This window comes from Plutella xylostella, chromosome 21, assembly GCF_932276165.1.
Source record: "Plutella xylostella chromosome 21, ilPluXylo3.1, whole genome shotgun sequence".
NCBI lineage: Eukaryota > Metazoa > Arthropoda > Insecta > Lepidoptera > Plutellidae > Plutella > Plutella xylostella.
This window is the reverse complement of record NC_064001.1, coordinates 8,817,852-9,106,209: the sequence shown is the minus strand read 5'-3', so window position 1 is coordinate 9,106,209 and position 288,358 is coordinate 8,817,852. Positions and strand designations below refer to the sequence as shown.

Sequence of the window (288,358 nt, the reverse complement as noted above, 5' to 3'; positions counted from 1 at the left end):
ATGTTTACTGTAGCTATGAATTTTATGCGTTACAAGTGGAATGAAATACCGCATAATATTATGTACAACTATGTAAGAGCCTAGTTTTAAAAAAAAAACTCATAAGAAAATATTAAATACACAGGTTTTTTAACCCCTGAAGGAAATAGAGGGGTGTTATAAGTTTAAAGTAAGGGCTGAATTATTTTTTTAAATTAGGGTGATAGGTAATGTATATTTTTAATGATTTTTTCAAATAGATAAATGTTATACCATTTTTAAATTGCCATAAAATTACCTATAGTTATAGTTATAGAAAAGGGCAGGGCTACCAGTGCCCATTCGCCACTGCAACCTAAAAGATCTATAAATTATGACTCCCCATGCCGAGTCTCACTCTACAGGCCCAAGTCTTTTATAAACCTGATATTACCTATACAGGATGTTGCAAAAAGGGTATACTGTGCCGAAAGGGTTTGACTCAGGGGTTATTCTGAACAACTTTTGTTCTCCAAGTTTTGGAAATTCTCGAAAAATAAATTCGGTCTCTATAGTAAAAAGTCACGTGATCGAATAAGTTTCTATGTAAAAGGTTTTGTTACGTGAATTTTCAAAATTGTAGAAGAAAAGTGGATCAGAATGGCACCTAAATCCACTTTTGGCTAAGCTTTATACCCTTTTTTCAATACCTTGTATAAAATATCGTCAGCGTCACCTTAGATCGTAATCATCGTAACTCCTCGTGACCAAATTTTAGAGGAGACAAAAATACTGTTTTATTTGTAGTTCTAGTTGGCATACTACCCACCTAAAGTTTTTTTTAACTAGCCTAAAAATGATTTGTTTAGACAGTCTATCTTCCTGTTCAACCGCAGCCTGAGTGCCAGTGACTCAATGACTGAAAGGAGGCCATTAGTGCTCCTAAATAAATAAAGCAGGCCTGTAGATTATCTTTCAGTGTACCGACACATCTGATTGCTGTAAGAGCCTGATAAGCTTTTCGAACGAGTCATACCTCTGTGGTGGTACGGTTTCGACCTTTCGGACAGTCAGTTTGGCATCCGAAATGCGGATTCGAATAGTGGGTACAATACTTTGCGTTCGTTCACTGTCGGAGCAGGATAAGAACCACGGGCAAGTTGTTGCGCTGGCTGTTTGCTTAAAAATAGTAACCGCGTTCAACTCTATCCCCTAGAGGGCGAACCTTTAGGGCGGCTCTTGTATACCATCACTTGTCTTCTTATCTGCAGAAAATTGACAGAGGTCATACGTGTCTAACAAGTACATTAAGGATGCGAAAAGAGAGGGTTTGTTTTCACTGAAGAAGTTCAGTTGCGGAGTTCCACAGCGGTAGGTCTTGGACCCCTCTGCTGTGGAACTTGGCATACAACGCGGTCCTGCAAATCAAGCTCGCAAACGGCGTTAGCACAGTGCATTTTTCTAATGTCACACAGGTCGTGAGGTAGGCTGAGAGCCTCCTTCGGGGATGACATCCCAATGATTCATTACGAAAAAATTGCTGCAGCTGTGCTCGCCATGCAGTGCATGGGCTACTTCCGAATCTGGGGGGCTGTTGCAAAGGAGTCCGTTGCCTCTATACGGTACGGGTTCCGTGCGATCTATGATCCTTCCGGGAGCACCTGTCTTGTCAAGTCGAAGAGAATGGCTCGTATTCGACACAACCTGCAGTACTGGTGGGATTGGTTGGAGGACAGGACAGCAGGAAGCTGCAGCAGCCGTCATGCTGTGATTCGACGCATAGATGCAAAAAAAAGTTGAAAGTAACTTCATGTTAATAAAATATTAGATCTTAATTTAACAACATAACATTGCAAAAAAAAAATTAACATTGTTGAGTATGTTATTGTAATTTACTAAAGTAGTAATAAAAACAAAGGCTTATTGCATAGTTTTCGTTCACGTTCGCCTACATCGCACGTTGTATATGAGAATAAAGGGTATAATTACTAAGTTTTCTTGTTTAAAAATCACGGTTTGGGGTTTAGAGGAAAACAAATGGTAAAATGCGGAATACAGTTTTTTTTTTCGAATAAAGAGCAAAACATGTGAATTCAAAAAACGTTTCTATTGACACCAAAGAGTACTTTTCGCCGAGAAAAGTGGAGTTACAATGTTTGCGATCTAAAGTGATGATAGAACTAGAACTTATTTTTTCAGTTCACCTGCTGTTGAGTGAAATCGTAATTAGGTAAATGACTCCTTGACATGAAAATAACTTTTTTTTTATAATCGTTATAACAAAACCGTTTTTTTTTAATACAGCAATATTTGTAGGTGTACTTACAGTGAGCAAAAGAGCGCAGCAAGGTGTAAATTTTTTGGTTTTTAAGAAAAAAAAAATATTATTTCTATCATATCCCAAATACACATAAGTACTTAAAAAAAAAATACACACTCTCGCCTTGTACTAATGTACTCCCTTGCGGGGGTACTTACATGTTATTATTTTTCTGGTGACCTCCCCATATCCCTTTGCCAGTTACGTAACCTTTTGTGACACCCTGTATATGCAGAGTTCTGCAAACTACTGTTCTGCTTTTGAAACACCAAAAAAAAACAGGTCGTCTAACTAAAAGGTCACGTGACCAAAAAAAAATTATATGAAGAAGCGTTTTTTTCATGAATATAAAAAATTACGTAGGATAAAAGTTTTTCAGAGTGACGCCTGAGTAACGCCCTTTCGGCTAACTATACTTTTTTTATTACACGGGGGCAGAGTTTAATACAACACCCTGAACTATTAAACTCTGATAATATTTTCGTGATTTTTTTACATTCTGATTTCATTTCCTGGCTTAGAAATAACATCAATAACATGCTGCACACGTAGGTTTCGGCATAGTATTAAACCCTTTTTGCAACAACCTGTATAAATATCGGCACGGGTACGACTTTATATATAATTAATTATTAAATATTAAAAATACTTTCAAATAAAAATAAATATTTTCGTATCACAAAACAATATTACTTACTTAGTATATTTTTAACAAAGTGGCATGTCTTCACTTTTATGTTTTCGAGTACTATGTTAAAATTTCATGTCATTGTCCGTAGAACGCCCCGCATACCTCAACCCCCCCTCACTAGATTTGACAGATTCTGATTTTCTTCCAGCTTTAGTGACAGCCTTAAATTAGACATAATACCTCAAAATAGTTAAACATTTTGAAAAAATATTCAAAACGCAAAAACAAATAAATTAAATTAAAAAAGATTTTCATATAACATTTTTTGTGCACTTCAGCTTAAAAACATGGTCAACTAATAAGCTTTCAAACAAGATAATTCAATACCAAATCGATTTAGGTATCACCAAGATATGGCCAAAACAACCAGCACAGGTGGACAAAATTCAACAGGAAAACTAACAAAATTAGCCCTATTTAACGGTTAAAAGTGTGATTGTTTTCAGTCCTGTTAACTTTAGTATGGAAACCCCTACTGAGTTTTCTCCGCTTTCTCTGGTTGTTTTGGCCATATCTTGGTGATACCTTAATCGATTTGGTTCCTCTAAACTTTAGAGGAACTTTAGAATAATTTTATTTTGTTCACGCTTGGACCCTTCCTCCAAAAACAAACGACTGCAACTTTTTCAATCCACCGTCTCCTTTGATAAACAATAAACGAATAAGAGAGAGAGTGTCGGTGCAAAAGAAACGTCTCCACAAATAACACCTCACTTTCTAAGTGAGCTATAATATTCAATTAGTTAGGTTAGAAGATTTGTGACTGTATTTATTAGTAAATTGGTTGTTATAAGGTTGAATTAAAAACGTTTATTTTTTAATTTTATTTTTGTATACCTAATATAATACTTTATCTTGTTCGTTATTGTTTATCAAAGCTCGGAAACTATAAAATTTCTAATTTCGACTTCGCCGGCCCGTTCAGAACTTGTTATTCCACTGAAGGAGAACTCTTCAATTTTTATATTGATTGTACTTTTTTCTAGATTGTATTTCTTTCAACGTCAAGATAATATTGCTTTTGTGAGCTACTCCGATTTTTCGGTCGGCATTCATTACTGGTAACCCAGTTGGGATTGTTGTAGTGTAAAAATACAGCGCTACCAATTGAGTTATGCTTAGAATTGAGGAATTTTGGTTTGTAGTTATCGGTGTATTTAGCTGACTTTCTTGCCATAATTATTCGAAGTATTATGTAGGTATACTGGCAAAAAGGGGTGCGTATTGCGACGTATAATAACGAAATGTATAATTTCACATATAATGAACGTTACGTATAACAACAACATCTATATTTTCATAAGGAATAAGATTCAATTGGTATAACGTACATTTTATATAATATCAAAATATATAATACTTACGAGGACTAATATCAATTCGTATAACATACATTACGTATATCGTTTAAAATAATTATATACTATCATTTAGTATAAACTTCATAAAACATACAACATATAACATAATCTGTGTTTAATTACCTAACACCGTCAAACCCCCTAGCACCAAAACCTAAAAATAGGTGCGACAACGAGCAAAGCGAGGAGGAGCGTGTTAGGTGCACATGTTCGTCGAAACCAAAGCGGAGCGTCTCTCCACCTAGCCCCAATAATAATAACGCTGTGAAAGCCCCTAGTACCAAAACCTAAAGATAGGTGCGACGACGAACAAAGCGAGGAGGAGCGTGTTAGGTGCACATGTTCGTCGAAACCAAAGCGGAGCGTCTCTCCACCTAGCCCCAATAATAATAACGCTGTGAAAGCCCCTAGTACCAAAACCTAAAGATAGGTGCGACGACGAACAAAGCGAGGAGGAGCGTGTTAGGTGCACATGTTCATCGAAACCAAAGCGGAGCGCAGCGAAGCGGAGCGGAGCGTCTCCCCACATAGCGTCAATAATAATAATAATGTCAAAACCCCTAGTACCAAAACCTAAAGATAGGTGCGACGACGAGCAAAGCGAGGAGGAGCGTGTTAGGTGCACATGTTCGTCGAAACCAAAGTGGAGCGCAGCGAAGCGGAGCGGAGCGTCTCCCCACATAGCGTCAATAGTAATAATAATGTCAAAACCCCTAGTACCAAAACCTAAAGATAGGTGCGACGACGAGCAAAGCGAGGAGGAGCGGTTAGGTGCACATGTTCATCAAAAGCAAAGCGGAGCGCAGCGAAGCGGAGCGAAGCGGAGCGAAGCGTTCCCGCTCATAACTAATCTTAATACTTTTTGTAATCTTTTATACTTTTTGTGCATTATACATTATGATCATTATATCCGTTGTAGAATATATGTTATAAACGTTATATATTATGAACGTTATGCATTTTAATCGTTATATCAATTGAAATTCATATACTTTTTGAACGTTATTCTTTACAAAATTATGTATTTATTAATTATGCCTTTCGTTTGTTATGCACAGTGATCGTTATACTTAATTCATTTATATCATATGGGCGTATACCTTGTGAATGTTATACCATTCGTTTTTATACCTCGTATTACTTACCCGAAAGAAACTAGTGTTTATTGTTTGTCTATTTAATGCACTATGTTAGTGTGTGGTATAAGAAGTTTGGGTTAATTGCTACTAAATGTAGTAGCAGGTTTTGTCATTTGCAAACCATATCGTACCGTAAATCTTGTAGTAATATAGATGTTGTATTGCTGTAGGTAAGTACCCACTTTTTGCCGGGTTTAGAAGCAATTAACCCAAACTTCTTATACCACACACTAACATAGTTCATTAAATAGACAAACAATAAACACTAGTTTCTTTCTCTTTAACGGCACCACGGAGACAAAAGTTGGGCGACTTCCTTTAACGTGGTAACTGCATCTAAAGTTGCCTCATTTCTCTACATTTTGTAAATAAAGTTAGGTTACCGCGGCCTCTACTTTCCACATACATCGTGGTTAGGTCGCCGCCGTATTTCACGTTTATGAAACACTACGAGTAAACTGTGCAACTGACGAATGGTAGGTGAAATGACGCGAACGAATGGGGGGGGGGGGGGGTGATTCTATAAAAAAACACCTACGTGTTTTATTATGGGCTTATGAGACTCGTTTGCTTAAAGCTGCGTCCGAACTTGTATTTTTTTTTCAGTGAATTGTACCTCCGTTACGTACGCAGCCACGGCGCGTACCGTGATCGTTAGTTCGATGCCATACCAATTTATAAGAATATTTGCTTCCAAATAAGCGACCATGACACGGCTACGGGGATATAATACTCGTAGGTACTGGAAAATTATACAAATGTTAAATATTAAACATATTATTATACCTAAGACATATTTTTACGAAGTAGGTACATGCATTTGTTAGTCATCGTTTTGTCAATCATATAAAGTCAAAAAATAATTTAATTTAAATTTATCAACGTTGAATTATTACAAACTACTCTGTTCGGATAAGGGGGGGCTCCTTCTGTCTTGGCAGAAAAACGGAGGCAAGAAACTCCTGAGCCATCTTTTCAAAAAAAGACTTAAACCTAGTTGGTATACAATACTTATAAGCATAATAAAATACTTAGATAAGTAATTAGGTATAATGTGTACATGAGCAGAGCTACCTACTTATCACAACCATAAAAGAACATTTAGGAATAAAATTCCTTCATATTATATATCAACTGTACCATTAGTTTAATTATTTATAAATTAAATTTAATATAATAAGGCCTTGTTTCACAATGTCTGGTTAGTGGCTACTTGTGAGATGAAAACCATGCTGTCACTCTCCGTTATTATTTTTTTGACAGTGACAGCATGTATTTTATCCCACAAGTAGCCACTAACCAGACATTGTGAAACAAGCCCTAAGTGTCAGTACTTAGTTTTTAGATTAGAACTAAGAGCGTCTGCCAACAAACTGTTACGCAGTTTGGCAGAAAAAAAAAATTGTATTAGCCTAAGTTTCTATTATAAATAAATGTCTTTAAAAAAAAAAAAGGACAAATAATCACAAATAATGAATGTCTTTTTCATTTACTTCCCTAACACCACCATGATCGCAACCCGAATCGAACACCCGTGGATCCGACGAACTCGTTTGAACTCCGCGACCACCGCAGGATATTTTTGTGGCATGCATAATTCAAAGTGCGGGAGTAACGGCGGGCCCGCAATGCGACTGCAAACGGTGCCAGTGCCTGTACCCTCGGGGACCACTGATTTAGAAGAATAGGGAATGACGTATTGCCTCAAAGTGAAGATGGGTCGAAGTATAGGGTGTCACTGGTGTGAGGGAAATCCTTTTTAATTTGATTTTTAAACTATAAGTGTGTGGGTGAGGTTTAAAATGCATGTTATAAGTAACTAGCTGTTCCCGCGAGCTTCGCTTCGCCTTAAGAAGTTTTCCCGTGGGAATTCCGGTATAAAAAGTAGCCTATGTTCTTTCTCAGGGTCTAGACCATATGTATACCAAATTTCATCCAAATCCGTTCAGTAGTTTTGGCGTGAAAGAGTAACAGACAGACAGACAGACAGACAGACAGACAGACAGACACAGTTACTTTCGCATTTATAATATTAGTTAGGATTTGGGTTATAATTAACAGCGATCGACATAGTGAAGAATGCAGTATTCCCCGACGACATTCAAATATTTCTGTTACAGAATATTAGGCTAAAATTCGAAAATACACAACTTTGTGCCATTTTGTTTCATAAAAAGAAAGAGTTATTATTATTGGCAAGTACCTACCTAGTAATATTGAGGAAAACGAAACACTAGAGATTGTTTCCGATCAGGGATATGTCAGTAGGTACTTGTTTAAGTTTCTGATATATTAAAGTAACTTTATTCTCCGTATAAGAAACTTAAAATACTGCGTAAATAGACCAGCTTCATGACTCTGAAAGAAAGGTATAGACGAGTTTACTATCACGATTCACGACATGATGAATCTCAATAGTAGGGTTGCCTGGAAGAGATCGCTTTTAGCGATAAGGCTGAGGAAAGGATTATAGTATTATAGATTTTAAGTCTTAAATGTTATTTTAAGTGTTTTATGTACAATAAACTTATACTACTACTACTACTACTCAATCATGTCAAGTTGGTCACGTGTTTTTTTTAAATACATAATATTTTCGTTAGTGAAAATCACGAGCTGACTCATCAGCATTTGACTTCTAATATCAGTTTTGGCACACCCAGTATAAAAGCAAAGGAAAAGTGAAATTGCGAATAGTTCTCTCATTGGGCAGCGGACGCTGAAAACGACTAGGGGACAGCCAGGGAAGAGGACAGTAAAACTGAATAGTGGGCCATAAATGCCCTTGCTGACTGTATGAACTCATTTTCCCTTTGAATTGAGCTGGATCGAGAGAAATGTTATTTATTTTGGATTACAGGAATGGTATTTTACTTGGCCGGACCAAGCCAATTGTGCAGGTTGAAAGTTTTTTGTCGTCGATGGCAAAATTAAGGTATTTGAAAATAAGTTTGGCATGCGTATGTATTTATTTACACACGGTAGGCTTTAAAATCGTCTGAAGGCAAGTTTATTTAATTTTGATTTTAACAGAAATGTTTAGCCAATACAAAAAAAATATTATAAGGCTTTTATAGGCCCCTTCAACACATATTGCTTCAATAACAAATACATTATTTCTGATTTACATACCTATCTATTGTGTAACAATGAAACATTAACAAAGTAAATCTAAGCAGCCAAGTAAACCAACCTTCAAATCATGTCGAATGTATTCAAGCACAGAAATATTTTACTTCTTACACCACCACACCTTTAAAAGTATCCCTTAGGGCTGCGTCAAATATATCACCGTTAAACGGTCTAGATAAGAACCCCATCGTAGTAAGGTCTCATAATCAGTGAAATATTGTGAAAGATACCATTTAACCCTTCCTGAAAGCACCGGTAGGGTTGACGTGACGTGATGTTAGAGCGCTGATACGAAGTATTTTTAATCTTTTTAGCATAGGAAGAATAGCCGAGGAAGACCTAGGCGGAGATGGCGGGACGACTTGGACAATTCCGACCTGAGTGGTCCGAAGTGGCGGAGGATCGCGATCGTTGGACCAAATATAAGGAGGCCTTTGCCCAGCAGTAGGACACAAATCAGGCTATTTATAAATAAAAGCATAGGCGTTCAGTCCGCGGATTTTAGACAGGTATAACGATAGTCTTTGGGAGAAGCAGTGTCCAATACTAGTTGTATTTCGTTTTTAATTAATTATGCATTATTGCGTTTATTATAATTTGTAAAAATTATGTATAGTTTGTCCTGAAAAGCGATTTGATTGACCTAGCAACACCGTTTTTTTATTCTAATTTTTTTACTATACAACTACCTAACTATATCCTATTTTGCGTTTGCCTGTATGTAGGTATTAGCAAAAACACATAATATTATCACTAGCTACCGCAAGGATGTACCTATTATTAAATTTTATTTTATACTGTACCGATGTCCAGCTAACTTGCCCTAATAGAATTTCGTTACAACGAGAAAGTTTCTGAGGAGTTTAAGATGGGACACCATCTATGTAGAGCCAGAATATTGTTAGCGAAGTTAGGTACCTTTAGAAAAAGCCGATCATGGTGAGAAAAAAGCTCTTACTTTAAGATTAACAATACACAGGGTGTTGCAAAAAGGGTATACTAAGCCGAAACCTACATATGCAGCATGATATATCTAAGCCCGAAACTGATTTCAGCTTAGTATACCTTTTTTGCAACACCCTGTATATACGAACAATATGGATGTCACATACAAAAACAAAGCAAAAAACTGTCCGCGTTTTGAACTGTCAAACTGTTAAAGTTCAACCTAATGACCATCATTGTAACAATAATAGTTAGATATATATTATGGGTAGTATAATATACCTAGTTTAAGGTAATATAAACTCATAGCAAGACTACGCAAGACATCTTCTTCATACTCCGAGGGTCAGTCCTGACGTGAAAGGCCTCAATTCTCCACTCAGTTAGTAGGTATTTTCCCTGACTTGCAATTCAACAAAATAGGCCTCCGTTAGTTATTGTGTAGCCGCACACATGTTCCACCTCTATGGTCCACGTCGTATGGAATGTAACCTTTTTGGTACAAAGTATTGCTGAGCGGACTAAATTATTGTAAACGCAGGATGCTGAGAAAAGATAATCTTTTGTTTTAGGAAACCGCGTGTCGGTCTTATCAGCAATATACCTAATTTAACCTCACTTTTTTACCTTAACCTACATTACTGAATTTATACATTTTTGTTAAGACAATTACTTTCTTAAATCAGAATTTAAAACTAGATCATAAATTGAACTTCGTCACATTATCAAAACCATAGTCAATCAATCGCCATGAAATATTTAAAAAGCAATAAATTCCAATTTAAATTCGGAATCCTCGAATGTCTACAGAAGAAGCCGGCGGTCGGGTTACCGTTGAAATCGATATGTCATTCAGTCTGTCTCCTGTATTATTCAGGTTTTAATCTTCCGACGATAGATTCCGAGATAAAAATGTGAAATAAAAGAGTGAAAATGAGATTTATGAGATAAAAGCTTCTATGAATAGGAAGAAATGGCAATAAACAATCGATTTTCAGGTTCAATTTTCTGTGAAAGCCGTTTGGTTTCAGTGTCTTGATGAGGTCTTGTATTTCTGTATGCAATTTTTTATTAGTTATTAACAAAGATTTTAAAATCGAGATCATTCGTTATTTTCATGAATTCATGACAGATCCTATCTGTGCAGCAAGCACCGGATTCGATACTATTTTCGAATCTACACGAAGGGTCACTTTTACCAAACGCTAAGCGTATTTAAATCAAATTTTAAATACATTTTGTACTAACTGACAGACGTATGACAGGCTACTAAATACGTTTAGCGTTTGGTGAAATTCCTCCTAACATATGGAAAAAACAAATGTCACTTTTGGAACTAACTTTGCCTTACATTTTGACAGTGACAGTTGACGATACGCAACGTTAAGCGAGGTTCGAAACTTGTGCTCGCGACTCTGCACTTTAAACATGACGTTTGATTTTTTTAAGAATAATAAATTTTCCCCACAGTTTCGCATAAAAAATGATAAAGTACAAAGATGAAACAAAAAGACAATGTCTGTTGAAGCGTAATTTTTTATAAAAACTTACCTTTTAATAAAGCAGTGCAAGGAGTTTGCATAAGAAGCTGCATTTTTACCTCCTTAGAGTTCCGTGCTGGCTTCTTAATTAAACTTATAATGAAATAGCAAGGAATGGAAGGTAAACAAAGAATACAGGCGGATCTCGCTTCGCCTGTGGCCTCACTTTGTACTAAATGAATTCACGAAGATATCCATACACAAATGAGTATGTATTTTACTTTTAATTATTATCTATGTACCTCATTTCTCTTCTGTTTTGTTAGTTTCAAACCCCGTGATTCTATATTCAAGTTCACTTGTTTTTCTGTTTATTATTAAAATCACAGAAAGCTAAGTAGGATTTAAGTTTATGTTTACGTTACAGTTACTTAAGTAAAAACAAGGCCTAATAAATTAACATTATGTCAAGTATCAACTTGTTGAATTTTACACATTTATCCAATACTTAAGAATCCTGCGGTACAATACAATACCACACATGCAATAATAAACTAATATTAAACAAAATTTCGTTCTTCTCAGATTGAGGGTAAACACAACTGATTTCACCAGCATTTTCATCACGATATTTTCCTTATACGCACATAATATACAATATACGTATATTATAACATATACAGGGTGTAATTTTTCCTGTACCTCCTGTAGGTTGGCTGGTAGAAAATGCTCTTAGCATTAAGCCCACCTTTTGTGCATTTATTATTATATTTGTGCAATAACGAATTAAATAATAATAATAATTTTTTTAGTGACATACTTCTAGCCAGGTATACTGAGCAACTATAGTTATAGAACCAAATCTGTAATGATGAAAAAAAACACTTAAGTACCATTTATTTTGATTTAGTCCCATATAAAAAAAAAATCTCATTAAAATTTCGGGTAAATGACTTGAGTATGAGAACGTCACTAATAAATTTTCACCCTGTATATGATGTAGGTACAATTCTTATGTACTTACATACATCGCTGAGTGTACATTTCGTACACGGTCAGACAAGGGTCGGCTGTTTATCATATCACGTTTAACAGTGGCCCGATTCTGCTAATTATGGTGCAACCAATAAAGTCTGCTGGCACTACAGTTACTGACTCGCATAAGTCAAAGCCAAAGTTAAATTAAATATGTATAAATATGTTTTTATTTTAAAATCTAATATTAACTATTACTATTAAGATTTACTTTTGGTTCGCATTTAAAAAAAAATGTCTTTATCGTAAGCTTTTTATGTGTAAAGCTAAAAACCAAAATAATATGAATCAAAACGTTAATAAGTACGTACTTATCTTCCGTTTTATGAATGATTTTATATTTAATTTTAATTTTGTCACTATGAGATATAGTTAGGTACTTTCTTTTGCATAAATACCTACCTATATAAAGTCAGATTTAAAATACTTCAAAACTTATTAATTTAGGAATAGGTACTAAATTTTATCGCGAATTTATAAAGTTGTAATTTAGGTAGGTATGTTTTTTTACCTCTCTCTGTAGTTTCTCTAAATGTCACAACTTAAACGGAGTAAAAACTCACACTCCGTATGTAGAATACAGAATGGGCCCGGGCGCGGGGGGGGGGGATCTTATTGGTTTCAGAACCCGTGTTTAAAACATGAGACCGGAATATTGACAGCCTATTTGCTTTGTTTGGCTTTTTGTTTGCTAATATCTGTTTAACGGTTTTGCAAAAGAGATTTTCACCAAATTATTGCTAACGAAGTAGGTATATTGTATACAACCTGTTGTTTGCAACACAATACCTGATAAAAGTACATGTTTAGTTCATTATGTAACATTTTATAATTGTTATGTTTGCTTTGTGTTGTGAGTTGTGATCAATAAATTTAGAATTTTCCGTAAAATGCAGATTTGCTCACTCACTCACTCAATGTCTGATAGAATTGAATAAACCAGCAATAGGTACTATCAGTTCTTTTCTGTTAATTTGTAATTAGTTTTTTTTGTTGATTGTTGATTTGTGCCCTTTTATCATGAAACCTCAAATCCAAACCTCTGTTTCTCAGTTGTGCCCCCTAACTGCGGCTGCGATTATCCACGCACGCACTCACGCCTTGTACTAATGTACTCCCTTGCGGGGTAGGCAGAGGTGCATTGCTGCACCCACTTTTCGCCAGAGTGTTATGTTAGTCAAAATGTAATAGGGGGCGGGCCTATTGCCATTTTACGGGCACATCCAAGACCCGAGAACAAATATTTGTGTTTAAACAAATATCTGCCCCAGCCGGGAATCGAACCCGGGACCATCGGCTCAGTAGTCAGGTCACTAACCACTAACTGCGGCTGCGATTATCCGAGTCCGGTTTATTTCATTCCACTTCTAGAAAGACTGGTCGTCTCCCGTCAACTATGTTCTGACTTAATTTCCCGGCATTGGACAGTTATAAACTATTTTGCATCGCTTACCCGACTGCGGTGGGGGGAGCTTGCGAAACAGTGGGTTCATTTAAATTTCTTATGTTGTATACTAAGGCGGTAGGTAGTGTGAGTTTAAACAAATATCCTTTTGCAATTTTCTCTATAAGGGCCAATTCAGACGTACCACAACCACACCACAGCCACAACCACACCACAACCACGCCGTGTGGTCGGGCGTATATTTTGTATTGAAAATGAATAATGCAATTCACACGTGCCACATTTTGCAGTTGTTATCGACCACCTGTGTAATACGACCACATCGCAACCACATCGCGTCGACAGCGCCGCCACGTGGCGGCGGCACGGCGGCCACCTCCTCTCCCTATTAACTACATACGACCACGTGGTTACCACATCGCAACGACAGCGACAACACAACCACATCGACATTTTGTCGCTGCCACAACGCAACTGCAAAAAGCCGCTGTCACACTATTCACACGTAACCACAGCTTGACCACATTATGTCGCTGCGACGTGGTGTGGTTGTGGTACGTATGAATTGACGCTAAGTGTGTCTTGCGTCGTGGCGTCTTGACCGAAGACACCAAAATGTCGAAGTTGAAAGTGCTTACTACAGTAGGTCTAGTACCTACAGGTTTGTTAGATTGTCGGAAACTATAAAAGTTTACGTTTTCTGGCATACAAAGTGGCGCCTCGAGCGGAAACTATCATGCGACTTTTGACTGATAATGTATACAGATGACAGAAGAAATATACTTTTCAAAAATTGCAAAACATTGTACTAGACTGGCAGGACGGTAAAAATAGAGCATATTAGATCAGATCTAATCACGGTCCCTTACCACAATACGTACGTATACTACAAAGGTACTGAAAGAGCCAAAAATATATTTGAGTTGTTAGAACCAGCCCTACAATCCACTGTAATAATATACTCTGCGACTGACTTCAATAATTGAATACAGCGTCATCTGTTCCGTTAAATAATTTAAAATATGGATCATTAGAGCCGCATCACGCGATTAAAGTTAAAAGTTCTGATTAAACTTTTAGTAATAAAACCTGATGAGATTTTATTTTACTTTATAGATTTAGTGCCCGTTTCAAAACGGAAACCGATAAGTTAAGCAGAACTTAAGTATGATTTATGCAGCTTTATGATTGTCCGGATTTGTCATGTAAAAGACAATTTCATATTTCTAAATATATGTATGTAGGTACGTATGTTGTAATTGTGAATGCTAGATGTGTCGAAGCTACAATGAAATATAAAATTTTATATTTACCTACAATGCTTTGCTTCCAAGCCACTTTGTGATGTGTACTCAATTGTACCTGGGCAGTTCTTCTTTTTAACCTACATAATGAGTAAAAAATTATCCCGAATTCGAAAAAAAAAACTATAGCTTTTTGGTGAACTCTTATCATTTTTATGATAGCTTCATGTCTATTCTATCGAAAAAGGTGGTTGGCCGCGTAGTTTACCAATTTTTTCAATATTTTAAGGACATAATACGTGGATAAGGCACAAAAAATTACACCTTCGTCACATTATCTTTTATTTTTTTTTAACGAGATAGTCTTCGTCGTTTGAAATGAAACTTTTTTGATACGCTAATAAACAAAATACCATTTTAGAAAACATATGAAGGAATGGATTTTTAGTAATAACAAAATATTTATTAAGTAGTTATTACCACTCTGTCACAATTTCAGCTAAAATGAAGCTTGTTTTTGTTATAAATATTTTTTCGCTGCTAATTACAGTAAAAAATTAACAGCATAGACGTTAACATCAATGACTAAATTTAATATGATTTTTCCAAAGTTGTACTATTTATAACATAACATATAAACGACCAAAAATAAGTTGACTATCAGGAGACACCAATCGTTACAAAGTGGTAAACGATGTGACAGAGTTGTTATTCTATTAAATATTAGGCAGGGTTTTGGAATAAAACAGTTTTATTTAATAAGAATAATTTAGTAACTTACATATAAATCATTATGGTTTCAATTTAGTCAAAGAATTAACTGGAGATATCTTTATAATTAGTATAACTAATTAAAATCACACTTGAGAACCTCTGGAGAGTGAAATATCCGTATTTCAGGAACTTAAAGGACAAATTTGTTCCAACTACATAAATTAATGTTTATCTGCACAAATAATATTTTCGACAAACTAAAATTTAAGTAATATAACGAAAAATTACGTAATTTCTTAAAGTTTTAATCAGCCATATTTCGAAAGTACAGAAGTGGCTCTTAGAACTTGAAAAACTATTTTTTTTCTTTTTTTAATTACCTTAGAAGCTGGAAGGACTTTAATGTAATCATCAAACATCCGATAAATCAATCTCCACCATATTAAACAGTCTACCACATTCATCGTCTGTTCTTGAGAACAATAGCACGAAATCACCTTTTTCACTAACGAAACTTTTTATTACTGCAGCGCAAGTGTATTGGACGTTCCTTTCGCTTCGTACTTTAACCAAAACGTGTAGTTTCTCTTCAATTTTTCGTTGATGAATATCCTCAGGTTGGAGTGTTTGGTAAGAATGTGACAGATTTGTCGTGTGACAGAGGGGTAAAAAGGGGTATTGAAAAGTCGAATAGTATTTAAACAGTAACATAAAATGTATTATTCACATGTTGATTGCAAAGCAATCGTTATTACCAATGAGTAAATAACAAAATAATAATTTAAATATATTTTATTTTAACAATTACCTACGTGACGAAGCTGTCGCCGAATAAACACACGCACCTCCTGTCACACTTTGCGGGTGGCCGATACGCGGTGTCTGGATCTCTAAGGGGAAATCTTACCAAGGGGGAAAAGGAGATCTTAAACTCTGATCGATGGCAATAAGGACGAGTGGCTCAAACAAATATTTTAAATGGCAACCTACGTGACAGAGTGTAACTACTAAAGCATTGGGTAGAGAGACAATTTTTCAACATTTTTTTTAAATATTTCAGAAATATTTTAAAAATATATATTTTGTTTCACTAAATAAGTAATATCTTCTGGAGTTTAAATAAATTTTTATATTTTATCTCGTCATATATTTTTTTTCTAACATTATGAAATATACGCAGGATGAAGTGGCAGGAGACAGCCAAGATTCGTATGAAATACACCTCTGTCACGCGGATTTACCACTCTGTAACGTAATTTTAAATACAAAAATATAAATTTATATTTTTGTAAACGTTCACAGCCGTTGTGTTTTTAGTACAATGCACGTTGAAATATAAATAAATAAATAAATATTTGTAAAACTCATGATATTTTCCTCACAACTGGTGGAGACACAGTTATGTAGGTTAAAAAGAAGAACTGCCCACCTACAACTTTTGAGTTGTGGGAAGTTCCATATTACCAAGTATGAATATTCTACTAATATAACATTTGTGACAAACCACTCCAATGGTAAACTCTCATTTGCTGCAAAATTCCCCTCTATTTGTGAAAAAAAATAATTCGGTACTTGTTGTTTTTAGGGTTCCGTACCTCAAAAACAACCCTTATAAGATCACTTTGTTGACCGTCTGTCTGTTTATCCGTCACCAGCCTTTTTCTCAGAAACGGGCAAAGATATTAAACTGATATTTCGCATAGATATACAAAATTACGGCCCTGACAGAATAGTAAAATAAAAATATTTTTTTTGGGGGGGTATTTTATTTATTTTATTTATTGGATAAACGACAGTAATAGTGTGAGCCCCTTCGACACGACTCACAACTATTACCAATTCCGGATGGTACTATCTTAAAAGAAAACACCAGTATTACTATCACTATTCACTTCGAGGATCTCTGGAGAAGTTCACTGTTCGAGCTTGATGCTTACTGTTTGACTGTTACTATTAAACTGAACTTAATTTGCGCCGGACACCTCGCTTTATATAGGCCGGCGAGCGATCTTCCCGAAAGTTCCAGAGATACTCGAGGTCACACTATTTATTATTATTATTACTAAGTAGGTATAAACAATCCATACTTATCTACTAACTATAAGTACCTAACTTAGCATCTAGAAAGTTCGCGGACGATGTGGAACATTCCCTAACTATTGTTCTAGAAGCTTCCAGACTATTGTAGATCTATTGAATCCATACTTAATTTTCTAGAAACTACTGGAAAGTGATGGAATGTTCCAGAACCTTTGCGAGTTATCTACTCTATCTATCGATTGTCGCGAACATTACTCCCGCCGCAGCTCTTGTAGCTGAACTATCCGCGGTCGCGACATCTTCGTCGATGGGCAGCTCCTCGGTCATCTCCATGGTAGGCGCCCGCAGGATTCATGACGTCTCCTTGCTGCTGAGAATCTCGCACATACTTCTCCATCCATCGTGCCCAATACTTGTCCGTTAATCTTTTGTCTATGAGATCCAGTCTTCTAACTGCCAAGTCACACTTGCTGTTGGAGACTACTTTCCACAGCTGTTCGGTCTCTCCCGCCGGTAAACCCTTAGGTTTGTCCGCCAGAAACGGCAGCGCATGCCGATCTATCTCACTATCTGTCGGACTATCGAATTCTTGGGAGAGATTCACCCTTTCCATGGCCCTCACACTTATCTCACGATTCTTTAGACTACGATCTTTGGCCGTGTCTATGGATGGTGTGTGTGCTCCAATGACTTCAGCTGAGGGCGGCAGTGTAGGCCCCTTACTTTCAACACTGACTGGCTCACTTGTCGATGTGACACTATTTACAGGAGCCACTCTATTTCCCTGCAGCGGTTTGTTCCGCTGTGGCTCCCGCCGGTTTTCACCGGCGACGACTACTTCCGCAAGTTCAGGCGTAACTCTGCTTGCGACAGGTTCAGGCGGGAGAAGGCAGGGCAAGACTTCCACCACAGGTTGGCTGACGACGACATTTCCCGCAGGTTCAGGCGGGACTTGGCACATGGCGACGTTTTGCGATGCTCGTGCGAGTGTACTTCTCCGAACCCGTGCTTGTTTAAACTCTTCTTCTAGTGCGGCGACCTTGGCTTCAGCCAATTTAGCTTTTAATTCTTCTTCCTCAGCTTTAGCCTTAGCTGTAGCTATGGCCACTAGAGCGTTAGCTCTAGCCATCTTCTTTTGTCGCTCAAGAAGTTCCAAGCGGGCCTGTAATTCTCTGCGCCGCGCACGAGAATCAATGTGGCGCGATGAACTTGGTGGATGTGAAGTTCCGTTCTTCGACGATCTAGACTCGTAGACACTTCCTTCTAATGCAGTGGTGACAACGGTGGTGGGGGCAACGGCAGTTGTGACACCGGCGACTACTATAGGGCAGGGTGGCAACAATGGAGGGGACAGCGTCTCCGTCGTCGGCTCTGACGGCGGTTGTGGACCTGGTGTACCTCCTGTGGTTGCACCCGATGCCGATGCGTACTCCGTTGCATCTGCAGACTTCACCATGGAGACTGCAGATGACTCTTCCGAAGTCTTTTTTACTGCGTACGACTTCTGAGACCTCGTTACAGGCATCTTCTTTTCTTCCAATCCGGATGCACGAAGGACCATATATGTAAGGTCACTTCACGAACTAACACGAATGCCGGCTCGACTATAACTATCCGGCTCGAAGGACCATAAATGTGAGCCCCTTCGACACGACTTACAACTAACACGAATGCCGGGTGGTACGAATTCAAAGAAAACACCAGTATTAATTTTCACTATTCACCTCGAGTGTCTCTGGAGTTGTTCACTGTTCGAGCTTTCTATTAGAACTGAACTTAATGTGCGCCGGACACGTCGCTTTATATAGGCCGGCGAGCGATCTTCCCGAAAGTTCCAGAGACACTCGAGGTCAGACTATTTATTATTATTATTACTAAGTAGGTATGAACAATATGTACTTATCTACGAACTATATGTACCTAACTTAGCATCTAGAAAGTTCGCGGACGTTGTGGAACATTCCCTAACCATTGTTCTAGAAACTACTAGACTATTGTGGATCTATCTATACTATACTAACTTTTCTAGAACGTTGTGGAAACTTCGAGAAAATGATGGAAAGTTCCAGAACCTTCGCGAAGGTAATCGAACTATCTGTTTTTAGCAACTAACCTAACTATACGCTATACATATTATAACTATTATTACACACACTTATAACTAGAACATACGAGAACATTGTTGAATTATCTAATATCGCGAACATTACTCCCGCCGCAGCTCTTGTAGCTGTGTCCTACGTGTTCGCGTCGGCATCATCGTGGCAGGGTAAGATTACCAGTTTTTTAGTAGGGCGCCGCAGGACTCCTTTACTTGTTTGAACATCAACAGCACGTACTTCACCGTCCGGGCCTGGATACACCGCTATGACAATGCCTCGTGGCCACACATTCCTTGGCAGACAATTGTCAGCTATCAGAACTAAATCGTTAAGGCGGATAGCTCCTTTTGCTCGAGGGTCGCGGCGGTATTGGAGTTCTGGCAAGTACTCTCTTAACCAACGTGCCCAGAAGTTGTCCGCTAATTTCTGGCTGACACGCCACATCTTCCTGCCAGATGCATCTCCTTCGATGAAGGTACCAGGCAGTGGTACACGTGATGGCCCGCCTAGTAAAAAGTGATTAGGGGTTAGAGCTTCTTCATCTTCGGGTGATGTAGACACGTGTGTCAATGGTCGGCAGTTCAACGTGTACTCGACCTCGATGAGCAAGGTGTTCAGGACTTCCTCTTTGGGGGCTTGTTGATTCAGCGTTACATGAAGTGCTGTTTTCACGCTCCGCACTAACCGCTCCCATGCACCACCCATGAAAGGTGCGCTCGGTGGTATAAACCTCCACTTGATTGCCCGTACCGATGCCTCTTCTTGAAGTGCCTCTTGCGCTGATTTACGTAGTTCGATGTCGGCGCCTTAAAAGTTGGATCCTTGGTCTGACCACAATTCAGTAGGGCATCCCCTTCTGCTTATGAATCGACGTAACGCCATTATTGCCGAATCTGTACTAAGTCCGCCTGCGACTTCAATGTGTACAGCCCTGGTAGTTAAGCAGGTAAAAAGCACTCCGTAGCGCTTCTGGTGGCTCCGTCCAACAGTTACGGTTAATGGACCGAAACAATCCAACCCTGTATATGTAAAGGGTCGTTGATGATGAGCCAAACGATTGTGAGGGTGATTCCCCGTAGAAGGCCACGCTGGCTTGGCGGCCCTTATGCGGCAGTATTGACAGTTTCGAATTTCACTACGAACAGCGTGGCGCAGCCTTAAGATCCAGTATTGCTGTCGAATTTCATTGGTTGTTATCTCAAAACCACCATGATGTAGCTGCTTATGAATCCAATTGATGTAAAGTCGGGTCCACTTATGATTTCCATCTAAGACTGCTGGCTCCTTCTGATTTGCAGTAATATTTTCTGCAACTGCAACTCTTGATCGTATTCGAATGATACCTTCACTATCTAAAAATATGGCTAGCAGGCGTAGACGACTGGACGACGATGGGTTTTTCTCTTTGCGCAGCATTTCTATTTCTTCGGAGAAAACCTCTTCTTGTTGTGCGCGTACCCATATTTGCTCTGCACGATTCATAATGTCAGCTGGAATCGGTATTAATTTCAGATTTCTCATTCTATACTTAGTCGGTGGTTGTGTTTTTGATGAAGCTTTTATATTTTGCCAAGTTGGGTCATCTCTTTCAATTTTCTTCGTACGTTTTCGAGCTACAGCGCATGTTTCCTTTTTTCGTAGTAACTCTATGAATTGCAACACTCGGGCTGTTGCTCGTTGCAGGCGTAACCAACTGGAGAAATTAGTTTCTAGCGGAAGGGATTCTTTCAGTTTAGCTGCTGACGCTAAGACGTGTACCCGCTCTTCTTCTATTGTTTCCGCTGGAGGAGTTTCTTCTTCTTCTTTTGGCCATTCCGATTCAGGTAGATATAGAAATTCGGGGCCTTGATACCAGCGGTGATGTGACGAGAAACTAGACGGTGGTTCCCTGGTAGCATCGTCGGCAACGTTTTCCTTGGTTGAGACCCATCGCCACTCGTTGGTTTTCGTTGACTCGGCTATTTCAGCTACTCTATGTGCAACGAAGGGTTTGTATATACGCGGACCATTGCGTATCCATGCCAATACTGTCCGGGAATCGGACCAGTACACCCGGCGTGCAGGACTGAAGTCGTGTTCGTCTATACATGTCTGAGCAAGTCGGCATCCCAATACAGCAGCTTGAAGTTCAAGTCGTGGAATAGACACGGTCTTCAACGGTGCGACTCGGCTCTTACCATTAATCAGTGAGACATGGATTCCTCCTTTTTCATCTATAACTCGCCAGTAGACTGTAGCTGCGTAGGCTGTGGAACTAGCATCGACGAACGTGTGCAACTCGATATGTGCGGCTCTATGTAGTTGTTTGTAACACCGTGGTATTGCCAACAGTGGTAACGATTGTACATGTCCCATCCATTTTTGCCATGACTCTGCTTCTGCTTGCTGTAGTTCTGTATCCCAATTGATCCCGGATCTCCACGTGTCTTGAAGTATACGCTTTGCTTGTACTGTGATCGGAGTTGCAAGGCCAAGTGGGTCAAATATAGACATGACTGTCCTTAAGGCCTCTCGTTTCGTAGGAGTTCGGCTTCCATTCAAGATATCTTCCGCAATCTTAGCCCGATTAACATTGAACGAAAGCGTGTCCTTCTCTGGGTTCCAGATCATACCCAGTATTTTCTCAGGATCAAGATGTACTATCTTCCCGCTGCATCCAGGTGCGAGTTTTTCAAGAACTTTCACTGAATTTGATGCCCAGCGTTGTAAAAAATAATTTGCCTGAGTGTGTATCTGAGCCACTTGTGATGACGTCTTCATTGCTTCGTCTTCATCATTAAAACTGGCCAAAAAATCATCAACATAATGATTTCTTATGATTGCTCTTGAAGCTTCAGGATATATTGACTTGAATTCTTCAGCGTTGTGGTTTTTCACGAAAATGGCTGTGCATGGTGAAGACGTGGCCCCAAAAATAACACTTTTCATACGGTATTCATCTGGCATTCCTTCTCTGCGATCATCTCTCCATAGAAATCGTTGCATGTCACGATCGTTTTCTACCACTTGAATCCGTAGAAACATATCTTTAATATCAGCCGTTACGGCTACGGTAAGCGCATCAATACTCCCGGTAGAGATTGGAGCATATCTGGTCCAGACAAGAGCATGTCATTTAAACTGATACCTCGAGTCTTAGCTGCAGCATCGTGGACTATGCGTAGTTTTTCAGGTTTTTGCGGATTGATTACCGGAAAATGAGGCAAGTACCATAATCTCTCAGGCTTTGTTTCAGGTGCACGTTCAGCGTAGCCTTGGTCTATCAATACCTGCAGTTGAGCTTTGTACCGTCGTTTCAAATCAGCATTTTTGTCCAGTTTTTTCTCTAAAAGTTCAAGGCGTCTTAAAGCTGACTCGTAGTTATTAGGTGGTTTGTAATCGAGATCTTTCCACAGCAGTCTGGTTTCATAGCCTCCCGCCGGTAGACTCTTAGTATTGTCCTCGAGAAGCTGCAGTGCACGCCGATCTGTGTCGTTGTAGGAACGTTTAGGTTCTACTCCCAGGGATTCTAGTGCAAAGTGTTCTTTCATCATTACCTCCATAGTTTCGTCTTGATGATTCTGTATGTGAGAGATACGATGCACTTCTTCAGCAGATCTAAGTTGACTCACTCCATGGAGGACCCATCCTAGTTCAGTACGTGAGGCTACCGGTTGGCTTTTGTCTCCGCTTCTAAGTTCATGAGCTAGGAGCAAATCCCAGTTATCTTGGCCCACCAGGATTGTCGGCTTCCCATTTTGATGAAGAAGCAGACTTTCTAAACCTTGCAGATGAGGACAATCCTGGATGACTCGTCGTGGAACGGCTTGTGGTGACAGATTTAGATTATCCATTGTTCTCGCAGTAATCTCTCGTCGTTCAGTATTACGACCACTTATATGAAAACGTACTCTCCTTGAATCACATGCTCGTATCTGTGCACCACCGACTCCTTCAGCTATTAGTGGCATTGTTGGACCCTCAGCACCAATTTTCTCGGCGGTTGCTGATTCTATTATGGTGCACGTTGAACCGTCATCAAGTAAGGCGAAGGTGTCAACCACGCCTTTTGGACCCGACACTTGCACTGGCAAAATCTTTAGCAGCCCTGACACATTGTTCACTTTTTCTACTGTCTTCGTTGTCGTCACAGCGTTGACGGTCGTTGTTTCACTGTGCGTTGTTTTTGCAATATCATCATGCAACATTGGATGATGTGAAGATCGGCACCCATTAATGTCACATCTCTTCAACTTACAAATGTGCCGAAACCGTCGAACTCTTAGACAGCGGAAGCACAGCTTGTGTGTTTTGGCCAAGTTCCATCTTTCTTGTACGCTGGCTTTCTTCATCTTGGTGCAATCGGTGATGCTGTGCTCTTGTTTGCAGACCGGACACGTAGTAAGCGTGTTGGAAGCCATCGATGTGTCTGTGACGTGATAACTTCGCTGTGGTTTTCTCGAATGAGGCTCCCGCCGGTCTTCAGCACTTATAATTTCCGCTGGAGCGAATTCACCAACTTCACTGGTCATAAGTTTAAAGAAGTTAGCCAACGTGATGAGGTTAGGTTGGCCTTTAGGTTGCTCTTTGTTGAACTTGTAGTACTGGAACTGTACGGCAGGCGGCATCTTTTCCACGACTGTTCGCACGACTTCCGCGTTACACAAATGTTGTGGATTCTCAAGTGCCCGTATAGTGGCCGTGACATTTATAACTTTTGACGCGAATACGCAGATGTCACTCGGGTTGGCGGATAGTTTCGGCAGGCTGCGCAGCTTATTCAATTCAGCTATGGCAATCGCTTCTGGTCGGCCGAATCGGGCTTCTAAAAGCTCCATGACTTCCCGCGCAGTTGTCGACCCAACAAATAGACAGTGCACTGCGTCTCTAGCAAGACCACGCAGACTTTTACGCAATCTTGCTAGATTCTCTTGTTCACTTAGTTGGTACTCAGATTCTTCAAAGGCTCTTTTAAATGGCAACCAATCCGATGATGCACCATTAAAGTTCGGTAATTCCACTATTCGTGCAGAAACTGTACTAATAGGCTGTATGGAGCGAGCAACAGCAGAGCCTATGGCAGCTGCAAGATCTTGGTAGTCCTGTTTCACAATAGCAGGTTCGATTGCCCTAACGTTCGTGGGCTTCTCTTGCGCATGGTGTACGCTCCTTGGGTCTTCGGTTATGGCTGCTCGTTCAGCATGGCATCCTGGTCCTGCAGGTTCAGTCAGAACTTGGCAGGCAACTGTTTTCCCTGCTGAATTAGGCGTTACTCTGCTGGCGACAACATTTCCCGCATGTTCAGGTGGGACTTCGCACGCGACGACGTCTTGTGACGTGACTGCGAGTGTACTTTTCCGAACCCACTCGGACGTGCGCGCTTCTTTTATGGTTTCATCATCTGGTTCTATCTGCTCCTCTTCCGAGTCTTCCTCTAGCATGGCGACCTTGGCTGCAGCCAAGTCAGCGTCAAATGTAGCTGCCTCAGCTTTAGCTTTGGCGGCAATTATAGCCACCTGAGCGTTAGCTTCCGCCGCGCGTTTTCGTTTCTCAAGAGCTTCCAAGCGGGCCTGGGCTAATTCTTTTCGCCGTGAACTGGAAGCAGTGGAGCGCGATGAACTTGGAAGACGTAGTCTTCCCTGTTTCGTCGATGTTGACTCGACACTATCAACTTCAGTGCTGACTGCGGCGGTGGGGGCAACGGCAGTTGTGGCACCGGCGACTATAGCGCAGGGTGGCAACAATGGAGGGGGCAGCGTCTCCGTCGTCGGCTCTGACGGCGGTTGTGGACCTGATGTACCTCCTGTGGTTGCACCCGATGCCGATGCGTACTGCGTTGCGTCTGCAGACCTCGTCATGGAGACGGCAGATGTCTCGTCCGTAGTCCTCTTCACTGCGTACGACTTCTGAGACCTCGTTACAGGCATCTTCTTAACTTCCAATCCGGTTTCACGAAGGACCATAAATGTGAGCCCCTTCGACACGACTCACAACTATTACCAATTCCGGATGGTACTATCTTAAAAGAAAACACCAGTATTACTATCACTATTCACTTCGAGGATCTCTGGAGAAGTTCACTGTTCGAGCTTGATGCTTACTGTTTGACTGTTACTATTAAACTGAACTTAATTTGCGCCGGACACCTCGCTTTATATAGGCCGGCGAGCGATCTTCCCGAAAGTTCCAGAGATACTCGAGGTCACACTCTTTATTATTATTATTATTACTAAGTAGGTATAAACAATCCATACTTATCTACTAACTATAAGTACCTAACTTAGCATCTAGAAAGTTCGCGGACGTTGTGGAACATTCCCTAACTATTGTTCTAGAAGCTTCCAGACTATTGTAGATCTATTGAATCCATACTTAATTTTCTAGAAACTACTGGAAAGTGATGGAATGTTCCAGAACCTTTGCGAGTTATCTACTCTATCTATCGATTGTCGCGAACAAATAGACACCATGAAACTTAACAGCTAAACATAATCTTATAACTAGTCTATTACCTTATATGTTTACCACTAAGAACATAATATTTTTGTAAATAGACTAACGATACTCGATCAAAGATAAGGATTTACACACTCAACATAAATCAAATGGAATAAAGATTTTTGTATACAGTAAAAAGTTTGCAGTCTTAAGTAGGTACATAACAATATATAATACTTATTTATAAAAAGAATTAAGTTTCAAAATGAGAATTTAAAGAATTTTTTTTTCAAAATAACGAGTTACCCGCATAATTGTTCGTTTAATATATTTTTTAAACGATTTTTTGATACGCTAAACAAGTCTACTGACAGAAAGTTGTCATTGTGAGATTGGCATATCCGGTTAATAGGAGCTCGATGTCCAGCATTGGTACGAGAGACTTCTGTATACAACAGTTTGTTGGGACGGCGGGTCGTTGCTGAGCGAGGTACCTGGTAATAAATGCTATTGGTAAGGTCCGGGCAGTCATAAATATTATTAACTATATTATAAAGTATTGCTTCATCATTAATAAGACGTCTTGATTTTAAAGTTAGTATTTTATAGTGTTTTAGTAGGTTTTCATAACTCATTTTAGTTTTTGTAAGTTTGTAGTGAATAGATTTTAGTGATTTTTTCTGAATTTTTTCTAGCATATCAGAATAAATATTATAGAATGGATTCCAGATTATTGATGCATATTCTAGTTGGGAACGAACTAAGGTTTTATATAGAGTCATTAAAGTGCCTGGGTTTTTAAAGTTTTTACTTACACGTAACACAAAGCCCAACATCTGGTAAGCTTTGGTGCACACATTATTGATGTGATCGCTCAATACGAGCTTTTCGTCCAGATTTACTCCTAAGTCGCGTATTGAGGATACTTTTTGGAGCAGGTGACCACCGATGTTATAAGATTGTCTTATTACCTTTTTGTTGCGAGTAAAGGATATTTGTTGACATTTGTGGTGTGCTAATTGAAGTTTATTGGCTGAACAAAATTCATCAAATCTATCTAGATCTTCTTGAATTTCCAAACAGTCATCCTCAGATTCAATAATTTTAAAAATTTTGAGGTCGTCAGCAAATAATAGAATTTGACAGTTTTGGAAGCAGTGATCTATTTCATTAATAAACAGTGCATACTGAAGGGGACCTAATATCGATCCTTGAACTACTCCTGACGACACCAGTTGTTTGTCAGATTGATACCCATTTATTGTGACAGTTTGATATCGGTTGTGCAAGTATGATTTAAACCATTCCAACAGGTTTCCTCTTATACCATTCCGAGCTAGTTGTGGTGGAGCTAGGTATGGGAGGTCCCATACAAGTAAAGAGGGAAAGATTTTTTCCCCGCTGTATCGATGGTGTGCTTAGACCATTTTTTGATTCAGTGATTGGCTTAGAGAGAGAGATTTTTTTGAGAGAGCTTATCTTTGTACAGAATCCTCAGTACGCGAGTCCAACTCGCACTAGGCCGGTTTTTTTAATTTGCTTATACCAAGCTGTAACTTTTCAAATTAAAAGACAAGTTTAAAATTATGGTATACCAAATTTAAATAAGGTGCTTATGATTCATACATACTAGGGAACTCTTTATAAGGATATGCAAAATTTAAACTACTACACCAAATAATTTACACACGCTTTTTAAAAATTCGAAATAGTTTTTTGCGAAGAAACTTTCCAAAAGCTGTAGAGCGAAATTACCCCCTGAGTCCCCCCCTTTAGTCTCAATAAATCACTGTTGCAACCTCGACTTAACGACGTCACGACTGTCAACTTATTACTTTGGAATCATATTATGTCATAATCATATTTATTGTTAATTCAAAAAAAACTTATACCTGTTTAGCGGAATGGTGGCCTGTAGCATGCGTCTACCGCTCCTGAATGGGTATTGACAAATGGGGCTTAGCATTAAACAGTTAAAACTTCGCATACATTCCCTCGCAACCTTTGTCTGCCGTCATTTCAATAATATCCGAACTTTAATAGCGCAACTCTGGGCTTGGGGCCGTAATAAAATTTAACGTGTACCAAGAAGTTTGGTGACTTGACGGAGAATTTATCGTCAAAACTTTTTACGCAATCCATTCGTAATCTTGCGTTTTCTTTTTGGAAAAAAAATAAAATGCGTGAACTGCGTTCGTTTTGTCCACGCCTTATTATGTAGGGCACGTTCTTATTCTGTTTACCATAAGAGTTGGATTCGATTGGCCTAGTCTGGTGTACGTGTGAGAAAAGTGGTACGTTACACACGCCTTTCTTTTGTACGTTTCCGTGAACGAAGCTAAATATATTTTAATGGCGAAGGTACCAAATACTTTGCATTAAGTATATAGAATTTATCCGGTTTCGCAGGGATAGGGTGGCGCGGAGATGGTTTTAAACGGCTTGGTTTCAAAAAAATCCAAATAAACTCACGGGAAATGAAAAAGTTCCATTGAGAAAATCACCAAATTACCTAAAAATCGGAAAAAACTAACTTATAATTATGCGTTTTGCAATATTTAAGTGCATCTAACGGCGCATCAGAATATTAGCAACGAAAAACGTAAATGTTTTAATCAAATTTCCGATTAAATGTTAATAAAATCAGGCCATTCGGTGGAAGTGAAACTTTTTCTTTGCCCGTGAGTGTATAAGTGACCAAAAGTACAAATAAAATGATGATGGGCACAAATATATGGAAGCTGGGACCAGCACCAATAGAAATGAGTGATACGTCGTTGAATAGGTATTTTTTAGCAGAATATGAATAACGGAAGCGCTAGTCTTGATTTACTGTCCAATAAGAATAATCGTACCTTGAAAGTTTTTATATTTTATTTCTGTAATTTGAATGTTTTTGTTAGTTTTTCACATTCATTTTTAATTTTTATAACAAAATGATCATATTTCATATAATATTATATTTGTTTATTATCTCAGTAAATAAAACCAGTTGAAAGTAATTTTTCCAATTTCAATAATACGTGTTTACGTGTATTACGCCCTAACTGTCATCAGAAGAGAGAGTGCAATGCCATAGAAAAATACTTCCTTCCGACGAATATATTTCAAAAAGGACAACTTATACGGATTTGTCGTCATAATATACTTTTTTGCTTACTTAAAAAGAGCTATCCAACGATGTATGTCTCGTCTTTATTGGACATAGGTCCCAAAACGCCCATTGTCATTTAGGTTATTTGTAACATTTCGGTTATTTGGATCTCAACGTCATCACTCACTAAAGCGTCAAAGGTCCCGAGTTTAAATTTCGCTCTGGGCAAATATTTACGTAAGTAGGTATTTGTTAATTCACGGCTGTAATGTGTTCAATGTGGTAGTCAGGTGTGAGTCGCAAACGAGACACAATCTTTGTGATAAGTCTCGAGCCGTATCGCCCTTTCGGAATGATTCTGTGTGAGTGCGCCTGAGCAGGTTCCCTCACAATTAAGAGCACAGTGGTATAATTTGCTTAAATTCCTTAATTGAAAACAATTGATGGGTACATTCCAGGATTTGGGCACATGACCTCAGGAATGAGAGGACGATTCTTTATCGGATAAACTAGCCCTCTAGACTATGAACTTGGGAAATAATAGTAAACAAAAATAATTACTATGTTACACCTAATGGTGTTGCCAGTGCTTGATTTGCTTAAAATATTTCATTTTTCTCAAAACAATATGAAATCGTGCATAAATCAACGATAATAAATTAAACAAGAATAATAAATCGGTCGCCGCGGTGAAGGTGACAGTGACAACACAACAAATACCAATATATTTCGTTCAAAGGCCAGATTTACAACAACTGTTGTTTTGAATAAGACAAGCGAAAGTTTTATTTGAAATTTATTGGCCTTTCTCTGTCGAAACGTGGGCTGGGACAAGATTGAAAAATAAAAATAGCAGAAATCTACCTTGTGTTTACGTACATTGGAAAACAGTGATCAGGAAAGTAAACTAAAATCTGATTTACACACTGCTTGTTGCGAGACTACGTTGTTCGTTTTTACTAGGCTTTGGGAAAATCTTCACAACTTTTGAACATATAATATGTATTATCATTATTGTTCTTACTTGTCACCACTGACTGTTCACCTCCGGGCTGTCCTAGATGATGGCTCCTAAATGGTCTAAACTTTAATGGGAGATAGCTACGTAAGTCATTTTCAGACAATAAACTACAAATTTACCGCCATATCAATTGCGTTTTACAAAGCGTTTGCGAATTTTTAAATGATGATCAGAAGGGCTAGTAAGGGGAGCATTTAAGACGTGACAAGAGTATTGCATCGCGCTCACTCGCATCGCGCAGCCTCGAGAGCGAGCGCGACGGAGAACTCTTGTCATGCACGTCTTAATGTGCTACAGGGCTAGATAGACTCCCTGAGTCACTGCCTTTTGCCTTATTATACCACTTTCGGAACACCCCATGTTAGTAGTATTATTCGGCACAGTTGATTTTTTCTAACAGCCATTTACATTTTCTAGCAAATTCACAGAATCTAGACAAAAAATCTAGACCGAAGGGCAAAAAGCAGTATTTCTGAAAAACCTTATCTAACTGCCGATTAACAGGCATTCTCGCAACGAAACAAAAGGTTCTCACCCTCGATATAACCTACATTTCCCTTCTAAAGGAATGTACATTGTAAGTACAATGCTGTGAAAAAAAAGAATTCCTCTCTCTGAAATCAAGATAATTTCGTAGTAGAAAGGCGAGCGTTCAGTGGAATAATAGGTATTTCCTCAACAGATGGCCCAACTCACCTTTGAAAGCTTATTCTGGGTATTGAATACTGTTCTGTTTAATATTAAAGAACCACAAAAAAGTAAAAAAAAACTTACCTCAGAAGCACATCAAGATTCGTAGTCATCGAAATTTAGATTTTTTTCATAAATTTCCAAAAGACGCAGAACAAATTTTATGTAGCTAAGTATGACCTCCAGCGTTATCTTTCATTCTCTTTCGGCTTAGTTTTATACTTTTGCTATACCCTGTATATGAACAGTTATTCAAAAATATTCAGTAAATTCAGAATACGCCCTTGTTGCAGGTACGATACGGATATTACGTAACGTGTATTTCTTGCTTTTGAACTATATAGGTATTACTTTTTTAACCCTCGACGTTAAAATAAAGTTCAACGTGTATCCGTGGTAGTGTAGCTCTCCATCGGCTAAACCGATTTCGAAAGAAAGAAGAAAAAGATGAAAGACGTTTGCCACAGATGAAATTTAACACTTTAAAGATGTACTTAAACATTACCTTACAACTTAACTTAATCTAAACCTATTAACAGAGTAACACCTTAGTAGGTATATGTACACATAATGGATCATATTTTATTTTAGATTTGTTTTGTTGGGTCATAGGTAATGTTAAAGTTGTAAGATCGGCTTTGAATGTCAAGGATTTTTAACGTTGGTTAGGGTATGTTACAAGTTGTTACAAGTTGTTACAATACCGTAATCACTATGTTTGGTATCAATGGTAGTAAAAATGTACAGCCCAGTCCGCGTTGTTCTAATGGTGCAAAGTATTTTCTTTTCTTTTATTCTTTTATTGCACAATATATAAAGTCCTGCTACTACTGTACCTGCTGGGTCAGTGGTGAGACAGTATCTTCAGCCGATCCTCAACCAATGGACGGCTAGCAAGTGACCGAGTGCGCGGCCGAGGACACTGACTCGCCACTGTACTGAAAATGTCTCATGGTGAAATCGACCCATAAGAGCTATAAAATACGCTTCTCCAATGGAACAAATTTAGCACCAAAATACGAAATCGAATCCACGGTAAGGCCGCAAACACATCTGGCTAGTTAAAAGTTGTTAGAAAGTGGAATGAATACACCACAAAGTTTGAGAAGGTCTACATTGGAGCTCCGCTACACAACTACGGGGTCAATTCTACTAAACCAATGCCGGAGTTGTGGTAGCGTAATGGGGCTCTCATTCGTGAGGCCATGGGTTCGGTTTCGAATAAGGAATTTAAGAACTATTCAATATAGAACGTATGTATGTAGTCTTATGGTGAAGGAAAACATCGTGAGGAAACCAAGAAGGAAAGTGTACAATGTACAGTGTAGATCTAGATTCGAGATGTGTACCATAAGTGTCAAAGTCGAAGTTATTTTACTCATTCAACAATAGTGATACGGCCCGCGATCTATCAAATGAGTACAAAATGTATAGAGAAAAGTTAGTGCCTTGCTTGTGAGTCACCTCTGACCTCTTCGGGGATTATATGTCTTTACAATCGAGAAGAAACATTTAATTGATTTAATGAGACATTTCTTTGCTATTTTGTTTATTTACTGACTGACTTTATATTTTTTATTCATGATGTAGTTATTTAGTAGAAACCGTTTGTGGTTTTGTATCGTATCGCTGTGTTTGTTTGCATGTTCAAAAGTATGATCGCCTGGTACATTTCGGTGGCTTACAGTCCAATTGCATGTAAGTATTTACATAGGGAAGAATATAACTCTGGAAGTAGTTTTTTTATATTCGTAGTTTACGTTTGTAGGTAAGGTAAATACTTGTAGTAAAGACTACCGGTAAAAAAATACATAGTGTAAGAAAGTGTGTGGTTCAGCGCGGAATTTTGATAACTTTTGATCTTCTTCTAAGGGTTTATATTCTATCACGCCGGCGACTGCAACTGGTGTTAGTCACTAACTAATAAAATATTAGTGTTGCTGTAAAACATTACAGTTACCCTAAACTTATATATATAAAAAACAATAGAAACATCACACGGGTAGGCTCTTTTATTGCGCTAATGCTGTTGAACATTGATCGACTCTTCAATGCAGCCATAATGCTGAGCCAATACGTCTGCCAGTCACGATTCAAACCGAATTTCTAACTACAATTAGCCACATTCCAACAAACTAGGTACCGCCGGCTTAATGAAGGTAATTTCCTTAGTCGGCTTCAGTGCTAATGTAAACCTCCTATGTAGCTATGCTTAATTAGTACTTACCTATTAGTGTGGTAAAGAAGTTATAATGTGTGATTTTCTTTGATTTCAATGTGAAGAAAATAGTGGTCAGTGGCGTCCTAATAAAAAATTGTTTAATATGTGTTAAAAGTATATTAATCAATACAAGGAAGAAGTAATTTTATATTTAAATTTATGTTAACTTTGAAGGCTGATTGTTTATTATTTTTTAACATAAAAAGTTTAAAAAAAATTGTTACTTAGAAGAATGGTTATTAGTTTAGATAAAAATACGTTTTTTAATTAATAAATATAAAATTAGTAAAAATAAGCTGTAATTTATGTTCCTATGTAGATAAATAAGAACATGAAGCATACTACTTTTGAAACTGTCAAAACATATTTTTTTATACATAAATTCATAAATAATTTTGATTTGAATATAGTTTTATTACTAACCTTACGTTTAATGTACAATAATATTATCAAAATTTTCTTTTGTTTCGAGAAAATAGAGCAATTTACTTTCGGGTCTAAAAGACCCTGCCTACGCGAGCACTGTCTATGTGATATATCCTAACCTAACTAACAAATTAATTAATTGATATGAACTAAGCCTCTGTGTTAAACTATAAATAAATACGTTACGTTATGTTTGTCTTGTTAAATAAATAAATACCATATAGCCATATAGATCCTACATATGTGTGTGTGTACAAATAAAGAATATTCTATCTGTCTATCTATCCTTATGTTTTTTTAAATCGAGAAATAGGTGCATTATGGTCTCAAACATAGAAGAAAGACAAAAGACAATTCATCTTGCCGACATAGCAGTTTAACTTTTTTCTTATTCATTCACTTCGTTATTACGACTGTCTGTCCGTCTGGCCTAATCTTCGATCGTGAAAAATGCTCTAAGCCCCATTCTGACTGGGGGTTAATAAATTTCCTTGTCAATTTAATAAACCTTTAAATTCAAATATATTAATTTCAATTCAATGGCTTCCTGGGTGATTCAGAGGTTAAATTATTATGTATCAATCAATCTAATGTTTAACAACCAGACATTATCATATGTTTTACAAATATTATACAACAACCAAACAGAACAACAGATTAAGTTTTTGAGCTTCTTACTTTTTGTTTTTACGAAAGAAGCAACATTTTAACTTTCAGAAAGCAAAACTAATACCACCTGGCTACCAGGAATACATAGTCGGCAGCTGTTAGATTGAAACAAGTTCCGTTCGAAATTGTACCTTTCGCCTTTTGGCTAATTACGTACGGCGAAGTTCGATCTTGAAACGACTCGTTCCAAACTTACACGGAAATTTAGCTGGAACTTCGAGCCGATTGTACCTACTTCTCTCTATTGCCGTATCAAAATAAAAGTGTTTTTTTTATGGATTTTATCAGATTCATGAGTGTAACAGTACATAAAACATGGTTTATGTGTGACATCGGTAGGTACATAAATATTATGTTTATGGCTCAGTTATAAATTTAATTATAATAGTAGAGCATGCTAGCTCTAATTCGTAGACCGGTACACAAAAGTATTCGTTATTCGTTTTTCGTCGGTATTCGTTTAAAATGATGTTTCTTTTATATTTTCCAGTTTTTTAAAATAATTAGAAAGAAAGAAAGAAAGAAAATACATTTATTTCACACACACACGGAAACAACACAAAAAATAAATAATAAAACAAATAATAAAAAAAAGGCAAAGGAAAATGAGCAAGGGTGTTGCTTCCCGGTGCAGAAACGGGTTCTAGCTCAGCTTGGTGCTATGATAACCATAGCGCTGGTTTTCAGCTAGAACCCTGGGTGAAGTCACGGACTGACTTGACATAAAATATTATTCAAAAAAGTAAACAAATAAGAATAGTTATAGATACTTATAAATTATAAACTTATGAAGCGTCGAGAGCGCGAGCATAAAAAAGTGGGTCACATTAAAATTATCCTTTTTAGTGCACTAGCTAAAGTCCCTAAAACTGTGGGAGATACTAGGGCCCCAGGAATAAGCTGCAATACAGAATTGGCTATAACATCGTTTAGTCCATTAAATGATTGGACTGTGCGGTTGGACTAAGCGGATTTACTTCTGCACTGGACGGTATACTTACGTTTAATTTAATTAACTGATAGAAGTTTACAATTTAAAGCCATTAGGCTCAATTAAAAAAAAGTGCGTTCTAGCTAGGGGTGTGATGAAGTACCTATCATGTACGGTCAGCTGCATAAGTCGTTATACACTTCAATACCTTGTCAAACTGACGAACCGTCAATATTTCAATGAATGGATAGGCGGTTTCAGATTGACAAGGTACAAAAGTGTATAGCTACTTATGTAGCTGACTGTACCTACGTTTGTGAAATTACCTAGTCTCAGTATTCTCTCCCCTTCTCCACCGTCTTCAACATTAATTCTACACTTCTAATGACACACGTGTAAATTATCATTTTCTTATGATTATAGCACTAGGTTGGCTCTAGTATGACCTGTATGAGACAGACAGATCGGCGGCTTTCAACGAATCTACCCCTAGGTATTCGCAATAAGTAATGCAATTCCATAGTCCCATTGAATTTTTGAATAAATAAGGCAGGACTATCGCCAAGGGCAGCTACACCTACGTTGCCAAAATTCTACAGTTGAAATTGTACTCAACTTCTTATGTTTTTCGTAGTTTCACAGAAATATTTAGAGTGTATACTATGTTGTAATTGAGTAAGGGTGACAAACAGAAAGCCATGTCCTTCACGCCTGGCCGCCTCTGAGAACATAGCGTCTAGCTTTACGATCTCTAAACTTAATACAGCCGACATCGAAGGCACGAAACAGCCCGTTTATTCCGAGCTAAGTGCCAATTCTTCCTGCCTCTCGCTGACTGAAGTACGATTTAGTGTGAGAAAATCCTTTTTAGTATTTATCGAACGTTAATAGATGGCGCTTAGCGGTCGGGTGGTAGATCAGCGTACGTAGCACTATCCTTCGATGCAGGCTGGCATAAAAGTTTAATGTTATTCAAAGTGGAGATAGTAATTTGTCAAGAATGAAAGCAAATAAATAGGTATGACCCTGACATTGACGTTGTATTGTGACAGTTAAAGTACCGTTACTATTTGAAAGGAACAAGTACAACAAAACAATGTCAAAATAAAACCAATTTTGGAAGTTTATCACCTGTCACTGTGAGTGTTTTTTTTATGAACTCGAATTTTATTAACATTTTGCATTTATACGTAAATGTACAAGTGAAATTTCGATATTACTTGTTTGAAAGTGTTCCTGGAACAAGGTGTCGAAAATAGGGCTACTTTTGTAAAGCAATTTTGGAAGCGATTTAACAAAATTGAATATTTTATGCAATATTCTTTTGAAGAACTTGCTATTATTAATAATAGTATAGAGTTAACTATTTTATAGACGCTTTTATGAAGTGAATTGAAATAGGTTTATGCCTAGTTTCACTTTACTCTGTGAGATCATTGACACCCCTGTTACATAGTAATGTCATAAACTATACGTCATCTCTATATTAAATTCTTGACAGATGTGTCAAAATTCAACCACTAATCCCTAGTTATGATCTAACAGAGTATGAACCTGGGGCTTATCTTCTTAAATCTCATCAATGACAATCATTTGACAGTGCCATACATCGAAGAGCTTACAAATGCTGTGCTGAATCAACCAGAACCTAGCAGGCTGCAGGTTTCCTGTAGCATAGATCCCTCAGTGTACTTCGTTCTCAGTAGCATATACATTTAACGACTGCGCTCCTTCCGAGGCGCTGGCTGTAATAGATATTGCTCTTTTAAGGCGAAGCTCTTTTCTACAAGAACTAATTGTTCTTTGAAAGTGAGGGACAAAACAGTTCAATGGCTAAAACGTTCTATGAATAAGGGTGTTAGTCTCTGACTGAATTATAAGATAAAATACTGTATGTTTATTATATTTTTGGAAAATTACAGAATCGTAGACTCGGTGAATGGTTGTATTTGTTATTTAAATATAAATTAAAATTATGACTGAAAAATTACATTTCATGGTATATAACATTAAGTAACGTACTATAGAAGTCGTCACAATCGGTCTCATATCATGAATCATAAAAACATTATTAAATAAAACAATTACTTAGGGTAGGGTAAAAAGCGGTACCCATGAAATTTGCCGGAATAAATTAAAAAAAAAAATTATCCTCATAAAATAAGACAAAGAGCGTCCCCTTAACCAGCCCTCGTCTATAAGATCGCGGGGTTTAATCCCAGGAATCTAACTCGCGCTACACACTTATCGGAAACCTGCTAAGCATCTCCGCTAATATGTGTTTGTCTTCGTGAAACATTCACTCGGCAACCTTTGATGGATGCTTCCTTTGCATATGCTATTTGGGTTTAGTAGGTATATTACTTACCTTCTGAACTATTCATAAAGTTTAATGGGGAGATTGAATAAAGTAGTTGTTGGCGACAGTAAAATACGTTGGCCTTTTTTAATATTTCCTTATTTTGTTCGTTTATAACTATGATTTCCATGGTCGGATGGTGTCTGAGACTCTCTGATAGACTTTTGAACTAACTCCGGTTTTAGAAAGGTAGGCTCAAAAACCCACACGGCAACAGGTAGGTATTACAAAAAAAAAACTTTATCCAGAAATAAAATTACATACCTGCGCCGATGAGATTCCCGGAAGCGTCTGAGTTCGGTGAAATTTCACAGAAGTTTCCGGAAAAGCCTGTGAAGAATCATTAAATTCTCTTTCCAATTCGGATCGGGTCCATTTCAGCGCTCCGTTGACCGAAGTGACAGTGGCAGGAGCAAAAACAACGATCCCTCACCGCCCACTACGCTGCGGAATTGCAAAACTGGGCCAGTTCCATTGGACACCGAAATTGGAGACCCCATTTCGTTGCAACTCGTCACTTTGGTAAAGAAGGTGCAGTGTTGCCGCATTTTTAGACGACGTTTCTTGAAACGAGAATTTGCATCGCATTTTCGGGTCCTGGTAAATAAATGGGTACATTTTTGGAAGAAAAAAATTGAGGGAATGTAATTTTGTACTTACTTACATTCCTTAGGCCATAATTTTCTAAAACTAAAAACAATGTGTGTATTCTATTCTACTTCTTTGGATAAAAAAAATGCTTGGGTTAAACGTTGTATGTAATCGTATGCCTAATAGAAAAATACTGAATAATTTTACGGGTGATTGACAGAATAAGGCGTTTGGCAGCGTTAAACATCTGTTTAAAGTATGTCTTGATTTTGTAGAAAGATATTATCTTAGGTAATAATAATCCACTTCGTACGGCTAATTTAGTTAAGCCAAACAAAGCGCCACATAATATTAATTCACTTTTACCATGACAAAATTAAATTGGAAACCTGAATAAACACAGCTTCATGTACCAGGCGCTCATAGGTTAGTAGCATGTCTCTATACATTGACATCACGTTTCTCGGCGCAGTCAGGAAGCAGCGGGTGTGGAGGAAATACCAATTACTCGTCCGGATGATCGCTGAGAGACGCGTGCACCGGCCGATCCGGCTTTTAAAATTGAATCTCTGTGCGGCACTGCTACAGTCTAGCTGGGCGGATTAGCTAAGCAGCTTCATTCAATATTTTGATTAATATTGGTTAAGAGGTTAGTTACATTGATAAAAGACCTATGTACGCCGGTTACATCATTATATTCCGCAGTTGTTAAAAATGCAGATAATTTTGTTCGGTTAGAGGGAAAATGATCAGGGATACAGGACTCGCATTAGAAGGCTAGGCTACGGTTTGTTACCGTGGAAAAGCATTGGCCAGTCACAAGTCTAGCAGATCTACGTTCTAAAAATACTTAAATGAAAACTACCTAAGTCCTAGAGAGAAATTCTCCACATCTAGCCAGCCAATCTACCTCGTCAAGTCATATAATCCGAAATAGTACCCGGGGATATCGAGTTCAACGGCTCTTGTAAATCAAATTCATGATACTGAATCTTTTATTGGTCTCCCTTAGTGGCAGCCCACAATATTATATTTCGACCTAGAGCAGAGAAATTCCAGCTCTATTTACAAGTGACTAAGAGCTAGTTGGACTGAACGAAAAGCGTTGGTCGTGTAAGGAGTGTTGTATTATGTCAAAGCGTCTACAATATCGGTGTACTTTAATTTTGAATGTGTTGAGCACGGAATCGGTAGGATCCTATTTTATTTATTTAGAGATTTCGTTTCGTTTCCTCGCGAGAGTTATTTCGTGTATGTTTTGTAATGGTTTAAACCACGCTGAGTCCCGAGGGCCTGAAGGGTTGCTTCAGCTTAACAAAAAAATCACACTCATGAGTGGTCAGATAATCGGCACGTTTATTGCAGTTACATAGAGTCACGGTTAGCTTAGCAGCGCTCCGAAACTTTCTCAAACGATTTCCGTAATCTAGAGTGACCCGCTGGGTCGGACTGATATGCGGAAATATTTATTTTTGCTTCATCAAAAACGAGTACTTCGATTGCCTTTGCGTTCGTAAATTGAATTTGTGTTATGTATTTTTACATGATTGTTACATAACAGCAGCTGACGGCTATTGTTATATGCTCGTTTAAGCCGAGATAATAATGAATATGAAGCATTTAGATAATTATAAATATGTAAGCAGTGTCAAGATCGCACGTAGAGATCCGTAGTATCTCCAAAGAATACGTTAAATTACGATCTAAAATATCACTTTTGCACCACCCATATACCGTGGCTATGTACAAACGCGGCACAAACACAAACCTGCCGAAGTTATTACACGTGAGCACGTCAAGTGAAGTTTGTTCCAGATCCTTCCACCGCAAAATACTTTGGCAACATTTTTGCCGTCCTACAGGCTGTTAGCGAAGAAGATGGGCCATAATGTGATTTTGTGTGAAAACTCGACGTCGCCACTAAACAGTTTATCGGGACTTAGTGCTGGAGCATGCGATAGTGAAGTGTGGTGTGAGTGTGACACTAAATACTGAAATGTGAAGAGAATGGTTAAAAATGCCGTTAGAGAAAGCTTCGTTGCTGCATTGGTCGAATTGAAAGTTAATTTATTGAATTCAATGAGTTTTATTTAGAAATATGTCAAAACCTAACTTTATTTTATTTGAGATAATTATACACTTACGAGCAAAGAAAAAGTTTCAGTGACTTATGAATGGAAAATGAAATTATCAATGGCAGGTGGAACTTTTTCATTGCTCGTGAGTGTACTACCAAAGAACACGTATGAAAAACTATTCCCCTCACCGTCAAAACGTCCATTTAAGCCTTTTAAGGGTTGACAGAAGAATAGAGGAACTACACACTATAAACGAAAAACCAAACTATCAGAGCTGCACGCTTTCTTCGGTATTCGTCTTTCAGTCTTATTCTCTGTTAGAACACTCAGTCCGATTTGAGCTAAGACTAATCCCTTCAATTCTGTTTTACAGCCGAGCGAAATGCTTCGGAATCTATGTTACACAATATAATTGCATTACAATCCCGGCTTCTGACCGGCACCGGCATTTAATGTACATTGAGTAGCTGGCTAAGCAATATAGGTCTGTGCCTATGCTTTTGTTTTAAAAGTCAAATTTTATTAGTAACTAGCTGTACCCACGCGCTTCGCTTCGCCTTAAAAAGTTTTCCCGTGGAAATTCCGGGATAAAAAGTAGCCTATGTTCTTTCCCAGGGTCTATACCGTATGTGTACCAAATTTTACTCAAATCCGTTCAGTAGTTTTGGCGTGAAAGAATAACAGACAGACACAGTTACTTTCGCATTTAAAATATTAGTTAGGATAGTTGCATTTAGGTAGTGTAAACTGAGCTATCGGAACCAAACGTGGGCAAAATAAATGCTGTAAAAATAAAAGTTTTGTACTCTCTTTGCTCCGGTGAAAAACGGCGTAAAATCAAATTACTATTCACGCCAAATCCAATGGAATTTGGATAGTGCTGTGCAGCGTCCTATTTTCGTTACGATTTTATTTTAGTCTTTAGCCATTATTGCGAAGATTTATTCACATAAACAGCATTTTCTTTTCATTGTTAGGTACTTCTACGAGTAAGTATTTGTGCATTTGTTAAAAGGACCTTCCGCATTCCATAAAAATAATATTTAAATAATTGGTCGATATTCTAAAGAGATGTTGTCAATAATAAACAATTGATACGCATGGTTTAACCTATAACATCTCTCTTCACAATAAGGGATTAAGAAATCCTAAATTAATAATAATATTAATATTAATATGTAGGGAAAACTCACACACGATATGTTTGATTTACTAATGCATAAATTAAAATTAGATTGTTTTTTTGTACTTACACCTTATTAGGTACCTATTTTTCCCGTACCTACATCCTGCGGGTTGACTGGCGGAAAATACTTTTAGGATTAAGTCCACCCTTTTTAGGTATTTTTATTTTGTAATATTTGTACAATAAAGAGTTAATTAAATAAATAAATACAAAGATTGATATAATAATAATAATATAAAATGTGTACTTTAGAATTTTATTATAAACCTAACTAGAAAAAAGTGATTATAGTTTTCAGTGGTCCCGTTATTAAAATTGCTCACATCTGTCGAAATGGACATCGGGTACCTACCGATACAAATATTCATTCTATATACCTATGTATATGTATTATCCTATTCACTGCCTCTGCGGTCTAGTGGTAGAAGCTTCGCTTCATGACCCAGGGGTCCCGGGTTCGATTCCCGGGTAGGACCATCAATTTGTGTTTCTAAATTGTGGTTCTAAGTTTGGTTAGGACACAGAAGGCTGATCACCTGATGTCCGAAACAGTGAAACGATCCATGCTGTCGGATGGGCATGTAAAGCAGTCGGTCCTGCGCCTAGCTCTCTCCAGTCGTGTCGGTCAATCCGTCCCATTGGGTTATGAGAGTGATGGAACAGAGAGTGCTCCTGTGTACTGCGCACACACTTGGGCACTATAATCTACTCCTGCGTAGATGGCTGATCTCAAATGAGATTGGCCGCCGTGGTCGAAATTCGGCTAGGAGGACATTATTATTATTATTATCCTATTCATAATCCAATTTCATTGTCTCTACATATATGATTGAAATAGTAGATATATTTACTCTCCATAACGTACACTGCGTTCGGAAATCTATTAAACGCTATTGTTTTTATAAAGAATGCAAACTGCAATAGTTTGAGCAAACAATGGAGCTGAATTTTTGACAAGTTTTTATCGAATGTTTTTGCAAGTGTAATCTGAATTGGGTAAATTTTTGCCGTGTTGGGTTCTGGACTTCACCGATTTGAAGCATAATCTTTGTGCTTGAATGTTCCAAAATACCTTTTATTAAATGATTTTCTTCTTCTTCTTCTTCTAATGCCTCTCCACTACTGGAGGTTGGCGGTCAGCTATGCATACTCCTCTCTATTCTTTGCCAAGCGCATCAGCTGTTCTACGCTGGTTACTACCGTCCATTCTCATATATTGCGGAGCCACGACTTTCTCCTTCTGCCCACACGTCTTTTCCCCTCTACCTTGCCCATTAAATGTTGTAAGGCATTCAGATAAACATGTCATCTTGTAATACGAAATCCAGATGACCCACAATTCACGATCCTTACGTAGATACAATTTTACGACATAGTACTTTTCGAGAAGAGTAGAATACAAAAGAAAGAAGTGATACAAAGAGTAATTTGTATCACTATCTTTTAACTTTGGGCCTATTTCAGCGGCTTTGGAACCTTCCACTAGATTTCTTGTAACGAATTGTAAAAAATATCATCCCCTGACGACTTTCAAAACTTAAAAGCCTAATCCACCCGAATGGCTTGCCAAACTTAAAGTAGGTAACTAAACCAGAATCTTATAACACATGAACCATGAACATTGTATAAAAACATAGTCTTCATCATAAGCGGACGAAACTCGCGCTAAGCCAATACCAACTCTAACAACTGGCTGCTAAGTTCGAAAATGAGATAAAGATAATCTGGCGTGGTGAGTCGAAGATATAGTTGTAAGTTGAAAATTTAGTGCCCCCCTTAACTTCAGTGCTGGATAGATGCCAGGGTTTGAGGGTTTCTTTGCCAGTTCTGATGTACGTAATAGTAATACTAACTAGCGAAGTCTACTGAGGTTAGTAACGTGAGCTAGAGTTTCTAAAGCATTATTCAGTACATTAATTTTTAATTGATAAATAATATTCGTATAATGGCACCACGTTACAAGGCAGTCATAGTTTGCAACATTGGAAGGTAAAAATGAAAACAAATGAAGGTAAAAACGAGAATTTGCTGTTTCACTAAAATGATATAGAGAGCAACGGGTTAAGAAATAAAGCTAAATGAATTCATTTTCAAACCTTCGCCTGAAAAAAAGGAAATCGAAACAGTTCTAATTAGTTGACAGAAAACATTGGAATGCACTTTTAATTATAAAAAAAAACAGTACTTTATGTCCGTTATACATAAATGAACTAGTTAATTAATTAAAATGCTTTGGTCCAGGTTTGGCCTAACGTGGATGAGTCCTACCCTGCAGTGGGTGTTCATAGGCTAAAGAGAAAGAAGAAGAAGAAAAGTAGTTGCCCTTTTTATATTGCTACTGTGTAATTTCAGTAAAACTAATATTTTATTTCAAATTCTTGAGATACCTACGTATTTATTCATTTCATTTTATTTCAGTTATCATCTTTTGAAATTGTCAAATGTATTTTCAGGCTAGAAACAAAGGTTATATTTAACATTTATAATGATTTATATCCGTGACAGTCCAAACTGTTATATAACTTAAATATATTGGTATTTTCAGGGAGCTATAATTTCAACTGGATAAGGTATATAACGCAACACCCGTAGTAGTCGGTATTTTAGGCGGCTGAATGGCGTAGTGGTTAGTGACCCTGACTACTAAGCCGAAGGTCCCGGGTTCGATTCCCGGCTGGGATATTTGTTTAAACACAGATATTTGTTCTCGGGTCTTGGGTGTTGATATTTATATTTAGTATCTATCTATCTATGTATTTGTGTAGATATATCAGCTGTCCGATACCCATAACACAGGTTCTGCCTAGCTTGGGGTCGGATGGCCGTGTGTGAGATGTCCCCACATATTTATTTATTTATTTATTTTATTTATAGTCTAGACTGGAGGGTTCATTGCCACAATCTCCACGCTTAGCAGGCGATTTGGAGATATCATAGAACACAAACATTGAACACCCAAAATCCGTGAACCAATAATCTGTCGTACGAATCTGGTACCTTCCGCACTGTAGTAATAGTCACTAAGCACTACGCCATTCGGTATTTATCGTATGATCAGATTATAAAGTAGGTATGTTTTAATAAAAATTGGTTTAGCCGTTTCGAAGTTATAAACGGATATGTATTTAATTGTATGGAGGGGGTTATATTGAGTCTGTTAGTAAATTAATATATAATTCGGTTCAGTTCGGGTTCCCAGAGATAACTCCTTACTACATCGTAAACTCACCAACTTTACCTCTATAAAATATTACTATTAGTACCTAGTATCTATAGACATATTATCGTACTAAAATAGTTTGGTAAACACATAATCTCTTGTTTTATTTATATACTGTTGGTTTAGAAACAGATTTTGAAAATTGGACTGGATCTCAAATCTCAACTACACCTAACTAGGTACTTATATAATTATTATAACTACACCACCACTCAGTCTGTGAAAACTTGAATTCATCTCATAACACCTTATTGCAAACCTGCAGTCGATCGTATAAAACATCGATTGCCGAACAATTAATACCTTATCCGTTTATCAGAAATTTCCGGCTTAAGCCAGAATTTCCCGGCAAAATGAAAGCCATGCCCAATCGGGAGGTCTGTTACTGCAATATTTCGTTCCGTTCGTAATATTTCCTGTCGTCGTGCTACTGAAGAAAATGGCTGGTGAACCGACGTTACATAACTTATAAGTATAAGGTTTCGCATAGAAAAAGGTTAGTGTACTCTTTTGCATTAGGTCGGTGAGTTTTCTGTGTCACGAGCCCTTGGTATGGTTGTTTTTACTTTGGTATTTATTCTTTATTTGTAAAGAATTTATCGGTACATGCCAGGATTTGAACCCGCGGCCTCAATGAGAGAGTCGAGAGACATTGACGCGCATGAAACTGTTGTTTTCTGTTGAATTCAGTTTATCATCGCATCATGTTACATTAAATTTCATGAAACTAATAGGAATTATTGAACTTTCAATCAAATTCTGCAAATCAATCCAAACATTGCATTCTCTGGTCCGATCGCTCAATGCATGGGACTGCATAATTTAATGTCCACTTATGCCACTATTAGTCAAACAAAGAGGGTCAAATACGAGTAATTATGGGTTTTTAACATGTTAATTTGGCTATGGTTTGTCTACGGTCAGAGGTTTATTGTAGTTTAGATATTTTTTGGACTTATGGTGTTTTTTCGACATTACAGTCTTATTCAATGTTTTTTATATCTCGTACTTATGCATTATATTAATTATATTTATTATAACTTACTTAACTTACTTACTCCGCTGGCTCAGCGACCCGAAGTGGATCTTGGCCTCCGACATTAAAGTGCGCCAATCTTCTCTATACTGTGCCAATTCTGACCAGTCGGACACTTCCAGCTCCTTCAGGTCTTTGGCGACTTCGTCCTTCCAGCGGTATCTCGGCCGCCCCACCGGGCGACGCCCTGAAGGTTGACCAAGATATGCTTTTCTTACGGCTCGATCCTCTCCCATCCTCTCCACATGTCCTAGCCAGCGGAGTCCGGAAGATTTTATTGACTGTCCACTCTACAGGGCGCTATGTAGTTTAGTGTTTAAGTAGGTATCTAATTATTTGGTTTTCCAAATCCACGAAAATTGCCGAACTATTCATTCCGAATACAACATTGGATGAATCATTGGCTGTCTCATTGGTTGTAAAAATAAATTGGATCCAATAGCAAGCCAAGTCACCGGCTACCTACGTAACTACTGAGTACAATCAATTGTAAACTTTATTATTAGTTTTCAATTCCATTGAAGAAGAGAAACAAAGCTATTTTATTTATTTCTATTTTCAAGAGACTGCAACTCAAATAAACTCTTTGTAATGTGTTCTGGAAAGTTATACAATGGGACATGTGAGCGCATTTATTGATCTTCATTTATGTGTAGAAATAATTTAATTTTAATTTTAACACTGTAATGAGGATATGAATAACAATTTTATATTTGAACTCATTGAAAGTGGACTTTTTATGCATCTGTGAACGATTGTTAGCTGATGATGATGATGGTAACTACTAAGTTAGTGTTTTTTTTATATATAAAGGTAAATATAATTATGTCATCCAAAACTAACATTTGTAGCACTTACTTCTGAAAGAAATTAAAATTTAACGTATCGATTGGTATTTTTATATTATCTATCTATGTATTTGTGTAGATAAATATCAGCTGTCTGATTCCCATAATACAGGCTCTGCCTAGCTTTGTTGGATGGCCGTGTGTGAGATGTCCCCACATACCATTATTATATTATTATTATTTTATAGTTTCCAGTTATAGTTTAAAAATGCTAGAATTGAATTAGGTATATGATTTCAGAATCAACATCATCGTATTATTATTATTAAACAAGAAGTTGAGCTCCTCTTTATCCCATTCACGTCATTTTAAGCTCGTTACATCTCGATACTATGGATTAAAACAGTGAGAGCACGAGAGTAAAGCTTCGATATAAACATAAAACATATTTCCATCACTAAAAGTATCATAAAACACTATATACAGAGTGTTCGCAAATTTCCAAAAGTTGTAGACAGACCAAAAGTTGTGCAATGTCACTCTTTGAGCAACCCCATTTTGGCTTATTATACCAGTTTTACAACTACATAAAAAAGGATAATATAAAATACAATGCATATTTTTTTATTAATTAAACACACAACATACATCATAATTTTAAAGTTGAATAAGTACAATAGGCGGCCTTATTGCTAACATATCGGGCATACATTTCAGATAGGTAATTTTTTTTAAATAACGTAATATAAATAAATATATATTTTTTAAAACTTTAGCTTTACTCCTTTTATCTTTTTGCCAACCGACTAAAGTTAGTATGACGCTAATAACTTTGTGCAAGTTGGCAGAATATAATATAACCAATATAATGTATTTAGTTCCCGCTCTAGTTTCAAAGAAAAAAGTTTTTATCCCGGCGATGTACGTTTGATAAGCATCATCGGGCCACTTGGGTTTCAGGTTCGATTCCATTGATACGAATTGGCGTAAACTTGGTAAATTCATCGATAAAAATATACAGGCTGTCCCAAAAGTCAAGGATATACCTTGAAGGGCTCATGAGCTGGTGCTCATGAGTGGCCAGAATATGATAATATGACCTTAGTAAAAATTCGATATTTTTCGAGATATTGACACCTTGGATACTCATGAGCTGGTCTATCTTCAAGGCATATCGGACTTTTAGGACACCAGACACAGTATATTGAGGTAGTTACATTACCATTAAAATATAAGTTCTTTGTTTGTACCATGAACCAAAAATTACAAACCAAAAACTTGCAAATTATACACTACAAAAACTCGGCCTCATTGCTTTAAGCAAACTCTACCAGACAACCTTTGGATCGATTATTAATTAACATCAACCCTTTTTCTTGTTTTTAAATTATAATATAATATAGTGCCTAACTAGCGAATAGAACAAGTAAAGTTATTTTTTCTAACCTGAAATTCGTGTGTCTAAGGGTCACTTTTACCAAACGCTATACGTATTTAAATCAAAATTTAAATACATTTTGTACTAACTGACATACGTTTGACAGGCTACTAAATGTGTTTAGCGTTTGGTGAAATTCCACCTAAGTGTAGAATGTAGGACCCAACACAGAATAGAAAATTATAGAACGAATCGCCGTCGCTTCGCTTCTCAGCAAGTTCTGTGCCAAAGTCTATCCTAAAAAAGTTAACTCTTCGTAAAAATCTCTTTTTGCTCCAAAAATAAATTACTGTTAGCAGGCAGGGATATTGTTCGGTCTCTAGAAAACTTTTAGACATAAATTCTCTAGTTACCGAAGACGTGTGCCAAGGAAGAGGATGGATTATTGCGGAAACCTATTATTTTCCTGTAACTTGTTCAGTTTTAGAAGATTGTCTGGAATACGTTTCGTTTCGTGCTGTAAATTTTGCAAAAAATATTGAAGCCATTGTATATTGTTGAATTAAATTATGCGATATTTCATAAGTCATTTTATATGTTTTAATGGAATAAAAAATACAACATACCTAGTTATTTTGCGTTGTTTTGTCTTAGCGTATAGCTTGAAGAAGGGCTCGTAGCAATGGTAGCGCTACTTGTGGTTATCATAGTGCTGTCGTAGCAAGCGTAGCAAGATCGTAGCAATCGAAGGCCAAGCTACAATAGTGGCATAGCCTATTTGTATTTTATAATTTTCAAAAAAAGATTATTTCGCCATTTCTTATCCTCATAGACTGACCCTTTGTGGTGACCCTGGCCCAATGGCGGTAGACTCATAATCCTGGCAGTCAACAAATAAATTGAAAAAAAAAATATCGTTGAATAAAATCATGTAATGTAAATTATATTCTACTAGCTGTTCCCGCGCGCTTCGCTTCGCCTTAAAAAGTTTTTCCCGTGGGAATTCCGGGATAAAAAGTAGCCTATGTTCTTTCCCAGGGTCTAGACCGTATGTATACCAAATTTCATTCAAATCCGTTCAGTAGTTTTGGCGTGAAAGAGTAACAGACAGACAGACAGACAGACAGACACAGTTACTTTCACATTTATAATATTAGTAAGGATTCTTGATAAGTCAACTGTAATAACATTACTAGGTGGGTATATCCCCTTCAGTAACTTGCGTAGAGACGAGAATTAATGTGTTTATCAGCTTTGATTTAGCGTTAAATTTATAAATGACTACTCGATTAATTCAATTCTAATGGAAAGCATTAATTAAAATAATGTCAGCGCTAGTTTTGTATGTAATTTGAGTACTGTAATTTAGTTTCATTTGAATAATGTTGTTGTTGCTATGTTATTAAAATCTTCTTTTCAATGTGATTTTTATTAGAATACGAGCGCTTAAGTCTGTTTTCCTGGTTATGAAGTGCTTTGTGATAAAATATTAACATTTATTATACATTTACGGTTCATAAAGAAACATGGAATTAGTATTGATGTTAATCCATATGATGATAGAAAAATGCGTTTGTTTTTTTATTAATGCTTTATTTCACATAATTATAGCATTTCTTCATTATCATGATCAATTGGCAATTCAATAATTACTCTTCAATGGTTTGTCATCCACCTTCCTCAGGTAATTGCTATGTATTCTTTTTACACAAGTACTTAATTACTATTTTTACCTTTATTACGTAATGTTTCTTTACTGTTTGATTTGTAAACTAACTGCCAGTTTCTATACTCTATCTATCGATAGCTGACAGTTACTATCATACAATTGTGTTGACGTCAAATAATACTACCCGTCAAAGTGTCCACCTTTACCTAATCAATATAAATTATTTTGCAGTAAAGCTTAATCTTTCCTCTGTATTACAAATCCAACTCCGTAACACACTCAAAATATACCTACCTATCCCTACGCAGTCCAAAAACATGAGTAAATCATCAAAAATAACACAAAAGTACTACAATATACGCTCCGCGGTTCGCTCGGATGAATATACAAATGTGTACGCATACTTAGGCGCGCGACCAATGAGAATAATTTCAACAAAAGAGGTTAAATCTCCTCGCTGGATTCACGAGTGTTTCCGCAGTTCACTTCCGACGCCCTTTGATATCCTGGTAGTTTTCGCTATCAAGTGGGAATTTTAAACCAGTCCATTTGAAAGGATATATTTTATTATTATTTTAAAGCGACTCTGCTGCATTCGAGATTAAGCAAGAATGTAAATTAGAAATGAAAACTCAGTTTTTATGTTAATGTGTGCGTGGATATCTGAAGGTGTAAATAACAAGACAAGACTAATTTGCATATCAAGAATCATGCCCCCGGCTCTGTTATCTGTAAGAAAATAGACATACACAGTACGCATGTCTGCACAACACCAGGCGGCATTAACATAACCTAAAAAGCGATTACTGCAGCTAAAAATCGCTTTCGTTCTCAGCTGCAACGCGATATGCTTATTACACAAAATAGTCGGCATTATCCTTAATTAAATGTAATTATAATGGGCCAGTGTGTTTGTGCGTGGTGCGGCGCGGAGCTCGTGGTATCGACTGGGCGGCGCCGCTCGGGCGCGCTCGGCCCCGGCCGCCGCCGCTCGGCCCGCCTCGGGAAACTTCGACCCCATTCGTAACACTTGACTGAAAATTTAAGGGCTGCGTTAGGGATTTTCCTACAGCCGCGTTGCGTCTACAGAACGAATGAATGCTGGTACTGCGGCGTTTCAACAGCTTACATTGTTCTGCGCTATGAGTTTCAGCAGGTACATTTTTCCTACCACCCAGAGGTGACGTAAGAAATTGAGGAACACATATTTTGCGACAGGGAAGCCGTAGAAAAACCGCAAAGATTTCCCAGTCGGCATGACGGTCAAAGAGAGACTGTGCTCAAAGCAGCGAGAGCACAGCCAATTGTCGTGACGACAAAAAGACGATAGTAGCAATTTCCCTTTGCCGACAACCCTTTGGTCGGGCGGGCACATGGCGCGGCGGCGCGGCGACGCGGGGCGCGGGGGTGCGCGGGGCGCGCGGGGCGCGGGGGCCGGCCCGGGCCGCCCTCAGTGGCGGTCCGCACTCGCGACCACCGTCGCGCGTGTCGCTCGACACTTCCGCCCCGCGCAGTCTCTGCTCCACCCGGCCTGCTGCTGCGGCGGCGCCCCGCGGCGAGTGCAGTCAGCCCGCGGGCCCTGGCGGCCGCCCCGCCGGCGCATGCCGAGCCCGCGCGCCCAGCATGCCCCAGTGCTCCCTTGTTTACCTAACCAGTTGATAACAGCGCCGCCGATGCTGGCATGCTAATGTGAGTAGCCGCCGCGGCTCCTACCGTATTGCAGAGTCACCGCGCGTCGCGGATCGCGGTGCGTTCGTTGAGTGGATCGTGTAGAGTAACAAGTTGCCGTGTGGTCACCCTGCAATGCGTGCGCGGTAGGCGTGCGGTCTAACCTGCGGTATTGTTCACAGTCGGACTGGTCGGGGGCTGGTAGTGCTCGGTCGGGCCGGCGCGAGCTGGCGCCATGCGGTAGCGCGGCGGCGCTTGCCGAGCGGCGGGCTCTCCTACGCTCTCGGCTATGTGCCCCCCTTGCGCTACACTGTAAGTCTTTTTTACTCTACATGTGTGTTTTGTAGTGATGATGACGTTGCGGTTTGTAGTGTTATGAAACAGTGAACTGTAACTCAACATGTCTACAGTATCAAACCGCGCGCGTTTGCATGTCTCACTGCGTAACGTAACAAACTGCCGTACAGACCTACATAATCGTTTTATTTTTTCATTTTCTTAACAATTTTAGAGAGACATTCAACTTCCACAGTGACTTTAATTGAACAAATCAGCCAGTGCGTGTTTAAAGTGCGGTTTCAGAGACATAGAGATGGGTTTGAGGTTAGAATTCTGTCTGGAAACATCAATACTGAGCGCGAGTACGCAACATGCTCTGAAACCGGCATTTTATTATCAAGTTCTCTCAATAAAACCTACCGAATTTCAAAAAGTAAAATACCCTATACCATAAGATGTTTTGATCTCAAAAGATACAGAGTAATATCTACGATATAATAGGTTAATCAACATGTCATGTGTTTTATTAGCTATGTAACAACATCGAGAAAGTCATAAAAGTAATATTAATTGCCTTTTGTTATCGTCTTCTAATATTTTGCTACAGATGAGCGATAAAGTGATCTCATTATATCATTTTTATAGTCGATACTAACATCGGTATTAGGTGCTTGAGATTAAGCGTGTGTTCAATGAAAAGGCAGCTAATTACAAAAGCAGCCTTCTCCAAGGTACTCAGTAAAGGTATCATCATTTTTCTGAGCACGCACAAGCAATAAGGCTGGTCTTAAAATTTTGCATACATACAAGAAGCTTGCCTGTAGCGAAAAAACGGTTTAGTAATACACCCTAAGAACATCCCGTAGGCAACCCGGCCAAGAAAATTAGATGATTTCAACTCTGACGTCACAAGTTAATACAGCGGCAGCGTTGGAAACTGAGCCTTTTTAACATAGCCGGGTCATACTTGTTTCGCGTGGAAAGATATAATTTGAAGCGAGGAAAAATAGACTGGCCTGTTATTTTAGAAATGATTGGCATTGTAGATAGGTATACTTTTTCTAAATAAAAAATATGTATAATTTGTACTGTTATTCTGAAAAAATTGAGGTAGTATAATTTTTATGGTTCAATTGTTCTTATTTAGCATTTTACGGTGTATTTGTCAAACAGCAAAAATCTGAATTATACCTACAGTATATATATATGAGATGTTACCAAAAAAAGTACAATCATGAATAGTCATAATCTCATAGTCAAACTGAGCAAATACAGCATCAATAGCTGAAATTTGCTTTGAAAAACGAAATTATAAAATTTATATATTTTCTCGAAAAAATATTTATTTAGTCCTTCTCTTGTAGCGACGTAGTTCATTTTGATTTGAATGCTATCCAAACTGAATTCATACCAAAGAAAGTTAAATTCGACAGGTTTCAAACGCTATACTTAGTTGCACCTCGCATTAATAATTATAGTAGAACATATTTTTCAATGTACTAAGAGGGTTTTGCAAAAAGGGTATACTAAGCCGAAACCTACATGTGCAGCATGGTATATCTATCTGCACGTGTAGGTTTCGGCTTACTATACCCTTTTTGCAACACCCTGTATACCTAAAGTGGCAAGCCAGGGCAGTTACTGAGGCCCGAGGAAAAGACGGCATGCAGGCATGCTGCCTGCTTGTAAAGGACCTTTATACCACAGGGGTATCTTAGGACAGCAAAACAGTAGCACGTCCTAAGTTAATAAATAACTATATTATAAATTCTGCCATTAAATCTTTCTACCACTAGATTCAAAAGCAGATTGGTTGAGAATCAAGAACTGTCTTTCAAACAGAGGTTTTGTAATTTACGAAATCGAAAAAGGATTAGGTTTACTTCTGTCATCTGCAGACTTTATCTGTCAAATGTTTCATGATAGTTTTCGCTAGAGGCGCCACTTTGTATGCGAGAAAACGTAAACTTTTATAGCTTTTTATAAACTTTCAAACCTGTACAGTACTACACTTGACGTTCAGCTTTTCATAATTTCATAGTTACATAATATAAGTACATAATAACCACGCCAGCTGGACTGCACAATTACGCATTAAGGTTCACAATTACAATTACAGTATCTAAACATACAAATAAAATAATTTATACTCTACAGTGGTTGACCATTGCAAATTTCGAATTAATGATTTTATGCTAATTGCAATAATTTATGACACGAAATTACAATATGAAAATTGTGTTTGCTTTAGGATGTTTACTGTCAAAACATTGTAAGGTAGAGTACCTATAGGTCAGTGGTAATTTTATATTTTGTCTGTTTGTGTATTTTTAATACATATGATCTTAGGTATTTCAAGTTATTACTTGTAACAACTTTTATACATGAACTATATTATAGGTAATTATAATTTAGTAGGTACTAATTTCAGTCTGGCATACATATTCTTGTATACAGTTAGTAATCATTTAATAACAATATTTCCGGAATCATTGCTATTGAAAAGCATTCAATGTTGAAAAGAAAATCCAACTCACTTTTTCATCCGGGATTTTTAATTTTAAGGCATTTAGTATTTTACCATGGCGGGGGATTTTTAATAAACTCATTTTGGAAGCCATAACCTGACAATAATTTGCAAGTCTCTTGGGGGCAATAAAAAATTTAAGATCTCCGAATGCCAAATCTTGAAACGGAAGTGACAAAGAAAAGTAGAGGCACGCACCACAAGAATAGGGTCGAATTTTAATCTGGGAAATAAAAAAATATGTTTTAGATCCGTCTTTTTTATTATAACGTGGAGGCCGTTAACGCCTGGGTGAGCTTTTGGGAGTTTGACAAGTATCAAATATGAGATTTCTCGTGGGCACTTACTCTTATCGTGGGCTCTTACTGTTCAGGCCGAGTTCCTTGTTTATTAAAGGTCTTAACAGCCGTCCCTTTTGAAGACACTTCTATTATTTTGCCTGTTTATGTCCCCCCTTAAGTGAGGGGGGCGTGTCGTGATAGGAGACTTTAAGCCTCTTTTACAGCGTTTTGAATAATTAAATTATTTTTGTTGCGCCTCCCGTTCTTTCGAGCGTGATTAAGAAAGTGTGAGCTGGACATTCAATTACACAAAACACAACACATGCACTCACGCCTTGTACTAATGTACTCCCTTGCGGGGTAGGCAGAGGTGCATTGCTGCACCCACTTTTCGCCAGAGTGTTATGTTAGTCCCAATGTAATAGGGGGCGGGCCTATTGCCATTTTACGGGCACATCCAAGACCCGAGAACAAATATCTGTGTTTAAACAAATATCTGCCCCAGCCGGGAATCGAACCCGGGACCATCGGCTCAGTAGTCAGAGTCACTAACCACTACGCCATTCGGTCGTCACACATTCAATTTTGGTGAGTTTATGTTGATTTGGGGCCTAGTGATTGAATGTGCTTATTCAGACATAAATGCAACGGATGCCTTCAACATCAAGCTCATACTACTCGTATTTTATTAAGTTATATATATTATAATATCAGTGTACCTACTTATATTCCAATGGCCCGAAAAGAAGTTTTGCAATAATCTGCGAAAACATTGCATGTACAAAAGAGTGTACAACTTTGCAGTATACATATATTTTGCAGATCTTTGTGATGCGACGTCGCAACACGCATCGCAGTTTTGGCCAAAGACCGCTTTAAAGGCTCATTTCAAATCTCATATGGAGTGGTTTTAAAAGTAAATACCAAAAAATATAATTGTAAATATATTTAACTGTGTTTACCACTATGGATTAAAGTAATTCAACCTAATCTCACCGCAAAATGCTCTTTTCATTTAATTAATTGCGTTTTCTGCTAGTCCATCGTAGAAGGCCTTGGCACAGAGAGGCCGTTAATAAAAAAACACATTAACAAAATGTATAAAAAGGGAGCTTTAAAGTTGGTTGCGTTTAAAACAATGATAATATATTTTCTACCTCTGCAATTATGAGCCGGCAAATTGTTGTTCTTGCAAGTGATTAATGGAGAAAACCTCGTTAGTGGACACAATGCACAACGTTTATGAACAAGGACTAACCGATATATTTCTAGAAGTTTCTAATACTGCACTTCAGTGTATTAATAAAGTATCCTTCTGTAGGTGGGATAGCTTAGGTAAACACAAAACGAACAAGATAGAGTATTGGGGCAAAAGAAACGTTTCGAAAATAAAAAAAAAATGATTATTTTTAATTATATCGTTTACAACATTTTTGACTATGTTCATTGGTACATTGGTTATTATTAGGTTGAACTTAAAAGTTTATTTCGGTTTGGCACTAAACAAATGAATTAAATGAAAACAAGTACATATTTATGTGAACGTACCTATTATTGCTTTGTTTTTGTATAATGATACTCTTCTTGTTCGTTAATTGTTTATCAAAGCCTACATACAGTAAGTATTAGCTCAATTTAGTGTTGAACAGGTACCTACTACCCCTAAATGTATACTGATTTTGATAAACAATACTACGAAGACTACGAACTAGATGGAGTGCATGCATACAAATTTTGCATCACCCTGTATGTTGCCTATTTCATGCGGTTTTCCACTTGAGTCAGTAACAAATATCAAGTGGATAACGTAACGGATGTTTCAAATAAAAAGGCTTTGGATTGTGGGATGAAAATAATTACAAAGACAATTTATCGATGCCGATTTAAATCTCGAAAACCAACAACAACCCGAACCCAAAACCCGGAAGCGCCAGATTACATCAAACAATTTTCTCATCTTTAAAATACAGAGTAATATTTTATTAGTGATCGACCTGATACATGTGAATCTTAATAATTTCTATATTTTAAACACAATAATAATTGCATTTGGTAGAACTAGACTCGTCACATCGCTCTTATAGCTATAATGTAATACTACCTACATTGCCTCATTGTTAGCTTTGCATATTATTGTAATAACAAAATGATATGTATTTACATTTTCTATAGGTACTTACTTTACCTCCTAAGGTATTGTCAATTCCTGTTACTCCAAATTAAACCTATTCCAAATGTATGATTTGTATGATGGCAATCTCATTGTATTCTATTCATTCAGAAAAATTATAATTAGAACGAACATTTAGGCCCTGTTTTACAATGTTTGGTTTTAGGCTACCTGATAGATAAAAGACATGCTGTTACTCTATAATTATGTTTTAGACCGTGACATCAAGTGTTTTATCCCACGGGTAGCCGTTATCCTGACATTGCGAAACAAGCCCTTAGAATATTAATTTAATTTAAATCAAATATTTGCCGGATTGGTAGGTAGCCGCATTGGATCGGGATGAATGGAAAATTAAACGGGAGGTCTTTGCCCATCAGTGGAAGAATCCATAGACCATAAAAAAACGAAGCCTTAATAATTCGATAATAACCTACGCCCTACTGACAAAATCCCGCCCTACACAATTAATCGTGGAGGGCTCGCTTTACACGAGCAAAATTGACAGGATATTTGCCTCCGCGGTGATCCAATCAATCGTGTCGAGTAGTGCAAATTAATTCAGGAAACTGAATTACGGAGGCCACGGTGGGATGTAAGGAAATCGATGGCGCGCCTCGGCAGAGGAAATCAAGAGAGGAAGTATCGTACGCAGCCACGATTCCTATCTCGGCTCGGCGAGATCTTGATCGAGAGTTATAGCGTCAATTAAATTCATTGGAGACGACACACATTTTTTGTAATGAAACAGATAAGAAAATTCATTGTTTTCAGCCAATAATTAAGTACTTCTGTACAAATACCATTAGTAAAGGTGCATCAATACTGTTTTTTTGGTCTTTCTCACCCACTACTGTCAAAGAATAACACCTCAGCTGGCTGGAGGGCGTCCAATGCTATGTTTGCTTGTTTGTGCATTAGACAAAATGGTCCACCAAAACAGGATACATGGAAAAAATCAAAAAGAATAATTCATTGACGATAGTAATCTATAAACCTATGGTAGGTTTACTTTCATAATTTTATAAAGCTTGTAAGAGCTTTATTAATCAGAAAATAGTTGAGTTTGGATCCTTGTAGCAGGCAAAAAGGTTGTAATTCGTGTAGGTTCATGAGATAACACATTGTAGCTTCATCTTGTACACTGTTTATTTCTAGTCTATAGCTTTTTTATACATACACGATTAGTCCATTAGTTTCTAGTACAACATAATTGACACTGCCATTTATCTATTATTGACAATAACAGTTAACATTGTTTTGCCATTAAAAGTTTTAAAATACGTGTTGAATAAGATATTAGAACGATTTTTATTTGCTTCCTTACTTTTCTAGGTACCTATGGGTTTTTTTATAACAATAATAAAGGTAAATGCACTTTAATACATATTTTTAAGTCTCTTTTATTAATTTTCACTATAAACTTGAAAATTATTTGTTTGCTATCTCAGTTGCGATTATAAATGTCATTCTATCGTGACTCGGGCTATTGACTGTTTTTTCCGTATAACTTTCTTTCGCTCCATCTATCTTTCTTTCTTTCTTAAGTAAGTAACTTGCATAAACTTTATGTTTACTAAGTACCTACATAGGTAGGTAAACATACAAAGTCAGAAGTTCGAACGAATATTTGATGTTTCACACCCAACAAACACAATATTATTGTATAGTAAATAATTAATTGCCACTCTGTACGCGTACATCAAATTACTGAACAACACCATTAGTGAAAACATTCACAGGTTAAAGCAACTTGTGGCAGCGAGAATAAATAATATAGAGCCTTAAAAACTTTGCGAGCGCTACGTGCGTAGCATGTGCTACGAAATTTCGTAGCAGATTTTTTGCTACGAGCTACAGAAAACATCGAGTAATTTATGCAGTCCTAGTACTTTTAGTTGTTGTTTTCTTGTTTAATTTGTTTTGATTAAGTACATGAATTTTGATTAGTGTGTTTCGTTTTACTTAACCGTATAAATAATTAACATTTAGATTCAATATTCGATTTGAGTGGATGGATGAGTTGTCATTATCCTTCCGAACGTTAACTTTTTTCAGCAATTACTGACAAGGTCCACCTAAAAATTCCCGCGTTTTAAAAAAAATATATACAACTTTTGAATAATATTATCTTTATTAGTTGGTAATATTTGGAAGAGCTGTTATAAATCATATATACCTACTTTAATATTGCAGAAAAGAGTCATTACGGTGGCTTTTTCCGTTTGGGAGTAATTTGTTGTCACTGGAACTTCTTCATTGCTTGCGAGTGTAATAAATTTATCTCTGCGTCATCTTTTCACGTTATAAGAGTGATGAAACAACAATCCCCTGATTCCTCCTACCTTTCATCCATCAAAGTATCTCGATAGAATAATTTATAAGCAACATCCCTCTCTAGTTAAATCAACTTACCTTTGCTTTTCATAGTTCCAATAAAGTTGTTTGATGTTTGTTGTGTTTTCACTAGGTAAATCAAATTAATTTCCATAAACGTAGTTATGTTTTTTTTTAAATGCGTAATTCTGTTTATCTCTTTAATTTGTATTTTTTGTTATTTTAATTACATAAAAAATAATAATATTATTACTTATGTAAACTTTAGACGTGTGGAACAAGTAAAAAAAACTTAATGCATATTTTTTTTGTTATTTTGGGTATTTGTCATTGACACTACAAACCTAATATTTAAGTTTTGTGTCGGCCAACTCCAGTCCGTGTCTTGTCGTTAAATTAGGAATTAATAAACTTAAGAACCCTGAGTCTAATAAATGTTTTGGTTTTACAAAACAGGGTGTTTATAATATTGAAACTCTGAGGCGGTGAAAATTATTCAAGCGAATACTAGGTACTTAAGTTCCAAGTTTCCTTAAAGTAAAGAAAGTTGCAAATACGCAACCAAAATTTGCATTAACCATCTATCCAATTTTATAAGCCGAAGGTTGAGTCAGAATTAGTACGATAGAGTTCATATTGCAATGGCTACTTCGGTAGAACATTGTATTAGAAAAATGGTTTAAACATTTTGCTATTTATTTGTTTATTTATTATATAGTATACAACTAACATTACAACCTCAATAAATGATCGAAATAAATAAAAAGACAAATAATCCAATCAAAAGACCCCAATTAAAAACAATTTTTCTAAACAGACAAACATATAAATAATCTCATGTATTTTCAATAAAAACACGTTTCATCCGAAGTTCCTAGGATTTTTAGTCAAAAGAAATTTACTCACTGCCTGCAACGGAAATTTCGTAATACATATTTTTATCACATAATACTTAGGTATACCACAAAACAAAGTCTCGGCGCGTGTAAGTAAAAAGGGTGTGAAAATAATATGAATACTCTTGGGTCAGACAAGGCCTCGCAAACTTTTTCTGGTAGACCACGTTTTTCAAAACCCATTACTAGGGTTACAGGGATATGTAAAGGTGAGGCTGCTAATGTCGTCAAACTTTTGCTTTCACACCGTTTGAATGAGGTGCTATGGGTTTATTTTGTTAGACGACTTTTTTGTTTCAAGGTAGAATATTGTTTGATGATGTTACGTTACTGTAGGTAACTTAGTTACCTTTGTATCTTAAGATGTAGGATTTGAAGAGGGAACTATCATATTCGCATAGTTCCCAGGTATAAAATACATTAGAGTTAGTTCTATTATATATGATTAACTGTGAAATAATGCTAGTATTAAGTTCGGCTTAGTGCATGAATTATTTTGGTTAAAAAATCAAAACATGAATGTAGATAAAAGTACCTGCCTATGAGTAAAATTATCAGCACTACCATAGAAATGAGAAACAGATTCGTAGACCTTCAATATCACTAATATTAGACTACAGAATCACTAGTTAAACACTTCAACAGTACTGTCTATTCAAATATAAGCACAAAGACAATTGTTGACCGCTTTGTGTTGCTATTGGGCAGTTTAATTTGGATATTGTTAATAATAACCTCTATGTTTGTGTTAAACCTTCATCAAACAACGCTCAAGGGTTTCCTAGAGGGTCAGTCCGAACTGATCAAGTAATGAGTTCCCAACAGATTTCTCTCCCGGCTTGAAAGGTACTTTTCCGTGTTAATTGCAAACATAATTGGGTTTGCGCGTTTAAGAAAAAGGTTGTTTGCGAGAAAGTACGTATTTAATTTGGTTAAGGGGTCACTTTTAAACCACACTTTTATTGCCTTGAATTTACACGATTAATTTTACAACATTTATTGGTAAGTGCATTAGTTAAACTCATTATCAGCTAAAATAGGAATGCTAGTAGCATGAAGGCATGCTAAGAGCTCACAAAAATATCAGGTAAGTAGATAATTATGTCATTCCCGTCTGATCATACTTGTTGCTTCTAAATATCAGTTCAGAATAAATCTTTATTCCCGGAGCTTATTTACCGAGTATTTTGACACATCACTTTAGGTTAGTGTAGTTTATTACAAGAGACGGGTCCAGACAGGTAATTGGACAAAGGAAGGGAATTTCATACTTCCGCCGTCCCATAAATGAGGGACTGGACTATTGTGATAGGAAGTCACTACCGATACTGATTTAAATTGATTTCTTTACTTTTTCGTATACTCTCTCTCTCTCTCTCACTCACTCACTCACTTAATGTGGTCGACAGTAATTCGATAGGCAGCTTGCTGGAATTTGCATAGGTTTTATTAGTTTCTAAAGTTAAAAAGATGTCATACAGATTGCTATCGATATACTATCGCCTTTGTAGAGTCCACAATATTTATGATTCACACATGCGTACTTTTAGTCAATTTACCATAGGTCATTTTCATTATGACAAATATCAAAACATGTTGCGATAAAAATGTACTACTTCTTATTATGTTTATTAAACATAGAACGAACACATTCGCTAAATAATACATTACGTGCTGCACCGTCACCAGAAAAACGGCGCAAAGTGCACCCGCGGCTTCGGTTATATTTTATTCTAAGTTTTCATGGGCATGCCCATAAAGTGGGAACTCACATCGTATAGTATTCAGCAAAACGATGAAAAAGAGCATCCCACCGCATCTGGCTGAGTGACGCCTCAAATTGAATAAAGCGTTCGAGCTGTAATAAAATGACCGCCAGTGGAGAGCTAGTGAACCGTCTCTAGTTTTTAAATCTACAGGGTGTTGCAAAAAGGGTATGTGCAATCGTGCAAACCTACATGTGCAGCATGATATTTCTAAGCCCGAAACTCATGCTGCACATGTAGGTTTCGGCTTAATAAGTATACCATTTTTGCAACACCCTGTATATACTCGTAGAATGGTATAGTTGCAACGATATTTTAATACGAATTATACTATGTCCATTATATTATTGGTTTTTTGACATTCCAAATCACCGAACTAATTGAAAATAAAAGCTCAGTGGTAGCTCATACATATTTGATGACTGCAAACGAAAACCATCTTTACTTTTACCAGGCATAAGGAAACGTCAAAAATTCAATAACATAGTGGAAGCTCTATAGGTGGTGTCAGTGCAAAAGAAACGCCTCGACAAATAACAGCCACTTCTATCGCTGAGCTTTTATTTTCAATTAGTTCTGTTAGATTTAGAGAGTGTAGCAAATTGCTGAGGTAAACATACGATGTATAGGTACCGTTAATTGAAATAGAACTGTATAGAAAGCTAATTATGTCAAAATTTACTTTGGGTATGATTCAATTTGGAGGTTCCAAGATGAAGGCTCTACGAGCGCACAGATTCGCTAAGTTCTACATATATGACAGAAGTCTTTATCCTTAACAACGACTGTACCCACATAACAATCTAGGACACAGTCATTTACTCAGCATATCTATCCATTCGCCGCATCACTAAACACAGCAGTATTAAAACTAAACAACGCCGGCACTCCGGCTGTAAACTCTATTTATTTACTGTTACGAGTTACACCTGCAGAGGCGGGCGGTGTTAAAAAAACATAATGGCCGCTGTCTGTAAACACGCGGAAGACTGAATATTTAAACCTTGGCCATTGGCCTCTTTACTTGGTCTCGACAGATTCAAGGAAGCTCTTTTAAGGAGCACCCTAGACGATCAATTATATTGCCCAATATTGACAATTGTGCAATATTATAATTCATCGTCTAGTGTTATTATTGAAGATTGCGCAAACGTCATTTGGATTAAAAACTTATTCCACAATAAATATATTGAACAATAGTATTGTAGGTCTAGGGTGCGCCTTATACAGGTGTTGCAAAAAGAGTATAGTTACTAAGCCGTAGCTTGCAAAAATTAAATCTGAATGTCAAAATTCGCGAACAAGCTGCACAGGTTTCGGCTTAGTGTACCCTTTTTGCAAAAACGTGTATTGCAGTTTCCAAGTATTGACTTTAAGGGGATGATTATGTATCTGCAACTACCGCCAGCAGTAAAAAAAACATAACCTCCGTTATTAATTAATTAGCATGACGAGGAGGTGGCCTCGGCCGTTTTGGCAAAAACAAAAGTGTATTTTTTTTCAATTGCCGGTGTTCGTTGGGGGTTCATCGCCTTAAGAATGTTTTTTTAACTCACAAACGAAATTCAGGTAAACACTTTTTTTATCTAAAGATACTTTTACTAAAATACTATAACCTATTTATTACAATTTTCTACCTACGTCAAAGTTTTATTCGAAATATTTTTCAGAAATAGCAACAAAGAAGTAACATTTTAAGTGTTTTTCCGTGTTTTCTTACAGTGAAACTTTACTGTGCTTTACTTCCATCACTAAAATAAAGTGATTGGCTTCAATTTACAAGTTACACTATGTCTGGAACCTCCATAAAAATATTCTAGTTCGTGATAAAAAGCAACTTATCGCAAAAGTTAAAAGCTACTTCGCCAAAAAATATTTTTGTTTATAAAATCTTTAGGTATTTATTTCGATACTATTCTCCGATGTAGTTGAAAAAACTGCACACATACTTACTTGAGCCAGTATTTCGTCTTACACTACACAACCTTTTATAACACTCCATACAACTCCCTTGTTTTCTTTAAAGGTAAAGATAATTAATTGCTTATTATACATATACATATCCCAACCTCGCAATAACCTCGTAATATCTCTAACAATGGGAAAAAGGAGAAAAAATTACCCTAGCCGGCGGCTATTAGCAGAATACCGCTATCTCTTTCTACCGTGACTCAAATAATACTCCTTTATGTCTGGTGCCCTGGTAAACAGGTACAGTGGCCTCAATAAATATCTATGAGTAGTAATAAAGTGCACAATTGGTATCTGGTTAAAATATCATTTTATGAATATTTTTTAAATACTTGTTACCTATATGGCGTCATTATCATTATATCTTTTAATTGCCTAGCTATGTATTATAGCCAGTATCTTTCATACCCAGTTCACACTGATCGCTCACAACAGAGACGAATGAATGCCCCGCACATATTCCACGCAATGTGAGGACACCCCTTTACTTGTTCCCGGATCTCGCATAGTTTCAGGATCAATCTTCGGAATCCTTGAGTTTCGATCAAGCGACCCTGGATTATCCTTGGAACTCATAAATCTAATGGCATTTAGCTGCCAATGATGACAGTTTTATTACGGTTCAACACAGGTACCAAAACCCATTTAAGATAGGACCTTTTCACAGACATTATGGGAAGGTTCAACCAAAGGAATTGAGTGAAAATCTAGATTGGATCGGTTTTTGGCTATTGGTTACAAAAGTGTTCCCCACGCAGAGACATCGGCTTTACTTCGTATTTACATATCTGTAACAACATAACCATGAAAAGCAAACATCAGATACACCTACTGGCTTAGTCAACTATGTCTGCAGATATTTTTGTAGCTCTTACCGTTAACAACGTAAAGGTGAGTTTTGCGGTTAGCGTTAAGTGAATTTCAGTACAGTACTATCATTTTACGTGCCTCCAACCTCACATAAGCGTTTTACCGAACAAGCCCAAAAATATAAAAGCGCCGAAAACAGGAATATCCCGAACTCGTGAAAGTTAATGACAGAAAACATTCACAATTCATTGCCGACATAAACACATTCATAATTACTGAGCCAGCTTGTGAGCGCGTTACCGTGTGAATATGCCTAATCGCTCGGCTACGTTGACTCTGTTCGAACAATACTGATATATTAATTCTACTTATTTTCTGCTACCCTGGTACCGCGCAACTATTTAAGAGGACAAAATTATCATATTGTTTCTAATTTATTAACTTACCTTTCCTTTTTACCTACATAATTACATTGTAGGTACCAGGAAATCATAAATGAGTGGCTGTGTAACCCTATACTAAATAAACCTTTAGTCACGAGGTGACTCTACATCTTCTGTCGCCGTTGACCACGGTGAGGCCATAAATGGCTATTTTGTGAGGACCCGCAAGATTCCCCCAGGGTCTACGACACGGCACGCAATACGGACCATGTAAATAATAAATACACAGTCGTTGAGGCACACTGGACTTTTGTTACTATAGTTCTGGTCACTGACCCCGCCGGCCCTTGGATACATTATTCGTCGTTATTAGCATCCTCTTTTCAAATTATCCTGTTACCTTCCTTTGTTTATCAACTGAACTATGAACATTTTAAAAACTCAGCTGCATCAGGTTAAGCGCAAACACGTTAGATATACGCAATCGATAAGGCAACAACCATGATGTCTGAAACACATACAAATACAACACAGTAAAGGCTCCACAACACACGAACACCGATAGCGCGATCCACTAGACTTACTATTCCAATGCACGCAACCGATTCCCAACAAGAATTTATTTAGCTAATGCTCGCTAGCCTCGCTTATACTTTTATTGTATTGAACCTCCCCTCTGCACCACTACAAACGTCTTTTCTACAACATTTAGTAGAAGAGCCCCTGGCGCCACCGCCAGCCATTTTGATTCGCTGCCAAGCTAGTAGTACGGCCGCAAAAACACGACAGTGTTGCCAGAGCTAAGACGGATGCTCACAAAGGAATTTTAATGGCTCTCTGCTCTTTGCCGATATTCGGATTATCTGAAGTTGGCGGCGATATTGTTTAACGGGGGATGTGAGCATGCAATAACGGCTGGCACTAGTTTTGCATAATACTGTAACTACAGTTATAAACCTACAAATGTAGCGCAGATTTCCCGAGCTCACGCCAGTAGTTATATCTTTGGAAGCGTAGTGTCGACGGTAACGTGGAGCGTGCTAATTTAAGCGCAATTCTTTCCCACTTACGTCTGGAACACAGCGAGGAATCCTCCAGAATATTTCAAGCAGAAAGCTTGTCTCGAAAGGATTTGTGGCGATTCCGTTCTGCAGAGGGAAAACACATTCCAATATAAAACGTAGCGGGTTTGAATCCGCACAGCCTCGTTTCTTCTCACACTCCCGCATTCCCGTTTGACATTTTTCCTCTCCTTACTTTTGTAGCAGCGTTTTATTTTTATCGCCGCTTCTTCCCGAATATTTCCCGTACCTCCCCTCGCCTCTGCAATTCGCCAAAATTCCCGACCTCCCCCTCCCGTCGCTCGGAGTGTAGCCCAAATTCCACGATAAATATTTCAAATGAAACAACTGCAATTTTCTAATTAAGTTCCGTTTTATATTTGTAAGTATACCTATAAGTACACACGTTTCATAACTGTTTAGTCGAGCGTTTTGCCCAGGACAAGCATTCGTAACGAGTCAGTTAGGTCACTATTGAATAGGAAATTCTCGTACGATGTCGATTTTTTCAGCTTCAGTACACTGGCGAGAATATTCTGGTGATTATTCCTTTCTTTGGCGACTCTCTTCGTTGGTCGGATTATGTTTGTTTCTCGGTGGGACTCCGTGATACAGGCGGTTAGTTTCAGCGAGTATTCCATCATGTTTTTGATCCCAACGATGACAACTGATAAGAAAAGACTGAACCCGGATATCATGAACTGTTTCTCCGCCTCACTGACCATCATGAACTTGGCAAAAGAATGATTCTGGGTCTCGAATGCTAGAGTACTTATACGGAGCAGAGGGTGGCATATTCCGAAGATTGAAACAAAAGTAACGTGTGATATTGCCAACACATACAGGAAACTCTTTGAATATCTGCTCAGATTCCTCTGCGACTTGTAAGCGATGATGGACGGATCACAGAGAGGGTTTATCAGTGTGAGAATCGCGATGACTTGCAAAAATAGTATCAGACACAGGAGATTTAGAATTAAATCCATTGTATTTGTAATTAGTTTATATTTTTACACATAAAACCCTTTGGTTTTTGCCATATTTTTCATTTTTATACAGGATACCTAAATACAAATAATCCAAATAATCAACAATAAAAGTTTTGACATTTGACGTATTTCCCTCTTCACAGATCACAGTTACAGCTTTCCTCCAGATTTCAAAAGAAGTATCAATATACTTAAATACTTCCATCGTCACGAAGTATCTTTGTTCAACGCGATGAAAAGGACTCGCACAATGATTGAGGAGACGCTTACAAATCCACAACAACGAGCACCTGTCTCGCATCTCCCTAAAATACAAAATATACAAGCAAATAACAGTTCAAACATTGATACTTCTTTTGAAGCACATCCCCATTTCGATCGAATACATTAAAAGCCTTAGAAGCACTTCCTGCAGATACGATTTTATACACCTAATATAATAAGAACTCGAGAGTACAGAATACGCTTTGATACGCGCCGTGCTGTAAGCACAGTGTATGATGTATATAGACATACGCGTTGTGTATACAACAAGCATTAGTGCGAAAGAACAAATGATCAGCTGTCCTGCTCTCGCACCACGTGGCTGCCACCCCTTCAGTCAGGTGTGAACCCCCCGCACATCACAATAGCTACCGAGCCTTATCAATTATGCTCAATTGTTGACTCGACGGACGTCGCCAATATTTTCCGAAGTAAGGTCGGTGGCAAACATTCAGGTTTATATTTAATCTTTTAATTAAGTCCGGTGTAAGGTGATGTGGGTTGTGATTGGCCGTCGGCTTGGTGACCTGTTAAAATGTTATTTAGGAGTGGATTACATAGGTGACTGCTGCTGTTGAGTTGTTAGGCATTATGTTGTACTGAAGCAAGAAACTTGCAACTAAATTGAAAGTACTGTCTGATTTTAGGAAAGCGCGTTGAAAAATAAATAATTTATTTATCATCATAGTTCACATTAAATTCCAAGTTGATGATACATTTTTTGATTAAAGCGTTAAATGGGTAATAATTATTAAAACATTTAAATTCTACACTGCTAGATATTGGACTCTGTCCATAGTTATTCTTACATAAGCAAGGCTCCATACAGGGTGTTGCAAAAAGGGTATACTAAGCCGAAACCAGCATGTGCAGCATGTTATATCTAAGCCCGAAACTGAAATCATAATTTAAAAATTCGTGAAAAAATATATTGATTCTCCATAGTAAAAAGTCACGTGACCAACTAAGTTTCTATGAAAAATTAATATTTTTTTTAGCGAATTTTTAATTTCTGATTTTAGTTTCGGGCTTAGATATAACATGCTGCACATGCTGGTTTCGGCTTAGTATACCAATTTTGCAACACCCTGTATACTATACATAAACCTGCTTGGGCTGATTTACACACAATTTAACGCGTATCAGACAAATATCTGTTGTCAATGGTTTACATTTAACTGGGATTGTTGCAATATACGTTGCAAGGTACTCGCACCAAACATTATGTGACTCATCCTTAAAGTATTGGGTGGAAAGTTCGAGTAAACATAGAGGTAAATACTTAATAAATAATAAGAAGAAACGGGCCTGGCGTTGGCGTGAATATAATGTACGAACTTTGAACGTATAAAATGCACCACGCGATCCGCCGTCGTAAAAATGTTCCTGGAAAGAACGCAAAGTAAATTTATTTTGGGTAAAAATAGGAGCGGTTTAGGCGGGCCGGATAAAGAAAACGTGTTATCTTTGTGTTTATGTAAACGGTTATGTAATATGAAATGATACATAGGTGCACTATTTTATCTAGTAATAACTTGTAAAACGAACAAAATTAGTGCCACATATCGCACAACGAATCATTTTCTTATTTTATCGTCGATCTTAGTAGTACACAGGAAGTATATTTATGCTCAAAAAAATCCTCCAGAATCTTCTTATCGTAGCCTCAAAGCATTTTACAATTCTTATTAATATTTGCACCTAGGTAACTATCCTAGGTATATATTGTACTATACGATCCCGATATCCGATAAGGGAAATTTTACAGTAATGTGGATTTAGCTTGGCGTTGACCGATACTCAGGGTCACGCTCTTCATTTTCTCCTAGTGGGTGCACCAAAGACTACCATATCATAACCACACAGCTCTTTTAGCAGTTTACCATACACACACACACACACACACACACAAACACATGTATTCAGTGACAGTGAGTAATTCAGAGGCGCGTCGATGTGTGAGTGATGTGCGATGCACGACCTCGTTACTCGAGACGTGACTGTGGCTTCGTACCTGGTTCATACTTCGTACCGTACACCTATGTATATGTACTATAAGTTATTCACCTTGTTTGAAATATGTATCTGTACTGGGTCCTGTCGAGTAGTCAAAACGAAGTAGCATTTACGCAGTAATTACTTTCAAATTGTGGATATGCACAAACGTTCCATTGGAGAGAGCCAGGTGCAGGTAGATACTTACACCCCACAGAGAATAGAATAGCTTAGAAGCCAGTGATGTTGATTGAGTTAACTGCGTTCTTTGGTAATTTCGTTGTATTACACACACACACACACACTCACGCCTTGTACTAATGTACTCCCTTACGGGGTAGGCAGAGGTGCATTTCCGCACCCACTTTTCGCCAGAGTGTTATGTTAGTCCCAATGTAATAAGGGGCGGGCCTATTGCCATTTTACGGGCACATCCAAGACCCGAGAACAAATATCTGTGTTTAAACAAATATCTGCCCCAGCCGGGAATCGAACCCGGGACCTTCGGCTCAGTAGTCAGGGTCACTAACCACTACGCCATTCATTTCGTTGTATTAATCATTGTTTTTTTTTGTTTCAGGTAAGTGTTCAAGTTCTTGTTATGGTCTACTTTTGGTATGTTTTTCTACGTATTTTCTAGTTTTTCAGGATTAGATCTTAATGTTTATTTTTTGATAAATGTAAATATTATTATTACATACATTATTATAACGGATCTAGATCAAATACACTGCATCAGCCTATGACATACACGCTACAGCCACGCGACAAAACTTGTCTTCTTAAATAAAGTACTGAGTTTCAACATCAACTATAGACTATTTTAAATAGAACATTACATTAAATTTTAATTTAAAATGTGCGATAAAATCTTTAATTTATAATGTCTATCTTCCATTATACAAGATATATACGCATAGCCTTTCTTCTTTGTCGCCGTGGTTAAACATGATACTCCATCATTACCCACAGCGAAAACGGTTTCAGCAGCCGCAGTGTTTCATGATAAAAGTTTATTGGCAATTTATAAAAATAAAACGTGCACTTTAGTCACGGTCGCGAAGTCAAAGTACACAATTTTAAGTGATTCATCGGACCGGAGCGGACAGAGAGCCATTTCAATTTCAAAAGGCTATCAATAATGAACTGAGTTTTGTTTCGTTCCGATATATTGACTAAGGGCAACTTGCACCAACATAAATCTAGATTTAGTGTTAAATCTCGATTTAGTGTCCAATTTTATATGGACTGACGTTTCTTAAATCGAGATTTGACACTAAATCTAGATTAAATATGTTGGTGCAAGTAGCCCTAAGACTAGCTTTTGCCTGCGCGCTTTGCTTCCATATAGTTTCCCGTGAGCATTCCAAAATTATGATCGAGATTGTTTAGTAATACGAGTAGGTGTTGGAAATTGGCATAGAACAATGCCGACTCGATTGGTAAACCCGATTATAAACAACGACACTACAGACACACACACACACACACACTCACGCCTTGTACTAATGTACTCCCTTGCGGGGTAGGCAGAGGTGCATTGCTGCACCCACTTTTCGCCAGTGTTATGTTTTAGTCCCAATGTAATAGGGGGCGAGCCTATTGCCATTTTACGGGCACATCCAAGATCCGAGAACAAATATCTGCTCCAGCCGGGAATCGAACCCGGGACCTTCGGCTCAGTAGTCAGGGTCACTAACCACTACGCCATTTGGCCGTCGTACAGACAATATAAGTAAAAACGCATTATACAATTACACAGGTGTTGCAAAAGTGTTATAGTAACCTAAAAAGGGATAACTAAACAATGGTGTCAAACTAACATACCTTATAAGCAAAAAGCCATTTTAGGTCGAGGGTTGAAAAAAAACGCAGTAATAAACCTCCTAAATTACGATTCCTCTCTTCTGCGAAGACGATATTGTTTGTTTTGAGTGGGCGGACCTTACACCAAAAGCAATATCATTAGAATATAAATGAACTTCCAAGCCTCTGTCGGCACAACGCTACCAAAAGGACTCTAATTCAACTGCATAAAGACGACTTTGAATTTTTTTCATTACGATCACATGTTTGGCTGTAAATGTTACATATATCCGACAAAAGTAGTAAAGTACATAATACAAATAAGAGGCATGTGATCTACAGATGGATACAAAATGTCTTTTCCTGAGGTAAATTTTAGATTTAAGTTGTATTGTTATGGTGCATTTTTAACAGTCATCAACAACTTGGTATTTGCTCTTGTTTCACAATTTACAATAGATAATTTAAAATTTATATCGTAGGTACTTCACGCATTGAAATATTAAAAAGTGAGAAAAATCTCCATTTAACCAAAATAACCGTAACTCACAATATGAAAAGGGCCAAGAAAAATGTCCAAACACAATAGAAAAAATAGTTTCATCGATAAGATTGTATTGAAAAGAAATCGCTTTTATATTATGTTACTCTTCTGTATTATGTAGGCCGACCTTTCATCTTGAGCTATTAAAGATGGACGGATATGCTTCATGAATAGGGATCTTATCTTTGAATCTATTTACTGGAAATGTGTGAGCTCCTTCAGGGTTTGTTTGAATATTTTGTGCGCTCCTAGAAAATCGTTGAGTAGATTTGTAGGGAACTCATCAAACTTAAATCTAAATGTTCTTCAATTTCATATTTGGGGTGACTTGCATCAAATATTTAAACGAAATTAAATACATAGCTTCCTTTGATCACATATTGAATATTTGGTGAAAGTAAGAGTTAAATCAGGAAAAATATATTTTGTTTTTAATTTTGAATGAATGCCTACTTACATGCAACAAATGCCCAGCATGCTTTGTTGTGTGTATGTGTGTGTGTGTGGCTTAGCCATCATCATATTATCTCTCAGATGTCTATTAGATGTCTATAGGCTTTAGGTTTTTCACCTTCCGTAGCTCTACTTTGGTGAGTGATGCTGTTCGGCCAGTGTCTTTCTAAGCGATTTTTGCCATTACAACAAAAAAAAACAAAACCCGCACTCACGCCTTGTACTAATGTACTCCCTTGCGGGGTAGGCAGAGGTGCATTGCTGCACCCACTTTTCGCCAGAGTGTTATGTTAGTCCCAATGTAATAGGGGGCGGGCCTATTGCCATTTTACGGGCACATCCAAGACCCGAGAACAAATATCTGTGTTTAAACAAATATCTGCCCGAGCCGGGAATCGAACCCGGGACCATCGGCTCAGTAGTCAGGGTCACTAACCACTACGCCATTCGGTCGTCGGCCGAATTGTTGAAAATATGTTCGAGTAGTTTCTTTCGCCATTTCTTTTCCTCAGTTACACTGAGCTTTTGGTGAAAGCTATGCCGAAATGGCTGAAATGGTGGTAGACTCATAATCTATCAAGGAATTATTGTATTTTTTTTCTATTCTATTCTATACACGTTCAAACCCGAAGTGTATAACTAAGATTTGAACATAGCTTACCACCCAGCGATGTACTTTGTTCTTATTTGTTTCATCGCTTTGTGAATACTTGTAGGACTTATAGAACCGGGCGCGTTCATAACATTGCGCGGATAGTACGGGGAAAGTTACCTTATGAAACTCTGAAGAGTTACCGACAAACATAACTTGGCGAACAAAAGCTATGTGGGAGAATACAAAAGTATCCGACTAATGGAAAGAAGAAATGGTTTAAATAGCTTAATTTTTTGAAATGGTTTTATTCGTGTGGGCGTATTTTTATTGACGATGATAATTATTGTGAATCAGCTACCCATAGGCCTGTTTTAGTAGTGGGTTCACGGTCAAGTCCTACTGGTTGGTAACATTGGTGACTAATGGAAAGAAAATAATTTATAGCTACGCTAACTTCTCATATTTGCATCATGTTTATAATATTGCGTCGCTGGTATAATTAAAAGGTTTTGATGACTTGTATAGTCTTCTATACAATAATATTTAAGTTCATTTATTATTATTTTTTTTAACTCCTTATTGTACAAATATTACAAATAAAAGTACAAAGGGTGGACTTAATGCTAAAAGCATTCACTTAGATTATTACAAATCTTCTCCCTTTTCGTTGTTCCTGAATAAATACAACTCTATGGGATTGTTAGCTCATAGTTTGATAAATAAGAAAAATATGAAGTTCTCTTGGTTTGTGTTTGTAATAGGAAGGCAGAAAGCCTTAATTATAATTTATTATCCCATCTTTGAAGGTTGAATGTTAGTCAATCTTACATACTTGGTCCTTTTGGCAATATAAGTTGATGTAGCTACTAACTATAGGAACGCATTTGTACTATAATGGAACTGCATTGAACATGATTTCGTCCTTAACAGGTCTGAAATATTATCACATTTTTCCTTGCAAGGCGCAACCTAATCCAACTTCCCCCAACCTACCCGACTTGACAAGAGCTCTCGTCACCAGATCATCATCTCGATCTGTTTTGTTCTCGAAACTTCCTCAAACTCTTCCTCGATTACATCCCCCCCCCCTTCCCCTCCCTTACCCCCTAACAGTTCCATAATACATTTCGGTGTTGCCCAACGACCCCCTGATTTATTCTAAAACTTCAACGCTCCTCAAAGAGTTTGAATGCCTGTGGGGCTACTCCCGCTTTGGCCATAATTTATAATTATTATCGAAGTGCCTATTATTATAAAAGTATTTTTTTGGTCTTGATCTGGCCGGTTAATCATTTCACCGCGGTAATAATGGCCAGCAAACCTATGTTGAAGTCAAAACAAAATAACATTAACAAACTAATTAATTAGTATCAAATTAAATATAGTAATATTGATTCGAAAATCGCAGTCAAAACAATTTCGCGACAGATCCACTGCTCTAGTGTGTATCACCGACATTTGAAAAAAACATAGAAAGAACGTAACAGCGAATCATGGTATGATATATTAAGTTGTGTAGTAGTGATATTGGAAGGTGGCATATGAAAGGGTGAGTTTTTATGAAATCTTCAAATTATTGCGTGAAATTGTAATCAAAAACATTTTTTTTTTACAAAAAATAATAATTATATAATCATTATAAATATTTAGATGGATGTTATCCGGATATTGGTTTTGACACCGGAGTATACCCTTTGAGAGAAAAATCGATTTTGAATCGTACTCTTTGATATGACAAGAACAGAACTTTACCAATTTTATTTGTGAATAGCTTTTCCCGCGAGCTTCGTTTCGTCTTAGGTTTTCCCATGGGAATACCGGGATAAAAAGTAAATATAAACTCTCATCTTAAATCAATCAGTCTATAAAATGCTGTTTTGGTAAAAAAACAAGATTCAATCTAGGCTAACCCATATACCATGTTTCTTCTTCTATATAGACCAAGGGAGTATTGTCTTGAACTAAATTTTACTCTTTCACGCCAAAACTACTGAACGGATTTGAATTAAATTTCTATCTTTCTATATGCTATCCTGAGAAAGAACATAGGCTTCTTTTTATGCCCTTTTTATCCCGGAATTCTCGAAAACTTTTAAATGCGAAGCGAGGCTCGCGGGAACAGCTATGACTTATAAATTAAATGGAAAATAATATCCGCAGTAAAAGTAAAGTAAAACTATTCCAGAAGTCCGCCATAGCCATCGCCGCAGTAGTGGCAGCATCTAAAATAAACTGAAACCGGCTTTGGGTGGGAAATCTCATATTTCTCTTCCATTCCTTTTTATGAAGCCAGTAACAAAGTTTCACAGAAACAGCTTTTGCATTTATTAAAAAAACTTGAGCCGTGTCGTAAAACTATACACATACAGTAGGTAATTTTGCTGAAGAAACATTCAGATCGGTCTATCTGAGTGTTACAGAAACACACATTAATACTTTTGTACTTCTTTTTTGCTTCGTTCTAGACACATACCCTATTTTCTCTCAAGTTGTGGATTTGTTTGAGTAACCATAAACTTAATGGATTCGAAACTTCTTAAAAATCCACTGAGATACCGTTGAAATAGGTACTTTAAAAGCTGTCCAATTAAAAAAGGATTCATTACACCCACTTTTCAACACTATTGCCATTTATTTCGCTCAAGGGAAAGAGCTGAAAATCTAAGAAAATAAACTAAAAGCGCTAGGTTTTCTCTAATTGGCTGCGTCTCTTGCGACTAAATCGAAAAGAAAATGGCTTTGAGAGTAAGCACTGTACAACCAATAATAGTTGGGCGTATAATAATATTTCTACAAAGTCAGTGAGTCTAGGATAGTTGGTAAAATAAATTTAATTGATTGAATATTTATAAATTTGTATACCTACTTGCAACTAAAGTCGAACTTTTTCGTTTAATTTACAATTGTACCTAAAAATAAGATAAGATAAGATTAGGTGCATACTATTTGGAATCCATAATAACTATTAGACGTGCTATACATTAATTTAAAATATTATAATCTGTATATAATTAAATCGAATAACTAGTCAAAGATAAAAATATGTCCATAGGAATATAAAAACAATTAGAAACCTATTATAAAATAATGAAAAAGCTTCGAAAATCTGTACCTAACTATTCCAGTAGGCATGTACTAAGTAAAACATAAAAAAGTCAACAAAAAGGGCCGATTTCACGAGCAGTTTATCACCAGCAATCATTTATCAGAGTTTAACTACTTGGGTGGAATGAAACACATTCGTTGTTCTCTTTGTTAACGTCACATTTTGCCGCTTTTTTGTTGCGTAGCCATTTTGTTTTACACATTTATTCGTACATAACTAAGGGTGTCTTGCACAACAAAGTTAAATAAAATTAAATAGTTTGTCTCTTGCTCTGACAGTATAATGTCAGAGCAAGAGGGCATAGATTTAATTTTATTTAACTTTTTTGTGCAAGACGCCCTAAGATAATTATACCAACAACAAGTAATGGTAGTGTAAAGTTATTTATTTATTTAGAATTTCCAAGAGTACATAGATTAGAAGAAAGAATACACTACAGAATGATTGTAAATAACATGATCCTTACTCCCGATACATCAAACCTTGGTGGCTCACAGTGGTCTTTAGGAAACTGGTTCAGTTCGACCAGTAAATCATTTGTGGTTACATTTTGCGAGTGCCTAACTTGAACACCCTGTATTTCACGCCAGCTGGTGGAATATAACTATCTAAACCCGGAAGGTTGGTTCAAAAACATTGTAGTCAGCTCAGCCATCTTTGTGATGACCGTTTCTTGTGTAGAACCCGGTCAAGTGCAAAAGGGACGCGGCGTGAGGGCGCTGTTATCTCCGAGAGTACTCTTGTATTATATCGTTTGTATTTTTAGAATGCGTACAACTTGCCTAGTTTCCGTATGCGGTAGCATTTTTTGTACTTAGTGAATTTCCTCTTGGGGTTTTTATATATTTTTATTACTTACTACCAGCTTTCTACCCTAGTACTTACAATATTGTATGTGTACCTATGTGTATTTCTGTTACTCCAGCTGTCCCCCGTTACTAATGTAAAATGTCCTTTGGACACAGGCCTTCCTTTCCTAGGCTTGGCCTATTACTTTTACCAGCTTTTTAACTCAATAATAAGAGGGAACCTAGTTGGTCTAGCGGGCACAATGGGACAAGCGTAACGTCTATTATTCAAAGATTTCAAACATTTTCTTAAAGTTGCTCGTTTTAAAAACCTACAGAAACTAAACGTCCTTTTAGTTAAAAGAACATCTGAAACTTATAATGACTCTCTATTTTGTTCCCTATAGTTGACGCATTTTTAATACTAAGTATATTTCAAGTTGGAATAACTTTTAGAATTACTTTTCTGTGTGACTCTTCATGTCGCCAAATGAGACGCTTCGGAATAAGTATCCGACTTCAATTCTAAAGGTTTATTCTGGTACAGCGAGGGATGTCTTCAGCATTGCACTCTACAGCTTAAATTTTTCGTTATTTCTGCACTTCGAGAGTAAACATTTTGAGAGTAATTAATTACTGATTCATCTTTTAGTAAAGCCAACGTACAAGTACCTAGTTATTAACAGTTTTCTCCCTTTCTTTCGTGCTTTATTAAAGTTAAAATTTTTGTTGCTTAGATATGGACAATAGAGCTTTACTTGCAATATAAAAACCGCGTTTTAAAACAACGTTTTTGGTAACTTTTTTGCTTCGACCACTAGAATTAATAAATCCGTTTAAAGTTAATTTTTAGTATGTTTATGCAAGAATCGCTTTTCGGAGTAAGTACCTACATATACCTAGGGTAAAACTGCCAGTTATTGGCCAACTAAGCGGATTGGCCACTTCAAAGCTAAATTATTTCATACAGAATAAACCAAAATTGACAGATGGTGTATGAATGTAATCTAGAAAAGCTACTTTTGCCTCGCAGTAAATCAATAATTTATTTAGAAAACTATAACCGATAAAAATATATATGTTATTGCAAACCTGTGTAAAATTGCAGTTATTGGCCAAAAAAATCATTTACCGGCCATCCATAGGCTGGTTATTGGCCACAGGAAATAATTTTATAAAAAAGCTTTAAACCTCTAAAAAACAGTAATAAATGTTGTCTCTTTTAATAAAAACTTTATTAAAATCAGTTGCAGAATAATATTAACCACGGCTTAACTTCAAAAACAAAAAAAAACAATCAACTTTCTAAGAATAAAATACTAGAAATATAACATTTTCAATTACATGTTTTTTGTATACATAATTATATAATTACTTAATAAACACCGTTCTTGCGTACTTTACATACAACCAATCAAGCAAATCAAGATCTACCGACGCTGTACGTGCGTATTTTATTCATCGTCATAGAATCATCATCAGCCAATACTCATCCACTGCTGGACATAGGCCTCTCCCAAACATAACACTCGGTCCTCGTCCTCGGCCTTCCTCATCCAGCCACTACCAGCTACCCACCTAAGATCGTCGATCCGGTGGGCAGGAGGGCGTCCCACGTTGCTTTTGCCTGTTCGTGGTCTCTATACGAGAGCTTGTCTAACCCAACGGTTCTTCGGCAGAATCGGGAGATATGACTGCCATTTTATATAAACACATTTTGACAGCTATATGTCGGTAACCTTAGTTCTTTGACAGATAACCCTATTTCTGATACGATCTATCAGAGCAACCCCAAGCATATAGCTCTCTCCATAGCATGTGCACTTTAAATCGGTGCACCAGTCTGCACTATACGTCATCACTGTGCAGGATGCAGTGGTTGACTAGACTTTGGTCTTCAGGCTTTGAGGGATGCCTACAGGTTGGGAAGCAGCATTTAGGCCACTTAGCATCCAGCTGAGTTCCGGCAGACATTCTGCCATATTGACGATGTCGTCTGCGCAGCGAAGGTGTGATATGTGTCCGTTCCAGTCCAAGGTCTTAAAGACATCTTCTAATGCATCGGTCTTCAGTTTCTGAGATATCACATCTCCCTGTCTCACTCCTCGTTGCCTTTGGATAGGTCTTTTCTTGTGGTCCTGTACTTAGACAGTCATAGTAGCAGCATTGTATAGACACCTCAACACCCCGATATAGCGACGGTCGATTTAGCATCTCTCCAAGGAGTCCAAAACTGCCCGTCTCGATCGAGACGAAGGCTTTCTCATAGTCTTCAAAGGCTAGACACAGAGGCCTATTATACTCTTCGGTCTTCTGTATAATCTGCCTTACTGTGTAGATCTATTGTACTAAAGTCTTTTCGAAACCCAGCTTGCTCTGGGGGCTGAAACTCGTCGAGCTTTTAGGCAAGACGGTTCGTCGATCGATATCCTTCAATAAAATATTGTTGAATTTCTGAAAACTATTTTCTATTGTCTTATGTCCTGTCTTGTCTTTTATGAATTTGAAGGCTTTATGTAAGTCATCTGAAGAATACTGTCTTCGTTTAGGTGGCATCCCGTTGATGATGGTTTGCGCACTGTAAAAAAATACATCGGTCGGATATTGGCCACTTCACCACTAAATACTGGCCACCTATGCCAGTAACTGAATTTAATTGATAAAAATGCGTGATATTTTGCCACACGATACTACAACTTATAAATATTATGAAAACAGTCGATTTTCATCTAAATAGAGTACTTGCATTTTTATTTAGTTATTGGCATAGGCGGCCAGTAACAGAAAATTTGCAATATATTGATTCAATTATTGGCCACCTCCAAAAACTCACCTTCCCAAAGGTAATTGCATGAAACTATAATATATTAATAAAACTTACCATTAACACCATATAAATATGCTAAAGAAATCACTTAAATTGCGTTCAATCACCAATAATGTCAATTTTGAAGAAATGTGTTTCGTTAAGAAATACGTTACTCTGAAGCGTACATGCGGAAGTCCAACCGCCAATTGTCAGAAAAGGGCGGAATAGTATGGCGCTTTTTTTCATAGTGGCAAAAAATTGTACTAAAATAAAAGTCAGTTAGATAACAAAGTTCTATTAAAAAACACAGATGGCAGGTGATGCCTCATTCCTTATTTTATGACTTTTAAGTTTATAGTGGCCAGTAACTAACGATGGCCAATAACTGGCAGTTTTACCCTACATTATTTTCAGAATAAGTCACCGGTTTCAATGTATTCGGAAACTTTGGATCCAAAGTCGCAGCTACGTAACTTTGTTATGAATCGATGTAGAATGTCAATAACATGATTGGATTGGAGTGAAATTCGATTGCACGTGCGAAAAGTTAAGGAATACATTTGAATTTCCAATATCTATGGCTTAACAAGATACTTACATTAATATAAAATGAAGGACTGTAATCAGTTACTGAATTTATATTTTATTTCGTAACATCTAACTACCTATCTGTCATACGCTTTTAATGCAATAGCAATGTTTCGGTTTCGGTATTGGCTGAGGCATTTTGCTGCACCAACTTTGTACTAGTAGGTACTTTTTATGGTATGTAGTAGAGATGCTACGAATATTCGGCAACTATTCGGTATTCGGCCTATTCGGCCAGTTTTTTTAGTATTCGGTATTCGGCCGAATAGTGCGTACTATTCGGGCCGAATACCGAATAGTAAATCATGTAAAAAATGACTTGTTATTTTAATCAAAATTGTGTATTTGTTTCCAAATCACAACATTTTAGTACTTAAAATTAATCAGTAGTAAGTTGTGCTGGATAAAAACGAGCATTTCAGCATTTTTTGGTAGTCCACAATTGCGCTTTTCATTGTAACCATCCTCAGAAAATAACCTCTCACTATAAACACTACTTCCAAGTGAAGAAAGATAAGTTTTGCAAATTTCAAAAGGTTCGGGTATTGTTTTATTGTTTGCTGACCACCACTTGTAAGGATCGGCCATCCGATTATCAAATAAAAATTCAACTCGTTTGCAACAGCATTCTGCCTCCTAATAATTAGCATTTCTCATATAATCTGTAGCGACTTCTTGAAAGCAGTTCCAGGAACAAAAAAAACAGGTTGTAGCGCCGAATATTCGGCCGCCGAATATTCGGCGCTTCGGCCGGCAGCGTCGCCGAATATTCGGTATTCGGTATTCGGCCAATTCACTATTCGTGGCAACACTAGTATGTAGTACCAAAGCTATTCAAGTTAAATTCATTAAAAAAATATATACGACGAATAAAAGCATTTAAGATTAGAAGACCTTAACCCTTAATTCACTTCCTGAGTCCCTGGGACTCACATCAAAATTTCAAACATCCATAACTGTAATGTTTGAGCGGCTAGTTTCTCCCCCGTCTCAGTACCTTCCTGCAGGATCATGGGCTAGGCAGTGGCGAGAGGACGTGCGCCGGTGCTGCGTATTTGGTGAGTTAATGCGTCGAGTGAGTCCCACGGACTCATACAAGTGAATTATGCTATATATATTTTATTTTATTAAATTTTCGAATGTTTTTTATTTGTCGTCATTATTGATATAAATTATATTTTTTATATGTTTATAAAATATATTTTTATGCTTAGGCAAAATTAATCGAAAACAAGTTAATATGAATGAATGTAATGACACATCTGCACAGTACTCGTCTGCCACACAATGTTCGCTGCTCGATTTCATCTATCATGAAAAAAGACATTCCTGAAGATGCAAGCCACCCTGAAACTGAAGACATGACATGAAAGAAAGTACTGCCATTACAAAAATATAACATAGACTGCATTTTTATGTACCAAAGACTGATAAAATTAGTTTCTTTAATTTTTAAGAGGATCTCAGCAGCCTGTCTAGTTTCGTTGCTTTTTTCTAGTGCCTTAATAAGTACTGAATACCAATGATATTATTTTTTTTGAAAAAAATATGAGAAATTTGAGAAACTAACGCTTAGAAAATGTATGAGTCCCACGGACTCATACAAGTGAATTACGTTAGTAAATTTCACGAAGTGAATTAAGGGTTAACACAAAAAATATGCAAATACTAAACTACACGTGACAACCCTGGCCATTGACCTTACTCACTCACACACATGCGCTTACATATCCACCCGTCTCACTCGTTAAACTCAGAATAATAGATCTCGAACCAATTATCATCTGACAGCGTTCTGATGCAGTCAATAACCATTACAGTGAGGACTCTCCGATCAGGCCCTGACAATAGGCCTTCTTTGTCCTTGGTCGGAGGTTATCAATGAATCGGAGATTGAAATTAATGGCTGCCACAGATCAAAGTTCGTTGGGTGTGGAAATTGATTGGTAAATAAGTAAGATAATAACTGAAATAATATCAAAAGTAATCTGTGGTTAACAGTGTTAGTAGTACCTACATTCGTTACTATTTAATGTGTATAATACCATTAGCTTAAATAAAAATGTACTATTGTTTGTTAATCTTAAAATAATAAAATAAAATAAAATAAAAGGGTGATTGTTTTTTTTCGTTGCTATAGAGGGGCAACTTTTTCGTGTCAGTTTCCGGCATACCAAATTTCATCAGAATTGACCCAGCCGTTTCCCGTGAAAGAGTAACAAACAAACATGCTTACTAACTTTCGACCTTATAAATAAATATAAGTAAGAGCTAAGTAGTTTTCTTATTAAAAAAACTCAACTTTGAACTAAACTAAGGGCGAAAAAAGCATTTTTTTTATTCCCAAGTCATCTCAAACATCCAAACAAGGTAAGGAAGATGGCAGCGAAACACGCGCGATTCACAAACTTGAGTCCGAGCAACTTGCTCTTTGCTAACAAGCCTAAAAAGTTATCCCGCATATCTATGTTTGCGCGTCGTATTTTTCTTTTCCCGGGAATTCTTGTGATATCTGACTTGAATTCAAGTTTGCTAGGGCTGTAACAACTTGGTTTTTAATACCAGAGGAAAAAGTAGTTTTGATTAGTTCTATCCTTGAAACAATTGAAATGCCTTTTAGCCCTACTTGCACCAACATATTAAATCTAGATTTAGTGTCAAATTTTATATGGACTGACGTTTCTTAAATCGAGATTTGACACTAAATCTAGATTTAGTATGTTTCTGCAAGTTTCCCTTAAACGGTATTTTAAAGTAATTTTAATCAACTTATGTATTTTGTCCAACAACGCTAACTTAGCAACTTTTCATCCGTCCTCCAATGCACCACAACTCCGCATATAAAACAGTATAAGCCCAAAATCCACGTAATAAACAAAGACTAACCTATCATCCAGATAATTTGTTCAAGTGCTAGTGATGACACAAAGCCTCTGCCATCCATTTGTTCCCCGACACAGACCTGGAGGCTCAAAGTAAATAAGATGTAAATGCGGTATGATATAAAATTACATATGTAAATTTATAACGTCTTGTGTCTCTGAATTGTGTCTGAAGGATGAGGTAATATGGCAGGTGCAGAGTTTTTGCCGCGAATCCTTTTCTGTTTTATCATTCGGTTGGTAACTTAAAGGTAAGCGTCTAAATATCGATATTGTACGTATCGCAATAAACGGATTATCATAAATGTATGGACTAACGGGGTCGACTATGCAGATGAAGTGGAATTTGTGTAAATTTCTACACAACAATACTAAATGCGATGCGTTCTGTGCATACTATGCCGAAAATTGGACGCTTACCTTAATACAGCTATATTACTTACATAAACTTCTTAAAAATACGAAAGTTTGTCTGTATGTTTGTTATAATTTAAAGCAAAACCAACTTAACGGATCTAGATGAAACTTTACATTAATACAGCTTATAAAATCAAAATATAACATATAGGTAGGTACTTACTACTTTTAATCCCGATATTCCCACTGGGAAATCTTGTAAGGAGGAGGGGCGTATTGCGCTTAAGTAAATTTTATAACATAAAACAGTTGAATTCTATCAGTCAGCCGTTACTATTATACAACTTACTATGTCCCCAGCACGGTTATAAGTCCACTCTAGGTATATATAATACATGTATTATATTGGTTTAATCGCAACATTTCTATCAGATTAACGGACATAATTGTTTGCAGTTTCTGAATGGGATTATACCGTGGTATTGCCTCGATGCTGGGGATTAACTGGCCGTATGAATGATGAATACTGCTGTAATATATTAAATACGAGCTGTAATATATTAAGTAATTAGATATATTTGACGGATTTTGTTTGCAGTTTTCTATCTGTAAGTAAATACTGTTGTATTATCGAAAACCATGAACAAATTAACGCACAATACATATTTGCGCTACCTTTTGTGAATTATGAAACACTTGGCTTTGATATACTTTTCTATTACCCAAGAACTTTGACTTTGAACCGTAAGCACTTAGATTTATAATGTACGAACAAGATGGTGGTATCACATACAAAAACAAAGTAACAACTATCCGCATTTTGCTGACATACAGACACACACTTACGCGTCAAATTTTAATCCCACTTAATTTCCAGCTTCGGTTAAAATCAAAATTATTAACATTAAAAAAAAGTGAGGACGGTCTAATATCGTCCAATATAAACAATATGTCCAACCTTGGCCCAAATCGGTCCGAGTTATTGAATTCTAAAACGAGCCTCTTTCGCCTTTTGTGGCCAACTTGAAAACCGCTTATCAAGCCGCTGTGAGGGGAAGTAGGGTGACCATACTACCCTTTAATAAATGCAACAGTAATACCCAAAAAAAATTTGCACACTGAAAAAAAGTATTGAATACCGTAGGTTAAATTAATATTTTCAATTGCTATTTGTTCAATAGTTTACAGAATAATACAACTACCTACATACTTCTTATTCGTATTAAGTATGAATCAGACTCTCTCACGATAGGTTTCTGTAGGTATATATACTCATTATTTATGTTATAAACACGGTATATTTTTTGACGTAGACACGATCATTTAATGCATGGACCACCAGTAACATCGCTATTTTAAATAAATTAACACGTTTATCTACACCGATAACGGTGTTGGATTGCAATCTCATCTAGTCACAATCGATATATTAATAATATTTATCTTAATTTGATTATTTTTTTAATGTTTTATAACCTGCATCTATAACATGGTCACCCTACTCCGCAGTAACGGACCTCACAACAATCGATCCCCTTTGTGCTTTGAGCGGCCCGTGTGCGTCGTATCAAACATTGTTCAGTTATGAATTATTATTTCAGAAAGTATGCTCTTTAAACTTATTAAATTCTTTTAAGTACTTACTTCATTTTGCGTTCGGGATCTTGAGATAAAAGTACGGTATATTAGCTGTATTAATGTTTTGTTTCATTTGTAATAATAATATAATAATAATAATAATTTGAATCTGAATTGAAAATTAGCAATAAGGTGTATCAAAACAGAGTCATTTCTTACATGTTAATTTTTATTGACCTTACTGTGCAATAATATCACTGAAATTACGTGTTTTTTTTTAAACTTGAATTTTTTTTCCAGGTAAGTCCATAATGCCAAACCCAACCCATCTTTTACTGGTAAGATCTTATCAATGTTCTTTTTTATTTTGTTAACAATAATGATAATTATTATTTTTACCTTTCGCGTCTATGCATAAATTTAGTAATTATGTAAGTAACTAATAATTATTATACAAACCTGAATAATGCGGAATGGTAAGTATTTAGGATCAAAATTTCAGAACAGTGGCGTAGCATATAACTCAGACGCCTGCTACGCCGTGCCGTAGCACAGAGCTCGTAGCGCTACGGCTGCTACGCAATAGATCATGTTAAGCCGACTCCAACCAAAACATGTTATCCTGGTACAATCTCTCTTACGTAACGGCCAAACAAAGGCAGTTAAAATTGTTAAGCACTTGGAAGTTCGTTAAAATAAATATATTATTTTAAACTTAAAATAAGCTGTAACATTTATAAACCTTTATTTGGTCTATTCGTTTATCAAGAACACTTGATTTGTAAAAAACTGAAATCTCTAACAATTATACATACACCTAAGAATCCATAATTTGTAAATAAATAATGTAATTTCTAGTTTATCTTATGATGGATATCCTGTCAATATCAGCGTCATTACTGACAGCAGTCATGTTTGACATAGACCTAACCCGATAGTTAAGTTGTTCCCAAGTTGGCAGTGTGGCTATAACTAACTTAGCTTGTAAGGTCTAATACCTCGGGGAGATCCGAAGGTTGTATCAATAAACTCTCATCTACATTGACTTTAGTTTATGTAGCCTTGTTTAAGGCTGAATATCTGTGATTAGAGCTGATTTTAACTTACGAGGTCAAAAGAGGGGTGATATTTTTGTTATTATTCTAAGTAGGTATTTGTTTTTAGTCCACACAACACACCTTCACACACCTTACATCCAATATACTTAGGTATAACTAAACAGCATGCAATTAAACTTGGAACCAGCGAGCGCAGACCGTATCCATTACGGTTCTATTTTCAAACTTTCCCGAGCGAAAGAAGTTCGCGATTAGTTGCTGGCCGGAAACACAAAAAATGATCGAATAAAAGGCGGTTATTCTCTTGAAAGAAATAATCAACGCACAGTCACGATCGGGCTTAACGATCCCACGAACTGGGAGCCACGCAACTTTCACCAACTACCTAGAAGTTGGTGAAGCGGACGAATCGAGAACTTTCTAAATGATATCTTGATACTTGGGCGCGTCTTTTGTTTTTTTAGTTGCCGCCGCCGCTCCTATTAACATGTTATCGACGGTCGTTGAAAATATACGCTTTATGATGGACATAATGGTTGTTCTTCTTTTGTTTTCTATGATGCGAGGAGGGTTTGATTTGTTTGTTTTTGTATTTGATTGATATTATGGCAGTATAAGTCCATTGACCCACAGGGATTTAGTTTTGTGACGGTATTGTGTATCGTTTTGTACAATTTTATAATATACTAGCTGACCCGGCGAACTTCATACCGCCTCTTACCCTACCCTACACTACCCTACACTACCCTACACTACCCTACACTACCCTACACTACCCTACACTACCCTACACTACCCTACACTGCCCTACACTACCCTACACTACCCTACACTACCCTACCCTACCCTACCCTACCTTTCTTATCTTTTAAACCTTCCCTGGACTTCCACAAATATTTCAAGACCAAAATTAGCCAAATCGGTTCAGCCGTTCTCGAGTTTTAGCGAGACTAACGAACAGCAATTCATTTTTATTATATAGATATAAGTACCTTTATACCTACTTATTAAATATTGAACACTCATGTGTAAAATAAGATAATATATTCTTTATTGGATAAAAAACATGGCCACTTGCAATTAGAGTTTGATCTAAAACATTATTACATGTAATAATGGCGGTCTTATCGCTTAAAGAAATTTGAAAAAAAAGTTAAAATTATTACTAAGTTAAGCATTCATATCTTTTACTAGATTACCTACCTGAAATAATAATTAATCCTTTAGTATGCCTATCGATACAGATAGGCAACGCCAATACACAAAAACCTTCCCTATTTTTTGGTCGTCGGTTAAAAAATATCAGAATCATAAGCGTAATTGTAGGGAGGACTTTTTCAATTTTTATTACAGAAAAGGGAGGCGGAATGGAAAAATAACAATCAAATTAATTTACCAAGTACAGACAGTTTCATAAGTAGCAACTCACTGTACCTTGTCAAACTCAGAATTCACTTACTAATTCCGTTAAGGTGATGAATACTACCGCTGATGATATTATACTAAGGACTATAGACTATGGTTTAATACCATAATAATATTACTGACTTCCCATGGTGCGACATACGTAGGTAAGCATAACAATATGTGAACAAGATTTTGATGGTGTGTCACATACAAAGACAATCCCACATACACCCTTATTTCTTAGGTAATGGTTTATTAGTTTGACAAGGTAAAAATTGTAAGTACTATGTACTATGATGCTGATAGTACAGTCATGGCAACAAGAAGCTATGAAGAGCTCGGAAATATTTCTACAGAATATGAGTTAGTAGAGCATAAACAAACATTATTCTCGTGCTTATATTTTTTATGCAAACTTTTTGTTGCGTAATGAGTGGCTTTCAGCTTAATTTTCGTCAAAACTCTTTATTTACATTTTCATAGAAGCATATTTTGTATTTCAAAAAGTAATAAAAGCTCGAGTCATGGTGGTGTAAAGGATAAGGTCTCGGCTCTCATTCGTGAAGCCGTGGGTTCGAATCCAGCACCTCTGAGCGTTGAAGCAGATATTCAGAGACACTGAATCATAATAAAAAGAAAAATATATACCTAGAATGGAAAGTTTCAGAAGCAATTTTTCCAATAACTCTCATCCAAACTTTAGTTTTGCACCCTAATAAACATAATCTCACAAAGTATGTAATTGAAAACTATTACATCCCGTTTTGGTACCACCAACTTTTGCTATTGTACCTATGTTTGTACGGCTTTCTATGATACTAAAACTTTCCCTAATGGTAATAAGTCGGACGAACTACTTGTAACGGAACGCAAAATTCACGAGTGACTCACCAACGCAAAGAATCGACTTCTAACTTTATTTTTTATTGACTTCCAACTTTGAAACTACTTAATTTCGTATGAACGTTCCGTACTTTTTGTACAGTCAGCCACGTGAAAAGGTATGTACCTAATGGTTGCACTATCATCTTCATAAAATTTATTTATCTTTGGTCATTTAGGAATGAAATTTTCCTTAGACGATTACTTGATAGACTTAAAAGACAGAAGAAGCAGTATTTACAGAAGTAAGATTGGCCTTTCCATAATTAAATTGTGAAAATAATTATTTAAAAATGTTCATCATGTCAACTTTTATGGAAAAACTTTTACTTACTCATATCGTCCTATCATTCGCATCCCCGTAACAAACCTCCATCTGTACCAATAAAAATAACATAAAAACTTTGCTAATTTAACTTCGCAAATTGAGGGGAATTAATTTCAAATCCTCGTTAAAGGTGAACTCTGAATGATAATGTTATCGTTTGCGTTCAAAATGGCCGCTTCATCCATTTTGTTTATGGTTTAAAAATTAATTTTGTGGACTCGAAATATCCGTGAACTGATTATGAAATTGGTGTATTAAAGCGGATAGCAGTCGTTAAGCCAAGTCTGGGGTTTAGCTTATGATTATAAAGTTGTTTATTCACTTCATAAAATACTTTAAGCAGTCTATTAATATTTCCTACCTGTTGAAGTGAGCTGAGCTGCCCAGATATTTTAAAATCATTGTAAACACCCGTCAGTTTATTAAAATCTTAGCAACCTTTACTTTTCAACAACCTTACGCCCCAATTAATCAGTCTGGCTCAGGAATAGCCACCTCTTTATCCCAAATCCCTTTTTTTTTCAACAAGAAAATGTTAAATGATTTGATGGAGCTATCTAAATAGAGTAGGTACTTTTTATTTTGTACGCCAAGAAATAAATACCAATTTTACATGACAAAACATGCTAGATAGATTTATGTTGATTACTATCGGCCCTACTAATCTTATCACAAACTATTGGCCAATTAATGTAAATGTAAGTATAAACGGCCCCTGGTGCCTAGGCGTTTCCGAATTTTAATGTATGAACCGGCCCTTCAGTCTTTCTGAGTATACGTCCGGAAAATCATTCGTAGCACGTCTGTGGAATAAAACCATCCGTTTTTTTTCAAAGTCCTGCAAATAAAATGTCCGTTCTCCGTCACCTTTGTCACGGACCGCTGAATTTTCACTATGGATGGGCGGCGCCGGGAATAAATTGAATAAAATTGCTAAGTCAACAGCTTTTGGAGACATAGTAGTCGCGACGGCAGAAATTATTTTGTCTTTTGTTTATGGCTTCGTCACTGTTACAGATTTGCGGTGATGTGTTAAATTGTAGATCCAGAGATACAAAGTCAAAGTCAAATATTTTTATTCACCGTAAAAATTGGTATAAAATTTTCTGATGAACGTCAATTTTTACAAACTACTCTCCGTTCGGATAAGGGGGGGGGCTCTAACTCCTGAGCCATCTTTTCAAAAAAAGACTTAAAACTAGTTGGTATACAATACTTATAAGCTTAATAATAATCATTATAATAATATGAGCAGAGCTAACTACTTATCACAGCCATGCATTAACGTCATCTAAGTAATCATCGACTTTATAATAAGCTTTTTTACAGAGTTTTTTATTTTAGTATACTAGAGGTATATTCATTAGGTACCTATAAACTTTTTATCCTTACGGTGTCGGTGACAAACATAAGATCCAGTCATGTTAGGCCCGGGTCTCCTATTTACGCCGTAGGTCGCGTGCAGCGTTACGCCGTAGGCCGCGTCACGATGCTCACTATAGAAATGTACTGATGTGGTCTCCCTCACACGCCGACGTTAGCGCGTAGACGTAGTGAGTATCGTGACGCGGCCTACGGCGGTGACACTTAAGGCTGTCACTAAAGCTGGAAGAAAATCAGAATCTGTCAAATCTAGTGAGGGGGGGTTGAGGTATGCGGGGCGTTCTACGGACAATGACATGAAATTTTAACATAGTACTCGAAAACATAAAAGTGAAGACATGCCACTTTGTTAAAAATATACTAAGTAATATTGTTTTGTGATACGAAAATATTTATTTTTATTTGAAAGTATTTTTAATATTTAATAATTAATTATATATAAAGTCGTACCCGTGCCGATATTTATACAGGTTGTTGCAAAAAGGGTTTAATACTATGCCGAAACCTACGTGTGCAGCATGTTATTGATGTTATTTCTAAGCCAGGGAATGAAATCAGAATGTAAAAAAATCGCGAAAATATTATCAGAGTTTAATAGTTCAGGGTGTTGTATTAAACTCTGCCCCCGTGTAATAAAAAAAGTATAGTTAGCCGAAAGGGCGTTACTGAGGCGTCACTCTGAAAAACTTTTATCCTACGTAATTTTTTATATTCATGAAAAAAACGCTTCTTCATATAATTTTTTTTTGGTCACGTGACCTTTTAGTTAGACGACCTGTTTTTTTTTGGTGTTTCAAAAGCAGAACAGTAGTTTGCAGAACTCTGCATATACAGGGTGTCACAAAAGGTTACGTAGCTGGCAAAGGGATATGGGGAGGTCACCAGAAAAATAATAACATGTAAGTACCCCCGCAAGGGAGTACATTAGTACAAGGCGAGAGTGTGTATTTTTTTTTTAAGTACTTATGTGTATTTGGGATATGATAGAAATAATATTTTTGTTTCTTAAAAACCAAAAAATTTACACGTTGCTGCGCTCTTTTGCTCACTGTAAGTACACCTACAAATATTGCTGTATTAAAAAAAACGGTTTTGTTATAACGATTATAAAAAAAAAAGTTATTTTCATGTCAAGGAGTCATTTACCTAATTACGATTTCACTCAACAGCAGGTGAACTGAAAAAATAAGTTCTAGTTCTATCATCACTTTAGATCGCAAACATTGTAACTCCACTTTTCTCGGCGAAAAGTACTCTTTGGTGTCAATAGAAACGTTTTTTGAATTCACATGTTTTCCTCTTTATTCGAAAAAAAAAACTGTATTCCGCATTTTACCATTTGTTTTCCTCTAAACCCCAAACCGTGATTTTTAAACAAGAAAACTTAGTAATTATACCCTTTATTCTCATATACAACGTGCGATGTAGGCGAACGTGAACGAAAACTATGCAATAAGCCTTTGTTTTTATTACTACTTTAGTAAATTACAATAACATACTCAACAATGTTAATTTTTTTTTGCAATGTTATGTTGTTAAATTAAGATCTAATATTTTATTAACATGAAGTTACTTTCAACTTTTTTTTGCATCTATGCGTCGAATCACAGCATGACGGCTGCTGCAGCTTCCTGCTGTCCTGTCCTCCAACCAATCCCACCAGTACTGCAGGTTGCGTCGAATACGAGCCATTCTCTTCGACTTGACAAGACAGGTGCTCCCGGAAGGATCATAGATCGCACGGAACCCGTACCGTATAGAGGCAACGGACTCCTTTGCAACAGCCCCCCAGATTCGGAAGTAGCCCATGCACTGCATGGCGAGCACAGCTGCAGCAATTTTTTCGTAATGAATCATTGGGATGTCATCCCCGAAGGAGGCTCTCAGCCTACCTCACGACCTGTGTGACATTAGAAAAATGCACTGTGCTAACGCCGTTTGCGAGCTTGATTTGCAGGACCGCGTTGTATGCCAAGTTTCACAGCAGAGGGGTCCAAGACCTACCGCTGTGGAACTCCGCAACTGAACTTCTTCAGTGAAAACAAACCCTCTCTTTTCGCATCCTTAATGTACTTGTTAGACACGTATGACCTCTGTCAATTTTCTGCAGATAAGAAGACAAGTGATGGTATACAAGAGCCGCCCTAAAGGTTCGCCCTCTAGGGGATAGAGTTGAACGCGGTTACTATTTTTAAGCAAACAGCCAGCGCAACAACTCGCCCGTGGTTCTTATCCTGCTCCGACAGTGAACGAACGCAAAGTATTGTACCCACTATTCGAATCCGCATTTCGGATGCCAAACTGACTGTCCGAAAGGTCGAAACCGTACCACCACAGAGGTATGACTCGTTCGAAGAGCTTATCAGGCTCTTACAGCAATCAGATGTGTCGGTACACTGAAAGATCTACAGGACTGCTTTATTTATTTAGGAGCACTAATGGCCTCCTTTCAGTCATTGAGTCACTGGCACTCAGGCTGCGGTTGAACAGGAAGATAGACTGTCTAAACAAATCATTTTTAGGCTAGTTAAAAAAAACTTTAGGTGGGTAGTATGCCAACTAGAACTACAAATAAAACAGTATTTTTGTCTCCTCTAAAATTTGGTCACGAGGAGTTACGATGATTACGATCTAAGGTGACGCTGACGATATTTTATACAAGGTATTGAAAAAAGGGTATAAAGCTTAGCCAAAAGTGGATTTAGGTGCCATTCTGATCCACTTTTCTTCTACAATTTTGAAAATTCACGTAAAAAAACCTTTTACATAGAAACTTATTCGATCACGTGACTTTTTACTATAGAGACCGAATTTATTTTTCGAGAATTTCCAAAACTTGGAGAACAAAAGTTGTTCAGAATAACCCCTGAGTCAAACCCTTTCGGCACAGTATACCCTTTTTGCAACATCCTGTATAGGTAATATCAGGTTTATAAAAGACCTGGGCCTGTAGAGTGAGACTCGGCATGGGGAGTCATAATTTATAGATCTTTTAGGTTGCAGTGGCGAATGGGCACTGGTAGCCCTGCCCTTTTCTATAACTATAACTATAGGTAATTTTATGGCAATTTAAAAATGGTATAACATTTATCTATTTGAAAAAATCATTAAAAATATACATTACCTATCACCCTAATTTAAAAAAAAAATTCAGCCCTTACTTTAAACTTATAACACCCCTCTATTTCCTTCAGGGGTTAAAAAACCTGTGTATTTAATATTTTCTTATGAGTTTTTTTTTAAAAACTAGGCTCTTACATAGTTGTACATAATATTATGCGGTATTTTATTCCACTTGTAACGCATAAAATTCATAGCTACAGTAAACATTTCATTTTTTTCATGGCGAGATACAGTCGCACTTAACCGCTTTTTTGCAAAGCTTGTTAAATAGATTTAAAAAATTATGTAAATTTTAGATCTTCAATTTTTAAAAATACTTACTTATTTTTAACAACCTGTAGTGTACAGACTACCACATCTTAAAATATATATATTTTTAATTAACTACGGTTTTTGGTTTCAAATAAAACAAATTATGAACTTACTTTTCAACACCCTGTATATTGTGTAGCTTACCTACCATACACAACCGTTAAAATAAAATAAATTACCCCGCAGAATATAAACAGGCTCGCGCTTTGGCATACTGCATTGACCGTATAGTTCTTATTCGGAGAATCTAATAAGTGTCATTATGTGCAATGTTTACCTTTATCTATGCATCTGTAACTCTATAGTAAAAAATGTAAACAAATCGAAAAGGCGAAATGTTTTCAAAGAATTTTCGGCTTTTCTGCATCTAAAATGATTAGAAAATTAACTTTCCATAGCAAATGCATATGTATTATAATACTTGTAGTCATAATTTGTTGATTTAATCAGTTTTTGTGAAATATTTGATAAAAAATAAAATGGCGTGGGTATCGCTCCTAACAGGCCGCCACCAGGGCGACGACTGAAGAAATCTGAAATCTGTCACGGTGTCATCATTTTTAAACCGGAATTTATTAGTTTTTTGCAAAAAAAGTTGACTTCTGGTCCATTAAATCCAACTCTTTAAGGTAACTTTGTTAAGAATTTAATTACCTACACATGCATATAAGATTCCATGAAAATGGGCCCTCTGATTTCGAGGGTTTTTTCATAATAAGTCAAAAAATGGCAAAAGACATGGTGTGTTTGCAATTTTTTTTAACATACTTATTATAATCCTGCACCAATTTATAAGCAACTAACATGTTCAGTATACCCTCTGCTACAAAATATATTTTTATCAATGTGATAGAAGCCACCGTTTTTCCAATCTAATCAAGTATATCAAGCCGACTTTAGCATTTTAGCTTTAGGGATCCCCTTAACGCGACCTACGGAGTAAATAGGAGACCCGGGCCTTAGCGTCAGTCGCTTCAAGTCCGATGTCACAGATAACAAATACGAGTAAGTTACCGAGGTGCGCTTATCAGGAACAGATGAAACGTCCCCCAATTAAGCTTCTTTCGTGCATGCCCATTTTACTCATTAGTTCTGTTTTTGGCTTCGAGTTACAAACTATTCAATAAGACCCACAATACACATTTTTATCTTATTGTCAAACACACAAACCTCAAAAACCGATGTTTGACGGTATACTTAGGAATGTAGAAAGCTGTATCTATAGCTACTTACGAACCTGACTGTACCTTCGTGTGACCAAGTAGCGAGAAATATCCAAAACTGAAATATCAAGTCAAAATTCTTCTTCGAACCCCTAATTACATTGGCATTGTCCTTTGTGTACGAGCTTTTCCAATTTGTCATTAAGGTCACATTTTGTACAAAAGATGGCTGCAGGCAGTTATAATTTTGAGATGGACATCTGGTCTTGCTGAGCTGTGCTCGGTAAATGCCTTCGGGGCATTTTGCTTTGGCATTTTATCTGGTAGAATCTTTGGGAATAAGTATTTCAATTTTATGAGTTTTCGTTCTATTCATCCACTGTGTACAGTACATTTAAACAGTTAGTTTATATTGAATAGCATATATTTGTAAAAAGTATAGTCGAAGCAAGGTTCACATATTGTAAGAGTATTTTTTAAATGAGGGAAATATTTATTTTAAGTTTAAATGATAGAACAATTCGTTTATTAGGATTAAATCAACATAGTTCAAACTGTTATAACTGTACCTAGCTATATATAATACAATAAAATGTAAATTAATTAATCAAATAATCCGCCCCGGGTCGTTCCTGCCTCAAAGGTACCCATTACGTTTTATAAAGAAAGAAAGATAAAGAAACATTTATTCGACACATAGACAGCAACAACAACAAAAAGAAATACAGAATTAAAGAAAAGAAATACATATACAAAATAACCAGGCCAAAAAAAATTGAACATGAGACAAAAACAAAAATACAGGCAAAATACAAAACAATAACACAACGGGTTGCTGTCCGGAGTGTCGAAACGGCACCAGCTCAGCATGGGCTGTGGACAGTAAGGCCACAGCGCTGATTTTCAGCTGGCCCTTTTAAGTGACCTCAGTCACGTACACGAGTACCTACATAACTATATGTACAACCAAAAAAATATATATAAGTATAGGTATATGGGAAGTGTGTGTGTTTTATACCTATGTTAAAGAAAATCATCGCCCTAAAATCAGTGTCAACATGTGGCGTACAGAACCTGTGGCTGGAGAACCAATATTGATTTTCCTGTTCCAATAGCGAAACGAAAGTGTTTTTTTATACGGAAATGTGTTTTTTTTGTGTCCAGAAGTGTACTTCAGTTCGAAGAGGCTTTCGTAGTTTGTTGAGGTTGACAAAATAAATATGTTTATTCTCATCTCGTAATATGAAGTTGCTATGTATCGTGGCTACAAAGATTTATAAGAATTACTTTTAAAAGTACACCACCGACAACCAATTTGTGGGTTGAGTGAATAAAGTTCCGAATACATTAAATACATTTTTATCCCTGTATGCAAGACAATTTGTTTGACTAGAAGTCTATCCTAACTAATATTAGACGACTGAATGGCGTAGTGGTTAGTGACCCTGACTACTGAGCCGAAGGTCCCGGGTTCGATTCCCGGCTGGGGCAGATATTTGTTTAAAGACAGATATTTGTACTCGGGTCTTGGGTGTTGATATTTATAATTAATATGTATCTATCTATCTATGTATTTGTATAGATATATCAGCTGTCCGATGCCCATAATACAGGCTCTGCCTAGCTTGGGGTCGGATGGCCGTGTGTGAGATGTCCCCACATATTTATTTATTATTTATTTAATTTATTTAATATTATAAATGCGAAAGTAACTGTGTCTGTCTGTCTGTCTGTCTGTCTGTTACTCTTTCACGCCATAACTACTGAACGGATTTGAATGAAATTTGGTATACATACGGTCTAGACCCTGGGAAAGAACATAGGCTACTTTTTATCCCGGAATTCCCACGGGAAAACTTTTTAAGGCGAAGCGAAGCGCGCAGGAACAGCTAGTATTTAATAAATAAAAAAACACTGCTTCGACTCAAAAAAAACGTACCTTCTTTTCTACTAATTTCCACCTCCCTCTCTTGAATACCTCACTACCCTCGCTGCCTCACTGACAGTTCCATGTCACAGGAATTTATTGAGATCGATTGTCACTAACATTTTCGGTGACATGTAGGTAAGTGTCTTTTCTCTTCTTATTTGTTGGAGCTGAAAATATGTTTAGTGGAATTGGGCTATATTTTTGGCAAGGTTTATTCAAGCGTGACGCTGTGTTAGTAGATTTCTGGTTTTGTTACACGCCATTTACTTGATTATGTACAAAGATAGTTACACCGGGTTTTTGCACATGAACCATCTACAAAAGCTGCTAAGTCAGTCAAAAGTTCTTTTTAGCCTTCAATAGTACAAAATCCATTAAAGAACACTTTTTGCTTGCCAGTTAGCCGAACTAACTTGGGTCGACAATCACCAATAACTCGTATGTGTAAACTGTACAATAGTGTAAATTCTGTTTGTAACTTAGATATATTTGATAACCATTTGGCATTGTTTAAAACTAATATTGATAACACACTTATATAACAAAAAATCAGGTATAGATAGATACATATTTGCTTAATACTATAGTAACCACACAAAATTATCACTCACATTGTTAATTTAATACTAAATGTAAGCTGTGAACACATTTAATTTGTATAACTTCCTAGATTATTACCTTATTGTACTGAATATTGTGTATTTTACGGATGTGTACTGTTTGTGTTCCTAATAAATAAAAACTAAAATACTATACTATAGATATATTATTATGTATTTTTATAAGTATAGGTAAGTAATAATAATATTCAAACACATTAACTAACCCGTGGGGAACAGCTAGTCAAATGATACCATAATATTCATACATTTCATTTACGTCGTATAAAATTTTATGCTCTACAAATAACTCTGCGTGCTCAGGGCACCATATAAGTTGACGATACGAACACTTTTATTAGGGGCTCGGTTTGAAATTATTATTGGTCGATAAATGATAAAATGGCATATGCAAATTTTACGATTAGAAATTAATGTTTGCTCCCCCACGATGCGGCTTTCATAGAAAGGTGGGAGTTAATAAAAATACAGAAAGAAAAATACCTACGTAATTTCAACAGTTAGTGTGTTACTCATATAAACATATATAATATTTTATGTTAATGTTTTTTCATTTTATGTATATTATTATGTCTCAGTATCTAGTTAACAGTCATTTTTATTAACACAATATTATTTGCTATCTCTAAATTTAATGGGTGACACAACGACGACACAAAACGCAATTAAAAAAGCAAAACTACTTAGACAAGCATGACTTGTAAACATACATATTATTATGTACCTGTAGTAAGTGCAATCTTGATTATAAAGACAATTTCACCGATGCCCATTCAAAGTTTTAATCTCCATTCGTAACCAAATCAGCGTTTCATGCAAACACCCAAAGTAGCTTTTTTCTTTTCTCATTTACCTGCGTAGGTCATTGCCCCCGCGGCGAATAAGAATGCTGGATATTGTTCAACTTTGCAAACCAAATAACCTGAAACTGAGCTCTTGTTTTGGTGTGTGGTGAACGTTTCATCGAATGAAAAGAAAATCGAAATTCTCGCGTTTTCTTAAGTCTGAATAATAGTGTGTCTTTCTGCGGAATCTTGAAACAAAAATGCATAAATATACCTACCTTTTTATGTATGAAAATACTTATTTCGTTTAAATTAACTCATTTAAATACACATATTACACAATATAAAAAGGTACAAACTTTTTTTTTTCATCAAATATTTTTTTTTACTATTTTTGGAAGATTCAGTAGCGCAAAATATACCTACTATGTAAGAAGTAAGAACCTATATTTGAAAAAAAATATTAATATGTGGGGACATCTCACACACGGCCATCCGACCCCAAGCTAGGCCGAACCTGTGTTATAATTCAGCCCTGTCTTATTTACTTCTCACAACACAACGAATTGCAATTCTACTCGTTCATTACTTTCCCATTAAAATGTCTTGGATCTTTTCCCAACTTAATTACAAGTTCACTCGCTCATTAGTATAATGCTTGAACAATATTTTTGCGAGCTCATTCCACTAGGTCAATGAACCCTTGATGAACGAAAGAGAGTTCAAGGGTGTTTTAGTTAACTCGACTGAATTTATTTACAAACATTATTATTCATGAAAGCACCGGTGAACTTGAATTGAATTAAAACTAAAAGCAAGCAAGCTTTGTTTTTTGGCACTAAATGGATGGTAATATTTATTTTACCGGAGAATCAACCAGTGGATTAACCAGCGTATCATAATGATAATTAATGATTTGAATAGATACGATGCATTTTTTATTATGTACCTATTTAGTTTGTGTTCTATGAAATTTACTATGGTACCTCAGAAGCCACCTAGGAATTATAATCTTTTTTATTTAAAATGTCGGAATACGGAATACCTAATACCTCATTTACATTATAATTATAAAAAATCTAATTTGTATCATACAACCTAACAACTTGGTATGCATAAAATGTTATACTTAAAAAGAAGAAAAAAATGTTAAGTAGCTTTTAAAATAACTGTAAATCACGTAGGTGGTTTAAAATAGCAACACCAAAGCGAAATTTCACATTTCACTTCCGCGTACTGAAAGCTTTTACGTAAAAGCTCGGCTATTTAAGCTTTAAGATGCGCCAATTAGCACCGGACAGGTGGCCTAGAGATTACCTAAACTTTTAACAATATGCTCGGGAGTGAGTCACACACAAAGGGGACTACAGTATCAGCATAATCCTCATGTATTTAACAACTAGGCTTGCATAAATATACCTACTTAGTATTTAAGTTGAATATGTATTATAGTAAAATTTAGAATAATGAGTTATCTATCTTTGTTTGTTTATTAAAAATATTTAATTTCCCCGGCGGGCATCGAACTCCCTCAGCATAGCAGTCAGAGTCACTAACCACTGCGCCATTCGGTCGTAGATATGCCTGGCCATTTTTGGCATGCAGTTGCAATGTATGTAATGAGCTTGCTACAGTGACAGGGTTCCTCTTGCTTCTTGCCTCGACCCAGATCATAAATCTCCTTCGAACGGAACAAAACGAAAACCTCTTATATTTTCTTTTCTGGAACTGTTCTCTTCCTGTAATGTGAATATTTATTTCCCACATAAAACCCTGTATGAATGCAAAGATTTATCGGAGCACACAATTATTCGTACAATTGAGTCGATTGTACGTTTTTCACAGTAAAAAGGCGCTATCGTAGTGTACGGTACCTGAAGACTTTAGTGAAAGATTTATTTAAGTTTTTATTAAAAGCTATTGAACAGATTTAGTAATCTTCACCTAGGAAAGCCAACTCCATTGGCATCTTGAAGGTCTCCACACCAAACGGTTGCACAATTTGCATCCTAAAAATGCAAACGCATAAACAACATCACAAACGCATCTACCTAATATATTTACATCACTCCCGCAAAAATATGAAACTGCCTGCGACTAAAATTTGCCGGCATTTTGGTACGAGGCCAGAATCGGCACAAATGCTTTGATAGCTTTTTCCTTTACCAATCTACTCTTGTCTCGAACACGACCTCTTCTTGGCTGCCTTCCTGTGGGCTATTTATTTCTGCCGTAAAAGAAGCAGTAAAATAAATATGATAATTCTGTTTGTACGTTGTATTTATGTTGTGAAATTGTTGAGAAATACATCAATTTAATAAAGTGAAGGAAAACATCGTGGCGGAACCTGTATATCTTGATTTAGCATATCTACGTATGTAGTGAACCCATCAACCCGCACTGGTCTGGAGTTGACAATCAGGTAAACGTGATGTGAGCTTGCTTCACCCTAGGCCTAGGACGTGTATTAACAAACCGTTTGTGGAGAGATTTTTATGTGCTGAGATGAATGACAACGGATTGATGACGGTGATGAAGATTTTATTATGGAAATGTACAATGTACATCCGCTGCAATATTTATTATTACAATATACTTACAATATTTATTGTTATTATCCACTCAAAACCTCTCAATTTAACCAAAAGCCAATAAGTAACAAATAGTACTTTCCTCGTTAGAAAATTACAGAAAATGTGTAGGATAATATATTGCCTATATTATTTAAAACTAAATATTTCTCGTATAATATGATAAATCTACGCAGTTCAGAGAGGTCTGATCCAAATTAAATTTTCTTTACCACGAAAATGTTATTACCGTCAAAGAGAATTTCTACACAGATATGTTAGGTAAATACACGGTACATTCTGTTAGTTTTCCTTTGAAATACTTACATAAATGTGTTGTATTAGATAACAGAGAAAATAATTGTAGTAGGTAGGTAAAATTAAAACGAAGAAGAACAAGTGACTAGACGAAAACTGTCGTTGACGAGTTTAGTCCTTTGGTATATGCACAAAGGTTCCACAGAAATCCAGGTGCAGTTACTTGCATACCTACAGAGGATAGAATTGTAGAGAGTAGCCCTACCCCCAGACACCCATTACTAAGCCTTGACGACGTTTCCAATACATGTTACATCTCACGCTGCTTTTTACTCGGAAATTGGAAGCGCACTCAGCGAGAGCCCGCATTGGACCTGTCACAGGTCTGAGAAATCGCATGGCGAGAAATCGCTGAGTCTACACATCCTGTGACAGTAAAGATCGGACAGTTTTAGGGGCAAATGCGTCCTACGTGTGCATTTTCTGGCGAAAGCTTTTAGCTAGGACGTTTCTGTGTAATCTGGTGGAAATTTGAGTAACGGGGATTTATGTATCGGAGGCGTATCTATCGGGGCGTCGAAAACGGGTTTGTGCGTACATTGTGCTGAAGAAATACGTTTAAAATTGGTAATGATTTCACGGAAAAAGTTCTATTGTTGAAATCAGTATCCGTGTGATGTGAAAACATATTTCAGATTGAAAATAAGTTTAGGAAGATTGTAAATGATAAACTTTCTTTTTGTTTTCCTAAAAAATATTAATTAACATTGTATCTACTTTGGATTTTTATCAATTTATGTACCTACCGTTTCTTAGTTCGAAAAAACGCAACTTTTTCTCCTAGATATTTACATGTGTTATTGACTGTACCGTTTCTTTCTGAAAAACCAACTTTTGAAGTCACATGACTCCTTATACTTATAAGGTTCAAAAATATCGGCTTACTATGCATAAGCTTTTTGAACCACCCTGTAGCTCGCCCTATGTAGTCGCTGCTTCATGTAAAGGCAGGTTCTCACTATACATAAAGTCTTCGCTGGACGTCAACCGCACGTGGCGATGTCGTAAAATTCGTTCGGCCTCCGCGCTCATCGACTATTTGGCCCAAGAAAGCGCTTTGCACAGCTTAGAGGTGTTTAGTGTAGTCATTTAGCTTGCGATACATTGTTGTCGAAGCGTCCGTAGTCGACCTGGCTTCAGTGATCTTAACTGATCACTTATTGATCTTTGATTAGGTTAAGCAACAACTAGCACGGTTAGTCAGTGGATGGGTGACCGATTTGAAGGGGTTCTTTTCTGGACGCTTCCGTGTTTCGGACGGCACGTTAAGCCGTGGGTTCCGGTTGCTGCTTGGGCAGCAGTCGTTAAGCCTAGTCAGATGCTTTTGGGCAGCTTGAAAACATCTGACAGTCGGGATGGGTCGTGATGACATTGTTGTTAAGGGCCTGCACAGGTGACGTGCCCCGCCAAATTTGGGTTTTCAATGCTCTTCACACAGCACACGCAGTGACACGCACACATGTAAGTTTGCACAGTGGGTCGATAAACTTTTACTCGCCAACTTTATTGACAATTATTTTCAAGTAGTGATTTGAGGGTAAGTTTAATTTTTAATTACACAGTAGAAATTAATAGGGGTGCCACTTTTCTCCATACTCGGAACCCGATTAGATTTCTAAACAAATGTGGTATTTACTTGTAGAAAGGTAACTACAGGTATTAAAGTGTAGATAATAAGTTATACTAAGGGTATACTAAGCCGAAAGGGGATGACTCAAGGGGTCATTCTGAACAACTTTAGTTCTACGAGTTTTGCAAAAACGCGAAAAAAAAATTCGTTTTCCATGGTAAAAAGTCACGTGTCAACAAAGTTTCTATGATAAAGGTTTTTTTTGGTTAATTTTTAAAACTCGTAGAACAAAAGTTCAGAATCAGTCTCACTTGTTTTAACTCGACTGCCGAAGGAGGAGAGTAATGTTTTTTGATTGTATGTATGTATGTTTGTAAGTATATTTTTTGGTGGCAGAATCATCATAATATTTTTTCATATTTTTAGAGTTTCGTACCTCAAAAGGAAAAAAGCAACCGTTATAAGATCTCTTTTTGTCCGTCTGTCTGACTGACTGTCTGTCACTGCCCTTTTTCTCAGAAACGGGTAAAGATATCAAGCTTATATTTCGCATAGATATGAGGAGTACCCAAAAAAAATGGGGTACTCCCTCTCCCATACAAGTAAATTGGGGCTGATATTTTTTCCGGTTATTTTGATGGTGTAGGTAGGGTATCGTTGAAAGGGAAAGGAAGTAAACTTGAGTGTAATAATTACCGTGGAGTCAAACTTATGTGCCATACAATGAAGTTGTACGAAAGAGTGATTGATACTGATAGCCGACTGAGGCAGGAGTGCTCACTCTCAAAAAACCACTACGGCTTTGTTCCCGGCGTATCCACTACGGATCCCATGTTCGCTCTAAATACTATTGCCGAAGAATACCGTGCTAAGAACTGTCCCCTGTACATCGCATTTTTGGACATGGAAAAAGCGTTCGATCGCATACCGAGAGATGCTATTTGGTGGAGCTTACGTAGAAAAAGCGTCCCTGAGAAGTATGTCAGTATCATTGCGGACATGTATAAAAATGCAAGGTCTGTTGTGAGGACGGTTGTAGGTGCTACTCGGCCCATTGCTGTAGCAGAAGGGGTACACCAAGGTTCAGTCCTAAGCCCTTTCCTGTTTTGCTTGGTCCTGGATGCGCTGACGGAAACAGCACAGAGTACGGCTGCGTGGACGTTTATATACGCGGACGATGTAGCAATCTGCACGGAGAGCAGAACCTCCCTACAAAAGGCCCTTCTGGAGTGGAAACATCAGTTGCAAAAAGGCGGCCTAAAGCTAAGTGTTACTAAAACCCAATACATGTCATGCAACGAACCAGACCCAGATGACAGCCCCATCATCATCGACGGCCAACAAGTCATCAAGTGCGACCAATATAAGTATTTGGGAAACATGATGCACAGTTCTGGTAAAGTGGAATACAACATCCAACACAGAATAGCTGCCGCCTGGCTAAAATGGCGCGAAGTAACTGGTGTTACTTGTGACAGAAGAATGCCGGTAAGGTTGAAAGGTCTTGTGTACAAAACCATCATACGCCCGGTCCTAATGTATGGCAGTGAGACCTGGGCAGCGACGCAAACGCATGTCAGAGCGGTCCAAGCGGCTGAAATGAAGATGTTGAGGTGGATGTGCGGGGTCACAAGGCTTGACAGAATCCGCAATGAGTACGTTCGCGGCAGCCTGGGAGTACGCGACATCGCCGACAAACTCCAAGAAAACCGCTTGCGATGGTTCGGACATGTCAAGAGAAGACCACCTGACTATGTTGGAAACGAAGCACTGCGCCTGTCCGCCCCCGGTAGGAGATCCCGAGGAAGACCTAAAACCAGATGGATAGACGTAGTGCAAAAAGACCTACGACACTGCCAAGTCTCTGAAGACGACGTTGGAGACAGGGCGAAGTGGAGAGAGAAAACGAGGAAGGCAGACCCCACCACCATATGGGACACATAGCATGAAAGAGAGAGAGAGAGAGGTAGGGTATCGTTGAATAGGTCTTTTAATATAATAGGTATAAAAAAAGGTTAAAATATAATTATTTGGCTTTTACCCATAAATTTGGGGACCACACCATAAACAAATCCTAATTTAAAAAATGATTTCAATAGATTTTATGTTGGGTAACTCAGAATAAGAAGTGATGATATCTCAGAATAATAATGGTTAATGGTGCTATTCCGCTGAGCATCGAAACCGGTGGGACGCTAATGAAAAGTGGTCATGGAAATGCACCAGGGTAGACCCTGCTCCTAGAACAAGGCATGAGTTAGTGATTTGTGTGCGTGAAAAGCGAGGATGGAAACTTTGAATATTTTCTTGATTTTTTTATTATTGATGCAATAACATATATAACTAGTATTATTCTGAGTTACCCACCGAAGTCACATCGTGGCAGGTTGACTAGATAGGTACTTTTGCAAATCACGCCATATATCGTTGTTTTTATTAGTGGCTACTGTCTATAGAAGAAATTCCGTCATTGACAATTTTACGTTACGAATGAATTAAGTAAACCCAGTAAACCTAACTAATCCAGAGGAAACCTAAAATATCTTTCTCTCTCTCTTTGAAAAACATACTTAATAGCCCAAACTCGATTCTATTCTATTCTCTGTGGGGGTGTAAGTACCTGCACCTGGCTCTCTCGAGTGGAACCTTTGTGCATATCCCCAAGGTCTAAACTGCCTTCCTAAGCTTGAACCATTTCCCACCACGCTGGTCCACTGCGGGTTGGTGGGTTCACATATCTAGATGTGCTAAATCTAGATATGCAGGTTTCCTCACGATGTTTTCCTTCACCGTTAGAGCGATGGTATACATTGTACTTAAGTTAAAAGAACTCATTGGTACATGTCAGCGCCGTGATTCGAACCCGCATCTCTTGCGTGAGAAGCGGGCGCTTACCCGACTGAGCTACCACCGCGCCCAAACTCGATGCTTTTAGCTATTAAATCTTTGAAATAAAATTCAGTCACCTCCGTGTTACTGCCCTCATCAGATCCTCACGAGACCATGCCTCAACCAGCACCATGAGACTGTGTTTTTGAATCCTAACCTAATCTTCCTACGTATTGTCATCACTTAGATCCATTCACTATATTCCTGCTCCTCATCCCAGGGCCCTGGGGACCGGAGGCACGTCAGCTTTTTAAAGACATCAGCAGCAGACTAATAGAAGTCTCAAGGGACCCTAGGGCTGGCACTTACCTATCAGAAAGGCTAAGCATCGCTATATAGCGGGGTAACGCGGCCAGCGTCTTGGGTACCCTACCCGACAGTGGCAGCGATCTGGCCAGCATCTTCTTTTTAGTTTAATTTTAATTTTATATTAGTTAGTTTTAGTTAGGCATTAATAATTATAATTTAATCAAGAAGTACCATGGACTTAACTAATAAAAAACATTATCATTTAATTTATTGAACATAGTATAAGAATTATGCTTCCTCAATTTCAAATCAAAGTGTCATAAAAGTTGAAAAAGTGCAATGACAACCAATGTGCAGTGATTTTGTGTCTGTACACAATTAGATCGCGAGCTGTCAGTGCCGCCTAAACCGACGTGACCCTTCTTTGGAGGCCACCGGCCGACTGAGTCAAACGTCGCTTGTGTTTATGATTTTATAACACAGAAAGCCGCCATAGATATTTGTATGAAGATTTGAGGGAAAAAAATTGCTCAAGTTTGGGATTAATTTACACAAAATAGGTGTGTGTTTATTAAAAAACAAGGTATTTAGCGCCTAGTCCAAGCATTTATCTTTATAATTTGATAAGAATCATATGAAAATTCTTGATAATTACGACACAGTTGTTACAATACGGGAGTGTGATTTACTGGTTTTACGTAATTAATTTACAGTTATCCATAAGCATTTACTTAAATTCGAATGATTCAGCACCTAGCTAGACTCTTCGGCTACCTGTGTGATTTTTTTCAAGGCTGTAAAGCATCATTTACTACATAATTCTATGACAATGCCAACCCTCGATTGCCTATTGCCGACCCTTAACGGTGTGGGAAGAAGTATGGTAATATTGCTAGGAAGTTGGTCATCTGACGAGATGCAATATTTTTGTGTTATCATTGTAATTTTATCATACGTATCATCAATACTTACGTATGTCCATAAAAAAAAAGTATGGTTTATTAACGGAGTAGATTTTTAGCCTATGAGTATAGAACGCTAAATTCTAACTGCCAAATTCATAAAGCTTTTTGACTGACGTAAAGAGTCAAAACTCGTACATTTTAATGTCAATTTTAACCTTGTTGTAAATTTAAAATACGGTTTATGAATTTGAGGTTAATATTGTGAACAGTTTATAACATCTTTCGCAGTCATCGTTTTGTTATCTTTCCCTTTCTGGCTCGCTTGACGCATAAATCCCATGCTATCGGTTTTCATTTTAAAACTACCCTTTTTCACCAAGAAGTGCATTGTCCTACAGGATGTTGTAAATATGGTATTAATAGTAAGTAGCATTTTGATAAATGCAACAAAAACAACAAAAAGTTTGTTTGAAGAACCAAAGAAAACTTACGTACTTGTGCAGAATGAAAACCTGGGTCAACCCTTTTTATCTTACTATACTACTTCAGCATCTAATAATAATAATGTCCTCCTAGCCGAATTTCGACTACGGCGGCCAATCTCATTTGAGATCAGCCATCTACGCAGGAGTAGATTATAGTGCCCAAGTGTGTGCGCAGTACACAGGAGCACTCTCTGTTCCATCACTCTCATAGCCCAATGGGACGGATTGACCGACACGACTGGAGAGAGCTAGGCGCAGGACCGACTGCTTTACATGCCCATCCGACAGCATGGATCGTTTCACTGTTTCGGACATCAGGTGATCAGCCTTCTATGTCCTAACCAAGCTTAGAACCACAATTTAGAAACACAAATTGATGGTCCCACCCGGGAATCGAACCCGGGACCTCTGGGTCATGAAGCGAAGCTTCTACCACTAGACCACAGAGGCAGTACTTCAGCATCACCCTGTATACAGTTGGTCACGAACGAGGTGCGATTTATGTTTCTTATTGACCGGGCGTTAGCTACTAAGTGCGTCCATATTGGCCAAATGGCTACAGAGCCGGGCTTTTGCAGAGAAAAGAAAACTACGATGTTATTGTGAAAATTGGACCGAAATTAGGTAGTAGCTCGGCGTGCGTGTCTTGTGTACAATAATAGTAGGAAAGAGAAATATTAAGATAGTATTTTTGCGGCTATAATGGTTTTATCTAAAAAAAATAAGTGTATCGACAGTTGATGGAAACTTTATAATGCATGAAAAATGTGCAAATAATCCCGTAAGAGCTGTCTTCCTGCAGCCGCGGCACGGGTCTGTTATCGACATCGATAAACACGTTAAATCGTACCACCCATCAAAAGCCGTATTTATAGCGAATCGCGATAAAATCATATTTTTCTACGTTGTTAACGAACCCGTGTAGCGGCAGTTGTAGCTGTGACACCCGCGTGCTATATCGATTGCTCCGATACATCGTATTCGTGAAATCAGACTGACCCTAGAGAGTAGCAATATCGTCCACCAACACACGCACACACACACACACACACACACACACACACACACACACACACACACACACACACACACACACACACACACACACACACACACACACACACACACACACAAACACACACACACATGCACGGGCGCAGATGTCGAAGTCGTAAAGTTACGTGAAAAGACGAGCATTGTCGATATTGGGGCGACGGCTTTTAGAGCATTGCTTCGGATGTCCGAGGTGAATTTACGACCAGCGCCGGACAGTTTATGTGTGATCAAATTGTGGTGGAGCCGCTGTATTGCTGACGTCATATTCGGGGAAATTCGGACATGCTTATGCTGTGCTGGTGGCAAATTATGACAGCGTTATGCCAATCATTGCGATGTTATGAGAATGGAATTAAATATATTATATTGAATACTACCTGAAAAACCAGTCTGGTGTTGGGCTAGTACAGTATAGTAGCATCATACTCTTCTGCCTTGTCATATTATATAATACCTATATATAATTATTTAAATATTTTTACAATTACACCTACATCTTCACTATTTAACCTATAGCGGTTAGGCTGAGAAATAGCAACATTAGGTCATAAGTTATGATTATCATTGCTTCCACCACTGTCATTGCTAGATTATGTAGTAAGATAATAATAACATCTGACTTTAAAATAATTATAAGTAAGTAATACTAGTAGTTATTTTCTTATTTTTATTGCTGACTCTTAGTACATAAGTGTACAGTGGCGTTTTGAAGGAATGGAAGTGATATCAAGCAAGACATCATCATAATCAAGAATAGCAAGCAGCATTGAATTGGCTGGTTTGTCTTTCCTATCACAAACTCCCAATCAAGTATTCGTTATCTTGGTTTTGATTTGGTGATAAGTAAGAAACACCAGGATCTCACCGTGGTACGTTGCAACGAGGAAGTCTTCAAGAAACACGAGACCAGATCCACTATAGAGAGAAAAAGAAAGGAAAATAATGATGACAAAGTATCGACATATTTTTTTTGGGCATGAGAAAAATGGAGATATCGCGTTTGTACAATGGAGAAGAAGAAAATGTAATCATTTTCAACCAAGTCGTATTGTGCAAATCCCTATGTGTATGCAGTTTTGCTGACAACAAAGCTACTTGTTGCTGAAGTTAAATTAAGGTCTGATTAATAAGACGAAAAAGTTCGACTCTCGTGATGATACAAAATATAAAACTCGGTCACAATCGTATTTCATAAAAAAGATTCCTTTGAACTTTTTTTGCCAAGTAACCACGTTGAAATTGAAATTATGAATAAAACGTTTAAAATTATATCTTTTCGTCAAAAGGTCCTTCAAAGAGAAAAGCAGAAAGGAGATTTAAATTACTAAGTGTTGAATAATAAAAAATGATAAAATATAAATCAAAGAATGTTTTGGTCGTAAAAACTGTAATAAAAACTTTTAAAGGTGAAAATGTTTTAAGACTGGAAATGCAGAGAAGTGCATAACGATTTTTATAATTACATAGGTAATAATAATGATCTTTAGGCTTTGTGAAAATCCCATCTTTGAATACAACCACATACGCTACAAAAAAGCATAATATAAATTTAGCACATTTTTTAAAAAATTAACCCCTCGACTGATTTCTAATGACAATTTTAACATAAGCGCCGTAGCGCAACGAAACAGTTAAAAGCATAAGAACAAAACGCGGCTTCTCTCAAAGAAGCAGCTTTTTGCAAAACGCTACAAAGACATACACTGACGAGCTAACTGGGGGCCTACTCTGATACAGCGATTCGACATTTTAGTAATGTGACAACAACAAAAAAACGTTCAAAATTAGAATACAAGACACGAATATGAATGGCGTTTATAAATCTTTTAAAATTGATTTTGAATACAGGATATACGATAAATTTTACAGAAGTGTTATATAGGATATTTTAATCTGACGCGTAGACCACCCCGTAGTTTGTAATAGATATTGAGAAACAGAAAATTAATATAGGTACCTACTTATACTCAGTATCATAATATTTTACTATTTGTTATACCTACATTCCATATTATACCAATAATTCAAACAATGTCATTGTGAACTACTTTTATAAATTTTACTGGTACAAATCCGTTGTACCATTCAAACCTGTCTGGTAACTGTTTCGTAAATATTTTATGGGTAACACATGGTGATCGAAAAGCCAGAGTGCACTCTCTACTACTTCAAAGAATTAGCAGCCCGCTTTTTAGAGCGCTGCGAAAATTGGGTAAGTAGAGTGGAACTGGGGCACATAAAATAAAGAAATAAAAGTTTTGTGACGCAAACTTCTAAAATTTTACAAAGTATGATGAGTCTATATTTTCCAGATTGCTTCAAGTAAAAAGAAGACTAGTTGCCTGACGCAATTTGAAGTTTGTAAATTATAAGTTATGAAAATAAAGATATTAAGCCAAATCTAACCTAACTATTAAGTGAGTGATTGGATTTCAGTATAGCTCTGTTAGAGTGAGTCTTTTATAGTGTTACTTTTCTGTATAAGTTGGTATGTTTTAAATGTCTACGAGCTGTATGTATGTATTGTTCTCATACATTTAGCTTTGATTAATTAATAAGTAGTCCACAAATCACAAAGTGCCAATTTCTCCATAGTCGGTTAGAGCATAACCATTATCTGTCAAGAATTTTATATGGAGATGACGTATATTTGATGATCCAATCCCTTTTCGGTTAGATAACCGACTATGGAGAAATTAGGGCTAAGTTAATTACTATTGCTGCTTTAAATTGAACAATTTGATGCAGCATTTCGGCCCCCGATGATGCAATCCAAGTTGGATGAGCGCTAAAATGAGCCAACTTATAAATGGAACGTACTCACGTATTCTATACGTCCCTTAGTTGGCCACTACTACACTGGGCTGCCAAAATAAGTAGAACACACGAAAATTTTCAATTGCTTTATAAATCCTACAATAACTTACATAATAATTATATAAATACGAGTATTATATAAATAAAAGTCCTTTTTATATAAATAGTCCTTTTTATATTATTAAATAAAAAGGACTCAAAAAACAAATATAACTTTTTTTTAAATGATTTTATTTAAAAAAATACCTACCTACATACTTTTTACAAAATAATATGGTATGGTGTTGACGTGTATATGAGACAAAATGGCGTGAATCAGTTTACGTGTTTAGTTTACTAACAAATTGTTTAAAATGTGAATTTGATAATCTTGGTGATTTGGATTAGTTTCATAGAATAAGAGTGGTTCAGAATGATCAGTTGATTCAGTCTCTTTAAACTTTCAATACCATAATTACAGCACATAGTACCTATAAAGCTATGAGAAAAAATACATTTAAAAAAATCGTACTTATTTTGGGAGCCTAGTGTAGTTAGCAATAAAGTTGGTTTGTGGACAATCCAGCTTCTAAATCCCTATTAATATTTTAAACTGACCGCTAGCTGTGGCCTTATTTAGTTTTAACTGCAAACTAAAGTGTAATTAGCTGAGTAATGAATAGAGCTTATTTCCGAGCGTAGCGCGTCCAGGGACGCCATGTTGAAGTCGGTTTGTTATGATTGGTTTGAAAAATTATAATTAAATAATATCTGATTCCAACGAATTTATTGTACACTAGCAGTTCCCGCGAACTTCGCTCCGCCTTAAAAGTTTTCCCGTGGGAATTCCGCGATATAAAGTAGCCTATGTTCTTTCTCAGTGTCTAGACCATAATATGTATACCAAATTTCATTCAAATCCGTTTAGTAGTTTTGGCGAGAAAGAGTAACAGACAGACAGACACAGTTACTTTTGCTTTTATAATATTAAGTTAAGATTGATTAGAATTGAAAAGTTATTTTATGCGATGTTTTATGTTTTCGTGTTAATTATGTGATCTGGGCGGAGAAATATGAACAAGTATAGGTATGATCAAGTGTTTAATGTTCCTGTTCCTAATTCATTATTTCTGTTCTTTTCAGGTAAGTTTTACTTCTTTATTGTATTCATACAATGCGCTCAGGTAAAATGTTTACTTTCGAAAATAATAATTATTGTTGTATACTTAAATGTATGTTTATTTCGTATCATGTATATATAATATAGGAAAATGAAGTGTGTCTCCCGAAACGTTACAGAAACAAGTGCCAACACCAAAACCAATATTATAAGGTAATAATAATAATAATAATAATAATAATATGTGGGGACATCTTCACACACGGCCATCCGACCCCAAGCTAGGCAGAGCCTGTGTTATGGGTATCGGACAGCTGATATATCTACACAAATACATAGATAGATACATATTAAATATAAATATCAACACCCAAGACCCGAGTACAAATAAAACAAGGTAAACAGTATATTTTACACTGATTGATGTGGTACGTCTTCATCTTATTCATTCAATTATGGACAGTATTAAGATTAAGATACATTGTTACACTCACTACGGACTACTTGGTCTGAAAATAAATATATTTATTATTATCATTAGGGCTACCATACTTTACCGCCTGCATCGTTAGTTTGCCTGTATACGTAGTATGTAGTTAGAGTGATCCGAATAAAACATAAACCCGTTGAATTAGAGCGAGACAAACACGCTCCATTGCTCGATACATTTTTGTTTATAGTTTTGTTTGGGTTCGTCGCAATTTCATTCGAAACAATATTTGCTCACTTTTATCTATTTTTGTATCAGTGAATCAGTAACTGTTGTTTGCTTTTTGCATTCATTATTATAATTACTAGCACAGGCAGATAAAATTCATAATTATTTAAAGTAATGTTTGTATAGTCTTTTTTTCCTCTAGTACAGTTCGGATCGGACGGACGTGTGTTCTGTTGGCTCTGTCGATATATTTTATAATACATTCTAAATATTCAAGTTTTTGGTGACGTGTTGTACAACATCGGTGGCTCTCGTTTCATCTTGGGGAGTCTCCCATAAGGCACAGCGGCCATATTGGTTTGTGTCGGACGTCTCACTCCCTCTTCCCTCCTGCCTCGGACGCCCAGTGAGTACCTACACTCATTTGCACGCAAGCTAGAAAATAATTTAAAAAAAGCTAAGGCGCAGTACGTGGGCTCGAACCCGCGGCCCGTGGACCTGGGGCCGACGCTTTGACCGCTTAGCCAATTTTAATCGACGGCACGCTACGAAACTAAGCATACCTTTCTAACGTGCTTTGGAACATCATAGCTAGCTTGTTCACTTGCAATCACTAAAGCGGGGAATTCTGCCATTAAAGATGAATTGCAGCGGCTGTTCCACTGAGACTACTGGAAAGAGAATATTATCGTGTAATACCTGTAAGGCGGTGTTTTGTTTTACTTGCTTGAATGTCACTGCAGAACCCAACAAGGACGGAACCCAACAGAAAGAGTTAAAGCAAAAAGACACGGTTATTAAAACAATGGAAACTGAACAGTTGCGGATGAAGCACGAAATTGATAAACTGAACTCACGGATCTCTACTATGGAAAAAATCTCTCGCAGCAATAATCTTGAGTTACAGGCTATCCCGGAAAATCGCGATGAAAATGTTAAGTCATTATTCAAACGTCTGTGCGAATGTCTAAATGTTACGGTACCTGAGAGTGAGATTAAGGCATGTCGCCGTGTAGCGAAAATGAAGGCTGACTCTGATCGTCCAAGAAATATACTAGTTACGCTCTCTACATCAGATCTTCGTGATAAAGTTATATCCGCCGCAGTTAGATTTAATAAATCACATCCTGACGAGAAGGAAAAACTCAACGTATCACATCTCGGTTTTCAGAAAACAGGTAGAAATGACAGAATATATCTATCTGAGCACCTATCTCCAGATCAAAAACAGCTTCATGCTTCGGCAAGGAAATTTGCAAAGGAGAATAATTATAAGTATGTATGGGTTAGGTATGGCCAAATCAATCTTCGCAAGGACGACACCTCAAAAGTATTCCATGTGAAAAACGAAGAATCTCTCTGTAAACTCATTCAACCAACTGTTAGCACTAATGTACCTAAGTAACTACTGTCATTATTTTAGATTTTACTTTGAAATTACATACTTTTATATTTTTGTACTCTTTACTCTCAAAAATGGTTTTAATTTACTATCAAAACGTCAATAGAATTAGGACTAAACTAACAGATTTCTATAAATGTATGCTTAACTGTAACTATGATATAATTTGCCTAACCGAAACAAATTTAAATGATAGCATATTTGATGGAGAGATATTTGATAAAAGATTCAACGTGTTTCGTAAAGACCGCCAAAACACAAGTTCACATAAAGAAGAAGGTGGTGGCGTCCTTATCGCTACAGCGAAAAACCTCAATGTTATTCGTCAGGAGTCTTGGGATAGTCACTTGGAGGATGTCTGGATAAGTATTATACCTCAAAATTCAGCAGATCCAACATTGAATATATGTCTTTGTTACTTACCCCCCGACTTATCAATTACAAACCTAGAGAGTTTTTACTCAAATTGCCAACATAATATTCTGAATAATAATGCATTGAATGACGGTAATAGCCAATTTATGTTAATAGGTGATTTTAACGCCCCTAACCTTACCTGGACACAGTCTCAGAAACCAAGCATGATGGAAGCTAGTTACCCTAATGATAAAAAGTCATCTCTACTATTTGAAACATTGTATTTATGCAATCTTAATCAGTTTAACAACATCCCCAATAAAAACAATCGCTTTCTCGACCTAGTTTGCTCTACACTTACTAATGTAATAGTTTATGGTGTTGAGCCAATGAGTCGTCTTGACACTCATCACCCAGCTCTATTAGTAGACGTGGAACCTAACATAGTTTTTAAAAATATGAGACCAAATCGTATGAAACGTCTTAACTTCAGCAAATGTAACTATGAGTTGGTAAGGGCCAAACTTAAATCGGTTAACTGGACGGAAATCCTTTCGCCTGCAGATGTCAATGAATGTGTCAATGTTTTTTACAACACACTTAATGATATCATAAAAACTTATACGCCCCTGACTAAAACAAATATCATTTCTTATCCGCCATGGTACAGTGAAAGTTTAATTCGTTGCCTTGAAGAAAAAAACAAATATCATAAAAGGTTTATAAAATACCAGAATCCTCGTGATTATGATTCTTTTTCACTGTTAAGAGCTAGGTGCAAGAAACTAACTAATGCGTGTTACAAATTATTCATATCCACAGTAGAAGACTCGCTTACAGATGATATTAAACACTTTTGGAGGTTCATCAACAATAAAAAAGGCAGTGTAACAATACCTCAAACTATGAAACTCGGACACGAAGTAACCTCCGACAGTCAGAAGATTTGTGAATTATTTTCTTCTTATTTCGGTTCCGTTTTCGAGAAGGATTTAAATCAAGATAATATTGATACAAGTTTCTCTGCTAAAGCCTCTACAAGTAACAGTAGCTTATCTGAAATTAAGTTAAGTAAAATCGACATTCTCACTAAAATTAAAACCCTCAATGTAAATAAAGGAGCCGGGCCAGACGGCATACCACCCTCATTTGTTAAAGCATGTGCGGATGAACTATGTATCCCACTCTCAATCATCTTTAATAAATCTATTAAATGTGGTGTATTTCCGTTACAGTGGAAAATCGCCCATGTTGTCCCTATTTTCAAATCAGGCGATAAATCGCTATGTGACAACTATAGACCAATAAGTATACTGTCTTGTATTGCAAAGCTTTTCGAATCACTTGTCTATGATAACATATATACACAGGTAAGGCCTTTATTGTCTCAGAAACAACATGGCTTTGTTCGAAATAGATCAACGGTCAGCAATCTCCTAGAATACAAAAACTTCTTATGCGATTGTTTTGCTAAAGGCGGCCAAGTCGACAGCGTTTACACAGATTTCTGTAAGGCGTTTGACAAAGTTAACCATCGCATCTTATGCTCTAAGGTATCTTCTTACGGGATTCACGGAAGCTTGTATAGATGGATTAAATCTTATTTAACTAAAAGGAGCCAATTGGTAACAGTTAAAGGATACCTATCAGCTCCAATAGACATCTCATCTGGAGTGCCACAGGGATCACACCTAGGCCCTCTTCTATTTATATTATTCATCAATGACCTTGTAGACAAACTCAATTGCCACTATCTAATGTATGCTGACGATTTAAAAGTCTTTACCGTAGTTAATAATGATCGAGACTGTTTGAATCTGCAATCTGATCTTGATACCGTAGAAGCCTGGTGTTCTCGAAACAAAATGTTCCTTAACACGAATAAATGCTCCATTATCACTTTTAGCAAGAGGAAAACGAATAAGATCCTACATAACTACACTCTGTCAGGGCACATTCTTGATCGAAAAAGTGTGGTAAGAGACCTTGGTGTTCTTTTCGACGATCAACTTTCTTTTAGACCTCACTATGAGCATATTATAAAAAGAGGAGCAAAACTTTCAGGTTTCATATTGCGTTCCACTAAAGAGTTCAAAAACCCTAACAGTTCCATATACTTATTTAACTGTTTAGTCCGAAGCGTCCTGGAGTATGCGAGTGTCATTTGGTCACCCTATTATGATATTCATTCCGATAACATCGAACGTATCCAAAAAAAGTTTCTAAGAACCCTAAGCTATAGGTATCATCATGGTCGTATTAATTATGTAGATAGGCTTTCCAAATTCAAAATGGTGTCACTCGAAGCGCGCCGTGAGCGAAGCGACTTGATATACCTTTACAAGATTTTGCATGCTAGAATAGATTCCCCCACTCTGCTATCATTGATTAATATTAACATCTATTACAGAACCCGCAATCCTAAAACATTTCTGGTCCCAACTTGTAAAAACAATATAGCATACTTTAATCCCATTCTCCGAATGTGTCGACTTTATAATGAGTTATCTGTGAGTAACAAAGACATTGATATTTTTAATAACAAATTCTTTACATATAAAAAATCTATTGGCATCCTTCAGAGCTCTAACCCGAATAGCTAGTTCTAATTATTTCAACTTCATAGTAATTTTTAGTTTTATTTAATAAAATTAGTAGGTATTTACCTTATAGCATAGAACACATGTAATGAGTAATGTTCCATCCTAAATAATTAATGTTGTGCATGCATGTTTTGGGTATCAATGTAGAACAGATGTTTAGTTGTATTTTTTAAATTTTGTAACCATTGTTATCTGTTTTGTGTGCCTCAATAAATAAAATAAAAAAATAAAATAAATAAGTATAGGGAACCGTAGTGTAAGCTGAATAAACCCGGTCTTTACTTGGTTTACATAATATAAATTAATATCAAAGGGAGGGTAAAGATAACATGTATTTCGAGTACTTGTGTACATTATACGATTCTGAAGCATAAAATATATAAATAAATAAAATACATATGTGTAGTTTCTTTTAATACAGCAACGATAGTTCTGCTTTTATAGTTATTGGAGGTCATATTTTGCCTCCTCTATAATGTCCAATGTCCATGTCCATGGATATTTTGGCCCCCTGGGTAGTCACCGTGTACCACCATTCCTTAATTTCCCCTATTTATCATAATCAAAATGTTTCAAACATACTTTTGTTCTGGTGAAGGCTTGAGAATATAGTACTCTCACGAGCAAGGAAAAGTTCCACTTTACAAATTTTGACACAAACAGCCACGATTTTATATCGGTTGTTTGTGTCAAAATTTGAAAAACGATGTCAACAAAATATAAATTTACCTTTTGCACTTCAATGTTGCAGATGGCATCATTAAGCCAGCCTTTTCCGTTGAGGATTAATTTGGTTCTATCATCACTGGAACTTTTCCATTGCTCGTGAGTATGATGATGGTGACTGTATGTAAATTTTTCACTGAGACCTCTCCTCGTCTCTTGCTCACATCAAATTAAATAAAGTTAGTTGACAGTGTTCCACAGTTACACTCTAATTGAAACATCAAATACGGTAGAAATGAAAATGTAGCAAACAAAAATAATACCTACTACTAGCCAATGATGTATCACACTAAGCTATTGCTGGTGGGTACCAAGATTTTGCATCATCCTTTCATTACAATTGGTTCAGCCGTTTTGACGTGAAGAAGTAACAAGCATACACACACACACACACTCACACACAAACACACATACTCATAAACTTTCGCATTTATAATATTATTTAAATATATAAAACAAATTAATAACTTACAACTAATTAGATTAATAAAAACTGAGATATTTAAGTTCGATTAATATGTTTAAATGTATTAAGTATTAATTGCTAGCAGTAGTCAAGTAACAAAGAAAGTACCAAATGATTGTTTGTGAAAACTTTACTGGCCTATGTACTATTTATTTGATAAGTAACCTTATGTACCTACTAAGCATGCTGTTTGTTTTCCAAGAAATAAATAAATAAATTAGTAGGATTGGTAGGATTCAGTAACTTCTACCGATTCCTATGTTTCTAGTCACCGACATTTTCAAAAGCAGTAACTGCTAATGGAGGAACATTCCAAGGCGGAATTTTGTACGCCTGAACCCTTAAGTAAGGACAGTAATGTAGATAGGATTGTGGATGGATTGTGCCAAACTTCGGGGCCTTAGGACCATGACACACTGGTAGATATGCTCACTAGCTTAGTATAGAATATAATATCTATTATTATTTATTTATTGCCAATATTATGAGTCTACCAGTCTACCGTTACACTTCACCTTGCTTGTGTGATAACAATTTTACATAGAACAATAATAAGGCATTCAATGTTTAGTTCCCTCGACTATCGTAGCGCAAGTGTAGTAAAAATTCGTTCGCTTTTCATCTAGTACTGTTTTACTCTTGTATGTGTTATTAAATCTGATATCTGTAACATTTGTGACAGAGCTTTGTTTCACACCTTCCTTTTCAGTCAGATTAAACCAGTATCCAATAAACAACTTAAATCGAGCTAACTGGAAAAACAGTTCAGGGAAATTTCAAAAAATGAAAAAAAGGATAATCTTTATTAAACTTTGCCTGATTCGTAGTGCAGCTACTCTATATTTTCCTACAAAACTAAACAAAAATATGAAGTTAACTTATGTGACTGTGCCCTAACACTAAGTTTGTCACAATCCATTTGGCCCCCTTAAGTACCTCCGTATGTACCGGGCGGGAGGGAATCCTTTGTATGGGATGAATCTATACGTATACGTACCATATAATTTGTATACGTAACTACTATTATTATATATAATATATTAAGCTTGATGTACTTACATATATTATATAAATTAGGGAGGTGCACGATTGTGTTATTGTCTGTTACTTCTTTCCGTCCATCCGTATACTCCAACAACCCCGGAGGTACCTAATTCTAGTTTATATAAAACAATGTTTTAGGTATAGAAAGAAAGAAATATTTATTTGACACACTGAACAATAAAAACAGAAACAAAAAAGAAAAATAATACTACAAAAAATGTATATATATGAAAAAAACAGAAAATAATACAATACAAACAAACAAGGTTGCTGTCCAGAGCGTCAAAAAGGCACCAGCTCAGCGTGTGCTGTGGCCAGAGAGGCATGATGATGTGAGGTATGATGAAAGTAACCCTCATGCACCATCAAGTTGTATCAAAAGAAGATGAGTGCCAAGTTATTTATCTATGTTTTCTATTCAATTCAGAACGTAATTAGCTAGACGAGAATGATTGAGAGCTTATGCGTAGCTTTCAGATCAACTTTCACTATATTAATCATTTATTATTAATGATATACGAGATGACGTTTTCCTTGTATGTTTCCTATAACAGTAATACGGACACTTATTGTTTGTAAGGAATCAAGTTAAAATGTATGTTTTGTTCCCAGGTTAGTTACCTAATTAAAGATTAATTATGAAAGAAAATGTCTGTCCTAGCATGTCGGTAACAAACACTAATAAAACACAAAGAAGATAAGGAAAATAAATAAAAAAGGCCAATATAAAAATTGGTGGGATTGTGTGATTTCCAAAATATAAATATTTATAAACACGAGGTAGTTGCTATATACCGTTGAGGAGTTCCCTTGACTGCCTTCCGTGTCCATCATCAGATCAGCTCAAGGTCACCATCATATTTTTTTCTTATAAGAACTATATTTACGTTCTTAATTTCATTAGAATCGGTTAATATGTGTCCAAAATGGAAATTCATACCCTGTTTTTACCCCTTTACCCACCCTTAGGGATAAGATAAAATTCTGAAAAAAATGGAACCACGTGGGTGCTCAACCCAATACAAAAAAAAAAAATTTCAAAATCGGTTCATAAACGGCGGAGTAATCGGTGAACATACAAAAAAAAAACCAGACGAATTGAGAACCTCCTCCTTTTTTTGAAGTCGGTTAAAAATAAGTTATATGGGAGCCCGCCCACTCACACACGGCCATCCGAACCCAAGCTAGGCAGAACCTGTAATATGAGCATTGGAATCGGACAGCTGATAATAATATCTACACTAATATCTGTCCCGGTCGAGAATCGAACCTTTGTCATAGCAGTCGGGGTCACTAACCACTACACAATTCCTTATTTTAGTACCTACCAACCTTCTTAACGTGTATTTTAATTGTCTTTAACTCGCGTGTCTTGTATCTCACATACTCACATACAATAATAATACAGGGTGTTGCAAAAAGGGTATACTAAGCCGAAAGGGGGTGACTCAGGGGGTCATACTGAACCACTTTTGTTTTACAAGTTTTCGAAAAAAATATTTCCTTTTCCATAGAAACTTTGTTGGCCACGTGACTTTTTACTATGGAGAACGATTTTTTTTGCGAATTTCCAAATCTCGTCGAACCCCCTTTCGGCTTAGCATACCCTTATTGCAACACCCTGTATATCCTTTGAGGAAAACACACTTGACGGTATTAATTTCATTTCCGTTTTCCCTTTACCTTTCGTTCGGTCGGCTCGAGTTCGGCCAAAAGATATCAATAAATTAATCAGAGTTTTCCTAATTGGGGTTGAATTGTGTTGAGTTGAGGGCGGTTACTCTCGCTTCACGAAATATGACGTTGCTGCGTTAACCAAATTCTATCTCGATTTATTAAACGTACCGGGCGTCTAGTATGAGTTTCATAGTTTGTCGAAAACTAAAAAGTTTATGTTTTCTCAAATACAAAGTGACGCTTCTAGTGGAAACTTTCATAAAACCTTTCAGATAATAATGTTTGCAGATGACAGAAGAAAACGAAAACTTTTTTCGAAACTGAGGGTCTAGTACAGGTTTGTTAGATAGTCGGAAACTATAAAAGTTTACGTTTTCTCGCATACAATGTGACGCGCCTAGCGGAAACTATCATGCAACTATTGACAGATAATGTATGCAGATAACAGAAGAAAACGTAAACTTTTATAATTTTCAAACATTGCAAAAGTTGTACTAGACGTACTGTACTAGAAGCCCATCTCTTTAAAACGTGATAGTTAGTCAAGCCAGAGTAAGTTTTCCGGTGAAGAGATGCGGCTGTCATCGAGAATGCATTCTTGTGGAATTCTTGTTTGATTGCGACTTGTCTGGTGTGTGGTTCTATCGTGGACTTCTGTGATCTTTGTTAATCACCAATAATGAATAGTTTAGTAAGAGTACTGAATAATTATAAATTATACCTATACTACTTATTAACAATAATTATGTAAGCAAGCAAAACACTTTCCAAACTAAGTATAATTTCAAACAACCAAAATCATTGAAACATTTCAAAAGTGAAAAGGCATTCAAATAATAAAATAATTTGTTACCTGTTAGGTATGTGTGTGTAGGCAAAGAAACCTGACCTCTTGCTTTGCCTCAGACTGTGACCACCTGACCGCTACACAACATAAATACATCGGACAAATGAATGGGCACCCTTTTTTCGATCAAAGGTTAGAAATAAAGCAGTCTCCTGTTTTTTTCCTGCTCCTTAATTAGCCTTGTTTGAATCTCTTGTAAGGGCACAAAGGGTTTCATCATTCTTTTGTTGTACGTTCATCTGCGATCATTTTCTTTTAAAAACGATTGAACCTAAATTAATTAAATCACATGGAAATTATGAAACTTTAACACTCAGAATCGTAATAATATTTTCAGATTACCATTACATAATTATGTATTAGAGCATTTACTGCCATTTTCAATAACTCTATCTACCGATGACTGGTAGTTACTTTCATACGATTTTGACAGGATGTAACTTTTAATGTGTCAAAATAGTATGTAAGTAACTTAACTAAACTACCAGTCATCGGTAGAGTTATTGAAACTGGCAGTTAAACGTTGCTGAAAAATTAAACAAGCTTTTAGAACAGCTAATGCCATCTACAATATAAAGTGGAACTATTAAAGGACACAGTGCAGAGTGAAGTATGCGGTCACCTCACGTTGGCACAATGAAAAGTGGCTTAGCTCGGACAAGACTGTTCCTTGCTTGAGAACAATAGGGTGACAATATTTTGGAGACATAATTTGCACTGCATTTTTTTACCTAGATAAAATTGAAAAAAATATATTATTTCTTTTTCAAAATCATATTACTATATAATACAGGGTGTCGGTATCTCCCTACCAATTAAATTGTTGGCATTGTTGGATCATTCCAAACGGGAAATCCTTAAAGAAATTAACACAGAGTACAGGGAAAATACAATTTAACTTAAATTATTGCTATCGTAATTATAATAATTGTTATCGTCGCTTCTGTGACGATAGCCATAATTATGATAGGTTTTAAATATAATTTATTAGTTTTTAAAGTTATTTTATGTCAGGGGTTTAAATTCAAATGCTTTTAGAAAATTATGTTGGTAAGTTTAGTAGCAGTTTTCATTAACTATCAAACCATATTCGCTACACTGTTTTGAATCTCATAAGTGCAAGTGGAACTCGTACAAGTGTGGCTCCAGAAAGTCTGTGCGACAGTAATGTAATTAAAACTAACGATGTCAATTTCACAACGTGTGGCTACAACTAAATCGCGGAGTCATATGTCTCTAACAAGCTGTTACCTACCCGTTTGCGGTCGAAGACTGTTTTAAATGGAACTTAATTAAAATTAAGTTTAAACATTTCACTAAATAGAGTGTTGGAGAAATTTTCCGTACTGACTCTAAACTTGATAAGGGAATAATCAGCAAGTCATTCCACAACAACCATGAAAATTTCTGCACTGTTTTTTATTTACTAACTTATTTTTCAATAGATTGCCACAATGATCTGTAAAAAATCGCTCCGTTTTATAATAAGGCGGACTATCATTGTTCCGTAGCTGTAAAAAAATACTGAATACATTCACCTACAAAATGTGCTTGCATGTTTTATTTTATTTTTACTATCTTGAGAAGTATGGTCACCCTACTAGGCAATAGCCTGGAGTGGGCACGCTCAGTTCTTCCCCTCTCCCGTCGCTGATTTCTCACTAAAACATATGACTGCAGTCTCCAGCCGTGACAGAAAACATTTCATTTTACTTATTCTGCTAATAACACTACTTTACACTCACGATGGGGCAGGGTAATAATGTGTCATGTGTAGGGTGACAATTAGTACCAGAAAAAGTTTTTAGTGGATTTTTGTTTTGGTTTCGGTTAACCGGTGCTGTTTAGGATGCAAAAAGTTGTTAAGTACTGAAAAAATTAATAATACGTAGTACATAACTGTATTGTAATTCGTGTAGCTCTAAATAAATGTCTTTTCTTTCTTTCTTTAATATTTTTTGCAGGTATTAAGTAGTTTTATATTTATACGAGGGAATATTTTATAATGTACTTACACTTGATTTAAAGTTCAACAGAAATTACTCAGTCATATTACAGGTACTTTTTGTAGACCTTAAAAACATGAATTTGTGGAATACAAAGAATTTTATAACACCTATAATACATAAAGATAACTAGTGTGTAAAGGAAGTTACATGGAGATAGTTAAGCTCATAAGCGTCGCTTCCGCAAGACTCACGTGTCGCAACGCCATCTGTTGGCTCCATAAACTATGTCGTTGTAACATGAAAACGTTAAATGGCATGCGCCCGATAACACCATGGGGCAACTTCCACACCTATTACCATAGTTATAGCGTCCAAAACCGTTATTATGAAACTGGACTAGTGCATTGTATTCTTTAATATTCACTGCAAGTTTGAGATGCGCATTTGGCGTTCGTTGCGATGCTGTTTTGAATAGTTTCAAGTTAGAATGTATCGTTGCCAGTGCGGGGGAATGCAAATTTTGTTTTTGTCCGATGTAACATTCTGCAGCAGTTGAAAAACTGAATACAAAATGAAATTTTCCATTCAATTTGATGGGAAGAGTGATTTATTTTGCAGCGTTCGCGAGGAGACCGGAATCTTCAATCTACTGAGTGTAATGTGCGATCTTCGATTTTTCTCATAAACAAATTGGTTGTTGTCTAGTCGGAAAAGGTTTTCGTAAATAATATACCTTTATTTTTAAACTCTTTCCCCCTTATTCATAGAGAAGTTACAGAACGTTTTAACTAATAAATTGTTTTGTCCCTCTCCGACAAAGAACAATTTGTTCTTTGACAGAGAGGGATAAAACAGTTTATTAGTTAAAACGTATTGTAACTTTTCTATGAATAAGGGGGTTAGAATATTGTGTTTAGAGAGAGAATAACGCACAAAAGATTTCGTTAAAAAAACATTATACATATACTTATATTTTTTTTGTATAGAAAGGGATACTGAAGTTAGTTTCCTACGGAAACGCAATGGTGTATACCTCTACAACTGTGTTTTTTTGTGCGATTTAGAGTTGTTTTAAAATTTATGGCTAATTTTTGGTTTATTTTAACGTTCAGATATTTTATAATAGTAGTATGTATATAAGTACAGCTTTCATAAAAACATAAAAAATCGTGGCAAGATTATAATTTTAAGCTTCCCAACATAAAATAAAATAAGATTAAAACACAATTGCCACTAAATTATTCATTATGACCGCGCTAGGCGACGTGCTACTTGTAGCTTCGGTGAAATGATAATTAGCTTTTTTCGGAAGTTGAAAATTCGATTTTTATGTAAAAATATACTGGCGGGCGTCGCAAGTTGGCCCGTACGTAAATATATTAAAATCATTAATGTTAATTCGCTTAGTGGCCTTGCTGGCCCCGAACGGAAGGTAAATATGATGAAAATATGCAAATGGGGCTGCTGCCCGGACCTAGTTAAAATGAATTACACGAAGTAAGTGTGTCCGCTGCCTTAAATTGTGGAAATTTAATCACGGCCAGTAAATTGACAAGTCACAGGAGCAAGCTTTGTCGGGCTCTGCGCTCCTGGTCATTTGTGACTAAAATTTTATCCACAACACATAACTTTGTATAGGTACGTTTACTATGTTTTAATTTGTTACTGTATAGGTAGATACTTCAAAACTAGTTGAACGCATCACAAGTAAGCAAGCCTAGCGTGATAAAAAGAAAAAATAGATTTCATCACATTTAAAAATACTTATTCTTTTAACTAATAACATTAACTCAGAAACTAGCCATAGATTACAGATATGCTAGCTTACTACATTTTAGATAATATGTATTTAGTATTTAGAAATGTAGGTGTTCCTTCCATCCATTGAAATAAAGAAAAATAGACATGTCTTAGGTTCTCGAACTTCCTCGTGGTGAAAAGATTGACCTAGTCAGAGTATCGTCAGTCATATCGAATACAAGTTGTCCCATAAGTCAACGTAATCCCGGTAGGTGGTGATACAAATCGTCATTCTAAGCTACTGTTGAGCAACCAGGTGATACGTCACTCAAACTGTCAAAGAAACTCCTTTCGTGCTTGTTTCGTGCACCCCGTTATCTTACTACATTCTTATTCGATAGTTGCAAACAATCATAGAACAACGCGGACTCGGGTGTACCCTCGGGAAGCGTCATAGCGATCTTTCTTGATACAAAAAAGTCTGCCAATTTTTGCGGGGGGAAATTTTACCGTTTACCTTGATTATGTCTCATGAGACATGTCATTATGAGTTTTAATTCCCAGCAATAAGGGTTATGTGAAGTGACATTTAATAATGAACACAGTGTCGTCATTTTTATTGCCAATGGATGTAACAATTATCGATAAGTATTATCGATGAATTCGAGAACATGGGTTGGAAATAAATTATTTAAATTATGAATTAAACGAAGCATTTATTTACATAACTATGTATTAATTATATTATACTTACTAACTTTTGTAACTATCATCACGACCCATTTCGTACCCACTGCTGGGGCACGGGTCTCCTTTCAATGAAGGAAGGGTTTTAGGCCTAGTCCTAGCTTGTGCTGGAAAAGTTATTGGGTAAGTGGGCAACCCGACTGTCAGATGTTTTCAAGCCGCCCGAAGGCCTCTGACTATGCTTAACGACTGCTGCCGGAGCAGCAACCGGGACCCACGGCTTAACGTGCCGCCCGAAGCACGGAAGCGTCCAGAAAAGAACCACTTGAAATCGGTCACCCATCCAATGGCTGACCGTGCCAGTTGTTGCTTAACCTCAGTAATCAGTTACGATGACTGAAGCCCGCTCGACTACGGACGCTTTGTAAGATATGAAAGAAATATTTTGGAAAATAAAATAAATTCCATCCGTAAAATGGCAATAGGCTCGCCCCTTATTACATTGGGACTAACATAACACTCTGGCGAAAAGTGGGTGCAGCAATGCACCTCTGCCTACCCCGCAAGGGAGTACATTAGTACAAGGCGTGAGTGCGTGTGTGTTGTTTTATAAAATAAATTGTGAGATCCTTTAAATATGACCTTTTTTGTCGATCAATACATAATATCTACTTACTGGTACATTACTATTGCATTTTTGTGAAATTGGTTGCTAGGCAACTGCTAATAACAATAAACCATGACCAAATCTGTGATCAAATCCGGAATCCGGATATTCTATGAATTGAAGCTGTCATTTTAGTATGTAAACAAATCATTATCTATGAAACGAACGCTTTGCCAACTAGATTGCGTCTAGTGAAAATTGAGACTGCAAGTAGTTTTTATAAATCGGTGGGCCTTTCTGGCCTACCACCCCGGCAGAGGGGAACGTCTGCCTATTTCGTCTCCAGACCATTCATACTCAATGCAAACAATCGACAGTATACCTGAATAAAGTATGTTGTCTGTTATTTATTATAATTTAAATATAAAATATGTAACAAGTGCTGAAATCGGACGAGAGCAGGATTATCTCTGACAATAATAGGTTTTAATTTTCAATAAGCTGTAATTGTGCAATACGTGTGCAGTCATTTAAAAGTATGAATTGTCATTCAAAATATTTCACCGATTATTGAAAATTATTTTTGATTTTGTGAGGTTATTAAATGTTGGATTTCCGTTGCCCGCGTACCATAAAAATGAATTGGATTTTAACCAGAAATCTGCAGTGTACCTAAATGAATGATTTGGCGCTTGTCGAGTCGACCTTTAGTTATTTTTGACAATAGACTAGAAGGTTTTAGTTACTATATTGTCATGGATTATGTATAAGTAACAAAAATATAATTATAACTTCTTTAATATAAGAACAAACACAAAAAACGCCGTAGTTGACGCTGAAAAAATTAAAGCGCTATAAAAAATTCAAAACATTAATATAATATAGTAACAAGAAGTATTGGTCCGTGGAAAAAAAATGGCCGCGATTACTATTAAGTTGCCTTGCCTCTTTGTCTCTGCCTTTAATTTCCTTAAGTGGACGCGGGCAATTTTACAGAAAGCTAAAAAAAAGAAATCCCCAGTAATTTGTGGGATCCACTTGGGCGATAAATGAAATGAAATTTTCTGAGTAGGCGTTCGCACTTACTAAGACGCGAACTGAGTTCATACGGCGTTAAATGATCTCTAAGCTTTCTGGAAAATATTTTTGTACTCAAAATGGTCAGTTAATTTTGTACCTCTTACACTAGAAATTAATTCGCAGCAATAGCCAGCTTTTGCTAGTTAACTTTGGCACCTAAATGATACCTTTTTAGCTCAGTATAAGCAAACCAATTTATAAAAAAATCTTTATCACTGACACATACAATTAAAGAGTATATGGTGTATTTTTTTTAGTAAAAGTTATTACAAGTTTCTCATATAAGTTCGTAACAGCTCAAAGCTCCCAAAACGCCTAAACTTTTAATTTAGCGAACGGCCTAACATTCGCTGGAGTCATTAATATTAATTCTATCCACCTTTGCTATTTCAGTCCTGGCAACATTAAAATATGCAAATATGTGCGAAGGGTTAAAAAGTTGCATCCGTTACTATACTCCCTACCCGCTTTAGTAAAAAAATAAATTGGTTGTGACAGTCTGCGATGCAAAACCGGGCCTCAAAGGTTGTATAGTAATTGCCTTGTTAAAAGCTGAAGGTTCAAAGTACCTACGTAGTTTGCATATGAGAGAAAAATGAGCCTTTATGAATTGCCTTTGTTGCTTGGCAAAGTTTGTCTTTGCAACAAATATGTTTAGAGCTAGGGATTTTTCCAAAACTAGTTCAGCTTGATAGCTTTTTATATCCCTAGAGATGGTGCGTATAGGTGCACTACTGCCAAATGTTCATAAGATATTATTATCGAGCTAATTATGAGTTCGAGGTAGTAGTGAGGGGTCAGGAAGGCTACTACTGTAGTTTGACAAAAAAGGAACGAAGAAAAAATAACTGTACGTCTGGTTCGATAGTTTGTCGAAAGCAATAAAAAAATACGTTTTCTGTCATACAAAGTGGCGCCACTTTCTTGTGGAACCCATCATGAAACTTTTGACAGATAATATATGCAGATGACAGAAAAAATATATATTTTACGTTTATTACGTTTACAATAATATACAAGTATGTAACAAGACTGCTAACCGTTTTCCCGCGAAAACAAATCGCGCGCCGAAAACGGTTAGCGTCCCTCGCCGCCGCGCCGTTTTACTGCGCAGCTCTACTGCGCAGACCGCGTCCCGCGTCCTCCCCTTCACCCGCGCGCACCCCGCGCTCGCGCCACCGGCCAGCGAAGCCCGCGCAGTCAGTCGGCGCCAACCCGTTTCCCGGCTACACGCTCGCTCGCGCTCCTTACGGACATTATTAGTTTTACAACAAGATTACCTCACTTGCATTATTACGTGTCTGTAGAACCTTTAAATACAGTGAACGTTTGTATACCCTGAGATTGTGTTATTCCCTACCACCCACGATAGGACCTTCTCATAAGTATAATTATGTTAACTAAATTTTCCTAAGCTAGATTGAACTTCTCATCCGGGGCAGTAGCAGTTGGGTGCAAAAATTTATTATATTTATGTTAAATTTATTCTCACCAACAATGGAAAGTTTAAGAAGACTACAGACGAGGTGCTAAAGTTTATTTTGCATCGTAATTACAAATCCGGAGGTGACAAAGGATTGATTTGCATTTTGTGCAAACTAGGTACTTGGCTGTTGAACTCTTTGTTCTTCAGTGGATATCATGTAACTAGCAACTTTTCGACTTATCTATAAATACAAATGTAAAAATAAGTACTTGATTTAAACAATAATAATAATCATTTTATCTGCAATACCAGCGTTACACAATATAGGTAACAGCGCATCATAATATTACCATATAAAACATTTTTGATTCAGATTCTTAAACATAAATAGGTACCTATGTTCAAATTTAAATTATGTAAAAATTTAAAAAAAATGGGGTCATTTCGTATGGGCGTTTTGTAAGTGGAACTTGGGAGTATAAATATTCGCATTTTTATCATATTAAAATCGAAAGAGGCGACATTTTTGCAATAAATTTTTGAGCGTGCCATAAAATGACATCGTCGGTATCTTTGTATGTGAACTTCTCTTAGAGTAGGTATATTTTACGGAAATTTTGATATTTTATTACATATTGAGGGAAAAATTTACAGCTGAGGGCCATAAATATGAAACGCTCATGTTTATGAAGTCCTAGTACCTACCTAACATTGCACATACGAGTACGGAGTCCAAAACGGTTACGTAGCTGGGAAGGGCTTACAAGGGTCACTAGGAACTTATTCAGTGTAAGTTTGATACGTAAGGGGTTGTCGAAAAATACTATTTTAAACTATATACAATGAAACCCAAGGTGGGTTATAAAGTTTCGTTTATTTTTGTTAAAACAGCAAGCCAAGATTTAAATACATCATGATGGGTTTTAAAACCCTAATGTGAAGATATTTTCCTTTTTATTTCGCGACACCTAATAATGTATTATTACATACTTGACTTTCAACACCGACAAAATCATGATCATCTTTTAATTACTGAATGAATGTATGAAGATGAATGCAGAATATCACATTCATTCATTCAGGATGTGAGCTGTTCACTTCAGACAGTTCGACGTATATCCCCTATTCACTCTGGGCTCCTAGTACTCATAACTCATAGCATAGGGTAAACCATGAAAATACTCGGCAGGCTATACTGGATTTTAATTTATGAATAGTTCCGTTTATGAAGATTGTGAAGAAGACTTGAAGCTTGAACATTGGTAAGATTCAGGTTTTAACCACATAGGTAATTTTGAAAGTATACATAGGTGTTCACGAAAGTTGTTGTTGTTAAACAGTGTGTGATAGTGTAGGTTCTATAATTTCCGCATAGTAGGTAAATGCTGTAATGAAAACCGCATCTGTTTTCATCTGATAGCCCATCCGTCAGTGTTCGTTGACAGTTTTGAGGTTCATTTAGCACGTGAAATGTTTTTAATTGCTCTCCTTTTATATAAACTTTATACCTTTACTGTACTAAGATGATGAAGTTGTTGTTCGTAACACTAATTTGAATTCTCTCCCTCCCTCAGACAGATCTTTGTTCTCACAAAGCAATAACATATTTTATGTTTCAGTAATTTATGTTTATTTGTTTTTGTTCCAGGTAAGTGGATCCATCAAAAACTTTCCTGAAGTTGTTTCCGCCAATCAACACTCCAGTATGTCTGAGAACGTTACAGGATTATTGATACTAGTACCTACACTCGTGAGCAATGAAAAAGTTTCAGTAACAATAGCACCAAATAACTCCTAAATGGAAAAATATAGCATCATCATCATCACCATCAGGATACTCCGAACCAAATACCTACCATTCTTTATATTTAAGAAAAAATGTCGTCGTTTGGACACATTTTGTGAGTGGAACTTTTTTATTGTATGTGAGTGTACAATTACTATTGAGGCCAATGCTGTTTTTTAACAGCCAATATTCAAAAAGAATTCATTGAATTAATACCAAAACCAAGGTACAGTCCACGTTGTAAGTACTATAAGCAGAACAAGGGGCAAACACTTAGGTATTTTATGATGTAATCGTCAATTTGAAATTTAGTACGGTGCCGAAAACCGCAGAATTATATATGAGATGGCCTAGATTACTTTTGTACCCATCATCTATGGAATTTACGATTTAATTTTCACGGGGCCGCATAAAAATTCATGATGCAGCACCAAAATTAAATTGAGGTTCTCGATGTGTAGGTACCCCGCATTTTAAATTAAGCCTTTTCAAATTATTTGTAACTTAAGTTACAAATTTGTAAATATTAAATTTATGGATAGCCAATGTAATAAAATATGGTTGTACCTTCGATTTATTGGCTTAAAAGAAATTTTATTGAAAGTAAAGTCTAAAGCTTAAATTGTGCTATTTACACTGGTTTTAACTAATGTTTTTTTCATCTTATAAGGTTTTTTTATCTAGGCATGTAGCGAAGTTGTTGCGCTATTCATACGTCATGAGATCTAGTATTTCACCTTCTTGGAGTTGCTTCAGTTACCTACATGTATTACGCCAAAATTATTTATTTTAGCAACGCCTACGTTATTTCGTAGCAACGCCTACGATATTCGTAGCAGTGAGTCTCATGACATTAAATTATTGCATGCTCCAAAGTCATGGACATGGGTAAAATGGTGTCATTGAAAGTTTAACTAAAACTCTTTCGAACAGATTCATAAAATATCCTTTCATGTTTTAACGGCGACCGTTCAGTTGTCGCGTGCAGCTTAAAAACTTGATGTTTCAATACAGTTTCAATGGCGGCCGCCGTGCACGCTACACGTCAAACGGCATTAATTTTAAATCCCCAGCCATGCTCTACCTGTTGCTCACAAAGCCTATTTCCAGCTCATATTTTTAACAATACAGCTCGTAAAGGTGAAACTCCTTGGTCTAAGTTTGCAGGACTCATTTGACGTCTCCCATTATGGGTCTTGTCGCTAACGTTGTAATGGAATATTAAATTACTCCATAACCCCTGGCTGTGGAACGCCCATTTAATAATGATCTCTTGAAGTAGCTGCGCTTGTTTGCCTCCCCTTATTAGATAGATGTTTGGAGAGGTCCCAGTATATCGGTTGAGACGAAGCACAGTATGAAAGCAAACGTTAAAGTGTATGTTAAGGTGAAATTGCTGAGTTGTTTACTCTCACCGAGTGTTTCGCTAAGGATAAGAGCTAACCGAGGAACCGAAAATAGAATGGCATATTATGAAGCATCCTTAGTGATTTTTTTCAACAAAAAATATTATTTTATCTCAGTACTTTGGTTAATGTACAAAAAGCCATAAGCAATGAAAATGTTTTTCTCGGACAAGTTGTTTTTTCATCGCACATTAAAATTCATTTTCGGCGAATTAAATTTCTTGGAACAAAATTCTTATTCGTAATTTAAGTGCTTACGTCTTCTTTCTTTAGAGGTATTAAGTCGTTTGAAGGTACGACTTCTTAACTTCCTTTGAAATTAAATAAAAAGGTAATATCGAATATTTTTCACGAGACAGCTCCCTTGTTATTTTGTTTGCCAAATGCGATATCAAAACGGAATAAGCTATTTTACATTGCGGCGGGAAATGGTTTCGCAGTTGCGGTGATCGTTGGCTCCCATTCTTTTTGCGCTGTGTTTGCTTCCTTTACGATAAAATAATGGATTCATTTGTACGAGAAAGGATTTTAACGTGTGACGTGTCACTGCAAAATACTCCCATTTATTTTTCGCACGCAAAGCCCCTAAGCCCCGGGAAAGACGCACCCATATATTTTTCCTAAAATATGGCCAGAAAGTATACCCCTTTGTTCAACATTGTTATGCTTTTAATTCTTCATTGTCGGTGAACTCACAGGGTGTTTAGTTTAGAGAAGGTAATGCCTGTTGCAGTATAATATTTCATCAAAAATTCGTAATAATTTCGTAAATTATGAGAAATAGCAATAAATGCTGTATAAAACAACTTCATTCTATTAAAAGTGTCGTAATTAATATAAAATGTTCAATATTATCGTGACATGCGATGAAAAAGCTCTACCAGCCATTGTCATTGCATATTTTAACACTAGAACTTTTGCTTCGTCAAAATGGATTTCTCGGTTCAAAATATTCTTACATGTATAGGTTTTCCAAAGCCTATTATGTATTTCATTATTCCTCATTTGAAATACATATAACAATATCTAGCACGTGGTATACATGTATGTTTGCTTGCAGACAGCGCACTACTGCTTCATCATAGCATAACGCTTTGCCGTGCAATTTCCAACTGCCGTGCATCGCAATCACAACTTCAATCAGGCTTTGTAAATCAAACTGGCGGTGGCGGTACCCCCACGCCTCGGTGATACGGGAACAGTGCTGAGCTTACTCGAATTATTGAACACACTTATTGACTATTGTTTTGATGTGATCTCAAAAAACTGTTCCATTTAAAGGTATTTAATGATGTGAGTTATTTCTTTATTTTATAGTTAACCATAATTTGATGCAAAGGGCAGAACCATAAAATGATCAGTTTTATGTATCCTTTTCCGGATAACAATATTCATTTGCAGCCTCAGCCCAGTCCATGTTAAATAAGACCGGGTTTATAATTAAAACTGGTTAGAAATAGAATTCAATTAAAATTCAGATACGGCGGGCAGCATATATTTCGGACCGCAGCGTCCGTCCATCCTACCGCAGAAATAATAAAGTAAACAGCGAAAATAGTATTTAAACAGCTAATCCGAAGCCGGCAGACTGCAGATGTTCCCGCATTAATGGAATACTTGATTATGTGCAGAAGGGGACAGCGCCTTGCCCGACAATAGAATACGGCTCACACTATTTAGCCAGCAGCCTTGCAGGATAATTTCTGAGCATTGAGCAGATTCGGCGAACTAATTTGCTCACCACAAAAGCAATTTTCAAAGTCAATTCGCAGGGCATTTGCATTCACGCTCGCTACTCCGTGAAGAAATAAACATTTGTTTGTTGAAAACAAACCGCGGGAGAGCTTGCAATATCATTTTACGCGGCGGAGAAAACAACAAAAAAGTTTTACGTCGACGGATAGCTATCGCGAAGACGACGAAACGAGATCCTTCGCGGGGCTGGAAAAAAGTTGAAGGAAACAAATCTGTTCCGATTCTAAGCCTCTAGCCTTGCGTCGCTTCCGACAGGAATTAACTGCTTCCAGAAGAAAAATAACAAACATTTTCAATGTTGCAGCCCTACTCGTTGCTATCGGCGAAGGCATTTCCCGCAAAATATTGAGCTTTATTGTGTCGTTTTTACTTTAAACGCTATTAAAACTATCATAAGCGTATCAAATTAATATTACGTAATGTAAAAAAGTAAGCGTAGATAGAGAATAATAAGGTATCATGACACAACAGTAACTGTAAAACACGTAACAAGATATATTTCGGTGGCATTTAGAAACTGACTAAATAGTTCATGCACAACTTAATTGTATCCTACATTATTTTGGACTGAAACCGATGAAAACATGTCTGGTTTAGTCAAAAACTAAAGCTTTGGTACAACTCGCTGGTTCTTTACCGTGGCTCAGGTCAGCGTTCCGCATTGGATCACTGCCATGCCATCACTACAACGAAATATGAATTTTAGAAATTAATTATAAAGGAACTAAAAAAAACACCACTGACGGTAGGACTGGTCCACCGATTTAAAGTCGCTCAGCGTGCTATGGAGAGAGCTATGCTTGGGGTTTCTCTGATGGATCGTATCAGAAATGAGGTTATCCGTCAGAGGACTAAGGTTACCGACATAGCTGTCAAAATATGCAAGCTGAAGTGGCAGTGGGCTGGTCATATCTGCCGAAGAACCGATAACCGTTGGGGTAGACGAGTTCTCGAGTGGAGACCACGAACAGGCAAACGCAGCGTGGGACGCCCTCCTGCCCGCTGGACTGACGACCTTAGGCGGGTGGCGGGTAGTGGTTGGATGAGGAAGGCCGAGGACCGAGTGTTGTGGCGCTCCTTGGGAGAGGCCTATGTCCAGCAGTGGATGACTATTGGCTGATGATGATACCGTTCAAACAACATGCTTACTCCCACTCTTGTAAAACAAGGAACATTATAGTCAAAAGATCCTTTGTATTTTCTTTCGGAAATTGAAATTGTTTTGACAACGGCTTACGTATCAATTTACACAACAAGGTGTCGTTTGAAAGATACTAATTGCCTACACGTTGATAAAATATTAATTAATTATGTTATGATGCGCGAGTCATGCTTTGTTTTAAATTAAAGAAATTTGAGCTTCATTGTAAATGAACTGGAGGCTTCAGAATAAGTACCTAATATTCTGTTGGTTAATTATGTAACTTGAGAACTATTTAATTATCAGGTAGAAAATTGTTGGCGTAGGCAACGGCTAAAACTCTCAACTTTCATTTGTGAGGTCGAGAGATCAAACGCAGCCAACCAATGTTTTTTTTTTTTAATATTAAATTAAATTACAATTTGCCCTAGTGCTTTTACGGGAAAGTAAAATGTCGTGAGTAAACCGTGGGGCAGTTTATTAATTTAGTATATTAGAATCTGTTATGATCTAAAAACTACAGACACCAATTTTTTTACTGAAGATAAATATCTGCACTCCAAATGCGATGAGGTCAATCGCCACACAAAACCGGAAATCCTTTCTAAGCCATAAAACTCCAAGTGCAATAAAATATCATCCATATTGAACGGAATAAATAGACGGCTTTAGCTATATGCGTTGCGGTAGATCTCGTAGAGATGGGATACAGATAATTCGGATCATAGCGTTTGAATAGACCGTTGCATTCAGTTCAGAAAGATTGATATCACTCACTGCTTGTCCGAGTGTTTTAAATTGTATATTTAAATGTTTAAACATATTTAAATGGCTAAACTAAAAAAATATTTTAAGTGCTAATAGTCAGTTTAGTTACATAAGGGTACAGTTCATTCCTTTGAATATGTGTAAAATACATAACCATGTTACTTAAATCAAAATTTAAAGTTGTATTAATAATGCGACGTATGGATCATGCACTCATTACAAGTAAGCCAACCTAACAAAAGCTTTCATAATGCTTCACCACTACAAACAACCGTTCTTTTTATGTAAGAGAGTGCCACATATTCCCCCCATACTATCTTTGTATGTAAGAGAGTGACAATCGAACTGATCCACTCGATCGCGAATCGAATCAAATGATCGACTCTTCTACTGATTCAATTCAAATTAACCCACCTCTGGCGCGGTGGCGCGGCAATTATTCTCTGTCAAGTAGCACTCGTTCAATATCAAATTGCCCCGCACTATTACGTGGGCATGGCTGCTTTCCAAGCCAATGTAGTCCCTATTCAACCGGCTCAAGGTTCGAAAAATAGAGCCCACACTGCAGTTTAAAGGACAACTTGTGTTGAACAAAATAGGACGTCGTTATTTTTCGCGCCAACTTGTTATTTGGCCAACTGATGTTTGCCGGCCGTCCGCCATATTGCAACGGATAAAAATTTATTGGAACTCGCATCCCTATTTATTGATATACGACAGAGGACGTGACGTCCGGGTTTACGCCATAAAGTTTAAAAACTGCGTGTAATCGATCCTGTTATACGACGTGAATGGATTTATTTCTTTGTTTTGCAGTCGGTACCGTCAGTTCTGTGTGTTGATGCTAGAATTAATCAAATTTATAGTTATGTGGCAGGTAACGTGTGTTCTATTTGCTGTGATGCGTTAAATTTTAACTTATACCTACTTATGATTAAAATATATCCGTAGGAGAGGCGTATGTCTAGCAGACGATGTTTATGGGCTGAGGATGATGAAAAAACATATCTTCATTATTATTTCTTGCCTTTGAAGAAAAACATAGTAAGTACCTATAAATTCCATTTTTGAATTTAGAAGTACATTTCCCAGAATTTCATTGGCAGTCTTTGAACAAAACATTTGAAATTCAATTGCTGCATAGTTTTGGAATGGCCACGAAAGGATCTTTTGTGCTGCAAATGTACCTATAGAATAATTGATTTCTAGAATGTATTCAAAAAGTCTAGGTTTAGCCTTGTAAGTAGGTATACTATAAAAAGATAGGTACTAAAATTATAATGTATACCCAAAATTGCTGATATTATGTACAATAAATGACCTAATAATTTAATGTTATGTACATAATAATATATTATTATGTCTACATCTTAGAATACATACAAAAATTTGTTACCTTTGCGCACTAGCGTTTGTAAGGGCTTCACTTCTTTCCCTGTAAATAATATACACACTTTTTAATTGAACTGAATATTAAATTTCCTTTTAATTACTAACGATAAAAAAACTATGCATTCCATCAACATTATTTGTAACTGTAACAAATGTTCACTGTAGATTTTATTTGGTCCGTAAAAATGCATTATTCAGTGGAACGTAGTATTGTGTTTGTTTAGTTTTATTGCTTCACTGACACGTTGCGAAAAAACTTATTTTTTGATTTATAATACGAGTCTGTAACTTTGATACCGTTATACTATTTATTGAGAGTAATTTATAGCTGTTACCCATATAATAATAATATATTAGCAAACATTTAAAAAGTTCCACTTATAAAATGGCGACACCAAATTAGACATTTTAGGTTGGTAATATTCTAATGCGCTGTGAAATGTACTTGAATATTACAGTAGGCTTTTTTGGTCAGGAGTAATTTGATGCTTCTATATCTTCATATACCACTATAGGCATATTTTATATTTTTTGCCACATAATTAAATTTATGGTCGAAACCTATTAGTCACAACGACAGTGCAATGTTTACATAATCGGTTCCACAAACTACTCAAAGCATTCCGTATTACCCGGTACTGTCAGATCCATTCGAATGGCATTTAACCGAACGATCTTAGGCGAGCTGACCGGGAATGGACTGTCGGACGCATGCATTACTGCGGTTCGAGACGGCTGCGGTCCATCCGACCCATTTAACAGGGACCTTAGCCGATTTGTAGTGGATTAAGTATATTCAAGTTGGTTGTAAGTAGAAAATTAATGGATTTTAGTGGTATGCATGACTATTAATACAGTGACATGTAACAAAACAGTTATGTCCTCTATAAATAAATAAGATTAAAAAAAAAAAAAAAACAAAACAGTTCCAGTGACAATCTCAGCACCAAATTAGTCATGAAAAAATTAGCTGAAATAATGTGTTCAAATTTTCAATAAATGCTTCATAAAATAGAGCCATTTCGTGCCGGCATTTTGTGGGTGGAACTTTTTCATTGCTCGTGAGTGTATGTATTACTTTAATACAAATATGAAATTATACAGGGTACCTATTGCAAAAGTGGTGCATACCTACACTGTGCCGAGAGAGGGTCACTTTGGTTCCATAAATTATCTTTACACAACTTTTATACCACTTTTGTAACAGCCTGTAGAATAATTGTAATTTCTTAAAAATTAAAAACAATTGACAGCAACAATTTAAACTTACCTATTGGGCACTATGAATATTCAATTTAATTTTATAGTTTTGTTTACAATAGTGCTTATCAATTTAACGTTTGTTCCAGCTCAGTTCGGCTGACTAGGGCTGACTCCATTTTAGGTGAGGTTTTATGTCAGTGTAATACCGAGGGATAATCGGCTTCACACTAACATAAAACTGTAATGACATCTGATTGGAGGTTACTATAGGCAAGGAGGCGGATTGAAATACACTTTTCCTATGGTTTCTTATTCGTTTTTCGGAGAAGAGTTTTTTTTAAGTAGCTTTATTAGTGTCCCACTGCTGGGCAAAGGCCTACCCATGTTTAGTTGGTTACTCCGAACGTCTCTATTGTCGACCACCTGACGCCAATCCGGCAAAAATCTGTCCCGGTCGCACGTCATCTCTGCCTAGGTTTACCTGGGCGCCTTCGTCCGTCGCTCGGCACCCACTCGAGATTAATAAGTTAAAGAAATCCCACTGGACTGAAACAAAACTGAAAATGAACGTCCTTATCACCTAGAGCGATCTCTACCAGGCAACCTTTTTAGTTTAAATTGTATTGTTGGGTTCCGCAGGTCGACTCCGGGTATATATGTATTATAGGTTTGAAATAAATGACTCGGTTTTCCGAATTGACTTCTCGAAATAGGACATTCGACGTTTATAGCGGATTGAATGATCTAAGTTTTAATTGAGGGTTTAGAGTTGTCGATAATATTGATGAGTTTCACTTCAAAATCAGATGTAATCACGGCTGCGGCTATACCTCAGTGTGCTAGAGTTAAACGAGATTCTGCGGGATTGTTAGTAGTAAAACTTTAGATCTATAATTAGTTAAGTTAATAAATTACCTCATGTATAAATTAATAAATTATCAGAAGTCGTCCTAAATTGTCACTTGCAATTTTGTTGCAGCTAATGCTCGGTATAAGGACACATAACCTTAATGACTGCGAATTAAAATTCAAATTAAAAAATGACTACCGGCTTACTCGCTTATCTGTCTTGCAAGCTTGCGGATAAATATCGCCACACTGGCTTACTCAGAGTGGCTATATTACACGCGCATAAATATACCTACCCTGGGTATGTACTGACAAATAGCTGTGTATTACTCAGCATACATCACCTGGGATGTGCGTCACGATTGATCTAGCGAATTGAATTGAATTATTGATGTAAATTTCGTTAGGCCACGTGCGACGCCGCTTCGCTGCCGGAATTCACGATGCGGCAGGCCTCTTCGGAATATACTTTTAACCGCCTGCGAAAAGAAGGTTATTTAATTCGTTGGTGTTTTTAGATGTTATTTTTTTTCGCCATAGGTTTGCTAGTTTTTATCAGATTTTGATTTAGTCATCTTTTAGTTTTTTGGTAGGAATGTGTACTTTTTGGGTTTTTGGAATAATACTCTACATTATTATTTTGCTAACATCTACATTAGTTATTTTGATTAGCAAGTGAAAAATGTTTTGTCGTTTTTCTGTTGTTGTGTCTACTTTTTATCATAGAGTATCAAAGGTAGAAGAAATATGAATGTTCTTTTCACGTATTGGAGTTAAGTAGGTTCATGAATAAATGAGAAATTGTTTTAAGGCATTGTTTTTTTGGGACCCTTACAAATATTTATACTTAACGGAATAAATTACTTCAACTTTTTTACCAATCACGTGCTCGAGCGACACAAAACGGTAAGCTGAAAGCGGTTCGGAAATTTAAAAACACATTCCAACTTCCAAATTCAAACGGCGCTCTTTAATCGTTTTAAGCGAGGTTCCCGAACGTTTAGTATTTGCGAGCGAAAATCACATCCGGGCGGTGCATTCGAAAAACTATTTCCTTAGCAAAATTATCCGAGCATGGACCTCGCTTGGCTCGAGAGACGATTTTAGTTTAATTACTACACTTTTATGGAGTGACATGAGTAAAAATGCCTGCGGATTTTTCCATTGAAAATTAACTTTTGCTTTTACCGTTAGTGGCCTCGGTAGATTTCACAATCCAATAATAAAAATTCTACTGCTCTTTTGAAACAAATAAAAAAAACTTTGGTAGGTAGATAATTATATGTTCCTAGTATGAAATATGTCTGTTACTTTAAAATAAGACATATATTTTAACCCCCTTATTCATAGAAAAGTTACAATACGTTTTAACTAATAAACTGTTTTGTCCCTTTCTGTCAAAGAACAAATTGTTCTTTGTCGGAGAGGGACAAAACAGTTTATTAGTTAAAACGTTTTGTAACTTCTCTATGAATAAGGGGGTTAGGATATAGTATTGTCGCGATCCTTGGAAGAGGCCTATATGTCTATCAGAGTGTAAAAATACGCAGAACAATAAAAAAATACTGAACTTTCTTGTTCTTGTCTTAGTTCGGCAAGACTCGGCAAGAGTATGATGAGACTGACAGAAACAATAATTATTATTGCTGATAACTTACTACGTGTATAACTAACACAGAGTATATCTAAACCACTGCCAGCGGGGGTGGCGGGGCGCGGGCGGCGGGGCTTTGTAAATATCATACTAATGGAAATATGCCACCGACATATCCTTGCGAGATACGCGGGTATGCTACTGCAAACATTATGGAAGTGGGTGTCTAGAGCCGTACAAGTAGCAGCAATACCTATAGGTAGCACCTGACACGGGTTAAACTGCGTTTGAAGGGTGAATGAAAGTTGTACACCATTTAGGATAAGTCATCTTACAGGGTTTGTATCGCGAGCATTTAAAACGTTCCACTTAAGTACGAAATTCCGACACTCAGGATACCCTGCATTGATTCACATCACCGCTATTACAGCTCTTTTTCTTCTTATTGCTTATTTTCATTTATATGGGTTAATTTGGATATTTCACCACATATCTGGAAAAAGGTTGGTAAATATTTGAACTTACATAAGGAATAAGTAACTGCTGCAATTTGGCTCCGCCTTGCTCTGAATTTCTATCAAGCAACTGCCTGCAGTTTTTCCAAAACACAGCCATGAATATAATACACGTTGCTATAAATTTAATCTTAGTTTGTAAACTTTCAGCATTTTCATTTAAACTACAACCGAAAAACCAGCTCTTTCCCAGTTATTTATCTTTCCGCAGCCGTAAATCAGATTGCACGTTTAACTGAATATCTTGGCATATCAGATACTTCCTACCTACTTCATATGTATTAGATGTCAAAGGGGGAAATTGAATTATATGTTGGCAAGGATGTGACTTGGCGGAGGCCACGGATTCTCCACACATGCAAACTACTATACAGCTGGTTGATAAAATGACAAAATACATAATTGGGAATGTACTCTGTGATCTGTGATATACACTCACAAGCAATGAAAAAGTTCCAGTGATATTAGCACCAAATTATTCCTAAACGGAAAAGACTAGCACAATGACGCCGTCTGCCTGCAATATTATTTATTTACCTACCAAAAACTTACATATTTTGTTCAAATTCTAAATAAGGGTAATTTGGTGTCGACATTTTGTAAGTGGAACTTTTGCACTTTTCATTGCTCTCGAGTGTACATTGCTTGTCAAATAATATGAAAGGCATCATACCATTGATGCTTGTACAAAGCATTTAAATTAAACTTCTCAAGATAAGGGGACACGTGACACTCATTCAGAATTCAAGAAGCGAAGAGTTGGGGCGGGGAAATTTCAAAACATTTCTTAGAACAAGTGAACTCTAAACGAATGTACACAAGACACAGTTTACGAAGTCAGTACAATTGTGAAAGACGTAATTGAATTAAGTATAATTAATGTGTTTGCTGGAGACAAACAGTCTTTTTCAAAAAATATACATTTTTACTACCTTTTATATTTACTTGATTAGAAAGATGAACTACACTTGTATGTGGCATTGAAGGGAACCTCCTTTAGTAAATTCTTGGACTTCACTATCATTCATGTCAAATGTTGCGGTACATACAGACTTTGTCTTCTTTAAACTTGACTTCAGCGCTAGTAACGGCTACTATTTTAAATTAAACATGTTTTGTAGGTCAGGCATGATTAAATTACATTATGAGTTTATGTTTATTCAAGTAATTTTCATTCAATACATAGGTAATAGAACCTTTATTTACTATTCTAACCTATTAGTTTGTGTAAACGAATTCTCCGTCACTTTTAATTACATACCTACATAATAAGTATGCATTAATTTGGTCACATGAATCAAAATTAATAATCCCTAATAAATGATAGACCCCTAAAGATTACATAGATGTGGCTATAGTTATATTTATTTGCAAAGCTTCAACTCTAAACCAAATGTTTTGTATTATTACCTCTTTTTTGCTTAAAAAAGGTAAAAGTGAATTAATTTAGCGGCAACCCAGCCATATATTACTGGCCAACCGCTCATTATCTAGATGGGACCCAGTGCGTCGGGCGTCCCACGCTTAATCTCATTCACACATGGTGCTGATAATTTTAAAATTTATCACGGGCATTTCATACTTGCAATGCGTGTATGCATTTAATAAACATGTATAGTAGGTATTATACACTCACGGGCAATGAAAAAGTTTCCTTCAGACAATCACCATATTAATCCTAAACGGAAAAAATAGCCTTATGACGCCTTCTGCAATATTTAAGTACATTTAACGGCGCATCAGAATATTACCAACTAAAAACGTAAATATTTTGTTCAAATTTTAATTAAATTTTATGATATTTGATGTCTGCATTTTGTAAATGGAACTGTTTCTTTGATCGTGAGTGTTCCTAAAACGGATATAATAAAAATACATTATTTTCAGACCTAAGAGCGAAAGCTGTCGTAATATCTACTGGCGCAACCTAATCTCTGTGCATTACGTCGAACTCACTCCAGTCCGATTTGAATATTACAAAATACATAACCTATATTCGAATCAATTTAAAAAACAATCAAGGGTGGCAGTCAATCCAGGGCACACCCGTCCCGGTGAAATATGAAACCGCTACACAGATTGAACTCGTAGCGATTTCAAGGCGCATCTGGTTCCGATGATACAGCCAGGGGGGTCACTTTATGTGACGAAAAATGAGGTTTTGGAGCGCTACTGCCCGAGCCGCGAGTCTATCTTGTTGTATTAAAAGTGCCGATTGACGACAGCGAGAGTTTTCGTTTGTTTTTCGACAGTATAAAGTAACCCTCCAGTATTTTTAGATGTCCTGTCTTTATTTTGGTTGTCGCGTGTTAGATAGATATTTGTTATAGTTAAGGAAATTGGTACACATGGGTAAAATTATATATTGTGTTCGAAATGCGCAAATTCAAAATTCAAAATTCAAATTCAAATATATTTATATGTGCTGTGTAAACATATTTATAGTTAAGTAAAATGTGCATAATTGTACTAATAATATTCTCATGACTGTATAATCCCTGAAGAGGTAGTCAGAGGTGACTCGCAAGAGTCGCAAGCAAGCCATTCTCCCTGTACATTTTGTACTCACGTGATAGGTCACGAGCCGTATCGCTGTTTTTGAATGAGTACAATGCAATCAACATTCTACTAACTACGCCGGCGTGGTATACTAAGGCCCCAAAACCCTTTCTTCATTAGAAGGAAACACTTGTGATGATGATATTTAGCTTGGTTGCAGTAATTTTCATGGCTTTGTAGTGTTTCCTATGGTGCATTATTATAAATCAATTGTGAACTTTAAATTGGCTCTCTCCAATTATGCACATATCCTAGCAATTGCCATTTGCTAATCCACAATTAATTTGATATTGTACTAATTGATACAGATATATACCTACGCATTTCAATAGCAAAATACTTTAATAAAATGTACCTAAGTATTAATTATGCTTCCACTCGCAAAAGTAAATAATGATCCAAAGCCAAAACAAAAAGTGTCCTAAAATCCACCTCTCACTTTATTCCACAAACGTTTTTTTCCTATTGTTTTTTTTCAGCAAATTGGTCCTGCCGCTTTAAACAGTAACACCAAATACACAAACAAACAACCAGCTACCCAAATACATAAACATTATCCGTTTCGCCGTAGATAAAAATCCGGAACGAAAAAAGGTCATAAAAAATACCGCGTTTTTCGCTCCTGGCGTCCATCTGTGCCAACCCTAAAAGCTTTGCTCTGGAATTTAAAGCAAATTCTCTCTTAAGGATAAAGTTTTAATTTTGTGCAACTTTAAAACAAAAGGAAAACATATTTTTGTGCCTAGGTATGTAGGTAGTAGGTATAAATCATGACCGCAGAAACCATCTACTGAATATAGAATTTTTTGAACTCTCCCCTTTTCTTATGTATAATTTCTCTCCTCCGAGGTAGTCTGGAAGAAATTACTCTTAGTAATAAGGCCGCCAATTGTACCATCTATGTTGTGTATTTCCTCGTGTAATTTCTGTTTGTGTGCAATTAAGAATTATCTATCTATCTATCTATAGGGTTCCTTCTTTGTTGTGTTAAACACTGTCAAACGTGTAAGTTTGTAAATATGAATACATACTTCTCGTTATTCAATGATACATTCACATGCATTTGCTGATCTTTGCAAAAAAGAATATGGACCGATTTTAACGAAATTTTACATGTAGGTAATAAGCTGAATTAACAAACACTGGATTAACTCATAGGATGCTTTTTATCCAGGAATTCCCACGGGATAACATATTTAAGCTGGCGATGCTTGCGAGGAACACTAGCACTTATGTCTTGCATACATACATTACAATACAAAGATTTAAGAATGAAACTGTTCACTTGATTGCTCTAATTTTTCCTCTCTGTCATGCAAATTGAATAGGGACACGGAGGGCAATTTACATACAAGATGATAACAGACAGGTCCGGTAGACACGAGGAACGCAGCCATTTGTGTGCAATAAGTGTAGCTATGGATTCGCGGGCATCAGAGGTTTCAGGGATGGCTGATATGGATTAGAAATTGCATTTGTGCTTTGTAAACCTGAGCATAATTATACGCATAACACGTCATACTAATCAAATTTTTGAATTAGAACAGAATAATGGAACTTATCAGTTCAATAATATGTAATTTCTCATAATAAGCAAGGTAGCATTGCGTAGAATGCGTTAATTAAATTTTACATACAGTCATACAAACATACATAATACTCACGACTGTATTCCCTGAAAGAGTATTCAAAGGTAACTCGCAAGCGTTCCACCACACAAGTAAGAGATGCCTGGATGTGTGCAATACTTAAGTTCAATCGAGTATATTGACACATGTGCACGGGTGTAATAAACGTAGACATAGATTCGCACTCGAGTGCCCAGTAATGAAGCTCTAACGCCTCAGGCAGTTTCATAGCTCTACAAAGAGCACTTTGAGATGCTACTCAATACCAAGAAATGCCATTTTAGAGCCATTTCTGAGATTCTCTATCTGTGTAATGCTGCTGCTTTTTTAAATGGATAAAATGATTTATTTTAGACTCTATCTCTCTATATTCCCGCGAGCTTTGCTTTGCCTTAAAAAGTTTTGCCGTATAAATTTTGACATGAAAAGTAGCCTATGCGTTGTACTGAATTATAAGCTACGAATATTTATGAAAAAAAAATATAACCGACGAATGTCAATAATAATATAGGTAATAAAAAGGGTACAAGAAAAAATATCTATTTATCTAAGTTTCTGAGCACGGGTTAGTCGCTTGAAGCTATTTCGAGAAGAAGTTTCTCTAATATTCTCGGGCAGATTATTCCATAAGCGAACATCGGTGATAGTCACGGCTGGTTGTAAGTTGTAATTAAATTTTAATCGCCTAGAATAGATATTTGGCCCAAAATGGAAGCATGTACGTTAACCAATTAAACGTGATGGATTAACTTGAATTAAACCCACCTTTCAAACATAAATGAAAAACCATTCATCTCAATTCGATTTGAATTTAAATTGGGAATTTGGCTGCTTAGTGTGCCATGGTTGTTGTTCTATGACATGTCTTTATGATCATGGAATACTTACTTAATTTTATTTTTATTTTGTTTCAGGTAAGCATTATGAATTAATAACCATGAACTATGAATTGTGCAAACTACAACAATGCGTAAGTAATGTAAAATAAGCAATATACGTTTCACCACGATACAGCAAACCAAAAAGGTCGGTAAATGCTTTTGTTCTACCGGTATGTTTGTATTGATTTGCAATTCATAATAATAGAAATCTATTAAAAATACAGGATGTTCGAACCAACAGCACGTCCGAGCTACAATTTCCATTGAAATATTTTCACTCTATACCTCAACCCCAGTGGACGGTTAGCTGAAGAAATGGTGGAATTTGAAATTCGAATTTTGTTTGCCGCTCTCGAACGCAGACGGAATTTTTCGAAATGACTGTTGAGCGTTCGATTTCCAAATGCGGCACGTTTGCGGCTAAACATGGTAATGGCGCTGTACGGTCGGCCATTACTACTCAATACTCAATTTTGTTGCGAAAATGTATAATAATGTAGGTATAATGCAGGGAGCAAAAGTGGCATGGGAGAAAGGTGGCTCTCACGATTTTCCAAGAATCTTATCTAAGAAAGCGACTCTTAGGTCTGGTATCCTGTCCATTCGACTAGTTGTGACAACAGAATAAAATAAGTCTCTCTCTAGCTAGACAAACCAAGCCATTGAGATCATGATTACAAGTCTAGGAACAAACAACTTCTGCCTTCCCTAGAGTACCTGAAACTGAGCACTTAAAGCAGTGCTTAGCAGAATGCTGTCAAAATTGCATAAACTTTTACCTCAAGATGGACTTAAGTCTTCGAAAATGACGCTGCATTAACAAGTTCGCAGTTTGAAGCCAGTTCTAGGAAGGTGATTTTAAGATTAAACTTAACTTCATGGTAGTTTGGACAGTCTGGACGTCTGTCATAAAATTTTGAAGCAGCTTTATGAACTAGTTTGGAAAGGATACGGTTTTCGGAGTGCTATCAAACCGTTTATACTTATAGACTGAGATTTTGTACGGAGTCTAACTCCGTTTATGAAATAATGTACTGAAAGATCTATAGTTTATACTACCTATTAGTTTTCAAATTCACTAAGTTCAGCAGTGAAATGCAATGGACTACGCGACGTTTTTTTTATTAATAATGTACTTACATAATACTTGAACTCATACATAAACAGTAACAGGATAGGGTAGGAAGGAACCCCAGTGTTGTCGGCCACCTATCTTTATATCTAATTATAATGTCTAAATTGTGCTTTAAAATACGTACCTACTTCCCTCCCTTCAAAGGTATATAAACAACAACCCGTACAAAACAGTGTAAGAGCTATAGAATATTTTATATTCCGCGACCCAATCGTAGGCATAAATTAAATCTTTGGGCTTCCAAACGTACGCTCACTCCATCTCTATATCAAGCAGAATTATGTCGGAATTTAAATGTGGAACCCGGGGTCTAATTGAAAAACTTTCCCTGCGTGCAAGTCGTTGTGTTTGAATTAATAAAGAAGTCCATCAAATAAGGAAGGCTCCATTATTTAGTTACGGCGGGAACGCTCGCTCGAAGGTACTATATTAAATATTGTTAGTAACTTTTGAACGAATGTGAGCACGAATTCACGTTCCAAATTTGATTTCCGTTTCAGTGTTCCCCGGTTTAATGAACTGAGATAATCTATAACATACACAGAGTATTTGTGGTTATGTTGATAGAATGTTGGTATATTTTTGATACATTTTCGATTACATTACTACCTTTTCATTTTCTACTACAGCAAAATGATTCTGTAAAAACATTCATTTAGTAGGCTTATTGCTGAATCTCATAACGCTACATGATATTTTGAGGATAGGCCGATTCCTAGCTATGGCCTTATACATACACCTACATGCCTGATTTCAGTATTATTGACTCCTGTGCTAAAAGGAAAACGCTGCAATCGGTGACTTTAGTCGGGAAGCCCTATAAAAGCCAAGCTAGCGGGCAAAAATCTACTCCTTAAACATAAAACAATAACAATATTTAGTCCAACACAAACAGCAAAGCTAACAGACATAAAGTGACGCGAGAGTTCCATCGATTCAGTGATATTCGCCGGCGCAAACTGCTTTAATATTAAAAGTTAACAGTTCACGGCGTGACGCGGCTCTGAAGTTATATCCAGTTGCAGACGGCGTTCAGCCCGTGGGACTGCGGGGTTGGGTATTGTGGGTTTTATTGTTTTTGAATTGAGGTTGTTAGTTTAGTTTGGAGTAGGAAAAGGATTTTAATTTTTGAAGCGACTCGCAACTTAAAGCACCTTCGATATTGAAAAACTTTGTCGTGTAACAAAATACCTATAATATATACCTAGAAGTCTACCTATGTAGGCAAAGCCGCAATTTTCTGACTACAAAAAGTATTCTAAACCTTCACTACAGCAGCCAACTTCAACTAGTTTTTTTTAAGATTATATTTCACCACGTAAATAGGCATGTCAGTTAAACACAAAATATAATAATGAATTTAATATGTTTTACTCATTGGTCAAAACTCAACCTCCAAACGGGTCCCACCGGCCACGGACTAGAGAACCTCGTTGCACCTATCGTGTTTAGATTTGAGTCCGCTTCAGCTTGCACAATGACGCCGCCGCCGCCGCCGCCGGAGTCTACGCCTGTGTGCACTTGAGTTACAATCACCGTTCTAGGGCTGTCACGGTGGCGGTATTACAATCAATGCGTACTACCTATAGTATATTTTTATTCACAAACGAGTACTGAAATGGTTTTACTGGTTGCTATTGGTCCATGTTATTTATTACTGCGTTGCTATTGGTCCTAATGACCCATCTCACCCTGTCAATATCGGAATTGTGACTATAGTAATATTTTTGATCCCACCTTGATTTATACAAGACTAGCTTTTCGCCTAAGCTCCACTTGGCCTAAAGAACTGTATTCGAAGAGAGGTATTTCCGTGGGAAAGCTCGTAGCAATAATTTTTCCATTTCATTTTCATCAACACTGCTTGTTTTCCCGTGAACGAGAAATAAACATCCATCTACAAACTTAAATACTTAACTACTTAATGCTTATAAACTAACGCTAATAGGTACAATAAAAGTATTTAAGTAGGTAGTATGATTTTGAAAAAGTGGTAAGTAGCCAGTGCCCAGCTGAAATTGTGAATTTGTGATGACCTATAAAATATTAATTAAAATTAATAATGTAGCGAGCAACCCTAGAACACTTTTCTATTCTGTTCATGCTTAATTGTTATTCAGTGAGGGTACTAACTTTTACCGGCCACCTGATTAATTAAGAAAGTTTCATTAACTTACTTGTATCACATATTATAATAATGAAAATGTCAGACTCCTAAAAACTTTTATCATTATGATGGAATATTTCATCGAGAATTGTTGAATTCTTCATTAACAATCTCAACACACCTAATTAAATTACTGTAATACCTTACCAATCACGCCAAAATCTAATTAATTTTCAATCAATTGCCTCAGGGATAGAGAAATAAAAATTGCAGTATAAATCACCAGATAACATTTTAACCGCAAGCCAAAGAGAAGAAGCTCGGTAATAAACATTATTTATTAACCCAAAAAGTACAGCTTCTGGAGTTTTTTAATCGTCCATAAATCATTGGGTTTATGTTTATGATGGGAGTACATAGTTATAAAGGTATTTATGTCCTTTTACGGCGCAGTAAAAAAGTAGGAGATGCCAAGATATTTCGACTGACTTGGACGTTTTACTGTGAATCTAATGCGACTTTTGGAGCACGAATCGTTTTCCGATGGACGTGGAAATGGCGAGGCCGTTGAAATACAACAAAAACCTTTTCGAAGCCTCAAAAAATAGTAAATAATACGGCCTCTTTTAGAAGCAACGCAACTTTACGCCTCCATTTTTGTTTGTGACGGTGGAAATCTATACCGGACTATAGTTCCATTTTTGAATTCGAAAAGGAAGCATTGAAACTCTGTGCGGCCAGTCTCATCAAAATAGTGTAAAGCAACCCAGTATGAGCTATCAATCGGCCTCCAGGCCCCGACATGTTATTCAGCGGATACCAACAGCGGCAAAGGCTTTGCGGTGACGGCTGACCGCGCCACTACCTCCGTACTGGCCGGTTCACTATTCAAACGTATGATAGAAAAAGTTGTGGTGAGCGGCTGATGACGTGTGCGTTGAGAACTCAAACACAGATTGCAATTTCAATTTTAGAACAAATCAATTCAGCGGTGAAAGTTTAGTTGGATGGCTGTATGAAAACCACATGAGCTGATTGATTTCGAACTAGTTTCAGCATTTATTTGTGAAATTGAATTAGGAGATAAAATTGGCATCATATGATATTCATGTGCGGCTGTTATGTAAAGCAATTACTAAATACTGTCTAGTCCATACCATTTCTAATTTATAATGACAAAATGAAATAAAACGCACGACGGGCAGAGAGGTAAGGAACGCAATTAAAATTTTCAAAAAGTTTCCATTGAATTTCATTGACAGAACGGGTGGTATTCGACGTTCAAAATTCATATTTCATAACTACATTCCGTCCTTCCCTTCGACGAGTCGCTCTCGAAATTCCGACGTGTTTTGACTTTAAATTAATTGAAAAACTGTCCAAGTGATCTGTGCAGCGAGCACCGGATTCGATACTATTTTCGAATCTACACGAAGGGTCACTTTTACCAAACGCTGAACGTATTTAAATCAAATTTTAAATACATTTTTTTGTACTAACTGACAGACGTATGACAGGCTACTAAATACGTTTAGCGTTTGGTGAAATTCCACCTAACATATGGAAAAAACAAATGTCACTTTTGGAACTAACTTTGCCTTACATTTTGACAGTGACAGTTGACGATGCGCAACGTAAACGGAGGTTTCGAATCCTGTGCTCGCGGCTCTGGTCCCGCCCCGCAGCTCGCGACTGAATTTCGTAAAAAAGTTGACGAGCGCTCGGAGTTTTTATTCGTGTAATGTCGATGATTTCTTTTATTATACTCTTATTGGTTCCGTTTTTACAACGTTGTTAAGAGCCATGAAGCAACAGGAAATGTTATGTCGCCGCGTTTTAAAGCATTTTCAAGTTTATTGTTGTTACATTCATTTGTTTCCATACCAGTTGTTTAATAAATATGAGCCGATTTTTTCAGCAGTTTATTTCTTTCAGTTAATTTTGAGGTTGTATTGTTTTCAGTTAATAGCGTGCGTGAATTTACAATATTTGTAACTTAAAATAAATAAATAAGTAACGTAGATAAAACAATTATTTTTAACAAAGTTATCATACCGTTCTGGTACCAGGAAGACAGAAGCGAGGAGACAATTGTATTACATAAACAATTTTATGCTAATAAACTCGCCCGGTAAAACTACAATGGCCGCCACTGGGCAAGGGTTAATTTTCATAAAGCATTTTAATTAAATCTTCATAGAGAGCCGAGTGCGTGACAAATGGCGCTTCACGTCAGAACCACAGCTGTTAAATACCGCTATGTATTTTAAAACCTCAACATTATGGCTTAGTTTATACGATGCCCAATTCGATTACATAATTATAGTTTTAATTTTATACACGCACTCACGCCTTGTACTAATGTACTCCCTTGCGGGGTAGGCAGAGGTGCATTGCTGCACCCACTTTTCGCCAGAGTGATATGTTAGTCCCAATGTAATAGGGGGCGGGCCTATTGCCATTTTACAGGCACATCCAAGACCCGAGAACAAATATCTGTGTTTAAACAAATATCTGCCCCAGCCGGGAATCGAACCCGGGACCATCGGCTCAGTAGTCAGGGTCACTAACCACTACGCCATTCGGTCGTCAGTTTTAATTTTACACCGTACTATTGAGAGTATGTATTTACAAATTAGTATTACGGCTAATTAGAAAGTACCTAATCCTATTATAATTTTGTTAAGAAGATATATACATAAAATTCTAGCCATCGAAAACGTTCCGAAAGGTAGCAGAAACTGCCCAAATAAGTACCAACAACCTAATTCATTACTGAGTAAGTAAACTTGTTCGACCAACAAAGTCAACATTGGCCAACTGTCGGGCCGCCATATCGACAAACATCGATCAAACATGAAAGAAGTTGCGAGTAGAAATCACTGCCTCTAAAAGTAGTCATTTGAACACTAAAAATGTTGGATATATTTACATTGGAAACGAAATTCGGACATTTGGACAAGACTGAGCGTCAACCAGTTTAATATTTGAGGGGCCACGGAGTCTGCCGAGGGCACTGAATCTCATAAATGCTGTAGCAACAGAAAATTTACTACTTCGTGCAATGAAAACACGTAGCTTGAGAGTTATGAACTGCGCTGTACGTATCAGAAGATTGACAAAATTGTTAGAGTTTGTTTCTCTTCACGTCTTCAGCCTTTTATGTGCTCCTGGTACAATCAGTGAGGTAAGTTAGCTTTATTGTAACAATAAGGTATGTTTAATTCGATTTTTATAATTAAAAAACGTTAGTAGAGCGAATAGTGGGTGGCTCACTTGCGATTCACCTCTTGCTACCCCTCCGGGGATAACAGTTGTGAGTAATCGTGAGTATATTAGGTACATACGTAGTGTGTACAATACTGTATTCTTGTGACTATAAAGGAAAAGCAAAGGCAAAATTTACGCCCACTATATTAACCTTTAGTGTAAACGTAACATTTTACCGATTTTGTAGAAATTGCACACAAGATCGAAGCAAGCCGTAAGGAATGTTTCTAAACGGACATATCTTCATCGCCTTGCACCGGACCGGCTAGATAACCGGTCGACGGGAACATAAACTCCGTCTAAGCGCCATTTCCACGGAGATTTATTCGTTCGGTACCCCCTCGAGGTGGGTTGTTCCGCGTTTGGCACTCAAGTTTATTAAAAAATGAAACATTATTATTAAATATAGTGGTAGGGTTACGAGTAGTTTTAGACAATTACTGTATAATTGTAATACAAACGTACTTTAAAATTATTTGTTAAAGTTTTTTTGATTTAAAACATTACTACAGTCTGACAACGCTAACTTTGCAACAGGTAAAATATGTTTTTCTTTACCAAGTACCAATCCCTAAATTTATGAAGAACTAGCAGTCACGCATCAGTGTTATAACTTACAATGACATGAGAAACTATATTTGGTGTTATCACTTATTTCTGTCGCAAAAGCGTTGTTAGAAACCGTACAGTACACCTGCCAACCATCAGCCAATAAACATCCATTTCATAAAGAAAACCACTCGCAAAGTGCATTTATAATTATTTTATCAGAGTACCTCTAGCTATGGCCCAACCGGCCCTAGTCTAGCAAAAAGCATAGCTAGCTTTGTATTACCAAGTTGAGAAGTCAGTGAGACGCGCGTAGAGAATATAACTGCCATGATATGCAGTTTTCACAAAGATTTTCCTTTTGTTAAGATATGGCGCCAAGTAGGTTGGTGTCACCATTTTTGTACTCCAGTTCGTGCTCAGGGGAAAACCAACCATGTGACGTAGTGAATAAAATATACTGGCTGTGCGAATAGTGGCTGTGGAAAATGATGTAACTGTTATAATTCCCGTGCTTTTGCTAGGTTATTGTATTATAATTTTGTGAAACGAGAGATATTTTGTAACTTGGTGATTGTTTTGGAAACTACTACATATTTCTGCTGAAAAGGGGAGTTTTTTTTAACATGGGCATTATGTATTTGCATGCTTAGCATTATAACTTTGAAAGTGATAGGCAGTTTTGAATTTTCAGTTATAATGTTCAGAATTCATAACACCTAAATAAAAGCGTCAGCATGTTATGTGCATGTTACATTAAAGATTAGGCTTCCGCCATTAACCAAAATGATCATTCAACCGGCACCCTTTGATTCTAGCTAAGCTTTCAATAATTTATCACCTTCACATGCAAACGGCTGCTACCAGAGGCGCAGAGGGAGAGGAAGCCTTGACATATACACGAATATTAAAGAATTAGGTCAAAGGAGGCCGAATAACATATTCCTCACCAGCCTTAGAACAGAAGGATATATTTATTGTAGTATCTTTAAGCTTGTTTTTATGTATTAATTCTTAACTATAATTCAATAAATAAAAAAATAAAAATGAACAACCCATGGCCGATAGTTAAATTTTTGTGTAGGTATTTATGTTTTTTTTGTAGTTTAATGCTGATAAAATAATATACACCTATGTTCCAAATACCATTTGGAATGCGATTTACTGATAAACATTTAATTCAAGCTAGGTACTTATTTTCTTAAATCAGTTTTTTAAAATGGCTCCGTGGAAGCCGGCTAAAAATAAATCAATCGATTCTTTGACCACTAGGAGCATTTTATTTTATTCCACTTGCTATTCCTATTATGCGACCTTCCTTCTAGCAGCCATCGACAAACCGGAAATCAAATGACGCGATCCTCATTCAAAGAGGAAGTCTGCGGATGATGCCGCCCATACACTTCCGGTAAACTCCGTGGGAGCCTACGGAATATGAATAAGATTTCATTCTGTTTACCTTAGTATCTTTGCAAAGCCCAAGATTAAGGAAAAATGCGAGGATATTTTTTTAGCACTTAGGCACTTTTTTGTGATTGGGGTGTACCCTTGATAATGTGAATTTTATGTACTGTGAGTAGTCACATCCGTGTCAATCGTACCTATATTTGTGAGCTACGAATGCTACGATGCCACATGGATTTACAAATCAAAGAGAATAATCTACCTATTTTGTAGTCGAGCATAGAAAAAATCTTTCTCGAACTAAATCAGCGAATAATTTTCCATTTCGCAAGCTCTAAAAGCAAATAAAGGCCATGCGATTCGATGTTATTACCCGACTACGCTGGCCGAGAGTTATGTCGAGCTCGACCTTCGACTTAGAAACCAATCGTTTGTACACAACCCTTGTTATTAACATCCACTTTATGTAAGGAAAAAATGTCCTCTTAGGTCAAAGGAGTTTTATATCTATTTTATTTGCAAACTGTAAGAAATGTTTGATCCTTTGTGGGGTCCGGAGTTTGTTTACTTGGATAAGGTTGGTTTTTAATAATGTTTTATCGGAAACTCCTTATTTTTGCTTCACTGTATATATTTTACCTTTCGTTATTTTTATTATTACTCTTGCAAGGATTTATGTATCTATGTTTATTTAAAATCAGCGCATACAATGTTTAATAATTTTGTTAGGTACATATGTATTATATTTTTTTGTTAGCTTGACAGTGAAGGGGTCATTCTGTATACACAATTTGTATAGTTTATTTTTGATTTTAAAAGAAATGCAAATTTATATACAACATTATACAAAGTCCTTGGGAATGGTAGATTTTCTGACAGTTAATTAAAAAAAGAACTAAATCAAAGACTAGTGTTTGTTCTGGTTATCCACAAAATATCACATGACAAAAAATAAAATCATATTATCCTTTATTCTTTGTGTTAGCATTTATTTCTCTTGCAAAGTTAGCGTTGCGGTACTCTAGAAGAAACTCTATTCAAACAAGACAGAGATGCTATCTGTGTCGAGATTTAATGGTTTGTTGTCGTTAGAAAACAACCGTATTTTTGCTTGACTATTTTTTTCTATTTCGCAATTTTTATTTTCTTTCAGCCGTGGTTAAATTAATTATATTTCTGGTTCGTTTGTGAATCTTCTATGTTTTGGAGATTACGTGAGAAGCGTAGAAAATAAAATCTTTATGTACGTAGTTTTTTACATACCTATACCTGGCCTTACTGTCCACAGCATATGCTGAGCTGGTGCCGTTTTGACACACTGGACAGCAACCTTTGTTGGTTTGTTCTATATAAAATATGTATTATTGTCTTTATTTTGTTGTTGTTTATGTTTCTGTATTTATTTGCCAGTCTCAGTGTGTCAACTAAATGTTTCTTTCTTTCGTTCTTTCTTTACAACACAGAGTAGGAAATTATATTTTACATTTAAGAATCTTATTGGCAATAATCTTTCTGATCTTGTCCCTTATACAAGACGACTCTGTCTTAATGGTAAGCCCTGGCCCTGTAGCACAGGGCGCTATTAAGACGTGACAAGAGTTCTCCGTCGCGCTCGGTCTTGAGGCTGCGCGATGTGAGTGAGCGCGATGCAAAACTCTGTCACGTCTTAAATGCGCCCCGTACTAGCTCTTCTGACATCCTTTACTGTGTCGTGTGTTGCTGAGCTGATTTTCATTTTCATAATTCAAAATCCAAACTATGGAAATTGCTTGCGGAGTGCCTACATGGAGCCTAATTATAATTAATTAATTATAATTATGACAAGGTTTTCGGCTTGTTCTGAGGGTGTTATGTTTTCTTGTTAATTCTTGAGGGGATAAAACGGAGGCTATGTAGGTAATGTTTGAGTTCATAAGTGGGGTCTTAAGTGCCAATTTCTCCATAGTCGGTTAGAGCATAACCAGGGAGTAGTGGTTAACTTTTGACACATCTGTCATGAATTTTATATGGAGATGGCGTTTAATTTATAAATCAATCCCTGTCGGTTAGATAACCGACAATGGAGTAATTGGCACTTACTGCCAGTTTCTATAACTCTATCTATCGATAACTGGTAGTTGCTTTCATACAATTTTCACAGATTGTTACTTTTTATTATGTCAAAATCGTATGAAAGTAACTACCAGTTATGGATAGATAGAGTTATAGAAACCGGCAGTTAGCAAAGGAACATTGTTTTTTATCTGTGTACAAAAAAGGTCGTTATTATAATAAGTTTCTTAGGTTCATCTGCCGCAGTATTAAACTTATCTAGTTGAAATTTAAAATGGATTCAATTATAGCTGTGGAGAGCTTCCAAATTTATATTTTGAATTTTTACTAGCGCCATCTATAATCGGTCTTTGTCTATGGTGGAAAATCTCCCATTTATTCATTTATTTTGAATTAACCGTGTTAAAGTAGATATTCCTTTGATTTAATTTAAGTGTCCTCTAATAAGAGTAGTATGCTAACATCGTACAGAGTAGGTACAGACCACAATTTTAAAGGAATTTAGGCCTTAAAGTGCCTCGTAACAAAATCGTAAGACTCTAAAACCAAGTATAAAGGTAATCTCCCTTTCAATCGACACTTCAAACAACAAAAATCAACTTTAACAACAAACTGTTTGAGTTGAAAGTCCTTTGAGGGAGTTCGAACTTAATTTTGTTTCTGCAAGGAATTTATTAATCGCAAACGAGTCTCTATTTTATAGACAGTAAAGTTTAACTTGGCGTGCTCTGCATTCATTTGAGTTTTATTCACGGTCCGATGGACATGGCTTTTGTTATTATATTGTGGTTTCGCTTCCTACAGTTTTAATATGAGTCTACAGTGTATAAAACGTAAACAAGTATTAAACTTCAAAGTTTAAGTCTCGTATTTTCCATATTCTGCTTCAGTTCTAGATTTCATTAACAAAACCTACACTAGCGCAAAATCTTGTCCACCTCAGTTTAGTATAATTACATAATATATAAACAAATTAGTTACTTAATTAACTCTTTATTACACAAATATCTATATAGAATATACATTACAAATGTACTTTTTCGTCTGTTAACTGATAACATACCGTATTACCGTATATTATAAACCTTATCCGTGTAAAAATAAATACTTTTTTTCAACACTTATTTCAGTAATAATAAAGTAGCGGAAATTTCCGCCCAACCTTTGAAAATTTCAGCAATATTTACACATCAGTGGGGCTTGAGCATTGGACCAAATCAAGGCGAGCTTACGCAAAATGGCTGGAATCGTAAATGTGGTGAAACTTTGTATTATCATAATTGATTAGCCTACCCGGAGCTACATTATAGGTACCTATAAATATATTGCAAAATTACCTTTAATTTCTTATTGGAGGATGACGGGAGATGTAAAGAGATAGTAACCATTTTTTTAGTGGAGCCCCTTCAGAACTTCAGAAGTTATAGGTTATAGGTTTTTTTGTATTTTTCTTTTGAATAATAACATATTAGATTAATGTACTGCCAAAATTTACGAAAAAATATATCATAAACTGGGTGTTGAATAATTTACACTATAGTGCCACAAACTTATCTGTTCCGGTGAGAGCGAACTAAATTGGTCCATACCTCATTACTTACTAAATGAATTGACAACATTTCAAATAAAATGCTCACCGATTTTATTTTATTTTCGACGAGATATCACAAATTTAGATGACCTGTATTTTTTTATTTCTTAATATTTCTGTGTTTTAATATATTTTTTTAATTTCAAAGTTCAAAATATTTATAGTATGAGTGACGTCACGTCGAGGCTTTGGATAAAAATATTTTCGTTGCCTGCCTAATCTAAAAAAAAAAAGTTGGATGACATTAACTTGACATGAACAAGGACCAATCAACTTCAACTTCAACTTTATTTTGTGGCAAGGACCAATCACGAACTTCCGTCATTGACAAGGACACATAAAAGTGACAGAAATTTGAGTGATGTTTGTCATTGTCATTGTCAAAGTGACATAACATGTTTTTTTTTGTTCATGTTTTAGAAGTAAAAGCGCGTTTAATTATTATGCCACATCGTGATGTCACGAATGATAATTTAGATTTTTATGTTTTTCTCTGAAATAAATCAATAGAAAAATCGGAAACATTTTTTTTTGTGAATATTAGAGCCATATGTCTAAATGGTTTTCGAATTTCAACTGTATAAAATTTTGAAATGTTATCAATTACATATTGACATAGATTATATGGACCAATTTAGTTCGCTCTCACCGGAACAGATAAGTTTGTGGCACTATAAACCTAAAGGACAATGGTCAATAACATTATTTTCGTATGAGTATTATTAACAAAACATGTGACCTTAGGTAACTAATTATAATAAATTGTAACACAAAATAAAACGTAAATCCAAACGCGATACAAACCAGTAGGGTTGGGTAGTTAATACTGACCCTCACGAAACTATAAGCCGGTTTCCACCCCGTTAGCCGACAGTATAGAAGGGCTGGCTTAATTACAAGATAAAGCCACTAGAGGCCGCTGAATAAATATAAATCAATCCGCATTGCCACGCGATAAAAGTGCCCATCACATTGTAAATAAGGGCCAGGGTTGGATCCGTCTTAGAAGGTAAAACGGGATTATTCTGTCTGTTATGGTGGCTTTTATGTGGAAAAGTGGTTTTGTGTATTTTACGAAATATATTGTACGTAGATATTTTATATGGGCACTGCGTTTACAGTTTTAAAAGGGGTTTACGATACTCAGTTAAAAGCTTACTTTAACTACACTTTTTAGTAATAAATGCTAAATGAAATATAGAGGTAATACATTTATTGTTAATAAACTCCTCCATTTTGTATTATGCAGAAATTATTCCACTTATATCAATACTGGACAAAAGGAGTCTGAATAAGGTTATATTTTTCGGCAATCCTAAGACTCTGTAGTTTCATTTACCTTGGAGGTAATTAAGTGATCGGATTAGCAGAGGTATTTTTATTATGTACGAGTATACGATAAACTTATGCTATTTATTTGTTATAGACAGTATAATGATTAAAAAAATGATCGTTAACTTTTTAGTCTACAAATTCTGACCGGTTAATCATTTTACCACGGTGACTTGCATATTATTCGTCTTAGCATGTCGATGACACGAGATACAAGAGTGCACCTAGAGTGGTCCTGATTCTAATGTTTCCCTAAATACGAATTGAAACTTACAGTTTATCTTTATAGGTACATCATAAAGTCATGCAATAACATTCGTTATAATTATCTTTGCCCACAGGGGTACCTAGTGTTAGCCTACTTCTTATCTTTACACATCATAACCATGCTATAATATACCTTCTTTCTTTGCCCACAGGAGTAGTGGTACCCTAAGATGCTAAATAAGCCTTACTTCTTATCTTTAGCCCCCCGCCCTCCCCCCTTTATTACATTGGGACTAACATAACACTCTGGCGAAAAGTGGGTGCAGCAATGCACCTCTTCCTACCCCGCAAGGGAATACATTAGTACAAGGCATGAGTGTGTGTGTGTGTGTTTTTTTTCTTATCTTTACACATCACAACCATTCAATAACACTCCTTCTTTCCTTGTCCACAGGGGTTAGCCTACTTCTTATTTCAAAACATCACAACCATGCAATAACACTCCTTCTTTCCTTGCCTACAGGGGTGGTGTTAGCCTAAGATGGTGTTGGCGTTGGTGGTGGCAGTGTTGTGCTTATGGGGTCGCCTGAGCGCCGCCAACCCTGAGGCCAAGCGTCTGTACGACGATCTGCTGTCGAACTACAACCGCCTGATCAGACCAGTTGGGAACAACTCGGATAGGCTGACTGTCAAGATGGGGCTCCGGCTGAGCCAGCTTATTGATGTTGTGAGTACTGTTTTGTCTATTTAATTTTTAATTTAAGCCTAAATAAGGCATGAAAATAAAAAAAAACATTGGTTTTGAACCGTAGGAACTATTATTTTTTCCTTTGCCTTATTAAAGGTTAACTATTTAGCCTTCCTGCAAAAGTCGCTTACTTTAAAATGATAGACATTGCTTTAAAGTAAGCGTGCACATATCAGTGTCGTGCGTATTGGACCAAACAGACTTTCATAAATGTGGAGAAACGGCGTCGGTAATGCCGATGAAGTGGACGCACTTGAGTGAATTTCTATTGTCGATTATTTTCACACAATAACATGTTGCGAATTATTTTGCGAAGTGTAGAGAAGATTTGTTATAATCTAAAATCTGAATCTGAATCTTAAGATAGTTATATATCGATCTAAAGTCTGCATTTTTTAGTAACATTTAGTTAGGACATGCACACAAAAAATCTTTATTTTCGGATCGGGTACTTAAGTACATAACGTTCTAATTCTAACCCTTGTCTTAGATTTAAGTATAATCATAGCGGATCAAAAGACAAGGGGCTTATTTGAAACTTTAAAGTAGTTAAATTCAAAAACATACACCGTTATTACGTCGACCGAAAACATGGAATCCGAAAGGCTGTTAAATCCTCGTGAAATGAAGGATTAAATCTCTGTTACAACGACAGCGGAAAATCTGCGGTATTAAATGTTAATTCATATTTCCACGATAGTTGGATGATTAAAAAGATTACCGGCTGATATTGCTCCCTGTACTTTTATTAAGGGATGAGGTGACGTTCTCGTACTCACGTTTGGATTGTACAATATTTATTATCAAAAAATTTTTTTACCTTAAATATTTTTCAGGTGCAATTAACGAAATTATTATGTGCAATAAAATATTACGTTTGGTTAGCCAATTGTGAAACTACAAGTCAAACTTAAAATCTTTTTTACGGATCACATCATACCCAAATAGGTAAAAACACTTTGTTACTGTTTTTTACACTGACACCTTGTCAGTTTGAATTATTGGGAATCGAAACAGATTTTTGTATAAAAATTAATGGACGTATACCTAATTATTATTTGATGAAGGGAAAAAAAACACTCACATAATGTTTAGTGACATTTACAGTAAATTAAGTTACATAATATTATTAAAATGAAAATACAGAAATACCGAAGCGATTGTTGAGCAAGCGAGATCCGTAGCCGCTTCGGCGTAGTACCGTAGCACGCTACGAAATGCTACGAAATTACACCGTAGCAAATTTTACTCCATCTCTGGGCCATTATTTTATTTTGGGTACAATTTGACATACTTTTACAGATATTTTTTTCAAAAATAAACTTCTTATTAACTAACCTTTCAATATTTATTTATGTTAATTAACATTTATATTATTCATTAAATACATTTGCAGCGATGTTTTCTTGCTATTTCTTAAAGTTATTGACGTTTAATCGAGGAACGATGAGAAAAAAATACTACTGCGTTACTTTCATACAAAATTATGTTTTATTGTTAGGAACATATATTTTGGTTCGTAAACATATACCAGATAAAAAGTAAGAAAAAAAACATTAATCTAACAGTTTAAATTACAAAATATTCTCAGTTTTGTTATTCATTCTATAATAAAGTTTCCCACTGCGTTACCAATCAATAAGTTTTAATGCAATACTTTTCGAAAAAAGGACAAAATAATCATATTTTTTTGCTCAAAGTTTTAGAAATAGCTCTAAATAAGCTGAATTATAATTATTATATTTAGTTTCACATTCTTTCTAATATAGAGTAGCTAAAATGTTTGTGAATACTCTCAGGAAACGAGGGACAAATAGATAACGCTGTGGTTAATTGGTAACACAGTGGTATCTCAATCACAATCTTTATACTTTCTTCAATTAAAACTAATCATAATGTGAAAAAAACTATCAAACTAAAATTAAAAGAACTCTTTGTTTAATATCAAACATTAAAATCGCTGAAAATATAACAACTTAATACTAAGAAATATTTCTCATTTTTTTTGCCTATAAAGCCGTTGTTTTTCAGCCGCTGTTTACGCCATTGAGTCTGAAATGTTATACTGTAACAATATAATATGCTCAAATGTTATATTTGTACCATAAATTGAGTAACAGATACCTGAAAACTATAAGAAAAACCCCTGAGTTACTATAGCTACAACTGCGTTACTGAAAAAGTAACGAAGTGTAGCGGTAACGCAGTTGTAAAACAATAACCTATTTGAAGTTAGTACTTAAATGAATACACATACATGGGATATCAAAATGCCCTAATAATTGTTACTAATTATTACATATATTGCATGAAATAAAATAATAAATATCTATAAAACTCACCGTATTTCGACGGTAACTCAGTGGCGTCACAATAAATACACGCGCTTCTCTCCAGGACTCTCATCCGAAAGACTTGGTCATTTTATCCGTCCCGCTCTCCTTCCTGCACTCCGATACAAATACACAGCCATTCAAATGATCTTAGGTGTAAGAAAGTGAAAAAAAGTTTATTTATGATTGAATTTCCTAGGGTAACCTAGTGTAGGTGTATTTTTGCTTAGGCTTGGGGACTCGGCCAGGAATATTAATTGTCCCATAATATGTTCATATAAAATCATGAATATTACCGTGAAGTAAAGTTTAAATAATGACATATTCGTTATAATATTCAAAAAAATTATTTCCATTATAATTTTTTACACACGTTGTGCTTGTTTCATATGACTCGCTCCGAGGGACAGACAATTTTTGTATGAAAAACAATTGCGTTACCAAAAACAACAACAGAGTTACCGTAATTTGTAAATAAATAAAGTATTTTACATAAATTCATTATATTTTCTGTGACCGGTGTCTTATTTAATTGCTACAGACGGTAGCTATATTCCTGAATTTCATTATTTAATTTTTTTAAAATGTTTCTTTGTAGGGGACCGATAATGGTCCCTAAAATAAAATAATGGCCCCTCTGATAAAATTATCCAATTATGAATGGGTTTGATTTTGATGCGCATTTCCACAATTATCTAAAAAAAATAGAATAGGTGAATGAATTAGTGTTGGCACGACATATTTACTTCGACGGAAGTAGTGGCGGGAGCTATAATTTCGGCCATTCTATTTTCGCGTTTCACCGTCCAATTTTGTTGTGGACTGATTTAAATTTTGGTCTGGAATTTCTGCACATTATATTAGGTATATGATTATATATTATTATAGAAACTTAATAATATGGATAATAACATAAGTTCCACGGAACCCATGCAAAAAACAAGTAGTTATACAAAAAATAGGCACTTGTATCGCAAACAGGTGTATGGCAATAGGTTGAATACTTTCCGCTATAAAAAGGCAAGCAAAAAGAGGGTTCCGTAGGCAAAAGTTTTCGGGAACCTCTAGTATGTGGTGGTGTCCGGCGAGCCACCAACTCATTTAAGTAAGCCGCTGTCGGTCGCCACGCAAATTGATTCCACCACCGCACCGCCCCGTCTGAACCAACCGAGCGAGTCATAGAATAGATAACTAATTTAAAAGATAAAAGATAAGATAAAATACTCTTTATTCCACACAAACAGAAACAGTTTCACAAACATGGAAATTATTATTTACTTATTGCTAAAAGTAATATCTTCCAGACAACCACGTTGAAAGGAAAAATAAAGAGAGGGGCAACGTGTGACAAGACAAGATACAAGATAATACCCCCTTAAAATAAAATTTAGAGTAAAGATAGTAATGGTTTAGAATTGGTTATAGTTAAGAGCTTTTATACAAAGTAGCCTAAAGCTGGGTTAGAACCAGAACAATCTTTGTCTTGGTTATATGTCCCCCTGTTGTTAATGTTCAGTAGGAATCAAGAAAATATCTAAATTTCATCTCAGTTTTTTATTCAAATTACCTACACTTACTAATATCACATATTGTGAATTAATTAATAAATATTATCTTATGTAATCGTTCAAACCAGAAACTTAAAATCGGTAAGGTTTATTTTCGTCAAGTACATTGCAAAAGCACAAACCGAAATACCTTCGTTTCCTAGCTCGAATCACTAACAATACTAGATTCAAGGGTCACTACACTACAAACATGCCTAATCAACACGATAACACTCCAGCATACGAACGAAAAACGCGGAACAAAACATATTCCGAAAACAATGTAGTTAAAATCTCAACCGGACTTCCCAATGACAGCCTTCAAACCACATTAACCAGCCTATCCGACAAAAACCACCCTTATCTACCTCTATACAAAGTCTTCGTTCCACTGACACAATAGAGTTTTACAGGTGCATTTTGAAAAGTAGTTGTTACTGTTTGGTGATACGGCTGGGTTTCGACTGCCGTAGCGTCAAGGGTCAGAGTGTGTGGAAACCATTCGTTATTGGTCGCTTTTGTTTTTGCTCAATGGTCAATAAACAAGAGACGGGAGCATCGAACGTTATTTTTGGAGCCTTATTTCTGTACTTCTTAATCAGGTTACTGAAGGCAGGGACTACATACTGATTCACCAGTTTTGTACATTTCTATATTTCTATAGCAGAAGCTATAGGTACTGAACAAGTTTCAATATCTGGTGGCATTCATGGGAGAAAATCTCCAAAAAATAATGTAAGGATAATTATTATTTTCCATTTGCTAAATAGTAAGCCTAAAGGGGTTGACACAGCTCGTCATTTTGAACAGCTTTTCTTCCACGACCTTTGTAAATAAGGGAAAAAATCTGCTCCCCGTAGTAAAAAGTCATGTAACAAAAAAACTTTCCCTTTATTTCAATATCGAATGGCTACACTAACCACGTCACCGTTCAAAAACAACATAATAATATCAGTAAAATTAAATTTTATATCAAACATTATCCACACTGCCACAGTTGTCCAATAAACTAACTATACACCACACTGTATTATGTAGCGCTAGTAAAATACGAAGTAACGATATCCACAGTAACATGTATTGAATATATTATAATGCAAAAGCCATTTCTCAGCATCTAGACTCGGTCTAGAAGCTAACAACTACCTAGCCTGCTCAATTATGGCCGCAGTATACTGGGCTATTCTACTGGGAACCGCTTGGGTACTGCTTGGTATTATAATAAATGGATCATCTTTATCGACACTGTAGCTTTTAGGTCAGTCACCTAGTGTTGGTGTTTCGGTGCATTTCGTGTTATTTAAAATTAAACAGGCCGTATTTGGCACATCTGCAACGAGTAGGTATTTGAATATCTTTTAAATAATATACCTAGGAGAATCTGCATAAGATATAAAATTGACACACCGAAAAATAGATAGAGTTATAACGTTGTATCCAATATATTTTTCAGTGTGAAGTTTATAAGATCAGATTCAGTGTTTTATTGATCCAGTCCCGATACTTTTTACACAGAGTAGTACAATTACTTTAATTTGAAAGAAAAACATATCTTCATTCTGTTAGGATGTTTAACTGAAACATATTACTTTTGAATTTCCTGCAGCGCTGGATTAATATGATACGGTAATGTTCATATCTCGTGAGCTCATTCTCATTATTGCTGTTGTTGTATTTTTACCTCATTCTATTGCGTACTTGTGTATATGAAGGTTTCTTCCTTTATTTTACAAATTTACAATAACTGTTCCTGTAAAGATATGCACTTTAATATTATATAAACTTGTAAAGCTCATCATCATCAGCCAAAAATCATCCACTGCTGGACATAGGCTTCTCCCAAGGAGCGCCGTAACAGTCGGTCCTCGGCCTTCCTCATCCAACCACTACCTACTACCCGCCTAAGATCGTCGGTCCAGCGGGCAGGCGTCCCACGCTGCCTTAACCCGAGGATTCTTCGCACCCCCTGCCTACTAGTCAGGAATAGTAGCGCTGCTGGGAACTGGGGGCCGGAGCTTTGGGCGTGACTCCATGGAGGATTTTACCATAATCACCACGCTTGGCAATGCGGCTTTTCATAAACTTGTAATGCTCGTATAAATCAATGTCTACACTGTGAACTTATGCACAGAATTAGAAAGTACTACGTAAGTATGTACTGGGATATTATGAAACACAAAAGACAATACAATCAAATAGAATGACTCTGCAAAATTTGAACTTTAACTAATCACGTTCAGAATTCAAATTGCGCGGCGCCGACCAAGACACGACAGCATCATTCTAATTCTGCTCGCCAGCCAGTGTTGTCCGAAGTCATAATGCCAGTAATTCTACCTCTTTTCTCCCAAAGCGTTGGTGTTTAGTATCACGTCCGCAGAGGAGGAAAGCTTTTTAGAAGATCCGCCATCTTTGCTCGCGGAATACAAATCTTGTGTCTGTGGGACGCCCCGCACTCCCCTTTGAAGTGGCTTAGGAAATATTACCGACTTGCGTTTGATATCGGAGGTGGAAATATTTTTCCTCTATTTCTTTTTACCTCGCACCCATTATTAAGAATGGTAATGTACGTGTCTATGTTTCGCGTGTTGATAGTTTTTTGGTACAAGTACAACTAACACAATTTACACGATACAGAGCGTAAAATGTCAAGACAAAGCAATCTCAGTTATTTCACTGAGATTGCTTTATTTTATTTTTTATTAGGCGAAATGAGCCTTATGCAACGTAAGACTTGGCAAAGTGATGATTCGACCAAAAAAATTTAGACCTTACGAGTTATGCGAAACGAGTTTTGGGCAATAAAGATTAGGCGAGATGAGGGGAACCCGTTAAATGGCATTTGATTACTAAGAAACATCCAATGTTATATTGAAATTTAATAAATAACTAATAGTAGACGCAGAGTCTCATATAAGAACTGTGGAAATTATAAGACATTTTAAACAACAAAGAAGTCGAAAATGTAATTATTCAACTCACGTTTGACGGTAAATTTAAATTTAAAGCCCTACTTACAACAGCAGACATTCACACACATTCTAATTCAAAACGCATGCCAAAGACATCGCTCCGGAGTCGGCGGTGCCAGCGATTACATTTTGTTATGTGACGTTTATTGCTGGCTCATTCTCGTGTTTATTTTGCGCATAGTAAACCTCTCTTGAGTAACTGCAGACATGTATTGCATACACTTTTGAACTGTCGCAATTATGCGATACAGCTCTAAGTATTATTTTTTTACTAAGCTTAAAAAAGACTTAAACTTTCTAACAAAGTTTCTATGGGGGTCTTACGGTGAAGGAAAACATCGTGAGGAAACCTGCATATCTTAGATTTAGCACATCTAGATATGATAACCAACCCGCAGTGGACAAGCGTGGTGGGAAATGGTCCAAGCTTAGGTAGGCAGTTTAGACCTTGGGATATGCACAACGGTTCCACTCGAGAGAGCCAGGTGCAGGTACTTACACCCCCACAGAGAATAGGATAGAATAGAATAGAATATGGGTATAATAGGGGTAATTAAGCCATGAACTATGTCATTCTTATTGTTTGTATATTATTTGATATTGTTATTAATTGCATTATTTCAACGTGAAACATGTTAATATTACAACAAGAAGCAATCACTCAAAGCTTACGATTTGCTGAAAATAACACAACTTACATGACATTGCACTTCAACTTTTACGAACGCAACACAAAGACACATTTAGCGTCGGTAGATCAAAAGTGTGCAAGCATGAAACTATCCATCATAAACAAACTTCTCTCCTTGCCGCCATCTTGTTGTACCTTCACGACGACGCGACGTCGCCAAACTCCTCCGAGTCTCAAAATGTATTCCGCACCACATTTCTTCAAACATAACATAACCCATTCCCAACTCGCAACTTATTCTACGAAACTTGCATCTTTCAGTTAAGGCGTGACTCAGCGAAATAAGTAGTGAGAAAAAAACTGAAGACACATAGGTTCTTTTTAAAAGTCGCTTTATCAAACATATGTATACATATCACTTAAAAAAATATCCGAAATAAAGACGGTAGTTTAAACTAAAAAAAGACACACCGGATTATTCAAACAAATGCCCTTCGATAGGAAAAGTATGTAAAAAATTACTCATAAAAACAAAAAAAAACATGGTTTGTAAATTTTGTATTGAAACAAAAGCACTAGTAACACAAAGTACCCATTATTCAAAGCGTGGAACTTCTTAAACAACGAACTTTTGCACGTAGTCAATTCAGCTCTTTACACCTCGCCCTGGGACACATTTAGGCAACTTGACACTACCAGGAGCGCAGGGAACACAAGGCTATGCACCGAAAAAGCGGAGTAAATCAAACTTTGCAGCTCCAAATGGATGAGTTTGTTGAAACAAAATACTTTTGATCATGTAATTTGTGCATGTATTTGATGTATAAAAACTCTTGTTTTTGTAGAGTGGCTCATAAGTTAGTCAATTTTGTGAATAGAATAAGACCCATACAATGCAAAATTATTATTTTAAATTGATTTGTTCCAACACTTACATCCATATTTCCTAGCTGCGTAAATCTTGTAGTGTTGAAACTGAAAACTTATTTGAATTTATTTGACACATAAATTGTATTTATAGAACGCCCGCTCCGTTGTTGCATAGCAGCATAATATTCCAGGTACGAAATGCACCTGAGTCCCGCATATGAAATAGATGCCTTTTTAAAGTTGCAAGATAATACGTGTAAGTAAGTTTACACGGAGTTGGGAATATGCTAAAAGGTTGGGCCAATATTTGGCAAACGTTACCTCGCCACTCGTCATTTGTAGGTAAGGCCAATGTTGGCGGATCATGTAGATCGATCTTTGTTAGTTCGTGACTCGGGTTAAGCAAGTTTGGTAGTTGGAAACTTGATAACTTGTTGCCTGTATTAAAGTGGTTACGTTCTGCTCATGACTCCTTTATTAATGATCTGTTTCAATTTGTTATCGGTATATTTGTATGAAATTTCATGGCAACTAACGAACTGAACTTACACGATGCTGAAGTAACATTATGAAGTTTTATTATCGTGTGCTTTTATGCACATATTATAGCTAATGGTTATTAAAACTTGAAAGAGCACGTATTGTTGGCCATAATGGTTATCCAGGTACCTAATAATATATGTAAAATACATAATTCTCATTATGAACACTGTTTTTAACTAGTTACTTATCATAAAAATTCTAATACATTTATATTTCGAATGCCCCAGAGAACTCACAAACACAATAATACCCCGGTCATCCAACCCGCAGGTTTCAATATCCATTCTGCGGTTCAAAACACCATACTATCTCAGGTTTTAAAGCCACAAGCTGCGGCGCAAACAGAGGCGGGTGTAAGCTCATACATTGCAAATCGTAAGAAGAGCTATATTGGAGTTCTTCAAACACTTTGTGGTACACTGATACGTGCTCTCGCATTGCACTGGCCGGAATGCACGGGGAAAGAAGAAAAAACAACTGGCTGTTGATGGAAGAGAAAACGTTGTTTGAAGCGTTCGTTTTTTTAAATTATAAAGTGGTTTAGCAATGTTAAGTTATTAAACGCAACATAAATTATGATTTTCTATATATATATAAAAGTAAGTACTTAAATTAATCATCTAAGTGTGGAACAAAACTTATTATTTTTGTGCCAAAAAATTTCCTCTGTACAATGTAGAATGCGTTATTAGTTTAAAATGTAAATGCGGCATCATTTGGCTACACGATCGCTTTATTGCTTCCGTGTGACACCTCGGAGACACATTCTCGAATGCCACGCTCCACATGCTCTCTGCTACCCTGGTACAAGATGCCGGCAAATGTTCAAACTTTATTAAAATTGCTGTTTACAATGTTAGTAGAGTGCATGTTAAACATTCAATTGAATGCACGTTTAAGCTTCTAGTCTGTAATACTCTTCGGGGAAGAGAGATATTCTGAGAGGTATAAACGTAAAGATGTAGTCAGGTGTGACTCACAAGTTAGTCACTTTTGCTTTCCTCTGGGTTTAGAGTTCCTCTAATTAAGAATAAAGAAGATACACTGAATTTTATCTTTCAAACTGACAACGATTCGATACTCGAATGCGAGTAAGGCGGAATTTGTTACGCATTGTAAACTGTACTTATAGTTAGTACCTATACTGTTTTTTTCAATTAATCATGCACGCCGCTTTCCAAAAGCTACTAGCATTTTAAAATTTACTTTAATATTACCATAATTACTTAAATCAAGCACACCTTTTCTTAAAAACCTCTAGTCGAAGTTGTAAAATGAGCAAAAAATTCACATCAACAACAACATGCAATATACCTATGTCGCTGTGTCTTCATACTCACCCCGCCCAGCATGCATCAAATATGAGGCCAGGACAAACATGACACATGTACACAATACAATGTCGGCCACCTCCCGCCGGATTACATCGACATCGCAACTCCCTGCAAATGACAACCTCTGAATTTCTAAGGCCATCAGACAAGCGGGGTGCCGTCGTGTCGGCCTAAATGTTCGGTTTTGTCGGACTGCCGGCCTATTGATGTGGTGTTGAGAGCGCAAATCTGATTATAGCGGGATTGACGTAGATTATGATTCACGTATACGATAGTCGGGGTGATTGACATTACCATAGAGTATGATAGTCTTACATTAAGGTTGCCGCGTTTTTGTGAATGAAGAAAAAAAAATCTTAATGGCCAGTCTAACTTTACAAAAACATTGGGCAGGTTAATTAAATAATTACTATTTCCCACTAACCACTCCCCACAATTTGACGTGGCGTATCAAATCCCGAATAACCCTTTTAAATGTTTTATTGAATTAACCGAGGCCGTGGGTTGGGGTCTAACATCAATCGAGGCTTTCATTTCCGAGGCCTTTCAAAGGTAATTGAGTATGACAAATGCATTATCGATACTCACCCTTAATGACGAAAGTTAATTGTTGGTCATGAGTCGCAACCCTAGTCAGGGATATCTTTGGGAAGATCGAATCTTTTGTATGAATTTGAAATGTTTTGGTGTTGATTATAGCTGACACCAGAGAAATAAATAAAATTAGAGATGTTTTATATTGCCATTATTAAATACAAATTAAAGATACTGATAGATAGATAGAATATTCTTTATTTGCACACACACACGAAATAAACTTACATTACTTAAATACTAACACATTTATGTACAAAAATGGCGGGCTTATCGCTTAAAGCGATTTTTTCAAGACAATCTTAGGGTGGAAGGATATTTATGATCAAAGAGGGGTCAAGTGTAGGAAAGAATTCTAAAGGAATAATTAAAATAAAGTTTTGTTCTTATATAAGTACCTACAAACTAAATCTATAAACTTACATTATATATTCTACTTAAAGGTAGAATATTTCCGAGCCATTTGAATTTTATATGTATTAATAGTAAAATGCAAATTAGGTTTATTTGCTACAAAGAATTTTAACATTATGTAGGTACAAATAATTAGGTTTACATTTAAAAATTCATTCTTACATTTTGGTTCTTCACATTACATCCCTTTTATAAACCCTAGATAGCATAGTAAAAAACTTCTTTTTTTATTTTAGCTTTCATGTGACAACCCTAATCACACGCATTTTATCACATGTCATTTTCACTTCACCTCACTGTCAGTTTGCTAATGTAAAAAAACGGTCACTCGGATCCCTACCGGGGCTTACTAAAATTGTTTGAAGCAATATGGTATCAGACATTTTTATAGGTGCAATAAATTTTTGTCGTAAGTATCGTAATGGTATAAAAAGAATCTTTTTCAATTCAAATTTAACCTCATTCTATAAATCAAGAATATTAACCCTTCAAAGCTTTACTTTTTCGTCAAATATGTTTTATACCTATAGAGAATCTCGAATATACCGTTAATGAACTTAAATTTGTAAAGGAAAACATCGAGAACATTAATTTTCAAAACGATGAAAAGCCTGATTTAATATTTAAAAAATCAAAATATGAAATCACACTAGATGTTATTTTATATACCTAAAAGTAGTATACAAAAAAATTTACCCAACAGTTAACACTCGTCATAGCCGAAAACACTTTGAAAAAAACATAAGTTCGTACTGATTTTTAAGTTCCCCTTACTGTCATAATATCCTCATTAACCCTCTTACGCACTCTACAATCTCTATGCACCCGTTTCTGACCTCTATGGGGGCCGCCATTTTGATATAGGCCTAACCAGCCAGCTCTATTAGAAGCGGAAGCGCGGCAGAGTGACGTGGTGGGTCCATTTGAAGGGTTAAATGTGAGTTCGTTTTTGTGCGAATTACTAATTATTGGGGTTATACTCATAATGACTAGGCAAATTGATATGTAACCTGGCTGATCCTGAAGATGGCGGTCTGGGATTCCAAAAATAATAATACTATTAACAAGTTGTTACTATATTATGATAGGTACTTACAGTCAGCATTTAAAGCAGCTAGCATGTCAGCACTTTTCTACAGTGCCACATTAACAGCCGTTCATTCAATTCTTTGGAAAATTTTGGGTTTTTAAGTTTGACACGATATAATAGTGTAGATCTAAGTTATGAAGTTAACTTAGGGAAATTTAATTTTCGTAACTAAGTAGGTATGTAAATTGTGTAAATAGTTTTCTGAAGTAGGTATCTGTCTTTCTTTTTCTCCAACCATAATATCCATGGCAGAAGAGTGCAGAATGTGAGCAAGGGGCAAAACGTTGGGGTTGTATTTTATGACGGGCTATAAACTCGTGAAATAACTAGGAAAGTTGACTTCCAAGGACATTTGTTTATTGCAAAAAAACATATCTACTATATCTTATAGAGCCTTACACGATACAAACACAAACAAATATATCATAAAAAAGTTTTCCTATAAAGAAGGTAATATTGCCAATGTTAGATTAATTATAATGATTTTATTAATAGTCAAAATTTATTTATCACAATTTTAACTGATTTTCGAGGGGACGCAATATATTAAACCTTTACATATTATAATAAATAAATTATACTTAATACATATTTGTTAGTACCCACAATAATTGTATTATCGGAAAGACATAACCAACCTTTTTTTTATATTCTATCCTAAATACCGTAATTTCAATACAATTCCCACGAGGAACGACGCACCCATTCAAAACTTAAGTGACAATTTCTCCATAGTCGGTTAGAGCATAACCAGGTATTAGTGGTTGACTTTTGACACATCTGTCAATAATTAGAGATGGCTTTTAATTGATAAACCAACCCTGGTCGGTTAGAAAACCGACTATGGAGAAATGGGGGCTATCTTCGAGTTTGTTCACCTTAATTTAAAAGCCACAGCCACACATAAATTTAAAAAGCAATTCACTGCAAAATCTAAACATAAGCTACACAGATACCTCTCAAGGACTGACCGTCCATTCCAATAACTTACTTAACAATCAAGCTAGGAGGGAAGCACTCTCTGTTTCTCAGCTGGGAAAAATCTAGAGTAACGTTAGTAAAACAAGTAGGAGGGTAATTAGAAAATGTGCGTCTAAGGAAAACTTCTGCCTTGTGGGGTTTTATTTTTTAAACCACTGCCCTGTGAGGGAGGATGGTAGAGGCTCGCTTTTACGGTTGTTAAGTTAAAACTCATACAGTATGGTATAGTAGAGTAGAGCAGCGGTTCCCAGATACTTTTCCCTACGGAACCGTTTTTTGTTTGCCAATTTTTGCTTATTTAACGCTAGCTTAGGCCTTGAACTTATTACACCTGTTATCTCTGAAGGGGTAGTAATTGGTGACTCGCAAGCAAGTCATCCACTTTTCGCTGAATTTGTACTAGGTCGCTAGCCGTAACGCCGTTTTTCAATGAGTTCAATGCACTTGAAACACATCTAGAATCTAGATGAGCAGGTCTCCTCACGATGTTTTCCTTCACCATAAGAGTATGTGGTATAATTGTACTGAAATTACTTATTTCTAAAGAATTTATTTGTACAGGACCGGATACGAGCCCACGACTTCACGAATGAAAATCGGGTCGTTTATCCGTTACACCACAACGGCTGCTCTTACACACATAATACACAATGTAATCATGAAATTCATTAAAAAGGAGTCAGCGACTAATGCTAGTCTGAGCCAATCGTTTCACCGCCGTGACATACCCTAGTCTGGCACCATAAGATGCATTTCAGATTATACCTATATAAGTTACGATTCTGCATAAATAAACATTTATCTACTTAGTTGTATTTTTTAAATAAGGATTCAGGATCAGATAAATGGTATTCCAGGTTTTTTGCATTTCATTCTCGTTGAGTTTATTTTAAAATGGGATTTATTACATGCGGGCTTTTATAATGTGAGAAAAACTAGAGCAAGTTTTTAAATTAACAAGGTATGAGCTTTAGCACAAAGAGTATGTTTTCTGTAGTGTGTTTTTTCTTAAATATGTGACTATTTAGATGGTTTACTGTGATACAACACGCTCTTCTGCCTTTGATTTCGTGAACTTACTTATATACATTTTTATTTATCTACAGCACTCACCTAACACTTATTACCTACGTTTCTCATTTGCCCATGCTCGAGTCTCAATGCCCGTATTTACTGAACATCCTGTATAACCCAACCTTTAATCAGTCTTCTGACGAATTCAGCTCGCGCTGTATTTGTTTAGCGTTTGCAGAAATTGTCTTTAAAAGTCGTAATATTTATTTTCTGATCTTCAAAGGATATTTCGACGGGTTCACGATTTATTATGTTCCAAATCTCATATTAAAATCGTAAATTAAAGATATTTTCATGGGTAAAATGAAAAAAGGAAATAAATACATCACGGAACCCCGGAATAGCGTCAAAACAAATCACGGAACGAGATTCATATACCTACCTACTGTGATTCTTTTACACTTACATAACACACGCTATCCCTCTACAAATAAACCTCAAAAACAGACGAAAAAAACACTCGCCTCCATTTCACTCACCCAAGTTAAACATACATCAGTCATTACAAAAATCCACTCTCATTTACACGAGTAAACTTCGCTTAATTTCTTTCTTGCAGGAGTCTCGAATTCCATTAATTCTGCCACATAAATCTACGTTAGGGTCTCGAGGGTTACTCTATACTGACGAAAAATTTATAAACGAGAGCAGTCGTGTAATCGGTACTTCGGTACGTTTAATACAACGATATAGAGTCGTGGCTCGAGAAAATTAGTTTTTCGTCATATTATTAGAGTAATAGGCCCGCCCCCTATTACATTGGGACTAACATACACTCTGGCGAAAAGTGGGTGCAGCAATGCACCCCTGCCTACCCCGCAAGGGAGTACATTAGTACAAGGCGTGAGTGCGTGTTTTTTTTTTTTTTATTAGAGTAACCCCCTGTCGCGGCGAGGAAGACATTCGGATGTAGGACCAGTGGATCGTGACCTTCGCGACCTACGTGCCACTATGACGTAGTATGAAGCCGGTTTATACAGCGTGATGTTTTGTTTTAACGTAGACTCCAATTAATTTGTATGTACTACCAATGAAGTTAGCAAAACAAAGTCAGTGTTAGTATGGTAAGACAGACTTTAGTATAGTAGTCTTGCTAAAAAGCAATTTACGAGTAGAACTTTGGTTTTCGTGATATAAGAATTGGCCTAGAAATGAGAGTGACGAAATAAGAGTGTATAAAAATGATATTAAAATTTAATCATTCAAATTTTAGTATCAAATCTATATGATAAGACACAGTAGATTGATAATAGTACTAAATTGACGCAATTCAACCGGGTAGTCAGTAGGTACCAGGTTTGATGGATTGACGAAAACTATAAAAGTTTACGTTTTCTCGAATACTAAGTGGCGCCTCTAATGGAAACTATCATGAAACTTTTGACAGATAATGTATGCAGATGACAGAAGAAAACCAAAACGTTTTCGTTTACGTAAATTGCAAAACTCGTGCTAGAGGCCCAGTTATTGCAGAATCATCATGTAGATACGGCTACGTAAGGTTCTTACTTAGACTGGTCTTATGATATCTGGTGGCTACTACGTCACGCGACCCTAATTAAATCCGGACATTTATACCTACTTTATATACGACATAAATATTAAATTTGGGAACTTTAACCGTTTATTCCCATATTTTTCACGATAAAAGTACCACAGGGTCGTACATCTAGATAGAATATTCTTTATTTGTAAACACACATAAAATAAACTTAAATACTTTATCATTGTATGCTTTTACTTATATTATTATGAAATAAATATGTCGGAAGCTGAGGTGGAGCAGGTGCACGTTCCTGGGGTGGCTGGGTGTCAGGATTGTCCGACATCGTGTTTCGTAGGCGTAGGAATGGCGATTTTAAGAAAAGTCACTTTAAATAATCACTTCGTTTAATTATCGTACAGTTACACAACACAATAACACTTAGGGCCTGTTCCACAATGTCTGGTTAGTGGCTACCTGTCGGATAAAATACATGCTGTCACTCTCTGTCATTATTTTTTAGACAGTGACAGTATGTATTTTATCCGACAGGTAACCACTAACCAGACATTGTGGAACAGGCCCTTAGCAATCACACAGCAAGCCAAAACACAGAAAGGGTAACGTAATGTCACTAAGTAAGAGAAACGCGGGACAGTTTCTAGACGTGTGCGCAGAACGACGGTCAAGTACAGACTGACTCGACTCTACGTCGTCCCCCACCATCTAAACTCCGTCGAGCGCCACTAGAGGCGCTGGCGTTCCCATTGTCACTTGTTTCGCAGAGACTCCGCTAGGTGGCGCGACAGTTGACGTCCGTTTCCGACAAATAAATAAAAATAAATACAACACATATGTACAAAAATGGCGGCCTTATCGCTTAAAGCAATAAGTTTATAATTTCTGAATTAAATTTTCCATCCTCAACACTGGTTTGGGGTTTGTCACAGGGGTGAAAGGATTAGTGCCAATTTCTCCATTGACGGTTATCTAACCGACAAGGATTGATTTATAAATTAAACGTCATATCCATATAAAATTCATGCCGGATGTGTCAAAAGTTAACCACTACCTACTCCCTGGTTATGCGCTAACCGAGAATGGAGAAATCGGCACTTAGTCAGTCAGTATAGCGTCAGTTAACTAGCGCATGGTGCGCCTGTATATACAAAGTATACATATACAGTTGTTGATACGTCACTCGGACAGGTCCCTTCCGTGCGTGGTGATGTGAACTGTGTAGTCAATTGTTTCCTGTCCGAGATTCACCAGCGGCAGCGGTTTCAATATCCAATATTGAATACAACGTGTCATGATGAAGCAATATTGGCCAAATTAGGTATCTTGTCCAATTTTCGCGTTAAATTGAGAAATTCGTGGGCCTATTTCGAAGGAATCGATTATTTTATCAATTTTCAATCAGGATTTTGGTTCATAAATTTTAGCTTAGCTTTTGAAGTTTATATTTAGTTGATTGATCAATACCAATAGTGAAATTTATAAAAAAAAATGTGTACCTTTAAAGTATTTAAATTATTCAATAATAATTAGTGAGCAGTACAAATGCAAGTTTCATTTTGGTCAAAAATCACTATCCTAACAACCAACAAAAATAAATAAAATCACTTTCACAGTATATAACGACCACTGTGATTTAATTGTAAGTAGTTGGTATGAAACTTGAATATGTTTTCACAAATTCTTAAAGTAATGCTGTAAATATTGTTGGCAATTTATACATGTACTGTACTGCCCCATGATAAATGAACTTGGAGTTTGGCCAGACTGCCTGCAGACTGAAAACTATCTTACTCCTAGATCATTCTTCAGTTTGTAACTTATAAATTACTAGCTGTACCCGCGAGCTTCGCTTCGCCTTAAAAAGTTTTTCCGCGGGAATTCGGGGATAAAAAGTAGCCAATATTCTTTCTCAGGACCTAGACCATCTGTATACCAAATTTCATTCAAATCCGTTTAGTAGTTTTGGCGTGAAAGAGTAACAGACAGACACAGTTACTTTCGAATTTATAATATTAGTTAGGATGTTTCATACCTTAACTTTTATCTTTCATACCATTACCATTAAAAAAACAACTCGTTCTCTTTATTCAAAATCCGCACCAAATGAAGGTGATTTTATTGTTATTAATTTATTAGCAGGTAAAATTAGGTTTCCAGTAGAAAAATCACATAAAATTTTCTTAGTAATTTTTGCCAACTTTTTCTCGGTAGTCAGATTCATGTTAGGGACGTTTTACGGGAATATTTTATGAATATTGACAGTTCATTATTCGCAGACAGGCTCGATCGGATAAGATAACTTTGTAACAACGTCGTCTTTATACAACTTTTTATCTTATACCTAATTTTTTTCGCCTATAGTAAAAAAACCTTAAGAAAGTTTTAAATAAAATATGGCGGCTTAGAATATGACGAGGATTGAAGGCAAAAAATCGAATAATATCGAATCAGAATCGAATATTCCGCGCGCGGCTCGATGTCATCCCGATTATGTTTCAGTTGTGTCTCAGTCTTCGCAGAATTGGGTCGCACGAATTTACATATAAATATCTAGTTTTAACCAGTTTTCGAGAGTCACAAAATCGGGAATAGCTGACTGTGCCTTGTAACTTCTGTCTTTGGTGGGACCAGAGTAAGTAGGCCTGCGGGCCGCTTTGACGGTCTCAGTTTTATTGGGGCATGGGAATGTCTATTTATTCTAGTTGTTGGGATCTAACGTGGTCACGTAGGCAACAAAGGGCTGTATGACGAAGGTCCGCTTATTATTAAAACCGTCCAGTTTCCTAAGTCCTTTTTATTTATGCGGGGCCCTTGTGAGGGCCGTATTATGTTATGTAAGGGAGTCGCCGGCACAATCACGCCTCCGTACGTGGCATGCGGCTCCACAGACACTACGTCTTTAATGGATTTTCTGATACTTCTCGATGATCCTTAAAGGTTATTGCCCAAATACTTATTGGTATTATTATTGGTCTGCTTGACTTATCTCGGCGTAAGCCTTTGAGGGCCTCGGTCCCATCATAACAATATTTCTTGAGGGAAGGATTTTGTTTTCATAAAATCATTTTTGCAGAGCTTTTTTTATTCTATTTCGGAACTGTATTCTCAACGCCTATTTATAAAAAATACAGGGTTCTTGCAAAAGTTGTGTGGTAAGCGGAAATCAACTCAATGAAAAATCAATTTTTTTAAGCGAATTTATTTTAGTTGAGTAACAGTCGGGCTAAAAGTTCATGGGTCAATCGACTGTCGACCGTTACATGCTTCACAATATCCTAACACAGACTCAAACTAAATTAAGTCCTCCAGACACATCGACATTCCACTCTGTCATGCAAATTGTTAAATATTCCCGCCATGTACAAGCAATGCTCGAGGCAGCCCGACAGCCAATCAAAGTTGGCTCATCAGGCGCCCATCACGTTCATTGGCTGATTGATTTTCTTACGAACTGTGTATGGTGAAGTTGCTACACAAATTAGCTGGGAGTGGGACCATCTGGGTGGTGGTAGCATCAACAAAATTGCATGTCAAGTGTCTAGCCAGAGCGCCTTGATGAGTAATTAAAGTTTATAATTGGATTCAGAGAGGTCAACGCGGGGCGCCACTCGCATTTGCGCGAACTATACATTTGGTCCTGAGCCAAGTTCAGTTTTTAATGTAAATGGAATTGTTTGATGGAAATTTAAATGCCGGTTTAATGAAGATTGTTTTTTATTCAGAAAGTGGCGATTGTTTTCTTTTAGATAACGTTAAGGGTAATTAACTAATTAAATTAATTGCCAATAATTATAACAAACACATTAATCAGTACCAGATAATGTATGAAAAAATAATAGTTCAATACCGTATCCAGCCAGTATTTTCAGTTTTTTTTCGAGCACAAAGTGGGTACAAACCTCTTTTTTCATCGAGCAAGTTATTTATCATCGTTCTAATGAGGTCCCAGAGTTGCGCAACAAGCCATTATTACTGGCATAAAACCCGTCATAAATCAACTACTGGGTAAAAGTTGACATCTTTTTTAATAACAAAAGAAACATCGTGGCGTTATCTATTGTCGGAGAGGTTATCAGCAAATAAGTAGCCTCGTAATCTATCCTCCTTAGCATTTTTTCGTAGTTCGGCCTCTTTTCGTGTTTTTATGAGTTGGCAGTTCGATCTAGGATTTGTGTTCGGTTGTATCCGGGCATTTATGGGCGGGAAAAGATGTAAGTATATAAATTATATGCTGGGTTATGTACTCGTATGCCTCTGTAATACCTACGTGTTTCTGTGCTACCCTACCACAGACAGACACACACACACACACGTTTAACTAATAACACCACTCTTTCTCCGTCGGGAGTTAAAAATGCTTTAAGATTAACTGTGCCATGGCAGACGAATAATATGAATTCAGCAATGCAAAGCACGTGCCGCCTACGTTTAATATTTATCCACATAATAACCAATTCAAAATCAGCTCTACATTTATAACTATCCCGCTCACACTCCTTTATTAATGATTGCCGTCTCTTTTCTGAGCATCACTAATGATCATGTTATGGTTTTGGGATAGCACCGTACATACACCAATGTACACTTAACTGCGTATAGGGACGGCGTTTAATATCCAGTCAGCTTATTTTGGCTAGTCATACGATTCTGTGACTATTTGCTTTCGATAATGTTGCTTACACGAATATACATGGTGGATATTTATTTATTTATTTAATTCTTTATTGCACAAATATAAAATATTAACACAAATAACACAAATATAAAATTTATCAGTGATTCCGGCATACTGACCAGTTTTTATCATGGGTCTGAGTCTGAAATCGTGAAAATAAAACAGCTCCGTTCAATTAGCAGTTCCAGACAACTAACAAAAAATTAAGACCTAATAGTCATTAGGTCTTAATTTTTCCCGTTATGTAGTTACATAACGGGAAAAAATCCTAAGAGACGAGAGAACTACCTACCCACATCGGAAAGAAAACATTGTAAGGTGAAGCGAAACCGGCAGCAGAGCAGCCAGTTTCACACACAAAACAAATAACTACCCCCTCAAAAACTGTCCTCAACACCAGAATACAACCGATTATTGATTTGAATCCAACACTAATTTTCATAATCACAATGAAATAGCGATAGCTCGCCGAAATAGGCGCGTGTTTAGGTGTTTGGCACAAATTATGTAGGGTCACAGATTAGCATTGGAAATGCAATGCGGACCCAAACACGATCGGGACTCAACTCGCTAAATTATAGGATTGTAAAATTTGGAATGGAATGATTTATAGCTAGGACGTCGGATCCAAAGTTTTGGGAGACTCATTAGCTGAGGTCAATGGATTGTTCGCTTTCAAATAGTTTGTAGTTTCTGCCCGTGTTTACAGGTGACTAATTATCTAATACCGCTATTCTCGGACTCTTAATAAGTATAACTAAGAGCTTTAATTATGGTTTTAAAATTTGGTAAGGACATGTAGGACTATGGTTCCAAAAAGGTTAATAATTTTATTAATTTTCAAAAAGTCTATCCATACCTAGCTTGAAAAAAGCTACATATTCGGAAAAGTTTCCTAACTCCTCTGGTGAATTTTACAATCATCTACACTATAGTAGATACTATACTTGCATAGTATGCTTTTATGTCGCCTGAATAAGTTTTGTTTACATCGTAACCAGCTCCGTTAGGTAAACTATTGAAATGTACAGTCAGCTGCATAAGTAGCTGTACACTTTTGTACCTTGTTAATCTGAAACCGAAGCGTCCGTAGTCGAGCGGGCCTCAGTGATCGTAACTGATCACGGAGGTTAAGCAACAACTGACACGGTCAGTCATTGGATGGGTGACCGATTTCAAGTGGTTCTTTTCTGGACGCTTCCGTGCTTCGGACGGCACGTTAAGCCGTGGGTCCCGGTTGCTGCTTCGGCAGCAGTCGTTAAGCCTAGTCAGAGGCCTTCGGGCAGCTTGAAAACATCTGACAGTCCGGTTGCCCACTTACCCGACACCTCTCTCAGCAAAAGCTTGCTTGTGTTGGGGTCCACTAACCCGCACTAGGCCAGCGTGGTGGACTAGGCCTAACCCCTTCCTTCATTGGAAGGAGACCCGTGCCCCAGCAGTGGGGACATGATGGGTCGTAATGATGAATCTGAAACCGCCTATCCATTCATTGAAACATTGACGGTTCGTCACTTTGACAAGGTACAGAAGTATATGGCTACTTATGTAGCTGACCGTATAATTTGTATAGGTACATATTGTATTAAATTAATTTATTCATTAAAGGTTTGTTGCGGTAGTTGTGGTTAAACCCAAATTCCTTTTTATGGCGTAATGCAAGGCGATCCAAGTTATCGACGAATATTATATTTATTATTATACCTTCTTCAATCAATAAATAACTATCTAATGTACCTACATACTGTCATAGATATACCTAGTATATATTATAAATATTTAAATAACTTTCGTTCTACGATAATTAAAAATTCGCGAAAATAAACCTTTGTCAAAACTTTATCATTCTTTCAATGAACGCTACGGTGCCTATACAACATGCCTATAGGTATGTATAATTTATTTAATTCTGATATTCGCATAACTATATATTATAAAATTTATATATAATTATGTAAATACATCTGAGTCTACCTAATATACTTACAGACTTTCCCACATACTACTTAATATACAAAACAAACATGAAAGTGTGTTACAAAAGAAAAAGGCAAAACTAACTACACAAAAGCGGGATAAAAGTAAAACTTAAACAATGACTAGTTATACCTTTTAAGGATATTAACTAGAAGTTGAAAAGGCGTCGTACACGCCCGCAGTAGAAGTTTCTTTGTTAACAAGTTACCTAGTTACTTGGGTAAGTAATGGCCATTTTCTTGATGGAAGTAAAAGCTAATAGTAGAGTATACATACATACATATTAAGAGGAGAGTGGGATCTTACATGCACAGTGATTATGTTGACTGTTACGTATATATTATATTTTAACTAGACTCAGATATCTAGATCTTCTATCTATCTCCGTCATGGATCTCCTTTCTTCAGATATTGCAAATGGCTTCTAGGTCATCCCACTCTCTTTCTAGGGCCCGCGGCCATTATTTCTAACTTGACGAATATTTTCAATATCAATGACTCATTTTCTCGAACCTCGACCTTTCACGAACCTACACCATAGTAATTTAATATTATGTTTAGGTATTCAAACCAGAGCCAAAGCTAAAGCTTCTTAGGACAAGATGGCGAGGCGCACTCTTTTGAAGACCATCTCTTTGTGTGTGTGCTACCAGGGTACCATAGGATAGCAACATACTCAAACCGCAAAAACAATTGAATTTTCTTATTCGCTCCAGCACATTGTTGGTGGATCAGGAAATCGAGCGAAAAGTTTAAGCCAGATCGCCGTACACTCACATTGAAACCTCATTCTACCAGTTAGGTAAACTTGTGTGTACAGATGGGTAGCGGTTAGACTACCAGAGACATGTTTGTAAATAAAGACAAAATGAAGTTTTGTACAGTTGCAAAGTTATTAGTTAGTTATATTTTATTACTTAGTTAGGTAAATTTTATTCATTTCATGTAGCCAAAGCTATACTCATCGATTTTATTATTGATGGCAATTATCTTCCTTTCAGTTGAATCCCATGGTTCCAATCTATAATGATTACAATCGCAATTTTATAATATTACCTATGTGTCGTGTAGTTAGTTATATAGGCAGTTTTTTACCAATTGCATTATTATTTATTTTTGTTTTAGTTTCGCCCAGGAAAAGGTCATCTACAATGCCAAATTTAGGATCCTATATTTTACGTTGTCTCTAAACATTGTGACCTGTATTGTGCAGATGGTCTTATGAAGCTTACTGTACAAACTCATTCGCAGCACCTCGAGCACAAAGTTCCGTGGCGCTAGCGTTCCCGCGTTGTTTTAATTACCTTGAGTTTGCAACCTCGCTTCTGATAAAATTACATTCCTTACTCTCGGTGTATTTTGGCCAAAGCGGGGATTCTTCCGAAGGCATCCGGTACGTTTCCACCGCGCGGCATGGGATTGTGCTAACATCTTAAAATACTTTTTTCGCGCTCGAATAGCGATGGGATTGTAAAATCGTTGAATAATAAGACAGTGAATTTGAATAACGTTCTTTTGCTCTCACTTTAAAGAGCGCATTTTTGATACGGGCTTTCCAAAATCGAATTTACATTAATTAGTCTCGTTGGAATGCGACGCCTCCTTTTAAGCATTTAAAAAGGCTAAATTTGGTAAAAGTAAATCATGTTAACCTACTTTTTTAACTTTTTTCCTTCAAACACACTGGTACGTTATAATTATGGAGCGCGTTCGATTTTCAAACACCCGGTGAGTGAAACATTTAGAGCCCGGATAAAACTTTCCTGAGTACTAACGGCCACTTTCGTAACCTATAAGACCAGTGATTCTCCTGGGCACAGTTTGACAAGGGTAGTTAGACTAATGGTCAGAGAAAGCTGTCAAGGTGCCCCTTACTCGGCTTAACGATTGCCATATTTGCTGACAGCTTGGGTTGACAGGAGAAGTGTATATTACCTATTCGTACCTTTATTTGGTTTTTCAGAATCCTCATAAGATACCCAAGTGACTTGTCTTCTGCGATTACCAACCTAAGCTTGGCAAATGTACGATGTGGTATAATGTTTATGATTGAACACCAAAAAAAAAAATGAATGGACATACGATTACAGACATAAGAAACAAATTATTGTTATAAGATATATACCTACCTACTGATGCCCAGTTTCCCATTTTAGAATGGCAATTTAAACTACTTAGGTTTAAAATGTACATGCTCCATTGCTAATTGCTCAGGTACATTTTAATCAAATAAAAAACTCAGCTTATGCAGAACTCTGTCTCGAACAGTGAATGCAAAACATTTAAAAATGCATTATTTAAGCACTTACCTAAAGTGAGAAAAGGCTTGTTTTTTTTGTGAAATCCAATATAACGGACATATTAGTTTTCAGCAGGACATAATGTAATTTACTGCCCTTATAATGGTCGTGTAATGTGTTGTGAATCTGAAGATTCCATCAAGACGAGAGTTTGGCCATAACTAGAGGTAATAAAAACGTGTAAAACAATTATTCAGCTAGAATCAACCCGAAGGTTGATTGCTAGTCATCGTGTTTATCGATTCTGAAGTAGACGCTGATTCGTTATTATTATATTCATACGATAAATACTCAATGTCAATAATCAGAAATTTTCTATCTTGTTTAATAAATTTTAGCGTAAAAAGAGAACACAAAAAAAAAACAAAAGGGAATCTGACGATATGTAACCTCGGTAAAAACTGTTTTTTCTTTTTAAATTGTTTTTAAACTGACAAACTGCAGCTCTAGAATTCTACGTAAATAAAATTAGTTTGAGCACCACGGCTTGGAAATTACCAACTTATTAGACTTGGATTCGCTCCGTTTTGATTAAAACAAAACTTTAATGGCATTTTGAAAGTTAAATTTCGCTGATGAAAATGTATTATAATATTAAATAGCAAATTAACACTTCTTTGATATTTTTTTAATCCTATTATATACTGTTGATTAAACTATGTATAATCGATATTAAAGCTACTGTGATACTGAGGGCTGCAATATTATTTATTAATTTAAGGATATCAAATTATAGTGTGGCGTACGCTTCTATCTATAAATAAGATTAAAAAGAGGAAACTTAGATCTTTACATTGTATAAAAGATGGTAGATTTTTTTCTATAAGAGCGCATTCAGATTGGATCATTGCTGCCGCACTATAATTTGATATGCTTAAAGTCGAGTCGAGCGGGTCTCAGTGATCGTAACTGATCACTGAGGTAAAGCAACAACTGGCACGGTCAGTCATTGGATGGGTGACCGATTTCAAGTGGTTCTTTTCTGGACGGCACGATAAGCCGTGGGTCCCAGTTGCTGCTTCGGCAGCAGTCGTTAAGCCTAGTCAGAGGCCTTCGGGCAGTTGAAAGCATCTGACAGTCGGGTTGCCCACTTACCTGACAACTCTAGGCACAAGCATGCTTATATGTTGGGGTCCACCAACCCGCACTAGGCCAGCGTGGTGGACTAGGCCTAAACCCTTCCATCATTGGAAGGAGAGCGGTGCCCTAGCAGTGGGGACGTGATGGGTCGTGACAAGGGCGTACCCAGGTAGGAGCAGGGGGTAAAATAAACGTAAATTTTCCTTACAAGTAGGAATTAAAAACGTGTTACTTACTGTGCGCAATATGAAGTGTTGGAAATCTTTTCTTTTTTGTCAGATATTTTGATTTGATATTCTTTAATCTATAATGTTTCAATATAACCCGACCGACCATCATCTCGGAACAGGTATGAGCTGCCCCCCCATAGCTGAAATCCTGGGTACGCCCTTGGGTCGTGATGACATAAAAGTAAAATATAACAATCAGACAGGCATCATCAAGATATCATCCTCCACCCAAGATGTGTCAGATCGTAACCGCTTTCCCTAGAGTTTCCCCAACAAATCAAGACGTGATTAGTGTGTTGACAACTGCGCGCGGTTAATAGCAAATACAAGCTAGAAATTTAATTACTCGAATAGTTGTAAAGCTACCTGTGTTATTTTAATGGATTTACCTTCGTCACTTTAACTATTTACAAAGTTTCACCCACAAATGTATGTCTGTTGAGAATGGGCGGCTCTGTACGTGGTACTCGTAACAACAGTAACGGTTGGAATTGGAAGCAATTAAGTGTTATACTTGCGCCTGAATCATTTAGAAGCTGGTTTCAATGTAACTTACGTGGCAAATATGCAACTGTCTGTTGTCTGATGTGAATGCGTATCGAGTTAATGTAAAATAAGCATATTCGTGCAAATAATAAGAAATAATTTAAGGTTTACACAAATTCTACTCGTATGTGACAGTACAAATATACCTAAGCAGGAACTGGGCCCTGAGTGTGAGTTTTTTTAACCTATCGAGAAGTGAAATCGAAACGCAGATTTGTATGGCGCGGAGCTAGTACAGCTACTTACCGCTAGGTGGCGTGTCTCCCGCGCCATACAAATTTGCGTTTCGATTACACTTCTCGATAGGTTAAAAAACTCGCACTCAGGGCCCTGTTCTTTTTTGAAGTTGGTGCGGTGACAAAGTAATCTGAATAAATATGGCACCAACTTCAAAAAAGAACAGTTCCTGCTTAGGTATATTTGTACTGTCACATACGAGTAGAATTTGTGTAAACCTTAAATTATTTCTTACATTTTAGTGGTTTTTTGAAGGCGGTTTTTTTATTTTTTTTATTATTATTTTATTTTATAGTTTTTAGTTTATTTGCAATAATTTTCAATCAAAAGTAAGGTGGAAATGATACCAAAAAGTCCTACAAATCAATACGAATCATTCAAGCCTAAACACGAAGTAGTTGCTATATACCGTTGAGGAGTTCCCCTGACTGCCTTCCGTTTCCATCATCAGATCAGCTCAAGGTCACCATCATATTTTTTTGTTATAAGAACTATATTTACGTTCTTAATTTCATTAGAATCGGTTAATATGTGCCCAAAATGGAAATTCACACCCTGTTTTTACCCCTTTACCCACCCTTGGGGGTGAACTAAAATTCTGAAAAAAAAAGGGACCACCTGGGAGCTCAATGCAATACAACAAAAAAAGAATTTTTAAAATCAGTCCATAAACGGCGGAGTAATCGGTGAACATACATAAAAAAAAATATAAAAAAAAAGATCCCGACGAATTGAGAACCTCCTCCTTTTTTTGAAGTCGGTTAAAAACAATCTTTATATTATTACTAGTTGTAGCTTTGCTTCGCCTTACAAAGTTGTCCCGTGGGAATTCCGCGATAAAAAGAGGCCTATGTGTTAAATCCAGGGTGTCAGCTTACTCCATACCAATGACATTCTATGATGATGATTAATACTGAAAATAAAATCATACTTATTTATGTATCATCAATCATCATCAGCCAATAATCATCCACTGCTGGACATAGGCCTCTCCCAAGGAGCGCCACAACACCCGCCTAAGGTATATTTATGTATATTCGCAATTAATTGTATATTTTATCTTTGTTTCAGAATCTTAAGAATCAGATCATGACAACGAACGTCTGGGTAGAACAGGTAAGTTGAACACTTTATGAATTTATAAACCTAGCATAGGACGTATTCGGCTCGCTAGGTACACCAGTGGCTCGGAGAGGCCTAGGTCCGAGGGGGCCACTCACTAAGTAGACAAACAAATGAACAATAATTGTCATGCAATCCCAATGTCGTCCAGAGAGTAGGTACCCTCCCAGCAGTTTAATATGTATTGGCTCTAATATGTCTTTATTGGGTATATGCCGCTAAAATACTTGAGAGCTTATTAATTAAAGAGGTTATTAAGTACTCGAAACAATAAAATGAAGAAACGAATACTCGAAACAACAACTAACAAGGGGAAATCTACTAAAAACATATTTATTACTGAAAGTCCTCGCGAAGTCCCAAACAACACATAACTCAAAACTGCTGTGACAGCCTTTTTGATAGCATGATATCATACTATTTCACAAACTTAATCGTCTCACGCGAAAGTAAAACTTACTGAGTAGTAATAAAGATCAAAATCCGAGGCTAGAACCACTAAGCTGCAGCCGATATTTTTTCATCGATGACCCCTCTCTATAGTAAAGGATTTCCGTTTCATTAAATTCATAAATCTTGAGACATTTTCTCTATATTTTCTACGATAACATTTTGCGCGCTAAGGATTTGTACCCGATATTTTAATTGCATTCAGACTATGTTACAATATTATACCTAGTTACCCAATTACTTAAATTTTAACTTTCCTTTTTCGTTGGTACGATACCGAAAGATGGAAGTTTACCTTAATACGTCATTCACCATACTTCCAACCTACACTATACTAATTTTGGCCGCAAAATATCACCATCACTTTGTCACAATGTTATCTGACACACCCTCATTAAATAATAAGAAGCAAGTTAAATGTACTACAATAGACTGGTCACAACAACTCCAAAGTCCTTCATTTGTCACGTAGGTACCTACGTATTGTACGGACAGGGAGGCAGATAGGACCCTGATGTTTGGACCCTCAGATCCGTTTCCTGTCCAACGTTATTTGTCAACGGTTCAGGGTTCAAAGAGGACGGATTTGACCTTCGGGATTAACCCCTCGTTTTTATCAAACAGTTTTAAAAATATTCTCGCGTCAAACGGTAAATGTTTTCATTTTTTGCTTGTATTTGTTTTGTCATTATGGTGTCGTCTAATTCTTGTTGTTTTGTTGTTGTTATTTTTATCTGATTGTAACTTATCTATTAGGCATTACAAGATTAACGCATTAAAGTAATCATCAATTAACCTACCATAAATACGACTACTTAGTCTACTTACATCAGGTCTATAAACAAAAATTCATTTTTACACCGAAAGTTATGCTGATTTAAGTAATTAATTATTATTTCAAACTAGCTGTTCCCGCGCGCTTCGCTTTGCCTTAAAAAGTTCTCCCGTGGGAATTCCGGGATAAAAAGAAGCCTATGTTCTTTCCCAGAGTCTAGACCGTATGTATACCAAATTTCATTCAAATCCGTTCAGTAGTTTTAGCGTGAAAGAGTAACAGACAGACAGACAGACAGACAGACAGACAGACACAGTTACTTTCACATTTATAATATTAGTTAGGATGTTAATTCCAGTAACAATAAAACAATAGCCAAAACTCAAAACCATAATACTTTAAAATACGTCGCAAATTCATTGTTTACCCAATCTTACTAAGGAGGCTGGTTAGAAGGTGTGTCCAAAAGAGCTTTGGGGGCCGTAACCGCAAGCAAATCCACCATTAATATGTGTGCAACACTGTTCTTACCGTAAGGGTCTTACCCTAGAATTCTTGAGATAGGTAATAATACGGTATACTAACAAAATTTTACAGTGAAATAAATAAGCTATAGGTTAAATTCAAATATAATAAAAACAGAGGAGAATCATTTCTAACATGGATTAAACTAAACTTTATAGTATCAAAAATATTTCAACCGTACCAAAAATTGTATTCTTCGCTTCGAAATAGGGCGTAGTTTGGCTCTGAGGAACTATCGCCAAATAAACAAACCGTTAAGTCGGGGCCAACGATCATAGTATATTCGATGCCAACAACTTTTATGCGGGTAGTAAAAAGTTGATCGGTGGTAGAATAGGTATATTTGTATAAAATATGTGCGGGGATATTTTGCTGGATCGCGTTTTATTGAATTACCTAAATGTAACTTGGTTATATCATTCATATCTTAGCAGAAAAATATGTGGTAGGTAAATAAACTTACTTTTAAATGTCTCAATAAATTGAATTAGACTATTCTGACTTTATCAAATCTCTTTCCATGTATATGTTTTTTCTATGTAACGTAACTCTTGCACTTATATTAATTTGTACCTGTCACTTATTCAGACTGAGTTCATAAAATTTGCTATAAACCTAAATCATATTCACATCACATGCAAATGAAGAAATAAATATATTTGTTTGAAATTGATGAGGCAGAATAGTATCTTCATAAAAGAAAAGTGGCAGTGGCAAAGTATTTTATGTGGTAGTTTTGCCCCATTGATTTGTGTGTGAGCAAATAACATTATGGTTTAGTACCTAATCCCGCCCCATATACCTATGCTTTTAAGACCAAATTATTGATGGCCTATTTATTACTCTGATATAATCGAAACAAACTTTCAAACTTATTCCAAATTGATAACACAACTCGTTTCCGTCACAGCTTATCAAAACGCCATTCACTGAAAGACTTTGAAAGTGCCGCCTTTAGTTTTTTTTTTTTTGTTGAAACTGCCCCAAACCCTCGGGGTCGAGTGATAAATCATCCGCCGTCAACTGGGCTAGCGCGAGTTAACACATTTTTAACATCCATTCACTGGCGCCGGACAACAATAGACTCGGCTTCTTGTAGCCTAATAGTTTCACATTGATTGTTCATCAGAGCTACGTAATAGAGGTTATTTTTGGGGTTTTATGATAAGGCAAAAAATATCTAAAATATGAATTCATCTAAAATAAATACTTACCACAGACAAAACATAAAAACATGCCAAGGGAACGAGTAACCGGCTACTGGAACGCACATCGCACCGTCTGTAGCCTTTAAATGTTAGAAGTAGAAATGTTAAGTTGGTTACTTAAAACCAACAATTTGTTTGTAAATTACAATCACCTATTTTTGGAAGATAATTAACTATCGTTTAGATCAAGCTACCGCATGTGACCACACAGACAAATAATTCGACTTATAACATCAATATTTTTCAGGTGAAAGTAAAGTAAAAAAAAAATTACAGGAGAATTCCAGGCATCCACCTCTTTTTGAAGTCAGTAAACTGCTTTACAAACAATAACAATACTTCTGTTCGCTACCTTTTAAATGAGCATAATGTTCTAAATTCTTGGTAAATAATAAACAGACAACTCCAGTGAAAACCTTTGCGCAATGAATTGTTGACTTTAGTTCCTCTCGCGAATGGTTTGCTTGGAACTTTGAGTATTTTTGCTTGTAGCAAATTTCTGCTCTTTTTCATTTTGTTTGGGATATTTCGTTTGTTTTGTGATTAGTTGCTGCTGCTCGGATGCCCGAAGCGTATGAATTGGATGCTACACTATATACTGCTAGCGAGTGTATTTATTTTCAAGACCTGCAGCTATCTACATAAATAAATAAGACTGTATATAGATAATATAACTTTATTTAGGGTTATATTTACTACTTAGATACTAAACTTTTAGAATATAAGTAAAATTCCTCCGTATATTTACAACGTTATAATTATGAAAATCATCAGAATCGCCTACTAAATATCCCGTGTATCAAGTCCATTACTTGCAGACGATAGTTTATTAAATTTATACGTATTTTTCGTGTCCACTTCTTGTCAAGTCGCGTCCTTCGAAAAGCCATTACCAGACCACAATAACTCCAGCCTCGGCCCAAACCTCCAATTTCCGACTTCGGCCTAAAAATCTAGCCACAAATATAATAGGTAAAGAGCATTTTCCTTTATTGTCTACTAGTTCATACAGAGCGGTCGCCGGCTGCAATATTTGGTCAAATGGATGTCGGAAATTGCGCCCGGCTATAAGGTTCAAAATCAATTGAAAAACTTAAGCTTTCTGTGAACTTAAACGCTAGAGTGCTTAGACATTGTGGAGTTCAGTGATAAAGGAAAGAGTGCTCTTTGGAACCGCGTTTGTGGTACAATTGAATATGTTTTCATGAGACGATTATCTATATTTAATGTTTCATTTCTTAACCTTAAGATTAAAGTCAATATGTATAGGCATGTGAACTTTTCTTAAATGCTTATGACAGATTTATATTAGCAAATATTATTTTTTTCTTCACAGAGACTTTCAAGGTCACTTTTTACTAGTAGAGTACAGTTTTTCACAATTTCCCAAAGGTTATTCCAAATTACCTACCTCCTGATTCATTCCCCTTTTTGGCTTAAAATATGCACCAATACGCTTATTACATTTGCAACGACCTGTATAAAAAAATATAATTTCATTTCCGCTCGATCTCCTGGTTCGTGGCAGCAATCTATTTCCCCGTGAACAGTTCTGGCGCCCACATCTCGTGAGTTCGGGCCTTTAATGAAATTTTTAGGCGTCAATTTTGGACCCGAACTGTCTGAATGGTTTCCTAAGAAAAAATATCGGGAAATCTTGTTCGGTCGCTGAATTTTCTAATATTTCTAAGCTATCGGACTTCTCATTTAGCCACTCCTGTTTGTTTGGGTTTCAGGTATAACGTTTTAATAAAATTTATATATTTTCGAGAAAAGTTTGGATTATAAATTATTGTACTAAAGTATTGAGGTATAAAAATGGTTAAATTATGTTAGCAAGTTTTATATTTCTGTCGGTAGAAGTTTTACTCATATCATAAAGTTTAAACACCGAAATTTTATTCTCGCCAAGATTGTCAAGAGGAAAACTTGTAGGTTAAGAAAATGCTATGTAATTTCAACTACGTCGAATGACAGACAAACAAAAACAGTCTTTGTTTTCCGTTGAATAAGAACCACGGGTCACAGCTAAGCCAAATCTAGGGGACACGGTATAAATCTGTAGAAACCTCAGCTTTTGCACTAAAATGTTGCCAGCTACAAAACCAAATTGTTCGGAATACCAGGCTGCAAACTCAATTATTATTTTGGCAAGGTTTTGTTGCTCAGTCAGGAAATTACAGCAACAACAACTCAATTTGAATTCGCCCACGCAATCTTAATTTCGCGAGAGTAAGTCCGTAATACTCGGTAATGCAGTATGTAATAATTATGTTTAGGTGTGGCGTTCATAGGAGTCATGTTTCCCAACTGATCATGGTAACACGAGTTTTTAGCGCTGAATTTTCTAAATAAATAAATAATAAAATACGTATGTGATAAGCAATAGCCCTTTATAACCTAAGGAGTTAGATTTTGTAGTTTTGAGTATAATCTATAAAACATCGAAACAAAATAATAAAATTAACAATACACACGCAGAACGTTTTCCTGATTTGATATTATGTCTATGTCTTGTCAATAAAAGCATTGAATCAGGTGTATCCTTTTTTATATATTTAAAACTAGCTGTTCCCCGCGCTTCGCTTCGCCTTAAAAAGTTTTCCCGTGGGAATTCCGGGATAAATAGTAGCATATCGACGGTGGAAAGGCAAAATGTTTGAAGCGCCATGACATAAAATGTTCACCAGAGCGATTTAAAGTTTGAAATTTTCGAAAAAAAATCATATCTCTGTAATTATTCTAGCTATGGATTTAAAAATTAAAATACGTAAAATTGAAATAGTTTTCTATGTAATTCTGTATATAAAATGAATGTACATATTCTATTTACTGTAATAAGGGACATAAGACATAGGCATATGAAATCTCAGTCAGGTAAAATTGGCTTAAAAGACATTAACATTTTAATAAAATACAAGTAAAAACAATTTAAAGACCAAGGAGATTTAACCATCACACCAGCATAATGTTTTATAATGAATTTATGTTACTTTAAACATTCCATTAGAATGAATTAATCGCCAGACTAAGGCAATTTATATCTAAGATGAATGACTTAAAGAATAAATGTACTTATAATTGGACCTCAAAACTCGAGAACGGTTGAACCGATTTTGGTCTAGAAACATTTGTGGAAGTCCAGGGAAGGTATAAAAGGTAAGAAGGGTAGGGTAGCGTAAGGTAGGGTAGGGTAGGGTAGGGTAGGGTAGGGTAGGGTGGGGTAGGGTAGGATAGGGTAGGGTAGGGTAGGGTAGGGTAGGGTAGGGTAGGGTAAGAGGCGGTATTTGCGGGCCAGCTAGATTGAAAACAAAATCGCCTTTGTCCATCTTCCATCCTGCATACGAGCTAAGTGTCCTGCCGACTCCCATTTCAGTTCAGTAACCTGCAAACCGACGCCAAAGACTTTTGTCTTTTGGCGAATTACCACGCTGGGAATACGGTCTGTAAGTGAAATGCTTAACATGGATCGCTCTCTGTGCAACTCTGATTCGGTGCACAGTTTCCTTGATCAGTGTTCATGTATCGGCACCGTATGTTAGTGTGGGCAAGACACATTAGCAATTATCAATCCATAAGCAGCGTCGCTCGCTTTAAACTATCTGTCAGATTCATACAATATACGCTAGATTTGATAAGCAAGCGACGATGCTTTAGGATTGTTAATGGCTAATGTTTAGTGGTGGTAACCCCAAAGGTGGTAACCCCCAAACCGAGAACCAAATCGACCGACGATTAGTTGAAAATGGAGACACTTCTGGATATTAGGAATAAGAGGGTTGCTGATGTCAATAGTGATCATCACTAAGTCGATGGAAAAATGTGCTTGAAGATAGCGGGAGTTTAGGAGCAGGCCACATTTCTGCCAAAGGTGTCGTGTAATTAAGCTGCAGGACCCACAAGTTAGAAGATAACTTAGTATCCAGATCGACAAAAAATACCATCTACTAAGTCTGGACGAGGTCTCATTCAAAGATCACAGGTCTGGCATCAAAGACGTATTGTTAAAAATCTGCGAAGAAATAATAAGGCACAAGGAACACTTAAAGAATGAATGGATGTCTAAAGAAACATGGGATATGATCAACCATCAAGGAAGACTTAACGTCGAACTAGACGACCATTCTAAAGAAGCACTTGCATACGAGTATTTTCTTTGTGAACTTAATATCAAACAAAATTTATACAAGGACAAACGCTGCTAGGGGGGACTCTATATCCAGAGATGAGACCACAACCATCGATCGGCTGCCATAGGAAACATATATATACAAAGCATCTTGAAGAACATTGCAACAAAACCCAGGATATCTCCTTGTTACTATGGAAGATTGACTTTCAAGATGGTATGGCGACATTGCCGAAGTTTTTAATGATTCTAATTTCCACCACCTGAGGAATTGGATGCAGATGCAAATATACCAGGAGCATCTTGTATCTTGATGCATAATCGTAATCATTATGATTAATAAAATCGGCAGGTCGCTAAGGCTAGTCAGAGGCCTTCGGGCGGCTTGAAAACGTCTGACAGTTGAGTGGCCCACATACCCGACAACTCTCTCAGCACAAGATTGCTTGTGTTGGGGCCCACCAACCCGCGCTAGACCAGCGTGGTAGACTAGGCCTAAACCATTCCTTCATTGGAAGGAGACTCGTGCCCCAGCAGTGGGGACGTAATGGGTCGTGATGATGATTAATGATGAGATTTATGACTATCCTGCATCTTGACAGAAATTTAAATATCCAACCCACAAATAAGACGAATTGATGCGGACCATAACGATCGCTGAAGAGTGGCAAAGTACCAGGGAACGATGGATTTTCTACGGAGGCATAAAAAGCAGGATAGATGTAATATACCAGATATTGCACTCTTCAGCGATGGAGGATGATGAAGTGAAGTTAGAGTAAAAGTTAATTTAATTCATGTCCAACTTATTCCTATAAGGTTTGCCTTTCGTTAAAATACTTTATTCTGAAAATACAGATACAAACAGGTCGTGGTACTCGTGGTCACTCACTTAAAACGTGGTCTTCTATTTCGTATAATTACCTAACAATTATCAAAATCGGTTAAGTTGAGTTTTGCGCTTGGGAACACATTTTTGGTTAGATTTTTATACAGATAAGAAATCCTGTTTCTGACTAGATTTAGATATAAATTATTTAAGAATAAGTTTATTTTGGATATATAATTTTTATTTTGTATAAAAAGTTATGTCATGTTAATACAATACAAATATTTTACATTAAGAACCATATTGACATAGAAAAAATATTTAATAAAAAATAAATATTTGGTTGGATACTCCATCATCCATACAGCTAATGCACACACTGAAAAATCAAAATTGGTCACGTTTTATCGAGCTGTCAGTTCGTCTATACGCTAGTATATACTAAGTCTATGGTTGGATCCTTTTAGAGAAACGTTAAAATTCCCTACTTGCATAGAAACAGCAATTTAGAAGAAAGGATCCAAGTGCATATTTTTTTTATTAATAACACAATAAATATTAATTATAGCAACACTATTATTTAGAACCTGTGTAAAGAGTAATATACCTAATAGATATTATAATTTATTATAGTTATCTGGTGATATAATAAAAAATATAATTATAGTTTTATACTGGCGAACGAATCTGAGTTTGTACCTATGAAATTACGCTGCGCACGCGGCGCCTACTGTCGCATAGACGCCAGTCCTCTCCCAATGAATGTCCCGGCGGGGTACTGAAGCGACACCTTTCCAACCGGTCCTATTTATATTAATGGCGTTTTCACGGAATATTCGTCTGGATATAACAGCTTAAACACCATAAACCGCTTCATTGCGATTCTTTTGAATTGTTTTATATCACTTATATCAATTATCTACAAATCGCAAAAAACCGCTTAAGTGACAATTTTACCATTAAACAGATTTAGGTAAAGTTGTATTAACCACCAAACGCCGCGAGTAAGGCTGACCGGTAAAATGGTTTAAGTGCCAGTGAGGCTTAAATTACAATTACGTAAAATATATTAAGTGCTTGTATGTTATTTTTGACAAAAAGGCATTTAGTTTTATATCCATTATGTTTTATTTCGCAATCAGGTAGGTCGCTTAAGTAACTAATGATGCAAATTCACATTAATTCAAAATGAATTAAGTCACGGTGTTTTACTGTTTTAGTAAGGGTAAAATGTTTTATATAACTTTATTATTGATCATGTATGTTTGAACATACAAATGACTAAAAAAGTGGCTCTTAATACAAGAAAAAACTATTAAGATTTCCAAAATCATCGATGTCTTAAGCGCCAAAAAAGTCCTCAGATCGAAACGAGACCCGCACCATTCGAAAGAGAAAAATCAGGCGATTCCAACGGTGTATATAACTCATATTCGCCAAAAGTGGCGGATAAAACATTCTGCCTTTCCACCGTCGATATGTTGTTTCCCAGGGTCTAGACCATATGTATACTAAATTTCATTTAAATCCGTTCAGTAGTTTTTGCGTGAAAGAGTAACAGAAAGACAGACACAGTTACTTTCGCATTTCGCTATCACACGGGACAGAATCAGTTGGGATTGTATTTCGCGGCAAAATGCTTAAATCTTGTAAGTTCACGTCCTCGCATAAGATTTTGATTACAAAACTCCGTGTTGTTGGTACAGTCAACATCAAAAGTATGTAGACTAAAAATATAATTATATACATTATGTTTTAAAAATACTGTATTTATTTAATTATTTAGGCCGGATTTTTCAATATTTCGATAAATGTTTTTTCTAAGGAATAAAATTGTTGCTGCCACTGTGTGGACATTCAGTCGCGACAACATCAACATTATTCACCAGATAACTCTTAGGTATCTGCCTATTGAAAATCAGCCCTTAGAACATTAGAACACCGTTCCAAAAACTGTATGTTAAGATATTCAAAACCACCTTACAAACAAAAAGAAAAAATTCTCACTCATTACTCTACATCCTATTATTAGAACTAAACATACAAAGGAGGACTTAATACCAACAATGTCTTGCAGACAACTTTCCATCGCATTTTTACCCTCATATTATACAAGGATACCGACAACAATGTCTTTCAATCAGCCTTCTACTATATTTTTACACAAAAATTATAGTATTTTTTTTTATTAAAACACGCACTTTTAGTTAAAAAGTTAAGACATAGTTTAATAGGGTATTCAGAGATAATCATAGATTACTATACATTTTTTTTACTCAAAATAATATCATTTTTTGCTTTCCTTACCAGGAGTGGAACGACTACAAGTTGAAGTGGAACCCGGACGACTACGGAGGCGTGGACACGCTGCACGTGCCTTCTGAACACATCTGGCTGCCGGACATTGTGCTTTATAACAAGTAAGTTACAGTTCATTTTTTTATTTAAATTTTGATTAAGTAGCAGAGATATAAGAAACAGAGGGAGGATTTCTGATAAATAACTAAAAATAGCATTGCAACTGGCACATAAAACTTGAAAATGGAATAAGTACTAACAAAAACAAAAAAAAAACAATTTTCTGTTATGTATAATTGGAGCTACGTGGCTCTGTACATACGCATTTAGGTATTATTTGGAAATACCAATAGTATCGATCAAGCATTGTAGTATGAATAATAATATAAATACCAAAATGAGTAACAGAAAGTACCAGGAAAACATAATATTAGCAGAGCACAACGTTTCTACAAACGGAAGGATGCCTCCTCGCTACGCGCCGTAGCGCGTAGCAGATGACGTCATCTAGGCGTAGCGCTACGAAACTTCGTAGCCGTTTATAGTGAGATTTATTTCAATCGCAGGTGCTATTTGTAGCACTTAATTATACCATTACCAACAGCATTTATTATTATGATATTGGTACAAATAGTATTTTTGTTTGGATTTTATTAAGACGTTTTTAGAGCTGTGATTGGTACCTAGATATCGGATCTACGGAATACCTAGAATATACTTGTGGTTGTCAAATTGATAATAATTTATGTTATTTGGTATGGTATAATATACTTTTTTCATTTTCTCCTTAAAGACTTTATAATAGATAGTTCAAATTACTTATCTCGAGCTTTCTCCCCTATTTTCCCGTGTTCAATGAAAGCGAGTTCTAAGAAAAATCCTTAAAACTTTGGCCCGTTTTTTTCAATAAAAGTTAACTTTTCTTTACGGGTGACCATAAAGTTTTCGTTCATTAGTTCGACCTTTTTGCTGACACTAAATAGGGTAAGAAATTGTTACAGTGAATTTGGTTTACGAGACTTGCGGGTTAATGTCTGTAGGGAATCTGGGCTATAATTCTTTCGCCTTCGAAGCAAAAAAACTCATTTCATTTACATACACTATAGGAAAATCGACCAATCATTTGTTTGTTTTATTTGCTTATGTAAATCTATCATATTATAAAATTGTCTTTTGAGAGGTAGATAACTTGATTTCACTATACTTAATAATAATATATAAGACAGGTTACTCACTATAGCCACAATGTTAAAAAATTAGAAGACGATGACGGCGAAAAAAATCCAATTATAAAACCAAGAGATTAAAAGATCTACTTATCGGATAACCAGCTCGCACTTGGCATCTTTATATCCGATCCCATTATTCTGCGTTATCAACAAACCGCCTGAACTTTTTCCCGTTCCTAAACTGTTGTGGCCGAAGGAAGCAAGATCTTATCGCCAAGTTTAAGAACTTGGTTCTGTGGACTATGAATTACTGATACCGCAGACTAACTTTGGTGTTAATTTAGGCTAAGACTGCGGCGTTGTACACTCTGTGACGCGCCAGTGTCGCAGACTTTGTAGGAGTTATAGCAGCTGCTCTGTCTGTCCCGACGGAAACTAGCTTCGTCAGATTCGCCGTCTATTTATTGCAGGTTTATATATACTAGTACTTTACTTGTATCGGTGAATAGAGAGTGTGCAATTTGCATTCCTTAATTACCTACTTACAAAATGTTCACGACTTTCAAAAATAACCTAGAAACACCGAATAAACCTAATACTACATAAACCGAATAATACAATTTATTTTTTGGTTGATTCGTTTCTCCAGTAGGACGAGGCAGCAGCGGTCAAATTTACAGTTACATTTTGTCAGCAGAATTAATTAATTGTTAATTATCAACGAGCTGTGTTTAGGTTTTTCGGTAACCAAACAATCGCTGATCCGCTTCTAAACGCGCAACACAAAGGTGACATCCACACAAAACACAACAATGTAACTCCAACAATCAGTTGCATTGAAATACGGCATTATCCCTTTTGTCTCGAATCAGTAATTATGTTTCTGGCAGGAGTTCAAAAGCAGACGAAAAATCGATGGGAGCGCCACGCCCGCGACCCGCCGCGAACATTTTTAGTCTCTGTGTATATTCATGCTATTATCTGTGGCGATTTCTATGCATTAGCCGAGCCACTCTAGGCTCAACAGTTTGTTAAATAAAGTGCATATTTGCATGCCGCGGTCGTATCACAGTGAGGTAGAGTGCTCCGTGGCAGTCGAAGCGGAAGGTATGATAAGTGCAGGCTTTAATCTAAATAGCATCAAGATGACGGTAAACATTGCCTGCATTATTATGTCGGTTTAAGTGGAATTTTAAGCATAATATTACTATCTCCTTATCCATAAAAAAGTTATAGGAAGTTTTAGCTATTGAACTGTTTTGTCCATTTCTGTCAATCAACAATTTGTTCCTTGACGGAGAGGTACGTTGAAAGAGGTTGTTACTGTATGTCTGTATAATAAGAAATTTTTCATTCAAAATGTGGGGTCTGAACTGAATGGAACACTAATACACAGTCTAGTTAGGATCTAGTCGTAATCTTAAAATAACAGGTTGGTTTTTGTTTTTCAATTAACATCATGCCAAATGCTAGCAAACACTTGCAACATTTAATAAAGTACCACGCGTCATAAACCGGAGACACGGCCATTCCGAGCGTCAGTGTGGTTCAAAAATTCAAATGATTCCAAGTTTTTATTTCGCCCAGTTTCCATGCAGATAAAGGATAGAGATACCGTTCTATTTTTGCCGGATAATCTTTTAGTCTGTTGATTTTATATGCACTTTGAGTACCTTGTGCCTTCTCTAAGTCTGACTGCTTATTTTTGGAATACATAAATCTCTATATCTAAGAGTTTTGTAATTATAAAAAAACTTGCTATTTTAATGCAACATCCAACAACAAAAGAGTTTATTATCAGGCGGAAACTCCAAAATATCGTCCCGACCTAACTCAAGCGTCTTAGCGAAGCAAAGTAACATTTTAAAATTCAAGGCCAACATTTTATACTCTACACCTGCGGCCTCTAAAAGCATAGTTAGCTAACTCTGTTCTAGACTCTGAGCTAACTTTATTTTTAATGGAACCAGGTTACTCTCCCGTTAATGGGTGGCAGCGTGACCTATATTTTGTGCGAGATAATTTTCGTGTTTGAATATAACTGATTGCTTGTTATGAATGTATGAGCGTACTCTTTAGCCTAAAGTACCGCTGAAGTGGTCGTCTATTTTTTCGTATGGTGGTATATAAATGTGTAGATGATCTGTATTACCCACTTCAGCATATAGCCTCTCACAAAAAGCGCTCGATGACCCTGGCTTGACACCATACCTAGTATTAATTAGTTATGTAAAAATCTACTATCACCAAGCTTTCTAGTAGTATCTTTTCAAAACATAATTATCCTCATATATTTCAAAATCACTTTGAAAACAAGCGATTTAAACCCTTATCTCTTATCAATATCGACGGTTTTCAACTCAATTTACCCTGTCGTTGTAACTACATGTACCGACGACATCGCATCCACCTCATCTCCGATATTGAGTGTCGGGGGGTCTCTTTATACTGACGAAAAACGATCGAACGAAAACTGTCGAGAGATCGGCACGTTTTACAGCGAGATAGAGACGTGGAGAGATAGAGCGCTCCGAAACTTCATCGTCATAATATAAAGTGACCCCCCGTGAGCGTCTAGAATGCAGATGAGCAGATGCCAGATGTAATTTATCGATATTAGAACCTTGTTGCTATTCCAGCAACGCAACAACGGTTACTAGCCTGTTTCAACAAGATACTAACACAAATTAACTCCGTAATATAGATTAATGTTACTGCTTATGTTGCAGACCTATCTGAGAGTGGGTTTACCCAGTGCTCAGCTAAACTTAATCTAGACTTAGACCACTCTTATCTTTGAATAATGAGCGCTGCTTTTGTCGCGTTTAATTATTTTGCGAAACTTTATTTTAAGTAGATGGTGACGGGTAGGATTTGAACTGCGGGCAAATGAAATGTTACAACTAGAACGCAATGTTAGAAATAAACTTTATAAACGAACTAAACACATTAACCATACAATCCATTTTCTTTTGTTTAGATGTAGGTACTATGTAGTAGGTGAGTAAATACTATTATCTAATCTTTTTTCTCATCATGATCATTAAAAGAATACCATTTTTATAGGTATTTTATTCAAATCGACGACCGAATGGCGTAGTGGTTAGTGACCCTGACTACTGAGCCGATGGTCCCGGGTTCGATTCCCGGCTGGGGCAGATATTTGTTTAAACACAGATATTTGTTGTCGGGTCTTGGATGTGCCCGTAAAATGGCAATAGGCCCGCCCCCTATTACATTGGGACTAACATAACACTGGCGAAAAGTGGGTGCAGCAATGCACCTCTGCCTACCCCGCAAGGGAGTACATTAGTACAAGGCGTGAGTGCGTGTTTTTTTTTTTTTTTTTTTTTATTCAAATCATCACATGGTTTCAGTATCGAAGTCTTTCACTGGCCTTTATGAAATCAAAGCATTTTTTGCGTCTACACGTTTCCAGGAAAATATTGAGTTTGTCTATTTGTATAATTTTAAGATAATTGGGGCTTATATTCCATCTCATTATATTATTCCACATAAATTATGTTGTTATTTTATGTAATGTAGGAAAAATACTGTGGATTTTATATTTTGTTAATACGTCTTTTATTTTCCCTGAGTATTTTAGTACTTAAGGAAAACAAATAGTCCAGTCAAGGAATGAGGTGTAGAGTGCGTGAGCAGGTAACTAAGCAATTCCTTCAGAAACTTGTTCAGGGGGCTTAGGTTGTTAACATACCAAAAGACCTGACTCCTAGGTGATGAGCGGGGGGAAGGAGGGGGGGATAAAGGTAGGAATTTTTGGTTTTTAGCTTATATCTCGAAAACGGTGCATCGGAGAGAAATATTTTCAACTAATGAAATGGAGCTCTTAAAGTTATATAAAACTTTTATATCATATGTTTTTTTCTAACTCCTAACCGTTTTCGAGCTATTACCCTCGGAAAAAGTTAAAATTACAAGAAAAAATCATTCATGTCAAAACATTCATAAACATTGCATCATATTGTCTAAACCTATTCATAAAGGAATAAAATGAAAAGGAAAAAAGTTGTTGATTTTTTAATTCCCTTTTAGAATATATATGCATATGCTGGTCAATGTCCAACCCGCCTAAAGTTATAGCTATTTTAAACTTACATTTTGCTAAATTCACTGACATAACTCACCGAGTTAGTAAGCTTAAGTGTAAGTAAAATAGCTGTAACTTTAGGTGGGTTGGACATTAACCAGCATATCTATATATATTCTAAAAGAAAATTTAAAAATCTACAACTTCTTTTCTATTCATTTTTTTCATTTATGAAGAGGTTTAGACAATATGAAGCAATGTTTATGAATGTTTTGACATGAATGAATTTTTCCGAGGGTAATAGCTCGAAAACGGTTAGGAATTAGAAAAAAACATATAATATAAAAGGTATAGATAATTTTAAGAGCTCCATTTCATTAGTTGAAAATATTTCTCTCCGATGTACCGTTTTCGAGATATAAGCTAAAAACCAAAAATTCCAACCTTTATCCCTCCCTCCTTCCCCCGCTCATCACCTAGGAGTCAGGACTTTTGGTATGTTAACAACCTAAGCCCCCTGAACAAGTTTCTGAAGGAATCGCTTAGTTACCTGCTCACGCACTCTACACCACATTTTGAGTCATTTATTGACTGGACTAAAAGTGTATGTCAAGCAGGATTAGTTAGAATTTACTCCGCTTATTATAAAAATAATACAAAAAAACAAATATATAAACGCAGACCCTTGTTTTTAACTACGAAACCACCAATCCTAAACCCATCCTTTTCACACACGCAAATTCTAACAACACTGTCTCTTTCCAACAGTGCTGACGGCAACTACGAAGTGACAATCATGACGAAGGCCATCCTGCACCACGACGGGAAAGTGGTGTGGAAGCCGCCGGCTATCTACAAGTCCTTCTGTGAGATCGATGTGGAATACTTCCCGTTTGATGAGCAGACCTGCTTCATGAAGTTTGGCTCTTGGAGCTATGATGGTTACACGGTAAGTGGTCCGAATGACGTATGGAAACACGCTGCTCCAGTGACGTATCACTGTGACTGACAAGGGACAACTAATCCCAATAAAGAAGAGTCAATTTATTTAATTTACGCCACCTGTTTTCAATAACTTTGACCTAAAGTGTCAATTAAGCGCTAAATCAAAGTTCTTCAAAAGGTTAAGGCATGCAAATTAAATACATCTAATAGAACAACTTAAAGCGAAGTTCGGAGCTAGTCACAACATCAACTAATAGTTCCGATAGAGTTTGTGTTTAGGGGTGGCCTAAAGCAACATTAATTACCGGACAATCATAATAAACCGGACACCAGCTGTTACTTCCTGGTGCCCTGGTACATCATCTTACTCCGTGACATGTTGCTTTGACATTTGTATTTGTTGCGTAAATTATAATTTCAGTAAGTAATTATAGAAACAATGGAGATGTTCGTATACATCATAAATATATTATTATGTTTCATTATTCATGCTCTGAAAATAGGTGTGATTTGCCTGAAAAGAGGCGTGAAAATAATGTAATATTATTGTTTTATAAGCATAAACAAGTTTTAAATAAAGTAGTTTATATAGGGAGAATAATTGATGATTTAAAATTGCGGGTTGGAATCGTTTAGAATATTGCTAACATTCTGAAACTTATAGATCATTATTGCACCTTGATTGACAATCATTCAGTACATACAAATTTAGCCAGCGCATGTCATGTCATGTAAACTTCGGACGTTTGTACCAAATTAATACGAGGATCATTAATTCTTAAGGCCCCGTCTACCGCAAGTTGAGCCAACACTGGATTACGTAACAACCGAGAAATATTACTCCCCTGCCTAATTTAATTAGTACTCAATTATGAAAACAATCTCGCTGCTACTTAAGGGCCCGTACAGGGTGACGTGCCGCGCCAATTTTGGGTTTTCAATGCTCTTCACACAGCACACGCAGTGACACGCACACATGTAAGTTTGCACAGTGGGTCGATAAACTTTTACTCGCCAACTTTATTGACAATTATGTTCAAGTACATTTTGAGTGATTTTAGGGTAAGTAAGTATAATTCTTACTTACACTGGTAGGCACCAGGAAAGAGTAGAAATTAATTTACTCTATACTCGGAACCCGATTAGCTTTCTCAAACAAATGTGGTATTTACTTGTAGAAAGGTAACTACAAGTATTAAAGTGTAGATAATAAGTTTCGGGCATCCTCCAGCCAACTGAACCCCGACCACAAAGCAAAGTAAATACATAGTGTCGCAAAAGGGCTATACTAAGCCAAAAGGGGATGACTCAAGGGTTCATTCTGAACAACTTTTGTTCTACGCGATTTGCAAATTCGCGAAAAGAAATATTCGTTTTCCATGGTAAAAAGTCACATGTCCAACAAAGTTTCTATGAAAAAGGTTTTTTTTTATTAATTTCCAAAACTCGTAGAGCAAAAGTTCAGAATGACCCCCTGTCTTACTCCTTTTTACCCGACTGCCGAAGGAGGAGGGTAATGTTTTTTGATTGTATGTATGTATATATGTATGTTTGTCTGTTTCTTTGTTCCCTCCTGTAGCCTAAACGGCTTGATAAATTTTGATGTATGAGGTATTGTTAGAAGCGTATTGATGGCGCGATGGCTATAGGCTATGTGACGTTCCATTAAAATGTACATAACGCCCTCTTGAGGACATAACGTGATGATCGAAAAAATAATAATTCAACTTTGCCGTGTAAGGTATCAAATGAAAGGACTTGATTTTCACATTACAAAAATATGCATATTGAAGGTATTTAAATAACAACACCAAAATTATTGAAATAAAAAATGATCATGAACTACCTACCGACGTAAAATTTCATAAAATAAAAACAACTAAAAAGTTACAAATAAAAAAATACAATTATAAAAAACTAAAAACCTGACTGTACGCTAAAAACATGAAAACGAGTCCCAATGTTAATGGAAAGTATCGCAGGCGGGGACCAACTTGACCGCCACTCAAGGCCGTTTTCTAAGTAACATTCAGCTAAATGGTGAACCCTCTGCTGGTATAATTTGTTTATATACCGCTTTTTCAATACCTGTAAGTACATTTTTTGGCAGCATAATATTTTTACTTAATTTTAAGGTTTCGAACGTCAAAAGAAAAAAAGCAACCGTTATAGGATCTCTTTGTTGTCCGTCTTTCTGACTGACTGTCTGTCACCGCCCTTTTTCTCAGAAACGGGTAAAGATATCAAGCTTATATTTCGCATAGATGGGGAGTACCCCAAAAAAAATATTATGGTACTCCCTGTCCCACACAAGTAAATTGGGGCTTATATTTTTTCCAGTTATTTTGATGTGTATCCTTTTTTTTTCTTTGTTGTTTTGTATAAGTATGTGTTTCTTTTCTTTAAATCTGTATTTTTTTGTTGTTGCTGTCTATGTGTCGAAAAAATGTATCTTTATCTTCAAATCACGCCATCTATCGTTTGTTTTTTTTTGTGGCTACTGTCTATAGAAGAAATTCCGTCATTGACAATTTTACGTTACGAATTTTTATTTTTTTTTATTTTTTTTATTTTTACATTTTCGTGGAGAATCAACAGCATTTTGTTAATAAATAATTATTACTTATGAACACATAACAACTTGATGCCATTAACAGAATGAACTTAGTAAACCCAGTAAACCTAACACATCCAGAGGAAAAACAAAATCTCTTTCTCTCTCTCTGAAAAACATACTTAATAGCCCAAACTCGATGCTTTTAGCTATTAACATCTTTGAAATAAAATTGAGCCACCACCGTGTTACTGCCCTCATCAGATCCTCACGAGACCATACCTCAACCAGCACCAAGAGACTGTATTTTTGATCCCTAACCTAATGTTCGTGCGTATTGTCATCACTTAGATCCATTCGCTATATTCCTGCTCCTCATCAGACCTTTACGAGACTGTAATATCACGAGAATATTGCACACTATCTAATTTAATTTAATGTATTGAATATACTGGAAGAATTATGCTTCCTCAATTTCAAATCAAATTATGTTGGTGTCATAAAAGTTGAAAAAGTGCAATGACAACCAATGTGCAGTGATTTTGTATCTGTACACGATAAGATCGCGAGCTGTCAGTGCTGCCTAAACCGACGTGACCCTTCTTTGGAGGCCAGCGGCCAACTGAGTCAAACGTCACTTGTGTTTATGATTTTATAACACAGAAAGCCGCCATAGATATTTGTATGAAGATTTGAGGGAAAAAAATTGCTCAAGTTTGGGATTAATTTACACAAAATAAGTGTGTGTTTATTAAAAAACAAGGTATTTAGCGCCTAGTCCAAGCCTTTAACTTTATAATATGATAAAAATCATATGAAAATTCTTAATAATTACGACACAGTTGTTACAATACGGGAGTGTGATTGACTGGTTTTTCTTGATATTCTGAAATTAATTTACAGTTATCCATAATCATTTACTTAAATTCGAATGATTCAGCACCTAGCTAGACTCTTCAACTACCTGTGTGATTTTTTTCAAGGCTGTAGAGCATCATTTACTACATAATTCTATGACAATGCCAACCCTCGATTCCCTATTGCAGACCCTTAATTTGAACGAAATACGCTCTCTTGTCGAGATTAAATTTATTTTGATGGCAAGACTTTTTGTTTTGTTTGCCGTATGTAGGTTCATATTAGAGGATCCGTAAATTTTGATTGCACTGGAACCTTGTCGAATTAATGTTGACGTAAAAATTAAGTCACCGAAAGTGAAAAGTAGAAAATATATTTTTTGACGTTCTATAACGCGCCATAGCTGTGGAAAAAAAGAACGGCCTGGCGCAATAGCATTAATTTACAGGGCTTAAACATACCAACATATTATATAAAACGTTATGTTAAAGTGATTGAAGTATTGTTAGTAATAAAGTTTATAAAATCTGTTTTAAATTTTAATTTTTTGACTTATACATACATGCATATTAGTAACATGATAAGGCTATATGGTTAAATTATAATATCACATATTGTACAGATGTTACAAATCTGCTACCCACCAAAAAGTATAAATTAACTTGGGTAGCTAAAATATTCGGTTATAAAAGAGAAAGCAACCTTAATTAAACCGTCCTTATTCAGCGTCAAAAAATCCAATTTCATAAACAGACTTTTCCTGTGAAATGCGAACGGTGCTTCCTGCCGTGTATAAAGAAAACACATTCCGGGAAATATCTCCATACTTATTAAACTTCCAAGTTTTATTTGAAACCCGATAAATTATATCCAATAATACGAACTTCCGATGAAAGACAGGATGTAATAAAAGTTTTCAGAGCAGTTTAGGAGCGATAGGCCGAAGGCGCCATTCGTCTAGTTAAGAAAGGCGATAAATCTGCCGGGTTCCGTCGCTATAAATAAGAGCAAATCCTGCCTACACGCGTCTCCGACTCTACATCACCCGCGTTAGGGTTCAGTGGGAAGATCAAGAACCGCCTCACCCTTTGATCTCTCTCTCAGATACCAACAAATGACTCTCGGGATCATTATTGTGAACAATTGTGTTAGCCAGATAAATGTTTCAGTTTCGGGTGCCTTTGCGTTTTTTAAAAGAAAACTCAACTTTTCTCGTATGATTTATGACAAAATGTCTTGTTAAAGGCAAAAGCCACCGAGATGTCCCCAGGGGCTCATTTTTATTCGGATTCCGCAAAATCATTTTTGTGAGTTCCGAACCGTGATACATAAAAATAGAATGTCCTGCGTACGGCTCCCTTGGATATAAAGAGCGAAATTAATCATTTTTTTCCGCGCTTCGTTCCACAATAAAGCTGAAACTGTAGTGCATGTTCCTAGCTTTATACTTAAGTACTTATTATGAATATTATTTTTCCTTTCAGGTGGACCTCAGGCATCTGAAGCAAACTCCAGACTCGGATCAGATAGGGATGGGCATCGATCTGTCCGAGTACTATATCTCTGTCGAGTGGGACATCATGCGGGTGCCCGCGACCAGAAACGAAAAGTTCTACTCTTGCTGCGAAGAGCCCTACCCAGACATCATCTTCAACCTTACCCTCAGAAGAAAGACCCTCTTTTACACGGTCAACCTCATCATCCCTTGCGTCGGGATCTCATTCCTCTCAGTCCTGGTCTTCTACCTGCCCTCAGACTCTGGAGAAAAGATCTCACTCTGTATCTCCATTCTCCTCTCCTTGACCGTGTTCTTCTTGCTATTAGCCGAAATCATTCCACCGACCTCGCTGACGGTCCCTCTGTTAGGCAAATATCTGTTGTTCACAATGATGCTAGTCACACTATCCGTAGTGGTCACGATCGTGGTGCTAAACGTTAATTTTAGGTCGCCCGTCACCCACCACATGGCTCCGTGGGTGCGAAAAGTCTTCATAGATTTTTTACCCAAAATTTTGTGCATACAGAGGCCGGAGAAGCCCCCCGATGACGATGACAAACCCACAGAGGTAAGGTCGGCCACGTGCCTCTGTTACTTGTAGAAAAAAATACGCCAATCCTATTAAATCCTACTCTCATTACTCCATTCACCGTATCAACTCCTTTGAAAGCTGCAAAGAAAGCTCCACAGCGAAGGTTTTAATTAAATTTGTGAAATAAAGGCTTTCACAAATAAAGTTGTTCGAAGGGAATCCTTTTCAAAACGAAAAACAACGCGGCACAATTTTCTTCTCAAGTTTCCTTCATTCATTCAGAGCATTTCATCGGTTTCAATACAAACAGCGCTATTACAGCCCAAGTGAAGCTGCGCTCTCAACAATAAATATTTTAATCGTCCGCTGCTACGGGCTTCGGAAAGACTCCTTTCAACAATATTCTAAATCCATTGTGCTCTGTGTGTATCACGAAAATATCACTTCCAACCCAATTTCATTCCATTTCGATTTTCCTTTATTACTCGATGCCAGCGGGCTTAACGAGCGAGAGCGGGCTGTTATTTATGTTACCCTGGTGGTTGCGGACGGATCGGCGATATACGAGTCGCGGCGGCCGGGCCCTAATTGTGCTCCGGCTTAAGCTGCGCCGATGTGCCGCCCGCACTCACGGTTTAATCTCTTTCCACTTACTGACCCACTCTAAACTGCACCATATTTTACACAAACAATTCCCGTCTCGGCCGGCTCCTTTTGTCGAAGCAATTACATTAGAAACGTCCGCAATCATTTCGCGGTTTAGTGATCCGCAACAGGATAATAAAATCCTGCATCTTTTCCTCACAGATTCTGACGGACGGGTTTGACGACATGGATGGCAAATACAAGGAGTGGGGCTGTGAAGAGTACGAGCTGGGGCTGCCGCCGTCGCCGCCGCCGCCGCCGGGGGGTGACGCCGAGCTGTTCTCCCCGCCCCCCGAGTCCCCCTGCCGCCTGGATCTGGATGACGGCAGCGCCTCGCTAGAGAAACCCTACGTGAGAGAGATGGAGAAGACGATAGAGGGATCCAGGTTTATAGCGCAACACGTGAAGAATAAGGATAAGTTTGAGAGTGTAAGTGTATTTTCTTCATTTTATGAATCAGCATATTTATCGATAGCTATGCCTGTGAGTATTCGTGTAAGGAAATTAATAAAATCTGTCTTTTTTCACTTAAGAATCATGTAGCTAGGGCAAAATAATAATAATAATAATAATCATAATGTTTTCATTATAGTAGAACATACCTACTTCTAAGCGATATTTTTTGATACATCAAGTCTTAACCAATCATCTCATATCTCACTATTTCAACTGCCACAAATTCCCACGTGTCCTACAAAAAGCCGTCGCTCTCAGGTGGAGGACGACTGGAAGTACGTGGCGATGGTGCTGGACCGCATCTTCCTCTTCGCCTTCACCATCGCGTGTGTAGTCGGCACCGCGCTCATCATCTTCCGAGCGCCCACCTTCTATGACAACACCAAACCCATCGACATCCTCTACTCCAAGATCGCTAAGAAGAAGCTCGAGCTGCTCAAGATGGGGTCCGAGGGCGACCCGGGTCTCTGAAATTCAACCTACGTCTTCGGCCACTCGCCGCCGAAGACGTTCTGGGAGCTGATCGTGATGTGGTGGCACGGGTGATAGGTGCCAGGTGCCAGGTGCCGCTCCCAGCGGGAACTACAGGCGAGGACTGTGCTCAGTGTAGTGCCAAGTGCCGGACGCTCGCGCCGGACGCGACGAAACCGTCTTTTTGTACGTGTCAGACTGTGCGGGGCGGACCCGACTAACCTCAAATATATTGGCCATTTTCAGTTGCCGTCGTCTGCTACAACTATTTTTGTATTAGAATCACTGTATCCGTAACGATTGTACAACTTTTTGTATGTTTTCAACGGTTAATAAGACTCGTTTGTTTTCCATTGATTGTTTCATATGACGCACAAACATTGTACAGATTAATGGTTAAGGGTTTTACGTTTTGTCGCGGTGATTGGTTGTCAGATATTTGCGAGGTTATTACTGTAATTAACACTAAGGTTCACTTCGAATAAATCGAGCTCAATTTCGTATTATTAAGTATTGTAAAGAAATCTATTCATTCTAATGTCGATTAGCGATCAGTTATAATATAACTAGTTGTATTCGCGCGATCCGGGCTCAGCGCCCGGAGTAGGCGAGTGTACTCGATACGAAGAAGTAATAAACATTTAGAGTTTGATTAACTGCGTACTCGCGTGAAATCATAATATGGACAATATCGATAATTGACGAAAAAGTCTCACTATAGTTTACATTAGAGTAAGTATTGTAGATATATTCGTTAGGTGTAAAGCCGTCATACTATGAAGTACTCTCTTATCGTATCGCGTAATGCCAAAATAGTTGATAGACTCACGGCGACACCGCGACGGTGATAATATGATATTGTTCTAGAACCTTAAACCACAATTGACTGCCAATTGTAACATAAATTTTTATAAACTCGATATTCTTAGATAGTTCGATAAACTTGTTTTATTAGAATTTTTAAAGGGAGTGCCAAAGCTAACAACAATTATCTAAATTATCAACAATAGTATTGTTGTGATTCTTTTCTATACAATTGTAATAACATTGAGGAATATGTTTGAATTTGCTTGGGAGATATGAAACACTGTGCGGTGCCATTTATAAAACGAATGCTTGCTATAACAAACAAACGTAATGACTGAATGAACTACATTTAGAGTTTAAAGTCCTTTGAACGCTGAATCCTGCTAAGGCGCGATTACTCTTCCATAAATTAATCTGTAATTTCAATTAAGATCCTAGAGTACAGGGTAAATTTAGTACACAAGTTTCTTCTCCTGATTTGTATTCTCACCTTTGTCACCAGGTAGTAAGGTCTACTCACTTATGGCACGTTACCACTCGAACACTCTTAGATAATAATTATTGTTGGGGATTGTGACATTAGTTGGTAATTATCTAGAAAACCTAATATTATTTGTACCTCTAGCCTAGATTCAAGATTAGTCGGTTTATTTCCACTACTCGTAAGTGTTAACCTACTCGTGTTTCTCATTACATGATAGTTGCCGTAGTAGCGCCCTCTAGTGGGCGCGTCTGAACACCATCACTTACCTCACTCGACCCATATGTAGGGTAATGTAGCGAACTATCTTATAACCTAATTTAAAAATAAAATATTTCGAGCCGCGTATTTGATATGTCAAAGTAAATCATAATGATGTTTAATTAGATAAAAATAACTTAGATAACTGAAAGTTATTGATAAATGAATTACCACTTGAGATCAGTTAGGAAAACAGGGACGGTACTAGTAAATTTTAATAAAATTCCAGTTGTTTTGTGTGGTTTGTCTTCATATTTGTAAGTGTTACTGAATGTGTATTAGCTGTTTGTGTGAGATGCATACAATGGCTAGTCTAGTTTAGAGAATACGTGAACGTAGTTTGTTGTTCGATGGACAACTAAGTACACTGTGGCTAGGCCGTAGCACGCTCGCTAAAGGTTGACAAAAACATTAATTACTAATAAATTCCGTCATACGACAGCTCACGTTATGTTGTAGCAAGCGGCAAATTCAAGTAGAGGATTTCGTTCAAATTGCGATGGAATTTTGGGAGGAATTGTTCGTTTAGAACTAATTTTCTTAATACTTATTGTAAACACATTTCTCACGTCGGATTATATTGAAGTAGGCAAGTGCTATTGCACCACCGAAACACACCAAATAGTATATTGTCAAAATAATTGATAAGTTAAGTCCACAAGCTATCTACACGATTCCGTAATGAGTCTTTTTACTGTAGATATTGGCTAGAAAATAAACGGTCTGTTGTTATTTTTATATGACTGCAAAATAATAATAGATAGATTTTCTAAACACCATAGGCTATGGTTTTCTTGTGGTATTAAGTAAATGGATTGGGAAAGTGTTTTGTATATATTGGTGTATTGATATTGAGGCCACTATCCAGAGGTTTATCTGTACGATGATTTGGCTCGTTCACATCTGCGTAACGTTATTTATAAGTGAAGTATAGGAGTCCGTGTTTACGTGTAAGTTAGTTGAAAACCGGATGAGCTGAGCATATACAACGATTTATAACCCTTAAAGGTTTGTGGTGTGTATGACATTGTATGCTGTTTAATATTTGAGCCTATATAATATTCGTGACACATCACAGTATGATTTTTTCTCACGATATTATTAACCAGGGGTACTCCAGCTCATAAATATAACGAATCGCTTTAAAATTAATATAGAGCGTAGCTTACTCAATTCCAATAGTAATGTTAGGCCCTAACACCTGGCCAGAACAACTATATTATATTCGTTATAGTATATGGCTTGTATGATAACTTGTCGGCTATAAATTAAGAACGAGAAACTGCCAACAAAGCTTTGATTGGTTAGTTCTAGTGACGTCATCACAAGGCTATGATTTCATAGCAACAACAAAATAATTAGGCCTCTAATATTTATAAAACCGTATAATTGGAGTATCCCCCCTACCAGTATGTGTTGCAGACTAGGCTTCTTTTTAATTCCGATCAATGCCTTTCCATAATTGAGTTCTGTGATTCGAATTATAATTATGTTGTAGGTCTAAAAGACGATTCCCAGTCTAAACATTTCTGTTACCAATCCGTTGTGTTTGAACCTAAACTCTATAAAATGTTAGCACTATGTATGGATTGCAGACTAAATAGTCTGATTATGTTTCGGGTGATAAACGGGTAAGCAAAAGTAGTGAATTTGCCTCAAGTATGGCGGTAGATAGGAAAACAAATAAATTAACGTATAATTTCAAGAAGCTAGTAAGCACGTCGTCAATAAATAAATAAGGTAAATGGGTATTTTTAAGTGGTATAAAATTAGCTTCTCAGTGTTTTTAGAGTTAGTCGACGAATGGGTCTGCCCGATGGCTTGGTCATAGACAAATAATTGTTCTTTTTTAAATTAAAAAATAACGATAATGAAAATAAAATTCAAGAAAACCCTAAAAACAAAATGTCATCGAAGATTATGTAGAAATATTCTAGAACAAATCCTATCCTAAAACAAACTAGTCATAAATTGTCGCTATCGGCGCAAACGTTACGTAACGACAGACAAAGACTTAAAAATACTACAGTACTGTAAAAAAAGTTGACATCTGAAAGCATACTATACACAGATTACATCAAAACGGTACTTTTGCGCTGAAAGCCTCAAGTATAGAAACCAAAAAAACTTAACCCCTCGACTGTAGCGTGCGTCTTAGAAACGCTTTGTCAAAAGTATTTATAATAAAAAGGTATAATTTGTTTGGTTTTCTGTAAAGAACAGTGTTTTTGTCTAGCCCGGGTCCTGGGGACAGCAACTCATAGTCAGCTATCACATGGCTGTCAGTAACTTTAAGAAATCAACTAACCGAAATGTTGACTTGTACATATAGCCGATCAACATAGTAATAAAATAATAATTATATAACTGACAATTTATTTTTCTACGTTCCTTTCACAATAACCTTTAGTGCTAACGTAGTAAGGTAGTGAATTGGATGTCGTAGAATCTCATTGGCTTCTCTCGGTCTGGTTTTTTTGGAGACACATAAAAAAAGAAACAAGATAACACACTGTCTGTAGTCTGATTTACTTTGATCCTTTGTTAATGGCCATTTATTGTTTGTTGTTTTATAAAGATAAGTCGTGTAGGATTAAAGTTTAAAAATATGTTTGATTTGGAAATGAAGTCAGTAATGAAATCCATATGACGCTTTATAATTAGGTTCAACGGATTCCGAATGAGAATTTCGTATTTGTAATTTCTTCTTTGACACATTTTGCTTTGTATCCTTTTTAACACTTTACTAGCTTTCGAATTTTAATAAATATATTATCTACCGTTTTGAGCGTAACTTATGATGTCTACTTAAGCCTCATCTTTCATAATAAAGGAGTTTGTTACCGGTTGAATCTATGGTATCTAACAACTGCCATATATTTCGCCACAAATAAATTTGCACTACTTCATCACCAAATTATAAAACAAATATATAATTTTTCATGTGTAATTAATGTGAAAAATGATATTTTGACATTAACACTCATGATTTTGGCGATAAATTTCTTACAGAATCACTTAAGACAAATCGTGAACAGAAAATTCAAGTCGATTATTATAATACTTACATCACTTCTATACTATAATACAATCCTTGTGTAATCTCATAATATAAGATAGACGTGTTTGTCCATGTCAAATCAAACGTCTTCCACAGTGACGTAAGAGTTTTATATTTTATTGATTTAAATGCATAATACACTTTGTTTATTGGTTCAATGTAACGTAAAATTTATTGTATACTTATTGCACTATATTGATCTTACACAGATTTTAATTGGGATTTTGATCATAGCTATACTTTTGTTTTTTGCTAAAAACTTATTTCTACTGTCATTTACCTTACCGTATTGTTTCACACTCATAGCTATGTAACTCTGTAACTATCAATAGTAACATTAAGGTAATATGTAATAGTAAATAAATAAGTAGTTCAAAAACCACAAGAAAATTTGCGTTGAGCTTCCAACACGATTAGATGTACATACAAAATAAATAAATAATAACCTTCTAAGGTCGTCTGTAAATTTTGGGCCAACGCTTGCAAGTATTGGCTTCATTTGCCATTGGTTAAATCTCGAGTTCAACAAGCTTGGGCCAATGAGAATAAGTTAACAAACATTGGCCCAAAAATTTCAAGCGAACAATAAGTATATTGCTCTTCCTTCGTATTTAAAGCCTGATTGCATAGTCGACAATTTTTTTGTGTTAAGTCTTAACTTAAATAACTGTAGCTTCTAGAGAATTTAGGGAATCTATGTTTCTGTCAAATGTTTAAGGCATTTTAACGGTACAAGTAGTAAAACGTGTAAAATGTATTATTTGAAAAATAATATAGCCAAAATTTGGTGGCGCCGATAAGATAGAGTCAACTGATTAATATATAATATACACTTTGTACCTCGTCAAACTATACTACACTCACGGGCAATGAAAAGGTTCCACTGAGAAAAGCACCAAATTACTCCTAAACGGAAAAGGGTGGTTCAATAACGCCTTCTGCAACATTAAAGTACATTTAACAGAGCATCAGGATATTACCATCTAAAAACAATAATATTTTGTTAAAATTTTAAATTAAATCTTTGAATAAATTGGCTTTGTTTGGGTTGGATTTTGTGAGTGGAACTTTTTCATTGCCCGTGAGTGTATTACCAATTCAGTAATTATTGACGGTTTCTGAATTAGATCGTTGATAAGGTAAAAAAGTGTATAATTTTATATACGTGTTTATAATAATGACTGCACATTACTTTTCTTATCAAACTAAAATAAAACATTATTGTCAAAGCTACTTTTTATCAAAATTTACGTCTGAGAAACTACTAAAATTCGGTTCTACTTAGCTACATAACTCTGTATTTTTATTAAATTTGCTATTACTTATCTGCTTTAATGCGGACAAACTTTAAGAGTAGTTTGTCCAGTAAATATCATAACTTGTGTTTTATTTAAGAACGAAAGCAATAGAGACAGGTTAAAGTTGATAAGTTAAAATTTTATAGTAAAATAACATAAAATGAAATTCTTGTTTTACAATTAATTTATTCTGCGAAATGTAGGTTAGGGAAAACTTTTTGAAGACATGTTCCACCGATTGAATATACCTAATAAGCAAACGGTGGATCAAGGCTTTGTTATAATTATATAAAAAATATAAATTCGTCTCGTATAATTGTTAAAAAAAACTAATATTAATGTCCTCTTCTAGAATTACGGCGATTTCAGTTAAATTTTATCGTAACTATTTTTTCACTTTTCTCGTCGTGAGTAACGGCACTGCTCTTTGTAACAAACGAAAAAAAATCACAATCAACACTTAATTTTGAATATTTTTTTAATTTATATAATCCTTTGTTTAATTTAAGAAGAAATTAAGATTCTTTCAAAATGTTTCTTCGTTCCAAATTTAAACCATGATGAAACGGATTCATTAGGGTAATTATCTATGGATTTTTATTCATAAATAAAATTTTCGTCTGTTACTCAGAACTAGTGGCCAGTGAAACCGGCAATTTGCAAAATGAACACCACAGTTAGTTACAAAGTATAGTTGTTAGAATAACACGTGAGTGATTTCCTATTTATTTAAATGTTAAGATAAATGTAATTTTACATAAAAATACAATAATAGTCTTCTATGAAATCTCATTAGTTAAATTATTATAAAAAATAGATTTTAGTGTATATAGTCATGTATTTGGTAACATAATAATTATAGTTGTTGGGGGGTTGCAAATGAACTGTTTTATGTATATCTCTTTCAATCTTAAAATAACCTTTATATTTTTTGGAATTCCCGTATAAACATAAAAAATAAACCTTGTTTAAAGGCTGTTTATAGAAGGGAATTTCAAATACAATTTAAAGCGTTTGAAAGCCTTTGTTGCTAAGGATCTCATGGGTTCTTTTCAACGAAAGTTGAAGTAGGTATCACGACTGTGGTCAGTAGATAAATACGGTTTATTGTATGCTCTTCCTGGCACATATTGAAATATACAACATGGACGTATCGTGTATGTGTTCTAAAGATCGAATCTTACCCCCTTATTCATATAAAAGTTAGTGGACGCTTTAGCTATTGAACTGTTTTGTCCCTCTCTGTCAAAGAACAAATTCTTCTCTGTGAATGACAGAACAGTTCAATAGCTAAAGCATCCACTAACTTTTTTATGAATTAGGGGGTAAGATTCTCATGTCACAAACACAGTAGTGTGACCACTATAAAACCGTAAAGCTGAAATAATTTCCACAAAGATCTCAGAAACGTTATTTGAAACAAGATTCACACACCATTTTATAGCAAATAAATTCTCATATTTCAGTTCATAACATCGAAAATTGAGCTAAGATTAATAAAGATTATTTGTTCATAATAACCTTAAAACTAGCATGACTACTACCTTTGTGTGTTAATACCATATGTGTATCTTAAGAATTCAATTTTGACAACTATAACTTTAAAGCACGTTATTTGCAATCCCTCTTAGTAACGTTAATATCATGAATAACAATAAAAAAACACCGCCATAATACACAGAAACTAAGTAATAAGTAAATTCGGTTAGAAAACATATTTAAGGTCATACTAGCTCAATAACTTACGAAACTCTATTAAAAATTGTAAAAACAAAATAGTTTTAAGCAATTATATAAATAAATATAAACTATGTAATGGTTGAGGGAAAGTGTATCTTAAGGCAAATAAGTATTTTAGTCCTTAAGTTCTAAGTCCTAAGTCCCATTTTGTAATGATATAATTATAATTAAATCAGCACGACAGTAAATATTATGAACCCACTCATGACTTTCTTATTGCTAATATTGAAATGTATTATAAATATGAACTATAAATATTAAATGTTATGCGTTAATAATAAAAAACTAGTGTTTTATTTCTACAACACATCTTAATTTTCTATTGATCTATTAATTAATAGTATTAATATTAGGTACTAGTTATAGGCACTAATAGGTTTTGATGTTTCATAACTAATAAGTCAAAAACATGATGCAGGGTACCCAAGAAAGTATGAATCAAATGAAAGAGCTCTTTTTAAACTATTTGAGATCTATATAACTGATGTAAATGAATGATAAATGAAAAATTAATTTCAGCCAAAATACCTACATTTTAAAATAAAACACCTACCAAACATCAATTCCAAAAGACGCATTTATTATTATTAACCAAACGAATTGCTAAACAGGGCCCAAGGTTTCTTGTGTAACTCCGATGGGTCAATGTTAGGTACGGGAGCGTTGTAGTAGCCCTTAACTAAATCTACCAGGGATATAGGACATTGGTACACGTCACAACTCTCCAGAAGCTTGCCGAGACGGTGGGCGGCGTCGTAGATGGCGTGCTCCATGGGTTCTGTTGGTAGCAGCTTCGCCACTGGCAGCCTGCGAACGAAAGTCAAATTAGCTGGAACTGAGCAAAGAGTTTTGCGACACCAAAAATGCTACTAAATAAGTGATTGTAGCATCTAACCCTACATTAGTCATCATCATCTTGGCGCAAGACGCGCACACCAAGCCATATCGCGCGGCTTCAAAGATAAATTATGCAGTTTAAAACTTTTTCACGTCTTGACGTGAGCGTTTTTTGCCCAGTTCTAGGCCTTCAGGACATCAAAAAATATAAATCTAACTCCATATACTTACGAGAACAATGTTCTGAACATTTCCTCTATCATGTTGTCTCCGTGTGGGACTATCCTCTGCGAGGACTCACAGATTGTCTTCAGGATGCACTGCCGCCCGTTGTAGCCGATACTGGAAACACAATAGTAATTAGCAAAGTATTGTGAAGAAAGTAAAGTTCATTTTCAAAGGAAGGAAATGGAAATGGGGGCTGGAGAATTAGCCCCAAGTACATGGGCCTGTTTCAATGCTGGAAAATGTTTGGACATTTCACTCAGTCGGCATAATATTATAGGCAGCTTAATTGCTAAAATCAGGTTTTTATTAGTATCCCTATTCACCACATGAAAGATTAGATAAATCGAGTAAGTAGGTACTTTTTATTTTTACACCAATATAAATAATTAACATTTTTACATGACTAGAAAGCCTTATCGCTCAAAGCAATCTCTTCCAGACAACCATTAGAATACATACTTATCTAGAATGCTCTCGATCTTTCCATACAGCTCTCTCCTACTCCTCCTCTGAGCCTGCGCCTTCAATAGTTTCTTCTTCTGATGCAGGAAGTTCAACGACTGCGTCTCATTGGGCAGTTCGTACGCGATACCCCAGTTCATGCCGAATGTGAACGTACCAGGCGCCGTGGTGGGCGACGGCTGGCCAATCAGACCGACGGTCATGCATGCTGCACACTGCACGGGATTGGAGGATTCATGAGTATGCATATAGTGACGGAATAGTGCTGCAGATTGTTTTGTATGTATTATTATAGATGTTAAAAGTTGGTTTTATTAAGCTAGAATTGGGATTACGAGTGAAAATAGGGAAATTTGTTACTGTACATTTAATGCACAAAATAAGTAGGTACACACAGTTTATTAAACTTTACTAAAAGGTGTAGGTAACTACTAAAAATTATATTTTAAAACGGTATGTAACGGTAATGGTTACAGGTTGTGATTAGTAATAGTGATAATTAGTGTACCTAAGTAGGTAGGTATATATTTTTTTCATAAAAGAACATGATAAAATGCAGAAAACTTACGGAGAAACTGGAACCCTCAGGAAAAGTCACATATCTTCGTTTCCTCGACAGTATCCTGGAGCGACCCGACCGACTCAGTTCAGATGAGAAACTAATTTCACAAAAACAACAAACAAATAACAACACTACAGCAAAATTATTCCACATCCTTTTCAACTTTACCAAAAACCTACAAGTATGAGTAAAAGCTAACTTTAAAAATGGAACTGGATTTGAATTTCAAATGTCGAATTTCCATGTAACCGGTCAAAAGTCAAAGCGATACTGGGGAATTGTCTCAAAGTAGTAGGTAGCATAACGGATTTTAACATTTTCGTGCGACCAGGCAGCGCCAAATGTGCTAAAAGACACCAATTGGAAAACTAGTAGATACAGTCCAAACTAGTACAGTCAATGTTACAGTTAACCTAGTTCCATTATAAGAATGCAGGCCAAATATGTAAAATCAGGGTGTCAGTTACTTGTTACTTTCAGGTGTAAACACCTGGTGAAAAGATTTGGTTAGTACCTATCTAAACTGTGAGTTTGATTACTATGATCATTAGGTATTGTAACGACGGCTGACTGGTGTATTGGTGACCCTGACTGCTAACCCGAAGGTCCCGGGTTCGATTCCCGGCTAGTTATTTGTTTAAAGACAGATATTTGTACTCGGGTATTGGGTGTTCATATTTATATTTAATATGTATTTCTGTATATATATATCAGCTGTCCGATACCCATATTACATGCACTGCCTAGTTTGGGGTGGGATGGCCGTGTGTGAGATGTCCCAACATATTATTATTATATTATTCAGAAGTAAGCGAGATTATTGCTTAGGCTACCATTGCGCATTTGCACTGTCTCGTTGTAGCTGGATGTGGAAGCCAAAGGACAGGATTTTGGGGCACTACTTAAGTGAGAATATTTAGCAGTGGAAAACTACGGGCTGATGATAATCATAATCACAGTTCACTCACGAGCACTCCAGAGACAAATGAAACATCAATGGCAGGTGGAACTTTTACATTGCACGTGAGTGTATTTCACTTGTAACATGTAAAAAAGCTGCATGTTATACCTACATAGCCTCTTTGATAAAAATATCCTTCCACCCTAAGGTTGTCTTAAAAAATCGATTTAAGCTATAATATCGCAATTTTTGTACTGATGTGTTAGTATTTAAGTTATGTAAGGTTATTTTAGTTATATGTGTGTACCTACAAATAAAGAATATTCTATCTATCTATCTATTTGGCTAGGTATTAATACTAAAGAGCGCAAACCTCTTAGTGTGTAAACCCACATTAGACGCGGGTATTGCTTAAATCGGAAGCAGTCCAGGTTTTGTTTCCGACGGTCTTTTATCCGACAGTTTTAGCGTTTCGTAGATTTATGAACGCATACATCAGCCGGTTAGTCCAGCCGCGTGTGCGAGCAGATAGCTGCTATTTCGACGAAACGTTTCGTCGAAACCAGCTTCTTAGTGGTGTAATTACATTTTTAACTTCCGACTCAAATATAGTTGTGCTTTGTGTAGTAGTCATAGAACAACGCGGTCTATGGAACCGACTAACGTCACGTCTAATACAGTAATGCAAATTTTGGTCGATTATATCTTTTTTAATAAAATGTAACTACGGGCAGTGAACACCTAGTAAAATAATAAGTACAATGAAAAAAACCTTTTACTATGTAGTTAATTGAATAGGGCCATAGGCGTTGGCTACTGAACTACATTTATTTACCGATGTTTAAACCTATATAAAAAATAGACATAATCAAAACTCGTCAGACCAATCATTTACATAAAATATTCTTACCTATTAACAATAATATTATCTGGGACTGTCCTCCTTAATATACCCTTAAGGTCAGCTAATTTCCAGGCTACTACATTCTCACTAAAGATAAGTTTAATCAGCTGATTTCACGGTATTTGAGTAGAATAATTCTCGTTAGCGCAGTCGAGTCGGTGCTAAGAGGCCTGTTGGTGCAGCTGATTGACTCAACAAGCCATTCAGTGGCTCTCTCCATCATTGACTGATCAATTTAGATAGGCCACTCACCTCAACGGTTTACTTACAACTATCTACACATTTAATTATGGTAGGTTACCACTAGGTTACTTAGTTTCCCGGGAGCTCTGTTTCGGTATTAAAAGTTTTTCCCGTGAGAATTAAGGAATAAAAAGTTGACTGCATGTGTTGACCTATAGTCTTACCCCCTTATTCATAGAGAAGTTACAGAACGTTTTAACTAATAAACTGTTTTGTCCCTCTCCGACAAAGAACAATTTGTTCTTTGACAGAGAGGGACAAAACAGTTTATTAGTTAAAACGTCTTGTAACTTTTCTATGAATAAGGGGGTTAATCTGCTGTAAATGAACATCTACATCATCTGAAATGTACATTTACATCATTATTTTTGAAGGGAAGATTGACAAACATACACATTACATAACGGCTACAGTGAAGGAAAAAATGTATTATACATTGTGGTCATATCAATCTTTATATAATATAATATAATATGTGGGGACATCTCACACACGGCCATCCGACCCCAAGCTAGGCAGAACCTGTGTTATGGGTGTCGGACAGCTGATATATCTACACAAATACATAGATAGATAGATACTAAATATAAATATCAACACCCAAGACCCGAGTACAAATATCTGTCTTTAAACAAATATCTGTCCTAGCCGGGAATCGAACCCGGGACCTTCGGCATAGCAGTCAGGGCCACTAACCACTACGCCATTCGGTCGTCTTTGGTACTTGGAATCTAACCTGCTTCCTTAAAGTTTTCTGATGATACTCCACCCTACATTACTTTGTACCCTTAGAACGTAGTTATTAATTTACGGCAGACCAAAGTGCAAAGTATCAAGTTTATCGGAACCCCAAGAGCCTATAGGTATTCAACATGACATATGAAAGTACGTATACTTATACCTGTTCAAAGGTAAATCAATTCTGGCCGTGCCATTAGATGCATTAGGCTTCACGACTTCGGGAAAAATGTTTCACCCATTACTCTCGATTCGAGGTACAAATCACCGTATATTCACCGTTAGTAGTTAGACCCAAATACTTACCTTTCACGGCCGGGGGTCACTCTCTAAATCGACGAACGAACGAGAATGTGTCAATTTAGAGATGAACGAAACGTGTAGGTGCTATGCTTCCATGAATACCTACATCTTTTTGAGTTTGGTTAATGCCTATATAATATGTATGTGCCTACACAAAATGTTAGACCTACCCTTAAATCTAAATGTATAATTGTTGTTTCACTGTCTATAATATCTTTTATTGTAGTAAGTACCTAACTAACACTTGTTTGTTCACTTACTTGTTTGTTTATGTTTTGTTGTATGCTTTGTAATTGGTTAATTCAAACGATCGCACTCCTAATCTACGGCGTTCCGTTCGCAAAGGATCCAGCTGAAAACCAGCGCTATAGTCCCCGGGATTATAGCACATGCTGAGTCTGGAGTCCTTTTCGACACTGAGCAGCAACTAGCACCTAGTGTACCCTACCTACTAATTTATTAATATTTATTTTTCTAGTAATTAAGTTTTTTTGTTACCTGTTTTACTGTCCATGTTGTTGTTTTTGTGTCGAATAAAGTTTTTCTATTCTATTCTATTCTATGGTACATATAATGAGAATTGTAAGTATTTAGGTATAGGTAGGTAAATAGGAAGGGTGCCAATCGCATTGCTGTTTTTCAAGTGGTGGCAAGTTAACATGCAACCTACTATTAGTTTACTTTATTTATTTTATCCTTCATATTTGTAACTATGGCCTATACGTAGGTACGAGTATATTTCATGAAAACACCAGATTCAGTCCTGAAAAAGTCATCTTGAATTTAGTTTTTTTCCGCCAGATTATCCCTGCATTTCATCACATTCGACGTATCCATAAATTTTGAGGCTTACAAGCAGCGAAGTAATCGTCCCGCTAAAAGCCTTTCTTGTTCAATAATGCAATCAATAAATACATAATGAAGGCGGAAGGCTCTGACGGGCCATTACTCCGCAAGACGGGATGCCTCACTGTGCCACTTAAAACCACTTGCATCTGGTTTTAGACTTATTAAAAAAAACTGAGATGGTTTATGTGTTTTTAGTGACATGATCAAGATGCAAGTTTGAAAAACAATTATTCAATAAAACGCAATGATGTTTGTTTCTAGTGGAAATGAAATCAACTTTTATATTTTAGGTATTAGACGGAAGGTCATATAAAAAGTTAAATTATGATACAACACTCATAATCGAAAAGCACACAAATAATTTAAAAATGAGTGATAAAATATGTTTCTTCCGAAAAATATATTTTTATACATTATAATTTATAAGCATCAGTTGAGTTGCGTAAGATTAAATTAATATATTTTTTCTTGATTTAATTTCAGAATATAGTGCAGCAGTGAAATAGGACAATCGTGAACTCTGTCGCAGCAGTGAGGATCTTTGAACTCTTCGTAGTAATCCGCCAGCTCGTCTTGAAAGTCGCTCTCGTGGATCGGTGCTCTGAAATGTAAACAACAACAACATTATTTAAGTTGCATAAGTAGGTACTTATATTGCAATAATATACAGGGAAAGATATTTTACTAGTTTAAGGTAAGACATGTTCTCTCATTGAACAAAGTCCCGAATAAATAAGGAATCCAAAAAAAAAATACAAGACATTTTTTTACTCTGATGACTTTCATTACGACAAAGGTTTACAATCATCACCATCACATCGTAATCATCCATTGCCTGAGAGAGGCCTATGTCCACATAGGCTCTCAGAAAGACGCCACACCACTTTGTACTCGGCCTTCCTCATCCAGTCAGTTTTCTTCAGTGACACACACTAGATCTGGTTTAGGGTGTATCATCGTGGTAAAAGGATCAGCCAGTGAAAATTGTGTTAGTTTCTGACTGTCCAGGGTGTACCTGACGTATACGATGCTCCTTTAGTGCACCCCGAATCCACATACACTCACACACACACACACACACACAGCAGGTTACGTGTCCGGCCAGTGCTTAAATCTATGGAGATGCTGGAGATGTTGGAGCATCCCCATGCAAAGGGAGGATCCTCCGACCAGGCCGGGTGGTGTGGCCTGGCGGGCAGCTGCCCAACGGTTAGCGTTGGGGATTTCTATATATTGCAGAGTAGGTGAGAAACTTCGAATGCGCGATGTAGGATTTTCATAGTAATTTGCGTAGTTCCCATACATCTTCTCTGTATTGCGTTCCGAGCGCCATCTGTTGATCTTCGTCTGAACTAGTGGCTAGGAGTCCGCCACAAATCTATAAAAAAAAGAAGATAAAACTTACGTGAAGATGGCCCTGAGTATGTCATGGGCGAGCGACCGCCCTGGCGGCGCCAGGTGCTCCCTGGCTTCACAGATTATCCTCAGTATACACTCTCTGCCGTTCATGTTGTGTCTGTAACAAAATTATAATAACTACTTAAGTAACCAGCGTAGAACAAATTATGGGCTAGGCAGTTGTAAGTTGTGGAGAGGCCTTATAATAATATGTGGGGACATAATTAAAGATTTATTGTACACTTTATATGAGTTAAAGTATGGATAATCCTCATGTACGAGTAATAACTATTTATGCTAATATGCGTGGATGCTAATCCTGCAACCACGTCCACAACCCGAAAACAAAGTAAATGAGCTGTTCCTATAGTAACAAATCGATTGCCTATATTGCGATTGAATTTAACAATACCTATGTATTGTTAAATTTATAGCCCACCAATCGTGAAGCACGCTTTATATCTTACATATATACTTACATAGAGTATACAGACGACCGAATGGCGTAGTGGTTAGTGACCCTGACTACTGAGCCGATGGTCCCGGGTTCGATTCCCGGCTGGGGCAGATATTTGTTTAAACACAAATATTTGCTCCCGGGTCTTGGATGTGCCCGTAAAATGGCAATAGGCCCGCCCCCTATTACATATTGACTAACATAACAAAAGTGGGTGCAGCAATGCGCCTCTGCCTTCCCCGCAAGGGAGTACATTAGTACAAGGCGTGAGTGCGTGTTTTTAGAGTATATAAACTCACAATTCAATCGCCTCCCGTATCCTCTCCCAAACGTCCCGTCTCTGGCGATGCTTGATCTTATTCCGCAGAGAGCTCTGGAAGGTGTGGTCGGGCAGCGGGAACATCACATCCACCTCGAACACGGTGTTCCATCCTGCAGGCGCGTGCGTCATGAACGCCTTCACGAGGGAGAGCGTGATCTGATTGGTGGAGAGAGCAGTTTAGTTGATGATGGTGTGATGTGATTGGTGGGGTAAGGGGATGAGTTGGTGATAGCAAAGTTTGGTTGGTGGAAGTTGCGTTGTAGTTTGACATTGCATTTCATGAGTGTGGTTGCCAGGCAGAGTGGAAATTAACCTTATAAATGGTTACGTTTCCTTTAAGCATATCACACTACCTATCACTTTATTCACACAAAAAAACGCATATGTTTCTATTTTCTACAGAACATTAAACAAATTGAAAACACAAGTACTCACCACAAAATTGCTCTTATCTGGAAACGTCAAATGCCTCCGCTTCCTCAGATGACTGATCTCAATTTTCCTCCCATCGCACTGGCCCAGACTGGAGTTCCGTTCACTCGACTGACACTCAAACACAAACAACGACAGCGTCAGAAAAGTCAAAATTACAGACACCATGTTTTATGCGTAAAATGTATTCGGGTGGCAATGATTTGATAACCGAAATCAGGAAGCTGTGAGTTGTAAGGAGACAGATGTGGAATGTGGCAGTTGAGATCGAGGTGGCGACAGGACTAATATGGAAATGGGTCGGAGTGCTGCGTTTCTAGAATGTGTGCTTAAACTATTTGAAGGTGATAGTCGAGCATGTGACTGGGACACGTGGCCGGAGCCAGTGAACTGTAAACTTATTTTGGTATTTGTATTTTCCGGAATATGATGTAAGTAGGTATGTGTGTGAGTCGGTAGACTTATTAAAATTAATCTCATAATGTATGACGACCGAATGGCGTAGTGGTTAGTGACCTGACTACTGAGCCGAAGGTCCCGGGTTCGATTCCCGGCTGGGGCAGCATATTTGTTTAAACACAGATATTTGTTCTCGGGTCTTGGATGTGCCCGTAAAATGGCAATAGGCCCGCCCCCTATTACATTGGGACTAACATAACACTCTGGCGAAAAGTGGGTGCAGCAATGCACCTCTGCCTATCCCGTAAGGGAGTACATTAGTACAAGGCGTGAGTGTGTGTTTTTGTGTGTGTGTTTTTTATAATATATGCTGTCTTTGGTAAAACCCATAAAGCTAATACATTTTTACTATCATTAAAATCGTAAAATTTTGTGTAGGTACTTATATTAGCAGATTAATACAAATCAGACCGAAAGCTCCATAATAGCGACCAATAAAAATTTATAAAGTTCCAAATCTACATAATATTAAAAAATAGAGCATAAAATTCACAGCAAGTAATCTTCATGCAGATACCAGGCGCACATAAAATCCAGGACATTGTTCGTATTTCAAATATAAATGAGGGTGTGTCCACACTGAGCGACACAGAATGCCTGCGCCGTGTGCACTGACCCGCGCAGTTTGTTCAGACTACTCTGTTCATTAGCCCGTCACGACTCGCCTATTTGCGCCTTAAGTGTATTGACATAAGAGCGTACAATTTGTCAACGAATTTACACAGAAAGCTGGTGACTTTTCCAATTAGAATCGTGTCTGGGGTCAATGCACAATAGATAGGTGCTTCTGTTTGAATCACAAATTCTTAGCAATGTATCAAAGTTTATGGAGACACTAGCATTTTCCGCGAGCTTAAAAGGTTTTCCCGTGGGAATAACCGGGATAAATTTGCCAAAATATGTCTCAAAATGACAATTCATGGGTGACAGCTGCTAAATTTCATTGAAATTGTTAAATCCGTTTACCCGTGAAACAGTAAAAAACATCCACTCTTCAATACTTACAAACTTTCACCTTGATAATATTATTATTAAGTAGGTTTTATTTCCGATATATAAAGTTTTATTCGATAGCAAAATCAGAACCTTCCGAACTCCCAAGATACCCGGTCTACCTAATTCCTTTGAGACCATTTCTCCAGAGATCTTTCCGGCCTAATTTATGCGCACAGACGTGCAGATGGATGAAAGTACGGCGAATACGGCCCCGTTTCCGAACTGTTACTTAAAGTTAATCTTCGATTTAAAAAACTAAGATTTGTTAATCGGTAACAACTCCCTACTTTTATGTCTAAGGGTTTAGCTTGAACTCATTCTAGTGAGTAGTCTATTGATAAAATAATTGAATTAACAATAATCATGGACTTGTCTAAATCCAGAGATGTTTTTTTTAATCAGAAGCCAACTGAAATCAAAGTTTCAGAAACGGGGCAATATTGAAGTATACATTTACCATCCGCCTGCACGACGCCGCTAATGTATTACGGTTCTGGCTTTCTTAATCGCACCATTTTTCATTGACCACGTGCAAATGTAAAGTCTAACCAAGCGTATTTGGGGTCGAAATGACGTACTTTCACCTGAGATTTTTGGGCCTGTATGTTTTTATAGATTCATGTTATTACAAACGTGATACTTAAATCCTACAAAAGGCTACTTTTTTGCAAGACCTACATGGGTACTTGATAAAATGAAATACAAGGCTTCAATAAGTTACTTAGATTTAATTTGAAATAAATAACACATTCTCTCAAATCGATTCACTTGTAAACTTATTTTGACATTCCGGGAACAGTTTCCTGCAATCGCCCGCCGCTTGGTGAGCCGAGTCGTATTCCCGATGATAAGCTTCTTCGAACTCATGACCTCCTGGTAATCTGATGACAAGAAATACAGGCATTTAAAGGTTATTTCTTCCAGGCAACTTTTGATAGAGGGGAGAAGTAATATAAAGGAGCTTTGCTGTCGTGACTGGGATGAGTGTAAATTATAAGTATTACAAACATGTCCCTAGGTACTATTCAGTTAAGGAAATAGATTTGTGTAATATTAGATAGAATATTAAAATATATGTACTTATAGTAGCAAGAGCTTTTTTAACCATCCTTGAAGTTACAGTAAACTAGGGGCATAAAAGATGTCTATTTAGAGATACGAGACTAAAATATTATAGCGACCTTATGTAACATCCGAGAGAAGCGTACTAGGGTATCAGAAAATCCAGGACTTACGTAAATACAGCTCTCACGATTTCGTCGAGAAACGTGCCTTGTTGTGCCTTATCCTTGCCAGCCTCGCATAGCATTCGCAGCACACACTCCCTGCCGCGCCAACCTAAGCTGTGGAGCGAAATATCTTATGTGAGCACATACTTGTACAGATAGATTCAGTAAAACAGTACATTATCGTCGTTTGAATTTGTTTCGTTGCAATGTTACGCTCTTTTCAACGCGGCAACGTAGAATACGTACTTAGGTATCTGCTTTGGCAACACTAGATCTAGCTAGACTAAGGTTTAAGGTGCAGATTGGCAGCGGACAACATGTGGTTGCTGCGTCAGCTGCATTTGTCGTAAGGTCACAACGTCACTATGGGTAACACAATGACATATATATCACCGTGGGTAAAACATTAGCCAGTTAGATTTTTGTCAGTAGCGGACCAGTCACGGTTTTTTTAAGGTCAACTTAGTGGATACGTACTAGTGGCGGCGCTTTTCGAGCACCCCAACTTTTATAATTTATTAACTCGTACATGATCGCGCCAGTCCTATTGGCAAATGATAGTCGTTGTGTGCACATGGCTCGCAAGATTTATACTTTAAAAGCATGTTCCGAGTAATATTTTACGTCTTATGGACTATTTCTCTCTACACTAAGATTATTTCTTACATTCTGTAGCCAATTTTATGAAAAAATACCTAAATTATTATATATTGTTTGGTAAGGATATTATAACTATCTACTATACCTACTTTGACAGCATTAATAAAATAATCTTATCGTCCTAATCCCCTCTCGATCATAGTCAGGAGGTTAAACAATGATGTGTGCGCTCCATACCATACAAATAAAGTTAAAGTTCAGGTTCCCTCCAAAAACAGCAGCAGACCTGTAAAAAAAAACTGGTAGGTACTTACGCTTCAATAAATGTCTCCAACTTCCCGTACAAATCCTTACGCCCTTCCCTGTGGAATTCGATATTGCATTCTTCGAGGCTCTCTTTACATTTCAAATTATCCGCTTTCTCGGATAACTTGTGCATTTCCGGTTTTGAAATCGGCTCGTTTGTTAAATTTTCCCGATCGTCAATTGTTTGTGGGAAATCTACACTCCGCTTAGCAAACGCAGGGTTCACAATGAATTTCCTGCAAACAAAACATAACATGAACATTGGACACTTACATACCTTGCTTATACTATTGCCTAGTTTTGACCCTTGTATTGTTGCATCCTCTTATCGCTTGTACATTAATAGATTGCATTCTTATGAAATAATTTGTCTGAACATGGTCTGAACATAAAAAGTAGAGACAAAAAATAAGTAAGTATAGTATATGTACTGTCAAAATGTCGATCACATCTGACAAATAACGTGTTGAACTCTGTAAAATAATATTTTTCACTGTGTGTCTGTTTTTAGAGCTAAATATGTTTAAACCATGGTAAAATAATAATGTTTTTAACAAATGTCTGTCCCGGTTACCATTCTAACTCAAGCACTTTGAGTATAACTAGTCTGTGTTACTCTAAAATATACACGTAGGCACACTGTTTACAGGTAGATATTTATATTGATGAAGTATTAAATTGCCTATTCTTTTTTGCTAGTAAAAAGCCAAGGGTCAGCTAATGGAGGTGGGATATGTCCCGTGAGGGCGTCTCGGGCTCTCGGCAGCAAAAGGACCTGTCAGTAAAATTTCTGCTTCTGAAGGGTCACTCTATATGACAAAAAACTAAGTTTTGGCACGCTGCTGCGCGAGCCACAACTCTATCTCGTTGTATTTAAAGTGCTGATTGCAAGAGAGCTCTCGTTCATTTTTCGTCAGTATAGAGTAACCTTCTTGTGCTGCGGTGAAAGATTTTTGAAAGACTGTGTCTTTTTGTATCTTTAAGGGGTGGTATTTATGTTGATGTAGCTTATAGAAAAGTGCATTCAAATTGATTTTGAAACTCGAATTTCTGACTACATGAAACTGCTTAAATATAGCCGCCACCTATACCTATGGATAGTTTGTAAAGGTACATAGAAACTTATGATACTGCTACCGTATCATCACCGACCAATTAGTAGTTAAAAATCCATATGCAACATCGCTCGCCTGTCAAACATGTGTCAGATCCATACAGTTACGTCACATTTGACAGCGAGCGACGTTGCTTATGGATTGTTTATGGCTAATGACCGAATGGCGTAGTGGTTAGTGACCCTGACTACTGAGCCGAAGGTCCCGGGTTCGATTCCCGGCTGGGGCAGATATTTGTTTAAAGACAGACATTTGCACTCTGGTCTTGGGTGTTGATATTTATATTTAGTATCTATCTATCTATGTATTTGTGTAGATATATCAGCTGTCCGACACCCATAACACAGGTTCTGCCTAGCTTGGGGTCGGATGGCCGTGTGTGAGATGTCCCACATATTTATTTATTTATTATTTAATGTTCGGTGGTGGTAACTTCACTGGTGTTACTTACTTGTGATACGGCACTTTCGCAATCAACTTCCCCTTTTCATCCAAGTAGTATATGTTTTTCTGGACGGGCGCATCGCTCCTCCTTAGAGCTCCGTCTTGGTTCTTGAAGTCCTTGAATATGTGGAATATCTTGGGATCAGTGGGCAGCTCCCAGGCCAGGGCGGCCGTGTTTCCGAACCACACCACGTCTCTTGGCTTCACAAATCCCATGTTTTGTGCGCAGAATACTGGAAATATTTCATAGAGAGTTCATATATTAGGCGCTAATAAATTAAATAAGGTTGTGAGAAGAATTCAATGATATTTTCAAACTTTGCTTAGCTGGTAAAAAAGCCTATAGGTCGAATCGAGGCATGTAACTGTAAGTATACTAGTGTGCTTACGGTGAGGGCAAAAATCGCGAGAAATTCTTCTTCAGCGTCTCGATAACAAATGCACTCAGTAATGTACTCATTCCAAAAAGTCACAGTTCGCGATCTATCACGTGTCGTTAGCAAAAAATGCTTGCCTCTACTACTAACTACTTCAGCGGGTATCCAGCAGGTATGACTGTCTTCATAATGTTATTGCTTATATATTTTATCCCACGATGTATCCCCTTAATACGACGTGAAGTTTACAAGCAACATTGTACAGTAACAAATGCAGTTTCCGTCACAAAAGAGTAAGGTAATAAATATAAATATTTACCCAGTTGAAAAGAACTCCCATCTGGGAACACTATAAATCTCTTTCTTCTGGACAGCACTTTAGTTGGTGCACTTACATTTAGCTCCTCCATGTCATTATATGATCCGCCATTTTGTAAAATGACTGGGCTTGTACCGTTTTCGTTTTGGAGACAAAATGCATAATGTACTTTGGTTAACAAAGTAGCTATGACTAGAGTGTGTAGAGCAGGTTTCATTGTTTTTTTAAACTGAAATATATGAAACAAATATAAATAAAATAAGTATTTTACAACATTGATTCTATACATGCTTATTGTTTCTGCCAAGATTACATAATACTTCTCATTACCATTTACTGTATCAGTTATAATTTTACAGGATGTTGAAGTTATTATTTGTTGACAACGGATTATTTAGGGTGGGTTGCACCATTTAACTTTAACTATTACAAACGTCAAATCTCTTGAAGATTGATCTCTCTCGTCAAGGGATTTGACGTTTGTAATAGTTAAAGTTAAATGGTGCAACCCACCCTTAATATGACATTTAAATATTGATTAATAAAAACTAAAAACCAATCATATGATATTATTTTGACTTTTCCATTTTAATCAATCTTGTTAAGTATTCTCTTAATCACCACTAATAGCGTTTTTAAAGCGTTAAAATAAATGATAAAATCGAATACAAATACACAAACTTACCACAAAACCCGACCGCACGCACAATTCAAATTAAACTAAAACATTATTGTCACCAACAGTCAATACCATTCAGAAATGGACCCACCTCTATGCGAAACCAACTAACTATGCTATGTCAAAATATACGAACAGACACTTAACACCTTTCGTAAAACTATACAAATTGGTCTGAACTTGTTTACACACTTAAAACTCTTCTTCTGAACTGTAAAAAGTACTGGCAAGAAGAAAAGTGCTTGGGAATCTGAGAGGATTTTATAGACTAAAATAAAAGTACCGGTTCCGAGTTTCAAAATGCGCATTTAGTTAATGTTTGTTTTTAACGTGTTAAATCATAATTTAGTGCGAGTAGAACAGCAAAAATAAAAGAATATATAACATGAATATGGGTTTCTGAAATAATAAACGTGTTGTAGGAAATACTGACTAGATTTTTCTAATTAGAATTTTCCTACTAGAACCGTTGTTAAATACCATTTTACCTTCCTTCGGAAAAAGTAGTCAATACTCACTATTGTACTCGACCGTACATAACAAGTGACATGCCCAAATTTTCACAATTTAGCACATCTTTTAAAGCAGTCGACATTTTGGAAATCATAACTATATCGCTAAATTTTATGGATTTGTTATTCGAAAGTCGGTCGAAATCACTTTTAAACAGCACAACTTTCTTATATATATAAATTAATATAAGGGCGTAATTTACCGGACAAACGGAACAACTTTAGTTAGAAATATACCTACCCCCATAAATGTTTTTAAAAAGAGGGCAGCAAGAGTAGATATTTAGATACTATAATGGTTTTAACAACAATTTTTATTTCTTTTTTTGATAGAATAATTTTCATTTTCTTTTAGTACGAATTTATGTCGAAAATCATTTGGCTAACTGAGAACAAGAATGTGGTATCTATTAGGGGGCTCATGATGGTGATTATATGAGATAACATTAGTTGTTGTTTAAAGTCATTAAAAATACCTATAATTCTTTTCACGTTTTATTAAACACACATAATTGTTAATTAGTACCTACTAATTATTGCACGAGTACAAAGAAGAACAATCTTTATTTATTGTATGCGCTTCATCATAGTCTCTGTGGATGTCCTCATCGTACGTCCCGCTTTTAGGCAATCTGTAAATACAAAAATAACTTTTTTTATATAAAATTTCTTATAAAACACCATAAGTGCCTGTTTCGCAATGTCTGGATAATGGCTACCTGTGGTTTAAAATAAATGCAGTCACTTTTTGTAATCATGTTTTCTAAAACATCACTGTCTACAGTGACAGGATGTCTTTTCCCACTGTCAAGACATTGTGAAATAGGCCTTGAATATAATATATGGGAACAAATACACCTTAAATTTCCATTTAATTTTTATGATTAAAATTTACAAGGTGTATATTTTTGAATAGTACAATGTTAATCTAATTTTCAATGCTGTGGTATAAGTGGGTTTGTAATATCTTAAGATCCGTGCAACGTTATGTACCCTATTAAATATCCTTAAACCGACAGGGAGAGAGATAAAAAAGTTTACTGCTCAAGTAAAATGCGGATAAATGAGTATCCATGAGAAGCGTAGCGTGTAAACAAACTTTTAAGCAATTTGCCAGGATGCGTCGTAAAATTATCTACTCTGTCAACTATAATTTTTAACTATCAAACTACAACACCGTCGTAAAAACTACGCAGACACTTCTCACCTCGCCTGTACAGTTGTGGACAAATTTATGGACTCATTCATTCCTTGAAGTGTCTTTAAAAGAGAAAAATACTTCAACATTTTTATTTTGTGTAGACTTCAAAAAGTTTCTGTCGTTTTCAACAAACTCTCATTCAGACACTGCTTAGGTTTTTCCGGTGAAACTGGTTTTAGTTTTAATAATAATTAATATAACTCAGTATAAGATCTTAGTTCATGTTTATAAAGATGGCTGTGTAGTTTTTGTTTTAAATTATTCTCTCTCTCAGCCTTCCGTAGTCCACTGTTGGACATAGGCCTCTCCTAACGATCGCCACCCCAAACGGTCACCCGCCATCTGCATCCAGCGGCTTCCCGCTACCTTCCGCAGATCATCAGACCAACGGGTTGGGGGGCGACCGACACGCCGTTTGCCGACACGGGGTCTCCACTCCAGAACCTTTCTACTCCAGCGGTCGTCGGCTCTGCGGGCTACGTGGCCAGCCCATTGCCACTTCAGCGTGCTAATCCTTTTGGCTATGTCGGTAACTTTAGTTCTCCTGCGGATTTCTTCATTACGAATCCTATCTCGCAGGGACACGCCTAACATAGCCCTTTCCATAGCACGCTGAGCAACTCTGAGCTTGTGGATAAGCCCTTTGGTGAAGCACCACGTCTCGGCTCCGTAAGTCATCACTGGCAACACGCACTGATTGAAAACTTTTGTTTTCAGACACTGAGGTATGTTTTCAGTGAAGATGTGTCGTAATTTCCCGAACGCTGCCCATCCGAGTTGGATTCTACGAGCTACCTCTTTATCGAAGTTGGATTTACCTAATCGGATCACTTGTCCTAGGTAGGGATACTGATCAACAACTTCGATGGTGACACCTCCTACAGTTACGGGCGATGATGAAACATGTTCGTTCGACATGACCTTTGTCTTGTCCATGTTCATTTTCAGCCCAACTTGTTTAGAGGCATCATTGAGGTCTGTGAGCATTACGCCTAACTCCTCCAGCGTTTCCGCCATAATAACTATGTCATCAGCAAATCGTAGATGAGAGATATATTCGCCATTGACGTTAATGCCCAGTCTTTTCCACTCTACAAGCTTAAAAACATCTTCCAGTGCACAGGTGAACAGTTTCGGAGAAATAACATCTCCCTGTCTCACGCCCCTTTGCAACTGGATCGGTTTTGTGCTATGTTCGTGTAATCGAACTGACATTGTGGCAGCATTGTACATACATCTCAACACCTCGATATAGCGATAGTCTATATGGCACCGCTGAAGGGATTGAAGCATCGCCCAGAGCTCAATAGAATCAAAGGCTTTCTCATAGTCCACAAACGCTAGACATAAAGGTAGATTATACTCCTCGGTCTTCTGTATAACCTGCCGAAGCGTGTGTATGTGATCTATGGTACTATAGCCTTTTCGGAACCCGGCTTGTTCGGGTGGCTGGAAGTCGTCGAGTCTTTGCTCGAGACGATTCGTAATAACTCTCGAAAACAGCTTGTACACATGGCTCAGAAGTGCAATGGGTCTATAATTCTTCAATAGGGCTTTGTTGCCTTTCTTGAAGAACAAAGTCACTACACTTCTGCTCCATGCCTCCGGGCTTGTGCCTTCGAGTATGACGGAATTAAACAGCCTCCGAAGTGCTATTAAAATCGGTCTACCGCCGGCTTTCAGAAGTTCTGTCGTTATTCCATCATCTCCCGGAGCTTTGTTGTTTTTTAGCTGTTTGAGAGCTATACTAATCTCGTCTAGACTGACGTCCGGAATATCTTCGGTATAGTGTCGGGTGAGTGGCGCTCGGCTGTCGTGAGCACCGCTGGTAATAGGGTTTTGTGTTGTGGTGTATAACTGTCCGTAGAATCTCTCAATTTCTCCCAGAATTTTGGGCACTGATGAAACGGTGTTGCCAGTGTCGGTCTTCAGTTGGGTCAACAGAGTCTGCCGAACAGATCGATCTCTAGCAAAGACTTTGGAGCCCTTGTTTTGCTCTATTGCGTCTTGAATGCGCTTGCAATTGTAGCGTCTCATATCGCAACGTCTTGCTTTGGCGATCTGTCTGTTTAGACGTCTGTATTCGACCATATCAACTGAAGACTGCAACCTCATTTCTCTCCGTTCTCTTATGAGACTCAGAGTCCCATCTGAGAGTTTTTGAGGTCCTCGGTTGGTTCGGGACGAAAAATATTTCGATCCTACCTCTCGGACAGTTTCCACAAACCTATTATTTAAATCGTCAACTGTAACGCAATTCTCTAAACATATCAGGCGGTCGCAAAGCTCAGACTGAAAGCTTTCGGGATCCTGGATTTGAGCAGGAGTAGGACGGAGCGTGGACTTCATTAGACAGGAGCGTTCTATTTTGCAGTTTATATTCAAAGTGCCTCTTACGAGTCGGTGATCGCTGCCGGTCTTAACCCTACTGATCACTGAGACATCATTGAATATGTGCTTCTTATCCGTCAATATGAAGTCGATCTCGTTTTTAGTCTTCCCATCGGGGCTAATCCACGTCCACTTCCTTTGTGGCTTCTTCTTGTAGAAGGAGTTCATCATATAGAGGCCCTCCTTCTCCAAGAAGTCAGCCAGCATTTGCCCACGATGGTTCCTGACTCCAAATCCATGTGACCCCACTTTCGTCTCGCCGCCTTCTTGTTTTCCGAGTTTCGCGTTAAAGTCTCCCATCACCACCGTGAAATGAGTAGTGAACTTACGCAGGGCAGACGATACGTCTTCATACGCAAGTTCGACCTCATCATCGGTGTGCTTAGATGTGGGTGCGTAAACCTGTATGACCTTCATTGAGTATCGTTTAGATATTCTCAGGATGAGGTACGCAACCCGTGTCGACACACTTCCGATTTCAACGATGTTGTTGACGAGGGACTTGTTGACGATGAACCCGACACCCCCTTGGGACAGTTGGTCGCCCTCCCGGTGGTACAGCAAGTTTCCGGACTGGAGAATTTCCGTATCCTCTCCCTCTCGTCGGACTTCGGATAACCCTATAATGTCCCATTTTAACTTGCTGATTTCCTCTTCCAGCTCCTCTATCTTCACGTCTTCCCTCAGTGTCCGTGCGTTATATGTTGCCAGGTGCAAGGGTCGGTTGGGCTGGTAGCCGACTCTCTGCCGGAGATTCTTCGCACCCCCTGCCCCGCCGTTACCGTGACCGCTACCGGAGTCCGGGATAGCGGGGCTGCCGGGGACTGGGGGCCGGGGCTTTGTTTTTTCCATCATTAGGAGGTGTATTTGCCATAATCACCGCGCTTGGCAGGCGTGTTGGTGATTCTCCTTTTTTACGGCGGGAGATCGCCGCCTCTGCTAGGAGAGGAGGTCGGGTCGATTTACCGCCGCCCGACATTCGGCGTTGTCACTCGTTAGCACCACCCAGGGGGCACGTGTAGGGTAACTAGGGTTTGTACCTACGGACGTGAGCGACAAGCCCCCCTAGCTTTAAATTATTAAAATACATAAATTATTAACTACCTAATTAAAATTATATAGGTAGGCACTTAGTGCTAAGTCAAATCGATAATACTCAATTAATATAATAAAAAACAAGCTGCAATGAAAAAGTTTCAGTGATATATGGAACGCGAACGTCAACGGCAGGTGGCAACATTTTCATTGCTCGTGAGTGTATCTGTATAATGGCTTGTACTTGTAATACATAAACATTTTACTAGGCAAGCATTATTGATCTGCATTCTCATCATAAAGGGCGAGGCCTCATTGCCGCAAAACGTCGCAGCGCTGAAAACCATACTGAAATCAACAGGCGGCGATGCATCGCAGCAACGGGGCCTAACCCTACACAAATTCCACCCTATAAAACCCGCGCACAAACTAACGAGACAATGCCATTCCGCCAACAACATGCCGTAAACTAAACTAAACTATACACTTACGTGAAGAGTACTCTAAAGACTTCAGTCAAGAATGTGCGCTGTGTTGAGGGTTGCGCCGCCTCGCATAGTTGTCTCAGCAAGCAGCCGCGGCCGTCGCCTCCGAGCCTGGAACATCGACATATTCCTATATTCATAAGGTATATAGCTTATGATGAATAAGACCATTAAAACCTACTTAGCTTAGGCGGGTCGCCGGTAGTGGCTGAATGAGGAAGGCCGAGGACCGAGCGTTGTAGCGTTCCTTGGGAAAGTCCTGTGTCCAGCAGTTGATGATTCTTGGCTTATGATGATGATGGCTTAGGTCTAGTTTCACCATGCAATTTAACAGGGGTGTTAATGATCTAACAGAGCATTGAAGAGTACTGTAAATACTTCAGTCAAGAATGTACGCGGCCGTCGCCTCCGCCGAGCCTGGAGCATCGACATGTTTGATACCTTAGCTATATTCATAAGCTAAATAAGTAGTTAGCTTATGAATAAGAATACAACACGAATACAAGACGACACAAGAGCGGTGGTAGCTCAATCGGGTAAGCGCCCGCATCTCACGCAAGAGATGTGGGTTCGAATCCCGGCGCTGACATGTACCAAGAGTTCTTTGAATTTAATACAATATATACCATCGCTCTTACGCTGAAGGAAACGTGAGGAAACCTGTATTAGATTTAACACATCTAGTTATACGTGAGCCCACCGACCCGCAGTGGACCACGGTGGTGGGAAATGGTCCAAGCTTAGGAAGGCACTTTAGACCTTGGGGATATGTACAAAGGTTCCACTCAAGAGAACCAGGTGCAGACAGGGACTTACACTCCCACAGAGAATAGAATAAGTAGAATACTATATATCTTGAGACTGGGGGATGTCATCCACATGGTTTCAAAGCATTTTTTGTTGTATTTATAGATACCTTTTAACGATACAAAACACGATGGGGTATGTCGATTTTTTTTCGGATTAACGGAGGGAGAGGGGGCAAAAATTATTATTTTTTTTAATTTTGAAAATGAATTTTTGGATTAACTATCAGTCCACCAATTTTTGTGGCAATTGGCGCAGACACCACGGAGAACGAGCTAGGACAGACGGACAGACAGACATGACGAAACTATAAGTGTTTCTAGTAGACTACGGAACCCTAAAAAGCACAAGTACACTCAAATTAATGGTAATGCTTTTTTTTACTTGGCTTGGCTAATTTGAATCAGTCAATCTGTTTTGCTTAGTCACACAGGTTCATTTCAGGTCGTCTGCCCCTAATAAAGCTGTCAATAGTAGTTAACTTACGCTTCAAATAGGCCTTCTAACTTTTTGAAAAGTCCAAGCCGACTGCTCCTGTGAAATCGAATGCTGGATTCGTCCATGTGTTCCATTTTTAAAAATTCCCGCCTTAATTGCTTTTCGTGCATACTTTTTCTGTTGATTTTGATCTTCGGCCTCTTTGCTTGATTAAAAGTCACTCGTGAATCGATGCTGCGCTTTGCAAAAGCTGGGTTGACAATTGGCCGCCTGAAACATAGGTATATTTTGTTTATTTTATTTTATTTTTATCTTTATTAAAATCCAACAGCGATTACATTTAGTAGATTATAGTAGTAGAATTGATTACAAAAAGTATGGCCAATGATAGGATTCACTTATAATTATTTAAGTTTTAGCCGCGGTCGGATATAAAACTAATCTTAACTAAAACTAAAATATAAAAATCATGTTTAGAAGAAAAACTACATTAGTGGATAGTGGCAGGAAAGCTGAACTTGCTAATATTACGCATAGCTAATATAAATAAATAAATATAACATTAAGTGGTTTTTAAAAAAAGGGTATATTTAAATATAATGTTAAATAAAATATATAAATAGATAAACATCAAAGTCAGAAATTCTAACTAGATATATATATATATATATATATAAACATAAAAATAAATAGTCTTTGTCTGGATTATACTGGCGCGAGAGTCGATGCAATGATTTGGTTAGTGGTATGTTTTTTGAAGGCGGCTTTGGAAGAGCCAAAGATGTCGATTTGGGTGAAGTTCTTATTATAGGTACGTGTTGTTCTATTGAGTACGGAATGAGCGGCGTAGTTGGTAGATCGAAACGGAACATGGAATAGGGGGGTGTGCCGGGTGCGGCGCCCTGGGACGCAGTATCCCACTCGGCTTACCAGGTCGGGACAATCCACCCGGCCCCGTACGATGTCATATAGTAAGCACATATCCAGTACTGTGCGCCTGGCCTCCAAAGTCAGCAGACCATTCTGACGACATCCATCTATATAGGAGTCTGCAGATATTTTATAACGATAGTTTAAGTGGTTAACGAATATTTTTTGTATGTGTTCTAATCTATTTTTGTATATAATATATTGAGGGGACCAGATAGGGGACGCATATTCTAATACACTGCGTACGTAGGCGTAATAAACTACTTTAACTGTGTGAGGATCATTGAATGGTTTACATGAGCGAAGCACGAATCCTAGATTTTTGTAGGCTTTTTCTGTGACCATATCAATGTGTTGGTCAAATAGCAGCTTCTCGTCAAGCAGAACACCCAGATCCCTGATTACGGATACCCTCCTTACTGGAAGATTATTTAAATTATATGTGTGTTTAATAGGCTTTCTTTTTCGAGTGTAGCTGATGCATTCACACTTATCTATGTTTACTTTTATATTATTCTTTCTGTAAAAGTTTTCTGTTTATTTTAATACTTTAAAAGTCGTATAATACCTACTTTTCATGGTACCTGTAAAATTATCGTTAACCAAAATAAATTTAACGATACAGACCTACATTTAGAAGAGAGAATCATTTAAAAAAAAATATTACCTTCTCTAGCCGCTAAGTAGGTATCTAAAATTTTCTTAGATATAACCAGGTAATATTTTTAAGTTTCTAATTAGAACATAGTCATAACTATCTAAAATAAAAATAAAATGAAAACCTGTCTAAATGGGCTATTAAGCGCTATAATAGACATTGTATTATACCTATTGTATATGTACTTATAAATATTCATGAGTGATCCCTTATTTGTAATAAACAACGAACCTTTCCTTTCAATTTCCCCGCACTAAGATCGTACAAAGCACACATTGAGACGCTTCATAATAAATAAGAAACCTCATGCATAACATTACATTTGTAGTCATAATATTACCCGGGCCCTTACGGGAGAATTGTATGAAACTCTCAGTTAACTTATTTTGTAGTTTTTCTTAGCGTCCGTGGCAGATTTTCTTTTGTAAATTACTTTCTCAAGATTCCTTGTTATGAAAAATATTTGTTGACGTTGAATTTTATAATGTCTGTATTTTCGTTATTAAAATGTTTGCGTTTCATTACCATATTTTATCTAATAATCATCCTTTTATTAAAAATCACTATTATACATTTTTATGTAGTTAAAAACGGAACTTATAAATTTATATTATATACAGGTTCAAAGCATGAAAGCTTCCTCTTACCGTATCAATGGCAAAATATTAAAAACTTTATAGACTAGGATTTGTCATAGTGGTGAAAGGATTGCCAGTCATACCTACCTATATGCGTCAGTTGCAAAAATCCCAAGTTGTGCCGAGGGTAGGTATAAACCTAAGGAACAGGCTAGGATACAGGATACCACTTAGAAAGCTAATCCACTGGGTCAACTGACTTAAATGCTTCATTGCATTTAGTTCAATAATTTTACTAGTACAAACCTTTTATAAGGAACCTTCTTCAAAAACTCCCCGTTTTCCCCAACGTAGTAAATATGCCTCACGTCATCTGTCCTCCTCTGGGCACTGAAGACATCCTTGTCTTTAAACATGGTGAGGAAGCTGGGGTCTTTAGGCAGGACCCACGCTAGCGCTATCGTGTTCCCGTATAGGAACAATTGCCCCACGTAGCCTATAGGGATAAGTGCCGCCGTTTGAACGCAGAACACTGTAATGAAGTTTAATAGATAGATTTTGATACTGTACTCTTTTTTATTAGTGTACCGCTGAGTTGCAGAAAGGAACTCAAGTTCCAATTTCACCATAGTTGGTTAGATCGTATCCAGATCCATTGATTATACGTCATCTCCATATTAAATTCTTGACCGATGTGTCAAAAGTCAATTATCTCTGGTTATATCTAACCCACTATGCCGAAATTTGCACTTAAGCTAGTAAAATATAATTGTTATTATTTTAAGGCAATGGCATTTGAAACCTTTTCATAGCTCACGATCGTAATATTGTAGAGGTAAATTGCAGCAGTCACTTTTCGCCAATGCAGTGTTTAGGCTCTATGAGGCAGTTAGTAGGTGCAGTATTAAAGACATGAATGACTTCGTGTATCAATCAATGATAAATTTCACTTGGCGTCAGTTGCAGTGGCTGACTTTTTGGTGGAAATCTCAATTTGATAATATATTGTGAAGTTAGCTGTCAATTATACTCATATAATAACACAAAACTTACCCAGCTGTAGAGATGATCCTTCAGGAAACACTAAGAACCTTTTTCTTCTTGAAAGTACTCTAGAATGGTTAAATTTGTCACTTTTTGCGCAACTCGACTCGTTGAAACAAGAGCCAACAGCTTCACTTGCAACTTGACATAGAACTAAAACTAACAAAATGCAACACTTTCCGAAAATTTCCATGTTAACGCTCAAAGAAGTGTCAATGTTCAAAAAGTTTGAATAATTAAAAAGGATTGCATAAAACTGGACCCTGGCATAAAACAAGAGCAATGATAATTAAAAACAAACTTTCTATTCGAAAAATTACGCGCTCATTTTTGAAAATGGAACTGAGAAAGGAGGGAATAAATACAATATTTTCGTGTTCCCTTTTCTGTTCCAAGTTTGGACTGCGGTGTGGTGAGACTTGGAATAAATTAGCGTACACCAAGACAACACTGGGTTACAGTTACGTTCGTGGACATAATATTAACATTTTTGGAGTCGTCAATTGAAATTGCATGCTTATTTACGATGTCGGTACTTAATAGGAAAAATAAATAAGAAGCCACGACATTAATACAGTAATTTAATCGTTTCTAGTATTTTGTATGCCAGTAAATTCCTGTTTAAAATGCCTACTAAGTTATATTGAAACATGGAATACTCGTGGCTGTTGAAATTGCATTATAATTATAAATAAATGGATAGTATGGTAACTGTGTCATAGAGAGAAGATTACAATACCTTTTCTTGAAATGTGCCTTATTACACAAAATTGCAATAACTTCATTACTTAAAATTTAAACTTTACAAACATTAAATTTAAAACTAATCAAAAACAAATGTTAGGCTTTCTCTCATCTCAAAACACTTGAAACTATTTGTGATTCCAAAAGATAAACCCAACACAATTATTCGATTAATTGACTCGATATCAAGTGTATAGTCGATAAAATCGAGTCAATATAATCGAGTAATTAAATCACGAAACCCGTGCTTCTCACTCCCTTAAATTAATTGTGATAATCTTAAGAGAATTTGATAAAATTGACTTACTCTTTGACTAAAGGGACCAATATTAATTGCAGGAACAGGCTTAGTTCGAAGGTTGAAGGGGTAAATTCATTATTATAATATATTGTGTGAAAATAGATTAGCATCATAATAACAGTGATAAAAATAATATTGTACAGGTATAAAACTCTATCGTTCATATGTAGGTACTATTATCTATGGTTCTTTATCTCTATATCTTCAAAGATTCCACTATAAAAAAAGAAAATGTGTTTTCTTGAAAGTAGGGACATCAAGAACACTTTTTCATATTCCCAACACACAAACAACACATACTATACATACAAATAGTTGTCTTTAAACAAATATCTGCCCCGGCCAGCAAATATCCGCCCGGGACTTTTATGCAGGGTCGTTAACCATGCAGTCATCACTAGTTTCTTAACTGAACCATTGTTTTTCTAACTAATAGCTTAGGGCCATACCATAAAAACTTGTTTAACAAATTTATGCCTAGCTTCACCATAGTCTGTTAGATCATCAACACCCCTATTACATTGTAATGTCATAAATTAAACGTCATCTCCATATTAAATTCTTGACAGATGTGTCAAAAGTCAACAACTAATCCCTTGTTATGATCTAATAGAGTATGCTGAAACTGGGGCTTGATGATGATTGGTCCGACCGATTTCGGCCATGGCGACCACTTCGACCCCTAGTTCTGTTGGCACGTGTGCGCCCTAAGATGGCTTAAGGTTAAAGTGTAAAGCTGGACACAGGTCCCGCGGCTGCCGTCTCGCAGTCAGGGTACACGAGGTCGCACGACTCGGCCACCGAATGGGCCGAGTCGTACTCCTGATGGCGCTCCAGCTCGAAGTCTTTGCCTTTGGGTAGTCTGTGAATAGAGAAGGTAAATTACAGTTGTTTAGACAAGTGACGATAGAATAGAATAGAATATATCTTTATTGAACACCACAGATTAAAACATGTGTGTATGTATATGTAGTATAAGTATATATAAATGTATTATTATATATTATTAGAATGTTAGGTATAGGTTTATATTTTTTTTTTATATATGTAGGTATAATTATGGTAGATTTCGTGTAGATTTTTTTTCTTTGTGAGATTCATTGATTGTTTTTGATTTTTGTTATTTTTTTGCACTTCCCTACTTTCTGCTCCTGAACCTCCTGCAGGTTGACTGGTAGAGAATGCTCTTAGCATTAAGTCCACCTCATTGTACATCTACTTTTGTAAATTGTGCAATAAAAGCATAAATAAATAAATAAATAAAACATACAAAGAGAACTTATAAACTAGGAACAATGAACAATAGGCGACCTTATCGCTTAGAGCGATCTCTTACAAGTAACCTTAAACATAAAGAAATAAAAGTAAAGAAAATTTGAGGGCGGTGTACCTACTACCTGACGATCTCTATGATACAATATTTTTCGTATCGTTGACATACATGATCGTTAACGAAGACTAGGATTTGTCACCGTGTTGAGAGGATTGGCCAGTCAGATTAGCTTCAGTCACCGCCTGCCCAGAGTATAAGGCTCTCCGCTCACTGCACGAGAGTCAAGGCAGCGTCACGGCTGCTGTGACAAAGAGACGCGCCTTCTCTATATTATTCTCTATTTTCTATATGCGACGATAGGTCGACGCGGAGTTGCGGCGCGGGCGAGGTGCAGGCGAGGCGAGAACTTGATATTGTAAATAAGACATAATTCCCCGCCGATGCGACGCCACATAGCATGCATAACTAACTAACAGTCACATTGTGACAGGTTTTTCAGATTTTTCAAGATAACAGTATATTGTATGGATCCCACTGATTTTTTACGTGTAAATACGAGATCCAAGGGTTTTCAAAAACGACAGCCGATTGTCTGTCTAGCTAGATCATGGTCTATTTACGTACAAGCGTGCCCGGATCAAATATACTCAAAACGTAAAAACCCGACTTAAATTGTGTGCTCTTACTAGGATTAGCTTCATTTAATACTTACGTGAAGACAGTCCGCATAATTTCCTGCAGAAACGAGGATTGCTTGTGATCGTGAGTCTGACCCACTTGGCATAGCGTCTTCAGTAGGCAAGACCGGCCATTGGCTCCCATCCTGCCGAATAAATGCATGCATTATGCATTGTTTTAATATGCTGGAGTGTTAACATACTTAATTGAAGACATTTCCATGAACTTGTATGGTCCCAATCGATCGCGAACTTATTATGACAAGAAAATATGTGTAATAACAATAAAAGCATGGAAAAACAATGAAAATCGAGTTTAAATCCCGCGCGCTTCACTTCGCCTTAAAAATTTTCCCGTGGGAATTCCGGGATAAAAAGTACCTTATGGTCTTTCCTATGGTCTAGACCATATGTATACCAAATTTCATTCAAATCCGATCAGTAGTTTTGGCGTGAAAGAGTAACAGACAGACAGACAGACACAGTTAGGTACTTTTGCATTTATAATATTAATAAAGTTAGGATTACAATAAAAGCATGGAAAAGCAATGAAAATCAAGTTTAAAAATCCATATAATATTATGATATCTGAATACAAAATAGTACTAATAAAGAGTATACTTTATAGAGACATACTGTATTTATTAAACTCAAAATTTGTGACTCGCTCAAAACACACAATGATTCAATTTAATATAATATATTTCAACACGTGGCATATTTGTCAAACCGCAGTGGATCTGTGGTTTTGTGGTAAATGTAGGTACCCGTTCTCAGTGACCCTTTTACCTTTTTACCCAGTCTATCGAGTAATATGTAGGTATAGTTAAGCAAAAGGAGTAAAACTCGTATGGTAAGTCGACAGTGGCTAACAATGGATGATTCTGAACAACTTTTTAACCGACTTCAAAAAAAGGAGAAGGTTTTAAATTCGTCGAGATCTTTTTTTAATTAACTCGCTAAATTAATACTGTTTTACTATGGAAACTGTTAATTGTTTCTCTTATGGAGCGTCGCACGTATGTAAGGTTTAAGTACTTAATTGACTTTCCTTCAGCTTCCTCCTGACTAAACTATTTTGGACTGGACTAAAAGCTTATATTGGACTTCGCATTATTCAATAAATAGGTACATCTAAAGTTGAATCACCAAAGCTAAACGCTACAAACACCACCATTGTAATTATTTGTTTGATTGTAATTTTAAGTCGCTTCAAAATTAATCAAAGATTATGAGTTCCGTGTAGATTATAACGCAGAAACAACACTGTGTCATCCTCAAACAACTTAGATTGCTGTCGCTCACTGATTACTTCCGCTACTTAAGTGCTTTAAATCTTAAAAGGCCTCAGAAGTCAGGCTTGGAGCGTTTTCAAACTTTGTAGCCCGTGAAATAATAAGACAGGGTAAATTATTATGGAAGAAAAGTAGGTAAGTAGATATTTTTTTCTTCGTAGACTACTGAAAGACTTTTATGTCAGCCGAAAATGTAGGAATCTACTTATTAATTTGGGCGTTTGGTAACTGTGATAAGCAATAAATTAAAGGTAATTTTAATAATATTCATGTAACACAACATGTATACCTACCTACCCATACCTACTATGAAGTTAAATGACGCATAGTTAACCGTTATCTAGTGAAAAGACACAGATAACATTTTGACTATGAAATACCTGAAATTATTTATGTCAGGCAGCTATGAAGAACAAACCGCGAATGTCAAACAAAACGTTGGATAACGATAACGATGTTTTCCCTCACCGAGAGCGCGCCACTAAACCGTCCCGCCGAGCGCCAAAACTGCTGGCAACACTCAAAATAAACAACTCAACAAAAAGTTCACAACAAAACAGTCTCAGCTTGCAACTGGCTGATATACAGACGATACGCCCGCTGATAATACGCACGCTTTTAGTAGCCCCTCTATTTTATCGTACAGGGAGGCGCGACTGCTCCTGTGAAATTCGACGCTTCTTTCGTCCATGTGTTCTGTTTTCAAAAAGTCCCGCTTATGTCCCGTGTGCATCCGCTTCCGGTCCATTTTGAATCGTGTTCCTTTTTCGTTTGAGTTGACGCTGCGTTTCGCAATTGCCGGGTTCACGATGGGTCTTCTGCAAGTTTATAAACGGCCAGTGTTAATTAACTGTCGTGATGTATCGACGGTGCTGGCGCCGGCTTTTGTTTATGTTGATGATGGGGTGTAAAGATGTATGGGATAGTGTACGCATACACTGATGTAGGTAATGAGTGTTAAAGCTCGATAAGGATATTTTAACTATGATAAATTTGATTATAAACTGTGCTTTATGTAAACTTTGAAAGTAAAATAATATTTTTTTATTTAAAGCCATTCATGCATATGCTCACGTCTCTAATCCCATAAGGGGTAGTAAAAGGTGATCCACAAGCGAGTCACTGATAAATGACCGCATCAAAATAGTTTTTACATGGATTGACTGCTTCCCACACATCCTAAAACATTACAAAAACTCCATTCAACTTCGCACATATTTGCGTTACCAACTCACCTTTTATAGGGTTTCTTAAACAGGACCTTTCCGTCGTAATCGGTGAAGTATATTTGCTTCATGTCAACCCTTCGGTGGAGGGGGTCAGCCTTGTGATCGAAGGGCGAGTACGGGTCCTGAGGCAGCTCCCAGGCCAGGGCAGCCGTGTAGCCGTATAGGAATATATCGGCTAAAGCGAGCGCGGGTATCGTGATGCAGAACACTGAAAATTTGTAATAAAAAAAATGACGAGTTGCTCCGTTTTTACCGGACTTCGAATTTCGATATAAGGAGAATATCCTCAATTCGTCCGTATGTAGGTATGTATTGGTATTTTTTTACAATTATAAGTATCAAAGTCAAAAAAGTCAATGTTAAATGTCTTTATTTATCGTAAGTATAGATATAAAATTTTCTGATGAACGTAAATTTTTACAAACTACTCTACCGTTCGAATAAGGGGCTCTTTCTGTCTTAGAAAAAGAACGGAGTCAAGAAATAATATCTGAGTGGTTAATCTGTAAAGTAATTATTAACATAATTATGATACATAGTAGGTGTATATTTACCTAGCTGAAAAGAGCTGCCTTCAGGAAATATAAGAAATCTTTTTCGTCTCGATAACACTTTGCTATGGCTTAACATGTCAACATCATAGTTTGTACGATTAGTTCTTTCATCACACAACACGGGGGAAACCACTAACAAGAACACCACAGTCAGGTGCTGGAAAGTCCTTTTTATTAGCATTTTGTCTTTTTAACTACACCACGGTAGCACAGGGTTAGATATGATTATACATTACACTTTAGTTTAACTTTGTTTTTAATTTCACCGAAAAAAGGACTGGCTGGAAAATCTCAAAAGAGCGAAAATTAAAAATAGAACGTTTGGCGCGCTTAGAACTATTTTAATTAGACACAGAGTTTGCTAATTGTTAGTTTTTTTAAGGCTATGGAACGGTGAGCTGACAGCCAGACTTCCGAACTTGGCGATGGATTACCGTGTGTCACTAACGATGGATTTACTAGTTGCGAACATCGTGACTTTTGACCGTTACTATGTCATCGGATATTTGGATAAGGCTGTCACGAAATATTCCACATTAGTACGGTTATTCTTTCAGTATTACATTCATTTGTATGATGTAGAAAATAATAAGCTATTTAAAATACAATGCTTATGTTTTTCGTTTTTTTTTACTAGATTGGTAAGATCTTTAATTTTAATTACTATATTTTATTTCTACTTGCTCCCCTAGTGGGGTAAACACTGCATTTATCCATCCCTGTCTGTCGACAGCACATTGACAAAAAGTTGGTTGTAAAATACTTATGCACGCTGCGTTTATTATTAATTATCAAATCCAAATTGTACGTCTAGATCCATCTATCAGGTTTTTGGTGAAATTGTAGAGTCATGACATTGCTCTTGGATAAAAAAAGCCATCTTGACATTCAATTTCCAAATTTGGTTTCCCATATTCAGCACCCTGTGCATCACGTGTTGTTTGTCCAACAACTATTCCGGCCACTCAAGTGTGAATAAATATTGGACGGTAACAGTACATTATTTAGAGCAGCACGTTAATTCCAAAAGCTAAACTGCTTTGCAAGCATAGACGCCTCAAGAATAGTCATCCACAAGACAAGCGCAGTTGTTCTTTTTCCAAATTCAAATTTTCTTTTTTCTTTGAAGCAGTTTAAACGGCCAGTGCTATGCAGACTTTTTGGTGAATTTCGAAATTCATAATTGGAACTTCTTTTTTTTCTACAGTCTCAGTGGGAACACAAAAGTGTAGCGAGATTGTAGGCAAATGATGTGTAAATAGAAGCGATGGCCCGAATGTTTCGTTTAATTGTGTTGAGTTATGTTGGACTTGTCGTGTTTGTGTTGGTTAACTTCGGCCCCAACTCTGACGTGGAGGCAAATCAGCATAGAGCAAAGAGATATTTGGCCTTTTTGAATATCTCGCGCTTTTATGTAAGTACCCAACTATACAGTTCAATTTATACCTTCTAGTTATAATTAAATTAGTTCCTTTACCATTTTGTACTCTACATACCAGCAAGGCATAGTTGTAGTTTTACCTTTTGTTGGTGTTAAGTATATTAGTCCTAAGACTTATGTAAATCTTATATTTGCCATTTAAATTTATCCAAACCTTTTTTTGTGGTACACCCAATATCAAATAATAAGTATCTAAAATCAATTATAGCTAGGTAACAAACACGGGAACCTAGAGATAGCAGTCAGACATCGATACGAGATACTAAACTATAAGTTGCGAAGTTATCCGAAGCTTCCATCATCCCTTATTTACCTATAGTACATAAAAGGCATTTATTGGCCTGTGCTGAACAATCAATGAACATTCCAGATACGTCTAAACACGAAAGCAGCCATGGTGCCCTGGACGCAGATCTTCACCCAGGCGGTCGGGTTCCGAGTGAACTGGGACGAGGCTCCGGACACGTTCCGTCCGTACAAGCACCTCGTGCACCGCCGTGACTTGTATACCCCGCTGCAGATGCTGCTTGATAGGTACAACCTGCTAGCGTAGCACGGGCCGCAAGATACGTGAAGACGTGACAAAAGTTCCGTTGCGCATCGAGGCCTCTCGATGTGATGTAAGTGAGCGCAATGTATTTTTTTGTCACGTATTGATGTTTGCGTCTTGCTCCCCGTGCTGGCCCTTCTGGAGCATAGATATCTTACCTCCATGAAAGTGATAATGTTGCAGTGAGGGGTCGGGTCCTTTGCTCCAGAATATTCACTGTACAATGTTCACGATTTTCTGAAAAATATCATCATCAGCCCCTAATCGTTCTCTAAAGTCCCGGCTGCACGGCCTAGTTATTGACGTAGATAAACGTCAGTATATAGTAATTTGCGATGAACACGGCTAAGTGATAGCAGAAATATACAGTTTAAGAGCCTGCTGTCGGTGAATAATAGTTCTTTTCACTATCCCAGACTTAAAACTTAAGTTATAAAATTTTGTTAAAAACAAGAATGATTTCCGAAATTGCCACATTAAACTCTGCCTCTCATAACAAAAATGGCGTCCCCATTACAATAATGTGTATGCACACGAGAGCCGTCGAGCTGAAAAAATAAACACACCCGGGATTTATGCATTCAATATTTTAAATTACTCGTTTCAGAAACGGTATAAGCGGCTTTCACTGCATTCGCCGAGCAATATGCGAATTGGACGCCCACTCCAGACCACCGCGCGTCTACCATAAAATATTGAAAATTATATTCAGGTAAAACGGCGAAATCCTATTTACACGATTGCAGGATAGGGACCCGGTTGAGCTTGTTGCTCTGTGGCTGTGTGGGTTGGCAGCATTGTGTTCTGTGTGGATGTCCAAGTTCAAGTTTTGTGAATAATTGGACGCTGAAAACTTCTCTAAAATTGTCATCATACATTTAGGTACTGTGCCTTCAGTGATTTAATTATGTATGACAAGCTTTATGTATATGTACCTACTTTATTTTTCTTATAAAATAAATATAGTCGTTTGGTTGGTAATAAAATTAAAAATATCAATTAATTTTCATTGCAGGTATACATCTCCAGCCACAGATCGATGGCACAACAGAAGCGGGGCAGACTGCCAAGAATCTATGCACTCCTGTCCATTCTCTATACTCGAAGCATCAATGTACACTGATCTTTAGGAATGTGATAAAATTGACAATATCGAATAAAATTCTTGCCACTTTAAGGGCGGATTCGGCCAACGTCGAGTAACTGTTTACTCACGAGTAAAGTACCAGTTACTCGCGAGTAAGCAGATTTTGCATTCTACCAAACCTGAAACCAAGATAACTAGCTTATCCCAAGTATAAAATGTTATACCGCCAAAATTGACCGTGTAACGAGCTTATCCGAGAGTAATTTTGTAATGGCGGCAGCACATCAGCTGATTAGAAAACCGTCATAATGACATATAAACACATCTGTCAAAACATAAACAAAAGTACGTTAAAAGGCAAAGTCTCAGAATAACAACAGCGAATAAAATATTAAAACATAAAACAATTTCATACTTTTATAATCCATTCAAACTAAGTTGGCATGTCATTTCTATTGCATGCTTTGAAACGCAGCTATTTTTATTTTAGTTGCATTACAGTTTCGTTCCTCGTTCATTCAATTTAATCATGGTATAACTTGGTAGAATGCAAATGTACTTATCCTAGATACCTATTTACTCGCGTATAATTTTAATTCCGGTATAGTTATTCTCGTGTAACGTGATGTTTGGACGAATCCACCCTAAATGAATTTATTTTATTTTTTAACATTCTATGTACAAATGAATGTAGATACAAATTTCCGAAATCTTCATTGTTCACTCTTTTCAGATTACATAAACACTTATGAAATAAGATATGAATGAAATAAAGCAAGGTCTCAAGACTGTAAAATAAGCGTTTATTCACCAATACATTTTTTATTTCATGTTTATATGTAATATTCTATTCTATTCTATTCTATTACGTAGTTACCTTTGTCATATTGGTTCATTTATTTTTATATTCTAAAAAGAAATGTAATACTTAAGTATAGCTAACCTCTAAACTAATTTTGTGATTATGTATGGATTGTATTTTTTATACTTATTACAGTAATTATAGCTATGTAACTTGCAGTGTACATGACTGTATCCATGTATTTCCAGGTTTCCTTTACCACACAACAGAGGTTGGAAAATCCACTATGATATTTCTATGGCTGGTCCAAGGCTAGTAGTTCCGAGAAACATTTTCTTGGTTTAACAAGTTGCATGTTACTGGGAAATGTTGCGAATAGAAAAATCTATTGGTATGAAAGAGATTGTAACTGTAGAAAGAGATATAAAAAACTTACTTAAAATACCATTTTGATGGATCAAAGCGTACTTTTCAAATAAATAAGTGAATTTCAAATTACACAAAATTTTACCATTAAGATTTTCATAAAAAAAATCTTATGTAAGCAAAATGAAATTACTGGCAGGTAAGTAACTTTTTTTTGTGGACTGTTTTGTGGATTTTGAAGAAACAAGCTTTATATCAAGTTTTATAACCTCTCTAATACTGGAACTTTTCATATCTTATTAGGTAAATCCAATTCAACCGTATGATTTACCATCCTGGACAGAAACCATAATTTCCCAAATGCACGCACACCATACACTTATAACACTCATGTGTTTACAAAGGAAGTTAAAATCTCTGCCAACATGTTAGCAAAGTATTTCGAAGTAGCAATAAGTACACTCAAGTATTTTCTTCAATAATTCCGTTTTCTAACTTCGAATCGGGTCACATAGACGGCAGTCCTTGAGAGCCATTTTTCTAAGACTTATCCTGAGTAATATTTTGAGCGTAAAATTGGATTTATGATTTGGGCCTTAACTCGTTTCTGTGACGCCATGGCTTTATATCTAAAAGTGGGACGATTTAATTTCAGTTTGGATTCCTGAACACTTCAGTGGATAGACAAACAAGATTAAAGAAGACGTACTAATCTAGCCAAATCCCTCTTTGAAAAAAAAAGATTGAAAATAGGAGTTACTTGGATGCTTGCATAATTTCGATACTTTTAAATGCTAAAAACATGAATTATAATTTTAAAAAATACATTGGATTCGGTTCACCTAATAGAGTGTGTACTCTTATCCAAAAAACATTATTATTTATACTAATTCAGCCTCAACGAGTATTATACAAACACCATCCTGAATTTCTGCCTCATTTCCCGCTTAAACTTGTGCAATAAAGTTCAAAAACAACATTAGAAATCGATTTGCATTCTAATCAATGATTCTTAAAGCCAGATTCTTAAACGCTATACAAAGTTAAAGTACGATTAGAAAACGGGCTTGTCAAAACTGTCTGTGTGTCTACAGAAGAAAACGTTGGGCGTTTGAAATACTGAACCCATTTAGAAAAAAAAGTGTATAAGAGTAAAAAAACGCGTTAAGTATATTTTTGAACACTTTTTGTATTAAAGTTTTTTTTTTCATTTTAAAACAGACTACACTTATTCATACTACGCTTTTTCAACTAATTCTCCCACTATTTTTTTCACAGAATGATGAAACGATACATCTTTTTGTAGTTGCCAAGGCAAGCTCTGAACTATCGGTAAAGTAATTTGGTGACACAGCGAAATCGTTAAGTCGAGGTTTTTGTTTCACTTTAAAGGGTGTCCGGTCCGTGGTTCTGTATTGAATAAATCTGCTCAATGTAATCTTGTGAAGCCGTCGCATAATTCTTCATTGTGTCTAAAAAACATCGTAGGCTCATCGATGAATTTCAATGTCAAAACTTTTAATGCCATTTTTTTTGCCCTGTTTTTCTTACGGACCCCTGTCAGGCAATACAAAACTTTTCGCTGAAGCTATTAGCAGAATAATTTATATAATTATTGAATCATCATCATCATCAGCCAATAATCATCCACTGTTGGAAATCGGCCTCTCCTAAGGAGCGCCACAACACTCGGTCCTCGGCCTTCCTCATCCAACCACTACCGGCCACCCGCCTAAGGTAGTCCAGCGGGCAGGAGGGCTGCCACGCTGCGTTTGCCTGTTCATGGTCTCCACTCGAGAACTCGTTAAACTTCATTTGAGGCAAAGAATGCGAAAGTAGTCATTTACTACTAAGAAGTGTATTATTTTCAACGCAACATCGCTTTATGAAATTTCCCGTTAGTTGCCGATAGCGACCGGGGAAGTGGCTTTATATCTTATAGTGGCTGCAGCGATATAATAATATATGCAAGTATGTAACATCGTCACTTGTCAGGCGTCTTCGTACCTGAACACTCGATCTAAATTTTTAAACTGTACTGTTTGGAATATTCTTAAGACTGCGTCCCCAGTTGTGTTAACAGTTTGATAGTTTTCCGCTCACTCTACGAACAGTTTGGCTACGGGGTACGCAGCATTAAATGGGCAAATACATTAAAACTTTTTTTTTAGTTATATTATATATATAAATGTTTACAATCTTTACTTAACAAATCTATAACTATTTTAATAGGCTATAAGTCTTTTGCACTTAAGGGGAAGTTTCTTTAATCTCTATTATTAGGACATAAGCCATTTGCACTTAAGGGGAAGTATTCTCTTATCATAGCTGCACAATTATTATCAAACAAAGTTATCTTCATCCTTCAACAACGAGACGAGTTCAAGCAGCCCCTCTCCCTCAGGACAGCCGCTGTAGAGGTAGTGACAGCTGAACATCTGTCTGCCGGCGGTGTAGGCGTCCACGTAGTCTCCCATACTGGACGACCAGCTCGCATCGTCTTCGAATGCGGAGCGCCCGTAGGTTGGTCTGGAAATTGGAGAGTTTTTTTTTTATATAAAAGCTGTTGCAACGTTGGAACCCGAAGTGTGCAGTTTGGGATAGCGGTACGTCGAGAGGAGGAGAGAAGTTGAGAGACTGTTGTGGCGCGTCGGAAAAGACCTATGCACACCAGTGATGGCATAATAACCACTGCGTTAAAGATAGGTACTATTTTATAATTCATTAATGAATGAAATATGAATAATGTCTACTCAGCTCGACAGGTAAATTGATAGTCATTTGTATGAAATCTTGATCAGAGCCCCTGTCGGTACTGTTGGAAACTAATAAAACCGGCCAAGTGCGAGTCGGGCTCGCGCACAAAGGGTTCCGTAGCAGCAAATAGTTAAATCAACCTATCTCAAAAACTATAAGAGATACTTTGATCAAACCAAAAATTGTTGAAAGAGTTAATTAGCATGCATCACCTCTATTTTTTTTAGAATTTTATACCCCGTAGTTATAAAAATAGAGGGGGGGGGACATACTTTTTACGACTTTGAGAGCTGATATCTCAAAAACCGTTCACTTTAAGAAAAATGTTTTTTAGAAAACTTTATATCATTTTAAAAGACCTTTCCATTGATACCCCACACGGGTATGTACATCGAAAAAAAAAATTTCATCCCTCAGTTACATGTATGGGGGGCCCCACCCCCAATTCTTTTTTTTACTATTTAGTGTCATATTTTTGTAGCGGTTCATACAACACATATTCCCATCAAATTTCATCACTGTAGTACTTATAGTTTCCGAGTAAATCGGCTGTGACAGACGGACAGACGGACAGACGGACATGACGAAACTATAAGGGTTCCGTTTTTGCCATTTTGGCTACGGAACCCTAAAAACGCATACTAACTCCAGTGAACAACATATCGAATTTAATTGCTATTGACTAGAGTCGGGCCGACATTTTATTGACGTCACGTGGTACTCACGTGAGTATGATGTGCAGTATCTCTCCGAACAGAGCCTCGTGTTCGAGAGGGAACTGCGCCGCCTCGCAGATGGCTCGCAGCACGCACTCGCGACCGTGGAAGCCTTTACTGGAATGGGATAAGTAATACTTTAATAAGTTAATATTGTTATGATTGTATGTTCTGTATTTTCCTTCTTATTACCATGGAGTCCTTCACCATTGGAAGGCATACACCTTTGGTGTCAAAGCCAACATGCAGAGGCTAGCTTTGTCAGCCAAAAAATATTTTAACCACCAAGATGAGGTGTTCATACGCAATAGCCTCCTTCAGGTAATCTATATCTATAGGTATAATACATCATTTACCGTCTGCCCTGAACTCCTGAGCTTTTATCATCCAGTTCACTATAAATGAAAAGGTTGGCGTAACATACACTTTTAACAGTAAAGTCTAAACAACAAACAAATGTCATAAAGGGGTGTCATACTCAATTTCGACCCAGTCTGATCTTCAGAGTTTTTATGATAATAATGATAAATTCAAAGTACATAGAAAGATAAATCTGATAGAGTTTTTATTATTATGATAATAATGATAAAAATATTTAGTGTTTCCCACACTTACACGTTCAGCAGTTCCTCGACAGCCTTGTAGAAGGTGAGTCGCTCGTCCCTCCGCCTGTCCCACTCTGCCTCGCGCTGCTCGCGGGATATTCTGATGGTATAAAGGGGAAAATTGGCGGCGAACGACATGAAGCGGCGGCTGATGACGTGTCGCAACGCCACTACTGATTTCTATGTATTTCTATGGACGCATCGACAAGCTACATAATAATTATGTCGTAAGTGGTAAATGGAATCCCAGTACTGACGTTGCCGTTGCCAAAAACCATATCTTCCGACTTTATATTAAGTTCATCAGTCCACCTGTCGGCATCGCACAGACTCATTGCATACAGTTTTCGTTGCAGGTATCGAAATTTACATATATACCTACTTGTATATCATTATTGCCGACGCCTTTTCTCCGTACATTTTTATGCCCATCCGTGCGATACGGAAGATACCGATAGATGGACGCTTACCATTAACATAACTCAGCGATGAGTTATGAAAGATTATAAAGCAGCAGTAAAGTTCCACTTACGTCTTTATAGGATAGTACTTGGATATGTCAGAAATGTTCTGAATCTGGTTGTACTGGTACAGGAATGACGCTCCGAAGATGACGCCGATCATATCCTCGTTAGGGACAGGCATGACAAAGCCAAGAATAAACTGAAATTAAATAAAGGCAAAATTTTTACAAAATTACATACCTAGTAATTTTTATTGTTTTAGTAGGACAATTATTTATGACTAGATCACCAAACCCTCATTTTTGCAAAAAATATTATGTAGAATTATGTATTTTTCAGAAAAGAACAATAACTCCTTTTACGCCTTGTTTTATTTGTAATCCTTTGCAAGCCACGAAATCAATTAAATAAATTAACAATTCTTCGCATTCAAACTTCTACCTATCCAATGCAACGGCAGAAAGTTGAACTATTTGCCAACCATAGCTCTCCTGCTTTTACTTTAATTCTATTTCAAACTAATCTCTCAGAAACTTTCATGACTTTTAAACCACTACAAAAGACTTGCAAATGGCAAAGTTTGTAGACGTGAGACCTGCAACATTCGCTACATATTTCTAGGTTTAATCAACTTTAATCAGTCTTGAGAGAGTAACTGCTGGCTCTTACAAGTGAAATAAAACTGAGAAGTGACAGTAGTCTACTAAAATTAATACAAAGTATTGTTCTTCTTAGAACACTGTTTTTATTTAATTTGAAATTTAAAACGACTGGTTGGTTCAACAATTCAAGTGGTTTTAGGGGCACTGACCTGCTGGCATAAAATTCACTGATAAAGTTCTACCTCCAATAAATTATGGAATAAGGGGTGCTCGAAAGGAGCCTTCACAAGTGTCATATCAACTGTACTTTGTATAAGTCTGGCGCATCCTGCGCAGGAAACAATTAATAAACTTATCTAACTGGCTAATCCTCGTCACGGACACGTTCTTAACAAGAAGAATTAAGGATTAAAGGTAAGCATCCACCTTTTGGCATCGTATTCAGTTTTCTTAGAAGTATAGAAATTCCAGTCCAGTTTATAGGCATTGCCAACGCTGTTTCTACATACATTTATAAAAATCCATACAGTCCGATACGTATGATATCTGTAGGTGGACCTTAAAAAGTTATACGTACTCGAATTGTGCCTCCATAAGGGTATACGATGGGTAAACTGTTCAGTTGTCGCTTGGTCCGGTAATGTTCGTCGTCAATAGCTTCCATAGATAACACCAAAGGTATGATGATGAATATAAGTGGGATTTTGAGTCTGAAAGTAAATAGTAAATGCTTAAAATACTGTTAAAATCCCTAACATAAATTTTATACAAAAATTATCAAAATAAGTAATTTTATAGTTCCTTTCACGACGCCTAAGAGACATTCTCGTGAAAAATTCAATCACATTTCATCATGAAGCCATGCAAACTTAGATACCTATTAGGTACCTATCTAGTGTAAGCATGTCGAAGTTTCACCAGTGCATCATAATTTATGCTAAAGATATAATATGTTATTTTCATGTACACATACATTTTTTCATCACAATAAGTTTTTGTAACAAAGTAACTTTATTAATCACATGGAGCAACGCGGATTCGGGTGTATTAATCACTATGGTTGCCACTTGCCACGGCCACTTAAATTTATTAATTAAAGCTAAATATTAACTTAAACGATGTACTTGCCTCATCCTGATACTTTGCTCGCTACAAAACTTTAAATTACATTTTGCACTATCCTTCGTCAGCGTCACAACTTGGCAATACTTATAAATGGGCTTCGAAACCGTTAAAGCCACTTTAAAGTTCCGTCCTTTGCGGCATAGTTGTAAACTGCGCAAACATGCGTGTGATTAAACTTTAACTTTCACGTCGATTTCAGAATTTACACCACTACCTGTATCCACACTATTTTGTTTTTCAAAACAACTATTAGGTTTTAGATACATATAAACTCTCCCAATTGATAAGTTCTTAGGTAACAAGAAAAGCACAGATGCACTGTTCGAACTTATAAGTCCACTCTTTCTATTCACGGGCTTCAAATTTCAATAGAAGTCCCCAATACTAACGTTGAGTCTCAATAATGAAAGGCGTAACAATACATTGGACTATTTCGTATGTGTATTCGTGAAACGGACAAGTGGACTATGACGTAAATGGTCTCAAAACCCTAAACCTGACATCATGTGACGGCAACGGGCGGCTAACACTAATATGTTTATCTAACAACAAACATGGCGAAGACTGGTTGAGGTTTGAAGAAAGTGGGTTCCTTATAGCGTTATATTATTACCTAAATTAAAAACTGAAAGATTTTTTTTAATAAAGGCAATTGAAATGAAGCGTCATTATTGTCGTCATTAGTTCGTAACTGTCCACTGCAGTAAAAAACTTCATCTAATGGGTTGTGCAATACTCTGTTCTATGTCTTCATTACCCAGCTTCTACCGTCTAAGGTCGTCAGTCCTGAGGGCCGGAAGGCCTCCTACAATAGGAGCACTAGCCAGCATAATTAATTATTGATGTGCTACACTATCGAATTTAGGCTACACAAGTAGACATAGGTACAGAGTGTCTGGATGAGATGGGCCACGAAGAGCAAATTTTTGACTCGTTACCGCAGCGAATACAATTAGCTGGTGGAGTGATGATGATGATGCTACTTCAGAAATGCCAGACGGCTCATGAGGACTACAGGCACCGTTTACCAGTTTCTCTTATCCGTTTGCAGAACCTTAAAAACTGTCTTATTGTTGCGTGTATGCACATATTTTAGTAAGTCACGAGCTATGCCCATAAACCACTGGAGTTCAATGCCTTCTGCAGAGGCACATCCGCCAGTCACTCCCTCGAGATTATCAGAGCATTCAGCCGCTTTGTTCATCACTTCACACCTGCCGTCATGTGAGTTCAATCGAACCTTACTCAATGATTGTATCATTACGTGAATGTCATTTAAAACATTTAGTGGTAATTTCAAAAAGACGCGTATTATGCCTTTATTATTACGCTATGGGACCCTTATTTCTACTTATCAGGCTTTATGTGATTTGGAATTTTAAATTGCTTACGCACTTTTTTTTAACAAGCACAATCATTGTTAATTTTATCAATTGTTGATAAGTACTTCATCTAACTGTAATTAAATTACACAACAACATTGCCAATAATGTTTGGGTGTTTCAAATGCAAATCCTATATATTTATTATAACATTCTTAATTAACTTTTCAGAGGAACCAACCACAATGAACACATCTTACGGCAATGGCTACTCCATAGTAATTATCTTCGTTATCTTCGCTCTTACGGCTCTAGCCGTAGGTGTCAGTTTTGAAGAGCAAAAGTTGCACAGCAGTAGTTTACTCTCCAGAAGTAAACGACAGCTGTTGTTTCCTGCACCGACAGTGCTTCAAGTAAGTTTATATTCATACACAAACTAGCTTTTCCGAGGAGCTTTACTTTTAAAGAATTTTCCGTGGGAATTCCGGGATAAAACTTATATGTTAATCAAATTCAATTTCAATTTCAATCATTTATTGATAAATTTAAAAATTTAGACGACAATAATAATAAGAGACTACAAAGGCTTACAGTCTTACAGTATACAATACACTAAATACTTATATTAGAGAAAAATACAATAAAATCAGTAAGCTACTAGTAGATTCCTCATGGGCCAATGAAACATTAGTGAAGAATTCACTAGTGGAGTAGCAAGCCATACCAACCAGGGTCATAACTAAACATCCCAAAATTAAAAAAAAATATGATAAGTTGTTTCCTGATAAAAAGTAAGAAACCTCCATCCATTCATACTTACTTCACTTTCAAATTTATAATTTTAGTAAGATCGACCCATTCCGTTCTTTTCCACTAAAATATCTGACCATAATTTTTCCAGTTCAACATGGGCATTGGCACACCGACGCCTATAAAGACTATTCAGGTGAACTGGGCATTCCAAGCCAACTTTGTATTACCTGACAATAGGAGTCAAATTCCTGTGGACATTTTCTACGCAAACTCTGGCTACGAAGGAGAATCTAGAAGAGAAGAGAGAGGGATAGAAGATAGTAGAAGAGAGATAGATGATCATTTGTATGGCAGTAACGCAAAATTGTATCACTTTTATAAGTACGTGGAAGATATTTTGGACAGGTAAGAATATTATATATTGTTGTAATGATATCAATGAAATTATAGTCGGAATAGTCGGTATTTGACATGCTGAAAATTCTTCATCATGGTACCAACTCTAAAATTGTCCATTTGTAAATATAGGTTTTAGCAATTTCTGTATTGATCCCATGTGTTGTATCAATACTATCGATCATCGAATGCACTCCAACTGTGCAGCGTTTATAAGATTCGAAACCTCCATTTACGTTGCGTATCGTCAACTGTCACTGTCAAAATGAAAGGCAAATTTGTTAGTTCCGAAAGTGACATTTCTTTTTTCTTATTTCCTTTTTGCCAAATGCTAAACGTATTTAGTAGCTTGTCATACGTCTGTCAGTTAGTACAAAATGTATTTAAAATTTGACTTAAATAGATAGATAGATACTATTTTATATACGTTTAGCGTTTGGTAAAAGTGACCCTAGTGTAGTTTCGAAAATAGTATCGAATCCTGTGATCATGTTTGTTGTGTCGATATTATCGATCACTGAACACTACAACCGGAATCAAAAGCCATCATCTGCCCTAGCATTTGATTAATGATTATTATTTATAAGCAATTATTTACTTTGTCGGGTAATTTGGAACCGGATTGCATTTATTTGTCAAATTCCAATTTGAATTTGTCGTCAGTCGCAGTGTTGTCCGACGTTGTTTGCTCAGCTCGATAAATGAGTCTAAAGGTGACCTTTGGCAGGTGACGGCATGAGGTTGCATCATACGACGGGTCGCAACGTCACTGCGAAGTGAGTTGCACGGCATCTTTATCTAGGTAGGTTTACCAATCACAACGCCGTATTTATCGTGAATCGCGATACAGTTACATTATTTTCTCTTCGTCGATAGCGATGGAGTGCAGCCGGAAATAGTTTCTATGAACAAGTAATGGAGTGACAGTTGCTCACTGTCAAATGATTACCAGAGATATCCATAAAAGACAGTAGTGACGTTGCGACCAGTCTTCTGCATGTCGTCAGCCAATTGATACCTTAATTTAACAATTTTTATGTCTCTTTCATCATACATTTTCTTATAATCTTGCTATCCCTTTTATTTACAATGAATTAGGAAAATCCCTAAGTGGGACCCTAGCTTTTCTATCGAACATGATGAGTAATTATCGGTGAAGCTTGAGCAGATTTTTCCGGGAAAAATAAGCTTTAATTACTAGCTTTTGTCTTTCACATCGCCCTGTATAAAGATTTCTTCAACATTTACGTTATTTTTATTATTTCCCGCTTTTTATTTTTATTTTCATGCTTTATATTATTATACGACGACCGAATGGCGTAGTGGTTAGTGACCCTGACTACTGAGCCGATGGTCCCGGGTTCGATTCCCGGCCGGGGCAGATATTTGTTTAAACACAGATATTTGTTCTCGGGTCTTGGATGTGCCCGTAAAAATGGCAATAGGCCCGCCCCCTATTACATTGGGACTAACATACACTCTGGCGAAAAGTGGGTGCAGCAATGCACCTCTGCCTACCCCGCAAGGGAGTACATTAGTACAAGGCGTGAGTGCGTGTTTTTTTTTTTTTTTTTTTTTTTAATATTATTATAATGGCTTTATTTACTGCTTTATATTGTGATATAAATTTTAATAGGAATTCGGGTTAAAAATTAAGAACCCTATAGAACTCAACCAATCAAATCTCTAAAAAGTCCATAACATCAGGGCACTACGTCAGTGATACTGGTTGGTACAGGGGAGTCGCTTAACACAACGAGATTGAGCCGTGGTTCATTCAACGCTGCGAAGCTTCCTCCATCCACTCCATTCCACTGCCCTGGCTGACTGACTCCATTTCCCTGTATTAAGCGTGCCGATTGCGTGAACATTTTGGTTCATTCGTTCGTCTATTTAGAGAATGACCCCCAAGCCCCAAGTTTTAGTCTGTAATTTACCTTTCTTAGTAGTTATGTAAAAAAGACAAAAAATCCTTACAGAGCTGATAAATAAAGTATCTTTTTCAGCATGGGCGACGACGGTCGCGCCTGCATGCTGCAGCTGCTGTGTCGCCTGGGGGCCGAGCCGCTGCACGCTCGTGATGAAGAGGATCTGCTGCACGAGCTGGCTGCCTTTGTGTTCAAGTAATGTAGTTTATTTAACACATCACGACCCATCATGTCCCCACTGCTGGAGCACGGGTCTCCTTCGAATGAAGGAAGGGGTTTAGGCCTAGTCCACCACGCTGGCCTAGTGCGGGTTGGTGGACCCAACAGAAGCAAGCTTGTGCTAAGAGAGTTGTCGGGTAAGTGGGCAACCCGACTGTGTTCAAGTAACGTTATTAATAATTATGTTTATTGGGGTCCGCCAACCCGCACTAGGACTGCGTCGTGGATTAAGGCTTTACCCTTCTTCATTGGAAAGAGACCCGTGCCCAAGCAGTAAGGACGTGATGGGTTGTCATGATGATGATGAATGTTTATTCACGAAACATGGTTCTTTTCATGAATAAACATTACTAAATTTACCATACGTATTCAAAGACGTATGGTAAAGTAAGACGTATGGTATGGAGTTCGACAACTACAAGACTCTGACTTATGGCCATTCCTTGTCCAACCACTTCCAGCTTTCTATTCAAAAATTAAGATAATTTTAGTCCACACTTGTTTTAATCCAGGCTACCTAGGATTTTTTCTTCAGTGTCTATTATTGATCAAACGAAAATACACCACATAAATTGATAGGAATGTGGGGTTTAGATAGGAATATGTGGTTTAGATAGCTGCATCAGATAGTACACTAATCTGAATCGAACCCCCGCGCTTACTATTGAAAATAGGCTCTTATACAGCACGAATTACGAACGATACTGAGTCTACTATTCATTCAACGTTGTCTCTCTCTATACCGTCAGCAAAAAAGGTATGTATACCCTAGCGCAAAATCACTGGCGGGTGATAGAAGACAAAAATAATACTTAATCAATAATAGGTCTTGTTAGTAAGTATCGAACAACATTCTTTGATTCACTGTCATGAGTCTTACAATCAATGTGTTTGCGCTGAATTAGGTCCTGTAGTTTTTGCTGACGGTACCTATACAAAGTGCATGTGGTTTACCTGCGATTGAAACATGTAAGTTACCCGAGTAATTTATCACTGTAGCACTTCCGTGCCGGCCAGTATACTCTTCTGTTGAATAGGAATCCTTGTGGCAATCTATTTTATTTAACCACGAAGGAAAATATTGGTGTTATAAGGTTGAGGTGTCTGTGTGTCTGTCTGTTATTGTTGAAAAAGTTGCTCGGGAATGAATGAACTGATTTATTAAGATGACGTTTTTATGTGAGATCAAACCTTTGCCTTTTTAACTACGGTATTACTTGTTGCTTACCTAGATTTTTTACTAATTTTGTCTTAACTAGGTAATATAGATACGATAACATTACTCGTAGGTACGATTGCATAAGATTGATATATTTTAAAGAACTTACTAAAGTCCAAATTCAATATAGGTATACCTAGCCAGTCTTATAATGAACTTTAGCGTCATTTTAATAATCATCCGATTAACATAAATTAACTGCATTTAACATAAAGCTGATGGAATGAACAAACAATTTTGAAACAATTACGCTTTACAATACAACGTAATTAACAAAATACCTACTTATTTGGTTAATTTATTGTGCCTGTAACCCGATCTATATTGCGTAATAATTTTGATGTTACAATAGAGAGGTTGCTTCAGTAAATTTCGCTCTCTTATTTATTATGTAATTTAATTATCTAACCCCAATGGTTATACAGGTTGTTCCAAAAAATGTATGCCATCATTCTGAGTAACTTTCGTTCTTCAGAATAGTAAGCTTACTGTACTGTATAGGGTGTGTAATTTGTAACATTCTGTATAGGGTGAAACTTTATCAGAAAGCTTCCCATTTGGCATTTCAAGTATTAAAAGAGTTATCTTTGGGAAGTTCATTGATTAAATTTTATTATTTTTACACAACTTATATACTGAAAGCAACCTTAAAATTAAGCATCTATGTGGGAGTGGAACAGAACGCAAGATGAAGGATGTAACCATGACGACGAATAACAGAAGAGAGTGAAAAGACGTAAAGACGAAAAGACGATGTCGATATTTCTTTGATTTTATTTTAACCTGTATATAATAAAGTGGATTAAATACCTAACATCTTATTTAATTCCTACAAAAGACGTAAAGACGAAAAGACGATGTCGATATTTCTTTGATTTTATTTTAACCTGTATATAATAAAGTGGATTAAATACCTAACATCTTATTTAATTCCTACAAATTGGGGGCTCGTCCGGGATAATAAATATAAGAAATATCGACGATGACGGCGTGTAAAAGACGATGAAGAAGAAAGAACGGCAAGCGGCAGGGGGCCATTTTTGAAATAACAAGAATGACAGTGAAAAATTTTCAATAAAATTTTTCTTCGCTTTAACGACGACTTCGGATCTGAGCATCTACCAACTTAAGACGAAAAGACGTAACGACGACGACAGGAAGATGCCCAGGACGATGACGACGGAGGAAGGCGCGGAGAGAAGTAGAACATCAAGACCGCTGATGTACACGGAGGAGCTGGTACCCAAATTCAGTGGGCAAGACCAGACCGACTCAGCAGCACGGTGGGCGCAAGAAGTCGAAGACAACGCCGAGATCTTCGGGTGGACAGAGTTGCAGCGGCTAATCGTGGGGCGCAGGTCACTGACAGGTACGGCGGCACTCTGGCTGCGATCGGAGAGGCCATTCAAGACGTGGGAGGCTCTAAATACGGCGATCACAGAGGAGTTCCCAGATGCCGTAGACTCTAAGACCATTCACGAGATGATGAGCAGCAGAAAGAAGAAGCCTGATGAAAGTTGCTTGGAATATTTTTATATTATGAAAGAGTTGGGTAAACGAGGGAAGATGGATGATTATGTTGCCATCAAATATATAGTGGACGGTATAGTGGACTATGAATTGAACAAAGTTATGCTATACAGCGCCACGACATATTCAGAGTTGAAAGAGCAACTAAGAATTTATGAAATTGTGAAGGAAAAGACGAAGGGCGAGAGTCAGCATTATGCGACTATGAGGGTATCGACGGCGCACACTAATAAACGATATTTTAGCTGTGAAGATTCCAACCATGTATCAGTGGACTGTCCGAAAAAGCAAAGAGGTGCGAAGTGTTTTCGATGTAACGAATTTGGGCATATCTCAACCGCATGCCCTGAAGGAGGACATGCAGCAACAGCAACAGCCAATGAAAGCGCTACGGACGGCATAGACAACTTAAAGACGGATTCAAGACGAACGATGTTCACGGTGGAAACAGGCGATGGCAGCGCTATGACGGACTTCACGACGGACTCACGACAGAGCAGCGGAAGCGGATATCAAGAGATGTCGATAAAGCAGATGTCGGTAATGTCAATCAGGATGGACGAGGCGGCAAATGATGAGCATAGATACCAAGAAGAAGAAGATGACAGGCATAGATACGATTCATGCGAAGAAGAATTAAGTGACAGCCAAGAAATGTCAATGTCAAACAGTTTTCAAGACGATGTAAACAAACAAGGTTTGCATAATGAAAAGGAGAAACTGATGAACATTTACGAAAAATCTGTAAATATGTTAATAGATACCGGAAGTCATGCTAACCGTATTGTAGACGATGTGTATATAGTAAAAAACGACGATAACAGGAAGATAATGAGAGATGCACCAATCAAGACAAGGATGAGGATGATGTTAGAGTTAGCCCCACTTGCGCAGACCTGGGTTAGCGAATTAACTCGGAGATATTTGACATAAGGAGGGTTAGATTATTAATTTGTCTTGCATCGCTTAAATATGAGCGCTAACCTTGGGATAAACTCTTAAATATTTAACCCCCCAATATTGGAGGGTTAAAACGCTAACCCGGCTTACGTCAAAAGAAAAGGTTATTATCAATATTCTTGTATTCGTTGGAAATGTTTGATTATGATGATTAACTCATCATTCTTATATTTTTCCACTATCTAGCAAAGTAGCAAATGGTCCCACTTGTGAAATTAAGAGCACGATGGTGTGGTTACATACATATATATGTGGCGTATTGAGTTGTTATTTTATGACTACTAGCGCCATCTAGTTCGTCTCTGTGGCATTACTCGCAGGGAGCGCTGTGAAGTATCGAACGAAAGAACGAGTTCAGTGAGTGAACGAAGTGAGTCAGTGGTTCGGTCATCGCAGGAGCGAATGATCAGCTCATTCTGCCCTGTGACACCGACTGCACCGCACGTGTGCACTGACGACTTACTAAAAATTGCAATGGCGGATGACGAAGATCCAGTCGCCGGGTTAAATCCGTTTCCATCCGCGACAGCAGCGGTGGGATCGGAACAACGCGCCTCCAGCGTACCCTACCATCCTTCGGCTACCACCAGCGAGGCATATTTCAACGATCCAGCACCTGATATGCCTGAAGAAAATTTCCAAACTACCTGCAATATTGAAAATCAAACCACGTGCCACGGGAACGGAAATACCATGCCCACTATAGAAAATAACCAAGCCAATCCTCCTTCGGCTATGTGGGCATCGTTTCTTCGTGCCATGGCGGAAGGATTTCGTGCTAATGAAACCAGCAGTACGACACCGAAGACGGTTTTGAAGAAAATGAAACCGAGTGATGTTTACATACCTTCTTTCGATCCTGATGACTGTGAATTCACGGCGGCTCAGTGGTGTGAAGAAATAGATCACCATCGAACACAGAACGAGTGGACCGACTACGAAACGAGGAACGCCGCGTTTACGCACTTACGCGGGCGTGCTCGCAAGTGGGCTTCGAAGTCGTATCCTTTGTGCAAGACCTGGGTCGAAGCTAAAGAACGACTCACGCGCCAGTTCGCTACTACGAAGAGATTCCACGACCTGTTCCGGGACATGGTGCAGTATACGAGCGACAAGGCTGCGACCTACGTGGAGTATTCAACAAGCAAGCTGGCGATGATCGACCGGCTGGAACCGGGCTGGTGCGAGGCGAATAAGATAGAGGTCGTCATCTCAGGTATTGTCGATAACCAGGTACGTTCCGATTTGTTGAAAAATACGCCTACGGATTTTGTGGCTCTGGATAGACACCTTGGTACTTACTGTAAAATTAGAAACCTAAAGCGTACCAGCACTTCCAACTCTGTACCAAGTGAACAGAAAATACGTAGGGCAGATTCCGATGAACGTAGTAACGTTGTGTGTCATAATTGTGGTAGAGTCGGACATTACAAACGTAATTGTAAATCTGAGGCCCAGGCGCATATCCACTCCGGAGAGCGCTCCACTAACGGAGAGGCCTCTTCTAGACCAGATACTAAGCCTTGTCCTGAGAAAAATATTCAATGTAGCTATTGCAATAAAGTAGGCCACACAGAAAATGTATGTTTCACCAAACAAAGGGATGCTAAAAACAAACAAACAACAAAGTCTGTTAGGTAATGGGTGTTCGTAGTCAAAAGCCCACCTCGTATCAATGCTTTAGTTCACGAGTATGAGAAACTTGATCTTCTTGACGTTAGAGCGCAGGCTAAGGTCAGGATGGACGAGCAAGCATGCCTTGACAAAATCCGATTTGACAAGGGCAAGGCGAGGGTGCGTCTGTTCAATGTCGGCGATATTGTATTGGTCGAAAAGAACCCCAGAGTAAACACTAAATTGGGTGAGAAGTTCTCTAATCCGTGTAAAATTATCGAGGTTTGTGACAATGAAAGGTACAAGGTGGAGCCTATATCCGGAGGACGTGTTCAGTATGTTTATCATGAAAAATAATACGTAGATTCCCTTCTGGCTTAGCAGATTTGTCGTGTGAATAGATTCTGATGATGCAACTGGGAATACGGTGTCTGGAGACATTTCTTTGAGTTGTGATTAACATCTTTAAGTTTATTGTTTTTTTTTTTTATGAGAGTTTATTTGAATCGATGCATAAATTGTTTGCTAATCTGATCATAAACAAATCATAGCAGTTCTGATACGAATCTGATTAATTCAATTTAATGATTAAAAAAAAAAAATGAAAAGCCACCTTTGTTATCCTCTAAAGTTGTAACTCTTTGTACTAATTAAGAATAAAAATAATTTTCGATGGTAAACCTAGTTATCCTATGCTGAGCGTCCTGAAACTCCCTGGAAACTCCACACCTTTTGCTACCGTACATTGGAAGCTTCGCGCTTCGTGTAGCTCCGTTGATGTACATTGGAAGCTTCGCGCTTCGTGTAGCTCCGTGGCCGTACATTGGAAGCTTCGCGCTTCGTGTAGCTCCGTTGATGTACATTGAAAGCTTCGCGCTTCGTGTAGCTCCGTAGCCGTACATTGGAAGCTTCGCGCTTCGTGTAGCTCCGTTGATGTACATTGGAAGCTTCGCGCTTCGTGTAGCTCCGTTGCCGTACATTGGAAGCTTCGCGCTTCGTGTACCTCCTTTGCCGTACATTGGAAGCTTCGCGCTTCGTGTAGCTCCGTTGATATACATTGGAAGCTTCGCGCTTCGTGTAGCTTCATTGTAGTGTAATGGAAGCTCCGCGCATCATGTGGCTTCATTGTTGTAAGTTGGAACTACGTGTTTCCTGTAGTTAGTTCGGTCACGTTGAAAGCTACGCGCTTAATGTTAATTTGTCCATTGAAAGCTCGGCGCTTTGTGTGACTCAGTACATTCTGGAAACCGTGCGTGCGTGTTGTTGATGGAACTCCCGTCGCACCTTGTGCGATTCACAATGAGAATAAAAGACGCGCGAGAACGCGCTGTCTGTCAGGATGGTCGTGTGGCGTATTGAGTTGTTATTTTATGACTACTAGCGCCATCTAGTTCGTCTCTGTGGCATTACTCGCAGGGAGCGCTGTGAAGTATCGAACGAAAGAACGAGTTCAGTGAGTGAACGAAGTGAGTCAGTGGTTCGGTCATCGCAGGAGCGAATGATCAGCTCATTCTGCCCTGTGACACCGACTGCACCGCACGTGTGCACTGACGACTTACTAAAAATTGCAATGGCGGATGACGAAGATCCAGTCGCCGGGTTAAATCCGTTTCCATCCGCGACATATATATGATCACGACTATGACTGTAATGTAGTTACTCAGAGGTGACTCACCCACTTTTCGCTGTACATTTTTGTACTCACGTGATAGGTCGCAAGCCGTATCGCCGTTTTTGCACTTTAGGGTACACATCTAGATCACGATGTTTTTTTCACCGTAAGAGCTATGGTATACATTTTTGGAGATATTGCGTAGAGTAGGTAGAAAATAATACTCAGAGTGGACAGAATAATAATAATTTATTTACAGAAAATAAGCCTACTTATACGCGCGGTGCTAACTTAAATACCTACTCGTGGCGTTGGGAATGCACGGGGACTCGTTCCTTTTCTGCGCTGTCGGAGGCTCTCCTCTCCGAGCTGCCGCGGTGACGGTGGTGGTCGCTGCTGCTGATTGCTTGAGCTTGCTGAACTGTTATTTTCGGAACTCCCTCTTTGTTTCCAGAAACAGCTCTTTTCAGGGCTATCTTTGCTGTTATCTAAAGCACAACTTGCAACCGCGATGTGTTCAATAAAATCAATACTTGCTGTTGTTATTGGTTGAGTATTGCTTGCTGGTACGGTTAGATTGAAGAGAGCTGCTTATGATAAGGTTCTTGAACGTTTTGTGGTAAGTAGAATGTGTGGTAGTAAGTTGCCACACATTGTACTTAAATTCCAAAGAACTCATTGGTATGTCTGCGCTAGGATCCAAACACGCATCTTTTGTGTGAGAAGCGAGCGCTTACCGCCGCTTCTTTTCAATTTTTTATAATTTTCGTAATGTATATCTACAAGGAAATCACAAATATGACAATTCAATTCAATCTTTGTTTGTGGCTGTATGCCGTGTGTGACTAACACAGCAAATTCGGCCAAAAAACGATTGTGTTAAGGTACACACTATGTAAATTGCTGTCTTTACGGTGGAGATTTAAAGATATTTACAAGGTTAATACCTGAAACAAACAGACGGACACAATTTATACAGGGACATCACAAACAGAGGGTTAGTATATTATAATGAACTCAAACAAATTTATAGTTTAATATTGTTAGTTTTGAAGAATTTATACAGGATGTTAGCGATTGGGGTATGTACAAGTGTTAGTAGGTAATTGATATTTATAGGTCTTGGGATAGAGGGAGGGAGGAAATCATAGAGGGAGGTTTGAAGGTTAGGACACTCAAAGAAAAGGTGGTCGACAGATCCTTCGCTGGTGCCGCAGTCACAAACCGAACTATCACGCACCCGAATCCTAGCCAGGTGCACAGGCGTGCACGCATGACCAAGACGGAGTCTGCAGATTGTCGAGGTGGAGGCTTTATCTAGGAGTCTTGCTCTAAAAAACCATGGCCTTTTGGGAATATGAGGTTGGATTAAGGAGTAATACTTACCTTTAATATTCCTGGAAGCTTCCCAGTACTCCTTCCAGGAATTATCAAGCCTCGGTCCTGCGAGCGAGGCAAGGTCGTGAGCAAAATTATGGTAATGAGTATCCAGGCCCAAGCTAACGGCATCCTTAGCGAAGGAATCTGCACACTCATTACCAATGATGCCACTGTGGCCAGGTATCCAGGCAATAGCCACCTCTATACCCTGAGTCTTGCAACGGAAGAGAGTTTGTCTAATTTGAAGAATGATAGGAAATTTAGATTTTGATTTAAAAGGAAATGAAATAATTGAATGTAAGCAGCTAGAAGAGTCTGATAGAATAATAGTTTTGTTGAGTTTGTGAGACTCAGTGTACAGAAGTGCCTCCAGAATAGCGGTAGCCTCGCCCGTGAAGACCGAGGATTCAGGGGGGAGTTTGAAATTAAGGGTAATTTTATACTTAGGAAGCCAGACAGTTAGACCAACATTGCTCTTATCTGAAAATTTGGAGGCATCTGTGAAGACTGGGAGCCAACCAGACCACTCTGACTGGAGTTTATGAGTCAATGTTTTCTCGGCCCCTGGAGCGTTTTTCGCAATGCCCATGTCCATAACAACATTGGGCTGAAAAACCAGGGCATCATAAGGGACACTAAACAGAGGGTTCATTTTAAATTTAATTGAAGGATGAGGAAGGTTGGAAGCAAAAATGAATGATTTGAGAAGGAAGGAAAGGCCATGGGTTTCTTGAGCATGACATAACCGCTTAAGGGTATCGAGCTTGGACAATAGAGGGTGAGACTCTGACTGCCAGATCCTGAGGAAAAACCGGTCACACAAGTACTGTCTCCGCAGCGAGAGAGGGGGGTCGACACACTCAACCTGAAGGGCATTGGTGGGGGTAGATTTCATTGCACCAGACACTATTCGAAGACACTTGTACTGAACCTTATCAATTTTTTCTAATGCAGCCTTGTTACAGGGGTCCAGGATAAATGAGGCATAGTCAAAGTGGCTTCGAACAATGGCGTTGTACAGTAGCTTCTGGGAGTATGGATGTGCGCCCCACCAGACACCTGACAGTGACCTGAGGACGTTGACACCCCTCTCGCACTTCTGAGCCACGTAGTTCATGTGATGGCTACCCGACAACCTGGAATCCAGAATCACACCCAAAAATTTAACTTTGTTTGACACAGTGATTGAATGCTCTCCGATAACAACATCCAGATCTGGGATGTTTCTTTTTCTAGTGAAAATCACTGCTGTGCATTTAGTGGGAGAAAGAGATAACCCATGTCTATCCAGCCAATCCGTGAGGTACCTAAGAGCCAGGTTCAGCTGGACATTTGTCTCCGCTAACGAGGGAGAAGCATAATAGAGGGCCAAGTCGTCAGCGTACTGTAGAATGTCGCAGAAGCAGTCAACGGATTTATCTAGGTCGTAAGTATACAGACTGTAAAGGAGGGGACTTAAGACCGATCCCTGGGGGAGGCCTTTCCAAACAAATTTTGGGGAATCAAGGGAAGTGGTAGGGGATTTTATGTAGATGGATCTCTCCATGAATAGGCTGCAAACCAGACGGGTAAGCTTCACTGGAATGCTCAGCTGGCGCATTTTCTGCCTGAGCACAGGAAGAAGTACATTATCATAGGCAGACGCTATGTCAAGGAAGACACCCACAAGGTATTCTTTCCTCTTGAATGCGATGTGAATATCTGTAGTAAGTATTGCAAGGCTGTCTAGAGTACTCATCCCTTTCCTAAACCCAAACTGGGTTTTGGCTAGGATTCCTCTATTCTCAATTAGCCATTCGAGCCTGCATTTAATTAAGTGCTCTAAGATTTTCGCCAAAGCAGAGGAGAGGGCGATAGGACGTCGGGAGTTAGGATCACGGGGGTCTTTTCCGGCCTTCAATATGGGAACAACTATTTGCTTACTCCAAGAGCATGGAGTAACTCCGTACTCAAGGAAGTAGTTTATCAGCTCCAAGTAGGCCTGCTTGACCTTGAGGCTTGATTTTGAAAGGAAAGAGTATGGGATGCCATCAATACCTGGAGATGAATCAGTTAAACCGGATAAAGCAGATTGGAGTTCATCTATAGAAAATGGAGAATCCAATCTATCTGAAGATGGTAGGAGAGCTGGTGGGGGACGGAGAGCACTGGAGTGTGGGACATAAGGTGGAGCCAGTTTATCGCTGAACCCTTCTAGCCATAGAGAGGGATCATTGCTCAAGATATCTTCGGCGTTAAGGGAACCGCGATATCGGCGAATGTATCTCCACACCAGAGAAGGGGGAGACCTAGGTGAAAGGTTTTCACAAAATCTGATCCAGCCCTGTTTCTTTTTTTTCTTAAGGAGCCGTTTGGTACGAGCCGCTATCCTTTTGTAGTTGATGAAGTTGTCCATGCTCATATTAGCAATGTAAACATCCTCTGCATTTTTGCGTTCGACGATAGCCACGGAGCAGTCGGAGTCCCACCAAGGAGGCGAGACTCTTTGGTCTTTACGCGATTTTCTATTTTTGGCAGAGGATGTTAGAGCTTTTTCAAACTGGTCATAGATGCAAAGAAAGTTGTCACTAGTACAGGGTTGGATCAGACTGAGTTTATCTTCCACAGAGGTGATGAAGTTGGACCACTCATTCCTGCCTATCATGTACCTTGGGAAGGCACATGTATCAGCAAGAATGCTGGTTCTGGTAGGAAGAGTAATAGAGATGGGAAAATGATCACTTCCAAAAGTATTTGGGAGGACCCTCCAGAACATTGATGTTGAAAGAAGAGGAGAAGAGAAAGTGAGATCAACAGCACTTTTTGGGTTCTGACGAGGGAGGACTCGACGGGTAGGAGACCCGTCATTTAAAATACAAACATCTAAGGTATCAAGCATGTCTAAGAGGGCGATTGCAAAAGCGTCAGTGTGGTATGAACCCCATGAGGTAGGGTGGGCATTAAAGTCCCCCATGATCAGGAGAGGTTGCGGGAGAGAAGAAATTATATTATAAAAAGATGGGAGGTGAGAAGGGTGGGGATCAGGGAAATACACGGACACGAAAGTAATGTCTAAAGCCCTAAGGGCCACAACATTAAATTCCTGCCCGTGGGGAGGGGTAGGGATAGAGGAGAAGGTAAGGGAACGCTTCACAAGTAAAGCGCACCCAGCAAACCCGTCATCCCTGTCATCCCGCAGACACGAGTAGCCCGGAACTCGGAAACGAGTACCCGGCGCTAGCCATGACTCAGAGATGGCAACGATGACGGGCTTGATGTCATCTATTAAGTTGAGTACTTCATGTTTTTTACTTTTAAGGCTCTGAGCATTCCACTGAAGGACCCGGGTCGGGTTCAGAGCCATTCTGGCTGAAGGATGAAAGTTCTCTAATCTTAAGTGCAACGTGGGGCGGTATTGTGTCGCTGAATTTAGACAGCAGACTGACAACTAATGAAAGTAAGTTATCCAATAAGTTGTCATTGGGAGTAATCACATTCAGAGCACTTCCATTAGGAAGTGAGGAAGATGGTGATGAGATAATGGCCTGATGGGCAAGTCTGTCATAGCCAGGAGAAAGAGGAGACCTAGGCCTGCGTTGAGTGGTCACAGTCTTTTTGTAGGATTTTTTAGGAGATGGGCCATTAGGTTGTGAAGATGCTACTTCAGCAAATGATTTTTTGCTTTTAGGAAGTCGAGCATCGGCTTCAGCAAACGAAATACTGTCCTGAGACATAATGACTTTTATGGATTTTTGTCTAGCTTGTTCTGGACAGTTCTTATCTGTGGAAGCATGGCTTCCTGAGCAGTAAATGCAAGTGGGAGGGTCTGCATCGCAAGTCTCACCCAAGTGTGGTTGGGCACACTTGAAGCAGCAAGGCTTTGATCGGCAATTAGCCTTCACATGGCCAAACCTGCAGCAAGCATGGCACTGGATGGTTGGGTAGGTGTATCTGTCGACTTCAACAGCAGCACGGAAAGAATAAATTTTTTCTGGGAGGAATTGTCCCCTGAAAGTGATTACTACGCTTTGAGTAGGGACATATGAAACGTTTCCATTGCTGATCACTTTGCGACTAAATCTGCGAGCTTTCAAAACAATACCGCATCCATGTGGGAGGTCCAAAGAACCGACAAACTCATCCATGGAGAGATCCACTGGGACTCTCCTCGCAACACCCATACGAGTGATGTGGTAAGTTGGGATAACTGCCTTAAACTTGTTTGGGGACAGAGCTGGGTGATTGATAAAGTCGTTGGCCGCTCCTGCAGACTTAAATTCCACAGTAACACGGTTACGACCTGTCATTTTTACACCATCTCTGGTGATGTCATTCACTTTGTGATTGTACAAGAATTGACCAAACTTAATAGCCCTAAGCGGGGTCCCAGAAGTTGGACTTCCTGAAGAGCTATCCTGAGAAACGTGGACGATAAATGGTCCAGGGTCACTGTCATCGTACACCTTAGTGGCGTCGAGACTCGGGTGCGTATAAATGGTTTGAATGCTTGCAGACGCGAGGTCCGGGTTTACGATAATTCTCTTACCTTGTTGAGAAGGTTGTATATCATCCCTAGGGCGCTTTCGCGTCTCCTGGGGAGTATCCGTCAGCATTATATCCGGCGAAAGATCTGGCGGGTCGGGATCAGGAGGACGATCTGAGTGGAACTCCATTTCGGAAAGGGAAAAAGGGTTTAATGACAATCACAACACTCACCAGTTACCACCACCACAATAACAACAAAAAACAGGTATTAACTATGTAAATTGGCACAGAAAAAGGTCCGAAATCGCGATGATTGTTAGGAACACGTGGGTACCCCAGTCACGCACGAAACCCCACAAATATGACACTTTGTAAACAAAATACAAATTACTGACAGATTGCGAAAATGGAAATAGAGAGGGATAGTTTTATCCTAAGACGTGAGGTGAAAACGAGATAGAAGACAATGTTTTTTACTGCAATAGAAACTTGGTCCCTTTCAGCCTGGAACGGGACATAGATTCACAGAGTGCAAAAAGAAACGTCAGGTTAGCTAACTCAGGGTTATTTTCCATTAGCGCAATCAAAAGTCCGGGTTAAAATTTTACAAAGTTAACCCTGAGTTAGTTACCTCTGAGTTTATATTTTTAACCCTGTGATCCACGCAAGTGGGCCTTAGGAAATCAAGTGGGACAAAGGCGAAGAAGGGTAAGAAGGCGAGTGACACATAAGAGAAGAAAGATAAGAAGAGAAGCGATACACGAGATAAAAAAGATGAAAAGAAAGAGGGAAAAGAAGATGAAACGCAAGAAGACAAGAAAGAAGAAAAGAAAGGAAGTGATATTGGGGGAAAGAAAGATAAAAGTGATGATGAACGAATGATGACGAATGCGTGTGTTTTAAGTTGTAATGCCGTATTTGTTTATTATTATTAGTTAAGGTGTTAATATCGTTTAAGTTGTTTTTAAATGCACATGCTGAGGGCAGCATGTATGCAGGATGGCCGAGTGTGGGAGTGGAACAGAACGCAAGATGAAGGATGTAACCATGACGACGAATAACAGAAGAGAGTGAAAAGACGTAAAGACGAAAAGACGATGTCGATATTTCTTTGATTTTATTTTAACCTGTATATAATAAAGTGGATTAAATACCTAACATCTTATTTAATTCCTACATCTATAATATTTATTATATATGCTGGGCAAAGATCTATCCCAAATGTCCATAAATATAACTAGATTTATTTATATTTCAGTCCAAACCACGACATAGACGGTAACGAGAGTCTACAAGATGCAGAAGCGAAGCCGTACATTGAGGCATACAACCATGGGAAGGAGCTAAGGAACTGCCAACAAATCTACCGCCACTGCAGAAAATCTCTTATTGATTTAATTAGTGAACCGTATGAGAACGAAGTCAGTTATAGTGACGAGTGACTATTACGTATAGCCATCACGTATTGACTTACCTAATAGCCTAGGTTAAGAAAATGACACTAGCATTTTATTTTTGTGACAAATTTATTAGGAATTTGTTGATATTCTTTTTATATTTTGTGTGTTTTACATACAAACCGAATAGCTATAAAGCGAATAAACTCAAAATCAAAGCTCTTTCTTATTTCGCAAATTACCTTTGCTTTTTTGTAATAATATTATCATTACTACTTACATTTTAATCCTTATCAAAATGAGTATGATATCCTCACGAGCAATGATAAAAAGTTCTAGTGAAAAATCATGAAATTACTCCTAAACCGAAAAGGCTTAATTAATGACGCCGTCTGCAATATTGAAGTACAACAGCGCATAAGAATATTAGCAACCAAAAACGTAAATATTGTGTTCTTTTAATTAAAAATATGTATATTTAAAAAATGAGCCCATTGAGAGTCGGCATTTTGAAAGTGGAACTTTTTCATAGCTCGCGAGTGTATGCCCCATTCACTGTCATCTTCCTCGACTGTGGCCTCACACAACTGCCGTCGACAACGTTCGGTGAACCACAGGCTGGTAATAGTTACGAGCAGACAATATTCCCGCTCACATATTACACATTGTCATCTCAATATCACCCTGTAGCTTGTGATGTTCGGAATAGATTGCACTGTGCGGTTGACGCTGCAAGCTGTTCTAAAGTTTTAGAATAGAATATAATATTTATTAATATTATATCGTTTATTTGATACCTAAGAACAGCAAAGCAAATAAAAATAAAAGAGTAATACCTACTTATAAACTAACAGAGATAGGTAGATAGGTAGTTGCTCAAGAAAAAACACAAAAAGTATTTTTCTTAGACTAGGTTGATATTTTATACTGCATAATTATTATTTATAATCAAACACACGAATAAACTGATTTATTTCTTTTTCAACACGCAGCTTTTCTTAAATATTACCTACTTAGGTACTTACTCTGCACTCTCACTCTACAAAATGGGTCTTGGCCTCCGATACAAGAACTCGGTTTTCCTCGGTCCTGTGCTGTGTCCTACCAGTCGCTAACCTGAAGTGCATTTATGTAGATAGGGTAGATCTACGCCACGAGATTTCAAATATTGGTTCATCCATGGGTGGAATCCATATTATATGGGATCCATTTTCGCTACAGCCACTGACAGGGATCCAATTATAGACGGATTGTACTCAATTTGTTCAGAAAAAGGTTTTATAAAAAATAATCCTGTAAGTAAATAGCTTTGGACCCGGATATGAATTTCAAAATACATAAATATTAAGCTCTTCAATTGAATTCAATCAAAAAATAATTATTCACAATGTAGAAACGGGATTGCCATTGGGGATTGAAAAATAAGGACCATGAATTCCACGTATTAATTCTTTCACGTAACACCTTTAGTAATACCTGACTATACAGAGTGTTACAAAAAGGGTATAATAAGCCGAAAGGGGGTGACCCCTTTCGGCTTATTATAAAAACTTTATTGGTCACGTGACTTTTTACTATGGAGAACAAATATTTATTTTCGCGAATCTCCAAATCTCGTTGAAAAAATTTTGTTCAGTATGACCCCCTGAGTCACCCACTTTCGGCTTAGTATACCCTTTTTGCAACACCCTGTATAGCTATAGAAAACTCTTTCACTATTTATTAAACATAATAGGAAATAGTAGAAGCTACCAAGCCTATTACAAGGAAGTTATTATACTTAGATACAAATAAAACAATTCATATAAAATCCAAAACATTTTAATACAAGCCAAACTTATGCAACGTGTCGACTCCGATTTCGGTGAACGTGTCCAAAACTGATCCTTCGCACTCAGGGAATAAGGCCTCACAGTTGGCGCCCTGGTCGCGGCCGAGGCGCTCCGCCGCGTGGTACTCGTTGTCCGAATGTTCCGACAACTTGTCTCTGGTTGCTGATGGCCTGGTACATTGAAATGAAAATTATTTACTTTGAAATAGCTTCGATTTAAAAGTTTTTACCATTGGGAATTCTAGGATAAAAATTGCCTATAAGTATGTTAATCTAGAGTTCCAGCTTACTAGATGCTAAGTTATATAAAAATTGGTCCCCTACTTGACGGTCGGTAAATGATGATGATAAAATACGAGTACCTATAAATAAATTATCTCGATTGGAGATCACACAAACAAGCAAATGTTGTTTAAGATTTCCTCCAACTGCTGAAAATACTTGTGACTTCGGGGTAAGTACTAGTTATTATTCTGTGTTACGGGTAACATAGTTGACACTACTGTTTATAAAGTAGTACAATCATCATTATTAGCCCGTAATCATCCACTACCACACTGTTAGGTATTCAGTGCGTCACAATGTATGAAATTATCCAACAATTCACACCGTGCCACAATCGATTTCGCATTTCATTCCAGAGAATAGTCTCTACACCTGTACATGTTACCTCCTACAGTTGCAAGTTGCAAAGGGTCACTCTACCTTTTAAAAAAAGAAATTTTAGAACACTGTTGCGCTAACAACGATAGGTACTACCTAGATGGTACGATGGCGCTTTGTGTCTTCAGAGTGTCTTATTTGAACCAATTAGAACTGGGGAATCGGGCCTACTCAACAGTGGCGACATCTGTAATTTGCTTGCGTTTTCCTCCCCATTAGGACGTCGCTTGCGTTCGTTTTTTCCTCAAGCTAGAGTAACCCTCCAGTACTTCAGTACTCACGTGAATAAGATATGTCCAATCTCGGCGAGCAGGCCGCTCTCGTGGGTGAAGGGCACGGACGCCGCCTCGCAGATCGTGCGCAGCAGGCACGGCCTCCCCGTGAACCCGTATCTGAATGATATACCATGGGAAGGTTGAAATACAGGGTGTTGCAAGTGTGGTATATACAGGGTGTTGCAAAAAAGGGTAAGTCAAATCAAAGGGCGTTGCAAAAAAGGGTAAAATATACTAAGCGGAAAGGGAGTGACTCAGGGGGTCATTCTGAACAACTTTTGTTGACCTATGGCATAGCAAAACTGTATGATATCATATTTTCTGCATAAATATTAGGTAAGTGTAATATGTATTACAAATTAATTAAAATCATACCTTTCCACCATCCGCTCCAGTATTTTATAGTAATCCCATCTGTTTGTCTTTTTCTCCTCCTCTTCTTCCTCATTCCGATGACCAAGATACTTCTGATCCAGCAACTCTTGCCGTCTGATAGCTTCTTGAAGTGGCACTTCTGTTCCTTCAGAAACATCATTAGTGTCGACCTCTCCGCCTTCTGTATAGACTAGCGAACGTTTTCTCCTGTCTTTGTCAAACGTGATATCAACTAGGGTATTTTCATCATCTGTTTCATCATCATTATCACTTCTTGTGCTATTTAGCTCATTGTTTTCATCGGTTATGTCACGGGCGTCATTGTCAGTAGATATATCGTTTTTATCGTTGTTATTAGTTTTATCATCGTGCATGTCCCTTGAGATTTCGTTAGCAAATCCGTAAATTCTGCTAGTGTATTCAGAACTGTTGGTAGGTAGTAAGTATTGGAATTTGATGACTGTTCCGACGGTCACCGACTGCTCTTTCAAGTCAACGGGTATACCGAGACCGAGGATAAACTGGAATTTTAATATAATTTGATTACACAGTGTATTTCAAAAATATACAAAAAAAATCATAATATAGGTAATATCCCAAGTAACATTTTTGGTTTTAAAAAGGTTTTGAAAAGGTTCTAGAACCTTTGTATGGAAATCAACTCGTGAGACTTAGAAGGCTCGATAACCTTATATTAACCTTAAATTAACCTCCTGAGTGCAAAAAGGGCCCACGTTTTAGAACCTTTCTGAGAGCTACAGCAAAACCTATAGCTCAAACCCAGAACCTTTTGAACAACTTACACAGAACCTAAATAAAACCTTCACAACCTTAATTTAACGTTAACATAACCTTGGAAGACAGCTTTTAAGTTCTAAATTAGTCCTGGATGTAACTCTTCTATAACTTGAAACATATTTGATGGATGTTTGTAATGCCTTCCCAGGACTCTCGGGTCTTAAAATGTTTCTGTGTAAGATTTTATAATAATTATAATAAATGGCGCCATTACCTGACACTTTCCAAGACTCAAAATGGCTAACTTGTAAGTGTTGTATTAATACAAAATATAGTAAGTAGTGAGGCTGAAGTCAGGAAATATGAAAACCTTGTGCGACTAGCACTTTATTGTGATACTTTCGGATAATAGTTCTGTATAAGTGACGGGCCTTTTGTAAATGATAAATTTGAAGATATTTTAATTAAAAAAAATAGATAAAATTTTATGTTTGGTGTAAATTTATATTAGAAATAAAAGTACTGTCTATATAAAAAAACATATATTTGGAATAGTATAGGAAACGCTACTGAATTTTCCCTTATTAATTAAAATGTATCTTTTTGGTAAGTTTTTTTTTTTTTATTTCAGTGAAAATATATGGCGGCCGTTAGGAAATTACTAAAAAGCATTAAACATATTTTGAGGATGCCTCTAAAGCTTTAAAATATTCTTGTAGGACTTAAATCATGCCTTTAGCTCATAGCCAGTGCTTAATGCTTTTGGTTTTCACCAAGTAGTCCTAATTTGTTTGCCTAGACAACTCTTATCAACCTAAAGGTTTAAGATAGGTTTTAAAAAATACTTATAAGTAATTTAAATATTCCATAACTTTATGGTTGTATCAAGGTTAAAAATTTAACCTTAAGCTCTCACTTAAGCATTAATGCTAGCTTTTCTAGAAGTAAATCAGGAGTCTACGACAACTATAAGATCCTAGAACTATATGCTCCTGAAATACATGTTAAAATAACGTTACTATAAACTCTTATCAGCAGCTACAAGGTTGTATTAATAAACAATTAGTTTTAGGACTTAGTAATCATTCTCAAGTACTCAATATGACCAGATAGCAAAGCATTAACCTTTTCACAACCCTTATAAAACCTAAAGGCATTTCTTACAACCTAAGCTCGAATGAAATGTTACTTGGGATTCATAAACAATTTTGTACTTAGAAAAATTGAAGAAACATTATTCTATATAAACAGATGCATTATAGTTGATTTACAAAATTCAACTGTATGTATGGAATCAATTAAAAACTCCACGGGATCTGTGTGTTTCAAGCACTACAATAATGCAATATGTTAACTATAAATCGCGTCGAATAAAGCTGCTCGCATAATTATGGATCAAACTTCACTTACCTACAGGTAAGTTCGTTTGATCATAAATTAATAATACTGTGTTTCAAGGGGCAATAAGTACCTACTCAATGTATTTTTTACGTTAATTTGTTCCGTGTATTTCCACTAAAATAATCAGTATTAGTAAAGCACATAAAATATTGTATACAATTTAAAACTGAAACTGAAAACTCCTTTGTTACCTAAGAAAATAACTACCAAAAGCTGCTACATTTATTAAAGAAAACAATATTAGCCTTCTTTGTGGCGGGCACTTTAAGTGGCTCTTCATATTATATTTCGGCCATTGTTCCTCGGCGCTAAACATCCTTGAGATGATAATGCAAATGGCTTCTCCAGACAGAAAATAAGTTATCCACTCAATCACAACATTATTAATGGCGGAAACGTAATATCGCTACAGGAAATATCTTGTCCCAATTAACGAGACCATGCAAAAGAATATCGCGCTTCGCTTCAAAGAGCGAGCGACATAATTGCATTTAAATTCACGAACAAGAAAAAACACTGCTTCGTTAAGCGCGATCCGGAGTGCAAAGAAAACATCATTTGCTCAAGTTATGTAAATCTGGGAATTGGATTGAGGAATACCTGTGCTCGAGCTGGGCCTCCGTTGGGGTACACGAGGTACCGTCGCTGGCGGTGCAGCGCGGCCGGGGCCACCACCGTCATTAGCGTCAGGAAAATACGCGAAGCAAACATATTGACAGCGGCAGACGCGAGCGCCGTCGTGTGAACGCGTCGCTGAGTAAAATGCTGGCTGTTTGCTCACAGCCTTCGCCGTCTGACTAATGAACCGTTATGTTTTCCCACTGATTTGGACTGCGCCAAGTGGCCCGAATCTGTCGCTCTACATCTCTGTAACTAGCACCCAATTAACTCCTAGTGCACGCTGATTTTACACGGTCAACCGGGCGACGCGGAGTTTAAATGTGGAACACTATATTTCTCAATTTTCAACGAGCGCTTCAGGGTTGACAGTAAACTGACAAATAAGGAAATAGGGGAAGGCTTTTAAGTTTCAAGTGTCACGGCGGAGGGAATTTTCTTTTGGTAAAGTTGCTTTTAGCGCTCGCCGGTAATAAAGCTTCCATTTGATGTAGGTTAAATACACTGCGCGTTACAGAAAATGTGCTCAGTACGGAGAGTTTGTCGGAATTTTCCTTTTACAAAGAGGGCCGTGCTCCCTTGGGGAAGTAAATTGTGATTTACGCTGGTGGCACAATGTTTGTAGGCGAAATTGCCACTGCACTGCCAGGTGGTTGATATTGGCTCGTAAATCGTCGATTCAGTTTGAGTGTTTGATGTGAATGCCGGATTGTTATTGGCTGTTGGCAGACATATCATAAAACCACACACTCCGCAGCGGTTGTAGCGGGCTTTGATGTCAGACTGATGTAATGGGATCCTCCTAATGAGATATCGACGAGTTGTCTAGCGCCGGGCTGGAGGTACCGGATCTCATTAGTTCATCATTATTATACCTACACTTTGACAATATACTCACAGAATTACTGAGTACGTTAATTCAATAACAATTGAATTTCAAGCTTTTAAAGCTCTATGATTGAATGAGACAGATTTCAATAAATAATTTAGCAGCTTTTATAATTTACATAACGTACATATTCATACATTCTACTATAAATACACTCTTTCGTCTTGCCTACTGACAGATTTTTTCGAACTTTTATTCTTCCACATAGTCATACCGAAGTTTCCAAGGTCTAGCTACCTACGGGTTTGTAAAACTTAGGCGCAACCGCTAGTAAAGGTATATTCCAATAATTTGGCAAGCCCCGGTATGCGAGTGGTGCCCTTTGATGTGGCTTGCGGGGGTTGGAGCGCTTGAACATGGCCTGAGAGTGGCGTGGAGTATGCCAGGCCCCAGGACGGTTACTCTATACTGACGAAAAACTAACGAACGAGGGATGTCGTCAAATCGGCACGTTTAATACAGCGAGGTAGAGTCGTTGATCGCGCAGCACCGCTCCAGAACTTAGTTTTTCGTCATATAGAGTGACCCCCCGTATACGATAACCCTTACGCGCCAACCAGTGTAAGAAATCTCTCTTCGCCTTTTTAAAGAGGACACGTGGAAAAGATGCGTCTTTTTTAGATTAGTTTGCGTAATAGACCACGTAGAAAAAAATTGTTTCGCCGTATTTTGAATTTTATGGTAGGTATATTGCAAACCTTGTTTCATTACTCTTAGGTTCCCCATAATGAGTACATTGTACCAAAGGAATTTACTACATACAAACACGTTGCGACTATACAAATAACTTAATTACAATATAAATAAGGCTCATTCCATAAATGTGCAATTAATACAAGGTTTCTTTCATATTCATAAGACACTCTAATGGGAGTTTGATCAAATGAATCCGTATTGCTTAGCTTCTCATACCTTCTCATATTTTATTAATATAAAAATATCCGGCATACGAGAAAGGTGACTCATTCATAATCATAAGGAACACTGCATGTTTCCGGTTGTCTCGGATTCGATTCTAGCTAGGTGATTCCTTAATTTATTACTTACTAGCTGTTCCCGAGAGCTTCGCTTCGCCTTAAAAAGTTTTCCCGTGGGAATTCCGGGATAAAAAGTAGCTTATGTTCTTTCTCAGGGTCTAGACCATATGTATAAGTACCAAATTTCATTCAAATCCGTTCAGTACTTTTGGCATGAAAGAGTAAGACACAGACAGACAGACAGACGTAGTTACTATTAAGTTAGGATTAGGATATGAATATCACGTTGTAGATAATCACAAAATATTAAAAAAAAACATGATTCATCGAAATGCCATAGGTGAATTTAATTTTTAATTTTTACAAGACTTTCACAATATTGAAAATATCTACGACCTTTTAACCTTACTTTAATAATTATAATGCCCATAAATCGATAGCTATTTTATACCGAACGGTTTCAATGGGGGAAAATTTACTATGATACAGGGTCCCCTTCGCCATAAGTCCCTTGTCAAATTAACATGGCACATGTCGTTCACGT

General features: G+C 37.1%; 12 protein-coding genes and 1 long non-coding RNA gene across 15 annotated transcripts; 3 read left to right on the top strand and 10 right to left on the bottom strand.

Annotated features, from left to right (window-relative positions):
• Positions 1–22,614: 22,614 nt before the first annotated feature.
• LOC125490208 lies at positions 22,615–25,473 on the bottom strand. Its single transcript, XM_048628684.1, has one exon. It carries the CDS (start codon positions 25,471–25,473, stop codon positions 22,615–22,617), a length of 2,859 nt encoding a protein of 952 aa, XP_048484641.1.
• A 25,329-nt stretch (positions 25,474–50,802) lies between these two features.
• Positions 50,803–216,349, top strand: LOC105385419 (acetylcholine receptor subunit alpha-like 1). The gene is made up of 9 exons (XM_038116070.2): positions 50,803–51,030; positions 51,192–51,321; positions 160,110–160,313; positions 188,335–188,379; positions 198,612–198,721; positions 204,588–204,768; positions 209,661–210,242; positions 211,014–211,280; positions 211,566–216,349. Exons 3-9 carry the CDS (start codon positions 160,128–160,130, stop codon positions 211,776–211,778), a joined length of 1,584 nt encoding a protein of 527 aa, XP_037971998.1. The 5' UTR covers positions 50,803–51,030; positions 51,192–51,321; positions 160,110–160,127; the 3' UTR covers positions 211,779–216,349.
• LOC125490235 lies at positions 65,845–66,585 on the bottom strand. Its single transcript, XM_048628817.1, has one exon. The coding sequence runs from the start codon at positions 66,474–66,476 to the stop codon at positions 65,910–65,912; it is 567 nt and encodes a 188-aa protein (XP_048484774.1). The 5' UTR covers positions 66,477–66,585; the 3' UTR covers positions 65,845–65,909.
• A 3,517-nt stretch (positions 216,350–219,866) lies between the features above and the next one.
• On the bottom strand, positions 219,867–221,877 carry LOC105385436. Its single transcript, XM_048628815.1, has 4 exons — positions 221,522–221,877; positions 220,951–221,168; positions 220,495–220,605; positions 219,867–220,233 (listed from the first exon to the last, which is right to left on the bottom strand). Exons 1-4 carry the CDS (start codon positions 221,666–221,668, stop codon positions 220,014–220,016), a joined length of 696 nt encoding a protein of 231 aa, XP_048484772.1. The 5' UTR covers positions 221,669–221,877; the 3' UTR covers positions 219,867–220,013.
• A 3,957-nt stretch (positions 221,878–225,834) lies between these two features.
• Positions 225,835–228,405, bottom strand: LOC105385418. Its single transcript, XM_048628816.1, has 4 exons — positions 228,066–228,405; positions 227,608–227,786; positions 226,859–226,969; positions 225,835–226,054 (listed from the first exon to the last, which is right to left on the bottom strand). Exons 1-4 carry the CDS (start codon positions 228,228–228,230, stop codon positions 225,907–225,909), a joined length of 603 nt encoding a protein of 200 aa, XP_048484773.1. The 5' UTR covers positions 228,231–228,405; the 3' UTR covers positions 225,835–225,906.
• Positions 228,406–230,225: 1,820 nt separating this feature from the next.
• On the bottom strand, positions 230,226–245,119 carry LOC105385435. Its single transcript, XM_011555816.3, has 10 exons — positions 244,675–245,119; positions 243,928–244,153; positions 241,504–241,725; positions 240,217–240,321; positions 234,593–235,730; positions 233,908–234,136; positions 233,219–233,444; positions 231,661–231,888; positions 230,753–230,860; positions 230,226–230,398 (listed from the first exon to the last, which is right to left on the bottom strand). The coding sequence occupies exons 6-10, from the start codon at positions 234,122–234,124 to the stop codon at positions 230,272–230,274; spliced, it is 906 nt and encodes a 301-aa protein (XP_011554118.3). The 5' UTR covers positions 234,125–234,136; positions 234,593–235,730; positions 240,217–240,321; positions 241,504–241,725; positions 243,928–244,153; positions 244,675–245,119; the 3' UTR covers positions 230,226–230,271.
• Positions 240,213–244,858, bottom strand: LOC105385434. The gene is made up of 3 exons (XM_048628683.1): positions 244,675–244,858; positions 243,928–244,153; positions 240,213–240,321 (listed from the first exon to the last, which is right to left on the bottom strand). The coding sequence occupies exons 1-3, from the start codon at positions 244,856–244,858 to the stop codon at positions 240,213–240,215; spliced, it is 519 nt and encodes a 172-aa protein (XP_048484640.1).
• Positions 245,120–246,072: 953 nt separating the features above from the next.
• LOC105385431 lies at positions 246,073–250,919 on the bottom strand. The gene is made up of 5 exons (XM_048628682.1): positions 250,739–250,919; positions 250,191–250,392; positions 249,570–249,773; positions 247,696–247,806; positions 246,073–246,572 (listed from the first exon to the last, which is right to left on the bottom strand). The coding sequence occupies exons 1-5, from the start codon at positions 250,917–250,919 to the stop codon at positions 246,434–246,436; spliced, it is 837 nt and encodes a 278-aa protein (XP_048484639.1). The 3' UTR covers positions 246,073–246,433.
• An 862-nt stretch (positions 250,920–251,781) lies between these two features.
• On the top strand, positions 251,782–253,896 carry LOC119693212. Its single transcript, XM_048628805.1, has 4 exons — positions 251,782–252,152; positions 252,550–252,713; positions 253,337–253,441; positions 253,745–253,896. Exons 1-4 carry the CDS (start codon positions 252,006–252,008, stop codon positions 253,857–253,859), a joined length of 531 nt encoding a protein of 176 aa, XP_048484762.1. The 5' UTR covers positions 251,782–252,005; the 3' UTR covers positions 253,860–253,896.
• Positions 253,897–256,730: 2,834 nt separating this feature from the next.
• LOC105385416 lies at positions 256,731–261,741 on the bottom strand. The gene is made up of 6 exons (XM_011555793.3): positions 261,257–261,741; positions 260,706–260,838; positions 259,595–259,725; positions 259,073–259,162; positions 258,467–258,574; positions 256,731–257,513 (listed from the first exon to the last, which is right to left on the bottom strand). Exons 1-6 carry the CDS (start codon positions 261,259–261,261, stop codon positions 257,327–257,329), a joined length of 654 nt encoding a protein of 217 aa, XP_011554095.3. The 5' UTR covers positions 261,262–261,741; the 3' UTR covers positions 256,731–257,326.
• Positions 261,742–262,523: 782 nt separating this feature from the next.
• LOC105385417 lies at positions 262,524–280,265 on the top strand. Its single transcript, XM_048628539.1, has 5 exons — positions 262,524–262,543; positions 262,807–262,988; positions 263,477–263,733; positions 265,731–265,847; positions 279,909–280,265. Exons 2-5 carry the CDS (start codon positions 262,821–262,823, stop codon positions 280,090–280,092), a joined length of 726 nt encoding a protein of 241 aa, XP_048484496.1. The 5' UTR covers positions 262,524–262,543; positions 262,807–262,820; the 3' UTR covers positions 280,093–280,265.
• Positions 273,617–279,003, bottom strand: LOC105381871. Of its 3 annotated transcripts, none has more exons than XR_005254906.2 (2): positions 278,882–279,003; positions 273,617–273,753 (listed from the first exon to the last, which is right to left on the bottom strand). It is a non-coding gene; the product is annotated as a ribonuclease H1 (long non-coding RNA). The 3 variants fall into 3 exon arrangements; XR_007267511.1 differs by having other exon boundaries at positions 278,924–279,002; XR_005254900.2 differs by lacking the exon at positions 278,882–279,003 and adding an exon at positions 274,193–274,969.
• A 1,587-nt stretch (positions 280,266–281,852) lies between the features above and the next one.
• LOC105385414 lies at positions 281,853–286,308 on the bottom strand. The gene is made up of 4 exons (XM_011555792.3): positions 285,931–286,308; positions 283,192–283,712; positions 282,823–282,933; positions 281,853–282,049 (listed from the first exon to the last, which is right to left on the bottom strand). The coding sequence occupies exons 1-4, from the start codon at positions 286,039–286,041 to the stop codon at positions 281,869–281,871; spliced, it is 924 nt and encodes a 307-aa protein (XP_011554094.3). The 5' UTR covers positions 286,042–286,308; the 3' UTR covers positions 281,853–281,868.
• Positions 286,309–288,358: the final 2,050 nt, after the last annotated feature.

Bases quoted from the DNA above. Each gene is read 5' to 3' on its own strand.
- LOC125490208 (XM_048628684.1), bottom strand. From the start codon at position 25,473: ATGCCTGTAACGAGGTCTCAGAAGTCGTACGCAGTGAAGAGGACTACG.
- LOC125490235 (XM_048628817.1), bottom strand. From the start codon at position 66,476: ATGGATTTAATTCTAAATCTCCTGTGTCTGATACTATTTTTGCAAGTC.
- LOC105385419 (XM_038116070.2), top strand. From the start codon at position 160,128: ATGGTGTTGGCGTTGGTGGTGGCAGTGTTGTGCTTATGGGGTCGCCTG. The intron at 160,314-188,334 runs GTGAGTACTGTT...TCTTTGTTTCAG, and splicing joins TGAGCCAGCTTATTGATGTT to AATCTTAAGAATCAGATCAT. The intron at 204,769-209,660 runs GTAAGTGGTCCG...TTTTCCTTTCAG, and splicing joins GGAGCTATGATGGTTACACG to GTGGACCTCAGGCATCTGAA.
- LOC105385436 (XM_048628815.1), bottom strand. From the start codon at position 221,668: ATGTGGAATAATTTTGCTGTAGTGTTGTTATTTGTTTGTTGTTTTTGT. The intron at 221,169-221,521 runs GTAAGTTTTCTG...AATCCCGTGCAG, and splicing joins CTGAGGGTTCCAGTTTCTCC to TGTGCAGCATGCATGACCGT. The intron at 220,606-220,950 runs GTATGTATTCTA...TTGTGTTTCCAG, and splicing joins ATCGAGAGCATTCTAGATAA to TATCGGCTACAACGGGCGGC.
- LOC105385418 (XM_048628816.1), bottom strand. From the start codon at position 228,230: ATGGTGTCTGTAATTTTGACTTTTCTGACGCTGTCGTTGTTTGTGTTT. The intron at 227,787-228,065 runs GTGAGTACTTGT...TCCACCAATCAG, and splicing joins CAGATAAGAGCAATTTTGTG to ATCACGCTCTCCCTCGTGAA. The intron at 226,055-226,858 runs GTAAGTTTTATC...TTTACATTTCAG, and splicing joins ATACTCAGGGCCATCTTCAC to AGCACCGATCCACGAGAGCG.
- LOC105385435 (XM_011555816.3), bottom strand. From the start codon at position 234,124: ATGAAACCTGCTCTACACACTCTAGTCATAGCTACTTTGTTAACCAAA. The intron at 231,889-233,218 runs GTAAGTAACACC...TTTTGTTTGCAG, and splicing joins GCGAAAGTGCCGTATCACAA to GAAATTCATTGTGAACCCTG. The intron at 230,399-230,752 runs GTAAGTCCTGGA...TCTTGTCATCAG, and splicing joins ATCGTGAGAGCTGTATTTAC to ATTACCAGGAGGTCATGAGT.
- LOC105385434 (XM_048628683.1), bottom strand. From the start codon at position 244,858: ATGGAAATTTTCGGAAAGTGTTGCATTTTGTTAGTTTTAGTTCTATGT. The intron at 244,154-244,674 runs GTAAGTTTTGTG...ACTTCATTACAG, and splicing joins AGGATCATCTCTACAGCTGG to TGTTCTGCGTTCAAACGGCG. The intron at 240,322-243,927 runs GTTTGTACTAGT...TCGATGTTCCAG, and splicing joins AAGAAGGTTCCTTATAAAAG to GCTCGGAGGCGACGGCCGCG.
- LOC105385431 (XM_048628682.1), bottom strand. From the start codon at position 250,919: ATGCTAATAAAAAGGACTTTCCAGCACCTGACTGTGGTGTTCTTGTTA. The intron at 247,807-249,569 runs GTGCGTATTATC...TTTATTCGGCAG, and splicing joins ATAGAGGGGCTACTAAAAGC to GATGGGAGCCAATGGCCGGT. The intron at 246,573-247,695 runs GTAAGTATTAAA...CTCTATTCACAG, and splicing joins ATTATGCGGACTGTCTTCAC to ACTACCCAAAGGCAAAGACT.
- LOC119693212 (XM_048628805.1), top strand. From the start codon at position 252,006: ATGGCCCGAATGTTTCGTTTAATTGTGTTGAGTTATGTTGGACTTGTC. The intron at 252,153-252,549 runs GTAAGTACCCAA...TGAACATTCCAG, and splicing joins TGAATATCTCGCGCTTTTAT to ATACGTCTAAACACGAAAGC. The intron at 253,442-253,744 runs GTAAAACGGCGA...TTTTCATTGCAG, and splicing joins ATATTGAAAATTATATTCAG to GTATACATCTCCAGCCACAG.
- LOC105385416 (XM_011555793.3), bottom strand. The intron at 259,726-260,705 runs GTACGTATAACT...ATTTAATTTCAG, and splicing joins CTTATGGAGGCACAATTCGA to TTTATTCTTGGCTTTGTCAT. The intron at 259,163-259,594 runs GTAAGTGGAACT...TTATACCATCAG, and splicing joins AAGTACTATCCTATAAAGAC to AATATCCCGCGAGCAGCGCG.
- LOC105385417 (XM_048628539.1), top strand. From the start codon at position 262,821: ATGAACACATCTTACGGCAATGGCTACTCCATAGTAATTATCTTCGTT. The intron at 262,989-263,476 runs GTAAGTTTATAT...TAATTTTTCCAG, and splicing joins CTGCACCGACAGTGCTTCAA to TTCAACATGGGCATTGGCAC. The intron at 265,848-279,908 runs GTAATGTAGTTT...TTTATATTTCAG, and splicing joins CTGGCTGCCTTTGTGTTCAA to TCCAAACCACGACATAGACG.
- LOC105385414 (XM_011555792.3), bottom strand. From the start codon at position 286,041: ATGTTTGCTTCGCGTATTTTCCTGACGCTAATGACGGTGGTGGCCCCG. The intron at 283,713-285,930 runs GTATTCCTCAAT...TTAAAATTCCAG, and splicing joins GAGGCCCAGCTCGAGCACAG to TTTATCCTCGGTCTCGGTAT. The intron at 282,050-282,822 runs GTGAGTACTGAA...TCAATGTACCAG, and splicing joins ATTGGACATATCTTATTCAC to GCCATCAGCAACCAGAGACA.